The 288358-nt window shown below is 35.6% G+C and overlaps 2 protein-coding genes across 2 annotated transcripts; one reads left to right on the top strand and one right to left on the bottom strand.

Annotated features, from left to right (window-relative positions):
• The first annotated feature begins 6708 nt into the window (after positions 1–6708).
• Positions 6709–176142, top strand: LOC149067458 (neuroligin-4, X-linked-like). Its single transcript, XM_089252644.1, has 12 exons — positions 6709–7159; positions 21572–22672; positions 115259–115408; positions 118115–118300; positions 123073–123314; positions 125449–125637; positions 139288–139709; positions 145100–145218; positions 156507–156832; positions 164362–164553; positions 167584–167972; positions 170771–176142. Exons 2-12 carry the CDS (start codon positions 22183–22185, stop codon positions 170793–170795), a joined length of 2730 nt encoding a protein of 909 aa, XP_089108770.1. The 5' UTR covers positions 6709–7159; positions 21572–22182; the 3' UTR covers positions 170796–176142.
• Positions 176143–195333: 19191 nt separating this feature from the next.
• LOC149067459 (uncharacterized) lies at positions 195334–197370 on the bottom strand. The gene has a single exon (XM_089252612.1). It carries the CDS (start codon positions 197368–197370, stop codon positions 195334–195336), a length of 2037 nt encoding a protein of 678 aa, XP_089108738.1.
• Between the last annotated feature and the right edge of the window lie 90988 nt (positions 197371–288358).

Consider the following 288358-nt stretch of genomic DNA (forward strand, 5'->3'; position numbering starts at 1 on the left):
GGCAATATAAATGAGTATTATATATTTATGCACAAGTATAATATAACAATTGTAAACATATTAAATTCCGTGAATCGTTTATGCACGTAATAAATAAATAAGTAAATAAATAAATAAATAATTATTTATGGTTTATGATTGAAAAAAAAAGAACATACACTCATGGCTGTTTGTTTCGATTTGAGAAACAAACAACCATGAGTGTATGTTCTTTTTTTTCAATCATAAACTGTATCATGTGTGAATTTGGATATTATTTGAAAACTACCTTTCAGTTCAAAGTTTGACGAATTGACGCACAAATGAAATCACCTTCAAAAACCACCGTTCATCCAAAAAGCATTCCGAATTTCTTTGACCCAGTTCGTAAAAGTTAAAATTGATTGTTAAAATGTATCGCTGATTATACACGAACTACACATGCAGTTGACCAAAAGATGAGAAAATTATGTTTTTGTATACAAAGCTTTCAAAATACATAAGCAAGTGGCTAGATATTCAAACACATGTACACATTATGTGCTTGTTATTGCCTCGTCTTTCAGACACCTGTATTTTGACGGAAGAAACTTATCTATCTCAGCTTTATATATCTTCATAAACAGATATACATTAATATGACATCTAAAGAGTAGTGACTATAAGTAATGTTTCGGAACTCAAATGAATTCATACTTCGTGGTCTTTATCACACTTAAAACCCCATTTTAAGCTTGGATGAAAATATTTTATTTTATTAATTAATGTATATATATGCAATATAGATATTTATTTATTATCTTTTAAACCAGCTTTGTAACAGAGCGTAACCAAGCGAGTGATGTCTATCGGCATTTTTTTTATTTCACAGAACATATGGCAAAAGTTAGAAAGAAAGATAACGAAGAGAGAAAAAAACGCACTAAGAAAGAACTTGCTCACACACTCTGCGACCATCAAAGGACTTGACTCATCCTATGCAAAAATTTAGAATACCAAACCGTATTTTAAATAATATAATTATGTTACATGATAACTTGTGTGTGTATATTTCTGTACTTATTTTTTTCATTTTAAATCCAAAATTTTATACAAAAATCAAGAATACATTTTAATTGCACTTTTCAAGAATATATCATCCAAAAATATTTACCTTTAACGACACGGTTGTATCACCTTTGTTTGAAGATGGAAAACGCAGATTGGGTCAAGAATTCGGCAGTGTCGATCAAACATCATCGATACTTCGAAGGTTTCGTGATATCTGATGATTGTACCTGATGCTGCTCTTATCAGAACATTGCGGAATCGAGCTAAAAAAGAAACGCTGATTAATTGCAAACCAGAAGCTATCATCTCTACAATAGTGAGGATGGGATTGGATTGGCAGAGGTCCAATCCAGACCTGTGCCGGAGACATCAATTCAATTTCTTGATGCATAAAATCCATGGTCAAGAACAAAGATGGCCACAGTACAATGAATTTGTGCGATATCAGCCCGCATTCTCTCATAATAACCAAGCGAATGCACATCCAAGAGTCAGATGATTGAAAAAACTTTCGGGATATTCTAATTTTTTTGCAGCAAAGAGAAAAGTAATTTGACATTTTAGAAATATTTTATAATGTATTTCCGCCGATATTCTCAAGAAGAAACTCTTAGAAGAGGAAATTGCACAAATTACTACCATACTATTAATTTGAGCACTTTCCAACCTGAGCATATCATGAACTGCAATTAAAATTTCTGGGGTCATCTAATTTTTAGAGACATACGTATAACCGATAATGTTTTTCAGAATTTCACTACATACCGTGATCTTAATTTACAGCATCAACATATGTACCATATTACTTTGACCTAGAAATTCATTACTATCATAAAACATAGATTTTTTTGTAATAAACATTTAAAAAAATAAAATAATGGTAGAATAGATTTTTTCCTTCTCTTTTTCGAGATACATTTCTTAGGAAAGAATTTCTTTATACTCGAGAGAGAAAGAGAACACCTATTGAATTATCGACGACGAACTCCCAATTAAACTTTCAGCCTGGGTAATTTTTTTTTCTTACTTTAGATCCTAACGATCGCCACGAATTTGATCATGAAAAAGCAGGAGCAAGAGGAGAGATGGAGTTGCAAAAAGTAGGACGCGCTATCGAGAAGAAATCGCCCTCTTTGTTTCATATGACGACCAAAGAATTGTACCTGTATAACAGAGCAAGTGGTAGCTACTACTTTACCGCACGCCAACTCCGGACACGTATCGCCATACGACAATTTCCAACCAGTGGAGTTAGGTGTGAAATAAAGGCTCCATCCATCGGCGGTTGCCCCAGGCTCGGTAGGTAAAGAACTTGCTTCTGACATTCTATGTCCGCATTTGAACCCATGGATCTTGATGGTAAACTTCATAGTGGAAGATGAGCATCTTCTCACTGCGCCACTCGGGCATGTGGTAAATATCAGGGAAATTCAATTTACTAATTTATACCTTACGTGTAATATAATTTTGTATAACACAGGGGTTGGACAAAATAATATGCACACCTGTGAAATAAGACAAAATCTTTATTAATAGGCTGTTGTGGCCCTCCTTTTGCATTAATTACATCGTGTATTCGTCGTGGGATGGACAAATACAAGTCATGCACCACAGTCACGGTGATACGTAGCCACTCCTCCTGCAAAAAAGGTCACTTATTTAGAACGTGTCTTTGGTGGTGGAATCCTACTGTGCAGTTTGACCTCCAAAATACCCCACAAAGGTTCAATTATATTAAGATCAGGGAACTGAACGGGGCACACAAGGTGTTGCAGTTTATCATCGTGTTCATCAAGCCAGTCTCCGACAGTTCCAGCAGTGTGAACGGGCGAATTATCATCTTGGAACACATGTCGAGAATCAGCTAATATTGCACCATGGGATGAAGATGGTCGGACAGAATACTGACATGAACCGATGCTTTAAACCGCCCATCCAGGATAACAAGAGGGCCGATACCACGGTGAGACATGACCGCCACGGCATCACTAGTCCCTCTCCATGCTTAACAGTAGGGAGGAAACGATCAACGTCATAGGCTTGTGCTGGCGTTCTCCAAACGTAAACACGTCCGTTAATCTGGGATGATGTGAACCAGATGACAATCTACGATTGTTGTTGTGTCCAATTCTTATGTTCGTGACAACATGTTTGTCGTTTCAAGGCATTGCATGGTGTCACCAATGATTTTGGAATAGTCGCTCTACCTTGTATAGTTTTTGTCGATACACCTTCCTGTAGATGTGTGTTCATCTCAGATGTCATCTGAGATGCTGTTATCTTATGCTTTCTGGCCACATTCCGCTTCAAAACCCTTCTGGGTATATCAGCCATCTTCAACTTTCGGCCACTGTTATGCTTGGTAGATGATGCCTTTCCCTGTTTGCTATAGGGTGTCATTACCATCGAACAGTACTTCTCTCGACACTAACAAGGGTGGCCGTTTTCATTACTGTGGCCCCGGCAAGACGGGCTCTAGCAATCATGCCTCTTTCGAAACGTCTGAGGTCAGCTATAACGAAGTTTTAACGCCGCAATATACATCGCATCCGAACGCTATCATTGCTATGACTACAGTGATGTATGCACATTCTCGCTTGCTAAGTGGAACCCTTCCACACTAGAGGGCGGGAGTATACGACAGGTTTCCTCGAGTGGCGTTTTTTGACAGGTGTTCATATTATTTTGTCCAACCCCTGTATTTAAAAGTAGTGAAAACAAAATAATTCAATTAAAAACAGACGTGTTGCAGCGGAGAAAATATGAGTGTAAATTTATGAATCTGCTCTGGATAGACGTTGGGTCTTTAGGTCGATCGCTATTCCTGACATCCACACAACACGTCACGCTTGTGTGTTGTTTTATATTGTTTGTTTATAGCGATTCTTGATTCTTGTATTGTGGAGTTTTCTAATGTATAAGTTTTCGTTTTCTGTTGCAACTCATACCCAACTTCAGTGGCTTATATATTTTTATTTCAAATCTAATGTTCCAATAATAAACAATCAATGATATTTTTTTTTTAATTTTGTACTTGACAGGAATATTTCATCCACTAAACATTAACCTTTAATTAATTTTATTAATTGCCGAAACTTAAAAATCTGAACAAATTCCTTTACCTCAACATATCATCTCTGATACTCTTTAGCTTTAATGTAAGAACAAAATATTCATATCGTAAACGATTATATTTGTCTAATAAAAATTACAAAAAGTGTTTTTTTTTAAATTTCGAGATACATTTTTGACAGAAAATAAATTCGATAAAGATTTTATACATGAAAGAGGGAAGATGAGGAATACTCTATCCTTTTCTATCATTTATACTTATGCATATACATACACAATCAAGGGAAAAGAAAAAACACCGTCTTTAACCATTTCCAGTTGCAAAAATTTGAACAAAAGCCCACTCCACCCACTGACAATTGATTTGGAAGCTTGGGAGGGATGGAAAACATGTTTTACGAAGGAGAGCTATTCACAAGGCTCTTAGGTCTAGTCATTGCCGAAATAAGAGCTATTTAAGGGGACACGGGATGTCTCAGATTTCCCCAAATAAAGGACATCAAGTTAGGATAGATAATCCCGTGGGTCCGCTATAAGGTTTAACGTATAGCATCAACGTCCCTGATACCCTATCCCTTTAATCTGAATAAAATTATTCATATCGTGAATCATTCTAATAAAAATATAACAAAAAATGAATTTTAAATTTTTTTTTTTTTTTTTTTCGAGATACAAACTTAAAAAAAGGAAAATATAAACACGTAAATAGATTACATATATGAGAGAGAAGAGAGCCCTTCGACGATCGCTACGGAACCGATTATGAAAAAAAAAGAGATGGAACTGCAAACAATGAAAATGTGCAATCAAGAAATTATCACACTTGTACTGTTTCATTGTTCTCGGGGTAAAAGAGCAAAGTAAAAACTCATGTAAAAATTCACTATACTAAATTCATATTTTGCACATAAAATAATAACTTTACATAATAAAAAGCGTATTTTTGTACTTCTCTTTTTTATTTTAAATTCATCATCTTATCAAACAAAAATCAATAACGCATTATAATTATATACTTCGCAAGATTGTTTCATCCAAAAATAGTAACCTTCGAAACTTGACCAAATCATATTGTCTTAACATATAGCAACGTTTCTCATACGATATCATAACATAGAAATTGATATAGTGAAACTTAATTTTTCTTATAAAAATTACGAAAAAACTAATGGTGTAAGGGATTTTATTTTTATTATTTCCAAACACGGACTTTCATATACGAGAAAGAAAGCCATTTATTGAATTTATAATAATTCATATAATATAATACCTTTTCACACAACAGCAAGAGCATATATGTCTGTACTTTTAATTTTTTTTATATATTTTAAATTTGGAAATTTAAGTACAAATCTTACGCATCAATTATATAGTATTTTGAATGAGTATTTCATTTGGCAAATATAAACACATAGTTAATTTTATTACTAATAACCGAAACTACAAAATCTGACCAAACTCATTATCTTAAAATAGAGCATCAGCATCATCTCTCATGAAATTAAAATTTATTATATCGTGAAACGTCCGATTTTTTTCTCATAAACACCACGATAAAAGTGATATTTGTTTTTTCATTTCGAGATAAATTTCTTTAAGATAACAACTGCAAAACAGCTTTCACACATGAGAAAGAGAGAGAGACACCTATCGACGAACTCACAACTAAACTTTCAGCCTTTAAAAACAGGGATCTACTCATCGGTGGAATTCAATATAGTGATTAATATTTCATGTAGTATAATAATTTTATACAATACAAACTTTGTTTAAAAGTGGTGAGACCAGAATAATCTGTATGAAAATAGACGTGTTGCAATGGGAAAAATTATTGAGGAAATTCTACTTGAATCTGACCAGAAGAGACGTGGGGTCTCCTGGAATATAACAATACAACTTATGGCCTACTTCAGTAAACGCTATTTTCTATTTAAAATCTAAAATTCCAAGCAGTATCGATGACACTTTCCAATTTTATACTTGAGACGAATATATCATAAACTAAACAATAACCGGTAATTAATTTTATTAATAATCAAAATTTAAAAATCTTACCAAATCCCGTTATCTTAACAGAACGTCTCTGATACCCTATAATTTTAATCTGAAAAAGTGATTTATATCGCGAGGGATTATACATTTTTCTGATAAAAATTGCAAAAAAAATTGATTCTTTTTGTTTCGGAAGAAATTTCTTGAAAGGAAAAAGAAACCGTAAAAAAAAGATTTCATAAACGAGAGAGAAAGAGAGCCACCTATTGAATTATCTACGAACTCACAATTAAACTTTCAGCCCGGAAAAATGGGAGAAAAAATTATTATTATTATTTTTTTGAAGCTTTGGACGATCGCCACGAAACCGATCAGGAAAAAAAAAAACAGGAGCAAGAGGAGAGATGGAGTTGCAAACGGTAAAACTGTGCTATCGGGAAAGAATCTCTCTCTCTCTCTCTGTTTCATTGCATCCGGGGTAAAAATGGAAAAAAAAGGGGTTTTTCGAACCATCCCCTCTATCAAGTGGAAAATTCTCCGTTTCCTTGTGGCGCGCATGTGCCACACAACGAACGAGCGAACGAACGAACGACCAACAGCAGCAGCAGCAGCAAACCTTTCACATCATCTCAGTGGGGACCCAGACTGTGTGCTACCGCATCCGGTAGATCGGTGATGCGGTTCACTTTCACAACAGCCTAGCTAAAAGACGTCTCGGATGCGAAACACAGGATAAGGAACACCAGGAGCAAATACCTCCCCGTGTGTTTCTCTGTCTTCTCCTCTCTTCGTATATATCTCAATCTTTTATTTCTCTTTGTTTCTCTCTTCGGACAATCTTCAAAAAAAAAATTCAAGCTGAATATAATTTTTGCAATTAAAAAAAAATTGAATATATAGGTTCTGGAAAATAAGCGGAAAATACTCCCACGGATAATTAGTCGGTTGTACTGTGAAACATACCGGAAAGGAAATTATTTCTGTTTGATTCCGTATGCGTAAGAGTGTTTGTGAGTGTATCATGAATACATGAAGATTTGGGAATTATGATGGATTATATTTAAAGGTGAGTTTTTTTATTCTTTTTATAAATGCGGAAATGTCCGTCCATAATGCAGAATATAAGCCACGATCTTTTTGAAAAATTTGATATGTGCACATCAAAAGTTTCATTTAAAAATTAAATTATTAGATTTCTGTTTAGTATTTTTTAATAATTATATCAACTTGTCAATAAGCACGTTTTTTTTTTTTTTGCTCTCGTGAAATAAAATGTTTTCATGAGTATAAGTGACCTTTTCGTTGGAAATGCATTCCATTTATTTCGTGAACACTGTTAAGCGTATAATAAATGTATGATAAGCGTATGATAAACTCGGCAATGAATTCCGTGGCATTTATTTTCCAGATTTTGGATGTAAGAAAGCATTTACCTATCAATGACCAATGTTCCCATTGGGACCATCGGTTTTAGAAAAAAATATTATGAAAGAACTTTGACTATTTCTCTGAAGGTGTGAAATTCAAAACTCTATTTACGAAACAAAAAATTCATTCAATTAAGCACTTATGTTACAAATTAATTGTTTAAGTTATATAATTTCAAGGAAGAATAAAGTTTAGTGAGATAGATAGCTTTTTCCCGGTGGAGACACGATTACTTTTCTTTCCGAGTTCACCTCAGCGTAATATCCAAAAGATAAATGTTTCCTTAATAAAGTTTAGTGTTTTTTGTTTTTATATTTAATATCTTTTCTATTGGCATGAGCAGGTCCAGAAACCATATATGAAAGATTTTTCATGAATTTTTTGGTTGATGTCTCTAAACTGATCTAAGGAGGGAAAATTAAAGGAAAAAATATTCAAATCGATTTGAATCTGAATTCGACCTGTAAAAGGTTAAAGTGTAAATTTATTAGCTGAAAATTACTCGTTTCGTCCAATATGTACAATTACGAATGCTTCAAAATTATTGTTTTCTTGATTTGTTCTGTATATTACTCGCCTTAAATTTAATTATTTTCTCATTTAATAGTTTTGAACCCATACAGATTTAACATTAATATGAATAATTAATAATAATGTTGATCTATTTAAAATTGAAGCGCAATTAAATCAGTGAGATTTTTTCATGTTAAAGTACAAAATTACTCGCGTATCCCAGTATAAATACCTCATTTATAAAATAAGCGAAGCAAATGAAAAGTTGGTTACCCAACTTTCAATTTTAAAATATTATTTTTTACTAAAAAGGTAATTTTTCTATTTAAAAAAAATGCTGTAAGGATAAAATTAATGATTAATTAAATTATCAATAATTACGGATGTAGTAATCTATGCGAATGCCCATTTATCATACCTATGAAAAATTCCATATAAAAAAATCGAATTTTTACAAAACGTATATTGTTATTATATAATTTCCTTTTCTGAATAACTCAACATCCCGTGGCTTGTAAAACTGGGGGGGGGGGGGAGAAACAGAATTGATTAAATTTATTTTCTGATGAAAATTTCATGCATGGGAAATTTGTGAAATTGAATTTCTCGGGCGATGTTTTTTGATAAAAGAGAGGAAGAATATATTACATAAATTAGAAAGAAGAAAGCTTTGGCGAAGATAACTATTCCATACGCTATTCATGTAGTAGGTAGAGCGTAAGATTATCAATCAAAGATCGCTTGTTCGAAATAACTATATTGAAAATTATTCAACTCTGCTGAATGGGTAATTATGTACATAGTTATTAGTAGGTAGAACATGGGATTATACAGCTTTATAGATCCATTGTTAACATAACTATATTGAAAATTATTCAACTCTGCGTGGATTATTATCAATAATATTTCCAATTGGATGTACATTTTCAAAACGCATGCAATAAAACCATGGGCATTATATTATTAATATATATTTAAAACAAATTCTATCCTTCCTGTTATTTTAACCTTCGTTTAAAAGCATGTCCACATATATTGTCCACTCTTTTCAACTAACTCTAATTGATTTGCGCTCCGCTCTTCATATACACTGTTTTCATAAATATATATTTCACTTCACATACATATAATCAATAACAATAATGATAACAAACGGATAAATCCCATTCAATATTTTACATGGAAAGGGAAATAGATCCGAGATAAAAACAGAAAATTTTTCATTCGCGGGCGAGAAATTCCGGCGGGAAATGGGAATAAATCTACTCCGCCATCATTATATGCCGCGAATCAGGTGTTGGATTTTTAATGCAATTAGTTTATAAAACGGACCTTTTAAATGTTAAAGAATAAATATATAAATGTGTTTTTTTCTTTTTTTTATTCTAGGGGATACATTAATTTTTTTTTTCGGGGGGGGGGGGGACCTCATTATTTGTGAATCCTATCAACGCATTATTGCTGGTACGAAAAAGAGCTATTCGTTTTTATTGGTTGTTGATGATCGATCATGATCGATCTAGTATTTTGTTGCGATATTTAAAAATCAAATATATTCAAAAACTCCCATTTATGTTTTAAATACATTTTATACAACAAATTTGCTTTTTTAAGAAATAAGGGAGAAATGAGTGAGTGCACGAAAGAATAAGAAATCCGAACAATGAATTTATATACAGTGACCATGGGTTACAAATATGTATTTTAACGTGTAAAAGAAACCCCGTGATTTTTTTTTTTGTGCGAAATATTTTAACAAAATTTATTTATAAAAGATATTTTTCATTTTCAATTCAGTCCTTGGTAATTTTTTTTTCATATTTTTTGTATTGCTGTATGATAACAATAAATTTGGTTTGATTTGGGAAAAAAAGATATAAGTAAAAAAGATAATTTTTATTCTTATCATAGAAACCATCACTCTCATCTGATACACTACAATCAACTACATCAACTGGTCTAGTTCATTGTCATCACCAGAGTCACTCTCATCGTAAAGTGCAAGGAATTGTGTAATTTGCTGATATCTATAATACTATCTATGGATAAGAAGACAATCCCCGCTCCCCATGTTTTGAGGCCCAATTTTCGGCGTAAAGATGTTTCTTCTACACGTTAATATATGGTACATATTGCAACATATCAGCCATATGATTTGTTAATAGAAAAACTTAAAATTTCTACTTTCTCAGACGCATCCTGAGTATTAAGGCAGTTTAAAACTCGCAATCTTAGTCCATATAACATATTGTAGAAATTCACAGATTTAAATTAATCCAAAATATTGTCCACAACCTTGTTTAAATTTACTAATTTCATATGTGAAGAGTTCACAGGTTGAATTAATGCGGTTTGATTTGCTGTCCATCGAATTACTCGAATCATTTTATTGATGAAATTTAATCAAGGATAGCTAATTATGATTACATTGATATTAGTTACTAATCACTTGTTTAAAGAAGTGACGATTGAGTTTTTATTCAGAAACTAACAAGATAAAAGAACATTTTATATCATAAAAGCGTAATTTCTTTTGGCCAAACTCCAGAAAACCTAAATCTTTTGATACATGTTTTCATAATTAGTAGATTTCTAATGATAAGATATCAAGGTATGCCATATTTTTAGTCTCGCGTTACCTTGATCGAAAGCATTATCTACAAGAAGCATGTATCAAACTAACCAGAAGCAATGTAGTATTCTATATTTTGGATGAAAGTAGCATACGTTAGATTCGATTTTTGTGAATAAAAATGCGTAGAAAGAGTTCGTATTAATTGGAGAACGTGAAGTTAATTTCAGCATTCATTTCTGTCTCTGCAGAAATACGCTTTATATAATAGAAAAATAACGAATTCGTGTGAATGGGAAAAAGGAATCGACAATTGTTAGAATTGATTTTTTTTTTTTACCATAATAAACTCTCCGATTATCTGAAGAAGAAAATTATTTTCTACACGTTTTTATTTAAAATACGTATATAAAAAGCAATGTTTCCAATTATTTTTAAACTAATTTGGTAGTTAGAATTATATAGGGTGTCGTGTAAGCCCAAATGCGGCCTCTATGTCATCAACAGTTCGTAATAGAGGTATGGTTCTAAGATTACAAAAATAATTCTCGAAATGTGTTCAGGAATCCCTCTGTACTATCTTCGAGAGTGAAACTACAATGTGTCATAAAATAGAAACTTTAAACTTTATACGGCCCCTCCTCTAAGAGAATCTAAGAAAAAAAACAAATTTATACAATGTTCAACCCTTTATTAGCTCTTTAGAGCTACTTATTTTAGAAGTTATTAGAGCCCTTTATGAAAGCTTTTGCAGCGTAGAGCTACAGAGGTATTTATTCATATCCAAAATATGTTAACCCCCGCTTTATCTCTAGTCGCAAAGAATATTTCACAAACTTTTTCTCCGATATCCTGTACTAGTATAAATGCATAGTCATATTTCATGAGAAATAATGATTTCGTTTATTTCATTGTTCCGAGTAATTTGTAGGCATTCGAAACAATAGCAGTTATTTCGAGAACCGAAAGGTTTTTTAAACGTGCTTTAGGTCCATTAAATATGTAAAATGTTAGCTGAACGTAATTATATCAAGTTCTGAGACAATAATTTCTACCAAGTAACAAACAGGATTAATCAATATACTCATAAAAATTCAAATCATTTTCTTTTTTTCCTTAGAATAACTTGAAATGTTTTAACAATTAAAAATTAATAAAATCGAGGACTAAAACGTCGAGCAAAATGATGCCTTTTGAACAAAAGGACAAAAAAACCAGAATTATAGTTCTTTAATAACAAGGAACGTAGAACTCTTCGGGTAAGAATTCGAATGAAACAAATGCATTTCATGGCTGCAACAGCAGCTTGCGACATCCGAAAACAAGAAAAATTGAATAGAATAAGTGGAACAGATGAAATTTTGTAACTCGCGAGATGGTTTTTAATTAAATAAGAGCGGTAATTTAAATTCTGGTCGTTTTCTTTTCCCTTGAGAGTATTTCAAAAGAAACTATAGCGACACGAAAATCCATTCTTATTCTTTTACATTTGATATTTTCCATTTTTCTTTATTCATGTCTGTAAGATTGTAAGAATGAATCTTGCAAATTTTTGACGTACTTTTTTTTGAGTGAAACATTATACTGCCTGTATGATATTTTGGTACACTCGGGCAATATGGAATGCCACTTTTATTTGCTCGATTATTCCAGTTTGAAACATGGTAGAAATCTGAAACGTGTATTTCTGTAGAATTTGGTTCATTGTCTTTGCATTGGCAAGTGTATAATATTTATAAATAAATATTGTAACTGAGAAAAATACATTAAAAAAACATTTTCGTTTGCATTGTGAAATAGCGATCTGAAAATAAGTAAAACTAATTCAAATTGATCAAAAACAAGATTTAATGAGTCTATGACATGAGTGAATAAACGCAAGAACTTTGCTCCTTGACTTATCCCATTGTCGAGATCTCCTCCAACCCAGCTCCGCGGCAGAGTCCGGAACACTTTATTTTGAGTCAAAAAAGAACAAAAAAAAATATACAGCAACATATAAAATTTTTACAACATATTTTCCCGAGACGATTGGGTACTGAATGAATGAATGAATGAATGCCAGAACTTTGCCACTGGACTTACAGCCCAGCTTCGTAGCAGAGCCCGGAACACTTTATTTTATGTCAAAAAAAAGAACGAATACAAATTTTTACAACATATCTTCCCCGGACAATTGGTTACCGTCACGAATAACAAATTTTGTGGTGAGTTGGACAAAAGCTTCGGAGTTCCGTTAAGACGGATGAATGTACACATATTAGAATGGAGGTATATTTCAAAAGTAATTGGAGGGGGGGCCCCCCATGCCATCTCATCTGTTATCTTACACTTGTCATATTATATACACAGGATACAAAAAAACTAAATGATAATTTTGTTGTGAAATATAAAATATGCATCGGAACGAGTTATCTCTCTTAACATCTTATTGGTGAGGAAATGGGTTTGATAACTTGCGGACTAGAAGCCAGCATCAGTTGTACAATTGAGTAATGTCAAATTTTGTGGTGATTACAGACGAGATGGGGGAAGTTCTGGGACTTCGTTAGGAGAAATGAATGTGCATATATTAGAATAAAGGTACATTTTAGAAGCAATTGCAGAGGGTCATGCCATTTCATTTGTTATGTTACATTTGTCATATTATATAAGTAGGATTGTTGTTATCAGCGGTAATCCAGACGAACTAAAAGAAATAATACAAGAACTTGCAATAAACAAATACTTGCGAAGGCAAGTATTCAGGTGGGATTGAAAATGAATCTGTAAAATACTAAAGTTATGTTCAATCCCTTTGCGTTGAAGAGGGCTATCTTGCTCAAAAACATAGAAAAAGAAGAAGTAGAAAGTTATGTATACCTGGGACAAGAAACTGTCATGGACAACGGAATCATTAATGAAATAAACAGAAGGATCAGGTTTGAATGGGCACTTTTGGCAAAAACTGTGTACTTCTGAAGAATCACATGCCATTGTACCTGAAAAGGAAAGTGTTTAACCAGTGTGTGCTCCCAGCACTGACTTATGGAGTAGAAACTCACAAGCAAGACGATACAAAGGCTACAGACAACACAAAGAAGCATGAAAAAATGTATGCCAGGCATCACAAGAAGAGATACAAAACGAATCACTTTTAAAAGGAACCGCACAAAGGTATATGATATCATGGAAAGAATTAAACATCTAAAATAGAAATGGGCTGGAAATTTTGCATAAGACAGGGCAACAGATGGACCACATGTATTCTAGATTGGTACCCCCGTGATGTTAAATGTCCGAGAAGGCGTCCCTACGCAAGATGGATCGATGAGATCAGGAAAGTGGCTGGAGTCAACTGGATGGCTAAAGCATCAGACAGAGCAGAATGGAAAAATTTAGAGGAGACCTTCATCCAGCAGTGGATTGAAAATGGTTGATGAAGATGATGATTATGCATAGGATACAACAAAGAAACAACACGAAAATCTGAATTATAGTATAAAATAAAATATGCATCGGAGCTAGACATCTCGCTTAACACCTTGTTGGTGAACAAATGGGATTGATAACTTGTGGACTAGAAGCCAGCATCAGTTTTATTGGGTTGAGTTCACTCGCTCCGGTGGATCTGATGGAAATATACAAAATAGATATATTGTGTGAGGGAATATATACAATCAGGGATCACCCGTGCCATCTCAATTAGCAACTTATTCGGTGAGCAACACGAATACGACAATATGAGTACGCACGTGTGTTGTGGGCATGAAATGCATGAATAACTTGAATGGAGGAAAGATGAATACACATATACGTATATATAACTACAAGGCCGAGTCGTCTCGCTGTAAGCCTGTTTCGGTGAGCAATGTGGGTGAATTTAATTAAATGGGGGGGTTGTCTGGGAGAGCCTTAGCTAAGGATTAGCTTCGGTCTTGTTGTTTTGGTTGACTCGCTCCGGCTGGTTACAGTTATTTAACAAAATGAATCTATATGAAATAAAAACTACATGGTTATTATGAAAACATTCATGTCATCCCGCCTAATAGCCCCACTCGAAGAGCTCAATGGGAGATACTTATGGTTATCACATTTGCATAGTTATGAGTCTATAAAAATGAAAAATGTGAATAGTTCATCGTTTGTTTTTGTAGTTGAAAATTATTAGACATCATGCGTGGGGGAGGGGGGTTATGTCTAATAATTTATTTGCAAGAGTCGCAAATACAGTCTTCCTTCCCTCCTCTAGAGTAGTGTCAAGATCGACTAACAGAGAACAGGTTACACATTAGTTCAAGACCTTACCTCTCCTATCTTACTAAACTTTCGATCTTGAGGAGATGTTTCTCTCCCAACCCAGATAACACATATGCTATCGCATATTACCCAACACACCATCTGTAGAAAAATAGCGTCAAGTCCAACCGGAGAGAGTCAGTAGTTAAAAATGAACACGTCACAATAAAATACAACACTTTTGAGGTACATTGTGTTCAGTTTCAATCTATAGGACACATTTCTAATTACCAATAAACACCTTTGAGAGAAAACTTGTCTGAGTTAATTTGCGGAAGTGGAGCGAAACTGTCTCTTTTACATTATGGGGATATTTTGACGTTATATTATGACATTTTAACGTTATATTATGACATTTTAATGTTATATTATGACATTTTGATGTTATTTATGACGTTATATTATTATGATGCATTATTATTCTCACTGTTCAACTGAGGGACTCATACCGGAACGCAGAAAACACCCCATTATTTAATATTTTTACAGGGTGTTCATAAAATAACTTGTCGAATTACGAGCCACTAGTGGCCGCGAAAATCAACTACTTTTGATGAAATTCGACGTATAATTGTTTCAGAATATTCGCTGGAAAATGAAATGAGAAGCAAAACCTACCTCTCGCGGTTACGGTTGCACCAACAAAATTTAAATAACTTCAAATTGCAATACCCACTTTTATGCATTACAAAATAATCAGGCGCGGTAGCCAAGGTCGACACTCGCCTGAAGTACCAAAGGATGTTTAGAGGTGTCACGAGTTCCATACCCGGTTCGCCTTTGTCAGAAACTTTCATGACACAGGGGTACAACAGAAACGGTGACATGACCGAGATAGAAAAAGATTGCTACCTCAGGGAGTCCCCTCCCCCATCAAGAGGTTAGTGAACCTCGATGAGTATAAAAGAAAACCCTGCCGTTCGGATTCGGCAATAAATTGTAGGTCCGGTCTAATAGCTCTCGTGTGCAGAAAATGACCACGGTGCGACAAAAATGATCAAATACAAAATGATCGATGAATGGTTTTAGAACACGACTTGTAACACAATAAACGTCGATGCAGAACGCAGACAAAGAAAGATCTCAATATAGGGTCAAAGCGATAACAGGTCGGTCGGTCTACTTCCTGCAGATCAGACAGAGCGGTTATCGCACCAACCCCTTGGTAAGATTTTTTTTCTTTTTCTGCGTCCTGCGCCGGTGATTATTGTGCGTGTGGACAGAGTGGGAGCCATGTTCTGGTTTGGTGGTGGTGATTATTGTGCTACAGGTACCGTTTTAACGCCATTCACCGTTTTCCACTTCGTACCAACACTTTGCAATGCATAAAAGTGAGTGTTGCCATTTGAAATTTTCGAAACCTTGTTGCTGTAACAGTAACCGCGAGAGCTAGGTTTCTGTCTGTCTTCTCGTTCTCGCGAGCGTATATACTCTGAAAAACATATATCTCGAATTTTTGATTTTTTTCGGCCGCTAGAAGCTCATATATGGGCAAAGTCTTTTAGATGACCACCCGGTATATAGTGTTTAAAATATATTAATAGATATTCAAATTGAACCACAAAATGCAAGTTTTTGTATTATATGTGTGGAATAGGCTATATGTATGAAACCAGCGTTTCTCCACGTTTCTCAGAAAAACAAAAGGACCAGTAAAAATGTTTGAAGGAATTTGATAAACCACTTATGTCCCGTATTACGGGACATTCCTCTAATTTTCGTTTTTCCGATTTTTCTTATACATTTGTCCCGTTTCTTCAACGATAATGATTTGAATTCGAAATATTTATTAAGTCGTGGATACACTTTACGTATATGATTTCATAATATAAATTATGAGAAATTATAGCTTATGGCAAAAAATATAAATATTAATCGCTCAAATTTGGCAGGATCAACATTTTGTCCTCATTTTTTTATATTTTGAATATAATTGGTGATTTTGTCCACTTCAATGCTTTTGACGGCAATTCGCTATGTCCAGTATTTTAGGAATTATTTTTGGAGATACCTGTTTTTAGCGTAATTTTCTCAATCAAGTATGGAAATACAAATACAACAACACAACAGGCAAAATGCCCAACGAGGTGGCGATGCCACATACTTCAAAATTACAGCAACCCTAATTAAAAGGCAATTACAAAAACTAGAAACAGTATATATACATGATAAAATATTACACAATACCCATTAAGAATACTTAGGTTGTCTTATTCTAAGTATGAATAGAGCTTCTCGATTTACCCCAACATGTTTATCATATTTCTTTTTAAACGTGTCGATTGTGTTAGAATTTACTACCTCCGGGGGTAAGCTATTCCATTTATTATCAACCCTATTAGAGAAAAAACTCCCAGTGGCATCTTAACGTGGAATTTTCCTTCACCAATCGATAGTGACGCCCTCTTGTAAAAGCATTCCATTGACGGAGTAACAATAAATCATGGTCCATCCTATCCATCCCGTTAAAAATTGTCTTCATAACTCAAGCTCCGTGTGCCTATAAGAACACGCGTAGCTCTTCTCTGCACTCCTTCAACCAAGTCTATGTCCCTCTGTAGGTATGGTCTCCAAAACCTTACAGCATACTCCAGTCCAGAACGAACTAAGCCTCGAAAAAATAGAAGAATGACTTTAGGAGAACGCGAAGAGACCTTGTCAAAATAAAACCGAACATTATGTACGCTTTTTTAACCACTGATCAACAATGTTCAGAAAATCTGTGCTGCTCTTCAGAACATTTTTATTTCGTAAAATACATTTTTATTTACTGCGATTTGTGACAACCCATTATTTTCACACCCTTGAGCAATTTTAGCAGTAACTACTAAATTGAAATTCAAATAATATATTACTATTTTTGGCAAAATTTGTTAATATCCCGTTTTGGAATTGCAATTTCCTGCACGCTCCTCGATGTTGTATATAGTGAACCTAGGTATGAAGGTATAATTTTATACCTTGAATAATTTTTAATTATTTTAATTAAAAACTAAATAAATTTTCGTTTTTTTAATTTTTTTAACGACTATAATGCAAAATTTTCTACTTGAAATACATGAAATTCCACAGATATCCTTTTTTTCCAGTCAAAATGATGCAAACGTGTGGTCAATGTATTTTAATCAACTCTTTTACGTGAGTAATACTTAATAACCAGGTGCTGTCATGCGCTTTCATATATTACAACTGGGGGTTCTTGAATCTTTCGCTTGCTTGGCTTTTTTGATAACTTCAAAGCAGTGATTTATTTCGACCGGGTTCGAATTGAATATTTCTGAAATTTTCGTTTAAAAACGAAAGAAAAAGGCGTTTGCTAAAAATTACTACTGATAATGTGAATGTCTCAGAAGGAATAATTATGTTGCCTTGAACATTTGTGCTTTTTTTTTTTTTTTTTTTTTTTGATGAACGAGTGCGAATTAGCCTCACCGAAACGATGGTTTTTGTATGGAAGATAAGTTCGTATAAATATTGCTCGAAATAGAATTTTTGCGCTAGGGCTTCTGCTGCCCTCTTTCAGATAAAAGCAAAACTATCGGATACAATTCTTAAAATAAAATGTTTGATGATTTTAAACTATGTGCACATGAAAATGAACAACATATTTGTATAAAACTATAAATATACATTTTTGTGCTGCGTATCGGTGTAAATTTTATACACCAAATTACCGGTTTCTATAATTTTATGTTTGCCGCAAAATCACTTTTGGTGAACAACAAAAAATATTGTAACCGGTATTTTGGCGTATGAAACATGCATCGATATGCAGTATAAAATTAAAAATTAAATTCATAATTTCATACAAGTTATAATTCTACAAGTTGTTAATACGGTTTAAAATCAACAAAAGTTTTATTTTAAGAATTATAACAGATAATTTTTCTTTTATTCAATAGGTAGCAGCAGGAATCTTAACAAAACGATGTTTCTCGCATTTATAATAGCAAAGTGCAAATAAGAAATATTAATAATCTTTTATTAACAAATTAAAAAAATATATATTTATACAAACGCTTAGGAAGTTTTCGTTCCCAATAATTTGTTTGTCGCTTTGCAAATTCTTTCTCCCATTTGTGTGGGTTCCCGAAAAAGGTTTACATAATTTCAGTGGTATGCACACAATTCGAAACAAATTTGAGAACACGAAACAATATAAGGGCAACGGTTAATTTTAATGTTAGTTTTATGCATTATCTTCAATTCAACGATATATAATGTCTTCAAAAATTTTTTTCTAGATTTCCGGGTGTTTGTCAGTGAATTTACGTTATGTCCCCCTTTTTTTTCAAGATTTGTTCCGGTTTCTTAGTCGCATGATCTTGTCACCCTATCCCAGGCTCGCTCCTACTAAAGTCCGGTCTCGCACCGTATATCGACTATGATTTTATAAGCAAGTAACTTGGCAAACTGTAAATTGGTGACATTGTGACAAATGTTAATTAGTGGTTTGACAAATTTTTAATTGGTGAACACAATAGTTTTGAATTTCCGCATTTCTTTTAAAATTTGGATTTGAAAAAAAATTGGCGTCCTTTTTGATATTTTTAATTAAGTACATCAATTTGTTTATTTGATTTTTATTAACTAAGTAAATCCAATAATAATATTTTTCGGACATGTAAATAGGATATGGATATTTGGTCATCCAAATTTACATTCCGGGCCAGGCATATAATTTTTTTTTACATTTAACATACCCTATAGATATTTTTGAGATAGTTCTGAATACGGTAAACGCTTTTTTATTCTTTTAATTAAATGTCTTACGTCTTATGAATAAAAATAAGCATTCCTTTTGCGATTTTCGTTTTTATCATCTTCCCGCCAATATTTTCCTTATCACATTTTGTCATAAAATATTAAGCATTTATAAATCATGAAAAATATAATTTATCATGAAAATCACAAATAAAAATCACCTTTTGGCGACTTTTCGCGGATGGCATCTAAATTATATCCATACGAAATAGCTTAACCCACTCAGGTTTTACCTGTAAAGAGCCCTTACCATCTAGAGAAATGTCTAGAAAATACGCTTGTTTCTTAGTGACTGTCATATACAGTGTGGTTACTAAGATATATTTGGGAAAGTGAGTAGACAATCCTCGCATCCGCCAGCTGTTAAAAGCCTACGGATGGATAGCGGAGAGCGACATCATCCTCGGATAAATCGCGATCTGGCGGCAGTGTCAGCAATTTTGAACTTCTTCCTGAGTTAGGTCCGAACCAGCTGTTAAAAACTTTCGTATGGATAACGGATAGTGATAGTGATAGGAACCAAGAGACACCCAGGCTCATGTAAATAAATCACAATTGTAAATCACCGGTTATAAATAACAAAATCATCGTAATAATCGTCATAATTAACGGAGAGTGACGTCATCCTCGGATATAAAAAGCATTGCACAGAAACGAACTTCACGTTAAGTTCACAACAAGAACAAGCACATTCCAACATGAACCAGTTCATTAGAGATTCTGTAGGGTAATATGAACAAAGTGCATGTGTGGTTTAATCGCATGGATGGGATTTTGCAGGGGCATATTGAGAAGGCGTTATCTATCGGTTGTCACCTCAAGCCTGGTAATAAATTGTATAACTGTGTGGAATTTGAAACCTGTACCTTTCCATAACACGCAATGCACTTTTGTTACATGCTGAGATAGTAGTTAAACCAGTTTGTCGCACCGAAAGTGTTTTCTATCATGTTTCGATGTCCTTGGATAACCCATTCGTGAGCACTTTTCTATAAAATGGCACTGGGGTGAACATTAATAGCATTTTTTGATAGAAAGTGCCTCGAAATGGTGAAAACAGTAACAACTTTTGGTCTACCTATGTCATCAAATTTTAGGGAAAATTTATGTGATATTCGAAACACCATTGCAAAAACAGATTTTAATGGAATGTTTTGTGGTTCTCACAGTATATTTAGCTAGTGATGTTGCAGGTTATGAACCAAAATTTAAAGGGCTGCATTTAAGGGAATACTCATAAGTTACACCCAAATATGTAAAGTATGTAAATGTCTGGATTTTTTTAAATTTCATCCCACATTTCGTCTATAAAACACTTCGATTCAAAAATGTATATGTGAGATACCATAGATTTTGATTGGTAAGCTCAGAAGTATAATATATAGCAAAATATCAGATCAAAATTTCGTAATGGTATAATTAATAGATTTTTAGAAATCATGCCACTAACTCAAGTAAAATGTCAAAGATATCATTCTTCGTAAAACACGTTTAAAGTTTTTCTTCACGGATTAAGTTTAATGTATATATCAACGTAACACTAAAGTGGACGTACCTTCGGTTCTGAGCGTCATGTAAACAAAACAATGCCTCTGTTTTGGAATCACAAAAAATAGGACTTTCATAAAAATTGAAAAAATAAAAATCGACATTTTCTTCCAAAATGATGTTTTCAGTGTAGCCGAATAAACTTACATCAATGTCTTACTCTACTTCAAATTGATCAAAGATAAACTGTAAATTTCATCCAGTTAATTTCAAAATTTTTCTCTGAGAATTACTATGGTATTACCAGTAACGTTGATGTACATTTTATGTACATTACCAGTAACATTTCAACGTTCATACAAAGCAATATGTTCTATTGATATTATTTTTATCTGCTTCATTACATTTGTGGCATTATTATTACTTTTTTCACAGAAAGAAGATTATCGTCACCAAAAAGTTGCAGAATGGCGACGCCACGGTGTTCCATAGTGTCCGTCACAAGAGAAAGAGCACCAGGATTAAAATGGATTATATGTTTCCGCTAGATATATTTTCGTTACAAAAGTTTCAGAAAGGATTCCGAGATAATCCAAAGTCATCATTCCGTAATAGGTTCGTCCAACATTCCCAGGGATCGTTCCCTAAATCCTTTTCCAGAAGAAATACCGGAACATTATTTCGTAACCGTAATTATTTCCTGAACTAAAAATAATAACAGGATCTCTCGGTGACAGTAATAACAATTTTTTCTCCATCTTCTCTCATAATATATCTCTCATATACGCCGGTGATGCTGAAGAAGAGGCTTATGGAAGAAATAAGAAGGAAAAAGTTATTTACTTCATTCCGGAACTTCTTATATCAGGAAAAATCTCTCCTTTCTTATTGTTACTAATACTTCGGACATATATTTTTACAAGGAGCCACCGCGGTGTTTTATCGGCGTATGATAGGTAACATTATCATGTGATGCGTTTCGAAAAGTGAGAAATTACTCATAAAGGACCAATCTCGTCGAATCAGTGTTTGAAGTGATATACGATATGTTTGCGATTCTATCGGATCATCGTGCGTACTACGGCTGTCCAAAAATGTCCCGATCAGTGATAGTGTTCCTACTCGCGGTTTGTGTTATAACGACGACGGTCGACTCGAGGAACCTCGAACCCGATGCCCGTCACCTGAGTTCCAGAGTGGTCAACACGAGATACGGATCTCTGCGAGGTTTCATCAGCACACTGTCAAACCGTCAGCTCCAACCCGTCGAAGTGTTCCTGGGCGTGCCCTACGCGGGTGCTCCGAAGGGTGCCCTGAGGTTTATGCCACCGGTGACATCCCCTCACTGGCGTTCCGTAAGGCTCAGTGATCATTTCTCGCCCGTGTGCCCGCAGAAACTGCCGGATATCCGCAATGAGACGGAAGCACTTCTCAGGATGCCTGTCGGAAGGTATCAATATCTAAAGAGATTATTGCCGCATTTGACTAATCAGAGCGAGGATTGCTTATATCTCAACATCTACGCTCCTGCAGCCGGTAAGTAATTGGAAATCCTGTTTCACTTGAAACTATTCATCTCGTTTATTTAGAATTGCATCCCCTTGCGGGATTGCGGGGACGTCAATATAATTAGGTGTTTCATTTCTTCGAGTGCATTCAGCATGAAATCATAACGGGGAAATAAACACTTCATCGTATTTTAGAATACAGCAATTTCAAATATGAATAAATCTTATTCTACGCATTATTTATAAAACTTTTCAGAAACTCTAAATATTTATTACAGGTTTATCGTCATCTCTATAGATTATATATGATATAATGTTGATTTAGGCTAATATACTACCGATGAAGCATATTTTATTGCAATTTTTAAATTTTTGATATTTTTATGATAAACCACACTCGGAAACTTTTCAGAGCAGTATAGGGGAAAAAAATTACCTTGGAGAAAGTGATCTTATGAATACACGGTCAAACCTCCGTTGAAGAAACTCACAAAATAAGGAACACCGCTATTTTAGGGACATCGGTGTCCTTCGTTAGCCCTTACGGTGGCATTCCCGAGATAGCTCGTCTAACAGGATACACTTTATTTTAGCAATTCCGAAATATCTCGAGTTTTTAAAACCGTCTGATTTCGCACTGGCGAGACCAGATATAGTTGTAAACTTTTCTTCTCCTGGTAACATGTCTTCCTCCCCCCCCCCCCACCCTTTCCTGTCAATCAACTTACAGCGGGTAGAGTCAGCAGTTGTTCAGTCTCATAACAGAAGGGATGGGGGAGAGAGAAACAATGTTTTTGCTTTCCCTTCGTGGTAGTATGCGATTTAGCGTACAGCATTAATAACATAAAGCTCTTCCTTGTTTATTATTATTATTTCAAGTTGGGGAAGCATTTATCACCTCACGAAATCGGTAAAAAAAAATTATAGATTATTCTTGAAAACAAATAGCAATTTTTAGATTTTCACTGGTGCAGGTATAATGGGAATCAGTAATGCTTTACATACCGCTCAAATAGCTAAAAGTTCCAGGGCATTTGTTACATCATGCAGTACTAGTTACACTATTAACTACTCATCCTAAACTAAAGATTTTTTCCCAGATTAGCATAGATGACACTTCATGGGAGTGAATGTCTGGTTATGAACATTAACTTCAGCATGTGTACAGCCATTTACTTTCTAAATTAAAAAGGAATTTGCGCTGCAATGAATGCATGCGTATGTTTTCGAAATTATTCTTGAACTGATCAGTTACAGTGAAAATTGTCTACGGAATGTTAACTCGAATTCTGGAAACAATAAAAACTTTTTCTTCTTTTGTTTCCCTGTATCAGGGGTGCACAAACTGCAGCCCGTCAACGTGTGCTATCCGGTTCGTGGAAAATTTTCTGGAAGATAAGTATCAGTGCACACAATATGATATGCTGACCGTACGATATGCTAACCTTTGCTAACCGTATTCCCTCGAAAAGATCACAAAGACAAAACCACATGAGAAAGTACGAAAAGTCACTAATTATCTCCAAATGAAATAAACTTCATGAATAAAATCATTGAAAAATCGACAATGGCTGAAAATGAAGTGCTATTGCCAATTACAGGGGATTAACATGTGGTGCTGGGGATTAACATGAAATTAGTATTTATATGATTCTATAATCTGTTACAATTTGAGACGACTTGTCATAATATCAAATATATGAAAATATCATAATTGGGACGATTAAAATTACGGGAAAATAATGTTCAAGATACGGGTCATAGGTTACCACATATATTTGTTACTGCCGAGCTCAAAATTGGCCAGTTTGCGAAGCTCTCTGTCCGCAATCCGATTACGAAAGACATAATTAGAGATCATCGTTAAGTTGGCAAATGTTTTCGTGATAATTATGTCCACATTAGTTATGGCAACACATCAAACCCCAGTCATGATGTGGTAATCGCCCCTCCCCTAAAAAAAGTATGGTAGAAAAAACTATTGTGTCTATGTATAATTAGTTTTATAGTTTTTTCCTCTCCAATTTCACTTTTGTTTCTCTTTCGCCAAAGGCGAATTATAACGTTTTGAAATTTTGAGACGTGCCAGTTAGCTAACGGTCGCTTACGCACCAATCACGCAATCAAAAATGTTTCCCCCGTGCAGCGTGTTTCAGTTAATTAATGAAAATTAACTGAATTATTTAGTCCTATTAGAAACCAAGTTCAGTTATTTTCACAATTACCGCTTTTTCCTCGTCATGTAGAGTGATGGTAACTTTGTTATTACGTGTTATCTTCGCCCCCTATTATATTGACAAATTTATCACGAGATATTTAAAGTGTTAGCCAAATGATATCTGTTTAAAAAATTCTTAATCCCAATTGGATTCCCAAAATCCACACTTTTTTGGTAAAACGTGGAAATTATTATTTTTTTCCTTCACTGTCAAGGGAAATTTTGTGAGAGGAAAGGGCAGGAAAAAAAACTGTTTTTCACAACTTTATCCTTTTTATTACGTTCATTGTTATAGCATTGCTATCAGCTCAAAAGCGCAAAGTTATAGGTTTGATGCCCGTCCGGTGAATTTGGCTGGATTCGAAAGTGACGTCATCAATATTTCATGACTTATAACTGCAAAGCCATTGGATAAGTCATAAAACTAAAAATACTTTTCCGCATTAGTTTTTCACAAGGAATCACGTGTGTAACTATTGGGCGGTCGAATGTATCCACCTTGTATGTACTCTATGTATGTAAGTAGGTTCTCTCTCTATTCTCTCCCCGTGTTATTTAACAATCATAAGCTTCTTCAAACACCGTAATTTCTTGCGTATTTTACGCGGCTGTATTATTGTTTATGAATTTCTTGGTGATTGTCACATACAATTACGTGCTATCATACATATTTTCGAAAATATGTACTGAAATTATATGTTTTTAAAGATGGTGCATAAATACGATTTCTATACAGTCCTTTCTATTCTTTATAACTTCATTAATGATCATAAATGTAGCAATCAAAAATTTTCAAAATGCTAATTAAATGATGATTTTCTTTTAAACCAAACAGAGAAAAAATCATCAGCCGGAGTGAATTATAAACAAGAAATCACCGCAATCATGAAATTACATAAATACTTACTGGGTTACACCTCTGAACAGTAAATAATAATACTTACAAATGGAATAAATTTTTCGCGTTTCGGAAACAACGTTTATAAATAAGCTTATAAAGTTCTTAGATTGATATCTTCCTCGATTTCAAACTTTTTCATTCAAGAACGTAAATAATGCATACTGCCATGTAATTAATAGGACGTGAAAATCAAGGAAGAGGTCAACAAAATTTCAAGGCAAAATACGAACTCGACTAAGCTAATTTAAAAAAAAAATACAGTATAATATTATTTTTTGTTGTTTCTTTGAAATGTTTTTCTTTTATTTTCTCCGTTGGAGAATGCAATAGAAGCAAAAAGACTTTTCTGCAAACATTTGTCTTTTTCAAAATAACTTCCACAAAAGGAGAGGGGTGGGGGGATGCATCGCGCAACTGTCAGGAAACAGAGAAAATGGGTAAATGGGGAAAAACTGGGCGCTAAAAGAAAATCCTCAACACAACACAGAGAACTAAAATGGATCAAGGGAAAATAAGGCCCGAGAACTTCCACAGAAGCAAAGACTAAAAGCTCATACATCAAGGCGAAAATTGGAGGAAAGTTCTTTCTTTTTCTCCTGGAAAAAGATAAAGAAAAATAAAAGTTTTGTTCTCATTTAGTTTTGAAAATAAAAAATAGATTTTATTTTCTTTCTTTCTGCTCCAAATGAATATGAATCCTTTGTAAAGAGTTTCTTTGTGGCTCTAAAATATGAAACTCTAAACGTTCATCAGTATCAAATGAATCTTTACTCGGAGAACAGAGTTTCGAGAAAGCAGTGACCTTTTGTAGTGAATTACGTTGGGAGACAATAAAATTCTGTTTGGTGTCAGATGTTTCGACATCTTAGGTTTCTTGTTTATTTTTGGTAGGGCTAAAATTACTTTAATGTTTCTAAAAGATTTACGAAAAACCTCTCTAAAATTTAAGATCATGATTGGGTAATCGATCTGAATGAGGTTTCCGGTCAGAGTACTGCTAGCCATATTTATCCTCCGAAGATAACACATTGTTTCAGTCAAAACGCGTTAGTTAATTCCGTGATCTTCGTTTCACTTCATTTTTTTCCTTTGAGAAAAACTGAATAAATCAATACAAATACAAATATAAATACAACGCCACAACAGACAAAATGCCCAACGAGGTAGCTGAGAGAAGATGCCCGTAACAAATATGGGTGTCATATATCTCAATACCTGAAACTGCTTCAATTATTTATAAATGTGTATATAGTATTATAAATGCTATATAAAATCGTAACTATCCATCAACGATAATAATCCAAGTGAATAGTTTTCACAATTTCAAAACATCCTGAAATGTTTCAACATGGAAAATCTTGTTCGGCATGCAAGAAGGCCTGGGTTCAAATCCCGGCAGAAATAAGATGATTTTTCTTTCAAAGTTCACCTCAGCGTTATATCCACAAAAAAACTGTTTCCTTGATTTCTTTGGCTGAGAAAAAAGCTGTCAATCTCGATCGAAAATGCGTTCATGCAATTCCGTGTGTACAACTATATTTCACTGAAACTTCTTTAAAGATTATTTTTCAATACTTAATCTTTACAAATTCCTGGAAAATCCGTGAGTAGGAAATCGAAGTATATGCGATATCATAAGATAAATAAAGGAAAAGAGACATAAACGAAGTTTTTTTTTATTGTTACTTGGATTTCCTTGGAACAAACGATAGGGAAAAGATAACAGAGATCGACAAGATCTAGTAATTTTTTTATCCGGCTGCTTTTGATCTCCCACGCATCTTAAAAAAGCTATAATGCGATACACTTTTACTTTTCGTCTTATCTATTTTTGGTTTTTCTCACGTTGGATTTAAAACGAAAAAAAGGTCTCTCTAAGAAGAGAGTGAGTAAGTGAGAGCTATAGGTATATACCACCGGAAAGAGAGATCATGCCATTTCTTGATTCATCTGAGAAATCACGCATTACGGAGTGACACATCCAATACACACAAAGGACGAGCACAATCGATGTTCCGTATTCATAATTATCGATGCTGGGTGGCAACTATTCTTTTGGGTTATAACCGAAAAGAATAGTTGCCACCCCAGTTTGTCGTCATTGCTTGGATTTTCACCATAGTTTATCATCGTACTTTGAATTTTATACAGTCCAAAAGAATTGCTGCCACCAATGTTGCAAATACGCCTGAATATAAAATTCCTCAACATAAAATTACATTCATTAAATTATACACGTCAATAAAACTACTCGTGGTAATTCAGTACTATTTTTTTAAATAACAAGCTTTACTTTTTTTCCAAATTCTTCGGAAATACGTGAGTTCTTGGAAGAAAATCGAAAGTATACGCTAAAGCATAAGATAAACAAAAAAGAAGCCGAGACACAAACAAAGTTCTTTTTACTATTATTTGGTTTTGCTTGAAGCAAACAATGAAGAAAAAATAAGAGAGATCGTCAAGATCTAGTATTTTTTATCTGATTGCTTTTGATCTCCCATTCAATTTAAAAGAGCTATAATACGATACAAGTTTTTTGTCTTATCACCTTTCTGTTTTTCTGACTTAGTGATCACGAGATATCGTGATTCAAAACAGAAAAGGGCTCTCTAAGGAGGGAGACAGAGAGAGCAAGAGGGAGTGAATGTAAGAGCTATAGGAATCACGAGAAAGAGAGGTCATGTCATTTCTTGATTCAAACCGATCCATTCTATCTAATCAAACATTACGGAGTGAAACATCCAACACTCGCACACACAGGACGAAAAAATTGATGCGCTTCATTAATAATTTAAAAGAATAGTTATCACCATAGTTCGTCGTCGTGGTTTGAACGAATAACAACACAAAAAAATAGTTGTCACAATTTTAAATCTTACAAAAGTTGTCGCAATTTTCGAATGCTTCAGCGTAAAAATTACATTCATTAAACTCCGCAACTCTGCTTCAATAAAACCACTCCGAGTAATTGAATACAATTTTTTTCAATAAGTGGCTTTAATTTTTCCGAATTCCTCGGAAATACGTGAGTTCTTGGAAGAAAATCGCAAGCATATGCTGAATCATAAGATAAACAAAAGAGAAGCCGAGACGCAAACGAAGTTCTTTTTATTATTATTATTTCGTTTTACTTAGAACAAACAATATAGAAAAAAATAAGAGAGATCGTCAAGATGTAGTATTTTTTTATCCGGTTGCTTTTGATCTCCCACTCACCTTAAAAGAGCTATAATGCGATACACTTTTTTTTGTCTTATCTCCTTTCGGTTTTCCTGACGTAGGATTTGAAAGGAAAAAAAAGAGCTCTCTAAGAAGAGAGAGAGAGTGAGTGAGAGCTATAGGCACCACCAGAAAGAGAGATCATGCCATTTCTTGATTCAGCTGGCGAGTCACGCATTACGGAGCGAAACATCCAACACACACACACACACACACAGGATGAGCAAAATCGATGCTTCGCATTGATCCGCCAAGTTTTCCACTGAGTTAAAGGATATCGATATATATATGGATGGCAGAGGCAGCCCTACACCCATCTCTGCAAATGCTTCTTCGACGAGTATGGTAGCGAGCGTGTGAAAAAGTTCAACTGTAAAAGGCAAGGGAGGTGTTTTTCTGTTTCATAAAAACTAGATTAGACTTTCTGTATCTGCAATACGTGCTGTTTCTCCAAAAGGTCTCTTTCCTATGTTCAAGTGGCCGTCGTAGATGCGCCCACGTATTCGTTTCTCCACATATTGTACAACACAAATAGATAAATAAATAAACGTGCGTGAGAAACGGCATATTCAGGTGTTTTTTTTCCATACATCTTGTAATTCGATTTCCGTATCTGAATAAAACCTTTTCGATAAGGAATGCGATACGTTATAATAATTTTTTTTCTTGCTGGTAAATATCTAGAATTACATTTCTTTGCAGATTTACGTATTTATGTGTTACTTTTTTTCATTTGTGACCACTAAGTAAAGATAACTGTGATATTGAGTTTTTTTGTAGCCGTATTTACTTTAGGAAATGAAAATATGAGTCGTTTGTTTGTTTTATTTCGGACAGAAAAATTTCGTATCAATAACCATATGCGATACAGAATAAGCCAAATATGCTAAGAGAACCGGATTTTCAATCATCTTTGCAATATAAGTTCGAACAAATATCATATCTAATCTTATATCAGGTGACTATATCAAAATACGTACACAAACGTGACAAATGTTTTTCAGAAAACTTTTAAAATTCATGAATATTTATTGTTTTATGCTATTTTTCAGAGAGGAATAAATTTTAAATAAATAAATACACCTTCTTGAATGCTGCAGGCCAGGGATTTACGATCTCCGGCTCGTCAAGAGGGTCCCATTCACCGCGCGAAATGTATTCCTGTAGAAACGTATCAATGCACGCAGTACGATATATATCTGCGCTGACGATATTTCTCTCTTCTATCAAATTTTAGGAAATAGGGATCCCAAATGGAAAATATGAGGCATCGCTTGTTATTGCCAAAAATATATCAAAGGTTGTCATTTATCTCGGAAAAATCCCCGTTTGTGGGAAATGAAGCGCTGATGGGAATAGTAATTACTTAAAAATGTAATTCCCGAACAAAAAGAAACGCGAAGTGTGACAAATACGAGAAATAAATAACTTTGATTATAATAGCCGTATTTTTATTTTTCGAAACAAGTGATACGTGATGAAAATAATCATCATCCTTAAAGTTAATTAACAATAAAAACTAAAGTAGTCGATGAAAATACATGAAAGAATATGACATTTTTATAAAAAAAAAAGTCGAAACGACAAGAAATATGCGCTTGATTGAAAAAATACGGGCCATATGGTCGCTGTGCTTGTGGCCGGTGTATAGGAAATACTGTGCACCCTTATTATAGAATAGTGTCTTAGTAACAAGTCAATAGTAACAAGTATTTTGAGGTATTTCTAGCATAACGGTCATAATTAATAAGTGCCCGTAACTGCAATCATCGGCTCGTGCAATAGGATTTTTTCAGTTTTGTCAGAAAATTTATTCAATTTTTCAGATAATGAGATTATTAATTTTCACTTATCAATAAGTGATACATCGTGCAATTGACCATTTGCGATTTTTACGTGTAACCATCTCAACTTGTTTTTTGCGATTACCGAGGTGCTTAGTGAAGCCCACTTAGACCACTTGATGCTTGCGCTCGGATTTGTATTTGCGATCAACTCTATATTTAAATATCACATCGGACCTTCATTCATGGATCAGCACTGTGCTCAATTAAGTTGACATCAATCGGAGTTGCGTGATACCTTTCTTAATATGCTAACCACTTCGGACAGTTCAAGGGCCACTAGACTGTGCCGTGAATTCAAAACGTTATAATGATAGAATTACAGTTAGTTACCGTATAATTTTCGATCCTGCATATATCTATTTTTGAGATAATTGCTGTTATTTTGGGTCACTGTATCTTAATATTTTTGGCCTCTACATTTTTCATGAGCACCTTTTTTCATTTGTCTCGATGGGTTATTCTCCCTGCTTCGGTCTTTGTATTTGTATATGTATTATACGCTTTTAAAACATCGGGATTTTCTAGTACGGATTTTTTGGCGCTGCGTCTTATCTGAGGATGTTTTTATTCTGTGGGGAAACATAAATAAATGTTTAAGGAAATAAATTTTAATAAAGTATTTTTTTTTAAACATCCCCTTCCATTTTATTACTTCATAATAAGTGAATCAAATTTCCACAAACGGTTTATATGCCATCGGCCCTGTTTCTCGCATGAGCAACGAGACACGTGCCCAGGGCCAACAGAATTTTAGAGGAACAAAATTGTCTGCGTTTTGCTTTTTAGGCAAAGCCCACATGACCTCCTTCCTCTGCGTATGCTTCTCTACCTCAAAGAAGACCCCCCATACAAGGTGTCCCCCAAATATCCATACCTGTCCAGGGCTCCAAATCATGAGGAACATGCCTTGTATGATACCGCGGATTATAGGTAGGAATTAAGGTATATTGCAACAATTACATTTCGCTTCATAATAAATTCGAAAACCTGTAGTTAAAACAGTTTATCTCTTTCAGACCCGAACATTCATTTTTTGAAATTTTAAAAATATTTTTGCATTCTTGATACTCAAAAAATGCATTAAAAACATGAATGTCAAGATATCTTTTTTTTTGCAATTTTTCAAAAAAATTTGGTGAAGAAATAATATTCTTCGTTCAAATTTTTGTAAGATGATGCAGGGCATATTCATCTTAACATGCGACTTTTCCAAAATTTTATTGCTAAATTAGATGCAATAAATCACACTTTTCTCAGACGCACTTCCTCCTAGAAGCCATCTGAAAAAAAGAAAAAAAACCCGTAAGTTTAACTTTAAGTGCTGCCCTCTAGTTAAGGCCCTCAAATTTATGTTAATTATAATTGTATCCCAAAACTTAAACAACACTTTATTTCATGGCATAGCTACCTGAGGTCAAAACAAAACAAAATTCTACAGTGAGAAAAAGTGACCCACACACATTTGTGGCACCAGTGTCTGAAGGGGTCACAGAATACATATTCAAATATTTTCAGCAACAATTCGGCTGGGTGACATTTCTAAACCCATTGATAAAAATGTTTGATTATATTTTCCCAATACTTTTTACAATAAAAATTTTAATTATATGCTCAAAATCTTATTGTATGTGTTACGAAGAAAAAAGATAAGTCAGTTATTACGCATCGTCTTGGTAATTCTATCACTTTTACCGGAGATCATGCATAATACATAAGCGTCGTTGTCAAATTTGATAAATACCTGAAATTTATCGACCCATCTGTGATTATGCATAATACCTAGTGTAATTGGTGAATTTGATAAATATGAAAAAAGAATTCCAAATAAGTCTGAGAGATGTGAATTTACTCAGGTCCCGATATAATGATACATTTTACGATCGTACCCCGGCATTATGATACAATACGTGTATAGTATAGACTGTATAGTATTGTACGATTTAGCATCTTTACCAACGGCACTTGGGTACTATGCCTAATAGTACCCGCCGGTAAAAATGATAAATTTAGGAAAATTTATCCAACTTACCGAAATGATTTGCGCATTTATCTCATTGACCGTAACATAAACACGATTTTACGTTGCAATCGACTTCGATTTTGGCAGGAAGGCAAGGAGCCCATGGTGGTAGTAACATGGGAAAGAGTATCAAGTATACCTATCGAAAACAATCATCACAAAAGAAAAATCGAATGAAAATGAAAGCTCAGGGTTATATATATTTATACCTTCAATGCAAAAACCTTTCTGTTAATAAATTCTGCGATTCACGATGAGACGTAACGAGTCGGAAGGGAACAAAAAAATTGAATCATATGCTTTTTTTCCGCTCCGTTCTTGGGATATTCTCCAGGGGAATCATTACCTTCAACTACTCCTGCATATGTATATATATGTGTGTGTGCACCAGACATATATATAATTTTTCCTTTACCTTACACGTCCAATTCCTACTCGTAGAAACAAAAATAACCAAAAATAGCCGAATCTGAAATGAAAGAAAAGGAGAGAAATAGAGCAAGAGAAAGTAGTGATAGAGAAATGGAGTGAGGTGTACATGAGGCCAGCTGCGCCAGAGGCCGTATGCCAACTAGCAATCGACTACGATTCCTCTTGGGTTTCTCCCCCGACCGCCCAAAAAGAAAGCATTTTCTTCAGCCCCTTTCGCGATTCAATTAGCATGCCTCCTTGTATAGGATCTTTTCTGTTTTATTTCTTATCTTTTTTGATGCATTTCTCTTTGCTCGTGTTCATCTTTTACCCTGTTTGGCTGCCGCCTCTTTGCTAAGGATATGTGTGTTCCTTTTTCTCACGCCTCATGAATTCCTAATACCGACTACGCCTGAACTGATGCTTCTTGCTACTCTACGTATACCGTTTGCGCCTTTATTTATCTACCTTTTTTTCCTATATCTCCTCTACATTTCCTTTTCCACGTAACTACTTTTTTTTTCCTTTGATTTTCTTCTGCAACGATGTATGACATTCTCTACGTGGAATCTTTTATAGTTTTTTTATCTCATATTCTGTAGATTCTTTGTGCGTAATATGAATTCTTGGAGAAATATTTAATCATTGAACAGGTTGTTTTATTTATTTGTTATTATTTTAATTTCTGACGATAATGAAAGATGAAACGTGGATGTTTAGTTTATTATGTTCGCAATATGTATTCCTCGTTTTCTCTAAGAACTGTAATTATTAAAAGATGCGTTCATTTATTAATCAGTCTTTTATCCATACTGCATGAGATGGGAACTAATGACGAAATAAAAAATTCAAATTCAAAAAACAAGTTTTTTTAACGGATGCAGATGATAAGCTAATATTTAGAAGGTATTGTTTAATATTCAACGGTGAATGACAACAGTTTTAGTTATCATACACCATGTTATACTGCATAAATATTGCAATTTTTTCCCGTATGTTTATGATCGGTTCTCGTCATCTTTATGATATTTTCATTCTAAACTAATTTAGTCTGGATTACTTTTTTTATATTAACAACTGTTTCTACCCTCCGTCATCCGTCCAATTAACGATTTTCAAACGATGATATCGAAAATAACTATATGACAAGTACCAGATGCAAGGTTTGAAACTTCCCATCTGGATAAAGTGAATTGAACTATACGTAAATATGCTTGTTGTTTCTTCAAAAAGGTCACAAATGAAACTAAAAATAAAAATTTTCAACGAATATGCAAAAAAAATTCGTGAAAAAGAAACTAATCAGATTGCTTTACAAAAGCTACGGTATTATAAATTATTAATTTACGTAATTTTAGAGAAAACATAAGTGTCGCATATTGTAAATACAGAAGTGAAAATTTTTGGTAAAATTTATACTCTCTTGGTTTTTTGTGCATAATATTAATTTTTGGGTAAACTTTTTGAATCATTGAACAGGATATTTTTTGCTGACGAAGATGAAGTAATGATCTTTCATTTATTATATTCATAACATACATTCCTCAAAGTTTTCTCAAGGAACTTTAACCATTAAAGATTCGTTCATTAATTAATGAGTTTGTTATCCATAATGCATGTCATGACACTAATGATGCAATAAAAATTCAAAATCACGCATTTACAAGTTATTTAATAGATGCAGATATACAAGATTTAGAGGGACATGTTTAATATTCAGTGATTAATGACTGGAGTTTTTAATATCAACAGTTTCTGGTTTTCAAGAACCACTATGCTTCATTTCTTTCATTAAATGTTGTACAATTTGTTTTTGTATGTGTGTATGCTCAGTTTCCGATAGTCTTCATATTGTAAGGTTATTCTAAAACAATTTATTAAATACCGATAATTCTTAGATACTTATTTTCCTGCTCAAATGTTTCAACTTTATCAATTAAGTCGTCTGCATCAATTTTCGGTAATTTCCCAGTTCGCATACTGAAGCTGAGAAAAAAAATTCATACACTGTTAATAGGTTTGAGCTACCGTTACATATGTTGTTGGTTGTTTGCGTTTTGAAATAGAAAGGCTGTAGGCTATATAACTGCATACTATTATCAGGTGACAGCACAAGTATGCGACAACTAGTTTTTAAATATGATGTTTACTAAAATTCAAGATATACAGAAGACTGGATGTTGTGAAGATATTTATTATTTGAGATGTTAATTTTTTAAGGAAGGAAAAAACTCTCTGCCTCTAAAGCAGAGAGTTTTTTTCCTTAATTTTAGAACGGAGAATTTTAACAGAGAATTTTAGTAAGGGATCTGCCCTTTAGTAAGGGATCTGCCACTTGGGATCTGTCTCTAAAGCAGAGAGTTTTTTTCCTTCCTTAAAAAATTAACATCTCAAATAATAAATATCTTCACAACATCCAGTCTTCTGTATATCTTGTATTAACAAGTGGAGAGCGACATCATGTCATACTAAAATTCAGTTAGATTTCCGCTCCTGTAAAAGTGTTTGCACACAAAAACATAATCAGTAAACACGTAAAACACTTCTTCTACGTAACATTTCCTAATAAATACATCAAATGAATCATATTTTATTTGTGGTAAAATAAATAAATATTCACTATTTTGTTTTTTCTCAATATGTCGAATTAGTATTTTATTTGGTGACGAAACTTTCAAGTACCAGATTAGTAATTATCAAACGTTCGAATACCAATGAATTCAATCAGTTCATTGTGTATTAAATAATATTTTACATGTTTTTGGGCTTTGATTAGAACTAATATGATCAATGAGAATTTAAATTTTACAATTATTTTATTTCTTCATAATGTGGTTATGAAAGGATTAAGAAATACTTGAACAAATATTATATTTTCTCGTATTTTTTGGTACTGCTGAGTAATGAACCTCGAATTGAAAATCATCGTTTGAATATGTTTCAAAAATTCGAAAAAAATAAGTATTGAAACATCAAACATTGAAACTATTGAAACAAATACAGTTTTTTTTAATATATCTAGAGTTTTTCTCCGAAAACAAAACCCATCAAAATTCGCATCAGTCCTTCTTTATTTATTTAGTTCAGATATGTCAAACACATTCATGTCAACGTATGCATGTTTTTACTTCGTGGAAAAAAAAATTGCTAATTGTACTCGTTATCCGACATTTAAAAAAAAATTGATTTTCAATCCCGCCTGCATGTCTATAATATGAAATATTTTATTCATTCGTAGTGAAATCTAGAAATAACGATACTCTGCGGACCAAGAAAAAATATCGTTGTAGTGGAGGATTCTCTCTCTCTCACTCGCACGCACACACACACAAGTTATAACTAGAGTTAACATTATCTCATCAGGTGCCTCCAAGTTTGTGTTGTTGTTAGCATCTCGTCTGGATTGGCGCTATTAGTATCAGCATAAAATGTATTAATAAGTTTGTTAAAAAAAAATAATATTGATCAGATGACGAATAAAATTCAGTTAGCTGTTTTTAAATAGTTTTTCACGCAAAACTATTTTTTGTGTAATATACATAGAAAATAGACAGTGCGAAATATTGATGTCATTATCAAACATCCTGAAAAGAACAAACACAAGGTGAGGAATTCGAATTATATTTAAGGTGATTTTGAGTGAAATATAAAGACTAATGTTATAGAGAAGAGGTTACAAAATATCTCCCAAAAGTCATTGCTATATAGGGGGTTATCGTAGTAAAGAATATCGTTGTTTGGAGAGAAGTGTAACATCAGATTATAGGCAGCTTCAAACAAGATTGGAAAAAAATATCGTTGTAGAGAGATTTACAGTTATATCGAGTATCATTGTGGCAAGGTATCACTGTATCTGCATCGTTCGAAACTATTTCTAGAAAATTTCGGCAAACTCGGACGAAAAACGGTATAACCTGACTTCTACTGTCAGAATTATTATTTCCTCCGGTATTTGCGGATTATTTATGTTGTCATTTCATTGATGCAGCAACATCCGTAATAGGTGCTGTTATTTCTGTAGATGCGCGACTAAATAACAAGACAAATTTCCACTTGGGATCTTACTTTTCGTTATGCTGCTTTTCCCTCCTTCGGCTCTCATCGAAGGAAAACCCATCCTTTGAAGGATTCGGATCAATAAATAAAACCCATTTTCCTTCTCCCTTTACGGAAAGATATAATAAGAAGACAAGTAAAAAGAAAATAGAATAAACGTTATATGAAAGGTCTTTTTCTTCTCTTTTCCAAAAAAAGAGGGTTTCACAAAGAAAAGTGGTAAAATACGAGAAGCAAATTGATCCAGAAACTTCCATCTCCTAATTCTCCCTCCATCAACTCTTTTCCCTGTATGCGTACATTAAATGGATCGCCCATTTAAGAAAAAGAAATCCTTTATTGGTGCAGCATAACAAAGTATTTTATTTCAATTTATTTTTTTTTTTTACTTTTAACATAATATCTAAGATATATTCTATGAGTTAAAATTTTAAAAATATTTCTTCCGAGTTACCTACTATTTTCTATTACAGCGTTTTCTCATTCCTCACGAAGAAAAGATACATGCAGTTAAAGTCGAGAATAAAATAGTGGTCACTATTCGAGTCATTTACTGCACGCTATTCTTCCAGACTTTCTATGTGAATTTCTCTGGATGAATCTGTAGATTAGTTTTTCAAGTACCATCAGATATTTTTCAGCGTCTTAGATCCCGTTCAAAGATTTCATATGTAGATTTTTTTCAACATTTCGATACCAATGTGTTGACCTATTGTAGGATGAGTAAAATATGTTAATACATTTTAAACCTAAATTCTTTGAAATATTTTTTCCACAAATACAATTATCTCTGCGAGTAACTATTCCAAGGAAAATTATTATATAATATATAAACGAGTACGATGTATTCAATTTGTTTTTGGTAATTAATATTTTAGGGAAACATTTTTTTTAAATCATTTGATGATTATAAAGATTGAGTTACAATAAATGTTTGCGTTCATTAACTACTTTTTCACTATAGTTAGCTATTTTATGCGAATCCTTCATTGACACAGCATATTTAAGTATTTTATATATTTTTATTATTTATTTCTTTTACTTTTAATAACTAAGATATATTCTATGAGTTAAAATTCCACGAGTTTCTGTTTGTATTATAAATATTTTTTTTTTTTCTGTGAGTTACTGACCTTTTTCTAGTACAGTGTTTCCTCAGGCTGCTTCTCCAAGAGAGAAAAAACGCATGTAGTTAAAATCGATAATCAAAAAATTGTTCTTATTTTGAGTCCTTAACTGCTTCAGATTCTTATCAAGACCATGTCGGTGAACATTTCTGTATGAATCTGTAGATTTATTTCTCAAGTTCCTTCCGTATTTTTCAGTACATATGAGTCTTATTTATTTTGATTTTTTTATCAATTCGAGGTTTCCACGTGCATAAAAACTTTTTCCGATTTTTCCAACATTTCAAAACCAATGTGTTCACCTTTTTTAGTATGGGTAAAATATTTTTATGAATTTTAAACCTCAATACTTTTAAAGTATTTTATCTACAAAATCAATTATCTCTGCAAGTCACTCTTAAAAGGTAGTTTGCACTGAATAACAAATTCTGACAAAATTTCTGCGTCCAAACAAAAAAGTAATGTCTTAAGTAATTCGGTTGTTTTGACCACCGATTTGATCATAGAAAAAGTGTATAGGCCACGGTTTCCTCTGAAATAGCACATTTAATGCACATATACTAACACAATACGAAACATTGAAACGAACATGAGTATATAGAAAACAAATGAATGTAGTTCATTTATCGATGCCTGACACGTACCTCGTTTTGCACTGCGCTTGTACAGGACACACAAGGAGTATCTTTCACAATTTATTTTCCAACATTAGTCAACCGGCATCGAGCTGGTCATATTTTCTGGTGACATTTTTCTATGGTTCTTATCACTTTTTCATCATACAATAACGATCGTAAAACACTTCTTAACTGTAATCAGGGTAATATCTGAAAAATAATAGCCAATAAAACTTTTTCATAGTAATATTCACGTTGGAAACAAAATATCTCATCCAATTACAGATATCCCATGATAAGCAAACATTTATGATGTTCATGCACAAATATTCACATTACATTATAATATTTGAAATTTTTTTCTCCATATATACCAAAAATGCTCTTGAAGAGGTCCACTCTGTTTTTTCTTTTATAAAAGGTAGGTCCTTCGGAGGAATAGCCCCTTATTAGAAGTGAGCGGAAACAGTATATAGAGTTCTAAGATATACTCCGACTCTTCAGCAGAATAATGTATTTCATTAGAAAGTCCCATGACATTAAAAAAATATATAACAAGTATGAAAAAAAAATGCATTCTATAAAATCAATAACGTGCTCTAAAACAAACAAATGTTCAGTCATATTGCATTGTTCAAGATAAGAAGATTTATTTGCCATTATTCAGAAATATTCGAGGAATTCTAACGTAATATTTATTATTTGTGCTTGAATTTATATTTTATTTTATTTATATATCCAAACATACAGTGACAAGATGATTGAAGAGATATGCGTGTCCTGAAATTTTAGTGAGCAAATTGAGTGTCCTCAAATTCCGCTCAAGTGCTTTTTTCCTGCAAACACTGGAAACGAAAGTACAAGCGTAGAAACGAAATTTCATTACTAAATTTTTATTACAGGGGCTTTAAAAGAAGATTTATTACGCTACAAGAATATTTCCGAGCTGAAAGGGGGAGAGAGAGAGAGTTGTGAAAAATCATGGGAAATTACTATTACCATTCCGGTGGTGAGGAGACTACAAATGAGAGCATTAGCTCACCTGCAGCTCTCTTCTTTTATATTCGTTGTTTGGATGAATGAATGAAAAACTTACCTGTCAAAACAAATTAAGACCAAAATATGTTTTCCAATTACAGTGAGGAATGAGTAAAAATTTACGAAGCCCATGGTCAAGTATTTGCATTACATTGATTTTTCTGTAAACTTTCTCCGCAAATTACGAGAAAACCTTTTGAAAACGGTACCTCATCTTTTTGCATAACAAATGTTCCTTCGGGAAAGTAATCCCTTATATTAGAAGTGAACAGACACACAATATATGGAAAACTAAGGTATGCGCTCCAGTTCCTCAGCAAAGTCTCATTATAAAAATGGAATGAAATTTTTTTTACAAATTTGACGAAAAAGAATTTTTTTTTTAAATGAAAATATATGTTATAAAATCAATAACGTGCTCTAAAACAAACAATTGCTTAATCATATTGCATTTTTTTCAAGATGAGAATATTTATTTCTCGTTATTCTGAAATATTCGAGAAATTTTAAGTTAATATTTATTATTCATAGCTGAATTTATATTTTCTTTTATTTATGCATCCAAACACACAAAGACAAGATGATTGAAGAGTTATGCGTGTCTTGAAATTTTAATGATCAAATGAGTGTCCTCAAATTCGACTCAAGTTTTTTTTCCCTACAAACACGGTAACTAGAAACTTAAGCACATGCGTGGGAACAAAATTTCGGTAATAAATTTTTATTACAGGGGCTTTAAAAGAAGATTTATTACGCTACAAAAATATTTCCTAGCTGAAAAGTGGGATAGAGAGAGAGAGACGTCGTTGTTGGAGAAACATGGAAAATAACTATTATAAGCATTCTGGCGGTGAGGGGACCACAAGTGAGAGCATTAGCTCACCTGCGACTCTCATCTTTTATCTTTTATATTCGTTGGTTGGATGAGTAAATGTAGGGCGAAGGAGAGTATTTTGTGCTCGTGATAACCGATATGATCCCGCAGAGAAGGAGATGTGGAAGATTACGGCAATAATCTCGGCATAAAACCGTAATAACTAGTTAGTGCAAACGCTGGCCTTCTGCCGAATAAGTTGGATGGAATCCACAAAGGCCCTTATGATGAGAAAATTCGCTCTCTCTGCCTATCCATCGAAAGCCATAAATGTATTTCAGTCACGAACGTATTCTTCACGCCAAACTCTTCCCTCCTTGAACCCTTTTTTTTCTAATATTTTTCTTTCATACTTATACATACAAAAACATTTTTTCTTCCTTTTTCATATTTATCGCAATATTTTTTTCTCGAAAGTAAATGATTAAAAGAAGCCTTTTAACGCTGTTTTTCTTGCCTTTATCCTCCCATCTTCGTGGATTAACTGATGTTAAACACACGACAAGAAAAGATTGGAAGGGTGAGAGAGAAGGTTCTTTTTTTCTGCTTGTATGTGTAAACTAATATTTTAATCTAATGGGGGATTTTGAAACTGTTTTTTTTTTCAGAGAATCATGTTCAACAAATTTCCCTTTGAGGAACTAATGTGTCAGGTATTTAATCTCTTATGATACTTTTAATGATCGGACATAGACAAAAAATAAAGCTTAGAATTATTTTTTTGCATTATTACTTACATGTTATATTTTTACTGCTCGTTCATTTGTTAATCGCGTCATTATGCTGATCTGAAAATCAACTGGAGAAACCGCGAGAAAATCTGAAAATCAACTATATCAAATAATATTCGTGATCATATCCTAATGTAGATTCAAACTTGAGAATATTTGAATTATTTTAACACGTTTAATAAGTTTAACCCTTAAATGGTTTTTTTTTGTTTCGAGCTGACATTTTTCCCGTCGTTAATGACACATATTGAAAGCCGGAAAAATAATTTTAAAAAAATCTATCTCAAATTGTACTGCTTATACAAGACCCAAAGAGGACACACGGAACATAAAAAATTGCACGTAAAATAAATGTATGGAAGTGATATAACTTTCGAAATATATAACTACCGTCTTTGTGTTTTAAACTATAGTAAGAAAAAAATTCGGGTTACAAATTTCAAAGTAAAAAAAAAGAAATGGTAAAACAAAACATTTTAACAAATTAGCGAAATCACAGCCACACACGCTATGCAACACACACACTTTTAAACGACAGTGGAGTGAATAATTTAAACGACAGGCAACGAATAGTTAGATTCTTTAAATGAAGTAGACGTGTTCTGTATGTCGCGGTAAATGTGATAAATATTATTTTTACCAAGTTCTATGCATAATCATCAATCGTTTCGGTGATTTTGATAAATTCCATCGCATTTATCGTTTTGAAAGGCGATTACCCATAACTCTCAAATGATGTTGGTAAGTTTGATAAATATAGAATACATGTGTTAACATGCATGTAACGTAGTATATTACCACGTATGTATTCCATACATGCGTTCCTCGAATTAAAAGTTTCATTATTACAGCTAGTTTGAATATAAAAATTAAAAATTCCACATAAGGTTAGTTTCTGTTCATTTATAGTTTGAATTTGCTGGAAGACGTCTTAATTGTGCGGTCGAATCTCAATAAGTCAAATATGCAGCAGCCGACAAAAGTTTCGCCGCAGAGAGCAACGGACCTATACAACGGTAAAATCTTCAAACATTACACTTCACTCATAGTTGGAAAAATTGATGGCAGATGGTAGTACTATAACAAGCATTACACAGAAACAAGCTTCACGTAAGGTTCACAAGACGGAGACGCATATCCTAACATGTACCAATTCATTAGAAGTTCCACAGAGGAATATGGACGAAGTACATGTGTGGTTTGTTAGTTAGTAGTAGTAGCCGACAAAAACTTCTAGTTGCCGTTGGCTCGACTTATCGAAAATTCGGATTTCAGAGTGGGGATAAAGGAACCATCTAAAATAACAGCGCTATTTGCGAATATTGTTTTAGTTAAACATGCCAAACTACGGGAAATGAAGAATTTCGAAAGATTCGACACTTCCCGTGCTTATACACATTTCAGAACATTCATAGAATTGATTGCGTAGTTTGAATAAAATATACTCCAATATACAATGCATGTACTATACTAGTTTCAATCAATTTTCATTTTTAAATGTTAAGATTGTAAATGCACCAAAAGTACGGGTGAGTGAGTTTATTGACGACAGGTTTATACACGAATATCGCATTAAACTTTTACCACCACTAAGAATAACGATAATTGTTTGGACCGAATGATTTCACCCTCTTTGAATCACATCCATAAAAACGTTTTGAAACATTTTTTTATTTACAAAAACGGATCTAAATTATTGCTGATAGCATATTTTTGATTGGAACAATAGATAACACACAGAAGTTTAATGAATTAGAGGGAATTTATTTTAATTAGAAAGAATAGAGGCTAAAGTATACATTTCATCTTGGATTTAATGTTATCTGTAAACAGATAAAATCTTGCTGAGAAATGTTTGATAGTTTTTACCTTGAAGGTTTTGTCTAAATCTCATCAATTTTGTACACTTTTATAAATCTATTAACAATTAAAATTTCAGCAACTCAAAAAAATGACGCCGACAAATAATCAACTGTTTCTAGACGAAAAATATGCACAATAAAAGTCCGTTATAATGCAAGTTCACAATCAGATATTTTATGTATTTTTAGCGTTAGATCTTGGGCAATCACTTGCGAATTACTCGTTATAGCTAGAGTCTAGTTATAGATCGTACTCAGTATAACGGGTTTTTATTATATTATTCTTATAATACTCTAAAATAACCAAGAAAAAAATAAGAAAATAAATTAGTGAAAAAAATGTTTTGACCGTTTATTTGCCATGTATATTCAAGCATACAATGGAACATAGAGCATGATTTTCCAGTTCTTGTTCTGCTTTTTTGACGCTCCACATGACCAAGCACCACGGAACCCGGGGATCTTTCAAAAATGAACTCTTTCTTTTTCTAATAATTCTTTATTTCGAATTTTAATGAGATAGTACCTTAAAAAAAGAAAGAAATCAGACCCCTCTTTGATGACTCAACATTTAGGAAACAGCAACGTTACATTCTTTTTTACTTCCAATTTTTGGAACCAGAAGCTTCAGAAGTTTGTGAATGTTATTTCCCGTTTCATCATAAAATTATAAGTTGCGAAAACAATGCTTTTTGGGAAATTTCATATGCACTAGTGATATTCTTCGACGTGAAGAGGATTCGTGAATAACATAATTTATATACGTGCACTTTATGAGAGACACGGGGCCATCTTTACGCATGAGTCCCACCCGGGCATGAGGGCTTCCATGACAAAAATGATTTACGACAATATATATGTAAATAAGGATGTGGTGCCAGAGCCCCCTTCCATTTTGCCCTTGGTCTATGAGACGACAGTAGGGACTCTTTAATTTTTTTTATAAATATTAAAGATTTATTTGAGTTCCGTGAAACAACCTCATCATCATCGAGTGTTCCGAAGGTAGTTTTGCATTAGAAATCCCTCACATAGAGAGTGTTCACGCCTGTGAGTGACCAACACATGATGTGAACATGTGAATGACCAAAACAGCGTGCAAGCATGTGAGTGACCAAAACAGTGTGCAAGCATGTGAGTGCCAAAACAGCGGTGTAAGAATGTGAGTGCCAAAACAGCGGTGTAAGCATGTGAATGACAAAAGAATGACTGGTGGGCGAGGGACGGTAAGAGTGACCTATTGAATGTGAAAGCATGTCAACGACCACAAGAGTGACTTCGACATAGAGCCTTACTTAAGGTGTGGAATCGGACCAAACGAGTCCAAAGCGACTACTTTAGAGGAATAAGAGGTAAAAAAAACCAGACTAGAATGGGTGAAGGGTGACAAATTTTGTAACGCCCACAGGCAACAAAACCACGAACTCACCTCCAGAGGGGCCCTCGGGCAAAGTCTTCTTAGGAGGGGCCCTAAAATTATTTGGTCTTAAGCAGTTGCTCGAATTCCAAGTGGGGGAAAACAAGGCATTTGATCAAGCGGCATCTGCTATAAATCGCAGGCCCTGATCCCATTAACGTGGAATGCACCTATGCACCTGAGAAGGTTCACGCCCCCACCCCCACAGACAAGTCTGGTGGCCTATGCGTTGAGACGGTCCTATGGTAATTCTTTAAAGCATCAGGAAATTTCTTCTTTCTTCAATTCAAAAGTAAACAAAATGGATGATACAACATTCATTGTCTGATAATTAATAATTATTCTCTGTTAGAAAGCACCATTTTAAAAATGCATTCATATTAAGAGTGGCTGTGTTTTGGACGAAAAACTGTTGCCGTTCATTGTGGATGTAGTGATGTGCAGACAATATAGCCAAAGATGAATGAGCACGCGTCCTCATTCCAAGTTTTTGAATATACCTCGTGACCCTACTTTCATTTGTATATTGTGTACGTAAATAATAAATATTATCTTTACATTATGAAAATCAGCCTGCTTAAATGCCCGGCTTAGCTGAATAAAAATATATATATTTCGATGGTATAAACACACATACACACACACAGTATATATACATTACAGTATATATATGAGGGACGAAGGGGTTCTTTTTTTTCTACATAGGGGGCATATTCTATTTTACTTCACCTGCTGTTTCTCTGCTCACAGAGTTTCGATACCTGTGTGTAATGACAATATAACATGCTACCTTATAAAATATAGAAAATTTTTCGCTGCTCAGCAAAAAAAAAAAAAAATAACTCAGAGTAAGAGTATATGGAAGCGATCTCCGCCATTCCCACACTCTGGACGCCCATATATTGTAAACTTATTCACCATGAAAAACTGCCCCCCCCCCCTCTTCGTTACTGTTGTCCCAAACCAATCAACGGGTAATAGTTAAATTTTATTAGTAAAAATGGGCGTTCTAGAAAATGTTGAAAATAAGTATACGGTACAATACTGTATTACGTGTAAGAAACATCAATGAACTGGAACGTCTTCTGCCACCTATGAAATAAAAACTTTTATAACTGTTGGAATGAAATTGGTTATTGGTTCTGAGTTATATACTGCATGGAAAAAAATAATGCGGTATATTATTAAAAATATTTTATAAACAATAATATTAATTAAATTTTGGCGTTTGATTCAAAATTTCAACTGTTGCTATTTGTATACAGTAAAATTACGTTGAGGTAATATGTGCAAAAAGAAAAAAAGAATCTCACTTGTACTTAATGTAATAATCCATAGAGTATAGCCTGAATCGGATACTCTTTTCAATTCTATTATTTTTATTCACCATACGCGAACAAAAGTTAAAATTTTAAAGCGGACTTGATAATGCAGTTAATATTATTTTAATAAAGTATGTCTTAATATCATGTCACATTGATTTTTGCAATGCATGACATAATCCAGAAACAAGTCAACAAAATTTCAGTGAAATAATACAAGTTTATTTGCCCCATGGCCAATTCAATAGTAACAAAGAAATGTGCCATTTTTACCATGGTGAATAAATTTGCAAAGCATCTAAGGATGACTGAGCATGCTCCGTGTATAGAGATTTTTTTTTTTCTGCGCAGAAAAAAAAAGTTCCTATATTGTTTAAGACAGCATGTTATTTTGTCATTGCGTACAGATTCAGTGTGCAGAGAAACAACAGGTGAAATAAGAGAACATGTGCCCACTATCTGGATAAAAATTGTTAGAGATCACATTCCATAGGAACGCAATTTTTCCTTTTCCTGCGAACTCTGGTGCTATCAGTTTTCAAGAAAGAAAAAAATATATATAATATTAAAACTGACTTTTTTGTTTATAGAAACATTGCGTATCCTGGGCTAAATATAAATATCATGGAATCCAATTAGTGATAAGACGATATTACAATTAAATAATGGTGTATAGACATAGTTTAATTAAATAAATAAATAATATGTATATATGTTTATTCAACTGATAATATTTAAATAAAAGTTTAACAACATTTATGTTTCTGTCGCTATTATAATATAACAGGAGGCAAGAATTTCATAAGAACGATGTTTAATTAAAAACAAACGGTAAATGGAATAAATTGCGTTTTATTCGTCGGATACATGACTTTCTTGACAATTACCAAATCAGAAAAGTGTGTGGATAAAGGGAACGGAAACGAAAAACGCCATTAGATTTATTTCATAAACTCCATTTACGCACTTTTCTTACGAGAAAACTCCCATTTGTTTCAGATTCGATTATTGTTATTATTTTTTCTTCATTTTTATCTTTGTAAACGCCGATGTATAATTACAATCGTTTAAAAATGCGATGCCGATGTAAGCGAAGCATGGAGGTGTATCGAATAAAGAAAATTGCTTTTAATGGATGGAAAACGAGAGAGGGAGCCTCTCATTGTTCATTAAAAGATCCGGAATCACAAATTCCAATGACCCATTAAAATTTCTGTCTGTGAAAATTTAAAAGGAAAAAAAAACGGGAAAATAATAATAAACATTTTCCCGGAATCTGAAACTCGATCTCATCGCTCATGATTGTCTCCGGAGGAAAGATTCTGATTTTTCTCGAATTCCTATTCCAGAGTGTTTTAATATTCGAAGGAGAAAAATAATACTAAAGAGTGATTTTCTTCCCAATTATGCAACTAGCTAATAATCTGAAAACAGGATGTTTTGAGCAATTCGGGACATTTGATAGTGGGATGCAAAATTAAAAATTGTTTGAAAGTTTCAAAGAAAGTTCTATAATTAGAGATTGTAATCTTATAGAATATAATAACCTTTTCCGAAAACACTTGCAGCGATAACATTTTTCGAGAAAGTACAAAGGAAAAATAAATTGCATGGTGAATGCTTCCTGATTAGCATACAGTACGGAATTATGTGTCTTATCATCAGTTTTTTACAAAAAATGGTTTAGATGAAACTAAAAGATCATAAATAGATAACATTATTTTATGGTTGGAATCTTCCACAGAGCTTGGATTTTTGTATTATTCATCTCATTCAGAAAACACGCTATTTTTCTTAATATACCAGAATTTCTATTTGAAGGAAATTAAATTTTTTTTTTCAAATATACAGTATTTTTTTTAATTTGAGTTTTTTTTAATAATATTTGATGTTTAAGAGTTTAAGAACATAATTGTGGAGAATTGTGGCACTGATGTGATCTACGTAATCTTACGCTGGTCTTTAATCAAACAAAATTTCCAAAATGTTCAGACAACCATAGACAGTCGTTTTTTTTGTAGATAGTTCTTTATGGCAGTATATTTTATCATAGTTATTAGTTTTAAGAGATAATTGTTATCATTTTTCGTTTCTGTAATTTGAAGTAATTGGCATCCATACTTTTATGGGTATCTTCTTTTCATCCACCTCGTTGGATATTTTGACTCGTAGCATTTTATCTAAAATGGATGAATGATTAGCTGAATTGCACTTGAAATAGAGATTTCTTTTTAAATGTATAAAAAGTTTTATTAAACACGATGTTTGAAGTTCACATGTACTTGTTGATAGTTGCAACTCCCATTCAAAAAGCCAGAATATAATGAGAAATAGTTGCAACTATTTATGTTTCAACAATTGAAGTTTAAAATATATATGATATTTTGAAAAATAAGCAGAGTAAATTAATGAAAAGAAATGACCATGCTCTGAAAACTTTAAAATATCTTATATTAGAATACTTTAGAGAGGCAAAAAAAAAACTTCCAAAGTATTGGGGTATTTTTGAATATTTCTTATTGGTTGTCGCATAGGGAAAACTTGCCGTAAAATTTTCGATTGCTCTTGTGGTATTATAAATACCTGCTAGCAAGCAGTTAATTAGTTATACGTTGAAAATGAGCAAAAAGAAAAACGTTCCGATTTCTACCAAAGTTCTCATAGTCAGACTACGGGAAGAAGGCCTAACTCGACAGGAAATTGCCCGAAATACAAGATGTTCTCAAGCAAGTGAAATTTTAAACAAGGGTAATTTTCGGAATAATCGTGGTAGTAGCAGTCGTAAGCCAGCGACTACTAAACATCAAGATAGATTGTTGATGAAAATCTTGCAAAAAAAACCCTCTTCAGATGTTTGCGATTTATTCACAGGAACTGGAAAGAAACAGTAGTGACTGAATCGTAATCCACCGCTTCGAGATAAACACGTACGTTTTGGATTTCAATCACGTGTGCCTAAGAAATAACTACTTCTTGCTTCCAAGTAAAAACTGTTAGATTTTAATGGTGAAAAACATAGGCTTACATTGGAGTTAACTAGAATACTACTACTCTTTAATCGTACATGCAACTCGTACATATGCTTCTGTGGGCAACTGGACTGGGATAACGCACTTCATAGTGACGAGCCGATGTTTTGTGTGCCCCTCGGTCAACAAGACAACCGCGTTTCACGCACAAAACCAGGAATATTCACTAAAGAATGTTAGAAACGGTCAGTAAAATTTGCTACCTCTGTTATGGTGTGGGACCGCATGAGTGCTGGGGGTCCATACACACACAGGAAAGCTTTGAATTTTGAATGTAACGGGAAATTCTTGTGTATACCAAGAAGACTGAGAACATTACATGATACCATCATCCGAAGACTTAAAGGTAATTAATTAAAATGATTCCTGCAAATTTACCCGATTTGAACCCAATAGAAAATCTGTGGGCTATCTTGAAGAGACGTCTGCCACAATTTGCCACGAGGAACAAAAATTAACAATTGTCAACGTTGAAATACGTCAATAATATGCCAAATCGTTTTCGAGATTTTATTAAGGCAGAGAAGGATGCCATCAAGTATTGAAAGTTTCCGCATTGTTTGTATTTTAAACATATACTCTTTCTTTCCAGTTTATTATAATTTTTTGAATTAAGTTCAAAGGTGTTATAATTTTATGATCTTTTGAAAAATACATTCCGTTTTTATTTTTTAACGTATAATTTTTCTTCTGCGATACATTTATCTACAAACTACGTAGAATCAGTTGCACTTGTTTGAAAGTTGTAAAACGATGTTTTCATTGAAATATAATAAAAATTTGAAATCAAATTCTGCATGTAGTAGGGGAATGTCAAATATCTTCAATTTTTTGTCAGTTTTCTGACTTATTTATGAATTCACTTATGAATTATTGTTATATATTTTCTACTGGAGAAAAAAATGCATCAGAATTTGAAAAAAAAAAGAGAGTTGTTTTTTTACTGGAAAAAAAAACTAATAGGTTTCACCCTTTCTTCCATTACCACAGCTTAACTGAAAAAGCTACGATAAAAAAAGGGCCACTTTTTCACCTGGATGTCAAAAATTGAAATACTTTTTATTGAATCTTTCTCTTTTTCCATTGTCCATATATCCTATATACCAAGTTTCATCAAAATACCTCCATCAGAATAGGCGCTATATGCGTCTGAGTATTGTCAGTTTATTTATAACCCCCCATATAACTGTATCAAAATATCTCGAAAGATTAACAATGAACCCACGTGTTGTGGCTTCAATGTAGTTCTTTGTTAAATGCAAATAATCAAAGATATATGTGTATATATATATGTGTGTGTGTGTGTGCATATATATATATATATATAGCTTGCGTATGAAAGTATATATAAATAGTTACGAATGCAAAGACAGTGAAAGTAGATGAAATGTAAATTAAAATTCTGAGGTTATTTTCAGCTTTCGTATTTCACAGTGACATATTTCTGGATATACTCGTACTGTAATTTGAATTACATTCGTGCACATAATCTATCCTGAAAGCCTCTGAAGTAAAACATAATGTAATATAAGCCCATATTTAACAGAAATTTTCCATGTTCGTTGTCAGATTTGGCAAATCTTGCAACGGTTGATTGCATCTTGCGTTTCAGGCGTAAAGGCTGATCATTCATTTCGTATAATGTACACGAAGATGAGATTCTTCGCTGCAGATCAATTTCGGTGCAAACAGACGTATCTCAATCATGCGAATCAATTTGAGGAGCGTAGCTGCTATTTGCCCATGTGAGTTGCAGAACTCTAGTACAGAGCAAATATCTTTAGAATATCTATCAATACATCACGCAATCAAGAGAAGCTGCATTTCGAAATACAAATAATAACATGGATGTTAATACTTGATAACGTAAATGTTATCTTTATTTCAAATTTGAGAAGATTCGTTTCAACCAAAAATTTTAGGTTTTCGAAAAACTAAATTTAACAAAAGAAAAATATTGTAATTTTTTATTTCTAATATAAAAACAATTATTTTGAATTATATGATTTAATAGAAATTTCAAAATCATAATAATTTGATAACGAGTTTTCATAATACATTATATATGAACTCTATCACCGACAAAATAGTGATTGAAGACAGGCGGGAACTCTACTACTACTGAAAACAACATACACTACAGCATACACAACACCATTTATAGAAGAAACCTCCGCGCGAAGCTCATGAGGTCACTGAAGAAGTATATTTCGCCTAGCCATTGGATATACTGCAAAAAATGTAAAGATATCGCATGCGTCCGCCCGCTATATCCAACGGCTACAGGTGAAATGGACTTCTTCGTTGACGTCAAAGCTGTGCGAAAAGGCCTTCTGCTATAGATGGTGTTTGCGTACATGACAAACAAACCTGTCAGAGAATAGAGAAAAAAAAACTAAAATAGATATCCCTGCGCTCTCTATACATCGTTCACAAAATTTCACCTTTAAAAAAGCATTTGAAAAGCAAGATGATCACATCAATGTTACGCGCATCATCTGTAGATGAGATTTTTTTCGTGTGTGTTATAGCACACGGTGGATGTCAGCACGGGTTCAAGTTCGATTCATTGAGTATGAAGGTATCATCCTCTCCGAGACCTTCCATCTCTTTGGGAAGAAGCACAAACCATCTCAAGATTCTCCGTCTGGATGGTCAGCGGTCATCTGTCTGATCGATGGGAGTCTCCTCAGGGTTAAACAAACATAATCTCACATAAAATATATGGTCAAATACAAAGAGCTGACGAACGTTCAGACACTAATAAAAGATATTAATGGTACATCAATAACAATGATTTCAGTAACCATGTCCTCGAAAATTTGAAAGAAAATCGTGTACAAAAAAAAAGAAGTAGGGATAAAGGGGGAAAAGGAGTCATGCAATGGCCCATCGTGCCCATTCCATTGGAGCAGAAAATCAGTGTTTAAATAATTCCACAGCGAAAATGCGTCTGGTTCACCACTCCAAAACCACATACGCGCCCTCGAATGGTTGATGGCACATGTTATCGGACTATCTGCAGAGAATAATACAGCAAAAACCCTTTTAAGGGACGCCCGTCAGATGAGGTCGCACCACTTTTATGGCCAAATAATAATTTCTCCCTCTTTAATGCAAGTACGAATCTCAAACCCCTGATTAACGGTCACCCCTCTTTTATGGGCGAATTTTTTTCTCCGTTGGGTGACCGCAAAAGTGGGGTTTTACTGTACCGGGCTCCCTTCTTTCGATGTGGTATCATACACTCTCTACAAGCACACTCCTTTGCTGTTACGATTTCGCCACATATTATGAGGAAAAAGCGTTTGTTCAAGAAGGCTTCATGCATTGGGATACTTGTCTACGCTGGAAGCAACTACAAACGAACAACTCGAGTGGTTACAGATAACATTGTGTTTACGCCGTGCTGAGAGTGGGACATCTTACCATTGTCCCATTCGCAGCACACACATTGCTACATTGACGTTGATAGACCGGTAACACCGGTAAGTCCAGCAAACCTTTATCAAATTCTGAAGAGGTACAAAAGAAAAAGAGCGAGAGATAAGAGAGCTGTATTGAGTCTACACAATCTTCGTGGTGATGCTTGTTTATCACCGCGTAGGCTTTCAAATCCGCAGATTCCGAGGATTGGCAAGGGAACGTTCTTTCCCTATCGGACCCAAAGCAACCACCGAACGTTGCAGTACCCTTTTCCTCGCTGAAAGTTTCTTCGGTGCTGAAAAACTGAGACGGAAATATAACATGTCTTTCTCTAGATAGTAAGGTTTCTGACGTAACTCGATTGGTAGTAAATTTTCGTGTTGTGATATGGAAGGAGTTGGTGTGTGGAGGAAAGAAAAGTTCGGTTGAAAAGTCCATGACAAATTCGATTTTTATTCGGTTTTTTTTTCTAATTTAATCTCTTTATCTCATCATTTTATTTACTTCTTTATATTTCTTTAAGTTTCTTAATATTTTAGAATTTTTTTAAATATTTTTTCCCGGTCACATTGTTGAGCAAAATGCATGGTGTGGCTTCAGATTTTGTATTTGTATTTGGATAACCACAACCCCTACTCCTCTGCGTTATTTCTAACGAAACTGTACAACACAACGGAATATGTTTCGTGAGTATATGTGTATATTCATGGCCTTAACGTATTTATACTGCCAAAGTTGGGCTTGGTTTTATTTTCTTGCTTGTTCTGCCATTTGCATTCCGTATTTTGAAGTAAAAATGGTCTGTGCCTGAATTTTTATTTTTATGACCTTTAAGTATAATATTGATGGTCTGATCGCTTTTTGCGGTTTGCCTTTTTGAAATGGAAGACCAGCTAGTATGGGCACCTCAATTGGGAAACCATTTTTTGGATGACTAGGAGAGAATGGGGTCGTCTGTCGACACGCTACTTAGTTCTTAACTGTACTTCACACCGGGCGAAAATATTAGTGTTACTATCTTCTACATGATTGGAGACATATTTTATGCATATTTTTTATGAACATGAATAGAAAGTTTGTATCATAAGATTAATACTAGTGGTAGATAGTTTCCAATATGGGCAATAAATGGCAGTACTTCTTGAACAATATAAACTACTGACTATTACATCATAAATAAGTTAGGACCACACATTATTTAGAAAAAATGATTTATAAAGTTTTATATTAAACGAGTAGACGTTCCCCAAGATCTCACTATTCTCAATTATTGTTTAATGTCCCGTGCGTCCCGTTGGCTATATTGAGACAGTTCCTCTCATTTCCATACTTTATTCCCACTCCAGCTCAAATTCCCCATTATAAGTCTGCGCAATTCTATATTCCTATTGTCTCGACACAGCAGACTTATTCCAAAATTATTTTCTTGTTAGTTCGATCTGCATTAAAATACGCAGTAGGAAATATTGATTATTATATAAAAGTCTCTGTTATCGGCTTATTTTGAGTCTGAATTTTCTCAACATTAACATGATTTCAAACACACAAGACTTTTCTGCATTCACGAATTCACTAGAAAATCCCTAGGAGAATTTGAAACTACCAGAATGTAAGTATAATTACGAATTTCGAATAGTTAATATTTCGGTAAAATATTAAATTCCATTCACATTTTTCTCTGAAGATCGCTATTATGATAGCGCATGCTTTTCATACCACCATCCATGTCTCCGAAAAAGTATTTTCTCACGTACGGCAACTGTAAAATATTTCATTTTATATATTCACGTTATATATATTCACGTTTATATATTCAAGTTATTAGGCTGAAGAAAATAACAAAAAACTAAATAAAACACACGAACACGATTGGTGTGCGTATGCGAAACGCTAACTGAAACACGACACTGCTGTCTGCTTAGAAAAAACTAGAATGAAATACCCCGTTCCTTAAAAGCAGTCGTTTCTAATCACCGAAATGTTGGTCACTGACGGTCATTAGCAGTGAATGGGGTTGATCTCTGAATTGGGTTCAAACTTCCGAATATGGATGACTATGCGCGACCTTTGAGTCAGTTGTAGTCACTTTTAGTGGACAATCAACCTTTAAGTTTGTATTAACAGTTTCGAATACACCTGTGTATAATTTTTGAAATGCTTATAAAAGCAGATTGACGTGCTTTGTAAAAACAAATCACAAATATCGTATAGTTCTGCGGATTATACGCAAAACATATTTCTTTAATGCGGATTATATACCACCGCGTGTATAACCTGTAACTTTTTTCTTACAGGAATGTAAAATATTTTTGCACATATTATATTTTAAATATATTATTAATATTTTTATTAACTAATTTTTGAGTTTTTTTTAAATGAATATGTAAAACAATGCTTATGTTAATTTGTGAAGAATTATCATTTTCAATTAATTAATAAATTTATATTATTCTTATTTTTTAGAATATGTTAAAATTTAAAAAATATATATATGTTTTTAAAACAAATTAGTATTTTTTTTTAAAAATGTTTATTTGAATTCAAAAATAATATTTTTCAAAAATATTTCTTTTTAATATTTTTAAATACTTCATTTAATTGATTTTTTAAATATATTTCAAATTAATTTTCAAAAATGAATATTTTTTAACATTTTTAGATGGCTGCGTGTAGGCGAGTAGAGAAATCAACATTTTTTTTTTGCGAAAACCAGTCAACAACCCTTTCAATCCTTAAAATTTTACTATTCATGAATGGGATTTTCATATGCTGATTTTATTATATTTTTAGCTAATAATATGCGAATTATACGCAAGAACGTACGTCAATTCGAAGCCATTAATATCCACCAAAACCTACCCCACATGCTATTCATCATAATTTAATTACAGAGCCATCGCTCACATCGCATAACGTCCTCGACAATATTACTTACTAATCTTCAAAAAAAAATCCAACTAAAACAAATTTTTCCCCCACAATAAGCTACAATCAAATAACGAGCTGGATTTATCCCATATCGAGAACGAAACAAAATAAAAATACTTCCACTACTTTTCTACTTTATTTTGCATAACACATAAAAGTTTCATTTTGGCTAATCTCCTGAAATCTCTTTTATAATCCGCATTTCATATGTACAGATTATACATCAGGAGATTTTTATTTACGACCGTTTTCAAGAGAGGAAATAAATTCTCTCGGAAGACATATAACAAAAATAAATAGATAAATACAGAACCAGCCGTTACTTTTCGATTTTGTTTGTCTATTTTTGTGAATATTACAAAAAAAAGAGGCATTAAAAATGCATGAAACTTCAAAATAAACACGAGAGCAAATGGAATGTTGTATTTCATAAATGATATGTTTACTTTAGTGAATTTTTTTCATCTTTGATTCTCTACTTTGGAATGTTCAAACAAATCCGAACAATAGGATTAAGGAGGGAATGCAAATAACAAATTTAAAGATTCACGAAATAAAGTTGAAATTTATTTATTTTCGTATTCCCTTCTTTATCAAACAAAAAATATATATATTTTCAGTAGCGATTTTTATTCTTTATTTGCATTCATATCGTTTTTTAATAAAGGTTCTTCGACCGAACGAATGTTTATTTTAATCAAAATCTAGTATATCCTCCCGAGTTCTGTTTCAGTAATAGCACAGATTTATTTTTCCTCACTTATTACGTTTTATTACCAGAGGATAGAGTGCATTATAAAATAATATAGTCTAGAGTTGTAGTTTTATATTCGATATCTATTTAGTAATACCGAGTGTATCGCGTCGACATTTATCTATTTGTCTGGTATAAATTTGAAAGCGGGTTTATTTTTCAAATGAAATTATCCACGAGCAATACTGAATGAAACTATTCCGCTTTTATATACAGGGTGAATCAAAAAGTCCGTGGCACACAATTTCAGAAATTAATATGAAATCAACCTATCGGTTTAAGACGATGTATCATTTTTAGAAATGATTGCAATGGTAAAAAATCGTTTCTTTTTCTTCTTTTTTGGCATAGAAAAAATTGGTGATTCAGACCTCATCGTTTGAATTTAGTGTGGAGGAGGGTAGGAAATAGTATAAGACTAGGATTTGACTTAAGAAGGTGTTGATGCAAACTTATGAATGACGTTGTAGAGGGCACTGAGTGTACAACTTCAGTTCACTTCCAATGTTACCCAACCACTACTGCGACAGGTGGCTATTCTACAAAGTGACGTCATAGTATCAACGTGAATCCATATATACCTGTTGAAACTTACGTGGACCTTGCACAACGGACATCAGTTGTGGCTGACATCGGCTGACTTGAACACTTGGACCAGGATTCCATGTGGCGCAAACATGACGTCGATTCGTCGTTGTACGGCCTACACGACTATAACTTGTGACGTCCAACGAACTCGGACGGACCGCCACCAACGGAACTTTGATTATCGAGTCCAGACGTGCCAAGGACGCTATAATATCAATTTAGATTTCGATTCTTAGATCATGATTTATCATAATTATTCCGTTGATTTATACTCCTGTAACTGGACTTGTTATTCTGTTATACAAATGTATATACAGTTGTAGATATATATACACATATACGTATTTAATAAAATTCCGGATGCACCCATCATTCGGGAACGCTTCGATATCTCCTTGAGATGGGAAGCGGGGTGTGTCCGGTCCTTCAATGTTCAATGTTTAATGTGGCTGGAAAGGATTCTTAGACCACGATTCATCATAATTGTTTCTTGGATTTATGCGCTTGTAGACGTGATTCTTGCTACGCTGTTATGCAAATTTATATAGATATGTACATATACATACTCGTGTAATAAAATTCCGCTATAAAAAAGTTTTGAAGCGGGAGCTGTCCGGTCCATCAATGTTCAATGACACTGGCAACGCCCGTGAAACGCTGAAAATTTTCGAGAATGTCCACAGTCAATGCAGCGGAAATTCATAATAATTTCACATCTTCACTATAATTTCAATAACACGAAAATTCAAATATTTACTATCTTTACTTCAAAATATGGAAAGAAAATGACAGTACCATCAAGAATAAGAAACAAACACAACCTCCGCCACATAAGTAGGATAAGAGCAACACATGAACTCAGAACAGCATATTCCGGCATGTACCGATTCGTTAGAAATGCCACGAGGTGCATGTACGCAAGTAGAAGTATAGTAGTAGTGGATGTGTGCAGTGGCGCTGTCAGTCCAGTTGTTTGCACTATATCATTTCTTTCGCCTTCTGGACACATCCTGCCCCTCTGAATGGCATTTGCAACCATGCATTCCTATGTTATTCCCTACCTCTCTGTGAAATTTGAACCCTGAGTTCAAATGACGTTGTATATTATTATCCCTATTTTGAAAATGTGTGTCTGTAGATGTACAAAAATTTTCGAATTATAACTGCAATTGTCATTGAACTTGTTCCAGTTAAAAAAATTTAAATGAGTGCTGGGCTGTTTCTGGGAGTTAAAAAGAGAGAATTATTAGTAGAGGGGCGGGGGGGGGGAATTGGAAAAAAGCGTAAGAGCAATTTAAAATTATACGCAAGAATTTTATTTTACTTAAAGAGACACTTTTTTCCCTTATAATCGTCACCTTTGGAGATGTTATTGATGAGTCTTTAACCCTTATAGTGGCAATCCCGAAATATATCGTGTACCAAAAGCACTTGTAAGTTTATTTCTCCTGATAACAGATTTCCTTCACCTCCAGTCCTGTCAGCTCTCTCTCTCTCTCTCTCTCTAATAACAGAAGGTGGAGGGGGGGGGGTGCAAAAAAATTTCGCAACTTTTACATAAAAACGTTATTGTATGACCAGCAGTTCCATATACCTCTTATTTCAAAATTCATTTAACAATAATAAAATTTCAACAAATTCAAGTGGTTGCTGGTGAAAATTTTGCAATAAAAATATCAATATTTCTGCTCGCATCTATTCGTCGTCTATAGAATCACAAAACTATATTTTTTACGAAAATTTTTCTTTTTCAAATATATATTTTCATTTTGAAGTCTCACAAAAACAATCTGCAGATAATATGCAACAGTAAATAAGCCGCATTAAAAAGTTTTATTATTTTAACTAATTTCTGAATCGATGGAAATCAAAGTGATTTTCGGAAAGACTGACATTTTGTGAGTTATTATTTTAATAAAATTGATTGCGATTGATCTTAATTAGATTGAGTAAATTTTGCAGCTCAAAGCTGTGGATTATACGCAGAGAGAATGCATTAAGTCAGATAAAAACGGTACAATACTATCAATGCGAGAAAAAATGAACAATTATTTTGCTTTAGTAGAAATTCATGATTGTAATAAACATGTTGCTGAAGACTACAGTCTCAGATACTTAGTAGCTGATTTTATTAGAATGAAATGTGGCATAGACTTTTGCTCCAACATGTATTTTTCTCTAATGTGATTATCTCGTGTGTCTCAATTTTTCCTTGAAAATACTCAAATCCAGTTTGACAATGTAACTTCGACAAAAACATGAAACACGTGTCACTTAAATTTGTAAATATTGCCAATCTCGGAGAGTCATCAATCATGAACGTAACAGAAAAAGAATTAGCTGTATTTTTATAACATAAATGCATAGTGGGATTCTTGTTACAAAACATGAGGAAAAATTCCATGTTAAGTTTTATACTGCGAACAAAAAATACGGTTTTATAGGGCTTTGTTGGTTTTTTTTCATCACTTGCGTGATATGTATATTTTTGTTGTTTATTTTCACCACGAGAGATGCTCTTAAAAAAGACGGGAAAAGATATAAAATCAGTTATTCATCCAAAGTTCTTTCGCGTTAATACCCAAGTCTTATAACGTGACGGGTGGTAGTTTACCTCGAAAATATCCTTTCGAAAGACGCTTTTGTGACGTCATCGGCCGTGGGAGAAACAACACATGTCACACACGTTTTTCACCGTTCGTCCTACAGTTAGAGCGTAGAAAGGAGGATACAGTTCGGGAGAAGGATAAAAAAGGGATGGACAACTTTGTACATTTTTTCTTAATATTATTTTGAGAATAACTTGGGGATGAAAACCGTGAAAGCACTTTACCATGAAATAAGTTTTGTTTACATGCTTTAAAAACACTACGAGGAGAGGGAAAAATGATTATATGTACACCTTTTTTGAATAAATGAACACTTCTTGTGTAAGAAAGGAAAAATGTATAATATTATTTTACTGTATTGTCTACGTGAGAAAAAAAAATTAAAATATATGATCACATATGTAAATAATACATTTCCCTTGATACAAAAAACACCGCTTCCGACAAAAATTCAAGCACATGACTCTGGATTCTACATAATTGAAAAATCTCTGCTCGGATTCACCGTCTAACTTCACAGAAATATTTTACATCGAGTCAGCTCATTTTTATAAGAAACTAACTGTAATACCCAGCGCCGAACGGGTTTTTCCTATGTAATGGCAGCTTAAAGAAGTGACAAATCATTGTGAATACATATCTGAAACGCATTGTTATGGGAAAACGGTGTAACCAAAGTAAAAATTCCCAAAGTCTGTTGTTGACCATTGCTGCCCTACAGTTTTTTTTTGTACATTTTGGGCATTTGCCCAGCTCCGACTAATTTTTAAATAAGTCTATCGTTTTCAAGTCGCGTCCCATTTTTTGTATATCCAAAAAAAAAAAATTGGTTTTTTATTTGACAATAACACTACAAGTACAATCTGATAAAAAAGGTAAAAACAGAAAATACCAGTACTGAAAGACAAAAGCAGAAAGAAAAAATACATATAAACACATAGATTAGGCACATTCACTCTGTAACCCCAAGGGACTGAAGTGCCCTTCCAGTAGGTCTATAAAAATAATCTATTGTCTGTTGGCAAATGGGACAACCGTCATTCATTTTTCAAAAGTTTTAAATTTATGTTATTTTTTTAAAAAAATAATCTTTTATCTTTTTTATTTTATTTTAATGTAAAGTAGCATAAAGAATTATCTAATATCAAGTTATGTGTACCTTGATTTTCCATCCCATTTGTGTAATCAGCATTGCATGGAGATGGATCTGGCATTGTATAGAAAGAATGTGCACACACAGAAAACCAATCATATATATATATATATAGATTTTTAGTTATACACATCAACTCCAGACGTATCTCTGTACGCAATTTACTGCCTATATGTGCGAGTTGGATTAGAAATCCGAAGTTGTTATCTATCGTTGGTCGTCTCAAGCTCGTCAGGGAAAATATCTATATTGTCCCCCTTCCCGGTTTGAACCCCCGATCTGCAGGCAAACTTCATCAGTGATAGACGAGCATCTTTCCATCAAGCCACTCAGATGCATACAGACTTTAACTGGTGATCCACTCGGAAAAATAAGGCACTCAAAAGACAGGTGTGCAGGGTTGTGAAGGAGATACAAGCACCCTATTTTCCCACGCTGACCAAAACCAATTTTTTCAACACTTCCGTAAAATAATTTTGGAATATTGAAAGAAAACGCATATTTATATGCTACATGAATCAGTTTGTGTTGATTTAAATGGTTTTTTTTTTGAAAGTTGATAACAAGAAAGTTTTCCCAAAGTTCTATCCTGCGTACACCTCTGCTCAAAGAGGAATAGACTTGACTGTTTTTGTAAAAATGTTAATAGGGAGTGAATGTATAAAATTTCATAAATTAAACTTTATTTTTTCAGCTATTGATCACTTAAATTTAAATTATCATTATGCGATAAATTTAATCAACCTTGTGGCTTCGTTTGTTCTTGTGAAAATGGGAAATTTCAGGTTAATTTCCGTAAGTCACGGCCAATGCCGCCGATTTTGTCAAAATTATATATTTATGAAAATTGTTCGGATTCGAAGACCGTCGTCCATTTGAGTTAGTTCTCAACGTTTCCCCAACACTATTGGTTGGCATCATCAGGAGAATTGATAAAACTGGATCAAAATTTTTATCAATTTTCCTAATAACTTTCAGCTGGGGGCAGAGTCGATTGCCCTCAATATGTATGACTTTCAGTTTTCAACGTGTTCCCGAAATAGTTAAATTGCACTGTCCGATTTTCACCATTGTGGGTGGAGAGGGGTGTTGGAAATCTCTCAAACATATTATTTAATTAATCAATAATCACATATAAAAATTACGTGCAATTGGACAAAGCATTGAAAGTACGATTAAAATGTGCCAGAACATTTTAGTACTACGCCATCTCCTGTTGAGTTTTTAGAACAGTAATTTCTGAATTGATGTATAACCAAAAAATTTGATTTCCTCTTCTTTTGCAAAGAGAGAGAGAGAGAGAGAGAGATTGAGATTATTACTTATTACTTTGTAAAATTCATCATAATTAAGCTTAAACAGAGTTAAATTTTATGCACTCAAATATAGGTTAAAACAATTTGTATTTATTTTGTTCTCGATGACCAGAATCAAAAAAATCACTGCATTAATAAACAATTTGATAAGTGCCAAAATTCGGGATCAGCTGGAGAACATCAGCTAGGTTGTGATAATAACAGCAGTTTTCATCTTATACCCAATGAAGTGGAGGCTACCCCTCCCGTAGGAAAAAGTGATAGTGATCAAAGTAAGAGTAACTGTAACGACACATCTCCAACTGACTCATCTTCTGATCCTGGCACACGTTTTTCACAAACATCATCAACTTCTCAAGTCGAAGGAAACGAATCTTCACATATAAATGCGACACAACAAGTCTGTTTAAAGTTTCGGTTTCGGTAGTTACGCGTTTCAATCAAAATTAGTTCCGGTTTCACTGGAGTCACCTATTGTCAAGTATAGATCATATTTTGTTATGTATGTGAATGATTTTTTTCTAGAAAACAATTTGTTTTTGTTTCGTCAAATACATATTGTAAATTAGAATTTCAACAAGGTTCAAGAAAGTTGAGCCTGATTACAACAAAATCGAATTTATTGAAAAATTGCTTAGTACTATTCTCAATTTGAACTTTATTAACTTCAAGCCATGAAATATTTTGTCAACATAAATTGGTTTTCTTTCAGCGTCATCTGTATATCTGCCATTTTAAATTACACCTTATCCATATATTTAGATGATATCTTTTTACTTTCTATCGTTTCTTTTAACAGAAAAATTACTTTCGCAAAAATTTTCAGAATACTTGATTATTTTGATAAGTGATGCCCACTTATAAAATAGTCGAATGCAGTGAAATATCTGTTAATCCGATGTCTCTTCTGCCTTCAGGAGCTTGAACCATTGAAATAATTTCCAAAAACTTGGTTCGTCTTGCAATGTACTGCTTAATTAGGGTCATGATCATTGCAAGTAATATCCATTTCAGCAGGGTCTTAGCTCAAAGCGATTTATCGTATTTATAATAGCAAAGTACAAATATGAAATACAATAAAACATCGATAAGTCGTCACTCGAGTTATCGACAATTGATGACGGCTTGAGCGGAGTGACGACTTAAGCGAAGTGCCGTCAGTTTCAATGTTCTATACTGTGGGTATGTCATGTAAATTTAACCCTTAACTGACGTTGTGAAGATTCTGGGCGTAACTGGCGTCGTGGGGTCATTTTGACCCCAACAAGTATTAATGGATTTTCAACAAAAGAAATTTTCATAAAAGCAATGGGTTTTTTACATGGCTTCATTCATCCGTCAATTATAGTTCACTAAATAATTTTCACATCTCTTTAATTATTTTCCCAAAACATTTCTTTCATTAAGACACACATTCGAAAAAAATGGAGGGATGCATGATTTTTAAAAAAAATTTTAATCATATATTAAATTTTTCGAACGCAATTCTCATGATTAAAAACTGAACAGATATGAAAAATACACTCAGAAAATAAAATTTTCAAATTCAAATAATGCTTGCTATATTTTCTTAAACACCAAAATTAGCCTTATTCTAAGTCGGAAGTACGGTACTTACACACTCACACACAAACAACATCATGAAATATTGATCACACAGATCTTACGTACAATTCACTAACAACACTATCCTCATGTTCACCTCAGATATACGATGTTTCACAATTAATTTAAAACCGTTATCGAGAAAAATAGCGCTCCTCCAAGACGACATTTCGATCTCAACACGGCCGTCAGACAAAAAATGTCTTACCCAAATGGTGAGGTGGGGTCATTATGACCCCACGGAAATTTTGAGAAATGAAATAACGGAAAGCAAAAATAGAACAACCCTATAAATTTGTCAAGAACGTATAAACAAGTAGCTTGAAAGGTACTGATAACAGGGTCCACTGGATCCATTTCTTCCTCAAGGCATGTTGAGTAATGGTTGGGGTAAAAATTACCCCACCATTCCAGTTGAGGGTTAAAATAATAAACCATTTATCAAAATATGAGTTGAAGCTACAAGGTTATGTAGTTTTAATTCATGTAGTAATAAGTTCAGACAATAAAAGAGCGGGAAAAACAATTCTTTGAACTTTTTAGGCATTTTGTATCAATTTTTGTAGTATGGTTTATTTTGTATTATAAATACACAATTAACGCTAATCAGATGAAATGTCAGAATAGTTAGCATTGACCTGAAGCACAATTAATGGGTATTAATTTTTAATTTAATTTTAGTGATTTGAATTTTTTTTAAGTACTTCGCATGAAAACAATTCAATGTTCAAGTAATGTTAGAGGTAATAATTAGAGAATGCCTGATGTGGTCTATAAGCTCCAAATTTCCGTTCGCAGACCCGAGCTGGGCTCAATAATTAGAAGCCAACAACTACAATCGCGGGAGGTTTGATGTTTTTGTATTTCCAGCTTCTTTGCAATGCGTATGATATTGCAGCGAATCAATTTTGTAAGATTCACAGGAGCAAAAAATTACGAGCTTAATTCTTTTTTGTTCAAGTAACTCGGGGGCTTTTAAACTGTGGCACTCCCGAGCTTACAAAAATTTCCCTCACTCTTCTCACACAGGGAACACGTCTCATACTTTTGAAATTTAGTTCTAAGTGGTTCTGGGTAGTTTTTGTTTGTAGTAATGCTATTATGTGCAGCAAATAAACTAATTTGTAAAAAATAAAAAAGAAATTTCCCGTTCATGATGTTGATATTATTTTCGTTCATTTATCACGTTTTTTAATATATGTTTTTGACTTCATTATTGGAAATGTTAACAAGTTAGCTGTAAATGCACCTCTTATTTGTTCTTCTGAGGAACTTCTAACAAATTGTGGCATATCGGAATGTATAACATGTGGTATGTACCTAAGAAGTTTGTTTATAAGGAATTCTTGTTATGTGTTTCTTAGAAGTGCTGTCATTTGTCTTAGAATTCTGAAGTGATAGTGATAGGAACCAAGCGATTCCTAGGCTCTGTCACACCAGGTGATGTACGCACATTGTCTCAGGAGCACTCGGGTGCCTCCGAGAAACCTAACTATATATTGCAGATAAAGGAGTTTGGTGCGCAATCTTGGCTTCCCATATTTTTAATTTCCATAAGGAATTCAAAATTTTCTATTCACTTAAGGCACTCGATTTTTTCTCAAATGCTTTGAATAATTTTATACAATTTGACAAGAGCATTGAGTTCATGATAATCGATACAATTTGTGATTAGCTTCTTTTCAGTGATTTCCATTGAGTACTTTTGTGATGAATCTGGTTTCTTTTGGGACTAGCTATTGATATAACTGAATCAACATGTGGCAGGGTTGTTCCAATCGCTGTATATCATTGACTCCACGAAGTCACTCGTTGGTCTCGGCTCTTGCTACCCGGTAGCAGAACTTCTCGGTAAATCCGCGTGGATCCATGTGCATCTCCTACCACTTGGACCGAATTCAGAAGTAAACAACTCAACAGATTGTTTGTGTTTGTTTCATGGTTCTAGAATGTTTTAAATGTTGTAGGTCAGAGTTCTTCAACCTTCCAGACAGGCGGGCTTGAATAAAATTTTCTATGAAGCCTACGGTTGTAGTGTCGCAAGGAGTTTTTCTCAAATAGAGTTGTTAATGAATGAATGTGACGGGAAATTGACGGCGGTCGTGAATTCTAACACAATTGATACGTTTAAAAAGAAAAACGATAAACATAGTACAAATCAAGAAGTTATCCATACTTTGATAAGACAGCCACAATTTGTGTGCGTGTGTTGTTTTTTTTTTGGTATTATATATTATTAATTATTAGTTCTTTCTTTCGGATATATGCTTTTATATTAGGCTGCTGTTTATATTTAATATCCTAATTTTTTATGGGTATCTTTTACATCCACCTCGTTAGGCAATTTGCCTGTTGTGGCCTTTGTGTTTGTATTTCTGTGAATTTTTTGAATATGTTGTAGGCACTATTAAATTCTACAATCGGCTATCCACATCAGCCTGTTAAGTAAGCCCATCTTTAATGGTCGTATTTCTACCGCAGCACAGTGGTCCATATGGCGAATTTAGGATGAAAATAACATTTTCTGGAAAAATAATGCATATTTTTAGAAAATTATTTTTGCTTCACATGAAAAATTGACATTCCCACAGCCCAAGAAGATTAATTAAATGATAATAGCTTTCTATAATTTTAGAATCATTTTAACGTGATTACCATGTTTTCTATTTTTTTATTTTTTTGCTATTCTTTGCATTTAATGTCATAATAACTTATTTCTTAATAATATCTTAAGCATTTATTGTTGTTTTCAACTTCTCCGACTGGCTGTACTCAAACTATCAATGCATAACTGATATTTAGAACAAATAAAATTTACAAAATAACGATTATATACAAAAGCTCATTTCAAACAAACTATCATCGTGAAAACTTATTTCTTAAAAATTGAAACACTTAATTGTATTTTTCCATGGAGAAATGAAATATTTCACTCGAAAAAACAGAAATAAATTCTTTAATTATATCTCAACGGTTTAAAAATAAACGATGAAAATAGCGAAAGTTTGGTATTTGTACATTTGAATTAGAATGAAACTTTGTATAAAAAAAGCAATTCCGCTGATCATTACAAAGTCACAAATTTATACTCACAGTACTACGAACACGTAAAAAATATGTGTTTATTGGAATCATTCATGCTTATGTACAGTAATTTTATCCAAATTTAAAATTTACAAAAAAACGCACCTACTAATACGTAGTGTCAGTCACTGTAAGATACTGAGGATGATGTAAGATTGGCTTGTGCTGCATAGCTGAATTCGCTGGGGGTTCTTTGCTCTTCCAAAAGATTTTCTACTTTTGTCTTCTCGGTCCTCAGGAAAATATCTTGGCAATTTTTTTTTAATTCTGCCTCTATCTCTCTGGACTGTTTTTGATTTTATTGTTATTTTCCCTTGTAAGCATGCTGCATTTCTTTGGGGGAAATCTGTCACAGTATACTCACAAGATTCTCACTTCTTTATAAAAACACTGAAGAAACAATTTGGTTTTCTGACGAAATTTACCACTCTTAACTTCGAGGGTATGTTCAAGTTTTGACTTTTCATTAACGCATAACAGGACAGGTCTGCCGAATTTTTAAAAGGCAAGCTGAATCCACCATTAGCGCTAAAAACGTCAATCGATTCTGGGAGAGTCAGACGTAAGGCAGTTTCAAAATTTATTTACGTAAAAATGGAGACTATGGGAGAAGCTGCGCATCATGAAAAACGTTCACCCACAATGTGTGGAACATCCGAAATAACATTTCACGGATCACGGATGAACAAAGATAAAATTTGCTTTATAACTCACTAAGGAAGTATAAGCTTTTCATCGCATTTCAGCAAGAACCCCATGTGAGGGAGTCATTATCCTCTTTTCGCCCCTCGTGATTCCCGCCCAATGTAAAGAAATATCCCAAAATAATGTCCTTCCAAGATGCACCAGACCTTTTTCTACACCCATACGATTTTTTTCTCCGAAGCGAAAACATCTGTTATTTTTTTTTTACAGCTAATTTCTCGATTTGGACCCACTGGGCGCAGAGAGCAAGAAGATGTACAACACGATAGTTACAGAACATGAAAGTTTGAGAATTTACCTTCTTCACTTCAAAACATTGGAGACACGTGGCAGCAGCACCAAGAAAAACATGAGTCAAGCATAACTCTTACTACATATATGTTAGGGGACACGCATTAGTCCTGGACACACGCGCCGGCTTGTATCTATTCGTTAAAAATTCCTCAAAGTAATATGAACGAATGAATGTACGGTTGAATAGTGATCGTATTTAAACCATTCGTCAGTCAATTTCACTAGGAGAAAGGAACTCAACCTCAGAAACTTGCCGATCTTCTTGGTTTTTACACATTCTCCGGATAATAACTGCCATCGTATTGAACAGCACACATACACGTAACCGACTGCGCTCTCTGCTGGTGCCACTCACGGAATTAATTCCGTAGCTGACGTCAAGTCTCAGTTAATCTGTTTTATCTATTTCCATCGTATCCACTGCCCATCGTTGCATAACTTCCCATCTTTTCTCACCACCGACCGAACAGGAAAGACACGGGCGAAATAACTGGGTGCAGTCCGCGTTAATTACTCGGACGCTTTTCACACGCGAAGCAATGCAAATACCCGGCGAATTAGGAATCGGCCCTCAAGTTCTGATAGTTCAGTTCTGAAAACACTCGATAAAAGGCTTTACACCATTTCAGTTTGTGTATTCAACGAAAGCGGGATGGAGAGAGAGAGGGAAGATCAGCCAAAATATGCGAGAGAATCATTCAGCTATATACGGTACTATTTCCAGTGTTAAGGCGGAGGAGTATTTACCGAACTCTAATTTTCTACGCTGATTAGCGACAATTTGTGCTGAGCGAACTATTCGTTAGAGTTCGCTTGGTAAAAGCTCCATCTCTCTTCGGCAACATCCAGTAATGGAATTTAACCAAAAGCTCGCTAATTCGAATTCCATAAATATGTATAAACACTCTCGAATTCCTTATATAGCTTTCGAGAAGAACAGAGCCCAGTATTCCGAGCAACATCCAACTCGCATCCGGTGAGTTTTGATCTTGTGTATGATATAAATTCGAAGATTAGATTAAACTCTCCGATTTAATTCAATAAGTATTTCTCAGACAAGCGATGAAATCGTAAATGCAATAATCCGTGTGAAATTAGCATTACATGACCGTGTTGCTGATTCATGGAGCACTCATTATTGCACAGTGTATTCTTGCCAAATAAAATCAATTCCATTGAGAAATTAACAAAACTTTATTAAGATTTCACGAATTGGAGATACGATTTCGTCGTATCGACAGGTTTTATCGAGACTTTTCAATCATTAAGGATTTGAAAGAATTTCAATTGTATCGACCTCCGTAATGTAAGATGTTGGTCCGTTCCCGAAGGTGAATTAATTGTATCGAAGAAATTCGATATCCGTCGGTATGCAAGATTGCGGCAAATGTGGGTTTTATCAATACATCAATATGTTGATCGTACTTGCACTCAATCGAATCCTGCTGAATATATCTATCTCACTATGTTCTGCTTATCATTGAATTGGTCAGGCCGAACCAATAAGTGGTGAAGCAAAGAAATTGAGTGTCTGATAGCGTCTTGACTCGATACGTCAAATCAGGTAGGTCAGAAACTAGAAGACTATTCAAGCTATCTCACGACTAGGAAAACATCACTAAATCTTTAAATGTTCTTCTCCTTTCTTTGGTGACATTTAGACGTATCAGGACATTAATTATATAATTTGAATTATCGTATTTTTTTCCATTTTAATCGGACTGATTATACATTGTAAAAAACATCAGCATCGTTTTGAATAGCAATAATTATTTAAAATATAATTTTAAGGTCCCAGGGTGTGTCCGTTATTCAGAGGATTTACAGTACCTAAAATGCTTTATGATATAAAGCTGGAAGGATGGAATATCCATGTTCATGTGCTTCTTGATGAGCATTATTTGCAACATTTTGAATGCAAATTATTATTTAAAAAAATAATTTATGAAAAATAATTTTCAAGGATTTATAAATTGCGTATAGATGTGAGTAAAAAAGAATAATTTAGGTTTCCCTACGGAAACATGGCAAATGCTCTTCCTCCAACCTAGTTCCTCAAAATTACATTCTTGATGAAAGAAATTTTTGAAAACGTATTATACGCCACTGCGGGATATGCAACTTCAATGGGAGAAATAATTGCATAATTATTGAAAGAAATGATTTAAAATATATTGAGGAGGAAAATAATTTCAGAATTATTTGAATAAATAAATAATCATTTAAAGGGATTTCAGATTACAATTAATCCAACAATTAAATAATTTAATGATCAATTAATCAAAAACTTCAGAATTAGTGAAAATAATTAGTTTCGAAACTTATCAAATTGGTAATTAATAATAGATATTATTTCAGAACAAATAAAAGTCTTCATTTTCGCTCCCGTTTAACTCGGGGGCTTTATTGAGCCTCTTCTATTAAGATGTATCTAAATTACTTGACTTGGTGGCCCATGCCCCCCCCCCCTCGTGGGAAGTTTCAATTTGGCCAGCGTATCTGAAAACCTTTGCTCCAGTAGAAATATCACTAAAAATATTATATATATATATATATATATATATATATATATATATATATATATATATACATATATACATATATACATATATATATATATACATATATATACATATATATATATACATATATATATATACATATATATATATATATATATATACACCCATCAATTCATTTTAAACTTGATATACATGTTCTTGATTGTATATGAAATCATATGCTAATGTTTCACAAATCTTCAATACAATAATTTTTGTACTCGTATAAATAATAGCAAAGTATAAATAAGAAATATAATAGCTAGTCAGAATGGAGCTAGGAAAAATCTTCCTCATAATATCCCCCCCCCCCTCAACTCGCAAATTATTTTTCCCATCCATGATGATTCACGGAAATGTTCACTTAATTTCAGTGGTTTGTACTGAAAGAAAGTTAGTCCTTCTTTCCAAGAAAAGTCCTTCCTTCTGGAGATAAACTTAGACTCAAATATGTACCATTATGAGAAATTCCGGAGCACAGACAATAAAAGTACAACTTAGGAAACAACCAATAATTTTAAGAACTTTTTGATTCTGAAGTAGAGAAATCATATTTATTTCAAACAAAACAATTGTTGTTGGGTTTGAAACAGCAGTTACTTCATACCATCTTTAAACCTAAATTTATTATTGGTATGTTTTTTTCAAATGTCCCCCCCCAAAAAAAAATCGAATATTTTTATTATTTATTTGTTTGTATATTTTTTTTGCAAATAAAAACAAAATTTCCAATTTAAGTATTTTTCTGGGAAATTTTTATTGTTTACTTGCGACATTTACGTATCCCTACTCGTGCCGAATATCTCACCTTAGTAGTTTTTAAAATTCTTCACAGTTCTCTTGCCTTGTCACTGTTGTCCTCGGCTTTCCAGAAAAGTTTACAAAAGAACCACTTCATGGCATTGAATATGGACAGATCACCACGACGGCCCTGACAAATATTTGTGACAGCCCACAGGCGCCGCAGTGCACAATTTGAGAAACGCTGTTTTATTCCATTCACTCACCAATCAAGGACTCCATTTCATTCAACAATCGGTCAATAACGTGACGTAGTTGCTGTTTAATTTGTCTTCTCTTCTATATAATGATAGACATACATAATGATCGCGATATAAAAAAAAGTTCTATGTTCCCTCCAGTCTAAATCTTGATTTATGAGCTAGAAAAATAAATCATATCTTCTAACTTCAATTCTGTCCTCTTGTTACTTGGCCAGCTCATGCGATTTAGATGTAAACGAAAACCATAACCATGTATATTTTCATTGCTGACGATTCGATAATTGTACGACGATAACTACACGCAGACTTCTGACTTGGAAAAACATTCAGTTTTGGTCAAAGCAGTGCGTTCACCCTCGCTCAGATGTATATGCATATGTATATACGTATGGGGTCCTTATTATCTCGTGAATTTTCTGTAGTCATTCGCGTAAGTTTGCGTTTAGGATGAAAAACGTAAAGGAGGCAGCAGCAGGCACAAGGGACGAAAACTAAATGACCTCTTGCGACTTTGGATACTTTCCAAAACGTTTTCTTTGTACTTTGCAAACGCTTTCCTTCTTCCCTCCCTTCACATCGAAGAGGAATTTCCTTTTGTTGAGGCAAAATGTCCGCATTCTTTTCAACTCATTGTTGATTGCTAGCAAGATGAAGATTTATAGCCAACTTTCTGAGTCCTACGTTTGGGATCAAGGACAATGCGAGAAAACGGACGGACGACGGCTGCTTCTTCTTGTGAAGCCAGTGGCGTATATAATAAAGATTCCTGTGCCTCCTTCCTCTTGGGTAATTTAACACGGGAGAATGAAGACAGAGAGCCTCGGTCCACAGAGATCGGAACAAAAAAATCTGTATTTTTGTATTTTTTTCTCGGGGTGAATAACATCAAGATTTGTCCCTCGGAAATACTATTCCTTACGCAATTCTCAAACGAATGCTTCGGGAAATATTGTATTAATAAGAATGAATGGTCACTATAGTACGGAAATCGATAAAATGTCTGATTATAATTCATTTTCTCAAATGTTTTGCACAGCACCAATCTGCGATTGGCAATGCGTCGTAATTTATTCGGGAGGACTACCCTATGCAGCCTTTAGATTCCTAGTATTTACTAGAGGAACAAACATAAAAAATAAGTATAATTTAAAATTCCTTCTGATAAACGTTCCTTATTCCTCATTCGAAATACCTGCAATAAATCAGGAACGCACTATAATTTCACAAGTATGTATCACTCATAATTTTTAGCATTGCTGAGGTATTAAAATGATTAGACTGTCTATGTAAAAAAAAAGTATTGGAAATTTCAAAAACAAGTACTGAATAAAATGCTTAAGTTCCATAGAATACAAAACACATTTGAAATCGTGTTTCGGTAATTATCGTATGGCTTTGAATGTAGATACAATGATGCATCCTCTAACCGACACTCCCCGTTAACGGACACTTCCCTGATCCACGGACAGACAGAATTTAATTTTTCTCGTCGCTGCCCAGCCCAAAGGGGCTGCCTTGCGACTTACAGACGGCTCGTGCTAGCTATGAAGGGGGTTATAGAAAAGTTTCTGCGTGTTTGTGTAGATGTGAAATGCTTGTAAGTTAATAGGAAAAAAAAACCCGTACAGTCCGATAAATGCTACCATCAGAATAGTAAAATACAGAAACATCAACCAAACTTCATAAAAATGTTACTCTATGCAATAGAGCAGTTGATCAGTAAAATCAATAGTAGTAAAAAAAAATATATATATACATGTATATATATATTATTATAATGGACACAAAAATGAAATCACTTATGTACAATTCACCAAAATGCTGCATAATGCACTAATGAGAAAATAATAATTAAAAATAAATCTAACATGCAAAAGAAGTAATAGAAAAACAAGTGTGTTAGACGAAGTTATACGAATTGGTGCAGTGTAAAATCAGTCATGTACATTTAACCACAATGTTACTCTATACAATTGAGTTGATCGATAATTTCGACAGCAAGATAAAAGTAAAAAAATATTATGATATACAGACAAAGATTATACGGCTCAGTAATTCAGACCCTAACGCACTGACCATGGCACGTACAGCACGTTTTGAGGCCTGAGAAAATTTTAGTCTTTGACGTGGGTTGTAATCATCCAGCTCTTTCAGATGCTCGTATTCTGAGTTCCTCATCTTTTCAAAGTGATGCTCTGAGATTTGTTGGATGTAGCTGAAGATAGTTGGAATCTTCAGGTCTTTTCTAATGTCAGCCCCTCTGATGCGCGCACAAGAGTTCTCAGTATTTTATTCTGTTGACTTTGCAGACGCTGCATGTTGGTTTTTGAAACATGAGCCCAGACTGGGGCGGCGTGGGTCATGATAGGTCTAATGATTGATTTAGACAATATGACTTTGTTTTTAAGAGTTAGTCTTGCACTTGGAAATGTAATGCGTGGCATAATTCCCATGGTTTGGGTAGCCTTAGTTCTTACGTGATTTATTTGAGGAACGAAGGATAATGATTGGTTTAGAATACATCCCAAATATTTCACTTCCTTCACAGGTCTTATGGCTTCTCTGCCCAGGTATATTGGTGCTCTAGTGAATTTGGTTCTTCTTGTTAGCCAGATGAACAGACACTTGGCATGATTAAGCTCGACAGCATTATCCTCACACCAGTCTTCAACCCTCTCCAGTCTCCTGAAGATTTTCTCTGCATTTATCAGATTTTCTGTTGTTGGTGATAATAATTGCATCATCCGCAAAAAGTCCCAATATGCTCATTTGGAGGGCACGGAAGTCATTGATGTAGATGGAAAAGAGATGGAATTACACAGGAAAAAATTACTTAAAAGACAGCCAATATATAGCGCTACTACGAGTGACTTCGATAAAAATATGCGAATGAGACGATTATAAGAACTTGCGCTCCTAATCCATAATCAGTTCACCGTTGTAAACCGTGTATGTGAACAAGGATGCTGAGTGCGCAGGACAAAGCTTTGTTGGTGGAGTTGTTTTACGTGAATCAGGAATCAGCGACCATTGGCTTGCGTAAATTCCGAGTTCAGAAGGATGTGACAACTGGAAAAGGGACTTTAACCGCGACAGGCCTCATAAAGGGAAAACTGGAATGCTAGAGGCACTAAAAATTACCAAAATAGACATTAAAGAGGGCATTTGTAATTAATGGAAAAACGGAAAAATAATTAAAAGCTACGATATTACGTGTCAGAAAACTGGTGAAAAAATTGGCCGCATTCACTGAATCTACTGTTTCAGTGATAGATTATAATAATTGACATGGAAATAGAAATCAGATATACAAAATACTTTGAAAATATACAGAAAAATAGTAAAAAATACAAATAGTCCATATATTTCTAATGGTTTTGGCTCATGAAGGCAGAAGAAACCGTATTAACCGATATTTCGCTGCATCTATTTCCTTTATAAGTGGACACAACTTAAAATAAATCAATTATTTCGTAAATTATTCAGAAATTGATTCTTGAGTAAAAGAAACGATAAAAATTAAAAAATTAAAATATGAAAAAAATATATGTGATTTATCAGAAAATTGTATTTAATGTCAAATATAGATGTCACTAAAATTCCAAACTAATTTATTGACACAAAATAGGAACTGCTTCGAGACGTAATAATATTTGTCCACCACAATTAAATAAGATAAAAACAAATTAACCGATATATTCCACTGCATCGAATTTCGCTATGATTAAATTGAACAACAATAAATTTTATAAAAAATAGTAACTAGAAACATATTTTTTAACAAAAAAGAGAAATGAATTTAGTTTTATAATATACATTAATAAGGTTGCTATTCCAGTTCAATCGCGTATTATGATTACTTAAATAACGTTTGAGAAGTTCCGCAATCATCCCCCTCATCACTTACAGTGATAAAAATCAGACGGGACTTGTCGACAGGAACACGAAAATCCAAACATTTCCATTTTTGATGGCAATCGACCGAGCACCCTTCATTAATTCGTAGTAAGGGTTGACGATTTTAAGCATAGAAATTATTTTGAAGTTCTCAATACTAAAAATATCTAATTTCTATAGAATAAGGCCTTTAAAATTCACGAATAAACATAAAACAATATCGAAATTGACATTTACGGCAAGAAAAGTTCGATGAAAAAAACATTTTTAGAAAAAAAGTTCGAAAATAGGCAAAAAGAAAAAGATAGATTTATGGCATTTTGCATGAACTTCCGGGCCTCTAGTGATTATGCATAACCATCGCTGTATCATTTTTTACAGTAACATGTCTATACATTTTAAGATTAAAATGTGTAAAATGTATTAATTGCAACTGAAGCCAAAATCGTATAAACGCGATACCACTTGTATACCGTACTTCTTCATGAGCGGACACTCTATACGGTTAGCGGTTCTATGATACAAGGCTGGAAAGAAAGAAAAACCATGTTCATGTGTTTCTGTGTCATAAAAATTCCACTGGTGAGAAAACTAAATGGGTTCACTTACCCTCATAAGCAAAATAACTTGCCATCGTTGAGCTCCTACTGCTGAAAATACGAATTCATTATTGAGCCGTTTATAACGCTCTTAACGCAGACGGGTGGTGTAATCATACAGCTCTCCTTTATTTGTAAGTTCTATTGAAAATCGCTTTTATCATAATACAGTTGAAAATACATTGGACTGCATTCCATGGAGAAGTTGATAATAATCCATGATAGATGCAATACATTCAGCTGCGAAACGCGCGATCGGAAACGATGTTTATGTACCGTGAGATGACCACTTCCCAAGAAGTAGCCTTGTCAACGACGATCCACGTCTCAGCTAAAATTGTTGATAGAGGTTTCAGGGGCTCATCCAAGTAAGAAATATTTCCGTAGCTCACTTAGACGTTGTGGAGTACCATGGAGAGAAGTTTAGCGGCTACTACTTAGTACTTAACTGTACATGCGCCTTGTAAATGTCACGATATGGAATTTGTAACGAATAGTTACATGCTCGAGTGCGAGTTCTGAGTATATTTCTCAGGAGGTGTGCTTGTCGGTGCTGCCATATATCATTAACCTTCATATTTTGAAGTGATAATGATAAGTGTGCTTCGATTTTCATCTTATGTAAGTATCGTGTCTACTCTTTGCTTTGCAACGGGAAAGAGCCTTTTCCAAACGGGAAAGTGCCTCGTATTCACACCTCGAAGTTAAATAACCATTTTCAGCCTGCCACCACTGTGACGTCAACGGAGTTTGAATCTGGATTCTCGTGACGACATTCTATTATGATTCTCTACATTCTCTACTGTTGAAAATATTTTGTGATGGTTGACCATTTATTTCATTTCTTACGATGTATTAACGCCCATGTGCCATAGCAGTCTGACTTCTCCATTGCATTTTTAATTTTTATTGAAGCTCACATGTATCATAGGATAAATTAGAACGCATTAGGGAAAGATCAGAATGCATCCCGGAGGAAACATTCGAATAAGTGGTCATGCCGATGCTGACCTGCAAAATGCGTGATGGTAGACTATGGTTAACTTATAGGTTGACCGCCTCTTCTAAAAGAGCAACTATGTCAGCTTAATGACTGCAGCAAAATTATTGACAGATGCTTGTGTGTGGCCTAAGGGTTCATTTAAGCAGAAAACCTTTTCGCAGCTCACTTATATTTTAAGAAAGACCATGGAAAGAAATGTAAAGAGCATGTCCCTACTCACTTTGTGAATCCGTCGGGTCACATTGATCACGAGATTTCTAACTTAGCCTAAAAATAATGGAATATTGAAGTATTTTTTCTATCATTCTCTCCGCACGGTCAAACAAACACGGGCACCAGTGTTCAATCACCCCACACCCCTCCCATCTATCCAACACCAGATCCCTCTTCAACCCGAAATGAGGTCAAGCTCACCCCGATCCCGGAAACATAACACCCGTTCATACAGATGGAGCAGAGTACTCTTTGTGTGCCCCAATATACACGCAGTATGTAGATGAAGTTGGACATTTTGGTGTTCATTAAATAGCGCACAATTGCTGTTTCGTATTACACACTACTTAACAATGTAAACAGTATGTTAGCTAGACGCGTTTACGGACATATACATGTATAACCAAGACACCGGGAACCAGTGATGAAACAAATAGTTCGAGGTTGATAATTTTCAGTAAGCCGAAAACAAGTATTAAAAATATAGTCACCGAGATGAGAACATTTCCGCTGAAACCGTTAAACCACTACTACTGTAGTTACACTTTCCGTGGATGTGTTTATATGATATTGATACAGATGCCCGACAAATTAAAATGCATGGTCTACCTAAAATGAGCGGATCTTTATTCTAAAATGCGACAGCATTTGGATCCTGGAGATTTTTGATGAACCTTGTCCATTGGTTTTTGTAGTTACGCATTTTCAGCAAATAATCATATTGCATATTTCATTTGTGAGAAATATTCTGGTTCATATTCCAATAATATTCGATGAAATTCGTAGTCACTGGATCCAAATTCATTTCTGTCCTGATTTCGCCGGACCACCGAGAGAATTTACATAAATTTCGGAATGAATACCGATATCAGAGCTCAAAAACTCTCTTCGTCCAACAAAAATTTGCATTTTCCTTTCTCAACTCGTAAATTATATTCTGATGAATCCACTCAAATCCTGATGTTATGCATACCACGTTCCAATGATGTTACTACTACTACATTGGTATGTTCCGCGTCAATAATCTCAGGTGACAAAAATTATTCACTTGAAATTATTAACAATTGCTTATCATTAAAAAAAAAAACTGCTGTTTATGAGAAATTAACGCATTACTATGGGTAGATGGAGCTCAAACATATTTTATTACCACAGGTGAATTCACTAAAATGGATTGCTTGTGGCATCTTAGACGAATCGTATTATTCGTAATACGCAGCGATGCGTATTATAAAGGCCCACTGCTAGGTCTCAACGAAGAGATATAATAAGAATGTGGTCGAAGAAGACCGGCCATGCTGGAAAATGTGCGTGCATGTGTTGTGAACCTAAGTGAAGAGTTTGTTTCTGTGTAATGCTTGCTATAGTGCCGCCATCTGTCATTAATTTTTCCAACTATGAGTGAAGTGTAATGATTGACTATTTGAACCGTTGTAGGCCTGTTCCTCTCTGTGGTGAGACTATTTAACGGGGGATCTGCTCGCATTCTTGCCTCGAATATATATATTTATTTACATACTAAAATAAATTCCGAAAATGCAATAGATTCAGATGGCGTTGCTAGGTCTGCAGAAAAACTAAAAGACTTCAAGTCTATGCGTGGGAAAAGATCTTGCGAGTGAACATGGCTATTTATTAACTCTAAACGAAATACGCAGCCTACGTCCTCTCATCCAGATGTTTATCAACTAGGACGTATGTCGTTGCTTTTATAAGATAACTGAGTGTTTATACCTGATACGCGTCGTCATATACAACTCAAATAACAGGGTCCTGCTAATGGATGCATGTGTGTTACATTTATGTGTAAGTGTGATATAAAACAAAATTAAACATATTAAAATGTCGAATGTCGTTTAAAATAAATTAGACACAACCCCCCCCCCCCCACATTTTTTGGTATATAGCCAAACACCTGCGAAATACTGGCTGAAAGTCAAGCCGCTGTGGTGGTCGAGTGGTCAAGAGCGTTCGTTGAATGGTCATAGTGGTCGAAGAGTCATATGACTCTGTGGTGAAACTTCGGTTCGAGTTTTCTTCGGCCCTTGTTTATTTTTTAATTTATCTTGGCTATGTTTTTGCAATTACCTCTCATTTACTGATGAGTATGAATAATTCCCAAATGAAGGTGGCACGTCTGATAAACATGGAAAAAATATTGTGCATAGACGCGGGAACCCGTGGGCTCAGGGTTCTTGCTCCCTCTCTAGTAAGAGGGCTTACCCCATGCTAAGAATTCATGGATATGCAATGCATGTCCTTTATCTGGACGATTCTGAATCTCGTACACATGACGTATCCTGCAAACATGTGCCAAGATGTAAAACTGAAAAGAAACGTATTGAATAGAAAGTCATCACAAAGTTATTATTTATGAGAGCCTACAATATACTAAATATAGGTCTGGAAACCTACAAGACAATCGCTTATAAGAAAAGGATAGTTTAAAATATGGAATGCAGTTCCTTTAATTTTTGAAAAGCGTTCACGTGCCACTCCTGATACCATGGCGTGCTATGGGTTGCCACCTTTACCCTACAGTCTTGACCCATATTGAATTTGGATGGGCTAATATTAGACTTTTCTATTTCAGTTGCAAGATTGGTACAGAATAAACTCTCTTACCTCCATCAACAGTTCCTAAGACAAATGGATTTTGTTTGACATACGTATGAATGCAGATTTTTTTTAAGTAAACCAAATGTGTACTGAGTCATGAAAGATACTTCTTAATGTATGAATACGTGCAAACATCTGTGCCCACTAATTTAACAAAGATGTCAGCGAAAGCAGAGCATGATTTGTGATGCTCCAGGACTCAAGAATTCTTGCCCCAAACAAAATCTGTTTTTATTGTCTTCGTATCCACTCAACTTGGTGACAATTTATCAAGAAAGTTTCAGGTCAAGTTTGCTGAATATGCAGGAAAGAATAGAGAGGTAGAAAGACATAGAGCTAGAGAAGAGAGAGAAAGAAAAAGAGGACATGTCCTCGGATACTACGAGAGAAAATAAAAGACGAAAATAGGTAGCGTTTCTCGTTTCCTTTCGTACTTTTGTCGTCGCTTGTTTCGAGGAGAGTTTTCTTCAACATCGGACATTCTTCCTGGCATTTGGCCGTTTTCCAGGGGTTTTTTTTTTCTCCCTGAAGAGAGAGAATACAGAGTTTTTTCAGAGTAGAACTACTATTTCTTCTGTTTTCTTTTCCCTCCTGTAAATCGTTGCTTTTATTCCTTTCGGAGTAAAGTACGCGCGCGTGTGTATGTAGGGGTATAAGGTATTCGAGGAAGTAAAGACCAAAGAACGTTGTTTTTTCTTTCCAGTGAAAAGACGTCAGCCTGGCGCCCTAAGTAGGTACAGAACGAGCCAAGAGATAAGAGACTTGCATTTTGATATATTCCAGTGAAAAAAACAAATGCGTCTTTTTTACATTTACCAGCACCGGAATTCATTTTGAACAGAATAAAATTTACCAAAATTTTATTGTGTTGTGATTTGATATTTTTTAACCCTCAGCTTGCTTTCATCATCCAAGGATGATCAGCATAGTAACGTGCTCAATCACACACATCCAGGGATGATAACGCTTTTTTCCTTCTAAGATGAAATTCTTTGAATGATGTAGAGATGGCGTCCGCCGTATAAATGAATAAATAGTAAAATAATTTATATATATATACATATATATTATTAAATAATTATTTTGCGTGCACTGTATTGGACGGGTAAACATTGCTGAGCAGTGTTAGAGTGCTTGCCTATTCCAATCATTATTTTGTCGGTGATTGTGGGTTCAAATCCAGATTCTCACTGTTTGAACCACAACTTTTTTCAATTAGATTCAAGTTGCGAGTCTGAATTTTATTGTCATCTTTCTTTCACAAAAGTCAATTGGAAAAAAAATAGAATTTTTTACTCAGCCGCACTGAGACCATCTTTCCTTCTCAGTGCGGCTGAGTTAAGGGCTCAGGGTTAAGTGTCATTAGATCTTTTGTGGCCCCTCTTTTGTGATAACAGAAGTAAGGTGCGGGTTGTGAGCGCTTCTATCTATCTATCCAACGCACATGATTTCAATTCCCTCCACTTAAATTGATCTTCTAGATTCTAGTAACGTGCACAATTCAGCGAAGCGAAATGAAACATACTTGAAAATCCAAAAAATACAAAACAAAAACTTAATTCTCAAGCTAATATCTGATCGAAAAAAAATATTGCATATAATATAATGGACAAATAACAAAATTTAATGTCAAGTAAACTGCTAGTGAAATATATGCTGCAATGCCGAATTATCGTAACTTGTATCTTGTCTATCAGCAAGAGCTCACTCAAAATCATCCATCTCCATAATACCTACAGAAATATTAGGCTTGAGCCCCCCTTCCCTCAATATTTTTAATAACTTTACGCCTTTGCATACTGTATTTTTTTTTTATACTTGATATTTTTTTTCTAATTTGATAACGCACTAGTCAGTGGCAAATTCTTTCTCTCTAGGAAATTATCGCGACATACAAGCTCTCATTCAAAGACGGGCAGGGAAAAACTAATTCTAGGGCAAAAACGTGTTTTTATCTACTTAAAAATTTTTTCTAAGATTACTTCTTCTCAAATCGGCACACACACTAGGCAAGCGAAAGAATGGTGTTTTGTATTTCTTCCATAAAATTTACGACGTAACAGTACGTCAGAAATATTGAACGGGTTGAGGAAGTAACTTTCGCATTTAATTGATAGAAAATATTTGTCTTAAATTAGTTTTTAAGGGGAGGTGAGGCAGTGGGAGGAATAGCTCATCTAATCTGGGTAAATGAATATGCTCAGCGTATTTCCCCCACATAAGCCGGCACGTCAAAAGACCCGCGAGGGATAAAATAATTTTCTGGGAATACTCGTATTAGCCGGCATGCCGGGTAACTTGAGTCAGAGATTCAATGAAAAAATCTTGAATATTTTTATACGAAAATATTCATTGAATAGGCTAAATGCATGTTGTGATCCATGTCAAATCTAGTTTTTCCCCGGCATGACAGTAACAGACCAGACTGAAACATTCAAAAATCCGGTGCTGCTCCAGTTTCACGAAATGCCGGCAAGTGCGAGGAGTACTGTAGCATCCGACAGTTGGAATATACCATGACTAGTGCAGTAGTAAAAGCAAGTATAAATCTGAACACTCAAGGAAGCATATATTCCTTCCGGCGGGACTCGAACCCAGGCCCTCTTGCAATAATATCCAGAAAATATATTTTTCCTTGATACGTTGGTCTGAAAGAGCTGTCATCTCACTCTCTGTACCTGAGCATGGTTCGTAAAACAGAAAGCGCCCCAAAATGCAGAGATCATTTAAATAATACACGCACAGACAACCTTTAAATAAGCCAATTCAGTCGATTCTTTGAGTCCAGATGTTTAAGAATTTCGCGGATATCGAGACACGAATTTCCATACATGCCGGAAAACACGGCATTTCTCGCTGGTCTTCCTCGATGTTTCCCGACATGCCGGCTAATTTTGGGAAATGTTGTATTTTTTGAATACAAACACAGAAAAGCACTGAAAATATAAATTTCTTATTTTTTGATGAATTGATAGAGTAGTGGATGGAGGCGCGGTAGTCCGGTCGATAAGATACTCGCGTAAAGTACCAGAGGATGTTTGAGGTATCGCGAGTTCGATACCCGGTTCGTCCTTGTCAGAAAACTTTCCTGACACAGGGGTACAACAAAAAACGGTGACTTGACCGCAGCAAAAAATTGCTACCGCAGGGAGTCCCCCATCGAGGGGTTAGCGCAACAACCTCTAGATGAGTGTAAAATAAAAAACAAGCCTGCCGTTCGGAATCGGCAATAAATTGTAGGTCCCGGTCTAATTAGCCCTCGTGTGCAGAAAATGACTGTAGTGCGACAAAAATGATCAATTGATCAGTAGTGGATATAATAGAAAATTATATATCCCAATGGTAGAGTTTAGCCATCAGTGATGTACTCACTACTTACAATGGCTATTTCATTCTGAAACTAACGACATCTGGACTTTGTGAGTGTCTTCAATAAAAACCGAACTTTTCGGCTTTGAGTATTGTGTAACACCCAAACAAAGTCCTTGCGCGAGAGAAGAAGTATTTTGTACCCGGAGGGAAAATATCGGTAATCGATTCAAATCAATATCTTGATTTGCAGAACAAGCAGCTTTTTCTCTTCTTTCTCGTACTTTCTTTTCAAGTTTTGCCTCTTATTTTCCTTTTTTATTTTTTCTTACAATACCGTTGAGACAAAGTTCGACCGAATACGATGTTTTTCGGTAAAAGTGTACAATGTGGCTATAAATTACTTGTACCTTACCCTTGTAGTAAATGGGCGCAAGATGATCGATTTTCTACAAATAGATATCAGAGAGAGGGAGAATACTGAAATTTCTTCTAATATATAATATTTTGATTGTTATCGACATGTTTATGAAATTTGGCGAATTTGACCATTTCAATCCATCAGGTTTTGGATTTTTAAGTGAAAATATCACTGATTTCTCACAGAGATTTTACATCCATGCGAATTTTGCATTCATGTGGAATGATAAATGCATTCATACAAGGGCTGGGCAAATCTATTTCCTGACATGCCCGGGGCATGTGTAAGTTTCGACCGGGAACATATTTTTTTAGTAAAAATAATAATTTAAAACTCGTTGTTTGTTTTTTTTCCTCATCGACAAAGATGCAAGCGGTTCTTACACACATGCGTGAAATTCCACAGAAATCCATTTTATAGCAGCTATGAAGCAAATATAGTCTTAACGTATTTTAATTTACTTTTACAATCCTAATATGTAGCAGCCCGATGGGAGCCTCTTTATATACTGTTACTGGGCTTAAAAAATAACCATACAATGCAACAGTACTGTTTTCGGGAAAACAGAAAACCTCACTTATCTTTGGGGTAGACTGGAGGTTTTGGTGGGCCTCAGGGAAAGAATTTTTTACGGGCTTTGCTCTCGGTTCATTCTAAGGCTTTATTGAATTTAACTATTCCGCTAAAAATATTGAAGGGATTTATCCTAGACTTTGACAGTCAGACCACCCTGGTTTCCAGTCCAGTATTTGACTAATAAACTTACTGTCCCAATAAAATGCTTTCGAATAGCTGTCCGTTCCAGTTTTTTCAAAGCAAGTCAAAAAATAAATGCGTGTAATCAGTACATTCCAGAGAGAAGTACACAGTATTTTACCCCCCAAAACTTCACGTAGAAATATAATAAATATTTAAACGGCAGTTATATATATATATATATATATATATATATATATATGTATGTATAAACGTAGCAAAGTTCAAACTATTCAAAAAAGCATAAATTGAAAGATCCAGTTAATGATCAATTTTCGTGCATCAACCGTTTTAAATTTCGAATGTTTTCTAAATATATGAGAGATAATAATTTCGTGAAGTGAATTTAAAACACTAAGTGTTAATGAATCATTTTTGTCATGGAAAATATATCAGAATGAAATAATTGAAATATCTTATTGAGAAGTTTCAAAAGGGGAATGGGAATGCTGCTTTTTGTTCTTTAGGCAATATACTAACGCATGATCACAATCTGTTTCGTGCAGGTATCACCCTTGTTGTATGTTTATCATGCACATAGGTAGGACGGTCACGCACAATTCAAAAGATGACCTGGACAGATTAAGAAGCTGCGTCAGCTCTACTCCTCTCTTTCGCTCGAAGCAGCTGCATCATTACCTACAGTGAGACAATCTCCTCCATTTCCGAAAACAACCGGAACCGAACGCAAACAGCCGTGTTGTGTTCGGGTCAGAGATTTACCTGAATTTGCCGCCGGAAGACCGCTGAGCTCAGTTTCCTTTTGTGTTCATCAGTGGGAGCATAACGAGTGATAACGAATACCACCGATTCCGTGCCGTCGCAGAAGCCCTCGTAATTTACCAGCTGTTGCCGACCGTAACGGCGTAGAGCTTACCAAAGTGAATGGGCCAAATCTCTGATCGATCCGTATAAGAACAACAGCGATCGATCAATCATGGCTGATAGATATACAGTATATACACCATGGGATAAAAAAGTATAGACTTCAGATTTACTTCGGATTATTATTATTTTTTTTATTTTCCTGATATCACAACCTATTGGGCTTTTTTTAATGCATATAAATATCGTACAGAGTCCGCTTATATATCGCATAGATTCGCGACCAGAACCTTAAGGTGTCAATGAACTCATTAATAAATTCGTAGGTAACTGAAAAAACACAGAAAATATCCAGAATAAATAAAATGTTAAAATATGGAAGAGATCTTCGTATTAACAGATATTAACAACAGCTAGCCAATGACCTACTACTACTTATACATACACGCATCTCGCACATATTCCTCTGCGGAATTTTTAACGAATCGATGCATGATGAAATGTGGGTTCTGATTGTATGTATAGCTGCTAACGGAGTTATACTGTCAGAGTTGAACTTGTTCCGTAATCTCGATGGTGCTGTCTTTTGTCTTCCATACTTCGAGGTTATAGGGGTAAATTATTCCATCTTTATGCTATGCAAGTGCGTGTTGAACGCCTGCCTCTTCTCTGTGGAGAAAATTTGTCAAACGGAAGAGTTGCTCGCATTCACACCTTAGGGTTTGAAAACCACAGCCGACCACCACTGTGCCGTCATCATGGTTTGAATCTGGATCTTCACGATGAGTCCAGTACGATGGCTACACGACTGCACAATGGCCAGATATAGCAAATTAAAGTCCGGATTCAATGTAGTATTTAGTTTCACTGCAAGATGAGTGCATTTCTCATCATAATTTTTCCCACACATCGTGAACCAGAGAATCTGATTAAGGATCAAGGGGCAAATTAGATGTCACTTGCTCAGCTTCAAGATATATTACCTATCTAACTTCAGCTAGTGTCTAAATACTACTAACGTCACTACAGGCTAATTGTCCAACGAGATGATTCTACTTAATTAGCTGGATCTTCACGTTCCTCATTCACAATTTCGCAGGGTTCCACAGTAAAGGTGTGGCTTCAATAAGAGAACTTAAAACTTAAAATGTGCTCAAGTTTCCAAAAAATCATTCCCGTGAGGCTACTACTACTCAAACATATATACACCTAGTATACATTCCTCGGCGGAATTTCTAACGATTCAATTTCAAGCTGAAACGTGTTGTGTATGTGTATATGTGTGGCCCTAACGTCTTTATCAGAGATTTTGTGTTCTACTGGTGTTGTCATCTCTCATCTACATTTTGAAATGAAGATGGTAAATGCCTGAAATTCCATATTATGGCAGTTGAATCTCTGCGACTTTAAAGTGACCTTGTGACTTTTTTATACCTTTAAGACTTTTTTAAATGAAAGACTGTCTCGCACTTGCACCTTGAAGATGGAAAACCGCAGTAAACTAACTTTAGCCAAACGCCGCTGTGCGTTATCATGAGACTCATAAACTTTGAGGTGCAACGACATATCGTAATTACAAAAAAAATACGTTATTATGAAACATGTCACTTCAGTTTTTCACTGGTAAATGTCATCGGTTGTAATGTAAGAAAATAGTTATTTAAAGACATCGCCCCCATTGTACCTCCGAGCTGTGATTCCCGGAAATTTTTTAGTAAAGATCGGTCAGGATTGCCTGGCGAAATCATATCGATCGTTGTGATAGAGCTATAACATGCTCAAAAAATGCATCTTCCAAAGGAAGTTTTAATGGGCTCATGATATATTGAGGCTATTGTTTTCAAAACTTGTGCTACTTTCGCGGAATCAGCTCTAATTTTTGAGATAATGCATACTTTCAACACTGTGATTGGTATGTGCTGCTCATGTATTACCATTCAAATTTATTTTTCACTCTATCTCAAAACCTAGAGCAAATCCGACAAAACTAATGCCAGATTTGGAATGAAGCCCCAAAATCATCCTAAAATTACTGAAATAGTGGGAATAGTGTAATCTGCGTCTCACAGATTTTAGTTTCTTTAGAATAAGTATGTCACAAAACTAAAATGCTTGGAAATAACTGGCTTAGAAGTATTTAGTACAAATTCAATGTGGTTGACAGAACCACGGTACATAAAATTCTTCATTTGTTTTAGGACTCTGGAAAAGCTTCCTACTTTTAGACTTATTTCAAAATTAATTTATTTATTTACATATTTATTCAATAATATTTGTCTGATGTCTATAAAAGGGAATGTGGTGTTCAATATTGTTACACGTGTTTACAGCTGGACAGAGTCAGATACAATTCTCATTTTAATTAGTTCAAACAAATTACGTTTAAATAGTGTTCACAATAAATTAAATAATAAAAAAATTCAGAGAAATGAAATCATATAGAAAATCATAGATGTCAATTAACAGATGAATATTTCAGTCATGCTAATTAATTATTTTCAATGAAATATAAAAAGAAGACGAGGAAAAAATAGAAAAAAAAATGTTTGTTGAAGTATTTACATTAATTAAACATGACTCATTGAAATTTTCTAATTAGTGAACACAAAAGAAATGAAAAACCATTGACTGTAGCGAGATTTCGAGGCTTTCGCAAACACGTTCAATCTTCGTGAAGTGTTTCGAAATTTATTTATAGAATAGGAATGCCGTATAGATGTATTCTGTTATTATCATTTTATTTTAAGAAAAGTAAAACTTGTACTTGAACCATTTCGACGTTATCGGCTTTAACGACCTTCTTCTCATCAGCTGAAAAGATGGTTTCCTCTCCCTTTTTCATGTCTTTTGTCCGTCTCTTTGCTTCTTTCTACTTTCAGTATTATTAATTTTTCACGCTACATTTGTAAGGGCTCCGCGAAAATTTTGTCGAAATAAAATGCATTAAAGAAATGAAACATATATCAGAGTGAAATAAAGAGAAGAGACTATTGAAATTTTGGCTCTTGACTCAAAAAAGAGCTAAAGGAAATTATGTTTAGAGATTCCGTATATACATTCATACATAAGGCAAACAAAACTGAATATGAATTTTTATATTTAATTTTTTAGTAAGAATATCCTCCGTTGTGTTTGTTAAAAGCAGAAGCCTTGCAATCGAATACATGTAATTTCCATTCATTTTTAGTCCAACCTCACTGATTCCTGTTTTGCTTTTTCGCTTCCTCCGATGTCCAGGAATAGAAAAACATCTTGATTTTGCAATGAAAACTGCGTGTTTATATTGTATATCACGAATTATAATATATTAGCACAATCACATTTTTTCCACCTTGGATTATTAAAAGGATTAAATTGCTCTTAGCAATACAGCTCTTCATGATTAATAGTTCGTGATCCTGTTCTTTGTTTGGTACTTCCTGTCCTATCACGAAGCAGATCAGATGAAATTTTACATAATTAAAATCGCTAAAGTCATGACTGTCAACTACTAGTTGGAAGGTCGGAAAAATCATCTTGTTTCAGGTTAGATGAAAAGAAATCTCTAATTAGAAGGAAACTGGTCTCAGAAATTTACAAAGATGTTGCAAATTAGAACCTCACTTTTAAAGGGTCCCATAATTCAATTTCCGATAGAACCTGTCCTTTTAAGGCGGAGAGAATGTTAATTCCCTTAAGATATCGGGAAAAATTCTACACCAGGAAAAACTTGTCACTTTTTTTAAACAGGGCTGTACAACAAGGGCAGTTCAATCTCTTCAATGTTGCACTTGCCGCCTTGGCGCAGTGGGCGTGGTCTCGAACCTGCCGTGTGACGTCACTGCCCTGCTACGAAACATACTGTATTTAAGAGGACTTTTATCGTTATAACGGACTTGCACCGTATATCTCTTTCAGACCTTGGTGCCACAAATGTTTGGATTATTCCGTTGGTTATTTTGTTGTTTTTGAGTGAATGAGCTTTCGTTTATGGTGTTGTTTTAGTGTCACTGGTATATGCGGCTGGGGTTTCTTGATATATATTTTTGTGATGTTCTTGTGAAAATCCGTGATACAATTGTAAGCATATTAGTTCTTGTACGATTGCAACGTGCAAGAACTCTCGGAAGACAAAGAAACTTGGTATTCAAGTCACTCATCATAATTTTCCCACATATCCGAAGACTTGAACAACATGGCTGTTCGAATGCATATGTATAAAAGACTCGGTCAAGTAAAGTGTAAGTATACATAAGCAAACATAATGCTTAGATTTGCTTGTCATGTTTTTATGAGACTTTATTACCGAGTGAGTTGTTCCGGGAGTGTCAGTGTGTGTACCTCACAGTTGAAGTGAGTGAAATGTAACGATTAAGTATTTGTACCGTTGTAGGCTCTCTTTGTCCAGACTTTTTAACGGGGAGATAAGCTCGCATTTGTTCGTCAAAGTTGGGAATCGCAGATAACCAACTTCAACCAACAATCAGTTTGACGCCGGTGGTATTATTCGAATACGACGCGAGTCCAGCATTATGGCAACTCGACGCCCACAGCGGCGGCGATACGTGCAGAACCCCGAATCGAGTACCGGCGTTTAGCAGTTCCAGAGAGGTGCCACTCTCTTAGTTTTTAAGAGGCAGTGACGAGACATCTCGCCTCCTTAAAAGACGCTTTTCATGGCAGAGGCAAATCCTGATATTTTACAGAGTTGATTTCTCAATGTAACACTTTTTCTATAGCCCCCTTAGTACTTTTTTTCTTTTTTGTATCTTGAAGGAAAAGCTACAGAGCTATAGCCTTCGACCGCAGGGCTTACCGCTACATAACGGCAGCACCAAGCTGAAGTTCTACGCGCAAGAGCAAAATTCCCAACAGTAGGGTAAAACTAATTGTCTCACGATAGTCAGATCTCTAGTTATATCAACATTTATCGTAAAAATTGTATTTCTTCTGCGAAATTTATATTTAACCAGTGTAATATCTTAAGCTAGAAATAACCAATCGGGTTTCAATTTTTTTTCAAAGAAAAATAGATTAAGCATGTAAAAAAGAATATTTTGACAGTTGATATTAGGAGAACATGTTGATACATTATAAAGGATAAACATTAATTAATTGATAGGCACTGTTTCCGTCCAAAAAGATATCAAGTAGCATGGCATGTTCACAGTGTTTTGGTTGATTGATGAGCTCCACCTCCATCTCTCAACCAATTTAGAACAACCTTCAGAAGCAGGGGGTGGGGGGGAGAGAAAATAAATGATGGTTGTAAAGTGAAACACTAAACGTGGTTTCCCATCGAATACATACACATTCCAAGCATTAGCGATTGATCCCTATTGATGCATTCATTCATTCACGTGCACACTCTTGCCGCTCTTTAAGTGCTGGTGAATGGTTACTTGGAAGAATGCCAGCAACCCATTCAGCGCTCTCTTACTTTGTTGTTTTTTCTTACTATTTTACAACATTCTCTCTCTCGCTGTCCACCATAACAAATTACAAATGATGTTAATGTGGTAGATATTTCTTGCGTTGTTTTTATTTTTGCGCACAAAGTAATATCGTTTCTCCACAAATGGAAACTCGAAACACTTGAGTTACTCTAGAATTTTATCGTGATAATATGTATCAAATATTACGATTCTTTCATTGCCATCACACCAAAATAACAATGTTTAACAGTTTGATATCCATGATTTTTATATTGTTCTCTAAATGAACATAATACTTAACTTATTGCGTTAGATCTATTTGCCGCTGTGATAAATTGCGTTATTATGAGCGTCTAGATTTGTGACTAATCTGAGATACAAGCAACAATATTGACTAAAAACGGTTGATCATGCGAGTAAGTTTTCGACTTATAAACTATAAAAGGTCGGAAAAAAAGCTCAGTCGGCGTACGAAAGTTCAAATTATGTGAGCAAGCCGATGCATATAGCAATTGTTGGGATTTTCTGCATTTTTTGTAACTGTCTAAAAGCAAAACTTCTCCCATTATACAGAGACTACATCATACGGTACCATTGTACAGGATTTACATCAGCGTATTCGTGTGTTTGGTTCAATGTTAAAATCATCACCAAATCAAAAAATTAAAAAAAATAATAAATAAATACATCACCGAAATTGGAATGGAAATCGGTACTTACGGGGAATTAGCACCAATAATGGATTGGCGATGCAATCTGGCTTTTGTTTTGTCATGGCACCTTGCTGTGTGGGGTTTCACTACCCCGTGCATCAGGCGCATTATAACCCCGCACCCCTTTCGGGTCATCGGAGGCAATCCTCTAATACTGTCAGGACGCTAATTATCGTTTTTGAGTACAAGTTAACCGATAAACTTGGCTACGTGTCAAGATTAAGTACACCAAATACAGTTTAAGTCGTATTTCTCTGTAAATTTCTCGCGATCTGTCCCAACCCGGAAACGGTCAACAGCGAAATATGTAGGCCTATAAGTATTTTTATTTCCCTTATAAAGATCGGGAGAAAAAACACAGTGGCATATATACACTGCTGGCCACCGTAAATGCAACACCCTGAAGGAAGCATGCAAATAATATGAAATTTACAACATGCATTAGCGGAGGTGAGATATGCAAATGATTAGAATTTCAGCGCAGACGCACATCACGCGCGCCTGTGGCGCCACTTCAAAGCGCTATTTAAGGCTTGGAGATTTCGACGATTTGAAGTACGGCAATTGTGTTTTTCTTGTGGTTTTTTCAAAAAAACGATCAATTATGCCTCGTAGAAAACAGCGATCATCTTTTGATCAAGTATCCGAGTTCGACAGAGGAAGGATAGTGGCCTACCGAGATTGTGGATTATCTTTCAGGGAAATCGGTAGTCGTGTTGGACGAAACCAAACAACTGTAATGCGGATATGTGATCGTTGGATGCAGGAGGGTACGACGGACCGACGTGTTCGATCGCATCCACCTCAGTGCACCACTTCACGTGATGACAGGCGTATTGTGCGTATGGCAGTGACGGATCGCTCAGCCACATCACGAACCATAGCACAGCACATTCAGTCTGTACCGCATCATCCAGTGTCTGCGCGTACCATTCGACGCCGTTTACAGCAGAGTGGTCTGTCCAAAGACGTCCATTGCTTCGTCTACCCTTGACGCAGAACCACAGACGTCTCCGCCGCCAATGGTGCGATGAAAGAAGGATGTGGACGGCACAATGGAATGAAATTGTCTTTACTGACGAGTCACGCTTCTGTCTGCAACACCACGATGGTCGGATTCGAGTCTGGAGACACCGGGGAGAGAGGATGCTGAACAGCTGCGTTATGTACCGCCGCACTGGTCCTGCACCGGGTATTATGGTATGGGGCGGTATTGGATATCACTCTCGCACTCCTCTAGTACGCATTGCCGGTACTTTAAAAAGCCAGCGCTACATCTCCGAGGTGTTGGAGCCAGTTGTCCTTCCTTACCTTCAGGGCTTGCCCACAGCTATATTTCAACAGGATAATGCGCGACCACACGTGGCACGCATTGTCCAAAGGTTCTTCGTCAATCGCCAAATTGAATTGCTTCCCTGGCCAGCTCGCTCTCCGGATCTTTCGCCGATAGAAAACATGTGGTCCATGGTTGCTCAACGATTGACCCAGATTACATCCCCAGCTGCCACACCAGATCAACTTTGGCAACGCGTGGAAGCTGCTTGGTCTGCTGTACCCCAAGAACACATCCAAAGTCTCTTTGAATCAATGCCGAGGCGTGTGGCAGCGGTAATCTCCAACAATGGCGGCTACTCCGGCTACTGATTTTGGCAGGAACCACACTTCACAGAAGTCTATAAATTTAATCATTTGATGCTTGGTCAACATGTTATCTACAAAATAAATATTGTTGCGATATCTCTTGTCTTTCTTGGTGTTGCAATTTGGGTGGCCAGCAGTGTATATATACAATTCACACTGAAATAAAACGATGGTTTTAATGCTTTAAGTGGTTTTAAAAATTTCCTGATCAGCATTATAATTGCCACAATGGCTATCGCCAAACCTTCTAGCAATAGCCGCCTATATTCATGAAGGATATTTTTTTTCCGATCGCTTGATCTGATGAATGCTTTCCCCCAACGCACAGAATAATAATATACGAAATAAGACAGAGAAAATAACTATCGTTTTCTGGTATTTATTGATATACGCTTATCTCGAAGGGAGAAGAAAAACATCCTTTCTCCCTTCTTGTGGTACCAGATTTTGAACAATATCCGCTCATGGTTCTGATTGTGACAGGACGGAGAGAAGGTAAAAATGTTATCACGGCGAAGAAAACTTAACAAGGATATCTGGGCTCGTCAATGCCGAACAAGAGGGTTTCGAGAACCCGAGATAGTTCGGGATTGCCAAAATAAATCGGACCATGTTAGACGAGATATCTCGGGATTTCCAATGAAAGGATAAATTCATAACCCACTGTTAAACACGGTCAATATTGAATTTTTTAGAGTGCTGGCGATGTTTTTGCGGAAATGTTTTGACAACCATGTTTTGTCGGTTGTCATTATTTGACGTGATACCCCTTATTTATAGTGCAGAAGGATCTAAAGAGATCCCTATTACGTTAACTACTCTATGTTTACTTCGAGATGACACTACTTTACAGACACGAATCAAACTCGTCCCTCGAATACATGTAAAAATCTATTGAAAATAATGTTTTCTAAGATCTGTACAAAAAATTATTGATATCAAGGGGTTTAGTATAATTTATTTCTATTCATTTTCTTGCGAATATCAATAGATAATAAGTTGTATTCTTCTCTATAGTTCAGAGGGACGCGAATTCATTTTGACTTACATTCGAGACTAAAAAAGATCCAGTAGAGAAATTGAGAAGATCAGGAATTCTATTTTTACTTACTTTTTCTTCGATTTCCTTTTTTTTTTTTTACATTTGTGCTTCTACAAAGTGCAATAAGCCTAATTGAACATATTCTCTCTCGAGAAATTTTCTTTTGCTCCCTTTGGAAACTAATGACTTCCTCTCGTGGACGAACTTTCTTTGATTGCTTCACTGCAGGAGGCATTTGAGATTCCTCTTCTTCGGGTCACTCCTTTAATGTTACATCAAAAGGCAAAATAATAATAATTATTTTTTGCCTATTTATGTCTTTCTGTTGCTCTGCAATTCCGGCCTGATTCGGTTTAACTTCCCCGTCATGTACAACTAATTAAAATGATCTACAGACACATTGACATTTCTTGGATCTGCAAATTTAGCCTCGACATTGCTCCTGACCTGAGTGGCCGAGCGACTGACCATATGAGTGACCATATAAGTGGGTGAGTAACAGTACGAGTAAGTGCTTTTATGAGTGATCAAGTGAGTGTAATTAATTGTATAGTTGAGTAATTGCTTGTATGAGTGAGTCAGTGAACGTGCGGATGACCAGGTTAGTGACCGTATGAGTGACCATGTGAATGATCGTGTGAGTGACCGTATGAGTAATTGTGAGTGACTATGGTTAAGTGAATGGTCGTATGAATGATCAGGTGAGTGGCTGTATGGGTGATCGTATAAGTCATCAAGTTAGTGACCACACTCACTTTGTCGCTAATATGGTCACCCACCCATTCACTCACTTGTTCACTCATACAATCACACACCCCTTTTCATTGGTCCCTCATACGCTCATCCACCCTTTTAATTTGTCACTCATACAATCACTCACTTGGATCACTCATACAATCACTCACTTGGATCACTCATACAATCACTCACTTGGATCACTCATACAATCACTCACTTGGATCACTCATACAGTCGCTTTCTGTGTCACTCATACAGTCGCTTTCTGTGTCACTCCTACAGTCATTTATTCGGTCACTCACCCATTCACTTCATCACTCACACGGTCAGGGCAGGTGAAATGTCAGGAGAGAAATGACCATGTCCAAATGTACCGGGGATGAAACGTGCCAGGGTAGAAATTTCAAGGACGAAACGTCAGTGGTGAAATGTCGGAGGCAAAATTTCCGTACAAATCGATAATTTTATATCTCGATATGTACAATTTTACCGTAACTACAAAATTTACATTAAATTAGATAATTTGTTAAATAATCAACATAATTGAAAAAAAAAACCGTTTTCTATGATCGACTATTGTTTTTGGATATTATGCGGAGGAGAACTGGGAATAATATCCAAGAGTCTTCCGGTCTCACCCGAGAATCGAATCTATCCCTCTTGCGAACTGGGCAAGCGTGCTATCCGTATACACCACAAGAGATACGACGTTTCCTTTTTTATCTAAGCACTGGCGAACGCTGAAATACTCAGTAGCCTCTTTCAACTTCAGAAAATGGGCCCCAGGTGGCGGCAATAGCGAGAGTTAGATGATTATACGAGTTATAGATGATAATATACAGTAAATTACATGTTACGGGGTAAAAGTAATATATACTTTTCTCATATATAATGACCGGTTATTATGCATAATCACAGAGTATTTCGGTAACTTTGATAAATCTCATTTTTCGAACGATAATATATCATTTATTGCATTTACCGGTGATTATGTATAATCCCCATTCCATATTGCTCCACATGATAAATCGTCAATGAATCACTCAAGCCCAGTGAAAACTATGCATAAACTATCTAGGAAGATGGATTTAATCGGTGATGTTGGTTATGATTGCACAAGTTCATAGATGTGAGGAAAGTTAACATTGCAGGGCTGATGATGATTTTTGTTTTTATAGTGTTTCAGCTATAGTTAGTTTTTTTTCCAGACGAAAATTACGCTTTGGGCACGTTTCGCACCAAAATGAGCGATAAGTGCATGGTCTCTCATTTTGGTTCGAACAACCCACGGTTCTCTTAGGAGTTGAATGGTGTCACTATCCCGGATGCAACTAGGGTCACCGATTTGGGAATTCTCATTGACGAGCGGCTTAGGTTTTCTGAACATTGTTCAGCGGTGGTCAAAAAATCGAATAAAATGCTCGGTTTCATTTTCAAAAAGGTCTCTTCACGTTCTCCTAAATCCATTCTTCCGCTTTTTCGAGGCTTAGTTCGTCCTGGACTGGAGTATGCTGTAAGGTTTTGGAGACCATACCTACAGAGGGACATAGACTTGGTTGAAGGGGTGCAGAGAAGAGCTACGCGTGTCCTCATTGGCACACAGGGCTTGAGTTATGAAGAGAGACTTCATTTTTTGAATATGTTTACATTGGATGAACGCAGGTGTCGAGGAGATATGATCGAAGTGTTCAAAATTTTCAATGGGATGGATAGGATGGACCATGAACTTTTAGTACACCGCCAATCGACTGCTTTTACAAGGGGACACCAGTATCGATTGGTGAGGGACAATGCAAGGTTATGGTGTCGCAGGGAAGTTATCTCTAATAGGGTTGTTAATAAATGGAATAGCTTACCTCCGGAAATAGTAAATTGTAACACAATTGACACGTTTAAAAAGAAATACGATAAACATGTTGGAGTAAATCGAGAAGCTATTCATTCTTAGAATAAGACAACCATAAGTATTCTTTATGGGCATTGTATAATATTTTATCATGTGCATACATTGTTTGTAATTTGTGTTAATTGCATTTTTAATTGGGTTGCTGTATTTTTGAAATATGTGACATCCATATTTTTATGGACATCTTTTTCTCAGCCACTTCGTTGGGCATTTTGCCTGTTGTGGCGTTGTATTTGTATCTATCTCACAAGTGATTAAATAAAGGTGATCATTTTTTCTATATTTATTGAACTTATCAATTTCCTCAATGAATTATTGAAAAATCACCGATAAAAGTGATAAATGTAGTGGAATTATAAAACTTTCCAAGACGATTTTTGACTATGAATAATAGCATATACTTATGAACAACCATCGTCTTAGGAAATAAATGAAGTGACGTATAATCATTACCGAACAGTACAAAAATAAACAAGCGTAATAATTAATCTAATTAGATTTAGCAGATATGCCAAGTAGAAGATAAGATATCTTCTCATGTTACGCAAATATATAAAAATAATATTTATATTAATAATCTCGTAATAATAAATAATTAACTAACCAAAAATAGATAAAGTTGTTGCAAAAATGAGCCTCACTTTTAATGAAGACGTTATTTCTTAAACTGTCTTAATACGAGTAAAAAATATATTTTGAGGTAACGTTAACTATATAAGAGTGGTTTCCTTTTTTCCCTTATATTACACGCATTACATCTCGGAGCATTTTTATGGACCTGCTTCGGGAATTAAATTGGGCAACGCACGAGGATATAGACCATGATAGCACCTCGTATCATATTTCTCTCCAGAGATGGAAGCCGAGTAAAAATTGCGTTAAAAATGAATTTAATGGACGATGCGGAAATACGGGCAGGCAATAACCCTGTGAACATTGAGTGTTTTCCCCCCTCCGCATATGAGAAAAATCAAAATATTTAGAAGATGATGCCTCAAGAAAACAAAAGCAAAGACTAGGAAGTTCTCAAGTCTATTCCACCGGGGGCAGCAAACGACGGGGGCGATGTGAGATTTCCTTCAAGGAAATAGGAAAAAAAAAAGATAGGAAATGTGTACGCTAAAGAAATTTCGTCTCATATCTTATTTTTACCGTTCCCGTAGAAGACGGTTCTGTTTAACCGGCTTAAGATGAGGGACCAGACTTCAAAGAATAACAAGAAATAGAAGAAGTATTAGAAAGAAAAAAAAATAATAAAGGTAACATAAGAAGAAGTAGAGAGAGAACATTAATATAGCCGTCTTTCATCTGAAATCTGCTCAAAGTGTTTTTATTTTCCTCTCCGTTACACTTTCTTGATGGCAAGGAACATGTTTCACTGACGTCCTCTTTACCTTCTTCGAAACTTGATAGAAATAAGAAAGGAAGAAGCAAGAAAAAAGAAACACACGTTACGAGGGAGGCGAGAGATTACGGCCGAAGACAATGGCGCTGTAAAAGAAGTACCAACTTGATCCCTTCTTTTCGTATATCTACTACGTATACACTTACTTTTACGTAAAAGCATCTGTGCTATACATTGTTTATGTTTCTTTTATGAATTTGTCAGTGAAGGTAACTTGTTACAAGAATAGAGGAAAAATACCGGGCAAATTTATATGGCAGTACTACACATAAATGTTACTGCCAAAGCCCGAAATCAGTCAGTACTTCGTTGAATACTGACCCGTCCGTTGCCCGAATTTCGGGCTTTGAACAGCCATTTCGCGAAGTGGTCGGAGCTCCCTGGTCAAAGTCTGATAACGAAAGACAATTCAATCAAGTTTGCATTCTTTTTTTCGTGCTAATTATGCCCACGTTAGCTATTGCAACCCGTCAAACCGCAGTTCCGAGGTGGTAATCATTTTTTTTCCTTTCAAATTTGACAGAAAAACTATATATATATATATATATATATATATATAGTAATTTATTCTTATATATAAATATTTTCCCCTCAGATTTCTCTTTTTCTTTCCTTTCGTTACATAATAGAACTAATCCAATATAACTACTCTTTATATAGTCAACGTGGCGATGGAAAGTACGCTTTCTGGTACCTTCCGGACCGTTTTACATCACCACGTTGGACTTTGGCCAAAAATCTCCGGCCACTTCGCACATTGACCGAACAATGGATTTTGGTAGCAACATATATATATATATATATATTAAAATCAAAATGCCGTATTTACTCGCGTATAGGTGAGGTATGATTTTAGTGATCAAAATAAGAAAAACGAGATTTATTTATTCAACTCCTTATTTTGTTAATTCAAATACAAGAGAATAAGACTTCAACTCAAAAAACTTTTCTTCAGTTGTCTTTTGAGGAAAATAGATGGCAATCAATCTCGTACATTGCAAGTACAGTGAAACCTGAGACAGACACATTATGAGACGGAATCAATAAATAATCCCTGCATTGATTAACGTTTTTATGTGTACTTTTATAAAACGGAAATCTGTCTAAGATAGGTATAAATGCGGAAGTCGAAGTATTGAATTTTATTGTATAGCGGATTCCTGAATAAATTCTGGAAGGCGCTGGAAGCACGTTATAAAATACTGTGCATCACTGCTCTCTCTGCTCTGACGCCACTGTTGGGATCCCGGTGTCTATCCCAACCACCTGAATGAAGTTGAGGGCCCCCAAGAGTATTGAGAACTTTCGCTAATTGTGAATAAAAAAATGTCATGAATGTCATGAAATGTCATTCTCCTCTTGACCGCAGTAGGGATCCGACGTGCTTTAATCGTGCTCCGCTCGCCGAGCAATTACAGTAGCTTTATCAGGAACCGTTGCAGAGGGGGATTATCGAAGGATTATATTATATACAGATAGTTATTAGGACATAATAACATCATTGTACGATTATTTCGTCAGATGATGCATGAATCATGCTTTTCTTTTGATTTAGAATCTTTTTTTTTTTTTGAAGAATATATTTCTGAGAAAGTTTCATGGTTCTTGCTGAAAATATGATAGATGTTAATATATACATATTTTGAGATGCAAAAACTTCAAATACATCTTTCTAGATATCAATGCTAAAATGAAATTTGGAAAGAAAAGTTTAATGCCTCCACCGGGAAGCAAAACCTGGACCTCTTTCTTTCCGGCAAAGCGAACCAACCAATACATCACAGAAACACAGATACTGTGTATTTCTTTCCTTATTATAATAATTCGGTGTATTTTATACATAAGAGTAAGACTCTTTTTAAAGCGTGCTTTAAAAAGAGTCTTACTCTTGGTATGTTTTATTCAAGTTTTCTCATTTTTCAATTTTCAACACACTTTGTGTATACCTATTTTTGTGTTATTTCATATTTTGATTCTTATTGTAATTTGTCATTTTTGCTGTTTGACTTCCAAAGCTTGTTTTTCGCGAAAATGTCGGGGGAACTGATGGTAATTTTATGTCTATTAGGCTTACTATCATTAGAAACATTTTTGCAGTTTGGAGCAATGTGGGGGGGGGGGGGTTCCCCCTTTAGAACGACCTCCTCATTGATCCATATTTTTCCTCTCTACAATTTTTCAATAACTTCTCATCTTTCGCCTTTTCATAATATATATAGATGGTGATATATATATCATATATACATATATATATATATATATATATATTTCACCATCTAACGTCATTTTAAGAACTTCATGTTGAAAAGAAACAAGCATTCAGATCTCAGAGAGATGAGGGAGCATAATACTACCATGATCATTCTCTCATGAATGACTGCAGCGCGCTGAGGGTTAAATATAATAACTAAATTTTTAATAACTAATATTTTTTACACACCGTTACGTATACGTCAATGCTGCACTTATACTAACAAATGCGATAATTTATTACAATTCCAGCTTTGACTTCTGACTCACTGCAGATTTTTCTTTTGTTAATCAATAATAGCTGATTCACCGTTGCACATCGCATGACCAACACAAGAAAAAAAAAAATAAAGGAGTGTTTAAAAATCTCCATTCTTTCTACTTCGCCAGATATTTAGAACAAATAAAAGGTAAAAGTACCGCGATATATCGCGGTGATTGATATAAACTAAATGTTACAGGTACGTGAAAGTAAGTCGCGGCAATTGCGTTCAAAACAGACACACTTCAAAACATTGTATATCATCGCAATAGGCGCGAGGAACGTTATCTTAAGCCAATCACTTTTTTTTTTTTGTGCTTGTTCGGAACAAAAATTGCGTGAAAATTTTATGGAATCTACGATTGCGTCCCAATATATATAAATCCAGTATAAGTGGATGAAAAATGTCCTGAACGATACATCGCAACATTGTGTGTTTATTTCAAACGGTGTGTTAAACAATATATATATTTATTTTAAAACAAAAAATAAATAAATAAAAGGGAAGCGATACGTGATTTCTTTATGTTGGGACGTACTCAATAACATCCTCAATTGTGTACTATTCCAGATTACGGGATGCGTGTTTCTTTCCTTTTTTTCGTGTGTTTTTATATGTGTTTGTTCTTCATCTTGCACAGTAGAGCGGAAAACAGGTTGTCCATTATGGAACAGAAACAGAAGCCATGGAATGGAACAGGAGAAAAAAAAATCCATTTTAGTTCGCCTTGGAAGTATATATAGATTCGGTTATCTCTCTCTTTACAAAACATAAAACAGATGTTTCTTGGAGACAAAAAAATGGAATAAAGTCCCTTCTAGTTTTTTACCCAAACTCACATCTTGCTAAGGGACAACATGTTATTTTTTTATGTGGCGTCTTCTTTTTTTTCCCTCGTATTTTCAAACATTTTTAAGCTCGGATATTCCTACGAAAAATTCAATTTAGTGGAATTACCTCTTTACATCGTAGAGTTTGTTTGTGATAAAGAAAATCTCTTTGGACGATTCCTTCTGTGCAGTTTCGTTTCTTTCTTTTATAACGTTCACTTTATTTTATGGATTTATGTTTGTTTTTTCATGAGGAAAACATTTTTTTTTTCCTTTTACAAAGAAGTTAATATTTCTCCAATATCGTGTGTATTTCTACACTGAAAAATAAATTTTTTAATCGAATAAGTATGAGAGTAATTTCTATCGTTTCGATATGGAATATGTTTTTTTTCCTTCTATCTATGAGAAACGTATTTCTTATATTGTTTGTAAATGAATAGAAGCTCATTCATGCCTTTATTTTTTAGCATAATTGGAGAATACAATAAAATTCGACAGAAATTCCTGATATCATCAAAAAAAAAACAACTTAGATTTGATCTTTCTCTAACAGATCTACTCTCACGCAGGGAAAAAATTCTTTTTTTAAGGTTTTTATAGCACATAGTGTCCCATAAAATTCGTAAATAGTTTAAAAATTCATGAAATATTTCGAGAAATTGCTGTTATTTTAATGCGGTTTGCGGAAAATTTTCGAAAGGAAATTTTTTTTTTTGCTACAGAAAAACTAGTTAGAATTCCTGTCGATAGAGCATCACGCAAGCAGATTACAAAATATGCAAATCCGACTCTAGTATATAAAATTCAAGGAGTTCGATTAACAGCTCATTTATAAGTTTCCCTGTTACTGGCGTTCACATAAAGTTTCCATTGTGATACTGACATCGTTTGATATAAAGCAATATTTGTTTTTCCTTAGCCATGGATCAGCAGAAGAAGGTTTTTGAACGTTTCGGAGAGAAAGGGGATTGAATAAGGGATCAGGTAAAAACATCCTGCTGAATTAATTTACAGCGCCCTGTGTCAACGAGAACTTAAATTTTTTTTCTGTGATGGAAAAAATCTCCCTCTGCGGGAATAATTTTTTTCTTAAACCGCATTCAAACATGTCCATTCCTTCATATTTTAATAAATTTTCTAACTATTTATGAATTTATATGAGATACCTCAGGTAATTTTCTTCAAATCATAGTTTTTTAAATGGGAAAATTTTATAATTAATTCAAACTAGATCGATATTTATGAAAATATAAAAGTGGATCTATTATCTTCGAAATTATGTTATTGGATTTAATCTCGTCTTCTTTCCGAATTGCGTTTCCAAATAGCGTCACTTCTGTACTTACGAATTATCAAAGTAACAAAGAAAAATATTTTGCGATTTCTGTGAATCTTTGGTAGTCTGGAATATTTTGAGTACAAGAATGATGAAATTTGTTTGATAGGACGTGATAAAATTTCTGTGTTACGTTGAAGTTTATTACAATAAAAACATTTATCAGAGTTATTACGACACATTTTCAATATGGGTAAATAAGACACGACTTATGTCATCTTGAGTCGTACCTTACTGGTTTATGTAGAGCCGTTCGTCAAACTTAATAACGGTTTTTGATGCCACACCAACAACGATTGGAGGAGCTATTGAATGCAATACAGTGTTTATTGATTGAGATTTAATCATCTATCACGTACTCAATGTTTTTATTTTATTCAAGTTTTTTTTTCAATCTTTTCATATATTTAGACGAGTTAGACTATTTTTAAATTCACCAAAGCACTTCAATACGCTAAACTTTTGGTTATCTCCTGTTTCAATAAGTGATTTTATTTTTGCTCGACCAGGTAATCCAAATCTTGAATTTCACTGCAGCCCTTAAAATGGGGCCATAGTTTCAATCGTATTGCGCAAACCCCGCCCAATTTCGAGGCATTCAGAAGCACCATAAAGAAAACACACTCTATAGGAAATCAATACCTTTATTGCTATATAATTCTGTCCCCTCAATGTCACCGGCCAAACCTTGCGTATCCCCAAGTGCTACATCATATAATTTGAGTGTTCATGTGTTAAATGCTTATTGGTAATAATTAACTGAAGTTTCAAGTTTTTGCATAAATAAAATGAATAGTTATATTAAAATCTCTAACTACATATTTACGAAATCTCAACTTACGATAAGATTATATCTTTAGCCAAATTTTACCGTGACGTAACGTCGATCACAACTAATGATTATCATCCGCAGTTTATTTTCCTAACTTTGGAATTGCGAAAACAAAAAATAAATATACAATCAGGAAAGAAGAGAAATGTTGGATTTCACTGGTATATTTTGACTATCCCATTACCGCAACAGAATGGTAAAAATTTGAAAATACATTTCAAGTTCATGCTCTTACAGGTATACGTCAGAGTTTACCATTCATTACATACCACCAAGGGGTGCGGTAGCCCTGTCGATAAGGTGCTCGCCTAAAGTACCAGAGGATGTTTAGAGGTGCCGCGAGTTCGATACCCGGTTCATCCTTGTCAGAAAACTTTCCTGGCACAGGGGTACAACAAAAAACGGCGACTTGACCGCAGCAAAAAATTGCTACCGCAGGGAGTCCCCCATCGAGGGGTTAGCGCGCCAACCTCTGGATGCGTATAAAAAACAAGCATGCCGTTCGGAATCGGCAATAAATTGTAGGTCCCGGTTTAATTAGCCCTCGTGTGCAGAAAATGACCGTGGAGCGACAAAAATGATCAAAATGATCAAAACATACCACCAACAAATAATAATAATTATTCATTAACATCATGCATTATTTATTAATTTGTAATCATGGTTCACTCAAAATAAATAATTATAAATTTAGCTATAATTTATTAAGTTTATCATGTTGGCTTAATTGATTTTTTTAATGCGTTTCACTGTCTCGATATTTTCAAACTTACATTTACAGGTCTCTAGTCTATCGCAGTAACACATGTTTCAAATAAGCATATACCTATAAAAATTTTATTCAAATTGTTATTTATTTTCTACGTAAAACGACATCATTTTTATGATTCAAATTTCGTGTTTCCTGAAAAAAAAAAATATCGAAACTTCTTTTAAAAACGTCGTCTTACATTTCAGAGCGTAACTCTGTGACAGGGTAACTCGCCACATTTCAGAAATATTATGGGAAGGAAACAGTTTTCTTCCACTTTCCTGGAAAATATGTGTCAGCAGTGTCATATTCTTCCTCAGAAACGTTGTAAATGCAGACACGAATGACATTCTCGTAATAAAAACTGATCCTTTTCACCTTCCAATGCACAATAAAAAAATATAAAAAAACTGTTTGAATACATACGGTGGGGAAAAAGAAAATGCTTTGTATAAAGCGTCACAAATTTTATTACTATACGTTGAATTAAAAAGAATAAATCAGAGTGTATATAAAAATTTCTCTTTTTGCAACACAGAAGCTTTTATTGGTATCAACGTTAGCTTTTCCCCTTCAATTCTTGTATTCGGAAGGTGTCTGAAGAAAGAAAAATACCTAAAAATTTCGTTGAAATATATATTGCCTGCAAAAAAAAAAAGAACAAAAAGAAGTGAATGTGAAATTTCTAGAGTATTTTTTGCTTCTGTTTACCGAAAAGAAACTATTACGAACAATAAAAATTCTCATAAAATCCTTCTCGTACTAGACTAGGCATGTGGGGAACAAAGTAAAATTTATTTGGTCAACCGTCAGTCCTGAGCACTTTCCAACGAATAGTCTATGAAAAATGACCCTAAAATATAGGATCCAAAAGTTACTTTCACCTTTTTTGAAGAGTTTCTTTTTTTTCCATTTCACTTTTGATTCCCATTCTTCTCTTTATTGAAAAAGAAAAGAAATGTCCTTCACTTGGATTCATTGTTTCTTTCCTCACGTTCAAAAATGAAGAAAGTTTCAAAGTTATTTTCTATTTTTTCAACAATGTATTATATATTTCTATGGAATGAATTTATCGAAGTTTAATTTATTTCATGATGTTTTTTTTCTTTTACCGTGTATTAAAGGAGTCTCCTACCTTTTAGCATGGTGACCTTTGTACCTTTTAACGTAGTGAATTTTACTTATATAGAAATATTATAAAAAATATTATTTATCCATTGATTTATTTCAAATTTTTGCCAAATAAGATTGATTGTCTACCCAATCTCCTGTGCCAAAACAAAATTCTACACATCTCCAATACTTAAGTTTTCGCAAATTTGCAAAAAATTCATTAAAAACAACTTGCACGTATGATTAAATAATATGACATGAATAAAATTGAATAACAATTATTAATTCAAAATCAAGGAAACTCTCCAGTTCATAAAATGATGAAAAAGGCAGATTTTTTTTCTACTCAATCTTATTCAAAATTAAATTTTAAAAATTTTAAAAACTCAAAAATTTCGAATTATATTTTAAAAATTTTAAAAACTCAAAAATTTCGAATTATATTTTTACAACCCAAGTATTTTCGTCATTTTATGAACTGAACAGTTTGTTTAAGTTAGAATTAATTTTAATTCAACTATATTAATTTCATGCAGTTCTGTCATGCGCACAAGCTGTTTTGAATGAGTTTTTTTCGAAAATTTGTAAAAAACTAAGTATTCAAGATATCTGAAATTTTAAACTGCCATAAGATACAAATACAAATACTGCGCCACAACAGACAAAATGCCCAACGAGGTGGCTGATAAAAAGATGCCCATAAAAATATGGATGTCGTATATTTCAAAAATACAGCAACCCCATTAAAAATGCAATTAACACAAATTATAATCAATACATACACATGACAAAATATTATACAACGCCCATAAAGAATACTTATGGTTGTCTTATTCTAAGAATGAATAGCTTCTCGATTTACCCCAACATGTTTATCGTATTTCTTTTAGCATGTAAGATAGCATGTAAATATATATATGTGGTAAAAATTTGAAATAAATCATTAGTAAATGATATTTAATTTCTGCTATCATTTATTTAAAAAAATAATAATAAAAAGCTCCGTTAATTTTTTCGTCTTATTGCTGCTTCTATCATTCGGAAAAAAATAGAATTTTGAAATATAATGTGTTACAATAATTATGAAAGTATAAATTATGTAATTCATTTCCATCTGAGACACAGCTAGCACACTTAACGCCACTTAATGCCATCACATTGGGGTTCTTAATAAGAATAATCGGATGATAACAATATCTTGAAAAAAGGTCCCGTTTGTAGGTAGGGTGACCATGCATTCCGTTTGGTCGAGCGGGACGTGTGATAAACGACATTGGTAAAAACGAGACAACATCTTTCTCACGAAATTGGTTGCAAAATAAAATGAATAAAAAAAATTACTATTTTTTTTATTCTATCCTAAACGGGACTTTCCTCTCTTTTGCGCTAAAATCTTACATTTTCGTTATTCAGCCATGTGGTGAACAAAGGAAAACTTATTTGGGCAAACGTCATTCCTAAGCAGTTTGCAGCATCTATGAAAAATGACCCAAAAATATATGATCCGAAAGTTACGTTCATTCTCTTTGAAGACTTTTCTGTCTGTATTTTTTTTTAATATTTCACTTTTGATTCCTATTCTTATCTTTATTGAAAAGAATAAGAAATGCATATTGTATCCTTCACTTGGATTCATTGTTTCTTCCCTCATGGGCAAAGATAGAGGAAAGAGTTTTAAAGTTCTTTTCAATTTTTTCAATATGATACCTTATAGTGTATATATCTTTAAGAAATGCATTTACTGAAGGTTATTTTATTTTACTATTTTTTTCTCTTGCTGTGCATTCAAATTCATTGTCTTTTTGTTGTTTATATCATTTGGAAAAAAATGGAATTTGGGTGTAAAGTGTTTTATTGATTATATATTATGTTGCGAGTTACGGTGAATGTGATAAATGTAGTTATTATGCATATTAAGCTGTAATTATGCATAATAGCACAGCACTATGGTGAATACGTTCATAAATTTCCCTAAATTTATCACTCTTACTGACGATTACGCATAGTACACAAAGGTCGTTAGTAAATTTGATAAATTTCCCTAAATTAATCACTTTTACTGGTTTTTATATATATTACCCAAGTATCGCTGGTAAATTTATTAAGTACTACAAAAATTATCACTTTCATCGTTGCTTACGCATAATATCCAAGCGTCGCATCGTTGGTAAACAAGATAAATTGTGCTATATCATATGGTATGGTTTCTGTACATTATAATTCACGTATGTATTCTATCGATTATATCGGGGTGCGATCGTAAAATTTGTTGTCGTTATATCGCAGTCCGGCTATATTCATTCCAAATACACATTTCGAATTTTTTTTTTTTTTCATATTTATCAAATTCAGCAAGACCCTTGATTATTACGCATAACCTCCGACAAAAGTGATACACTTATCAAACTTACCAAGATTTTTTTCTGTAAGTATGCATCATAAACAGCTATTATGTATAATGACCGATTTATCACATTCACCGTGAGAAGACGTAAAATAAAAGATAAATTAGAAGAAATTGAAAAAAAAGAAAATTATATGGATCATTGAGGAGGTCGTTCTAAAAGGGGAACAACCCCCCCCCCCCCATTGCCCCAAACTGCAAAAATCTTTCTAATGATGGTAGGCCTAATAGGCATAAATTTACCATCAGTTCCCCGATATTTTTGCGATAAACAAGCTTTTGAAGTCAAAAAGCAAATATGAGAAAATACGAAATTTTAACCAAAAAACATGAAAAATCAGATGAGTAGCAAAATATTAAATAGATATTTACACAAAAGTGTGTTTAAAAGTTGAAAATATAAAAATTGGAAGTATAAAAGAAATAAATATATAATATATAATTTTTTAGAAGCTTTTTCTGAATTTTCAAATATCTTGAGTGACAACGGTTATCCGTCTTCTTCTATGGGTTTCAGACTTCACTCACGTTTTTCAACTTGTTAGCTCATACCACGTGGTTTAAAGTCGGTGTTTGAAATGTCGAATTTTTGGTAGGTTTCATTTTTACTTATTTTATTCAACTTTTATACTTTCAATTTTTATATTTTCATCTTTTAAAGACACGTTTGTGTAATATTTAATATTTTGCTACTCATGTGATTTTTCATGTTTTTTGGTTAAAATTTTGTATTTTGTCTTATTTGCTTTTTGACTTCCAAAGCTTGTTTATCGCAAAAATATCGGGGGAACTGATGGTAAATTTACGCCTATTAGGCCATCATTAGAAACATTTTTGCAGTTTGGAGCAATGTGGGGGTCCCCCTTGAAAACGACCTCCTCATTGATCCATATTATTTTCCTTTTTTTCAATTTCTTCTAATTTATCTTTTATTTTACGTCTTCTCATTTGATCTCTAATTTTATAATTTCGAAATATGTGTATGAAGCTGCCTTTTTGGTGCTATACTCTGACTTTTGAAGAGTTTCTAATAAATCTGGTTTCTGTCAGTTGCTCTTTTATAATGCATGTTTTATTCTACATATATATATATATAGAATAAAACATGCATTACATATACACTCCGATGATATATATATATATATATATATATCGTCATCATCATCATCAACAACCATTTTCAATCCACTGCTGGATGAAGGTCTCCTTTAAATTTTTCCATTCTGTTCTGTCTGATGCTTTAGCCATCCAGTTGACTCCTGCCACTTTCCTGATCTCGTCAATCCATCTTGCGTGGGGCGCCTTCTCGAACGTTTAACATCATGGGGGTACCAATGTAGAATACTTTGTGGTCCATCTGTTGTCCTGTCTTCTTGGAATATGTCCAACCCATTTCCGTTTCAAACGTTTGATTCTTTCCATGATGTCATATACCTTTGTGTGGTTACTTATCCAAGTGATTCGTTTTCTGCCTCTTCTTGTGATGCCTAACATACATCTTCCCATGCTCCTTTGCGTTGTCTGTAGACTTTGCATCGTCTTGCTTGTGAGTGTCCATATTTCAGCACCATAAGTCAGTGCTGGTAGCACACACTGGTTAAAAACCTTTCTTTTCAGACATAATGGCATGTGACTCTTCAGAAATACGCAGTTTTTGCCAAAAGTGCTCCATCCAATCCTGATCCTTCTGTTTATTTCATTAATGATTCCGTTGTCCATGGTGATTTCTTGTTCCAGGTATACATAGCTTTCTACTTCTTCTATCTCTGTTACTTTAGCAAGATAGTCCTCTTCAAAGTAAACGGGTTGAACATAACTTTAGTCTTTTGCAGATTCATTTTCAAACCAAACTGAATACTTGGCTTCGCAAATTCTTGTATCATTTCTTCTAGTTCGTCTGGATTACTGCTGATAACAACAATATATATATATAAAATTGAAAAAGGAAAAATATGGATCAATGAGAAGGTCGTTCTCAATGGGGAACCCCCCCCCCCATTGCTCCAAACTGCAAAAATGTTTCTAATGATGGTAAGCTTAATAGTCATAAAATTACCATCAGTTCCCCCAAAATTTTTGCGAGAAACAAGCTTTGGAAGTCAAACAGCAAAAATGACAATACACAATTAGAATCAAAATATGAAATAACAAATGAGTTAAGGACACAAAAATATATATACACAAAGTTTGCAAAAATTTAAAAATGGGAAAACTTGAAGAAAAACATACCAAGCGTAAGACTCTTTTTAAAGCGTGCCCCCTGAATTGACTACTAGAATATTGTGGGTGAAGATTTGAAACCCAGAGAAGAAGATGGAAATCCGTTGCCACTCAAGATATTTAAAAATTCAGAATATGCTTCTTAAAAAATCCTTGGCATTATTGCAAGTTTTTTTTAATTCTTGAAAGTTGTCCAAAAAATATTTTTTTTCAAAATTCTAATACTAATATTAAAATTGAAATTAGTTAGAAAATTGACTTTAAATTGCAATTCTTTCCTTTTGTCGAAAATACCGATAAAAGCTATGTTATTAGATAAGCAGATTTTGAGATCCAGGAATCCGTAGACAGGAGGTTGTGATTGGTTTTCTTGAGTGTCAAATCTGTAGGGTAAATTTCACCGCTTAGATCAAGAAAATTCTCAAAATTAAAAATAATGAGATCATGGATATATCAATTCAGGCGGCACGCTTTAAAAAGAGTCTTACGCTTGGTATGTTTTTCTTCAAGTTTTCTCATTTTTCAATTTTTACACACTTAATAATATAATCTAGACAAATAATATAAATCTGTAAAATATTATTTTTCTTCTATTGCTACTTAATACTACTCTTCTGCTCGTTTTACTACTACTACGTAAATGTACCTCGAACACATTCCTTCGCGGAATGTCTAACCGTATCGGCGAATGCCGCAATGCCTGTTCTGAGTATGGTCCTAACGCGTTTCTGTGTCAGAGTTAGGCTTATTTCGTGTTATACTGGTGATGCAATCTGTCTTCCATATAGTGAAAATGACAGATGTCTGAATTCCTTGCGAGACATTACGTGATCGTACATGCTTCTCATAAACATTATTGGGAATTTCTAAAAACATTGATTACACTCATTTGAGTGTTGAGAGAGACAGATAGAGATAGTGTGCACGTTCGTGTAACATATTTTTACTGCCAGAATTATGCTTGTTTTGTATCATACTGTTGCTGCCATCTCCCTTTCATATTTTGAAGTGAAAATGATAAAACCTGCATTTTTATGTTATGCAATTATCGTGTTCAGGGTCTGTCTGTTCTCTGCGAGATACTATTTATAATGGGAGACTGGTTCTCGTTCACTCCTTGAAGATTGAAAACCGCATACATCAGAGGACCCCCACTGTGTCGCCAACGGGGTTCGAACCTGGATTCTCACGATGATAGTCTGACACGACGCACACACGACCGCACAAGGACAAAACACACTTCGGAGACACTGAAGAAGTCTGCTCAATGAAAAATCCACACACACACATTTAAATTAAACTCATGAAATATTCATTCATCGATGGTTTCTTATTTCCCATTTGTAAGATCGATGGCAGCACTTGAACACTTGGGAAGTTCGGTGGTCCGCGTATAGAATTTGAGACCATTTGAAATCGAATAACTCGTGGTCATAGTAACATACTTTGAATTAGAACATTCAAATATTATATATATATTAGGTAGTCGCGTGGAATCACGTGATATGTGCTGGCGGTCGGCCGACAGTATCATCCAACGGGCAATAGGCTGTTTTCTCATCTGCATCTGCGGAATATTTGCGAGTGAAGAAGAGCAACGAGGTGTTATTAGTTTTTTAGTGGCAGAAAGGGTTTAAAGTTTTTTCCCCGAAGTGCATTGGTGAACAAAGGCAGTTTATAGTGAACATTTACTGTCATCGTTTCCTGTGCAGGACCGGCATAAGTGTTCGAACCTGTGCACTCACTTAACTGTGGTGGAATTTCTCTGCAACGATGGCATGAACGGAACCGACACGCTCCCCCATCTTCTTGCTGCGGTCTCTTATTAGACGTCGTCTGTTTGGGCTGGTTATCTGGTTGATTTATTTCACCAAAGCGCAAGTGATGACGAAGTGACTTCGATCAGGTCGCGTATTATCATTCACAGATACCCGTCCCTCGCGGAAACGTTTCTGATAGTTCTGCACAAGAGTCAATGACATTGTATGTTTACTATACTCTGCCTTCGTTCGCCGACGCGCTCTTCGTGAACTTTTTCTGCCACTAAAAAACCCTATAAGACAACGTTGCTCTTAGAAGAGTTGATCCACTTTGCCCAGGAATATTGAGAAGACACCAACGAACGCCTTATTCGTTGGTGTCTACTCAATAACGTTGCTCTTCTTTAGTCGAAACATTCCGGAAACGCAGATGAAAAAAAAAAACGACCGATTGCCTGCTGGACGGTACTGTCGGCCGACCGCCAGCACATATCACGCGATTCCACGCGACTACCTAGGGCGATTTCGTTTTAGTGGTTGCCTTCCTTACCCTACGCACTATCTCTATACAAAGTTTCGTCACACTCATACAGAAACAAACAAAATTATATCAACTATTCCGTTTTCATTTGATCCACCCTTTACATAACGAATTTTTTCAGTTAGCTAAAATATTTTGACTACATTTACAATTATTTATAATGTATAGTGATCTCTCAGTTGTGCACCCTCTCACCTATATGTGTCTCTGAGTTATATGCCGAGTTTCTGTACTGCCGCTAAAAGATGGAGGTAAATAATGCTATTCAGTTATTCGCCTTTTTCACTTAAACGTCTTTTTCTTTGTTCCCTTGCGCCAGTCTTCCTTCCAACCAACCTTTCGGGTTCGCTTTGTTCCCTTGTATAAGTGAGAGATGATGGTTTTCAAATATTTTCACGCTTTTTTTACATGTTTTCTTTTCAGTATTTTTTATTTTTACAGTGTTTTTACTTTTTGAAATGTGCTTTGAAATTTTTCTTGTATATTCATTTCGAAAATTTACCCAATTTTCAATACCGTATACCGAATTTGTTTCTATCTAGCTGCATTTCTTTACATGAATTTTTACATGCTTTGTGTATGTTTTTCCATATCCAATATTTTTATAGGCTTTTTTTCAGCTACCTCATTGGGCATTTTCCCTATTGGGGTCTGTGAATTTGTAAGTTCATTCGCGCCTTCTGAAGATTGTATGCAAATTTATCAATAAATTCAACGTCACCTTAAAAATGCGTTCACTTGATATATTCTGAATTGTTCGTAAACATTATATGCTGTGAATGGCATAGTGCTCTCTCGGAGGTTTTGAATGCCGTAAACTCTCACTGCAATATAGCAATTCGTTGTGCTTTCTGTTAGAAGGCTCAAATTATATTCGTCGATAAATCGCGAACACGGCGGTGCCATTTCATAACACGCTCTACTCGTCGCATAGTTCGAACCTCAACCGTGACTTAATATGAATAGAGTAAATGTCTCTAACATACGAACGTGGATACTACAATGATAAAATTCCAACGCATTCAGCATGCTTTATCGTGTATGATAAAGCACAATGAAACCACGTTAGGAATAAAAGCGATTTCGACGAATTCGTCCCCTCGATAGTTGAATCCGTAAATAAACCTATCCGAAAATTACCTCAATAATGATATATATTCCCACTATAACACACTTTAATGCAGATTGGATTTCGATTTCCAGTGTACAATAGCCATTAGTTTGAAGTAACGTTAAGTAACTTTGAACCAGTACAATGAAAATAATCTCCAACTAATTATACAATCCAAGCTTCAGTATTGAATAATCAACACCTGGGTATTTGAATAAATGACTAACTTCAGGGAAAAATTAATTTGTTTGTTCTCAGGAATTAATTTCCAGTACTTTGTCCTCGCTTAGTTTTCCATGTTCCATGCACAGCTACAACACAGTGTAAACATATTAATAATATAACGAATTACTTCCTCAGTGAATATTTCACATTCCATGAGAAAAGCTGAATAAACAACGTTCTGATACATGCTCCATTCATGTTCAATATTTTCTGACTTCGTGAATTTTAACGAAGTATAATTCATTCGTAAACTTATGCAAATCCCACTCATTTCTTATTAATTAACTGATTTATTATTTATAAATTTCACTGAATAAATTTTCACTCAGAATAAAAATAACTTTACATTCTCTTTAATACACGAAATAATTTTTTATACGTAGAGATGATGTGAAAAATAACCATTTTTCTTTCCGGAATATTTCACTAATATTTTGTTAGCAAAAAAAAATACATAACGTTGTGTGTTGGAGTGGGTTTCAGGCAGGAAAATATTTTCATGCGTTGCATAATTTACTTATTAAGAAATTCCTAAAACCCTAGATGTTTTAAGTCGTAGATATGAGAAAAATTTACTTTCTTAAGGTATTTTATATATCTTTCTCCCTTTGATCTGAAATGCTGACACTAATCTTCCTCACCTGATATCTTATCCTGTTTTTATCTTATATTTTCCTTATCTTTTTTCTTTTCGTGTCCCATTGATGTCGAGGTTTTTCCTCGTCGATTTTAACGCGATTAGCCGCCGAAACACTTTGCTTATCAACTCAAGCAACAAAGCGTTAGTTTTTCTGTCTGAAAAGAGATATAGTATCTCTATCTCTTTTCTCTCTCTTTTCATCCACTTACAACTCTTTATCTTCCGGATTATTTCCTTTATTTCTCTTCTATCTCTTTAGAACCACCAAATAAATGTTTTATTGCAATTTATCTTCTCCAAAATCAATGTGTGTTATTTTCCTTTCATGATATACGCAGCCATCTGCAAAGTACGACGGCGTTATTTACCATTTAACGCATTTAACCATTCTAATTCCTTAATATTGGATTTAATAGTAGCGCGAATCTTTTCTTTAATATTTTATTTTCGCTGATCCTGGGATGAGCCCCAGGTGCTCAAGATTTTTCACAATATTCCATTATGGCCAGACTGGCGTCAGGTGATCCAGAGGTGTATGCAACCTAATGCACTTGTTTAGTCATGGCATCTTGCACAAATGCTCGTGGAATCGGCAGGGTAATGATCGACGGGTGAGCTATCACTACTCGTTGGAACACCAGTATCCCTAATCAAGGTGTTTTCGGGTTTCCTTAGAATATTAACTTTTTTGCAAACAACATTCACATAAAACCATTCATTCAATTTTTAGGAATTTTTAAACTCATTGTAAATTTATGGGACACCCTGTATATAAGAGGCTCAGATTTTATTAATTGGATTTTTTTCTGATAATGCAAATAAATGATAATTTGTTAACAAAAAAAAAAATTTGAAATTAATGTCGTTCCATAACTGTTTATACTGTGTATATTCCTGATTGATACTTTATCAAAATAAAACAGTTACATCTCAATTTTTTTAAATTTTACTTCAGTTTTGCTTCATACGTCTGATACGATCTGTTAAACATCCTGTATGTGCAAGTATAGATTAGTTCATAATTTTTCTGTGTCATATTAATTTTTATTATCTGCATTCTCTGTAATGAGAATGTACATACATGTATACTCAAAATGTAAATGATTGTTTCGTTGCAGTAAGTCGAGAGTCAGCCAAACTACCGGTCATGGTGTTTATTCACGGCGAGTCTTACGAATGGAATGCCGGAAATCCTTACGATGGACGTGTCCTTGCAAGCTACGGGAATGTCGTTGTGGTGACCATCAACTACAGACTCGGAGCGCTAGGTAATTATTCTCTTCGGACATTAAAATTAGTGTGTGCTCTGTGCTGTGGCATATTCATTCATCAAGAGAATCGGGTACGATTGCTGGCCAATCTGTGCCGTGAACTGAATCTCATTGCCCTTGAACTCTTATTTATTGTTTCGCACACGAGACGACGAAAGCCACTAACGATCGATCAAAGAGACGACAGAAGATAATTATGAGTTGTTTACTTCTCGAAAGTGCAAACTCAGCTCTTTTAGCGCGTATTTTACACGGATTCTCTTTGAATATGCGCTATTTAAATAACGCAGCTACTACTACTACTTAAACGTACATGAACCTCGTGCACACAACTCTGTGGAATTTTCAGCGAATCGGCACATTTCAAAATGTGTATTCTGAGTGTAACGTATTTATGTTGTCAGATCAGTGATTGTTTCATGTTTTATTTTGCTGGTGCTGCAAAATAAAACATGTGTCTTCTACATGTGAAGTGAAGGTGTTATGTTGTAGATACGCCTGCTCTTTGCGGAGAGACTTTTCGAATGGGAAACTGGCTCGCATTTCCCAATCTACCTGACCAGAAGCACCGCAAGGATTTGGAGATTGCCTGATTTGATCAAAGGGGTTGTAAAACTGAGTAGCAATAAATGGCGAAACACTGGAACACCCTGCTGCCATCCATGATATAAGAACACAATTATACGTATATGTAAAGCTGCTCTAAGACGGATTAATGATGGCTTTTTTGTTATAATGCTCGGAAGTCGTAAAAGCATATCGCAAAAAATAATGCAATGTATAAAAGGACAATAATATTAGTTATACGTACGTATTAACAAATGCGTGGCACCTTAACGACTGTACAGATGGCACCGATGATTCGTAGCCGGATACAGAGAAAGGAGCGATAGCACAGCGATTAAAAAATATTATAGGCATAAGCGGGAAGGCGGAGATGGATATTCGCCCCCACCCCCGTTCACAATACAGATAATGGGTGATTCGTCTCCTCACACTTCTTCAATGAGCCTGAATACACATTGTGTTACACCCCAAGTAAGGGTATGGTCGTCAAAATATTGCTGTACATCCAAAGGCGAATGATCCTATGTACTCATTCCCGGCAAATCATGAAAATATACTTTTATCACACATCTCCTGAGGAAAAATAAAGGAACTTACAACATAAAGGGAGGAAGAGGGTGTCTGTCTTTAAATGTAAAGATTGGTGGAGTGCCATTTTTGTCGAAGCAGCATACAAAGGCTGCCATTTCCCCTTGCCGCAAAGGAAGTGTAATGGAAAACTATTCGGTCATGTGATCGCTTTGTAGGCAAATTGTCAAGAGAGTAGACATTCCATTACACTTCCCCCGAGAGACATAAAGGCAGTCATAAGAGGGATCAGTTGGTGGATATGGCAAGCCACACAACTGTTATGGGTCTTTAAAAGTGCAGATTGGTGGAGTGCAAAACAAGTGCGGAGTGCCATAGGCAATTATAAGAGCTAAAAATCACGAAGAAACGTCTTCGTTTATTGACGTTTGTTTACCGAGTTATCACTATATTTTCATGGCGGGTGCAAATATATAAGTTTTCCGTGTCATATTACTGATTTGGCATATATACCCCAGAGTGTATCCACTACGCTGAAACATTGGCTTTTGGGCAGATTAAGTTGGCCATTCCTGATGTTATGCTATGAAAAAAAATATTTCTGGGAGACGTTCTAATATATATATAGGAACACCATCGTACCATTTATTGGTACATTGCTCTTGGTCGAGATACCAGAACTTCATTTACACGCACACGTTCTTTCGTTATTCGGAATTGATTTGAATAGCTGGTAAATTACAGATTTGTCAATTTCAATGAATTGATAATCATATTACTTCAGACATCTACAATTAGGTGTTGTTTCGGGAACATATTTCAAACATTATATCCTTCATCTATAACGCGAAACTCTACGAAACAGTGTGAAATCGTAGCTTCTACAATTTCAGTAACTATTTATCACGTGATAAATTATCTAATGGATTCAAAGAGATTAACGAATTCTCTTACGAACATAAATATAAATAGTGATTGTCACTGTGACTCTCTGAATTTTTAGAATAATTTTCTTTGATTTTCACGTCTCATTTTTCGTATTGAATATTTTTTAGAGACTTTAGCTTATCGTGAAAAAAAAATTGGGGAAGATATGAATTTTTATGAGAGAAATAAACCCGATATTATGTATTCAGAAACGATATCGTGAAAAAGATCATTTTCGGGAGAGAAATTTTATTTTACGAGTAGTATTTGCATACTATTCGCATTAAAACAATCGCAGCCGGGTCATAAATAAAGCAGTTATTATGTCACTCGAACTCGCATATATGTGTTATCCAATAAATCGTTTCAAATTTACCAATTTATATTGCCACATTATATATAAATATATATATATATATATATTAGTTCGATAATTTAATCGATTCAGAATTCTCAAAATTGTTTTTCCTTGTGCAGATGCTTTTTTATAATTATGCCAAATTACTGTTATTTTCATTGAAAATAATACTATCAATAATGTTTAGCATATCATGTTCCACATACATAATATTTTATATTCTGAGTACCTTCTGTGTGTGAGGGAACGAAAATCGCTCCCTCTTGTATAAAATTGAAACACCTATCCGAATTTATAATTATTTCAAAATATTTGAAATTCAGGTTTCCTGCCGGCCGTGGATAAGTCTGCTCGTGGGAACTACGGCTTGATGGATCAAGTAGCTGCCTTGCACTGGATCCAGGACAACATAGCTGAATTTGGAGGCGATATACAGAACGTCACCATCTTTGGACAAGGACATGGAGCTTCATGCGTCAACCTTCTGATGCTGTCACCGATGGCGAAAGGTATTAGTTACATTATCTCCAACTTTGTGTTATTAAGTATATGGGAGTTGTGTTTCATGAATATTTTCCGATGAGGATGAAATAGTATATATGGTTGAATTTAGAAATTAACCCTTCAAACGGTTTTCAAAATTTCACCGGAACGCATTAGAGCAGATGATACACGAACTTCGTGTCCCGTTTGGGGTAATGAAAACTGGAATAGTCAGGCAATCACGTCACTCTTCTCGCACGGGAAGGGTTTTTTTTTTTTGGCTGACAACTAGTTGTCAATTGGTTGCGAGAATTTTCAAGTACGGGAATAATCGCGTTCGTTTGGTATCGGCCTATATAGTCAAGTCTCATTAATGAATTCATCCTCTCAGAAATAAAATAATACCACGTAAGCGGAGTGACCGGATAAAAGAAGTAATCCATGGCATCGCTACTTCCTGTCTCCCATACATGTGTTTATGTATATAGAATCAACTTTTCATTATTTAAATGACTTCAGTCTTGGAAATTTATAAATTTATTTACGAGTTGTATTTATAAAATTTATCTCAATCTTCTTCTCCACCCCAAGAGCCTGGAACTTCGCAAATATGTAAGAAAGGGTCACTTTGGTTGCAGTAGACTTTGCAGTCTTAGTCGATTGTAGATTTTTAGGTTTTTATATTAAAAATTGTGGTCCAGTAATAATGAGGAAAAAAATAAATAAAGATCGTCAAAATGTATGTGTGTCTGTGTTTGGAAATGAATAAAAACAATGGTTGTTTTTTTTTTCGATCAGTAATTATCAAACAAATTTACAACTGAAACATTTATAAAAATTATTCATTTTCTCTAAAAAATGTAAAATACTTAAAGACAATTGACATTTAATTCTTCAAATATTGCGAATCAATGCACTTTTGCCATCATTACTTTATTACTAAAGAATTATTATTGGGTGCAATATCCAACGGAACATTATTGATGGAGTAATAATATTAAAAATATCATTTTCCTGACTTTCACGCTTCATCATTTTCGAATAAAAATGTGGTAAAATCTTCAAAATTATGAAGAACGACAAAATTGAAAGGTTTCCTGGATCAGGGATACAACAGAAACGGCGACATGACCACAAAAAAGCCTCTCGGTGAGTATGAAAAAGGCTGCCGTACAGAATCGGCAATAAATTGTAGGTCCCAGTCTAATTAGCCGTCGTGTGCAGAAAATGACCGTGGTGCGACAAAAAGGATCAAAATTGAAAGGGACGAGTACCAAGCAATTACTTTTTATATAAAAAAATAATAATAAAATACTAAAATAGTGGAGGGGAATTTCACTTTGGGGTGTTTCACTTATTAGGCCGTCTTAACGTATGCGCCCACCCGGGAACAGCCTCGAGACCACAGGTACATACAGCAGCCTATTACCGAGGCCAAAATTTGGAGAACAAAATATTAGCGTACAATTTTATAACAACGTAAAAGATTCTAAATTAATGGCGACCGGCAATTACAATCTAGCGGAGGAAAGATTAATTAACTTAAAAATAGGTAGTTCTCTATCACAGGGCTTCTTTTCATCGTACAGCAAGGCCCACGGGCCACTGCCACCGTGATTCTGTCAAGGTGTCTGTAGTCAAGATGTCAGTGCTAGAGCTGAAGGTCTTCCAGTTTTCATTATGTGGGTCCTCTTCATAAGAAACATGCCCTGTCGAACGGCACAAAAACCACCGATAATTGAGGACTGGGCTTATCACGTGTATTGTTCGAAAAACTTTCGATTTCTACAAAAATTTGTGAAGGCGTACTTTCAGGAAAAGTGTTATGCTGATTTGTTATAAAATTTTCCCAATTCTCCATGGCAAAAGGGACCTCTTAAGGAGACGCATTATCAGGAGTTCAGTATCATGGGAATGTCATAGAGGATAATCAATATTTCAAAAAGTGACCTGGTAAGCAGAGTGATGCTTTATCCGGGTGACTCGGCGACGAGGTTGTATAGTCTTCATTAAGGCAGAGCCACACACAGGGGGGAAAAAGTATGTGATTAGTGTCTAGAATACAAAGGCAATTAATTTTTGTACTATAAAAATTTGTTGGCTCTCTGCACTTGACGCGTTTGCCCCCATGCGAGAAACGGGTACTACTCTGAAGGAGAACATACTGTATGTAAGTGATATTTGGCTATCGTAGGTAGCAATCATCATTTCACTTTATCCCGAATCTACATCTACATATAATAAGGGTCTATGAAGGATTTCTCAGCTTTGTATTACTAGCTATGTATCTACCATGATATTAAATTTATGTAATTTACCTTAGATTTTAGAAAAATTCTAAATTTCAGTTGATCATGCTCCCTTTGGTCTTAGCGGTGTTTACCAAATTTTTTTTTTCCACCCTCGATAAAAGAACACAGCTCTGCTATGTAAATGAGGTAACGGAATAACGTCAAGTGTACACGGCCTCCGGCAAGGATTTCTTCTCCGCTACTGCCATGATTATTGAAACATTTGGTTCCATTGCACACGAAGGGGGGGCTAAATATTTGCTCATCGAATGCTGTTTCAGCAGCGTTTAGCCTCTCAATAGGGAAAAAGAAACAACAAACACAAACGCTTTTATCAAACAAAATTCGAAAGCTCTCCAAATATTTGCTGCACTTTTGCAGAAAAATATACAGATGGAAAAGCAAAAAGGGGAAAATTTCGAAAACACTAGTTCAAACACAGATTAAACCTGGCAAAAGAATTCTCCCTAATGTTTTCTTAATGGGCGTTTGTGGAATTCCGCTGCTGAAAACCACACGCTTTCCCACACACACTTGCTCAATTTAAATGGATAGACTTCTGTCAGATCGAAAGTAATTTCTCAAGAATTATAAATCGTTTCCCCTCGTCAGGATATAGAAAGGAGTTCAAGAATAGCTCAAAAAATTTCGTAATGATTGCAAAACACTGTATCATTTCTTCCGGTGAAAAGCAGAGATTTATGACTTTTTTTCCCCAAATGGATGGTATCGAGAGAGAGAGAGAACAGAGTCGAGTTCCTCTCTTGTGGATTTTTATACGCCTAATTTATCACTCAATTTGTCGGTATGTGGTTTCGATCCTTGAAACATTCATGAATAACTACGAGAAAGTGTTTCGAATAATTTAACACATGGGTCTTCAACGTATGGCCCGTGGGCCACATTTCGTCTTCAGAGCTTTCTGTTGGGGCCCATCGATCACTTTTTGAAAATGAATGAGAACTTTGAAAAACGATTCATTCTAGAATTATTTGCTAGAATAAATTAAAATAATAAAATTGATGAAAAATTGAGAATTGATTAAAGTAATAATTAGAGCACAAATTAATGAGAATTCACAATTAATGAAAGAAATAACGCCAGAATAAATGGAAAAATAATTCTAGCACAAATGAAAGGAATGACTGGAATAAATGAAAGAAATAATTCCAGTGCAAATTGATGAAAATTCAAAATTAATGAAAGTAATAATTTCAAAATTAATTGATGGAAATTCAGAATTAATGAACCAAATAATTTTAGAACAAGTGAATAAAAATAACCGATAAATCAATGAAAGGAATAATTTCGTAAATTATGATAGAAATTATTTCAGTTAATAAAAGAATAATTAAACAATTATTGAAAGAAATGGTTTCACGATATATTTTATGGGAAATAATTTTAGAATCACCGAAATTCATAATTACAGTGTAGTTTAAAATGATTTAAGATTGAAATCTCAGAACTAATTGATTTAATCAGTAATTCATCGAAAACTGTTTTCAGAATAAGTGAAAGAAAAATTATTTCCGAAATAATCAAAATTGATAAATAATTAAAAACAACTAATTTCAGAATAAATAAAAATGCTTCAATTATTTTTGTCTCTGTTTAACTCGGGAGCCCCACCAGCCCCTTCTATTAATTAAGATGACACTAAATTACCTGAGTTGGTGGACCGCAGGCTTCGCGAGCAGTTTCCATTTGGCCCATCTATCTGAAGAGTTGAAGAGAACTTAGACCTTTAGACAGTCTGTCATGCATGGATCCAATCAAGAGTAACTTACTCAATATTGGTATGGGGAGGTGATTACCACGACAATATCAAAAATTTGAATAACACTTGCAATCGCATAAAACGCAATGTTTTAACATTTAATAATTCAAACATATTTAATTCAGATGTTTTAACACTCGAACTGTGAGGCAAGTCTAAGTGTATAAATTAATCATTTCCATGGTAAAGAATAATAAATTTTTTCTTACCTCATACAAAAAGACATGAATTACTTGAGACCAGCCGTTTGTAACAAATTCGGAAAATATTGTTCAAGGTAATACTTAACAAACACCTCAAGGAAGAAATTTTTACACCTGTAAATTCTATCTCAAATTTCGGAACATTCATTGAAAGTATAAAATAAGTGATCAAGAGACAAGCTTTGAATGAAACTTAAAAATAATAATAAATAAAAAAAATTATATCTGAAATGTATTTAGTGTTATACATAATATAATTACCGTTGCTTTCTGATTATAGAAAAGAAATTTATTATGCTCTGGGACGGACCGATTGGGTCCCTAAGAGCTGCAGAGTGTATGTTGTGTTCTATTGTCTTATTTTGTATATTATTTGTATTATGTGTGTGTTATTTTGCATGAAAAAAAAAAAACTGCTCTAACACTACACCTATTCAGATTCTTCTAAAATTGTATATTATTTCTAAATAAGTATAAAGGCTCATAAATTAAATATATGTATGCCCTATCATTACTCTTTCTAGGTCTCTTCCACCGTGCAATCATGCAGAGTGGTTCGGCCCTCAGTCCTTGGGCCATAGCTCGAGATTCCGTGACTTACACGAAGCGAATGGCCGAAGAGCTGAACTGCCCGCATCACGACAATACAGCGTTGGTCGAATGCCTGCGGAAAGTTCCACTGGAAGACATCATGGCCGTTGATTTAGCGGTACCTGATCATTTGACGGGGTTCGGTCCGACGGTGGATGGAATTGTACTACCTCAAGTAAATAAAATGCGGTGTTGAATCCAGTTGCCGAAATCTCTTCCAGATTTTATACGTATTTTGCCTCATCAGTAAAATATTTTATTATTTCAAACTGATAATTACTCAACTTTATAAATAATAACTCCATGTATCAGGAGATTTCAAACTTTTCCCACCCGCATCGCTCCTTACCGTAATCAACCTTCCCCCAGAGCAGTTTAACAAAGGATCTCTTCGAAATTTCACTGTCGGGCAGCCGGTCCTCGGCGCAGAGTATGAGAACCCCTCCGTACATAGTGGATGCACCACATTTATTTAATGTTAGTTTATTACAACAAAAGCTGCAAATTATTTTAATATACACGCACATTTCTCTCACTCTTATGCGTTTTTTATACGGGAAGACTTGCACTTTGGCACGCGCGCGCACACACACATTATTTTTCAAATTTACTTTCTAAGTCAATTTTTCCCGTACAATTTCACTACATCCATTCTTAGTATCATCATATAATTAATCATCATATACATCATATAATTTGCAAATTTACTTTTTTTTTTCTTACTGCAAACATGAAATATAGATTTTATAAAAGGGGCAAAAATGTTTCAAGGTGGATTCGCATCTGTAGACAATCACCGAATCGTGTCAGACACGGCAAACTTTCTGTGACATGAAACCAAGGAGCATATTCATATCTATCGTATCGTGGCTGACAAACGTTTCATGCTAAAGAATGTTTACATTGTCTGACACGACACGGTGATTGTCTGTAGATATGGATCTATCTTGCGTAGAAGTTAGTTTCCTCTGAAATATACTGCTGCATCAGGCAAAATGTTCGAGGACGATCATTATCCCTCTGCAGCCTCTGCAGAATGTGTATTTCCACCAAAGAGAGCAGGCACACCCATATAGCGAAAACAATAAAATCTCCAAACATCATGCATCTGTCACTATCATTTTCAACTTGGTAGAAATCAGAACACCTAACAGGCAGACATCCACATGTACGATGAAGCTGGCTCACTATCCGCCAAATCGTTAAAAATTCCTAATGGCACGTTCGTATCGATTGTACAGCGTTACGCTGTATCAAACAGCTCAAGAAGAATGCCGTTGCACAGCGCTTTAAATGAGCCGTTTCCTTTGATGTACCGACATTCTGTGGATATTGCCGATATTACCATGATGCGCAATATTGCTAAGCTTGCCATCAAATTATCCTCTAAATGGTTTTCACAGACCTGGATTTAAACGCATTTATACGAGGTTTATGTGCGTCTTAGTAGCAGCAACACAAACATATCTTCATTGTTGGCTTCATGCAGACGAACAGTATGGCGAAGGACATGGTCTCTAACTCTGAGCAGCAACTATTTAACTATTTAATGTGTGTGTCACAGCCTTCGGTACGATTCCTTCACCCAAAATATACTCAAAATTGGTAATTGGGGGAACTTCTCAATTCCTCTTGACCCATTTTACGGGTGAACCGTTGATCCTAAAAAAAAAATTTCCAGTTAGAAAAATTTTGCAAATAGCATTTAAAACTCAGGTATGCCATTTATATTGCAGAGGGTTGTTTAAAAACTGACTTTTTATAAGAACACCCTGTCCTTGAAAACCCAGCTATGAAGTTGTTACCCTGGAAGTTAATATCCTGCAGCCAATAATAAAACTTCCACTTTTTTAAGCGCAACATTCCCTGAGATATTTGATTTCACGAATCGAATAAAACATTGACGAAAGTACAGCATAAATATGGGGAAAGAAGTGTTGTCTGTTACTTTTTCCTGTTCTTTCCCAACTTTAATCCAATTTTTTTAATTCAAATATCTCAGCGAATGTTTCATTTAGAAATGTGGGAAGTTTCTATTGGACTCAATATAGATGGAGCAACAACTTTCTGAATAGGTATCTGAGCACAGATCTATAAAAATTTAGTTTTCTATTTATTTTATTAGTTTTACAATTCCTTGCAATATGAATGCCGCATCTGAATTGCACACGTTATTTGGGCAATTCTTTCAATTGGATCTCCAATTTAAAATCAAATAAGTGAGTGGAAGTTCAAAACACGGGAAATTTACGAAATATATGTTTTTTTTGTGTGTGTATATATATATATATTGTTTATATTTTCGATAGGATCCGTCGAATTTGATGGAAGAGCAACCGGAGATTTTCTCTCAGTACGATCTTCTGTTCGGCACGACGCGCGTCGAGTCGTATTTCCAATTTTCGGCGGCGGAAGAGAAGTTCGGTATCGAGAGTTCGAGAAGAGATCGGCTAATAAGGACGCTTGTTAGAAATCTTTTCACCTACCACTTACAAGAAGTGAGTCGTGATCCAATTTCTATGTTCGTAGTAGCACTTTATCGCAGATAATTAAAGCCGTTTCCATTCCGGCTCTTGTTTTGAGTATTGAAGCCCCCCTCTTTTCAAATTAGTTCGACGGTTTGTTTCGACTCATTAACCCATTACTCTTATTTTTATCATCGTTACGCCTATTGTCGAGTGCTAACATCTTCTCCAGATTTCGGATGATCTCAATGAGATCATCCGAATGTGTTGATCGAGATACTCGATCACTGCAATAAACCTTCTCTAAATGATTTACGCATGAAGTTGAAACTATCTTCATTTACATGCATTTCGCTGATTTATTTTTTCATTTTATTTTGAAGAAATGAAATTGGTTTTAAAATGTGGGTTTATTACAGAGTATTGAAACGATTAAGTACATGATTTGTACTTTTTTTACCTTTTCAAACCCGATCATTCATGATCAAAGAATATGGTCTAAAGTGGACCATGTGGCCAAAAGGTTTAGAACCGCTGTAGTAGTATTGTATTACATATGATCTTCGAACTTAAACTTCTTCTGCTCCCTATGAAACAAAACTGTCACAATTCTTCGAGTTCTTGTGATTGTAATATGAAACATTATAAAAGCTGCTAAACGCTGGTAACAATCTCCCACGCACAAATAACGATTGTTAAAATTTCCAGGCGAACTTGATAATTTTATATTATTATGAGTAAAATATTAACTAATATCATATATCAAATATAAACAACTAATATCATATATTTTTTTTATACGGCACATTAATACAAATCCAGTTGCTAATCTGAAATGAAGAAATGTAACAGTTTCACTCGATAGGTGGCGGAAGTGGATCTAGTTTATTGATGTCTTTCTTACATGTTGGATATAACACTGACATAGATGTTTTCAATATTTTCTCAAAAAGGCATATTTTTGTTGATGAAATTTTACTGTTAATGTTTATTGGTTATGGACAAAAGTGCCTAAGAAAGGCACAATTTTTCCATGGGGGAAAAGTTTACAAAATATGGACGGAATTCCCTTACAATGAATTTATAGTGTAAAAAAAAACAATGAGGTTCCTCGCAAGCCCTGCGCCAGCCACGCCCTTGTTGGGGTTCATAGTACTCACTGAAATCATTGTCAATAGATGCTTTATTTCATATGTGAGATATCCACCGACAACTCAGATGAACTTCTTATGATCCAATAATTAGCATCATGATTATTTTATAATCAAAGCTCTTGAATCGTAAATATTCCTCCCAATAGGCTTACGGGGCTCCAACCTCATGAGTTCCAACCCTGAATTCAACTGGGCACGGTAGGGAGACTCTTCATCCTGCAGTAAGGCCCCTAAACTGATATCATTGCTGGGCTCCCAGGTAAGATTCTTAACGGTCCGTCTCTATTATGAACTTATATTGCGAAAATTTTTTTTATGAGGATACTCTTGGGCCCCAAAGTGGAGCTATGATAGCCCCCCCCCCCCTGCAGGGGCCATGCGGGGAACCTCAGTTGGATAAGGGGTGCCACGGTAAGATCTGGTGCAATGGTTTATGTCAATAAATTTGTCTATTAAGAGCAGAGACTCCCTAAGCATGGAGGGGAATAGGGGGACCGTGCCCCTCGTAAGCCGACCAAACACTAAAAAAGTGCAATATTTCAGTTAAACAAAATAAAATATCGAAAAAAAATGCTTTTCTATGCAATTTTAACGAATTTCTGCTAATTTAAATGCTCTTTTAAGGGTAATAACTCAAAATTTCTCGCATGTAGGAACCTCAGTTGGATACGGGTTCCTCGATAAGATCTGGCACAATGATTTATGACAGTAAATATGCAAATTAAGAGATGCTGGTTAATCCCTCTTTCATTTTGACCTGAGGCTATGATGTTGTTGAGACGGCAGTATAGAGACACCACTTTATATACATACATACATGCATACATATATACATACATACCTATATATATATATATATATATATATATATATATTAAATATTCCGCAAGAAACTTTGTTGTAAAATCCTGACATAGGGAACAGATATAGGTATACCGAAAGGGGCAATCACAGCATTCAGGAGATGAGTCATCGCTACACTAGAGAGACTTCTAGTATGGTGTTGGCTGAAAGAGACATTTGTGGAAAGGTGAACAAGGAAATCAAACTTGTGCTGAGGGATTCGAATAAAGAAAAGAAAGTCAATTGGAAAAATGTTGATGAAGTGAGTGAAAAGATTAACAAATAAGAGAGGAAACCTAATTTTTTTCAGGAACCAGCTTCTCTAGAGATAAGTGGCACTTTTTGGAAGTGCAAGAAAGGAGGTGTGTTGAGAAGAATTAAGAATAGCAAAGATTTGAATGGCATTTCAACAGCGAAAAAGTATTGCATTTACCTGTACTTATTTATCCATCCACTCAAGATTTTTCTTCGAAATTATTTCAATGTGTAAAAATTCGTCAGAGTGAAAAAATTGTCATAATAAATATGTCGTTTAAAATATGTCAACCCTGTGATCATGCCGCCCTAGACGGCTGCCTCGTCACTGGCACCGGCCCTGACAGTAAGTCACCAAAGATTATGTTTGACCCGTTTCAGTGAAGATTTAAATTGATCATAGGAAGGATTGGAAAGGAGTCTAGAGAGCGGAACTTAAGAAACTTTGTAGTGTTTTGCATGCAGTACATGAAATGCACATTCTCGCATGATTCATGCGTTAGGCAAACAAGAGACACTCTGCTTTGTAACCTTAAACAGGAAATTTCGTTTTGTTAATAAGTGTTTTCAACCGAAATGATCCATATCAGGTCTTGCGTCGTGTGCATGGAGAGCATTGTTGGTCCAGAACAAGTAGTCAACACATAATAAAAACCGTATCATTTTATGTTACTACTTCACCAAACACCATATCTCTATAGCCCCGTTCACATGGGAAATAGAAAAAGCGTGTATAAAACCCGCTTCAAGAATATTTTCACCAATGTCTGCTCTACATTTCTTTCCTTACGAAGGATAACCGTCGTCAAGCGGGTGCTAGAACTCCCAATATTTGCAGATGTGAAAGATGCTGCTTATATTGCAATTTACTGCCATTAGTGAGATGGGTTGGAAATGAAGTCGCTATGTCGGTGGTCGCGTCAAGTCCGTTAGGAAGAATAGCTTAACTACATCCTCCTTCGGTTTTGAACCTGGAACGCGACAGCAACCTTCACTGTAGTGAACGAGCATCTTACCACCACGCCACTCGGACACATTTCATGGTACTGGGACATCGTTGACATGATGTTTAGTTTACATACAACTCGAGATTTGTTTGGATGTTTCCCAGTGATCATGCAAATATATGTCGAATGAAAGCAAATGGTAAACCTTTTCAACATTCTGAAATTAAAGCCATAATTAAATATTATATTCAATTACATCCGAATTTGAAATATGCATAAATGGCAGCACCAGCTGACACGCCTATCACATAATCTCTAGTTAAAGGTGTGCATTATCCAATGTACACACCTAAAATGCATATCTTATCACCTAAATATTATAGCCGAAATAAGAGATATTTGTCAATCAATTTCTCAAAACAGTTTTAGTTTAGGATCCACAAATAGCCCTGTTTAGATGCGTAACTGGGTGCATTCGATACGCAAAATCCGTGATATCAGCCGTCACCACTCTGTTAATACACTTCTCGAAATATTCGCGACTGTTTAATCTTATTTCAAATATATCGTCCAGTCCCACCATGTGTCTAGATAAATAATTACACATTGATAGTTATTATCCAAATTCAACCGCAGCGCCAACATCTATAGTTCTCTTGAAACTGTTCAATGAATCGAGATTGCGCTGAATTAAACAATTTGTTTGTGAAGCTCGAATTAGAACTCACAAACCGATTTAGAATGATGGAAAGAAATCAAGTGAGAAACCTAAGAAACTTTGTAGTGTTTTGCATGCAGTATGTGGAATACACATTCTCGCGGAATTCATGTGTTTGTCTAATAAGAAACAGTCTGCTTTCTAACCTTGCACATCTCTTGTCTAAACCACAGAGATAATTTAATACAATTTTACCGACCACATGTCCGACGCGGGCATAGATGCATATATAAACATTTATTATTATTGTATTTTAAATTTCTTCATGATGCAAGTGTTCCTATACACATGCATGAAATTCTCACTCCCTCTATCTGCAGAGATAGTTTCTTTGACAGCCATGATACGAATGTGTAGTTAACATACTTCGATATGATTTCAAGGTCCAAATACAGTAATCGGTATCCCAGTGCGGTTATGGGCCTCTCACGTACTGCAATTGGGCTTGTTCTATAAAACAGAAAACCTCAATTCCCCAATGAAATAATGTATCCTGATGTTATTCATAGAAGAAGAGAAATACTTCACGGTTTGCACACAATGGCGTAAAAATATATTATTTTCCCAACAAAATTATATATTGTATAATTAAAAAGAGTCCGGAGAAAGGATAAATTCTCCGATTCGTTCAAAAATTATTATCCGAAAAATTATTAATCACAAAAATATGAAAACCTTCCGCTACCTATCGAATAAAAACTAAAAACTTGCAGTTAAAATTTCTTAAGTAGAGGTAGATGATGGTTTAAATTAGGTATTCAGTATGAAAGCGAACAAAACATGTTATGATGCTGTATATAAATAGTTTTTGTGCAAATATCATGCGTCAAAAAAAAAAAAAAAAACCACAGGTTAATACAGTAAAACCACTCTTTCGCGGACACCGATGGCACAAAAAATTCGTCCATAAAAGAAGAGTGACCTGACCGTTAATCAGGGAATTCAGATGCATACTTTCATTATGCATATTATTTGGCCGTAAAATAGGGGTCGCTTCATCTGAGGGGGTGTCCATTAAGAGAGGTTTTGCAGTATATTTTTTTTGTCTGTTTATAACATATAATATAATACACTAGCTATAATACCCGGCGCTGCCCGGGTTTCTTCAATGAGGCTTTTTGGATCATGCGATATCTCCCTCTTTCTTTGAGGGACATGCGAACCGTGTCTAAGTTCACCAATATGGCGACTTCCTGCGCGACTCATGAAAGATTGGATTGGATTGGATTTTGGGTTTATTGGCGCAAGGACCAATTTGGTCAAACTGCGCCAAAACAAATATAAAAATTAAAAAAATGTCCTTTTGTCATGTCAAAAACAAAAACTGTGCATGATAAAAAAGCAACGTGAAACATAAAACAATGACATGAATTGTAAAAACTATAATTTGTCATAAAAACCAATGGCTTTGATGAATTTAAAAATGCGAGATGCATCGCAATGGTCAGATAAAATGTCACGAAGTGAAAGATGATTCTGACCAAAAGCGGTCGTAAAATGATGACGATGATGTGAACAAGTAAAAGCATGAGCAATGGTAAATGGACTTTGACAATGAGGGCACTGCGGTTGACTCTCTCGTAGTAAAAGATACGATTGTGTGATACGACTGTGTCCTATGCGCAACCGGGCAAGCAGAACTTCCTCCTTTCGGTTAGTTCTGCAGCTCGAACGCCAATGGCCAAGTGTGGGCTTGATGGCATGCAATTTATTATTTATCTGATTGTTCCAATGATCCTGCCAGTGGCGATGCATCACTTCCCGGAGGATTGAGAAGTGGTCACTGGCAGGTACCAAAAGGCTATTGTCAATGTTAGTTGTTGTTCGAGCTGCGGTGTCTGCTTTTTCGTTGCCCGGTATTCCAACATGACCTGGTACCCAGTAAAATTTTACTGTGATACCATGATGAATGAGGTAACGCAGTTCATGAAAAATGGCATGAATGAATGGATGAGTGTGAAACGTACAGGAACACAGTGCTTGCAATGCGCTGAGAGAGTCGCTATAGATGATGCATCGTCGGTGGCGTTTGCGTCGTATATGACGTAGAGCCTGAAGGATTGCGTACAGTTCTGCCGAATATATAGTCAATGTGTCTGGAAGTTTGAAAGATGTCTCCTCACAGCAGATGTAGGCACAACCGACATGGCCAGGGCTCTTGGAGCCGTCGGTATATATGGGGAAGTACTTGTTGTACCTACCCCTGTGCCTAAAGAATATCTGTCGATATATGACATCTGCTGTGGTGGCTCTGGCGTATAACGATAATGAAAGAGAGACATCTGGCAGAGACTGCTCCCATGGTGCCAGTTGCCAAGCAACTGGGGCCACACGACTGATGTCTATTTGTATTTCTTCTACAAGTGCCCTCATACGAAGACCGTAAGATGGAACACATGAAGGGCGAGCAGCAAATAGTCTATGAAATGAGGGGTTAAAAATGACACGATGAAGTGGATGATCTGGAAAAGACTTCATCTTGATAAAATATTTCAAGGAAAGTTGCTGGCGTCTTGATGTCAGTGATGGCTCGTTGCATTCGACATACAGGCTCTCCATTGGAGACGTCCGGAAAGCTCCAGAACAAATCCGTAGGGCGAGATGGTGGACTGGGTCGAGCACACTCAGATAGCTCCAAGGTGCCGACCCGTATACAATGGAGCCGTAGTCGAGCTTCGATCTTATTAAAGCTTTATATAAGTGGAGGAGCGACTTACGGTCAGCTCCCCACGATGTAGAAGAGATGACCTTCAAGAGGTTCATCGTCTTCATGCAACGAGCTCTTAATTGCGCAATTTGAGGTTTGAAAGTGAGTTTCTTGTCAAATGTGATGCCGAGGAATTTAGTATTTTCTACAATAGGTATTAGATTGTTATTGAGAAACAATTGTGGGTCATCATGTAGGTCTCGACGCCGACAAAAGTGCATAGCAACAGTCTTGTCAGCGGAGAATGAAAAGCCGTTATTATGAGCCCACTTGCTGATCTTGTTGAGAGCGGTTTGTAATTGTCTCTCGGCTGACCTCATATTCACTGATTGGTAAGATATCAACAGATCATCCACGTAGAGTGCGCCAGTGACAGACAACGGGAGTTGGTTCAACACCCCGTTGAGTCTTAAAATGAAAAGTGTTACACTTAAAATGCTACCTTGAGGTACACCTTGTTCTTGAATTTGGGGAGCTGATAACGTGCTTCCGATCCGTACCTGAAAGATGCGGCGAGCAAGAAAGTTCTTAATGAAAATGGGCAAGTTGCCCCGCAAGCCGCTATTATAGAGGTCGGAAAGAATTCCGTGCCTCCAAGTACGGTCGTAAGCCTTTTCTATGTCGAAAAATATGGCTAGCATATGCTCCCTCTTCACAAATGCTTGTCTTATTGATGTCTCAAGGCGTAACAAATTGCATGTTGTGGACCTGAACCGTCTAAAGCCGCTTTGATGTTTCGATAAAATATTGTTAACCTCAAGGTAGTGCGTAAGGCGATAGTTGACCATGCGTTCCATGAGCTTACATAGACAACTGGTCAAAGCAATAGGTCGGTAACTATTAGGTTGCTGAGGATTTTTGCCAGGCTTCGGGAATGCAAGAACAATGGCTGCTCGCCAGGTGTCAGGAAATGAATGACTGACCCAGATCCGATTAAATAATATGAGTAAATGTGAGAGTGATTCTGGTGAGAGATGCCGAATCATGGAATAATGAATGGCATCGGGCCCTACAGCTGAGTCAGGACTTCGCTGCAAGGCCGTCGTCAGTTCATGAAGGGTGAACAATGAGTTGTATCCCTCCGGTGTAAAAGGCCGGAAGGTGTACGATGTACGTTCGGCCGATGATTTAATGGGATGAAACGATGGGGGATAGTTCGCATCGCTGGAAACAGCGGCGAAATGGGCGGCGATGGTATCCGCAATACCCCTCACATCGCTGATGATAGTGCCATTGGTGTCTAAAATATTGATGGGATGAGACTGATAATGACCATTGATTTTTCGGATCCGGTCCCAAATGATTTTGGATGAAGTAGATGAATTGATTCCCGTGGTAAACGTTTGCCAAGACTCGCGTTGAGCCTGGCGCCTGGTTCTTCTCGCTATCGCCTTTGCTTTTAAAAATGCCAACTTGTTGTCATGGGTAGGATACCGCCGGAACCTACTCCATGCTTTCTTTTGTGATTTAATCGTGAGATTACATTCGTGGTTCCACCAAGGTTTAGGAAATTTAGGAAGTTTCGAGGAGACTTTGGGTATTGTTTCATTTGCTGCAGAGATGATACAACTGGTCACAAGGTCGACACAGTGGTCGACGTCGGGTTGCGAAACCATATCCTCCGTGATTTCTGCCTTGACCGTGAAGTCTGCCCATCGGGCGGCCACAAGCTTCCACCGAGGAGGACCCTCAGGTATGCTATGGCTTCGATCAAGGCACTTAACCACTAGAGGAAAATGATTGCTCCCGTGGAGGTCCGGATCAACCGACCAGGACCAGTTGGGCAAGAGTGAAGGTGAGCATAACGATAAATCTATTGCAGTGAAACTATTGTTTGGGGCATGAAAATGAGTGAAACTGCCATCATTCATGATGGCGAGGTCCATGTCTTCTAACAGCCGTTCAACCATCTCGCCACGTGGGGTGTTGCTGTTAGAACCCCATATCATGTTATGTGCATTGAAGTCTCCAAGAAGAAAAAATGGTGGAGGTAATTGATCAATCAGATCTTCTAGATCTCTCTGTAAGATGGTGTCATTTGGTGGCAAATAAATGGAACAGATGGTAATTCTTAGGCCTGTAGAGATTTCCACCGCGATGGCTTGCAGGTTCGTGCGCAGCGTTAGAACGCGCGACGACACGTAATGTGGAACCAGCAAAGCAACACCGCGGCAGGCTCTACTCCCGTCATCGTAATCAATACGGAACAGGGAATGTTGCCTGATGTTCCATGTCTCCGAGGGCTTCGTAAAAGTTTCCTGGAGGGCCACGCAAACAGGATGATAGTGATTGATCAAATCCTTGAGATCTTCATAGTTGGATCTAAGACCACGAATGTTCCATTGGATTATGTTGGCCATAAATTAGGTAGAAGTAGACGGTTCGAGGTCTTTAAATTTATTCCGGTCTAGTTTCCGGCGAGTACCACCAGATTCTGATACATTATCAAGATCCATGTCACCAATTGACTTGTCATCAATTAGTGACACATTCTTGAGGGTGGGACATTTTATTGCTCTCTGTATCGCTTTTCTTGAATATCCGGTCTTTTTGGATTTATTTCCAGAATTAATCTTGGGTTTAGTAACAGTAGGTTTTTTGAATGTGTGCACTGTTGCTTTTCCTGCCTCTTCTTCGGAGGTAGTGGACTCCCTCCGTAATCCAGCAGAGCAACAGCAGCCACAACTATTACACGGTTGGTTAGATGATGATGTTTGAGTTGATGTATCAGCTATTGGTTCAGTCTGAGTTGTTACGGATGCTTTGGTGACATTGTTAGTCATATTAGCTGATGATGGATTTGTTACCATATTAGAATATGATCTATTACCTATTGGAGTTTGGTTAGAGGTTATACGACGGCGTGCTTCGATATATGAGATGTTATTGAGGACCTTGATCTTCTGGATCTCTTTTTCTTCATTCCATTTCGGACACTTTCTGTCAAATGCGGGGTGGTCGCCACCGCAATTGACGCACTTGAATGGTGAATTAGTGCAGTTGTCCGAAATGTGGTCCTTCTCACCGCATTTTGCGCAGGTGGGTTGACTGCGGCACGCCGTTCGTGAGTGGCCGTATTTTTGGCAGTTAAAGCATCGAACAGGGTTAGGAATGTATGGCCGGATTTTGAGGTTATAATAACCTATTTTGATATCTTTCGGCAATGTTGGTGATGAGAATGTGAGAATTATGTTTCGTGTGGGAGCTGGATTGCCATCTTTGCGGCTCATAATATGTTTGGCAGATGTTACGCCTTGAGACGCCAGCTCTTGTGTTAGTTCTTCTTCATCCATGTTAATTAAGTTAGTATCTGAAATGACACCACGTGAATAATTCAACGTGGGATGGATTTTGACTGTTATTGGAATGTCTCCGAGAGATGTGAGCTTTTGAATGAGTTCGGCTTGTTTGGATGTGTTAGTCTCGATGAGAAGGTCTCCTGAACGAAGGGCCTTCACCGATTTTAAGGTACCAACTGTGCCATAGAGAGCTTTATCTATTACAAATGGTGATACTTTGGCCAGCGGTTTTTCAGCATCTGAAGAGTGCAGAAAGAAAAATGAGACAGTTGATGAATTTGAAGCAGTTACATTGACATGTGTTTGGTTTGAAGCAGTTCTTTGACGTTTTGGTGCATTTTGATTTTTTCCCATATTTGAATGGGTATGGTTCCACTCCCACCCACCATGCCCACCATGGAGCCCTACAAGGGGACGCGCACACGTAACCGGTGAAGGTTAGTAGCAACGTCAGGTTAGGTGGGAGCTATACACCACCAAAGCAGGCGAGCAGACGCGTTCAAGATCCAAGATCGTCGTGAAGCAGCACCAACAAACCTCAACGACGTCCGGCAGGCCCGGCCCCTCTACCTGCCCAGTAGTGTAACCCCTTCAGCCACCGAGGCGACCACAGCCGATTGACCTGGACGGGGCTAATCCAAGCCTCCCGTTTCGGCTGAATCCGAGGCCAAAGCTAGCGCATCAGGCTAACCAGGATCCCCATCTCCAGCCTTACGGGTCTCCACGCACGGCAAACACGCAGGTAGACAGCGTCCCAGACAGAGCATACGCTAGAAGCAACGCCCCGTCTGGGAGGACCCCTCCCCGCCTAAGCGGGGTCCACAATGAGGGGTTGGACACAAGACATAAACATGTACAGGACAAAACAAGACGCAAGACAAGTACTGTAAGATGTGTAGAAAAAACATGTAATCTTGGCTATTGAAAGTGAAGGATATGAGCACAAAAAGCGATGACAATGACGTGTGATAGATTTGGCGTTACCCAGGGTGCACCACGAGGAGGCCTATCACATTACACCCCCTCATGAAAGAAACAAATCTATAGATTTAAAGAAACGTAAAAATAAATATATATTTTTTCTTTATTTAAAAGGGTGCTAGGTATTTCGACCCCCCCCCCCCCACGAGCTTCAAGTTATCAATCTCTGCCTGTTTCTGCTTCAAAAAATGCTTAATTAAAGCTGTGGAATTTTTTCGATGTAACTTTTTACGGGCCCATAATTAATTTTAAAACATCCTAAACTATATGAATTTATGCAGTTGAATATCAAAAGACAATACGGAGACAACAATTTTCATGCTTGAGAAGATATAAATAAAAAGTTGAAATCAATGTTATTGCATGAATGTCCAACTCAAAAGTAGGTCCTGCTAATTACTTCATATTTAATCTCCTGGGCTTCGTTATATCTCTCTAAGCGAACTTAATGTTTCAAAAATCTAGAATTCAATAAAATTTTTAAAATTATTGATGTGTGACGAAAAAACCCCCACCAAATTTCCACATTTCTACAGTAAAATCGGCAAATTTTAACAGTGATTTCTATGGGGATCATCCTTTGTTTGACCCACAAAGTGATGCTGATAATGATTATATCATCTATTCAAAAAGTCTCCTTACTAGGAGTATTGAAAATGTGGCTAACCATTATAAAACCATAAATATTATACATATACTGACAGCGTTGAAGAAATGACAAACCATTGTAAAGGCATATACACGTCTTAAACGCATTGCTAGGGAACCACGGTAACCAAAGTAAACGTTCGGAAAGTGATTGTTGAGGCCCAAAAACCATTGTTGCCCGATAGTTTTTTTGCCTATTTGGGGCATTTTCCCCGCTCTGACGACATTTTAAAGTAGCCTATCGTTCAAGTCGGGTCCCATTCGGTCTATGTGCAAAATTTGACGACGATCGATCTAAAATTGTAGATTTGTATAGAGAACATACACACACACACACACACAGAAAATCAATTTTATATATATAGATTATATAATAATATAAAACATTTTTTGTAAACACAAAAATTATGTTAACAGGTATTTTGACGCGTAAACTTTGCACCGGTGTGCATCATAAAATAAAAATGTTATTGTTTCATAGCACATTTTGTTTTCCACATCAATTTGAAACAGACAACCATTTCATTTTAAGAATTATATTAGGTAGTTTTGCTTTTACCCAATAGGGGGCAGCACAAAAGTCCCAAATTAAAGTGTTTTCGCGTATTTATATCAGCCATATATAAATATGAAATTTAAAAAGTCAGAAGGTTAAGAAATTATTTAACTCTTTTTAGTTTCATTTGGTGTGACAATATTTCCTTTGAATTTTTGTATTTCTTTCATAACTTTGCTTGAAAAAAAAATTGTATGATTTTCGGTATTTTTCATGAGAATGAATTGTTTTTAAATGTTTTTTTTTCAAGTAAATCCACTAATTATATTTTTTGGGATGCGAAATTTTTATACGGTCCGCTATTATTCGAAGCTAGATGTCCGTCCGAATATGTAATTTTTTTTCAGATTTCTCCAGTTCTGCTCGTAAGAGATTGGTGCCGTGTGAGAATTAATTGTCGACATTCCAACCATAATTTTTTGTAGTTTCGTGTCAATACGTGTTGAGTTGCTATCATCCATCTTCGGACGAAACTGGCAATGAATGAATATTTTAATGTTTGCACTTTCAATGTAGTGAAATCTTACTCGATATGTAAGATTTTCTCGAAAGATTGACCGTCTCGCATTTGCGCCCCGAGGTTGAAAAATCATCTTTTTGCAACTGTGAATCCAGACCCAGTGGAGGTTCGAACCTGGATCATCGTGATGGGAATGGATCGCAATGCCCACATGAACGACAGAGCCACGTGAACCCTTTCCTAGACGATCTACTAGTAATCTACTGAAGTGCAGTTTACTGTATACTGAAAGGTACACGTACTTACCTGGTGAACATTCCTCTGACGAATTTTTACGAATCGGCGTATGCCAGAAGGTATTGTCTGTATATATACGTGTGGCCCTGACGTGCTTTAATGTCGCAGTTTTTCATGCTTCTCGATCGAAGAGTAGGCCTTCTGTCATTAATGTTAGAGGTGAATTTGGAAAATGTCCAAATATGAGTCTTCATTCAAAAACATGTACCATGTTGAATTTCAGTCTACTCTCTGTATAAAGAAAACTTTTGAAGGGAGATCAGCGCTCACATTAATTTCTCATATTTTAATAAATCCTTTAAGGAAATCCTTTTCTGGCGACCACTAGAGTGCGCGATTTCAGTTTTTCCGTATATTTTTCACATTTAATGTTTTGTTTATTTAACATTTCACGTCATGCATTAAGAACTATGCCTTTTTTGTGTTGTGAATGTTTTTTCGTTGTTGATTTTTTTTTATCTTTACGTTTTTTGTTTTTTTTATTTGACATTGATAATTTTGTCTCGTTTATGCTGTATATGACCTTTTTTAATGTTTCTGTTCATGTCGTATGTTTCATATATTTTATTTATTAATTATCAGGAAAATTCCCAATCATCCGTACAAGTATCACAGCCTCTGAATGATAAATATGTCTCACAAAACTAATTTAACGTTAAAAAAAAATTGTAATTTTTTTAAAAATTTTTAAAGACCTGGGACCCTAGCCTTGTCGGTTATATCATAGCAAAATATATATGTGACTTATTTGATTGTGTACGTCGCATAGCTCTTTACAACTATGATAATATTCTAAAACTTCTTATATTTTATTGCAGATCTTTTTAACAGTTGTCAATGAATATATGGACTGGTCTCGGCCGTTACTTCACCCGACTGATATCCTAGACGGGACAGTGGACGCGATGGGAGACGCGGTGGTGGTAGCTCCCCTGATAAGGACAGGTTATTACCACAGCGGAGGCGTCACGAAGGAGTTCGTGAATCCCTCGTACAGCAGCAGTTCTTTCCACCAAGGAAGTTCGACGCCCAAGAAAAGTTTCTTCTATGTCTTCGGGCACCAGACTGAAGGTGGCGATTACTCGTCCAGGTTGGGGTGCATCACCGGCGAAGATCTTCCATACGTGTTCGGTGCTCCTCTAGTCACTTCGTTGTCTCATTTCTCCGCCAACTACACGAGGTCTGAGATCGTTTTATCTGAAGTCACCATGACGCATTGGACGAACTTCGCTAAAATCGGGTAAAGAACAGTGTTTAATAAAAATATTTAGGAAGCTACCAAAAAAAGTAGAACAAAAAGTATTTTAGCGCTAGTAAATCTGCCCTAAATTTGAAGTGAATGTATAGTATAGTTTTTTCACATACTGCTTGGCCAAAAAAACACCTACTCCGCAATCTGTTAGGCAAGCCTCACGAAGAAATGGTAAGATCTGGATTTGTCTCCACAGTGCTGAATAAGTCCTTTCTCTCTTAAAGATGCCTCGGCTGAAGTCCCGAACTAAACATTATGGTCCTTATACTTTAATTTGACCTATGCTTACTAAAACCTTATATTTACAGGCTATGACATTTTTTAGAGAGAAATCTGATAAAAAATATTAATTTATTTCTTTAACAACCGAAGGTATTCAGAACACATCTATGAGAAAAACTGGCGTTGGCATAGTTTGATCAATCTTTCTTTCAAGTCGAGTACAAATCCGGTCTATCACCATAGGAAATTTACTACCGGTGAATTGCGGTATAGTGATTTGTGTTGGAAATGTGAGTGTGTGGTCCCAATAGTCTCTGAGTTCGTATCTAATACAGTGTCTGATTTTTTACTGCCGCCATCTATCTTTCTAATTGCAAGTGAAGCATCATGATTCAATATTTGTACCGATGTGGGCCTGTTCCTCTCTGTGGCGAGACTTTAACGGGGATATCCGCTCCCATTCACACTTGACTTCAAAAATTCAATGTCATCATTGGTGCGTTAATTCATGCCGAAAGAGGTGCAATTTGGTATCAAGTAGCTTTGAGCGTGTGATGTCAATATTTTTCCTATAGCCAAAAAAATCACAGTTCCCTCTCCTACACTTTTCAGTGATTAGACGTTTCAATGATGAGATTAATGCCACTAACCAGTTTTGTTGAACATGGGTGGGCAATGACTCCGCTTTGTTTTAGTTTCCTTAACATGACAAAAATATTTTAACATTTCACAACAGTGGACGAAAACATCTCATTCAATAAATTTACTTTAGTAAATGATGACGTCTGAAGAAACTTCCAGAGACAACAGAAATAAAAAAAAAACCTTTCGTGAACAGACTTTTCCGAGTACAATACGAAGATAATTCACTTTATTTATTTAAAATAAATGAATATCTTTAAAAAAAAAAGAACATATTTTGCTGGGATAAAAATGTTTTCATATATTTATACTGAATAATATCAACAAATTTCTGTGAACATTCGTAAAAAAAATAAAAAAACCGTATTACATATACGAAACACTCGAGGAAACCAAAAGTATATATATGCACGTCTTATTATGAAATCGCAATTTTCTTCAAAGAAGTGAGGAATTCACGCGAAAATTTCCAATTCTATGGAAAGAAGAAGAATTTTTCATTCTCTGGTGAAGAATTTTTTTTTATTTGATTTCCTATTTATCAACGGTCTATTTCCTCAACGTATAATACGCAAGCATTTGTTATGCTACGAAAAAAAACCCTTTGATTGGGTGGCGCATTTCTGTTTTTATTATTATCAGACTAGATTCTGAGAATAACATAAATACAAATGCATCCGTGAAGTAAATCGTCTGTAAAATATAAGAAACGTTTCTTTTTTTCTCTCCTATCGAAATTGCGTCTTTTGATTCGAAGAAACTGCGCGATCGAGTTTCTCTGAAAGTTCATTTCTATAGTTTTGTTCGAGTAAAATGACTTTGGCGGAAGCATGTACGTATAAAAACGGGAATTTATTCATTGAGATTTACATCTTCCTTTGAATTGAGTGTTGCGACTTCTGCAATCTTCGGGATCCTCATTCAACTCGAACTCGCTCAAATTAATGTAGCCATGTTTTCTAGTTAATGGAACTCATTCTTACGACTTTTTCCTACATTCGATCTTTTTTTGTGGAAAAGAGGGAAAGGTATCCAACTGAATCGCAATCAAAAAATATGTCAGACTGCGGATTTTTTTTTTGTTTCATTCCTTTCCTATTTCATTATTGTTATCGAAAAAATTAATGCTCGCAAGTTTAACGTAATTGGAATTTCTTGTACCAGGGATAAAATACACATATTATTTTACTTTCTCGTATTAAAAGTGATAAAATTTATCTTGAAAACACGTAAGTATCTATCGGGTAGATGTAGGAAATAGAAAAATTTGGTTTCTTCTCTTATTCAGTTATTTCAAACTCATGTTTCTTAATGTTCATCTTTGCATTTTCTAGAGTTGTTCGGGATAGCACGGAAACAGTTAATTAGATTAGAATAACTTGAAAATATTTTGGTTAGGAAGCCGGTCCGAGATTTTAAAAAGAATCAAACGCTACGTTTCAGCTCTTGTAGATTCAGCTAGACAATTTTAAGCAGTAATTGCATTTCTCCATGTGGGAATACCAACTACGTATGCATAATTAATTTAGCGATAACTTTTATTTTCCGTATTCTTTGGGTTCATATTTATTTTCTGGTTTGATATTAAATTGCTCCTAGCATACCCAAGATTTATTCTAAAAAAACAGGTGATTTCAATGTTTCTCTACCCAACACAATGTGCAGCATATTTAGTAGACACCACGCTGTCATCCGAAGTCCCGGGTTGGATCGCTGCACATGGAACAGTGATGTTTGACTGATGTTGATTTTATATTATATACTAACTTGGAGTAGTAAATGCGAGCTAGCTTCTACTTTCAAAAAATTTGGGCCGGGTAACAAACTTCACACCATTTAAACTGAAATCCTAATAATATTCATATATTCTCAATTTCGTCTCTAGCAGACATATAGTAGTACCTGAACATGAAAAAAACGTGAATCCACACCTTTAGGGTCCACAGTTAGAAGCGTAAGCAGGACTTGGAGGATCATGCTGGCTTCCAATTCAAGACGACAAAATATTAGGGCTTGTCCCATTAATCGATAAATCGGGTCGGCGTTAGTCATAAATTATATTTTTAGATGTATCATTTTATATGAGTGACCGTATTTAAAATATCTGAGTCAATATTTTGATAAAAGTTTCTGACATGGGGGACATACAATTCGATTCAACGAAAATTAGTGATGATTTCAGTTTTAAAGAGGTTTTTTTTTCAGTTTTAGAGGACAAGACCAAAATTTATTGTCTCCATTGTGAACAGCATATTTCGTATTCGGGAAACATCAGTCCACCCCCCTCCAATACCATTTGACACCAGTGTCTAAGGAAAGAGTAATAATGCGAAGATCGAAAGTAGTTTCGAAATCAATGACTAACCTACAAGGATTGATTGAACAAAAATGATATTCTAATAAAGATCCTAGTGAAGAAATCCCCCCCTCCATGTTCTGCAATAATTTTTAAACATCACTTGCTTCACAAGCGTGGGACCTCAATTTCTTAATCCATTCGAATATTTCTTTACACCTGGCGAATAGGTGAGTGAGAGAGAATCTGCATATCACGGTTTATCGACGGCACCCGAAGAAGACTCCATTACCACTCTTAGGAAGTGCCAGTAAACGGCTGCGAAGGGAAAAAGATAGAATATATTATAAAGTCCGGGAAAAGAGAATTACATTTTCAGTAAGCTCTTTGCACAGAGTCAACACGGCCATTACAACATAAGCAATCTCCAAACACATGAGCCCAATAACAATCACTCAGTTTGGTGGGGGAAATAAAAACCTCTGGAATAGATGATCTCTGAAGAAAACAAACCCTAAAAATTGTGAGTTATAGTTACTTATCAACACTCTTCGACTGTACAGAGTCTTTATGTTGGTATTTCTACCCGAAAAAATTAAATTTATCTTATAAACAAATAAATCTCTTCATACACGTGCATGTTATGTCAAATAATGATAATAATAATCTATTATGAATTTATACTATGATACTGTACTTCTTTACATGATTTGCAATTTTTCGAATAAAATCCTAATGCTCTAGTATCGTAATCCTAAGCCGACATTGCAGCTTTTACAGCCCATCGCTATGCATGCAATTTATGTATACAATATTTGCAGAAATCAATGTTTCTCTAGACACAATTCAGAGTAATATGAAAACAAATATCATCAATTTAAAGTCAAATGGCATTTACAGATTCCAATTCGTGCAGTGTTTTATGTTTATGCTCCTATCGGCTGTTTTTGAGTTTTTTCCAGTCTAATCACTTTCCGTGACCACCTAGCGATGCTAACACTGTAAACCGTTTTTTATTTTGGTTATTTTTCCGGTTTTTATGAATTTTTAAAGTTTTTACGGACTTTCTGTTCATCTTGTACTGTACGTCACACATAGGAAATATTTGAAAGTATTTGCTTAAAATTAAGTTAACCGATTACATTTTTTTCATTAAGCGCTAAGAAATTTTAATCGATTTCCAGGCTGAGAAAAAATTAATAGTATTTTCGAATATTTTTAAAGCTTAAATATTATTTTTATAGTAAAAACTTAATTATGCTTAAGCTTATTTTTATTTCTTAATAGTTCTTACAACGTTAGCCTGCAGATAGCGACATATAGACAGAAATGCGAGCGCGGGCGTGCGATGTGACACTTTGTTGTTCATACGAAGTAAGAAAGCCTGGATAATCAAGCGGAGATGAAAAGTTCGGAAAGAAAATTCACAATTTTCTGACGGAAATCGAGCCACCAACCTCTCACTGTACATCGCTGTATAGTGAGAGGTTGGAAGTTAGAACTTCATCTTCATCTCCTCTTGGTTATCCAGACTTTCGCACTCCCTACGAACAGCGAGAATGGCACATATCTTTTCCCTCTACAGTGAAAAATATTTGAATTTTCGAAATTGCTATAGCCTTAAGTGTGAAGGTGTCTTTATTATAACAGATTAATTGAATTGTAAATATTTTGATACAAAAATATTAACCACATTTCGAATGATCGTGACCAAATATGATTTCTCACTAATAATATAGGAATTTGCATCAGGCACTGATATCTTCACACTTGAGCCAAAATTGACTATTAAAAGAAGTTAATTTATTTGTGTTTATTGTACATCAAAATTCCCTTTAAAAGAAAACAAATTTATTAATTTCTGTCGATATCTTTATTAAGATCATTTAAGTTAGGTGCCCATATGCGTATCGCAGGTCGATTTGGGGGAAAAAAAACATTATAAACAGTTAAAAATGAAGCGATGAGGTTGTATGAAAATATAAGTCTGGGAATTATTGCGCTACAACTATTCACATTTCGAATGAATAAGTTTTGAAATTTGTCACAAATGGGAGTACTTTGATTCATTTTACTGAATGAGGATTTATAAAGTAAAACAATCCGAGAAGAAAAAAGTATTTTTTTGTCTATTTCCATAGGTTTATTTGAGTTTATTTCATATGCGTATGAAATTAGAAAATGAATGTATGATTTTTACGCTTATATTATATTTCAGAGATCCCAATATAGTCTCGACTCAAGAAGGAGATTCTCAGAGCGATAACGTGCGTGGTAGGTACGAAAGGATATTGTGGCCAGTATACGAACCTGTCCATCAGAAATACTTGAGCATATGTAAGTTTATTTTCGCAAACATCATTGGTGTTGTACTGTTTTAAGTGTGGTTTGCTTTTGAACCTAACATATTTTACCCCGTATAACCCGTATATAAACATTTCTGCGATGATGAAATCTTGAGAAATGGAAAAGATGTTTACACTTTTTTTTTGTAGGAAAATGCCGATTTTCCTGTTCAAATTAATATGGAAACTACACATCTTTAAATAATATGTTTTGCAGATTGTGTGATTTCTAAAATATTTCTTTTATTTCAACCTGTAAAAAACACACCTTCAGATTACACCCTTTTTTGTCACACGCCAGGGACTTTTTTCCAACTCTCAATCCCATCTCGTCTGTAATCACTACAAAATTAGTTAATCGCGACAGTACACGATTGTCTGGGGGAAAATATGTTGTAAAAAGTTTTTCTTTTTTTATCACACACTAAATAATGTGTTCTGGATTCTGCCACGAAGCTGGGCTGGAAGAGATCTCAGCAACTGGATAATTCTGTGGCAAAGTTTTGGCGTTCATTCATTCAGGGCCCTCGATTTACTTTTACTTAGATTTCTTTATGGAATGTACATTTCTGTATGCCGGAAGGGTAAATCGCATTATGTCCACTTTTTCAATACAGAGACAACGCTAAAAATTTCCAGTACTTTCGTCTCAATACTTTTAGGTATACGATGCCAAGTCCTATTTTAATAAATAGCAAAGATATTCACTTTATAAAACAACGAGTTCCGAAGATACAGATACTAAAATAATTTTAAACGGTTCTCCTGTAAAATTTCCTTTTTGTGACATGCTGCTCTTTACCTCCGACATACAGATTTATACTTGTACTTCTTACTTTTAATCTCGTATTTGAACGCATATTGGCATACGATTCTTCAGGTACTATGAAATAGGAGACCCCGAACTCATTGTAAAGTCTGATTATCTTCGAAAATGTCTGACCTCGCACATGTTTTTTTGCGATTGTACAAGGTATATGAATGCATAAAGATGCCCATAAAAATATTTGGACGTCAAATATAACCAAAATACGATAACCCAATATAAAAGCATATATCACAAAAAAATTAATAATTAACACTATATAATACACTACAAATAAAAATTTTATTTTTCTCTCTTAAACTAAGTTTCTACAGCTTTTAGATTTATCCCGAATTGTTTATCGTACTTCTTTCCCAACGTGTCAATTGTGTTATAATTCACGACTCTCGGAGGTAAGCTATTCCATTTATTAACAATGATATGAAATAAAAATCTTCCTGCGTCACCAAAACCTCGAGTTGCCCCTTACTAAACGATGCTGGTGTCCGCTTGTCAAAGCAGTCAATTGAGGGTGCATAAATAATTCATGGTCTATCCTATCTATCCGGTTGAAAATTCCAAACACTTTGATCATATCCCCCGACGCCGGCGTTCGTGCAATGTAAACATATTCAAAAACATCTGTCTTCAAGTCTGTCTTCATAGCTCAAGATCTGTGTGCCAACAAGAGCAAGCGTAGCTTTCCTCTACACTCCCTCAACCAAGTCTATGTCCCTCTGCAGGTATGAACTCCAAAACCTGACGGCATACTCCAGTCCAGGACGAACTAAGTCTCGGAAAAGCGGAAGAATAACTTTAAGAGAACGCGAAGAGATCATTTTCAGAATGAAACCAAGCATTCGATTGTATTTTCAATCACCGCTGAATGTACAATGTTCGGAGAACCTAAGCTGGCTCGTCAATGAGTATTCTGAAATCGTTGACACTGTCGCGTAAGCGACAGACCCTGGTTATGTTGTTCTGTTCTGCAGATAAGCCACAGCAGTATGTTGTTACGAAATTATGTAAATAGTGATTATTTATCATTTATTATCTTTCACCTGTAAATAATCGATGGCGCATTTTATCTCTATAAATCTTCCCAAATTCAAAACAAACTTGGCACGTTTGGGGACAGTTGCGATTCGGCAATGTCATGATGGCGAAGGAGAAATGTAAAGATGTTCCGAGAAGATGGTATAAAATAATTTCGAAACTCCTCCCGTGCTTAAAAAATGGCACCGCTTTCGTGGAATTAAGGCAGTTGTAAAATTTCAGTCGGAAGACAAGGTGATATTTGTCGATCGCTCGGTATTTTTTGGTCCCGTTCTGTCGAATTGCTGTTCTGTGAAATAAATGTGACGTTCTGTATTATGTTTCATCTCTCCTCTGCTCCTTCCAAGGACCTGTTAGAGAAATTATCCGGAACAATATATAATTCGCACTAAGAGATTTGGATGGTTTTTTTTTTACTGGAAATTTTTATCCACTCGTAAAACACAGGAAACCACTGTGAGTCATTTTAACTGAATTGAAAACTATGGTGGAACTATATTTGCAGAATACTTACATATGTTATAATGTTTTGAAATTTCCTATTTTCATGATCATGTTCATAAATTATTCATACTCCGATGAGTTTGGAAAACGTGTTCTTATATCGAAAAAATAGACTGGTTTTGTCATTATGTCCAGTGGTTCAGAGGGTGGCTATATATAGTTATGTGACCTTTCCACCAAATAAGTCATCATATTGTGCGTGCCATATGAGACACGAGTATATCCTCTTGACGTGTTTGTGTCTGATTTCACCCTCCCAGAAAGAGGCTTCACCGTGTATATTCGAATGTATGTTATGTTACGTATGTATGACGATCCGAGATGGAGGAGGTTGAATCGGATGTGCTCAACTCTTCCATTAAGCATTCATCAGAAGCCCCCGCGGAAGAGCGGAATATTAGATTTCGGCTGTACGGCGATATGCGAAGTGGCTTGTTGTCGGTCGGTGGCGGTGTCGAGCAATGTGCCGCTTCTGCCGCTATTCTCGTAACAGTAATGGCCCCCCTGGTCGATAAAGCGATGGATGCGAGTGAGCCTCGACGCTACAGAATCACTAATGAATTAAGGACGGGGGAAAAGCCACTCCGTTACAAACTTACGCCACGGTGCTGTTGCTGCTGGCCACTTTGGGCATAGGCAATAACGGGCTAAGTGATTTTTGGCATAAACAAATTCTTACGAATACCTACTGCGCGCCGATGCTCGAGTTATTACATAACTGCACCACTTACGTACAGAGTCAATCAGCCTAGAAATCCATTATTGAGATCAGAAACGACAAACACAATTATATGATATTGCTTTCGTATTTTTTCATGAACAAATCTCAATAAAAAGCCAATAAGCATTTATTTTAATCATCATAGATTTATCTCTTCTCGACCTTCTCCCAATATATTTCATCTAACCGTCCCTCACTGGAAGTGAAGTTAAAACAATCAATGGGAGAGAAACTTATTGTCAATTCCTTTTTACAGAATATTTTTTTTTTCGATTAGCAATGCATAAGAGGTTGAAAAATATTCAATTGAGGAATAACCTCTATACAATATACAGTGTGTCTTATCCGTCCCAATTCATCTTTAATATCATCAACCATTAATTGTATGGCTGTATATGATTCTCGGTTAAAAAAGGATCAAAACGAGTTCAGAAATTACCTTGTACCAGATTTGTCATTGAATATACAGCGTTTCAAAAACAAAAGAAAAAATCTATAATTTCAATACGGTCCCCTCACCCGGCCTCGAACTTCCAATTCAAAAGTTGTTACCCTGTCTCTTCTGAGCGCAACCAAAAAAAAAATCCAAGTTTCCAATTGCAATATTCACTGAGATATTTTAATTCAAAAATCAGAGAAACGTTTGGAAAGATCGGCATGAATTATCGGACAACGCTTCTTACCCTCATTTATGTGCTATTCTTTCCCAGTTTCTCTCCAATTTTTGAATTCAACTATATCTGCGAATATTGCACTTACAAAGGTGGAATTATTTTTCATTGGGCTCAGAAAAGATAGGGCAACAAGTTCCTATTTGTGTGGAAATTAAAGAATGGGGGAACGTATAAAAATTATTATTTTTTATTTTGTGACAAACTGTATTTCTACACTCAAAAAAGGTACAGGTAGATTTCTGAACACATATTGATCATTTTTTAAATTGGAACCATATTTCTAGGACGCATGGTTTGTTATGTCTATTGTTAACTCCCTCACGATCTCCGATTTCTTGTCTAATGTTTCAAAGCATATGTGTAATCTACCGCGTCCTCTTGTATAGGCCTTGGGCCAACAATATTGTATAAATAAATAAATGGTTGGTGAGATAAAATAGGAATTATTACTTACACGACACCCTGTGTATAGGAACAGAAATATATCATCCATACTGAAATACAGCGCATCAGGTTTCTCGAGGTAATTCATCAGTAAGAATTATGAATACCTCACCAATCTCGAACCATCCTTTGTGTGCTAGAGTTCCATGCTGCCACAATAGAAAATCATAAACCTCTGTCATGTAGTGTCGCTATCTACCGGTGAATGTTGCATATACCTTAGCATTTTGCGGTAACAGCCCTTGAGTCTCGGACTTTTTTTTCTGAATGTTTCTTGCATCCTCTCGTTATATTTTCTGTTTTAATGACGGTTTTCACTAACAGCTATCATTTTCGGTGTGATATCATACTAACGAAGAAAAAGCATGTGACGGTGGATTGTGTGGATATAGTTTACATATCTGACGGTGCTGTTGTAGTGTGCTTTCTTTATGTTCAGAGTCAATCAGTTTAGAAATCCGTAATTAGGGTCAGAAACGGCAGACAATTATTAGGCGGGGAACAAAGCTCTTACCAGAAATGATAGGCAGTGTCAGACGAGCTGCAGTAGTAGTGTTTACAGTCTAACTTGCACAATCACGATCGTTTTGGAAACGCAAATTTGAGTTGTAGTAGTACGTGAAATTTTGTTCGTTGTTTGCAACTGTTAGGTGTTAATACGAAACACGTAAAACTCTGTTAAAAAATTCAAAATTCGTGACATCATTTTGTTCCACTAAAAATCTGAACTTGGTGCTTTCAAGGCTGCAATCGCGATAAATTCCGTCTTAGAAGAGTCCACTGTAAGTGCCAGAACAGTATAAGATAATGTTTCTACTATGGACATTTCCTTCGACAATCCAGCTGGAAATTGCCCGGTGCGAAGGCGAAAAAGCCGACACTGACACACAAGAATCTCATATTGTCTGTCTGGTGGGAATCACCGTTGAGTAATTTTCTATGACTTTCTTCCGAAGAGATACCTCTTGCATTGTTTTCTCTGTCCTTCATATAAACAAATTTCTGGCAAGAACTTCGTTCTCCCTCTAATGCATCGATATTGGTACCGCATTTTTGTTACGAGCGAATGTACTTGAAAGAAAACAAGCAGGGCCAATTCTTCATAATTTCGGGTCCTGGGAGAACACAAATCTATCGGGCACTTTATATACAGGATTCATAGAAAAATGTCTTCATCCTGGAATGAGTCGCGAACTGTTGATCCCAGAAGCTTACTTCAAATAGAAAAAGTATCCAAATAACGTGTAGACCTCGGATACGTCATTCATATTGCAAGGAGTTGTGTAGTTATCAAAAATAAATCTTTTCTATTTGAACACACTGCTCTAAAAACTCAATTAGTAAGTTATTGCCGCGTCACCTCAGCCCCCAAAAATCATATTTGCTGAGATATTTTACTTCAGAAATCACAGGAAATGTGCAGAAGAACCAGATAAATAAGGGAAATAAGCGCTGCCTGTTAGTTTGTGCGGTCTTTTCCTTAATTTTCAGTGATTTTCAAATCGAAATACTTAAGATAAGCGAATATTTTAGCGAATGCATTTACAAGCGAAGAATCCCAAGGTAACGACGTCCTCAAAAATTTTTGAATCAAATTACCACTGATTTTCTAATTATTTGCATGTGCACAAAAATCTAGAAAAATCCAGCGGGATTTTTACTTGGTTCACTGAAAAAAATAAAAATAAAATAAACATCATTATTTTGAACGCCAATAGAAACCCGCAACCCCCTACAGTGTTAGAGTTACGTCACTCAACCAACAGATGATCACGTCACTGAACTATACGAGAAAAAATATAGAGATATAACTAGTATTTTTTTCTATAGAACGAGAAGTTGCGGAGGAAAGAAATGAAAAGAAATTTAAAAGACGCTTTTTATAAATATCACAAACAAGTGCGAGAGGCGATGAGTAGCCGATTGTTATCACATTTTGATTGTTTTTTGCGGCTTTAATAAAAACATTCTCTACCGCTAATTTTCTATTTTATTTTAAGTGTTGCTGGACAACATTAATATACCTAATTTTTTCCATAATTTTTTGAGAACGACACCTCGGGATTCTTTCCTTGATAGAAATTTTTTGTTGGGCTCTGGGCAACATCTTCCTAACTGGGCTTTTCAGAATAGGGTGAATTAAAAGTTATTTTTTTAAACTCAATCAGGATTACGTATCTGAAATGTGCTTCTAGGATGAACGGTTCGCGAGTTATTTCAGGTTAAATGGACTTGCACCAACAGATTTTTTTTTCATTTCGAGAGTGGATTTCAATATGCATGCCATGCCATACATGTAAAAATTATCGCATAAGGGTGTGCCGATTGTTTCTATAATAATCTTTTAATATATATATATTTTATCTTTTTTTATTTGATGTTTATTTTAAAAAATAAAGAAAAAACTCGCTGTGTATTCGTGATGCGCAGTATGTATTAGATTAGTAGAACTATTCATTCGAGGGATAGAGACTCTCTCACTTTAACATTCGCTGAAAAGTGACTCTACTTTGCAGTAGAAATTTCCAAGAAACGGAGCGAACTATCCTCGAGAGTTTTAATCAGGAGACTATCACCAATAGAGAGATAGGGAAGTGAGAGAAATAGCGTTAATACTTCTCCGTAAATTGTAACTTTCTAATGTTTTAATCCGAGACAATGATCACGAATGAGATGCATCGCCCGGATAAGACCGACTGCTGCGCTTAGAACCAGCAGCAGCGGTATCGTTCGTTCCATGTAGCCAAGGAGGGAGATGTCTCAATTGTTAATTTAACACGGGAACTTATTCCACGGAATCTAATTGAGACTCCGTGTTCCCGAAACAACTGTAAATGTCGTTAAAATTTAAATCTGACATCGAAATAGAGAGCCTTAAAAGTCATTTCCGCGTGCATCGCTCTCTCTCTCTCCCTCTTTCCTATTCTTGAAACAAGCCTCTATCCTCCAACCTCTGAATCGAAGCAACCGAGATAGGATATCTAAAAGTGCCGATATAATATCTACGCGAACTCTCTTCCCCATTCCTGTAACATCAAAGTGTTAGATCAGCAGTGTGATCCGAGTATTCGAGGCACAAGGACAGCAGACATATTACAGAGAGTCGGCGTAAGGGTACGTCCATAGTGAACCGCTTCTGGCTACTCGCTTCATCGCGGCTGAAAAAAGATCGTGAACACTCATTGGGGCGGCCATAGTGCGCCCGCCTACCTGCTTTTACCGGCTGAAACTGCTTTTACCCGCTTTAACCGGAATGAATTGTTATTTCTTTTTCTCGCTTGACCGGCTCACCGCTTGCACTTTAAAACGGATACTTTCCTGTAAGTGTTCGTTTTATAGTGGAATAGTAAATCGACGGAGTTGATTGACTAATCGTTGATTAATTATGACATAATAAAAGCAAAATCGTTAATCATCAAGTAATTAAGGAAAATTAACAATTATAGTGAATCCTATTGTGAGAATTAATTATTGTCAATACTAATCGTTAACTAGTTATGGCATAATATAAGCGAAATCGGTTATTAATTAAGGATCATCAATGGTAATACTGAATCTAACGGAGTTTTTATGACGAATAATTATTGTTAATACTAATCGTTAACTAGATATGACACTAAAAGTGATATCGGTGATTAATCATTAATTAAGGTTAATTAACGATTATACTGAATCCAACGGAGTTTTTGTGACGGATAATTGTTGCTAATACTAATCATTAATTAGTTATGACATAATAAGCGAAATCGTTAATTAATTAAGAATCATTAATGATCATACTAAATCCAACGGAGTTTTTATGACGCCTAATTATTGTTAATACTAATCGTTAATTAGTTGACGTAATAAAAACGATATCGTTAATTAATCAAAATACCGTTGGATTTCATTTTAGCGTTAATTCGTTAATTAACTAATTAAGTTGATTAACTAATTAACGATAAAACGAAATCCAACGGATTTTGCCGTTAATTAACTAGTTATCGGCCAGTTTAGTTTCATCGTTATTAGTTGATTAGTTAATTATCGATCATGATTTAGTTTTATCATTAATATAAACTAATTAACGATAAAACTAAATCAAACGAAATTTTGTAACGATTAATTCTCGTTTTTCTAATCGAAAATTTGTTGTGGCACTAAAAGCGAAATCGCTGATTTATCATCAATTAATTAATTAACTATAATTAGCGATTACACTAAACCTATTGCAACTTCAAGGTGAGTCCTATTCATTTCATGTACATATTTTTTGTTGTCAACAAAAACACCATATATCCCCACGTGATAGCTCCATGATGCCAACTGCTCATGCAAGCAGACGCTCCCGCGAGCGGTGCACTATAACCACCACCGGCTAGAATCGCGCGAGATCATCTCGCCTTCTACAACTGCCGCGGTTTAAGCAATAAAGCGAGAAGCGGGAAGCGGTGCACTATGGACGTACCCTAACGGAATATGCGAAGAGTTATTGAAGCTGCAACCATATCATTAAATAGAGATTTATTGGCCTCACGACTCGGAAACTAGTGCCTTCGAGCTTGTTAAAGAGTCTTTCTTTCCCCCGAACCCCTCCATATACATCTGAATACTCGAAATTAACTCTTCTAGCCGTTGCTCTGGTCCGGAGACAGAGAGTATGTGATGGCAGATGGAGCGGGGGGGGGGGGATTAGAAATCGCACGCAAATTTCCACGAAAATTTCACGCTCTTCAGAGGATGAAATCACTGGGTACGAAGGCGAAACGGGGTTTAAAAATGAAATAAAACCTTTGCCGTTAATTAATAATGCTTGTTATGTGTGCGTATCTTTACGTGGGCACTAATGGCAACACGATTGAATTTGGTGCCCGGAAGATTCCGCTAGAAGCTATATTTATTTGCCGTTATTTCCAGTTTCCACAACACGAGCGATATTTTGAGGTGGAATGTTAAATCCGTGATTATAGTTGTAAATTTGTAGTGAGTTATTTAAAAACTTCCGATGAACATTTTCAGAATGTCATGAGTGCCATACGCTGCATTTCGCACGAGATCATTCGTTTTCGGAAGTTCATAAATTATCTTATAATGAGTTATTAATACACCGTCAATCTACTGCTTTGGCGAAGGTAACACCAATATTATTTGGTAAGGGGCGACTCCCGGTTTTGGCACCCCATAGAATTTTTCTCAAATAGGGTTGCGAATAAACAGAACTGCTTACCTCCGGGGGTCGTGAATTCTACCACAATTGACACGTTTAAATTAAAATACGATGTTCATAATGGGTTGAATCGAGAAGCCATTCATACAGAGATGAAGACAACCATAGTAATCATTGGTGTTGTATTAAATTTTTCTCATAGATTCTAATTTTTCTTGCTTGAAATCGCTTATATTTTGGATTTCTCTATTTCTTATAGATATTTTTACAGGATATTTCTTTTTTTTTTGTAACAACCACCTTGTTTAGCAATTTGCCAGCTGTGACCCCCCCCCCCCCCGCATTGTTTTTTACTTTGTTTTGAAGTGGTGAAGAGTTAAGAATTTCACTGCTTCTTTGGTACAGGAATGTTCTAGCTAAAATGGTTTCCGAATTTTCTTCCATATTTATGGTAGAAGTCTTTAAAAATAAGATAGTGATTCTGTTCTGACCAGACACACATTGAGTAATGAACGACCGGCCACACCCTGCTTCACATCTCAGAGAGATATCGAAGTGTTGTAAAGGATGGGTGTATCCGGTAATATTGACTAAATCAGGAAATTCGTTTGTATTTCTAGAGGTTGCGAGCTTGTGTCTACCTGACACGTAATCCATAGAAATGCATAAAAGTAAAGCTGTGACCACTTTGCGCATGCAGGTAGGATCACTTTTTTGACATTCAAGATGCTTATCGTAGACGTTAATGAAAGAACATGAGACTAGTTTAGATCAGTATTTCTTAACTTATTTTTGCCAATGGCCCATCTCGGACCATATTTTTCCTCCGGAGTTCCCATTCCATTGCCAGATCTTCTCATCCGATGACCCAACACTTATGCACGAGGCTCCCAGCACATGTCCATATTGTCCCATACATTAAGGTGGCTTTAATTTTGTAGGCATTTGCTATTTATGCTGGATTCTGGAAGAAATTGGAGTTTTTCCAAGATATTCCCCTTAAAATGTTTATTTCTTCAAATCTGAATTTAAACAAAAATACAATATAAACAAAAATGCACCATGATCTGTCTAATTTTTATAAAAGCTGTTGTCTGCGTGTGAACTATATGCAATTATAATCCACTTTAGACCTGCTGGAAGGACTTACTTAAGTCCCTTGGAATAAAAAAGTGTCTGTAGTTATGTGTTTTTATGTTTGTATCTATGTGTATATGCTTGTATTTGTATATGTTACTACCATATCTCAAAGTTGACTACTTTGTGGAATGACCGGCCCAGACCTGGACAATGTCCGAAATTAAAGCTTTCGTCAGGCTTTAGCCGGCCTTTATATAGCATTCCCTATGATTCGAGGTCACCGCTGCATTGGCGTATTTTTTTGTGATATTTATGGGGATGAAAGGAATCTGAATATCGATATCTCAGTGATACATTCGCAAAATCCCGAATTTCGGACATTGTCCGAGTCAACTGGGTCTGACCACTTCGCGAAGCGGCCGAGAACGGGCGTTGGTATATGAATGCTTTTTGCGATTTGTTTATATAATTAAAAAAATACCTTTCTGTGCCCTTCTTTGCACCTGTTTTAAATCCCCATTCAACATGATTCGCACCTGTGCCCCCCCCCTCCTCCCACTAGAATATCTCTGGACCGCAAAGAAGGGCCATATGACCACAGGTTGAGAACCACTGATCTTGACCACAGGTTGAGAACCACTGATCTTGACCACAGGTTGAGAACCACTGATCTTGACCACAGGTTGAGAACCACTGATCTTGACCACTGTTTTAAATTCTTTAAGTTTATACAGACAAAACGAACTATTATACATTTCACCCTAAACTTCCACTACGGACCATTTTATACTACCCCGAGGACACTACCACAAACATGAATAATACGTATCAAATTTTCCTTTTCTCATAGCAATGAAACCACGTATCCGGGATCATTACCACGCGCACCGTCTCTCCTACTGGTTGAATCTGATACCGAGGCTGCACCGCTCAGGCGACGTAAATGTGACGGCGCAACATCATCGGCTTCCGGACCACGACAACCCTTTGACATACGACGGCGTCATACGGAAGTACAAGTACAGCAACAATAACGCCTTAGCTCCGCAACTTCCGGAAATGAATCTCGCCCCGACACCGCCGTCGGAAAGCAGCAAATCGGCGACTCTGCTGATCGAGTTCAAGAACGTCTCCAACACTCAGCACGAACCGTCAAAGACCGAAGAAACTTTCGAGGCAAGTTTCCAGAGTCGTTATTCATATGCGACATTCATCTCATAACGTATCATCCTCAGAAGCCCTTAGATTTATTAATAGTCTTAGTGCGTATGCGCAAGTTTTCGCTACATTTAATTCGCTTCAAACTGGGGCGTGACCTTGAAATAATACATTCTAACAAATAAAAACAAGTATTCCATTAAGCAAAAGCTGTTTTACACGTAACTCTGTATTGTGAATTTCAGTCCATTTTGTGCAGTAAGATATTTCATGCCGGATCTTTTCACTTAAGCATGATGAAAATAGTGACTTCCATACGTAATGGGCGATTAACGCATCAAATTATTAATTGCATCCCAAGCGTATTTCATTAAGCCAGGGGTCTCCAACCTTTCAGACACGGTGGTCCACATTGGAATTTCCCCCGCAGCCCGCGGGTCACTAACTCTTGCAATTTAGTAACATCTTAATAGAAGGTTCAATGGGGCACCAAGGTACGAAAATAATATGAAACTTTTATTTATTCTGGAATTGTAATTTTTATTAATCAATTTTGATTGGTTCTAAATTTTTTCCACCAATTCTGAATAAAGTTTCGATTGATTAGTGATTAAACTGATCTATTCTGGGATTGATTTTAATCTGAAATAACTTAAGTTATTCTTTAATTATTTATTTCTGTAATTTTAAATTTTAATTTTCTTCTCAATGTACCTCGAACTAATTTCTTTCAATAACTATGTAATTATAACTATTCTTTTATTCACTGTGAAATAATTTATGTTTATTTATATATAAATGAAAGAAATAACTCTAAAATTGAAGAAGATTCAGAATTACTGAAATAAATATTTTTTGAAATTTTGAAACGAATTATTTCAGAATGAGTGAAAAAAATAAATTTTACATGAATGGGAGAAATAATTTCATGATTTCTGATAGAAATATATATATATATAATTTATTTTTTTCACTCATTCTGAAATAATTTGTTTCAAAAATTCAAAAAATATTTCTTTCAATAATTCTGAATCTTCTTCAGTTCTGAAAATGATCGGTGAGCCACGACAATAACATTTTCTAGGGCCAAATGTTGCCCTCTGACCATGCGTTCAAGACCCCTAATTTAGGTTCTGGTAAGGGGAGAATTAAGTGGATCTTATCAATTTATTAGTTGTCAGAATCGATCGATCGAAATTTTAACAGAAGCACATGTTTGAAAGGAAATTATCCCGTAAATTTATTTAGCAAAATACTCAAAAAAGTGGGAGAGAGAAATTAAGTACAAGTAAAAATTAATTGTTTCTTATCTAATTTCTCTGCCAATTACACACTCCCCACATGGTCTTTATTTTCGGCGGAAAGAAGAGAGCGTGGGAACTCACATTACAATAGGTTTTTAAACTTCCCCTATTCCTATGCCCCGAACTCTGCTTTTCTTAAGCGTTCATCTACCATCTCTTTGCAGTTTGGGACACCCATCCTCATTTTAGGGGAAAAATAGGTGATATATAAAGTCATCGAACGCGATCATGTGCAAAAATTAATATATTGAAAATAGAAACTATTAAATGTGACGTTCTTCAGCCACAAATAATTTAATAATAATATTAGAAGCTCAGGATCGTGCAGAAAGAAAATAGCAGAATATTGGGAAAATAAAAACTCTTTTCGAAGAATGATACACACACAAATATATGCGAAGTGTCCTGTAAGTGCTAATGCAGCCTCTATCTCATCAACCGTCCGTCGTAGATGTATGATTCCAATTTAAGAAATGTTCAAAAGACCTTAAAATATTACCCTATACCAGTTTTGAGAGTGAAAATGCGGTGCGTCACAAAATGAAAAATTTAAATTTGTATAAAAGGGCCATTCAAGTATTACGTAAGCCCATTTTCAGCCATTTTTGACCCCCCCCCTCCCCCCTTGTCAGCAAAAGTCAGCAAAACACTGATTCCCCCTACCCCCTGTCAGCAAAATATCGTCAGCAGCTTAGAATATTTCATACCTTTAAAAAGGGGTGGCTGATGACGTAAGCAACCTTTAAACCCTCGTCCCCCCCTTGTCATCAAACCCGAACCCCCCCCTCTCGATGCTGACGTAATACTTGAATGGCCCCATATAGTTCTCTTGTCCTCCAACTTCCAATTAGAACGTTTAACTTGTCGCCTTGCATTTCCTGAGACCACAAGAAAAAATTCCATGTTTCTAAATGCGAGATTCACAAAGATATTTGTATTTAAAAATCAGAGAGAAAGTTATGAAAGAACAGCAAAAAAAAACTAACGAACAGATACAACACTCCTTTCCCTCATTTATTCTATCCTTTCCCAACTTCTCTCCGATTTTTGAAATGCATTGTTTCAGTGTTTCCAAGTTTCCACTTGGAAACTTTGGATTTTTTGGCCTCAATACAAGACAGAATAAGTTCAACTTTCTAATTAGAACCTATAAAAATTTTCATGTCATTTTTATGTCAATTTTCTTTCAAGCCGAGCATAACTTAGGTCTATCACCATCTATGGGCGATTTACTGCCTAGTGAGTTGTACCGGAAGTGTAACTGTGCGTGTACCTAGCACTCTGAGTGCGTATGTGGTGTTGTGTTTGATTTTTCAGCGCCGCCATCTCTATTCCAGAAGTGAAGTGAATGATGTGTTATAACTGAATTACATTTGTACTGTTTGTAGGTCTGTTGCTCTCTATGGCGAGACTTTTTAAAGGGGAGATCGGCTCGCATTCGCTCCTTCAAGTTGGGAACCACAGAAAGACAACTTCAGCCGACCACAACTGTGGCGACGGTGCAGTCACACACTGTATTTTCACTCTCAAAACTAGTGCAAGGGTAATTTTTGAACACAATCGAGCATTTTTTAAATTGAAACTATACATCTACGACGGACGATTCATGAGATAAATTTCGCGTTAGCACTTACATGACGCGCTGTATGTGGTTCTATTCAGGTGAGGGGAATGTGATACATAGATACGTGGACTTTTGTGTTAACGTCGAAAATTAGCATTTCCTTATTTACGTTCATTCAACATGGGATCTTAAAATCACGAAACATGACACTCTTAGACTTTAAACTGCATGTACGAAATTTGTGCACCCCTGATTTGCTATCGTGTAGCGCTCTCTAACGAAAAAAAATTCAAATATTTTTTCTGTACAAAAAAAAAAATCCCCTTTCGTGAGAATTACTTTTTTACAAACAACATTCAAATATATACGAATTCCTTATTTAATTTTTAAACTATTTAGGAATTTATGAGACACCTCGGGGCAATATTCATCAGTTTTTAAAAACACAATAAAGTACTATAACTTTATTGTGTTCTTTCACTTTTTTGTGCTCGGTTTGAAAGAAAGAAAAGTTAACTGTACGTTCTTAAATTGTGAAATTAAGTAATATTGTGAAAACTCAACAACGTGAGAAGAGGGACTAAGCCATCATGTGAGAAAATAACACAGCATCAACATCGGCCAGTCAACACACTCCTTACCTTGACTTCCCCTGTCTCCCGTGAGGGCGCTACTTAACTACAGGGTTATCCGCAGAACTGACAACGCTTTTTCCTCTTTCCTTGTCAAATGTCAAGGAAACACTCAGCGATGGATTTTTTCCATGTTTTTGCAACAAAACGGGGAACCGTGCTGAACTCGTTCCTTGTAAGAATGAATGAATTTTACTGGTCGTTATATTGGATAATATGACATAAATAATATTCGTTATAACAAGCGTTGACTGTATGTTTCTATAGGTAAAATTGGAGACAGAAAAAATCCTGAATAATTACTGAAAAATTCCTTAATAAATGTGATAATTTCCGAAATTTAGAAAGGACAAAATTCAGAATTTGTGAACAATTATCTATGAAAGAATAATTCCAGCATTACTCGAAGATAATTTCATAATTGTTAAAATGAACGATCCCATAAATGAAATTCAGAATAAATGAAAAAATAACGAATAAACGTAACGAAATAACGTAATCAAAATTGATGAAAAGATAATTTCAGAATAAATGAAAGTCTACGTTAATTTCTTCCTGTTTGAACCGTGTGAAGTCAGCAAATCCGTTAAGACCATGCTGAACATCAAGTCCTTGTGTGAATCGGTATACGATCTTACAAAAGTCAATACCGATTTGGTGGCTCGTTAGGATCCCTCAAGACTCATACTCTAGCCTGCAATGTTGAAGAGTCCCAATTGTTGAAGTCTCCTGGTTTGCATTATAACAAATTGAATAGTGTATTTTCTCTCTTTATTCTGCCCAAATACAGAATTTTCTTTAAAAAAAACTTTTTCTATTAAAAAAAAGAAAATTTTCGATGGAACGTTCGTTTTCCGGTGAACGACGAGATTGTTGGTTATAGCGCAAGCGAAGTATTTAACTATTAAAAAACTACAACTACCATTTTGACCACGTTTGAAAATTTCGTTGCTTGAATAGATTTTAAATACACTATGAATGCATTTTTTGAAAAAATAAAATTATTCATTTTCTCTTCTGAATGTAGAGTATTTAGAATCGTTCAAGCGTAAGTAAATATAGAAGTTGTTTCAAAGAAAAACAAAAGATGAGATAATTTCTTAAAGGCGGTAAAATGCAATGAAATAATATATTTTTCGTCGTAAGGAAAATAGAATTCAAAATAGAATTCATTGATGTTCACACATAAACATAGTCGTAAACAGCGTTTTCTCTGAGTTACTCACGTGCGTGACAGCACACAACCAAGAATGCTGAATACAAAATTTACATAAAACACTGTTCGTATTCAGGATTCTGTACATTATAAAACCCCGTTATAAAAATCAGCGTAAGAGAGAGCATAGCTGAAGAGATACTTCCTTGCGCGTATGAACATGATTTTACATGTATACAATTCACAACTATCTTGTCATCATTTTACAGTTATATGAGAATTGATAAAATGGTTTGCTTGTTGCAACTTGAAAACACATACGACAACACCTCACGTTTTTTCTGCTAATAAATTAAATATAACCTTCAGACGTGAAATATATCGATTACTCCAGCTGGAATATGGGTCGGAACCTTAAGGTAACTTCAGTTTTTTTGTTAATCGTGCCCTACATAAAATGAACGTACCCTTCCCACTGTTTTATCGAATTCTGTATTGTATGAAAAATCAGGCATTCCTATTAATCCTTGATTGTTTTGCCTTATCGGAACCCCTAAGTTGGAGGGGTGGGGGAGGTTACTTGCGTCATGGAGCAACTTATGTTGCGAAATCAATGAATAATATGCAATATAAATTCGAAAAATATAAACCTAATATTTCTTTCACGGCGTTGAGGCCCTAAGTACACTCCCCCCGTCGGCGAAACACCCCCACACGACAATATTTCAAGACGGGCAACCCTAGTTCTTATGACACTTGTTTAATCAGAAAAATCAATCAACATTACATCTGCATCGTGCAGCAACGGTTCACGCAACACCGGTCAAAAAAACCGCTCCGTAGTTCATGGGCAGCCATCTTCAACCTGTTGCTCGTGAGCACCACGGGATTCTCCCTAAAGCACCACCAGTGCTTAGTACTCATACCAGATTTCGTGCTCGTGAGCACTTGATAAATTATTCAATTAAATACACCGTAAAAATTGCATTCGAAAATTAAGATTATGCAGATTTCAATCATACGCATGTAAACGTTGCTGAAAGGCATACGTGCTCATCCCTTGGTAAGTGGTCCTAATGTGGCTCTCGGAGGAATATGATGTGACCCGCGACCTCAAACCCTAATTTTTTGAAAAAACTGGAAGAAGTGTCCCCTAATAGTACCAAAAGTTTCATACAATGCAAAAAATTGGAGCAGAGAACTTGTATTTTTTACAACCAATCACGGACCTTTTCCAAATTACCTTCACCGCTTCAAAAAACGAGGAACAGATCATTGCCTTTGTGGTGAAATCGGCACTCCCATCCATTACTTGACAACGTGTACATTAACTGCACATCTAAAGCACATGGCTGTGCCCGCTGCTGAAAATGCCACACTCTGGATCAGAGAGATTTTTAAAAACAAAAGTAGAATAAATAAAGTCAAGAAAATAATTAGATGGATAGAAGACAATGAAGACAAAGTGATCCCACGGACGCCTTATCAGCCTATAGCACAAGTACAAACTGCGCCATCTCGCCGCTCACAAAGAAAAAAGAAACTGATCAACTACAAAGAAGACTGACTGATAGCACAAGACCAGTATAATGTCATGGAAATCGAACGATTTAAATTGAGGATGAAATCGATTATGAATTTTATCTGATTTATTATCGATTTCAATATGTGATTTAGGACTTTATATTCGAATTAAGATTTAATATGGAATATATAGGATTATATGCTTGATTTCTCCGATTGTATACGTAGATTTGTGATCTCGCAATTGATTTTACACTTAGATTATGATTTTATAGTTGTTATGATTGTAATGTATATTTTGTAATGTATGCTTTTTATGAATAAATTGCCAGAGGTATCCAGTCCGTGTGGACAATGAGCCGATATTGCCATATGGCGATGTGGCCTGGGTATCTTTCGGTTTGACGGTCCATGGCACAGTTCCAGGTCACACAAGTGACCCATGACACAGTTCCAAGTTACGCAAGTGGCTCATGGCATATTTACGGATCACTCAACTGACCCGGGGCATATATCTCAAAAGACACTTAAGAGTTCAGCAGCATATCTCCAGATCATTTAAGCAAGGGATCCGCGAAATATATACAGATCACTTTTAAGTGGTCCGCGGCAAATTTCGGATTAACTATGCGACCAGTAGCACATTCATAGTTAACTCAAGTGACCCACAGCACCTTTGCAGATCACTCAAGCAGCCCGCGACACAATTCCAATCTACTTTAGCTGCCCGCGGCAAATTTACAGATCACTTATTTGGCCGGCAAAACACGTTTTTAAACCAATGAAGTGGCCCGCACTATTCTAAAGTTTGAGCGCCCTTTCAGGTAATAAGCGTTTCTTTCTGTTTGATGATAAGCATAGGCAGTGTTAGCGACTCGAGGAAGGTTAAAGACCCCGGTTTTGGGGGAGAAGGCTACGAAATTCCGGTAGCTCCGGTGTTGAAAATCACAGATTTTACTGAAAGAATTTTCCTGGAAGTTTCCTCAAACGCTTTTGATTTATATTTTACAAATACGTATTGAAATTCCAAGGGAGAAAGTATTTCTTAGCTAAAGAAAATTGAAGTCTTTGCGTGCTCCATATATGAATGCTTTCCATAAGAAAACAAAAATCCTGGAGTAAGCATTCGAGCTCATTTTGTGGCCAATGGAGTGAAAATAGAAACCCAGTGCCTTTATAGTGCTTCTCCGGGGGCGCATTCATAGTTATATCTGTCTCCAAGTTTCCTCTAAATAAGTTATATATATATACATATTTCTGTGTGAGAGAACAGAGAAGTCTTTTGTGCCTTATAGAAGGAAGAAAATGAAATTCGGTTTTTTTTTTCCCGATTCTTATCCCTGTATGTATATGTGTTCTCGCTCCAGGCCAGTCAAGGAAATAATCTCACAGACTCTCATCTGGTATCAACGAGGAGTGGCGTATACTCGACAGCTCTCAGCGTGACAATCGCTGTAGGCTGCTCTTTGCTCATATTAAACGTCCTCATCTTCGCTGGAATCTATTACCAGAAGGACAAAGACAATCTCGAGAAAAAGCTCCAAAAAGCTTTCTACCAGGTGAACGCATTTCTATCTCGATGTTGTGTGTGTGTGTGTGTGTGTGTGTGTGTGTGTGTGTGTGTGTGTGTGTGTGTTATGTCACTTTCTTGTTATTCCATCTTGCGCATGCTCTTTTGAGCCTGTTTTCTAATTCTACACATGGAGTTCTAGGCAATCGATGTGTATCTCAGTTCCCTTTTTTTGTCCAGATTCTTATTCAAAGACCAAGGGCATTGCACTGATACAGAAATAAATAAATGCACAGTTAAGTCATTCTCTGAGTGACGTCAAGTAAACACGGATGTAATGAAACGAACTGGTGTTTCTTTTTTTAAATATCAAGGAAACGCTTATTGTTAAAACTATATTCTAATATATTCTGGTAGAGCAGATTTGTGTGACAAGCCGCAAAATTAATTTGAGAATCTGACTTTCTCGTTCCTGATTACAAAATCTTATTCAAAGATTTCACTGGTCGCAATTCGAGCCGTTTTTTACAAGTTTTTGTCGCCATCTCTGATGCTTAGGGCAAATCGTCCGTTGCATCCTTGTTTATGCAAAACCTCATTATTAATTGTGTGTTAGAAAATTACTACAATCGCGTCATTGTTTTAAACTACTGGGAAAGTAGGGAGATACAATGGCACTGCCTGGTCATACGAAGTATGAAATCCTGAATAACCAAGCGGAGATTAAGTCGAATGCCGGAAAGAAAATTCACATTCCTGTGGGGAATCGAGTTACCAACCTCTCAGTGTCCAAGCGAGCGCTTTACCATTCACCTACTGAGGACTGCGAGATATTCCTGTTCCTTAGAACATATGTATGAACGCCGAACGAGACTGAGCATGAACAGCTTCCTAAATGAGCCAATAGCTCTCGCGACGTTATCCCCGATGGCGACATATAGAGGGAAACGATGTTGTTCTAATGATGTTCTATGGAAAGAGAATATCTTACCTCTGCAACTTAAATGGTAGAGCACTCGCCCGGACAGTGAGAGGTTGGTAGTTCGATTCGCCGCAGAGAAATGTGAATTTTCTTTCTGACGTCATCTTCATACCCGCTTGGTTATCCGGGCTTTTGTGTTACCGAGAATGTATTAGAAAGCATGTTTGCCGGATCCGTGCGATTTCGTTCTTTTGGGTCGTTAGAAGAGTGTCAAGCTCCAATGTAATACTTTCACGAAACTTTAAAAGAAGTATCATTTCTCAATGGGTAATCATTCTTGTAGCCCACTTCACGAAAAATTCCGGCTGATTTCTATTTAGGAATGTGAAATATGATTGCATGTGATGGTGGAAATTGAGATACCTTATTTTCATTTTTTTTCCTCTGGCGTGGTAGTGACATTCATCTGAAGGACCTTCGTACGTACATTTTGTGGCTTGCACCACAAATCTGCCTCATTCACTTTTTTCAAGTCTAAGCCATGGCTGGACAGATCCCAGGCACCAGGTGTTATCATGACGACTGAAAAATTTGTATTGATGCCTAAAATTTTCTTTGTGTAGTCACGAAATTGCAGGCTGAGAGCAGCACGAAATATTTGGAATTTGCAGTAGCTTATTTGTCAACATGAAAAAGGTCCTGAAGAAGTCTAAATAATCATTACTTTGGACCTTTTTCTTCTGGTTGAAAAAAGTTTTAAGGCTTAAAAGTTTCTTCTGGCACCTAGATGTTTTTGGTCTAAGCATTATCTTAATTGCTTTGTTTTCAGAATCGACTGCCATTTCAGGACACCCTGTGAATTTCTGGTGAGACTATTGAATCGACGTCGCAGTAGAGGCACGTAAAATGGATTCAGTTGCTTTGTCATGCTTTCGGGGCATGATCATATAGTCGAAAAAGTATAGTTGAATTAAATAATTAAAATACACTACGCAATGAACGATAGATAATTTTATTAAGAAACAAATGAACTTCAACTATTAAACTTATGATAAAACGGAACAACGTCATTTCTGTTTGAATCACTTTCACTCATCCCGTTAAAGAAATTAAAATAATACCACTTAACAAATAAACATCTTGGGTCACTCACCACCTTCTCGGTGTTTAATCCGAAGAGTCCTATATTTCACATCTTGATTATGGACTCACTCACTCAACCCTAATAGCCTTTAGCGCTTTGAAAAATTAGACGCTCATTGACAAGGTAAGAACTCTCAAAGTGTCTTACACTGTTATAGCGACTTATTCACCACTTCGTATTCCCGGAGTGAATGTTTGAGAGATTCCGTCTCTCTTCCAAATGTGTGTAACAAAAAATCTTTGCTTTTGTTTTCTTTGTTGTGAGTCCTACTCCTCCAATTGGTTGAGGTAGGCAAATGATAGAAATCTGATTTTACGATTTGTCCAGAAATTAAAAAAAAAAACTGAAAGTTATAATGATGTTTTGTGTCAGAGCGTGTGAGAACGTCTTTATTTCGGTGGCGATTCAAATAATCAGTAAAAATCTTCGGTCATTTTGATGCCAGAGATATCTTGAAAAACAAGACGCATAGTGTGCGATGATATGACAATCGCCTTGCAAGGACACAAATAAAAAAAAGAAATTCTACCTCAGGTTAAAATAGTATAGCGGGTTGCAAATAAATAGACACTACATAGGTTAGTTACATTGATACCCTGACACCATTCAGACCTATGTAGCGCCCGTTGTGGTGGACGTATTTCATTGAATTGGTACAGTATATTCGTTATTTGGACAATGGGAACAAATAACTACGATAAAAGAAAGCGTCACTTTTTCACCTGGTGGTAAAAATTGAACTATTTCTCTCTCTCTCTCTCCCTCTCTCTATTTATTGAATCTTTATTTTCCCAAAATATATACTATATACCAACTTTCATCAAAATCCTCTATCAGAATGGACACATATATTCATTACCACCCCGTATTAGAACTAAAAGTGTAATACGCAGATATGGGTAGTCAAATGATGATGTTTAACAAAAACGAAAGCTTTTCATTTCCTCCTATGATAAATTTCAGAAGTGAGCACTTACAAATTACCTTTCTCTCCTCCATTTATCTAAAAACAGGACCGCAGAAGTGAAGACGAAGAGGGTCACCCTTCGGGAGAAAAACCTTTTCTGGTGAAGGATCTGTCTTCGTCCATGATGCTCACACAATTCGGTTGCCCGCAGGAGTTCGACGGCGGACAGACTTTAGATTTGGTACAACCCAGCAAATCTCTACACCAACAGCAGAACCAGATGCAACAGCCGTCTGGCAGCAACAGTCTTAATTCTTCCACAAATCATCTCCTCATGGCCACGAGAACACCTCAGGGCGAAAGGGGCCACGAGATCCAACCGCTTCTAGCGACAGCTCAGCAGACGCCGCCAGGTGGTGCTTCTATAACGAATAGCCATACCGTTACGGCAACTGTCGACTGCATACCACCATGGCCGCATCAGGAAGTCACGGTGTAAGTTTCTACATTAAAAAAAATATATATATTTCTTATTTTTTTATGTAACTTTAACCAATATTCTTCAACCACTGATCTACGGGCATTGCCGATTTCTTGCAATTTCCTGCTTGTCCACAAAACTCTCGCCAAATTCTTAATGACACTATACATGATTGAGGAGCTGCATTGTTGCAAATGTGAGAAAAAAAATTTCAACCGCATCATATTAATAAAATCAAATAGAAAAATCTAATGGAAATTAATGCAGTGCATTATATCCAACGCTAGAGCCACGTGTATAATTTTTCTTATCAAAGAAGTAGCCAACAATGTCATCAGATTTTAAAACCCTGATTGGTGATACGGAGGTTCCAACGAGCAGTAATAACTTGTTAAGACCCTCTCCATCATCGCTCTGCGAATTCTGACGACCAGTAGTGCAAAATGTCATGGCTCTCGATCATTTGACCATTTTTGACGCACCACGGTCATTTTCTGCACACGAGGGCTAATTAGACCGGGACCTACAATTTATTACCGATTCCGAACGGCAGGCTTGTTTTTTATACTCGTCGAGGGGTTGGAGCGCTGACCCCTCGATGGGGGAGGGACTCCTTGCGGTAGCAATTTTTTCTGCGGTCTTGTCGCCGTTTTTGTTCATGGCTCTCGAACCGTCCGTGATTAGTTGAGGTACCACAATGTAGCGATCACATCACATACCCTCCCTATCCAACCTACACCATCTACTGATGCAAATGTGTTGTTAGAGCCATGACTTTTATGTAGATTATTAAATTTGCTTTCATTTTTCAAAGCTCACGGGGCCCATTGGGCTAACAAAAATTTGCTGCACTATTATAGCCATGATGATGTGGGACTGTGCCTTTCCAGCATTTCCTATAAAATAAACATTGTATAGCCTCAAGTTCTTTCATCTATTTTGTTCTTTTATTAAATGCTATATCTGCAGCATTTAAAGCAAATCACACTTCTATTATACTCAGAATCATTTACATTTATTCTATTTTTCCCAAGAAAACCGAAAAGGAGCAAAGTGTAATTTCAGGGCCAATTCACACTTCAGTCTCACTGAAACCTCAATGTGATGAGGAAGTGAGCAGATTCTCAATCACATTACTATTATCGAGAAAATTTAAAAACGAAAAGAGGATAACTAATTTCAAAAATTTATTTCTTTTCTGGTAAATTTACTTATAAAATTTACACTGGTATGCAACATAATAAAGAATAATATATAATATTATAAGATGTGTTTCCGGATTCGATATGCTAAATACCCGTTTTTAATTAAGAACGAGTTTTATTCCAAGAATCATGAAACATGGTTTTGTTTCATTTTCATAGATGGCAGCAAAATCCATAGCCCTTTTTCTCTAGTGTTTAATAATAGAAGATTTATGTACACACCAACTCCTGCCCTATCATTTTCTGCAATTTACTGCCGTTAGCAAGTTGGGTTGGAAATAAGGGCGCAATCTATCGGTGATCGCCTCAAGCTCATTAAGGAAAAAATTCTCTTTATTCTTCCTCGGAACCTGTGACCTAGCCGCATTATTCACGGTCGTAGGTGAATCACCACGCCACTCGGGCACTATATGCTTATATTGAAATACTGAGAAACTGCTGTCATGTTTAAAACAATCAAAAAAAAAAATAAATGTACAAATGATCCTATTGCCCGTGAATTTCACCTATGTACATTCGTATTCGACAAACGAACAATAATTTCTGAAATTCTCCTGCAAACATTGGTAAACGTAACCGGTATTAAGGCGCATATGCAGACATCATGCTGAAAATGGTTCATTATCATTTTCATCCGAAAACCGATTGAAACCAACACCCAGTTTTACTTGAAAGAACTACAAAAATTATTTGTTTTTTATTTGATAGGTGGCAGCACATGCCGATGTTGTGCACATATAATTATGAAGAGCATTATTATTTCACAGGAACCCTGCTACCATTCAATAAAAATAAAAAGTGCAAAACTCAAGTTCATCAAGACAAAAAAAATTGATTGCTGAAGTTCTGCTGCACAACATAAAAATACAGTAACTTGTATTATGGCGTATACAATTTCACAGCGTTGTACAGCATGGAAAAGAAAAAAAATATATATATATGACATCGCACCATTTATTGTTCATTTCGGTGCTGCACACCTGAGCAACCAATTTTATTGCAGAAAAGAAATAGGTTTGTTTTTATTAGATAGATTGCAGCGGGGGGGGGGGGGGGGGGTTGGGCGAGCTCAAAGCTTAGTTCCTCATGTACTCATAAACCAGACACATGCAACTCGTTCACATTCCTCTGCGGAACTTCTAACGAATTGGTGCATGTTCATGTAGTGAACCCAACGTAAAGTTTGTTTCTGTGTAACGCTTTTTTTTATTTGTAGTGCTGCCATCTGCCATCAACTTTTCTAATGACGAGTGAAGTGTAATAATTGAAGATTTTATCGTTGTAGACCCGTTGCTCTCTGTGGCGAGACATGAGCGTCTCGAAGTTGTGAACTACAGAAAACAAACTTCAGCTGACCACCACTGTGACGACGGTGGGGTTTGAACCCGGGTTTGGAAATTTCCCTCCTATTGTCTGTTTTTTTTTAGGTTCGCAAAATATTTTTCTCATTTTTGCTGGTGAGCGAAATGTTTTACTCAACCTCACCAGTCCGCAAGTAGAAAGAGGTTGAAGAACATTATGTCAAATCGCAATTAAATTTCATTCGACGCGAGTTCAGGCAACATGATTTCATATAAACGAACATATTTTTTTCTTCTTCTTTTCAGGTTCGGTATCGATAGCAAAAGCTAGGCAAGGGTCCAGTAGTGAGTGAAAAATATGTTCGTATTTTTCGAAAGCAGATGGGATCCTATGGATCGTGCAAAGCCTTTCATACGCCAATAATGGGACGACAATGACGATGACCACGATGACGACGCCGTGGGAAACGACACAAGATGTAACACGACACGAAAGTGGCATACATTATACATACAAAGACACATATATACTGGAACGGCGTAAATTATGGAAGTAACAAAAAGAATGCATCCCGCCTGAGCGTGCTCAAATGAATTTTTCATGAGACTCACTCCGATCATTTTGTGTCTCTCATTTTTCATAATCAATTTGCAGTTTTTATTTATTCGTGAATATGTTCCAAACCATCAAAACATAATTTGTGATGCACGGAGAAACGCATTAACGAAAATCCTGATGAAATTTTAAAATATTTAATTTGCATAAAAGTCTTCCGAGGTATAATATATCCGGCATCAAAAATATTATTCCTTTTACATTTGTTTATACAAGAACGAAATATGCTTCGCGAGTATGAATGTAGAGTAAAACGAAACACTAACACTGAATTAAATTAGAACAACACTAAATATTTATCACTCCGTCATAGAAATGGGTAAATTTTCAATATGCATAACGTTAATGTCTCGAAAGTACAAAGAGGGAGAAACGTCTTCAGATGAGAAGTATCCACGTTTCTATTCCCCGTAGGATTTAATGGATTTTAAAATAATCAACATGCCATTTTACAAAAATGATCAACATATGTATATTGAAAATGCATTCCTAAGAGACATTCCTAAGTGGCTACATTGTTATTAACGTGGTTGATGTTGTTTGATACATTTTTGCAAGACGTGATTCTTAAGTATCCTATGAAGGGATTTTGAATTCGTTGAGAAATTACGAAACAGTATACTACTGCATCAGGTTTCCTGATTATCTGATACTGACCAGAGATAGTTTTTCCCCGATAAATTGTTTAAATATTTCCCATAAACAAGAATATATTTCATCAACAGTATATATGTAATTGCTTATTTGAATTAAATTTGATACATTTCTAAAAGCAATATTTCATTAAAGAAATTATGGATTTATGTTTTTAATAGGAGGATCGCTTGATGAGTAAGGTAAATAACGATGTGTGCTTGCGAGAGTTCTCACCCTCTTTTTTTAGAAAAAAGTATTTTTTGTTTCATTTTTGAACACTGTTCTTTCAACACAGACTCCACGTACTTTCTCCAATTATGTTCAAACTTCATTATTCCGTCAGAAAATTACGTTTTCACTGACGGGCGGCTGTAGCCTACCTGCCGCCCTCATGCAAAGTGCCGCTCTTAAAGACAACCCTGGTGGAAGCCCCATAGGGCTTGACGCACAGCTCAGGTGACATTGATACAAAAATCTGATTTCTTTAGTATGAAGCCGCATATTTTACGGTGGTGACATTAAAATGGCATTGACCACTCATCCCACACTTTTAAAAAAGCTCTACCGTATTTTGGTCCGGGATCTTTTTAAAATTGAAAATTACGCCATGCAATTTAACCTCCATTACAGCTCTCACACTTATGCTTTAAAGAGAAAGTATTAAGAGGTGAATTTCTTTAAGAAATTTATTTAAAATTCGTTTCCGCGGTGCTCCGGAGCCAGACAGGAAAGAAACTTAATTATTTTTTCCTTTGTCTTTATTTGACCGTTCCAGAAAAATGGTTTGGTGCCCCAAAAATGCACACTTGCTCCTTGTGAAAAAGTGTATTCTTGTTTCTGGTATTAAGATCGCAGTACCTGTCCGACCCCTCAAGTTTCGTCAGCATTCGTCAAAGTATTGCTCAAAAGCGTTATGCCATTTAGGAAGGCGTTATGCCATTTCCATATGGAATTTTATTTCATTCGTGGAAGAGACAGTGATGCAAAACCTAATTCATGCAATTCAGCTATTGCAAATGGTGTATCTGTGAGGTGGCGCTCTGGCGTGGTGACATAGGGCTGTATCTATGTGGCAATCTTGGCCGTTTCATCCACAACAGTTCTTTCTAATTTCCCTGAATTATAACATAATACAAATCTAATTACTGTCTCATCCTTCTGGAAGTAGGTTACATAAACAATGTCTTGGGAAGTCACTTTTGAAGCATACAAAACGGCCTTTGCCTTGTTTGGTGCCGTTTCACCCCGCTCCATCCAATGCTTTGAATGTTATTTTGACTATGGTGTACAATACCAAATCAATGTTTTATTCACGGTCAAAAACCAACGTTGAAAGTCTTAAGTAAACCAATATCGGCGAATTTTCATTTATAATGTCTTTGTAATCGCTGTTGGTTGATCGTCAGCAATTCCCCTGCACTCACATCTGACATAAAGTTTTTCTATTACCAATTTCTCACACATAATATTGTGATCCCCTTTCTGTTAAGATGTCCATAATATCATAATGATTTCTAAGGTAGTGGCCTAATCCGGGAACTCGAGAAGTTCTTCATCTTCGGTGAACTTGCGGCCCATTTAAATTCGTTGATGCATTAATAAGTATAATGGAAATTATTCACAATTATTTCCGCATTTCTACAGAAATATATAAGTAGTATTTAATGATGTTGCAGAGTACCTATATGAACTTATTTCAGTTTAGCTTTGATCGCAGCAGCTTGAAACAGTTTTAGGTGAAAATGTTTTTTTTTTTTTTTTTCACTACTTAACACTTATTAATATACATTTTTAGAGTAACTATCAATACCCGAACATTGAACGGCGCCAAAAATAAATCATAATGCTCTTTGTGCTCTAACTCCATATGGCAGATTTTGAATTTTGAAGAGTCATACTCACAGTTGAAATAATTTGAATGTGATCGTACTGCTATCTCGTGAAGCAGTTTCTCAAAGTGTGTGTCGCAGCTCCTAGGGGGTGTCACCAACCTTTTTCAGAGCATTACGACGAGCTGGAAATATTGTTTGGTGTGTGCCTAATTATAATTTGAAGTGACTCTTTTATGAATGCACAATATCTGCCAAACTATTCTGGGGAGCCGCAAGTGAAGCATGAAAATGACAGGGAGTTGCGAGTAGCGAAAATTTGAGAACCGGTGTCGTAGAGATTTACCTCACTTATCAAACGGCAATCGTATAGTCCCAAAATACTTGAAAGAAGGCTCATTTCTATCACATTCTACCAGTTAAACAGAGATTTCAAAATACTGGAATCGTTCGTAGTTATTACAGATGAATAATAGTATCTAAATAACATCCCATGTGCATAGTACATCCGTACTAGTTCGAAAAAAGAATCCCTCTTACAAATTTTGCTGAAACTTCAATTATTAAATAATCAGAAAGTTCACATTTTGAACTTTCATTTTCGTTTAAATCTTCTCAGACTTCATTCGCTAATTATACGCAACATCACTAATTTAGATATATTAAAACGTTCATTAGAGAGCAGCACTTTAATAGCTAGATTAAACAGAATTTATGCGAGATCATTTCAAGTTCTTTTCGTTACGTAAACTGGTTATGAGTTAAATTTATTTCTAATCAGCTCATTTTTTAGGGAAAAAAACTCAAATTAATGTGAGGAAGAAATTGTGAAGCACCTTAAGCCAAAATTATTTAGGAGGATGATTCATTTTGTGAAGTTCGTCATTCACATGAAAATGACAAAAAAAATAATAATAAATTGCAAATATTTTTCCTTCACTTGATAATTACAGAATATTACGGAATATTACAGAATTACTTGATTACAGAAATTCCATTAAAAAGAGTGACAAAAAATAATTATGAATAAACTAAGAATTTTATGCATTAAAATATATAAGTTGGTGAATATTATAATTTTGAAATTTGGAAGTTAATAGAAAAACAGAAGAAATGAAGTACAATATATATGAAATAAATCTTAAAAAAATGAAATCACTTGTGTTGATTGAAAATTATCCATAAAAAAGCCCATGATTTTATTTATTTATTATAAATGTCATTTCACTGATTTCATATGCGCAGAAGTTTATATTCATTTTTCTAACTTCATTTTTATTTCATTCTACTTGAGTGAAAGGATCATTTGATGAATTTCATATATATTTATATGTATAATGTTCATTTTCTGGAGGTTTTTCCAGTAATTATCAATGCCTCATTCTCTCGAATATAGCAATTTAAGACATCATCACAACAAAATACCTTTCAATAAAAAATAAAAGGCGTAATTATGCGTGGGAAATTATAAATAATTAAATGAGTGTTATGGAGTAATAAATAAATAAATATATTTGATTCTAAGAAAGAATATTGCTATTAGGCGTTATATAGTTATGTTACGGTAAATGTGATAAATAAGTTATACATACGTCTCGGTAAGTTTGATAAATTTATCACTTATTACCAGCGATTATTCATAATAACCAAGCGTCGTTGGTAAATTTGATAAATGCTTTAAATTAATCTCCTTTATCTGTGAGTATGCCCAATACCCAAGTGCAATTGGGTATTATGAATACTCACAGATTTTGAATTTGGTAAACATTAAAAAATTCTAAATGCGTCTGGTATGTGTGATGAATATAGTCTGACTCTGATATAATGATAACAAAATTTACGTTCGTACCCCGACATAATGAAACAATGTATGTATGAATTATCATATCATATAGTACGATTTACATGTTTAGCAGCGATGCAATACTTAGATATTACGCATATTCTTTGGTAAAAGTGATTAATGTACGATAATATGCCAAATATATGAACGACATTTGGGTACTAAGCATAATCATTGACAAAAGTGTGAGAAATTTTAGGAAATTTATCAAACTTACCAACAACGCTCGGGTGCTATGCATGACGACGGTAAAAGTGATAAATTCAGGAAAATTTATCAATCTTACCAAAATGCTAGGTAATTATGCATAATAACTGGTTATTGTTTATCACATTTATCGTAACTTTTTCATTTAAAATCATTCACGAGTTTCATCGAGAATTTTACCCATGTAAGCACGTATATTTTATTAGCAATAATTTATTTTAATTTTATTTATTTAATTTTTTTATCAATAATTTATTGATAAATCTATTCAAAGCTTATGAATGAAACATTTATTTAATAAACGAGAAATGTTGAAAATATTATCGAAATGAGCTCTACGTGGATAATATCAGGAAAAAAAAAGAAATGTTTTTTTTTTCTCTATGTAACAATGAAAGAAAAGATTTTGTCATTATCTACTTATTTTTATCATTTTTTTCGTCGTATGAAGAATGTGTGATACCATGGAGATGTATATGATGGAAGAAAAGATGGGAGAAAAAACATATTTGTAAATATGTTGTAAAATAAATGTTTCTGACATTTTTCTTTTCATTCTCTTGTGAATGATAACGCTCTTTCGTCTTTATTTTATATTTTTAATGGACATTACAATGCGTTGCTGTTGTTATAGTCACGGTTTTCTTCTTTGGCTGATTTACGTTAGATACACGAAAAATAATGAAAGAATAGAAGCTATAGAAAATAGTATCTAAAAAAATACTTGAGTTTATTATAGAGATTTCACCATGTATTTCTTCATTTTGTCAAGTAGATACTTGGCAAAAATAAGATTTATTCTTTCTATACTTTTCAATATTAGCATCTAAATAGTCATCTACGCTTATATTTTATCAACAAAAATGAATTTTTATAATGGAGAAACAAAATTATTTTATTAAAGTTAATTCTAGATATAATTCTCTACCTTTTATAAATATTGAATAAAAATAAGAAAATTTCTCAAAAACTATATTTTTTCTATTATCTCGAAACATCCTTTGTTTGTTGAGGTACCACAATGCGGTGTTTGGATTAAATACCCTCCCTATACAGCTTTCACCATCTGCAGGTGCAAATGTGCTATTTATGCCGTGACTTATGTAGATTTATAAAATAAATTCTATATATCTTGATTAAACATTTTTCTGCATGCCACAGTCTGGTATCAAAACCTCATTCATAATTGGATATTTAATACATTTTCAGATTTTATATATGATATAAAATCTTCAAAAGTCCAATCTGTTGTATGATATTTAAGTGAAATTCAATCGGGAGATTAATATTCAATTCAATTTAATTTTCATCCTATCAAAGTTCTCGACAGAACATAGAGTGAGTTTAAAGGTTTAGAAATTAATGATATTGATTTTTTTTAAATTAAAATTTTGGTTCATCTATCGCGCAAAAATTATATGAGATTTGTGATTTCTTCCAAGGGAAATACTTATTTACGAACTCAGTTATGTAACTTTATTAATGTCCATTTGCATCACGTGGTCGAGAATGCTGTTGGAATTTTATAGAAAAAGGAGAAGCAAATTTATTTTTAAAAAATTCCATTCCATGTTTTTACTTTGACATTCAGCTGATATCACTTCTTTTCTCAAAAACTTACGAAGATTAAAAGATGAATTTCTAAAATTGACATAGCATATGCTTAATTAAACAAATCCGATAACATTCAACCTGCGTTTACACGAAGTATTTCTTAAAATTTCTTTATCTTATAAACTTACAAAAATTCCATTTCATTGCACACTTTCACATCATTACTTCAAACACAGTTCTCGTGACACACTTTCACTTATTTTCTTAATTATTTCTTTCATTAATTCACATTTTTTTTAAAATAAATTCTGAATTTTTGTGATTAATTACTGATCAAATTAACAAATTTTGACATTAACTTTAATCTGAAGACACTAAACGATTCTTTAAATATTTGTTTCGGTAATTATGAAATTAGTTTTCCTCTCCATACATCTTGAAATCATTTTTTTCAATGATTATGAAATTATTCTTTTATTGATTGTGAAATAATTTCTATCAGAAATTTCAAAATTATTTGTTTCATCGATTTATATGTTATTTTTTTCAATAATTCTTTAATTATTTGTTTCGAAAGTTCTAAAAAAATTTCTTTCAGTAGTTTTGAGTTTCCATCAATTTGTCTCTTTATTATTTCTCTCATTTATTCTAGCGAATATTCTTTCATTTAAATATTATTTCTTTCATTTAATTCAAGAATCAATCGTTTTCAATGTTTTCAATCATTTTCTGAAATGATTGGCTAGACACAACAAAAAGCTCCGAGGGTCAAATATGGTGCGCGGGCCATGCGTTGAAGTCCCCTGTGATAGATGGATCGATTTATATATATTTGGAATTAGCAAAATTACAATTTTTGTCGTTTGCTTCGTTTTCTACTATTGCGATGGTAGAAAATTTAGAAAATATCTTTGTTGCAAAAAGCGATGTAATTAATAATGTATTGATTAATATTAAATTATTAAATTATATTTGGACTGAGTGTATTGAACTGCCCGAGCGCAATGGGGGTGCTCTGCCTTTCTTCATACAATCCTTGATCAATCAAATTTATTTATTTATTTTTATTTAATTTCAATTTATGTATTTATTTTATTTAATCAAATTTCTGATTGCGCCTTTTGCGATATGATTTTATACAACTTTCTATGATTATTTATTATACGTGCCCGTTGCACTTTGACTTTAACTTGATCAATTTGATTCTTCGTTTTACATAATGTTTAATTTCCTTGCACTATATGTAATCTTTGACGTATCAATAAATATTGGTTTTGCCGGAAATGCCCTGGACCTCCCTCCTTCCGGGGGGGGGGGCGAAGAGCTTACGTTGCTTCTTGCGACAGAGCCTGGGTGTCTCGCGGTTTCTCCAGTTTCCAATATTAAATTATATTGAGCATTATTGGAGCAAAATGAGCGAAATTGCATAAGCTCTTTCCGTAGGGGCACCAACGAATGATGATTTGTCACATGCACAATTGACGCAATTCATATTTAAATCAAACAAATGAGATCACCGAATGATACACGCGTGTGCAAAACTAAGAGAATTACAACATTACGTCGAATTTCTGAAAAAGGAATGGACATATTTTAAAGAAATTCGGTAAGAATACATAGTTATAACAGAATGATAGATGTCCTATGCAAAAGTTATATTACGCACGCATGATTGTCAGTAAAGCCCATCATTGCAGAAATGTGCAAAATCCACGTTGCGAGATCGAACCGAAAATGAGCCTACTATGTGGTATGGTTCCCTCTCACAGTTAGGCAGGTCGCCCAGCGTTACGACATACTGGACACGAGGCAGTTTAGGAGTCAATCTGAGGCAATCGTTTCCACTCCTGCAGCAACACAGTTTTCAGTTCAGGCATGGTTCTTAGAGGGGATGGTGAGATGCAATTGACCTCCTAAGACCGTCCCAGACATGTTCTATAGGGTTTGAGTCAGGAGATCTGGCTGGCTAATCCATACGCCGAATATTCTAACTTTCCGGATAATTGTTGACCAGGTGAGTCCGATGTGGATGAGTGTTGTAGTCCATGAATAGAACCGAGGGCCACCTACACCCCTGAACAGTCGAATATAGGACTCTAAGATCTCCTCTCTGTACCTCCTAGCAATCAAGAACCCTCTGTCAAACACATGGAAGGATATGCATCCGTCCAACATGATGCCTCAAATATACATAATATGCAAATTCCATTAATTTTGCACACGATTCTATATTATGGTTCATAAGTGAAACTATTGAAATCAAATCTCTTATATGCTCAAAGCAAATACGTTACCATCAAAAAATATAATATATTAAAATAAAAAACTATAAAAAATACCCTTTTTTTAAATTCGATCAATTTTTGCTTTTTGTTTCAGATATATTGATACGAAGCTGATGAAAAATGTTAAAATGTCTATGAGATGACTCTCTTTCTCGAATTAAATAAAAATATTTGACATAAAGAAAATAGGTGACATTTAAAATACTATAGTATACGAAATATTAAATCATCATCAAAAATAAATAGAGAAATAAAATTAAAATAACATCCCCATGAAAGAAATAATATTTGAAGCTGTTCTGAAGAATATCTAAATACAACGATGAACGAATATACAAGATATATATTTTACAGTACGACAAAAATAACTTTTATGCATATTGTACCTAGAAATGTTTCTCATCTGTTTTTTCTACGCTGTTATTTATCGCTCTGATAACCCTACAACAATCAAGTATTATCTTTCCTGATGCCATTAGAAAAAGCACTTATGCACTTCGCTTATTATTCTTTGTAATCAAATATCCTTCTGTAAAAACAATAGATAATTAAACTCTGTAAAAATAAACACAAATTCATAAAATTCTCGGAAAAAAATTCTATATCCTATTGTTCTCCAGAAACTAATTAATTTTTCAATCCAACGGGCGCGGCTCGAGATTATCAAAGAGAAAAACATCGTGATTTATAATATGCATTAAAATAAATGACATTTTACGAGTATATTTTTATATGAAATACAGTTCCCAGAAGTAGTTTGCAAATAAAAATTGAAATAATAATTATTTTTCCTCTCCTCACATGACGTTTAATCCCCATCTCGCGTGTCATTGCAATTAAAGAACTTAATTAGGATTTAAGATTGGAAAAAAATAGTATTTATGCAGATAACTCTATAAAAAATGATTTTATCAAGGATATCCTGTGAAGCTAAGCGCAGGCTCAGATTACTCGATTCGATTCTGAAGAATTCCAAAAAAAAAATTGATTGAAGCAAAGCTAAATATCTTATTCGACGAAAAAATGTACAGGATATATTTATACAGTGACAAAAATAGCTCTTTTATGGGTATTATACTTAACAATTTTTCTTCTGTCTTCAACAGTTACTTCTCACTCTGATAACCTTACAATAATCAAATATTATTGTTTTTCCTGATGCCATAACAAAATAAAATCACTTAACCACTTCAATTATCATTATTTTTGATTAACAATCGTTTTGTAAAAAGGAACAAATCATCACACTCTGTAAAAAAACACAAATTCATAAAATTCTCCATAAAAACTTTATTTCCTATTGTTCTCAAGACATACAGGAAACTAATTAATTTTTCAATCCAACAGGCACTGATCGAGATTTAAACTGTTAAAGAAAAAAAAACAGCGTGAATTATAATATCCATGGAAATAAATATGAAATATAAATTATGATATTTCGGGAATATATTTTCACACACACACACACGTACAGAACACAATACATGTTGCAAGAAGTACATTTCAAATAAAAATTGAAATTAATTATTTTCCTCTCTTCACATGATGCTTAATCCCCATCTCGCGTGTCATTGCAATTAAAAGAACTTAATTAGGATCTGAGTTTGAAAAAAAAGAAAAGTATTTTCATTGAGAATTCTATGAAGAACTAAAAAAAACTTTTCTTTTCGTAATTATTATTCTTATCCAGGATATTCTGGTAAGCTTAACAGGCCCAGGTGCCTCGATTCTCAAGGATCCCTAAAAAAATAAACTAAAAGAATAAAAACATTTAACGATATTCCTCTGATTCCTCTTCTTTTCCGCTCCTTTAATCTATTTTATTTTATTCTACAGGATCACATATTTTGAGATGATCCTCTTATTTTTGTATATTTCCTTTTTCTTGCCTCTTTTTCCTATTCCTTTACCTCGAACTCCAAGATTGCAATTTAAAAGTGAAAAATAAGTTGCGCCGAAGAAATTATTCTTTATGTCGGACGTAGGATGAATTTTTCTATTTCTTTTCTCGTTGAATTCTAAATTCCAATTTCGTGAAGAGTATAAGCTCTTTCTTTTATATATATATTTTAATTTCTTTTGAATTTATTTCCTTACATTTTCTTAATACTTTCCCTTTCCAATACGATTCCTTTTCTTTTTCAAGTGTCTAATGGGAGAGGAGGTTTGATTTTCATTTGCTATCTTCTATAAGTTTAAAATGATAGAATAAAATGTGCGAGAGATTAAAAAAAATACACATAATTATAGTTGGAAATTAAAAAAAGAGATTTTCCCTAATGTGTTAATTTGTAACGATGAAGTTCTCAAAACTATTATAAGAACATTTGAGCTTGAGGAAATCAAATACGAATTTTTTCTTGTTCTCTTTATTAACAAAAAAAGTAAAAAGATAGTGAAAATTCTATTCAATAACTATCTTTATTTGTTTTTTTTAAATTGATATCAACTATTATCACCGTGGAATTATAGAGACGGAAATATTAAAAAGGCTCGAATTATTTGTTAATAATAAAATATCAAACAATATTTTACTATTAGAATGATTTTGCTCATAAGAATGGAAAAGCTTTTATAAATATGCGCTTACGATGGAAATGAAAAACAAAATATTCTATTAATGGACCTCATTTGAATGGAATCTGCTGATGATTATTTCACTCTTTGTTTTTAGTTGAGTTTTTTTTTTTTCTTGTAAATTAGGAATTAATATTTCGCTGGGTTTTTTTTTATCAGAGCTATTCATTGCTTCGAAGAGATAGGTTGTTGCTAGACGATGATTTTTATAGTTCTAATTGTTATTTCTATAGCTTTTTTAATTGTTCATTAATTAACCTTTTTTTTTATTCTGGCCCCTCCTTTGAATGAAATGCATTTTTCCTCCACTCCCCTCATACCAAGTTTCACCAAAAGTGGAAACAGTAGTGCAAACAAAACCAGAGAAAGTAGATTATTCTGAATAGATCTTTTTTTAAATAAATGCCTGCAAGTACATAATTATTTGCACAAACAGGTTTCAGTCATTCAATAAGAATAGGCGATGTGATTTTTTTTGGAGATTGAGGGACGTCTGTGAATGAATTTTCATCATTTAGCGTAGACAGAACGTACTTTTCGGCCACGAATAAAGTATTTTTTTATCATTTGTGTCAAGTTGAATTTTTACTAGATTTTGAAGGTTTTGATTTCAGAACTTCCTACTTCAGGGAATATTTATACAGGACAGGTACTATCAGCCTCCCAATAAGGGACAAATATTTGAATAGTTATAACGTTTTGAATTTTTATGATGCCATTTTTGCAACGGTCTGTTACGCACCAAACAACCAAAGGGGCCGTTAAAATATTACGTAAGCATTTTTTTTTACATTTTTGACCCCCTCCCCCTTGTCAGCAAAAGTCAACAAAACTCTGACACCCTCCCGCTCCCCCCCCCCTGTTAGCAAAATTTCGCCATCAGCTCAGCCCCTCTGAATCGTAACGCATACCGGGGTAAGAGATGTACACGGGGGGGAGCGGATATAGGGGCACAAGCCCCATACCCCAGCGATTAAAATTTTATCTTTTAATGCAAAAAAAGTTTTTTAAATTGAAAATGCCTTTATATGCTATTGTAATCAATTTCTGTTAATTCCAATGTTATTTGAAGGCTATGAACTCAAAATTTGTCTTTAATAAATTCATTGTGACCCACCTTTTAAGCCATATATGGTGAATCGCATAAAGACCTTTGGCCCGCGGACAAAATATGGCCCTGGGGGTTATCTGATGAGGTCCTTGCCCTTCTCAAAACCTAATTTTGTAAAAATGAACTGAGCGGCACATTTACAGATCGCTTAAGTGTTTCATGGTACAATTCCAGAGCATATAAGTGGCCCGTGGCACATTTTCAGATGATTTAAGCGAACCCTTGAAAAATGTGACGTAGTTTTAGAGCACTTAAGTGGCCCCCAGTGCGGTTCTACATCACTCAAGTTACCCGCGGCACATTCTCAGATTATTTAAGTGATCCGCGACATATAATTACGGATCACTTGAGTGATGCGTGGCACATTTCCAGATCACTTGGGAAAACTGAATATTTTATTAACTTATCCATATTACCTATTATACTTTTGCCAGTATGGAAAACAAATTACACTAATGCTAGGCTCATACTGCGTAGAAAAATGCTTAAAGTAATACCACAAATACAATGCTCAAATATACAGGGTTGTAACAAGCTACTCGCTAGAATAATCTTTTAATCCGACCTGAGGACGCAATGATTGATTCATACATTGGCAGAAATTAGAACTAACTGGCATTGCACATGTACGATCATGAACCAGCGAAATATTTAGAGATCATTAATGCGGATCTGTAGGGCACTTATCAATAGTAGAGAATGTTACTTCAAGTGCCCACAAACTATCGAAAAACTATAAAGATGGCAGTAAAAAAATTTCATATTTTCATAAAGGGTGGTTGATGACGTAAGCATTATCCAAACCCACCCTCCCCCTTTGTCATCAAAAGTCAGCAAATCGGAAATCCCCCATCGATGCTGACATAATACTTGAATGACCGCGAAGAAAGTAAAATTCTTCTCCTGCAGGAGGTTGCGGGAGAAAAAACTTTTCAAAATGAACAGAAATATTCAATCCCGTTAGATCGTCTTCATTCACGATTGGAACTTTTTTCTTCCTGAAGAGTAATATAATGCTCTTATATTACTCTTCACGTTATTACGTACCATTTGGCCCACTATATTAAGGTATTTATCACTAGATTTGTGTTAAGTGTTAGACAAATGAGATCTATTTGAAAAATTGTTTTCCCAAAATCCGATAGTGGTCGATAGTATCCACTCTGTACAACTTTGTAAGTAAAACTGTTGCGTCGGAGCCATGGGTACTCAGGCGCACCGCCAGTATTTCTTAGTATTATTTGGCAAGTACACCAGAATTTATACAAAAACCAGTTCTCGAGAGAAGAAAAAACAGTTCGCGCTGAGCACGAGCAACCACGAGTCTGAAACATTTCCCAACGCCACTGAATATAATTCCTTTCCTTGAACTGAGCTTTGAGATTTTAGAGCCATGCTTAAGTCAGCGACGCGGAATGAAACAGATATCAAATGGAAAATACAAGATGAGAAATTAATTCTGAAGCGTATTATGTAATAGAGAAAAACTATTGTATATAATATAATGGACAAACAACTATATAATGTCTAATAACAAGTTTGCGAATTATCGTAGGCATAAACTTGTATCTGAGCCATGAGCCCATTCAATATTTGGCACTATCTCGATGGTTTTTTTTATAAATATTGGGTTTTGTCCGTCCCCCCCCCTATTTTTGATCCTCCCAATATTTTCAATATATTTACAAATACAAATACAACGCCACGACAGGCAAAATGCCCAACGAGGTGGCTGAGAAAAGCCACCTCGTTTTGCATGTTGTGTCTTTGCATGTTGTATTTCAAATTCTTTCTAATTTGATAACGCACTAGTGCGTTCTAAATTCTCTCTCTATATGAAATTATTCTAATATACAACCCTTCAAGCAGACATGAGAAAAAAAAATTCGAGTGACAAACGTGTTTTTTTTTTTTTTTTCACTCGCACAAAAGATTCGTAAAGATTACTTTCTTATCACAAACCGGCACACACACGCTTATTATAACAATGACAGAGGAGGAATGACGTTGTGTATTTCTTCCGTAAACCTTAAGGCGTAATATTACGTCAATGGCATTGCCAGGGTTGAAACATGTTCCAAATTAGTTTTCTTTTCTTCGATTTGATCTGTACCATGCAGATACAGTCGTGTATCCATTCAACGAACTTGTATTTAAAAATTTTGCTATTGAACGAAATTTTCTACAGAACCTCGACATTAATTGACATTCACATATTAATTAATCCCCATGTTACGGAAGATAATTTCTACATATAGGCTAATGAAGTTTTTCCGGCTAAATCAGTGATTCCTAACTTAGGCGTTAACACCCCCATAGGATTCTATAGGTTAGATTGCGTTGGGGGGTGGGCGATGGGAGAAAAACATTCTGAAAAGGGGCCATGGAAAAAAAAAGATTGGGAAACTATGGGCTAAATTTTTTATTTCTTCACATTTTCGTGTTTTTTCTCAATGTTTCACGGCTTGTAGAAGTTCCAACAGAATTCAATAGAATCGTAGAGCAAGGGTGAATAGCCAGCTGTAATAGGAAGCTGAAATATACACAAACTCTTTAAGTTGTATTTTTCGTACAGAGTTTGTGGTATGCTGAGAAAACAATTTTAAAATTCTGCAAAGTTTGCTCTCTAGTAATAAGCGATAAACAAAGCACGATCACAGACTTTTTTACAGTTTATAACGTGTGTCAAAGTTGATAAAGTGCATAGGTAAGTTTCAGTTTTGTTTTTATAGTATAATAAACAAATTTCTATTTAACAAATTTTATTTATAACGAAGTTTCTAAGCGGAACGACGACACTTTGTAAAATAGAGACCCGATTGTATAATAGCGGCTTGAAAGTTTGGTGAAATTGAAAGATGGCAAAAAATAAAGCAGGGTTTATTTATTTATTTTTTTTTTTTTAATAAGAAAAAATATTTATTATGAAATGAAGAAGGGAGTTGCAAAAAACTGTCTACTCTTACGGTACATATTTGTTTAGCAAAATACTGTCTGTAGAGTGAAGAATTAAAATGGGGGAATTTAAATGAGGGGGGATTTAAAAATAATAATATTATTATTTTTTAAATTTTTGAAATTTAAACTCAATCTTTTTAATAATTTCATGAACTGAAAAGTTTTTATTTTTATTTTTAATCATATTTTATTCCATTACATTGATTTCATACAAATAAAAAATGTGCGCAATCTGTTTTATTGCTTTTTTTTTAATTTAGAAAAAATTGTAAGCACTACATATATGTTAAATTTTGTACCAGCATATAGGATAGCATACACAATCAAATATATGCGGTAAACATTTGAAATAGACCAATACATAAATTCTGTTTTTAATAATATTTCTACATAAGAAAATTTTATACCATGTTAAAAGGTAGAGGACATCTTAAGCTGAAACGCACTTTTTATCTCCTATGATGGGCACATTAACTGTATGAATGCCAAAGAATTACTACAGCAATATACTTTACTGTTATACAGTAAAAGGACAATATTTCAAAAGATTCAAAATGTGGAATGGTTGGGGAAAAAGGGTATCACAAAGTGATTATTCGGCACCAAAAATATCGCAATAATTGCGGGAAAGTTAGGATGTGCTCAATAAAGTTAAGCAAACGAGGTCCTGTTCCATCACAAAATAAATTGGATGGAATATGAACTGCTACCAAAAGTACCGTTGCATACATAGGCATACACATCCCCCATATGCATATATTAAGTACGTGATAATAATTAGCTTTCCACGTAATTTTAACGGGAGCTCTCTCTCTCTCTCCTCTTAATGGAGCTCTTTTCTCCATATTAATGTGTGAGGCAGTTTCCTAACGTGGTATTTCTCTCGAGTATGCGTGTGTGCAGAGAAATTTCGAAGAAATCTCCAAAACTACAAAAGCCGTAAGTGCAGAAAATAAGAGAAAAAAAAAATATATATATATATCACAGAAAACCATAGTAATCCTCGAAACCAGACAAAGAAAATGTTATTCCGTTGTTATAAGAGCACTAAAAGCCTTGAAAATATAATTAAGCGACACAGGGGTTTTAGAGGCTTTGTATTGTACCGAGATATCCACAGAAAGAACCACGGATATTATTAAAGCTTTAGTGAGTGTCATTATGAAATTCCAGTGCTTTTATAAAACGTGCCTAATTTTTTGTCGTACTATTATTTAAACTTAAAACATCAAATAAGACCTTTTTTCTACTTACCGGCTCGTCAAGATGAGAACTCACGGCGAAAATTCATAATTAGTTTGCGCTGTATGCATTTTTAAGGAATATATTTCGTACTTGAGAATTTTTTATCCCATTTTAATTCTAAATCCAAAAAAAAAAGTGAAAAACAATATTTAGTCTGCGTTCACCAGAGTTTTATTTTCAAGTGCATTTGAACGAAAGGGACCAAATTTCAATTTAACGTTTGGATTATCAATTCACTTCAAGGTCCAAGACGAAGTATAGTACATTCGGGTAGTATCGAATGCCAGGTCTTCAAGTATAACCTCCAAGTGAAACAGTGATGAACAACTTCGAAATCCCCCAGTGATGCTTATTATATACTAGACGGGTAATCGTGAGTAAGCTGTATAAGTAAATACCGATTGAGAAAAGCCTTAAATATTTTCTGGCAACTATTCATTCAAAAAAGCAATTTGAAATAGAATTTTTCTTTCGAAAAGATGTAATTTTAGTGAATAATTGGATTGAAATTAAAACTACTTTTATTTATTTTTTACTTATATTTGATGCGCGAGTATCAGCTATCTCTGAAAGAAATTCCGGTATTTTCTGGAAAACATGATATACTAAATAAATTTATCGTATATTAATATATCATGAAAGCAGCGGGTAATGACTTAAGGATAATAACATTTGAGAAATTCGCTGTTTATATAATAAGTTTCACACCCTTATTTATCCAAAGCTTTTACGCTATCATCGTCATTCTGAGCGTAATCGAGTTTCAGAAATCACGCCAAAGTTGTTAATTTGTTCCCAGTTTCGGGAAGTTAAAATGACCGAAACATTAAATGAAAAAGACTCTTACATATTATTTTATTATTCTTTACTCTCTCGTCATCACTCTTTTCACCATGTGAACAAAATTCATCTCCTTCGCTCTCTGAAGTTTTTTTCCTTTTACCCCGTGTTCGTTGAGCTTCATCCTCTGCATCTAAAATGAGTGCATTGATATTCAGAGAACAAAGTTCAATTTTCTCAGCTAGTGTTAGTGACGCTATCTGGGTAAATAACTCAGCGCAACACGTGTGCTTTTTCTTTCTTTCTTTTGAAAGGTTGCCTGTTAGGAATGTATAAGGGGGAAAAAAAGTGGGGTTTTATCCTAACGTAACGGGGAAGATAAATTAAAAACCTGGCTTCACGGATGAAAATCCATTATAAATTTACTACGGCTATTTTATCCTGAAGCATGACCTAGTTTTCGAAACAAAACATAGCACTAAAAGTGTATTTTCTGCGGCTATAAATGTCAATACTCGGGTATCGTAAATTAAATATTTTCTGAGAGTCGGGTCTTGATAAACTTGAGAAAATCCTTCTGCCACCTAAATTGGTTTTTTTATAGAGACCTTGGGTGCTACTGGGTGTGATATTTTCGCGTTTCACCTAAATCTTATCTTAAATGGTAGCATGCTTGCCCGGAATACAAGAGGATCTGGGTTCGAGTCCTGGCGGAGACCAGTTGACTTTTCTTTCCGAGTTCACCACGGTATCTAGCATAAAAGCCATCTATCTCTATCGCTACCGTCCCCTCTGGGAGCCATTTGCAGAAATTAAAAGAGGCCACTGCTTCATCGCCTCACACCACAGTGCGTGAAATAATTAAAGCAAGGTCGTGTCTCCAGTGGTGCAAATGGTGGTATGCTTGTCTGGAATGAAAGAGGGTCTGGGTTCTAGTCCCACTGGAGACAGGTGATTTCTCTTTCCGAGTTCACCTCGGCATGAAGTCCAGAAAAAATATCTGTTTTCCTTGATAAATCTTATCACGTTATAAAGGGAAGTAAAGACTTTGATATGAGTGAGTTTAATGGGAAGGATATGAATAGTTCTATTCTAGAAACACTGTGAAAACTGGACGTTTTCTTCACCGTAATTATTACTGGTATTATTATGAGTGCTCGGATTATATGCGCTAAAAGGTGGTTAAAAAATTAAAAATATCTAAACACGCACTCAAAATCAACAAATATGCACTAAAAAAGGACCGAAAAATCTGTAATAATCCCAGAATATGTATTAAAATTGAGAAAAAATGCATTATGAATCAAATGCCCCGCAAAAAAGTAAACGTGCTTTATAAGTAGTTATTTTCTATTTTTCTGGTGAAAATTTTGTTCACAAAAAAAAAATCCTCACAACAATTACTTTTACGTGTTTCTTATTCGGAAATTCCAAGTTCGAAGCAATTGCTCACAAATAGGAAAGAAAATAATCTTAACAGGAATGAACTTTACGTGCACATCAATTCACTACAACTCATTATTTCCTTATTTCGGTTTATTTGATTGTTCGCGTTAAATTAAGTTAAGAAAAAGACCTTGATATATCCAGCATAGATTAAGTACAACTTCTGGATTGCCAGCTCTGATACCAGCAGCGATTGTGTGCAAATATTTGCAGTAATTTACTAAATTCGCCAATATTTCTGTAGATTTCGTTCATTCCTCAAGTACGCAGTATAAAAATATTTTATTACCAGTCATTGTTCATGTGTGAGGGGGAAAAACGATGTCATGCGTATATTACGAGCGATATTCATTTGAAAAATTACAAAAACATGGTTGAACTTCCGTAAAACTTCCACTTTCTATGGAAATTCTTCAGTTTCTTGCATCCATAAGCATTAATACTGGAAAGGCCAAAATATGATCCGGGCTCTAATTATTATTATTGGTTTAGATCGGTGATTCCCAACGTGGGAGTCAATGCCCCCTTGGGGGCGATGTAATGTTCCAGGGGGTGGTAGAAGCTACGGGTATAACATACTGTAGGATCCTGTGGGTTAGATTGCATTCGGGGGCGATGAGAGAAAAACATTTCTGAAGAAGGGGGTGATGGGACGGAAAAAGTTGGGAAACTATGGTTTAGATTAAACGAAACGTTGAGGGTGGGGTATCAATCAAAATAGAAGTCAGCATTATGTTTCGTTATATCTGTAAAGTTATACATTATAACGTTGTTATGCATGCTTACCTACCGTCTTGGTAAGTTTGATGAATTTATCACTTTTACTGGCAAACATGCATAATACCCAATCGTCGTTGCTAAATTTGATAAATATCGAAAACATTATCACTTTTATCACCGATTATTCCAATACGCAAGTGTCGTTGGTAAATTTGATATATACTTGAAATTAGTCGTCATCATCGGTGATTATGCATAATATACCTTAGTGTATGTTATTGGTGAATTTGATAAATATGGAAAAGAATCCAAATAATTCTACTAGAAGGTGCGAGGAATATAGTAGGGCCTCGATATAGTGATAAAATATTTTACGATCGTTCCCAATATACAATACATACATAGGCGTGCGCAGAATTTTCTCGATGGAGAGTTTCGATTATTTTTCCTTCTGAGAAGGGCGTTTTAAGTTTCTTTCTGCAAAATAACACTATAATCTTGGCTCACGGGAAAGAGGTTTAGAACCCCCAAATCCCCTTTAGCGTACGCCAATTAATACATGTATAAATGATCATGTATATTATACGATATAGTACGATTTACTATGTATACCAACGATGCGACGCTTGGGTATTATGTATAATCAGCAGTAAAAGTGATAGTTTTTGTAGTGATAGTACTTGTTAATGCCACTTGTGCCGCTGTGGTGGTCGAGTGGTTATAGTGACGGACTCGCGATGCGAGGATCCGGGTTCGAACCCCACAGTGGTGGTCGGCTGAAGTTGGTTTTCTGTGGTTCCCAACTTCAAGGCGCAAATGCGAGCCGATCTCCCCGTTAAAAAGTCTCGCCACAGAGAGCAACAGTCCTACAACGATAAATCATTCAATCATAACACTTCACTCATAGTTAGAAAAACTGGTGGCAGATGGCAGCACTACACATAACAAGCATTACAGAGAAACAAAAACTTCACGTCAGGTTTCACTACACGTACACGCACATACCCGCATGTACCGATTCGTTGGGGGTTCCGGGGGTGGGCGGGGTGCATGTGTGGTGTAGCAGTAGTAGGTAGGGCCTCCAAAAAATGGCTCGGGGATCCATGATGTTCTTAAGTCAGCCACCTCGTTGGACAATTTGCCTGTTGTGACGTTGTATTTGTATTTGTTAAATTTACCAATGACGCTTGGGTACTATGCATAATCGATGGTGAGAATGATTAAGTAATTGTCTTGTTAAATGTACTGAAGACAATCAAGAATAATATATATTATTTTAGTTCTCTATGAAGCCCCATAGGCAACGTTAATTCTCCCAATAAAAGTGAAAATTCAGCTCGAAGGTGATTGCTCCATGAAATGTCTAGAAATTAGAAAAATGAATGATTTTAATTTGTGCAACGAACTCTCAGCCGCTGGAATACATATTTTAAAACTAGTAAAACACTAAGATTATGATCAAAACCTTTGCCGATGAAGTTGAGGAGTATTGAGTTAATGAAAAAATTCAAAATTGGGATACGAAATTGTCGTCCTTACGTATAACAACCTTGTCTACGTATCCCCCTCCCCGAGATTTAGTTGTAGAAAAATTATAAGTGCGGTTTTTATACCATAATGTGCTGTACTATTTTGTACGCTTATGAACTGCTTTTTCCCTGCTTTCTTCTTCCATTTGCTCGTCCATTTGTTAAAAATAATAACCTGAGGTTCCCGATAATAAAATTACTTCATCGTAGTCGTCGGAAGATCTAGAACCACCTTTTTATTTTAGCTACGCTCTTGTTTTTGAGTGACTCTTTTTAGCTATTTCATCCAAAACGGCTTGTCCAATGGCTAGTTTTTTGTTGTCAGAAAGTACATCACCTTAGAATGTCGGAAGGTACAACGTAAGTCATTTTGTTTTCTAAAGGGTGATACCAACAGGTAGGTTAAGATTTCGATGTCTTTGAAATCAAAAATAAATCATTAAAACCTCGATAATAAACTAAGACTAAGACAAATAATCATGAAAAAATTAGAGGGAGCAAAATGGTGACATGCGTTTGTTTTCATTTTGACCTGCAAAAAATAGTAAAAATATCATAATTTACTTACCTCGAGTCTTCCATGAATCGGTTTCGCGTGACACGTGCCTATCACCTATTTACATTCTCTAAGAACCGTTACCCTACGTTCCCATTCCCAATTTTAAAAGGTAGATTCCGAAGGTACAGCTGTCCTAAAGTAACGCAGTCTCTCGTACTTTATAATATTGTGACTGCCAGTATGAGGCAAGTCGGATTCTTGACCATTTTTTCCCCTTGTTCTTTGTACATGTTACTGCCAAAGCCCGATATTGTCCTATTCACGACGGGGCCCGGCAAGTTCGTGAAGTGGCCGATGATCTCTGTCCAAAGTCCGATATTAAAAGACACGATTCGCTATCATAGTCAAGTTGACGTATTTTATCGTCATAATTTTGTGCACTTCGTGCTTTAGCAGTAACACATATAAATAAAAAGCCACAATATACAAAATGCTCAACGAGGTGGTAGGAAAAAAATGCCCATAACAAATATTCATGTCATATATTTAAAAAATACAGCAACCCAATTACAAGTATAATATTGTGTTTTCTTAAAAATTAAAAATATATTGTTTGAAAAAGGAGGAAAAAACATGAAAAGATCAATTATAAATTGAACTCTCTCTAATTTGAGAGAAATATTTCAATTCAGTCCATTCTTTTACTAGATTGGACGACATGAGATTAAAATTTGTTCATTAGAGAGATACGATTTTTATTCAAAAATCTTCCAAGAAACGTGTTTATGCGTGAAATGGAAATCCTTGAAACATTTTTTTAGACAATAATGCGATACAACGACTAACTCGTTATAGCACCAAAAATCCTCATACCGGTCGTTGGCGTTGAATCGAGGTCCGATTGTACATATATAAAAATGCCTGTCGTAAGAGAGAAAGAGAACGAGAGATAGAGTGTGCATGTGCATGTGCGTGTTAGGTGATGATTAATTTCGATTTGGTATTCGCAACGGCCGGAGCTTCGGCAAATATTTCCCACTATAATACGCATCAACTGTTTTAACAGCAGAAGCAGTTTCCATCGATTTGTTGACTGGATCGTTACGTAAACAGAAAGGACGCAAAGGCGTAGATGGAGCAAGAGACGGAGAGAATCGATTGTCTGGGGGCTTCATTTCGATTTGAATTCTTTATGTGTCACGGGATGAACTGGAACACAATATCCCGGCAACTCGACAGCCGTATACAACATGCATTTATTTATTTATAGATATGCATATAAAATATTAGAGGGAGAGGCTGCTTTGGAAATCTCTGCATATCAATGAGAGAAATATGGCTTCATCATCAAAATGTATGTTGTGTGACCACTACTATATAAATATACGTATATAAATGCATACATGAGAGACTCATGAATTAGAGGTTTCCGGTTGCATATGCGTATAATGTATATTTGTACACACATGGACACACGCATTTCGCATATTTTAATTATTACGTTTCGTCGCAGTTTGAATACGCAAAGAACAGGTAAACATAAATGTTCCAGAGAGAACAAGAGCTTACTGATATCGTTTATTATGAGGATCATGTTTGAAATGGTTAGAAAGAGCTCACAAAGCCGTCATTCAAATGATGTTTCGGCTGCATTAATGTAAATATCAATTATCTAATGATTATTTTTGAGGATTTTAAAATGTATGCTGGAACAATAATTTACGGTGAAATTTGCTTCATATGCGAATACATAATACGTGTGCTCGGTCTTCCCAATAAGCATCTAGATGCATGATTTACTTAAAGGAGGGGTGTCCGGATCCTTGAAGTCGATTTTTCTAAAATGACTTGAAAAAAAAATATTTCATTCAATTGCGAGTCAAATGCAAAGAAAAATCATGTCAAAATCGCTTTGCTTATTCTTCTAAAACAAAGGGAAAAAGTAATGAATTATAGCGTAAATGCATATATAAGAAAAATCATTTTAAATACAACATTCTCAGCTTGAAGTTTTTGAGCTCATCCGTAAGTTTGAGGTATTCGACTAAGTTGAAAACGTCATTTTGTAAGAAAATTTCGATTTTTGTTTGTTACGAATGTCCGGTTTGTAGTGATACCAAGAAAGGCCTCTATTTCGTTTTATGACGCTTAGAATCTAAGTTAAGTCCACTTTAGTGTTGCGTTTTTACATGCAGGTAATCCTTGAATAAAATCTCAAATGTGTTTTACGAAGAGAATGTTTTTTTTTGTTTTTTTTTGACATTTTACTTGAGTTTGAAACATGATTTCTAATAATCAGTTGATTGTATCAGTAACGATCCTCCCTCTTCGTGGTCGAGTAACTGAACACGTACTCATTGATGAGTCGTCTTTCAAAACAATAATCATATTTATTTTGATTAAGGAGGATAGAGAAAAGTGCTACACAACGAGCACATCACACCTTACAACAGCACACTCATCATAATAATATAATAATAAAAAAACCCCAGGTGGGGAGCGTTTCTCTTTTCTTCTCTCTGTGGCTCCCGCGCTATATTTTTCAGGGTAGTTTTTCCCTCTTTTGCTTCTTCGTTTAGCAGCTTCCCTGACGATTCGTCCCGGAACCTTACTCGTCCCCCCTTGGGAGCTCATTGTCTATCTTTTTTTTCAAGACAACTGAGCTTACCACATTTAGGAAAAGAAATGAACAAAGAAAAACATGTTCAAGCACACATACAAAAAAAAAATCACAAAATCAACAATTACCATCGTGGGATCAATGAAAATACCATACTGAATACACATTAGTAATACATATGCACTGAAATGCATTCACATTTACAAACATTTTCCGTGTATTTTCCTAATATATACATTCCCCGACTGCTGAACACGTCTAAAAATTCTTTCGGTTTCGAATAATTGCCGTTGCTGTGAACTTCCAGCTTATTAGATAACCCCATTACGTGGTTCTGAATGTCCTGGACTGATTTCATTTTTATGTGAACAGGAGCGTAGTCCACATCTCCAAATTCTACGTCCTGATCAAATATCAGTCCCACGTGTTGTACTCTGGCAATGTATGGCCTCTGCTTGACTTGGGTTCTAAGGGTCCAATGTAGTCAACGCTGCAGACCTCGAATGGGTTTTCGGGTCTCACGATTGGTTGGATGGGTAGGCGATCTCTATACGTGACGGTGCGTCTGACTTGGCATTCTCGACGACTCCTACGAAACTTCTGAACATCCTTTTTGATGGTAGGCCAGTACGACGAATACTTCATGCGTTGTTTCGTTTTGCGCTCCCCTAGATGTGATGCCAAAGGTATTTCATGGGCCATCCGAAGCGTTTCCATTCGTTTGCAGGTGGGAACGACAACCTGTACGATATTTTCGCCGTTTACGTTCTCGGAGTGAGTGAGAACACCATTCCTTACGCCATAAGGTCTTTGGCCCAGACGTACGAAGTCCCAGCCCTTCTCGAGATCGCCATCTCCAATTAGCAAACCGATAAAGTCTTTGTCTCCTTTATCGGGGACTTGTGATGCATCAGGGATGCAGTTCCCTCCTTCCACGTTCGAATCCAGGAGTTGTACGACCGACATCGTTGAGTCTCCGGTATGCCGAATGGACCCAGTGAGCTGCACACTTTCCGACAGCGCCTCGTACGCAGTTGAGCATATTAACATGTCGTTAACAAGTTTCTTCGACACGGCACAAGTTACAGGAATGTCGCTGTGCATACCATCATCGATTCTCATCGGGATAACTTTCAGTGCCGCTACCTCAGTTTCCCCGAACGCAGATATTATTCGTATAGTGCCTTCTCCGTCGCAGTTCGAAGGCACCAAATCCTCTCTCAGAACTGATATCTGAGCTCCATTATCAATAATCGCTTTAAATTTTTTCGTTCCGCATTTGATGGGTGCAATTTTAAGTTCATCGATTTTCCCCGTGACCTTCGCAGAAGACACAGGAACCGAAACCTTCACCGTCAAAATATTCGAGGCTTCACTTGGTTCCACCGTCATTAATTGACTCTGTGCATTCACAATGGCATGCCCTTTCGCATTATTGTTGCAAACCCTCGATATGTGCCCAACCGAGCCACAAGAATAGCAAGTTGGCTTCACAAAGGTTTTACGCGTTTCGGTTTTGAGTCCTGGCCTGGAATTCGGTGCTTTAGGAGGAAAACTTCTACTGTTACCATATTTGCCAGCTTCATCTTTCACGTTATCATTGCCCGAGCCCACCTTCCTGAAGTTTGACCGCACACTTTCGTATTCATCTAGCTTGTCAGCTAGGATAGACGGAGATATGAAAGAGGCCCATTCGTCCACGAAATGGCCACGTATATCGCCGGGAACGCGTCGTTTTAGTTGGTCAGTAATGACAAGGCTCTTCAGTGTCTCGAAGTCACCAACGTCCAGACCCCGGATCCACTCTTCGAAGAAATTCGATATTTCGAAGACAAATTCTCGCCATGATTTCGCCGGGTTGCGTTGATGTTTGGTGAATTTTTGCCGGAAATGTTCCGCACTTAATTTGAATTTCCTAAGGAGGATCTCCTTAATGTACTCATAATCATCAAACTTCTCTTCCGATTCTCGGGCGATTAATTGGGTTATATCTGACGGCAATAAGGTCAGCAAAGCTGACACCCAGTTTCTTTTGTCCACCCCGATTCTATTCGCCTGGCGTTCAAATATTATGAGAAATAAGGCGATGTCATCCTCCTTGGCGTCAAATTTTGGAACAAGCCTCGTCAGTTCCGTACTGAATGAGGTTAAATTCTGTCGTCCATTTGTGGACGCGTTCGTCCTTTCCATCTCCAAGCGGAGTTTTTCCATTCGAAAGAGGTGTTCTCGTTCTTCACGCATCCTCCCTTCAGCTAGGTCACGCTCTTCTCGTGCTTCCCTGTCTCCCTTGATGACAGCTAACTGCTCTCGGATGAACTCCTCGTCATAGCCGTCACATTTGAGGATGCTATTCCTCAAGTCCAATATGTTCGATCCGTCCTTGACCACCAGACCCAACTCCTCTGCCAAAACCACCAAATCACCCCTCCTTGCACGCCCGAGATATGCCATGTTGCTTGGTATATCGTTTTTTTTTCGCTTATAAATGTTCACACTTAATCTACGTGTATACGTCCACCGTCATATGTTAATGACTAATCATTCGTAAAAAAAAATATATACATATATAGATAGATATATGCTCAATAATACTGACGTATTTCAAACAAACCCAAAAAAAAAAAATAAATAAAATCGTACATTCAAAGATAATTGAAAAAAAAATTAGTATGTGCGATAATACTGCTGTTCAAAAAAAAAAAATCACATTCTCAATAATAAACTGACGTTTCAAAAAAAAATATAATTTTCTGAGCGAATAATACTGACGTATCTTTTCAAAAAAAAAAATCAGTACTCGCATAATTACCGCCGTTTCAACACACAACAGAGCAATGATGCTCTCACTTGATAAACAACAGAGCAATGATGCTCTCACTTGATAAACAAAAGGGCAATGATGCTCTCACTTGATAAACAAAAGGGCAATGATGCTATCACACTTGATAAACAACAGAGCAATGATGCTCTCACTTGATAAACAACAGAGCAATGATGCTCTCACTTGATAAACAAAAGGGCAATGATGCTATCACACTTGATAAACAACAGAGCAATGATGCTCTCACTTGATAAACAACAGAGCAATGATGCTCTCACTTGATAAACAAAAGGGCAATGATGCTATCACACTTGATAAACAACAGAGCAATGATGCTCTCACTTGATAAACAACAGAGCAATGATGCTCTCACTTGATAAACAACAGAGCAATGATGCTCTCACTTGATAAACAACAGAGCAATGATGCTCTCACTTGACACACAACAGGGCAATAATGCTCTCACGTATATCACTAGAACTGATGCTCGCCACACGAACCGCCGGAGCAATGATGCTCGTCAACTATGCCGCTGGAGCTGATGCTCGCTGAATACGCCACTGGAGCTGATGCTCGCTGAATACGCCACTGGAGCTGATGCTCGCTGAATACGCCACTGGAGCTGATGCTCGCTGAATACGCCACTGGAGCTGATGCTCGTCAACTATGCCGCTGGAGCTGATGCTCGCTGAATACACCACTGGAGCTGATGCTCGCTCAATGCGCCACTGGAGCTGATGCTCGCTCAATACGCCACTGGAGCTGATGCTCGCCACCTACGCTGCTGGAGCTGATGATCGCCACCTACGTCTCTGGAACAATAATGCTCGTCAACTATGCCGCTGGAGCTTATGCTCACTGAATACGCCACTGGAGCTGATGCTCGCTGAATACGTCGCTGGAGCTGATGCTCGCCACCTTACGCCTCTGGAGCAATGATGCTCGTCAACTATGCCACTGGAGCTGATGCTCGCTCAATACGCCACTGGAGCTGACGCTCGCCACCTACGCCTCTGGAGCAATGATGCTCGCTGAATACGCCACTGGAGCTGATGCTCGCCACCTACGCCTCTGGAGCAATGATGCTTGCCACCTACGCCTCTGGAGCAATGATGCTTGCCACCTACGCCTCTGGAGCAATGATGCTCGCTGAATACGCCACTGGAGCTGATGCTCGCCACCTACGCCTCTGGAGCAATGATGCTCGCTGAATACGCCACTGGAGCTGATGCTCGCCACCTACGCCTCTGGAGCTGCTGGTCGTTGAATACACCACTTGAACTGATGCTCGCTGAATATGCCATTGGAGCTGATGCTCGCTACATACGCCTCTGGAGCAAATGATGCTCTTCACCTTTCAACTGCAGAGCAATGGTGCCCTCAGGAACCACCCGTCATCAGCAGTCCATGCTTTCTCTTTCTCATAGCTTGACAATGGAGGAACGCTGTGGCCATTTTGCCCTTCTTCATAAGTGTTATTCTTCAAAATGTTCCCCCGATTTTTTTTTTCAGTTCTAAATCCTACCGACTGCGCCAGTAACGATCCTCCCTCTTCGTGGTCGAGTAACTGAACACGTACTCATTGATGAGTCGTCTTTCAAAACAATAATCATATTTATTTTGATTAAGGAGGATAGAGAAAAGTGCTACACAACGAGCACATCACACCTTACAACAGCACACTCATCATAATAATATAATAATAAAAAAACCCCAGGTGGGGAGCGTTTCTCTTTTCTTCTCTCTGTGGCTCCCGCGCTATATTTTTCAGGGTAGTTTTTCCCTCTTTTGCTTCTTCGTTTAGCAGCTTCCCTGACGATTCGTCCCGGAACCTTACTGTATCATTACGAAATTTTCACATAAAGTTCTGCTATTTATTGTTGAGGTTATGAGATAAATAAAATGTAAGGTCTATCACAATTATATTTGTCTAATTATAGTGTTTTATAGAAATTCCAGAAAAAAAAACCCCCGCGTATATATTAAACAGATTTGAGTGTAACTTATAAGCATATCTTACAATCCTTAAAATTTGATTGATAACCTGCATCGCTAAATGTACTGTGTGAAAATAATAAAACTTTTCATTCATAGAAATTTCTGCAATCGAGTTTCGAATATTAAACGAAATTTGTTTAAAATTTGGCATAAAAATGTATTTTCCATAAAAAACATTACATAGGTAGTCCAAAATGCATTATCATTTTCAGACACTTTCCATCAAAAAAATGTTTTCAAAGTTTGCCGCCTGGCAGTCCAATGGTTAAAGAGCTATCCTCTGAATGTATAGGCCTGGATTCGAACAACACATTCTATAGCAGAAAGCCTCCGCGTGAAGTTCGTGACGTCACTGACGTCGTAAATTTCATCTCTAGTCATTGAATATACTGCACAAAAAGCTAAAGATTTCGCATACGCCGGTCTACCTTCTCCAATGGCTACAAGTGAATTGGACGACTCCAATGAAATCAAAGCTCCGTGCGGAGGCTTTGTGCTATATAACGTGTTGGTTTGAATCCCAGTTCGGGCATGCATGTCTACTAACATTAATAAAATTTCATGGACAACTTACGGATCTTTTGGGAATACGTGAGGATCATGTTATTAAAAAAGTTTGCTCCAGAATCACTTCATAGAAAAGTTTTCTCGAACGTAGTCGGATAACAAAATACAAAAAAAAAGAAACGATTACACAAAAAGCCCTGAAAAAGTTTGCAGAGATGTTTAGTCAACACGTGTTAGTAAAATGAATCTCGACCATGGATATCCGACTATTCGTTAGAGTTTTATAAATATTTGAAATTTAAAAAAAAAATCGAAACCCAACATTTCTGTTCCGAACTTGTCATTGGTCAATTGCAAAATCGAAGGTTCATTTCACTAGCCAACACATGTCAAATAAAATATTTCAGCAAAATTTCAGATTATTTGGTGCAGTAGTTTTTCTTTTAATCATACGCATGATCCAAAACTGCAAGCAGAGGAAATCGCGTTCAAAGCGTTCATCCTTGTATGCAATATACACTAAAATTCATTAGTTCTTTCTTTTGTTTTGGAAGAACAAACCAACCGATTTACTCGAAATATTTTGCATTTGATTTGCAATTAAATAAAATGTTTTCAAAAGTCATTTTTGAAAAATAGATTACAATAGTCGTGACACCCCTGAAAATTGAAGTTTAATCATCAAAATTTTGTTGAGAACTGAAAATATTTCCAATTTTAGGTAATTTTTCAATACAGTTATTTCTGGTTTTTTTAAATACACCTCTATTTATAAAACTACCCCTTAAAAGTTTGAAGAGGAGTGCAAAATTATTCTTCAAAATTATTTTTTTTCGAATAACACTGCATGTGCCATATCTGCATGTCATCGTCGTAATCTAATGCAGAAGTTAACTTTTATTAAAAGGTTCTTATACCTATAAATATGTAATTTTTATGTTTGGATCCATTCTCGAGTCAGTTATTGAATTCAGAAAGGAAGATTATTCAATGTGCAAAATGCTGGATTCCTACCAAAGTGTATTGATCACTTTTATTTCCAAAGTACTGTATTTTTGATAGCTTTCACTTTTTTGAGACTGGACCGGGTATAAAAAGAGAAAACCTCCATCATTGTGTGGCATTTCATTCTCAATTGGCAAGGAATTTACTTATAGGCAGAGTTCAATATCTAAAACAGTTATTCACGAGAGGTGGTCCGAGACATCTGGATAATCCACGAGAAGTTGGGAACAGCTCCCCTGGAATAGCTTACGAACGAGGAAATGAAAATCAAAAAATAATTAGATGAGTGTTATGACGTAGAACAGTGTTTTTCAACCTTTGGTCCGCGGACCCCTGTGAGTCTGTGAATAACATATAATGGGTCCACGGGATCATTTTCATTCACTACCATTGCATGAATGGCACATTTATTTCCACAAAAGTAATTTATTTGACCGATATTTTGCGATATGCAAATTATAAAAAAACAGTACATTCTGGATTTTATTAGGGCTGAGGCGATCATCTCCATCACCCTACCCTGTGTCCACCTATATCCATTATCCCATTAACAATTTCAGACCCTGAACGAACATTTTCAATGTCATTTTATTAATTTCCTGTATTGCATAAATATAAGATGAGAAAAAAAATCAGCAAAGGAAGAGGGAGGGTGTTTCTGGAGACCCATACTCGTTGGTACATTTCAAGTTTACAATGAATGACAACTAAAATGAGTACAGTAGAACCTTTCTTTTGCGGTCACCGGCAGAATATCCATCAAAAAATTTCGTCTGCGTAAGAGGGTTGACCTCATCTGAGGGGTTTCCCTGAAGAGGGGTTTTACTGTAAATACTAGTGAATAGGTAAACGGGAAAAAAACGCAAATGCAACAACATTGTATTCTATTGTTAACATCGGGCAATTCTGCTCTCATTCCAAGTGTGTGTGTCAGTTCTGAAGTCCCTGAGGAACAACAAAGAAACAAAGAAAAGAATATCTACAGCGAGAAAAAATCGATTAAAGATGGGTCTCAAAGGGTTAAGGTGTAGACGTGTGACTTAAGCTTCAATCAACCATCATACATTCCATTTACAAAAAATCAGAGGAAAAAATATTTTATTTTAACTCAAGAAATATCAGTAAAAATCAATGTTGTGGTTGCGAAGGATTCCAGGAAATCGATGTATTTGAAATCAAAACGTAGTATTTGTTTTTGTTTTTTACTTTTTTTTTGGTGAAATTCGAATTTCAAACAATAATCCATACATTGTATTATTTAAACTTGCGTATTTCGTGGAGATTGTTTATAAATCTCTAAGAGAATGGTCTTATTTACTCGTAAAAGTGTTTAGAACTTGTAAGTTTGCATTCTTTGAAAATAATTATAGTTGTGATCATTGTATCAAATAGCACGTCATGTCACCATCAGCTGCGTTTGTATCACTGCGTGCACGTAGTTACGTCAGCCGTGTATTCGAATGATTCACTTTGTAGAGCGGACGTTTAAGGCAAATGATTACACAAAAGTGAGGGCTGGAGTTAGATTGATGGCGAAGGGACAGAGTGAAGAGCATCAGACTCACAGAAACAGCGAAAGCGACAGTTACAAGTAATGCTTTCTTCACGGAGTATTGCACGCGCTATGATCTACTCTTTAAGCAAGACCTCTTTCGGGTCATCCAATTTATTTCAGAGGCACAATATTTTGGGTCTCTTCCTCCGCGTTCTCGTGATAATAAATCATTTCGAGTGTCTAAACTTCGGTAAAGTCCTGTGCGAGTTCCTGACAAATGGGATTGTGTCATGAACAGCGCAGTTTCTTTGGATCGTAAAACGATATCTCATACTTAAGCGTTTTCTCTTTTTAATACTCCTTTTTTTCTGTTACTCTGAATACAATTTCATTTTTTTTACTCTCATTATATTTTCCTCTATATTCATGTGACAGAATGTGACACTTTGATTTTTTTTCTATCTTCTTTCTTGACCTACAGAACTAAGAATCGTTTTTGCAAAAAAGTTCCTGTTCATAAAAGGAAACAAAAATTTCCGTTCAAGAATTCCCTACCACGTACGTGTATACAAAGAGTTGTGCGAGCATCGTGATTCAGGAGTGACTTTGTGTCTGCACCGATCTAAGACTACTCGTTGTTGCTCGTACTATGCCCGAAGATGTCTACAATTGACATTTTACACAATCGAGTGACTCCTACCCTGTATAAGTACCACACTGTTGCTCAAAAGTTGAGCGACAAACTGATAATTCTCCATTGTAACGGTATGGTGACCGGGACAGAAATGGTTATTGGCACCTCTATCAACCTTCACGTTTCCACTAGAGATTCAGAGATGGTAGTACACTATCGAGAGGACATCCTTGCACACCATATGCTCGAACCATTTTTTTCTGTCACGGGACCCGATTCCATGTTTATGGACGGGCCAGGGGTGGTCCAGGCAAACTTGACGAAATTGTTCACCCGTTGTAATTAATATTTATTGCATCCATACGGGTTGAAATAAAATTATACTTTCATATACCTAGGTTCACTATACATCGTAGAAGAGAATGCAGGAAATTGAGGTCCTAAATACGGGATAACATTAAATTTCGACAAGTTTCGAAATTTATTGTTTTAAATGCAATTTGTTAATTAATACTAGAATTGTTGAAGGGTGCGCAAATAAAGGCTTTCTACAAATCAGAGTAAAAGAAATGACTTTCACGAAAAAATATTCAAATGATCTAATTACTACATCTCATAGAAAAAAATATATGTTAAACAGGGATCTTAAATGATAGTCATTAAGATACGGACATCACCAATGATCATCAAAAATTTCCTGAAGTAGGCACGATCGCCAATCGTAATTATATGACATCCATATTTTTATGGACATCTTTTTCTCAGCCACCGCGTTGAGCATTTTGCCTGTTGTAGCGTTGTATATGTATTTGTATTTAAATGTGGACTAAACGTTAAACCTGAAAACATGAGATAAATATTTATAACGTATGCTGTAGTTATCATAATATAATTTATATTGTGAAAATGCAGTGTATTCACGGCTTAGTAAATACTTATCACAAATTCAACTAAGTGCCGTGTTGAAAAAGCAGGACACACGCATGAAAAAGAATCGGAACAACGAAAATTATAGGAATGTCCCGCAATACGGGATACAAGTGGTCCGTCAAATTGTTCCGGACAATTTAATGGTCCTTAAAAAGGTTAAGGAACACTGCTATAGAGAAATAGCACCACGGAAATCTTCATGGAAAAGGATGTAAATATTTTTCTCCTCTTTCTTCACTCTTCTTTCTGTACGGGGAAAAAAATCGTCTAGCGGGTGCAAGAACTCCCAATGCTACTGCAATATTGGGCATGTAAACGAGGCTAATTTATCAATACAAAAGATCTACGTGACTATGAAGGTTGAGAACCCCCTGCTATATAATGAGGACGAGAAAATGCCAAAATCGATTTCTAAATAAATCTGCAGTAAAATGAAAGTCAAAATAATACTAAATAGTTATAATACTGAATGTTCTCTGTCCCTTAACCGTAATCCTGTACAATCAGGTCATATATCAGCAATTTTGACAATGATTTCACGCGAAAGTTCAAAAACTTCATAGAAACTTGACACACAAAACCGACTTTTGTTCAGAGAACAAACTCCCACGTGAAACGAAACAGAAGGATAAAGAATATTCATTCCATAAAAGTTATTCATTGCGTTCACTTGACCTGTCCCGTCTGAAACGTGGTTCGTGGAACCATAAGTAATGCCCTCACATGTTTCGAGACTTAATCTTCGAAATGAGACCGAGTTGTTCAGATTTAATAGAAGATGAGGAGGAGACAGCTTTTCGAATTTCGAAAGATTTCCTTTTGGTTACTTCCACTTTTATATGAAAATTCCTGTCTTACATAAATATATTCGACAGCGGCAGTACAAGTGAAAGGTTCTGGCAAACGAAAGGCAATTCTCACGCGGGGGACCTGCATGCACACAAATTTATGGACTTATAATGGCTGTGGGAGTTGGAAGAAAGTTCTCTTTCTGTGTATGTGTGTGTGTGGAGCGAAAAGCATGAGGATGGCAAAAGGCACATCAAATTCATTCGTGAATTTATGTCTTTTAAAGAGAGCCAGCGGAAGAGATAAACGCAGAAATGGGGAAGTCATTATTCAAAGATTTCCCATTAACAATTCTGGGGCAAAATCTTGGCGTACGGATATTTCTAAGACTAAAGGAATGCTCCGGGTTTTATCTGTCGGTTTCAATCCCCCTTCATTCACCTACCCAGACGCAGAATCTTTTCCCGTCGGTGAAAATTTCGGCTGTCGAATCACTGAGCCGTTTTGCACTGTCGATTCGGCTGTTTCGCGGAATTTCGCGGAGGCTTATCGGCAGTGGGCAGAATAAATTCCGAGAGCACAATCCATTTACCGAGAGCAACTCTCAAACCCAAACCTCCGTAGAAAATTAACTTAATCAAACGCTAGATGCTTTTCCCACGTTCAAGTTTTATTCGCTTATGAACTCCTGTCAGGAGAGATTACCGATCATTGAACTGGATTGGTTCCAAAATCAAGTGCAATTAACAGTTGAAGGTGTTGAGAGAGAGAAAACAATAGGGTAATTGGCATAATTTAGAAGTAAAATAAACATTTTTTTTTACAAAAAATTATGTTTTCCAACGTCGTCTAGATGACAAATATTTTGAAAATTCTGAAGAAAAAATTGTTTCTTGGGGATAAGCTCAACAATGCTTGTATCATCCAAAACTTGACCGTAGAGCACCATCTACTGCACTTACGTAAATATACGGAGTATCAGATCACTAGTGAAATAGAAGTATTTCATAGTTCTGTGGACAGAACAGTTCAAATGCCAAATTTTGCAATTTTTTTTTCTAATGAAGTTGTAAATGCGTGAAATAGCTTACCTTCTGTTATTGTGGATTCTCCAACGAATAACACCTTGAGAGGAAACATGATAAACTTGGTCGGGGGTATATATGTTACTGCCTAAGCCTGAAGTGCGGCCAATTCGTGAAGATCCCGGAGATTCCAGGTCAAAGTTCGGTGTGCTGATATAAAACTGTCTTGTGACACCAAATCCATTTTTTTTTATCGCCAACGTCTGATACATGTCTATGTATAGCAGCTCCATGCGACGAGAGAGAAAAAAAAGAAATTTCAGAGAGAATAAATATTATATAACAATATAGGCAAAGAGTGTTTTCTATCAAATTTTGTAGAAAAAAAAAAATTACTATGAAAATGACAGCTGATATGGGCACGAAATTATCACGAAGAAATATGCCGGGTCAGTATTGAACGAAATTGGCCAATTCGTGAAATGACTAATTTTGGGATTTGGCAGTAACATATATAATCTAGAAGCTACATACTATATATATATCTTACTTTAGTGACTGACAACCATATTCCTAAGAGCAGTGAATTTTACTGTTCGGCTTTTAACCATATTTACTGCCATTGGGCTGCTATATTTATATAGGGACAATATTTTTTTATACTCTTTTACTATAATATTAATTTTTCTATATCGATTTTCTTTTTTGCTTTTCTTCAATACATATTTTTCCCCAGTCACCTTGTTATGGCTTCTGATTTTCAATTTGCATTTAGAAGAAAAACATAATAAAAATTAACACAATTATCAGATTATTTTGTGATTTCCTTTCAAATATTCATTATATCACAGATAATTTTATCATGTATAGAATCATTTCTACCAAAAATGTATTTGTTAGACAAAAGATAAAAAAATATTATTTATAAAAATAAAATTACTGATCCCTAAGAGCCATTAGTCTTAAATAACGTGATCAGCACGTTTTCTTAAGAGATCGTTGCGATCAATCCAGCAATTTGTTATTGTTAGTAGACATCCATGCCCGACCCGGGATTAGAACCCAGACCTGCACAATGAGAAGCTAGCAACCTAACAACTGGACTGCCAGGCGGCAAGAACATTTTTTAAATAGAATTTCTTCACTTGGCATGATCCCTAGAAAAAATATACTAGTGGAACAAATATACATCTACCTGAAAAGGAACAGAATTTTGACATAACTACTGGAGCTGGCAATTGAACGTTGAATTTGTTAGTTTTTGGCAAATATCGTATCATCAAAAGTATTATTCATACTTATTTCTTTCCATCTAGCTACTTTTTTTTTCTTGAGACATCTTGTCACGTAATTTGTCTGCTGTGACATTTGAAATAGAATTTGTATTACAGCAGATCTCTTGGAAGTCGTACAGAAATACATATCTCTGGAACCATTATAATTTTATTGATATTTCATTCGAAATAGCCAAGTGCTTTTAGGGTGTTCCTTGCGATCAAATTAGGGAAAATTGTTTTCTCTTTGAAATAATGTTGTGTATGGCCCCATTTTTACACTAAGAAAAATGCATTGACTTCAACTTTCTGAAATCCATACAAATCCAGCCAATTACAGTAGACGCTGCTTATTAGAATCACAGATAATGCTGTCATTTGGATGTTTTTATCACTTTTGCAAACCACCTAATGGACCAATATCATAAAAAGGTAAAAATAATAATAAGAAGAAATAATAAAATAAGTTGTCAGAATATAATAAGTTGAATATAATAAGTTGAATATAATAAGTTGAATATAATAAGTTGAATATAATAAGAATATAATAAATATTAATATAATAAGTTGTCAGAACTTCGGTTTATACATTATAAATTTTATTTGTCGAATTTTTTTTTTTTCTTCATATTTGGAAGATAAGGTTGAACAAGACTCATTTCTTCCTCGTAAGTTGCCGTTGTCAAACTGCAAAACTATGTGGCGAGGTTAGGAGGCTTCCTTATTGATCAAAATTTCCGTACTCACTTCATAATATCCTAATTTGGCCGTAACAGCCGTTATGATACATGCACGTGTGGCGCTGCTTTTTCAACTTCTTTATAAGGAAGAAATGTGAAAGTAAAAAAGAACAAAAAAACTAAGCCGAAAAATCCCGTTACGGGAAAACTGAAAAAAAAAAATCATGAATTAACATTTTGAAGCCTTTTAATGTGTAAAATAAAATGAAGTTGTTCCGTTGAGTTAAACGAAACATATAGTCATCTCACTGGGGAGTCATCAAACATATAGTCATCAATCGGGATTTTTTTTAAAATTTAGTTATGAATTGGTAATTGTTATCAGAAACCTTGATTCCCGTTGTGATCGTATTAATTGGCGTGCACTGTATCTAGAAAACCTCCACAAACTTCGAATTCATCCAAAGAAAGTTTTTGATAAAATTTGGTGTGTTAAAGTCTAAGTACCATAAAATCTATCTACCTTTTTTAAATAAATTTGCTCCTTCTGAAAGTTTAATTTTTATATTATTCAATTTTTATAACGGTGAAAAGTATAGTTGGTTTAAAATAACAGAATAATTACTTTTTTTCTACGTATTCACAGTATAAAAGAGTGAAATACCAAATCTTACGGGAAAGTAAACTACGAAGTTAAAACTACTACAATGTTTTCACAATCTTTCTAGACACTTCAACAACTATACTCGGGAATATATACACTACATATTTTTTATCATTGTGTGAATATAGTGGATGAAGAAGAGAAAACATCGCACAAAAAAAACTCCATTTCAAGAGACTGATAAAAATGTTGGTTTCTTATATAAGAGATTTTTTTTTACGCATTTATATTTTGTTACAATTTTCTCCCAAGAAATAAGAAGACATTGCATAACAACACAAAAGAGGATGAAGCCTCTCAAGAACAAGAAGGAAAAACTCTTTCTCTCTCAACGACGTTACAAAACACAATTCAAGTTCTTCTTTCTTGTCCAAACTAACAACCTTTCTTACTTGCTTCCCTACTTCTTACCATAGTGTAAAGGATAACACGCCGTGCTTCTGAATATCACTATCATTTCCACTCTTATCCTTACATATAGGAGAAAACAAGTAAGGATCCAGGCATCTTTGTTGAAGGAGAATGGGAAAAAAAGAAACCCTAGAGGAGAGAGATGGATAAGTGAGAAATTGCAATCTGTGATTCAGTCTCTGGCAATCGAATAGATAACGATTATTTTGAAAAATATGGACAAAAATGTCGTAGGGGCGATCGAAGAGTACGATGTATGCAACCTTCATTTTCCCCAATAAGTGCAATACCATTCATGGTCGAATACTTTTTTTAACATAAATAAATGTATCTAGCATATGGGTTTCAAACTGGGGTTCCGTGACAGCTTTTAAGGGGTTCCGCATAACCAAACGCCACGGAACACTTTCAAATCCTGGATCCCGAAGATCTTTCAAAGAAGAAAACTTTCTTGTTGCGCTGATATTCGCAAAGATTTCTTCCACAAAAATATTTGCTTTGAATTTTAACGAGATAGTGTATCGTTTACAGAACGAAGTCCAAATCAATTAGATAACTAACCTAGAGAATGTGAATAACCTTGGAAGCATGTGAATGACCAAAAGAATGACCTGATGAGCGAGGAACGAAAACAGTGACCTAGAGGGTATAAAAGCATGTGAACGACCGACAGATAGTGCCACATAGACATATTTACGGTAAGGCGGGGAGGGGGGGGGGGTAAGCAGGCTATAGTCCGGGATGGGTAATTTATGGGAATGAAAAGTCGTCAACAAAACTAGAATGAGTTGCGGCAAAATTTGTAAAGCCCATAGCCCACAAAACGATAAATCCGTATCCGGAGGGGGGGGGGGGAATAGTGCAAAGTCTTCATCGGAGAGCCTAAAATTATGTGGTCCTTGTCAATTGCTCGAATTTCGTGGAAATGACAATGCTTCCGCGTATTGATAAAGAAATGTCCCTGTTATTACTACGGTAGTATGTGTTATTTTGAGATTCTGCACAGATATCCAAATTCTATGCAATGAGAAACAGGAAAAGTAAAAGACATTATGCCCCCATCTGAAAGGAAGCAAAGTGAGAGGGCATATATTCCATGTAGGAATAAAAAATTTCCTTTCCCCGCGAGCATCTCTGTGGTCACCATGACCTTTCTCCCCCCATCCTAGAGCCAAGCCTCCCAAGACTGAGATCTTTAGTGAAGCCTCCTCAATATTGAATTTATAGTGTAAAAAACCGACAACTCAGATAAACACCATATAATTCAATGATTAGCTTCATCTGTCATTTTCATTATTATTTAAAGCATATGCCAGAGTTCTTACACGGGAGCTCCGGCGATAGTTATAATAAAAGCTCTTGGTTCGTGAATATCCCTCGAATAGGATGACTGGGCTCCAACCTCTTGAGTCCCAATGAGTTCAATTGGGCACGGAGAGTCATTCACCCTCCCCCATCTTGCAGTATGGCTCCTAAGCTGAGATCTTTGGTGGGATTCCAGGTAAGACTCTTCTAGGGGCTCCATCTGTGATGAAGTTACACGGGCTGTCCAAAATTGTTTGCACAACGTATATCCTTGCAACCGGATACATTAGAAATATACTTTCAGTAACAAAATGTTTTCAAAAATTACGTGTAGTTACTTGAAATCTCGAAATTTGTTTGAGGGCTAATACACATAAAAACTATAAGGAAATTAACTTTTTACACAGTCCCCGTGTGCTCAAATTAGAAAGTTATTGCCTAGTCTCTTCTGAGGCCAACAAAAACAATTCCAAATTTCTAATTGCAATAGTCACTGAGATATTCAAATTCACAAAACGGAAGAAATTCGAGAAAAAACAGTTCTAAAATGAAAATTATTTTTTCAGAAATACGACCCCTCAAACAAATTTTGAGATTTTAAGTAACTACACAAGTTTTAAAAGTTTGAAAATTTTTATTACTGAAGTATGTTTTCCAAAGTCAGCGGTTGCAAAGATACCCACTGTCCAAACAGCCTGTAGTGAGAAAAACAAAATTTATGAGAATAATCTCGGACCTTGCGCACCACCACCTTGTAGGGCAGAAGCCATGCGGGGACCTCAGTTGAATAGGGGTTTCACGACAAGATCTGACAATGATTTGTGACAATAAATTAAATATGTATATAAAGCGCAGAGAGCTCTACGCAAGGGGGATGGGGGACCGTGCCCTCTCCCAAGTCCACCAAAAACTGAAAAAAAAATTCAATATTTCGATTAAAAAAATTAAAATATCGCAAGAAAATACGTTTTTGTGTGAAGGGGGTGATAACTAAATTTCTCGGGAAGCAAATTTTTGTGACTTCTCCAAACCGAAAGCCGATCCTGGGAACACCCCTGATTAAGAGGTGATGCCTAAGCCCTCTTTCATTTCGCCCTGGGGCTATGATGCTGTTGAGACGACAGTATACAAATACAAATACAAATACAACGCCACAACAGGCAAAATGCCCAACGAGGTGGCTGATAAAAAGATGCCCATAAAAATATGGTTGTCATATGTTTCAAAAATACAGCAACCCAATTAAAAATGCAATTAACACAAATTACAAACAATATATACACATGATAAAATATTATACGATGCCCATAAAGATTACTTATGGTTGTCTTATTCTAAGAATGGATAGCTTCTCGATTTACCCCAACATGTTTATCGTATTTCTTTTTAAACGTGTCAATTGTGTTACAATTTACTACCTCCGGGGGTAAGCTATTCCATTTATTAACAACCCTATTGGAGAAAAATTCCCTGCGACACCGTAACCTTGCATTGTCCCTCACCAATCGATACTGGTGTCCCCTTGTAAAAGCAGTCGATTGGCGGTGTACTAAAAGTTCATGGTCCATCCTATCCATCCCATTGAAAATTTTGAACACTTCGATCATATCTCCTCGACACCTGCGTTCATCCAATGTAAACATATTCAAAAAATGAAGTCTTTCTTCATAACTCAAGTCCTGTGTGCCAATAAGGACACGCGTAGCTCTTCTCTGCACCCCTTCAACCAAGTCTATGTCCCTCTGTAGGTATGGTCTCCAAAACCTTACAGCATACTCCAGTCCAGGACGAACTAAGCCTCGAAAAAGAGGAAGAATGACTTTAGGAGAACGCGAAGAGACCTTTTTGAAAATGAGACCAAGCATTCTATTCGATTTTTTGACAACCGCTGAACAATGTTCAGAAAACTTAAGTCGCTCGTCAATGAGAATTCCCAAATCGGTGACTCTAGTTGCATCCGGGATAGTGACACCATTCAACTCGTAAGAGAACCGTTGGTTGTTCGAACCAAAATGAGCGACCATGCACTTATCTACGCTAAACGTCATGCTCCATTCATTTGCCCATGCTGCAATCTTGTTTAAGTTGGTCTGGAGCAACTCCCTATCGCTTTCATTCCCGATTACCCCCATTAGCTTCACATCATCTGCGAATTTGCTAGTAATTCCATCGATACCCTGATCGAGTTTATCGATAAAAAGTGAAAAAAGTATGGGGCCAAGGACACTTCCCTGAGGAACTCCACTTGTGACGTCTGTCCAACCAGAGAATTCCCCGTTCACCATAACTCGTTGCGACCTATCTCTTAACCACGATTCTATCCAATTCAGCAAGTTGCCCCCTATTCCAATCTCGTGTAAACGCTTCAAGAGTTTGCCATGTTGGACCCGATCGAATGCCTTCTGGAAATCAAGGTAAACAACGTCGACATTTTTGCTCTTACCCAAAGCCTTAGTCACGTAATCATAGAAGCAAAGGAGGTTAGTTACACATGACTTCCCCTTCCTGAACCCATGCTGATTATCCGACAATACATTATTCTCGTCTATCCACTTCACAAACTGCCTTTTGATGATAATTTCCAAAATTTTCGAGAGGGAGCTCGTCAAACTCACTGGACGATAATTAGACACCACTTCTCTACTACCCTTCTTAAATATCGGAACAACGTTAGCCAGTTTCCAATCTCTCGGGACGATACCCTCAGCAACACTACTCCTGTATATCTGTGCGACTGGCCCCAACAATTCATTAGCACCTTCCCTGAGAACCCTGGGATAGATATCATCTGGTCCTGGTGCTTTGCTTGCACATACATTTCTTAGAAGATTTAGGACCTCCACGTCTTCCACTTGAATATCGTTGAGCGTTTTATTACCCCATGCAACACCCGTATATCGAATATCATTATCTCCATTAAAAACCGACGCGAAAAAGTCATTGAAAGCACTACACATGCCTACATTGCTCTCTACTTTTGAGCCTCCTATCGAGAGGGGGCCAACTGTCCCCTTACATCCATTATTGACGTATCGAAAAAATGATTTTGGGTCAGAGCCAATGTTATCTGCCAACCTAGATTCAACTTGCTTTTTACTATCCCTTATCGCTTTCTTCAACAGTCTTCTTTTATCAGTAAACAATGATAGGTCACCTCGTCCACTTTTATACTCTCTGAATGCTCTTTTCTTTTCAAGATAAAGGTTCCGCACGCTATCCGTGAACCATAGAGGATGTGATGTACAAACACGCTTTTTTCGAACAAAGGGTATGACGTCGTGCAAAACAGAGGACAGCTTCGTACTAAATTCTTCCCATTGACTTACCACCCCTACTGATTCCAACCGGTCTTTGAAAACTTCCGCTAACCTTCTTCGCAAAACATCAAAGTTAGTTCTCCGAAAACAAGGAACCAATCTTTTGTTATCAACCTTACCCGAGGAAAAGTTACAGTGAAATCTGACGATACGATGATCACTGGAAGAAAACTCTTCCCCCACCGAAACATGTTCAACTAGATCCTCAGAACTAGTAAGAACTAAATCCAAAATAGCAGTACCCCTAGTGGCTTCTGATACATGCTGATACAAAAAATTTTCGAGCACCAACTTAAGAAAGTCTCTTTCATACTGATTTCCAGATGAAAGGTTCTCCCAATCAATACCCGGGTAATTGAAATCCCCTAGTATGAGAACCCTCTTTCGCTTACACATGTAGGAAATTTCATCGTGCATTTTGGCGATGTAGTTTTGTAGGGAAAAACTTATTTTTTGATTATTCAAAAATTCGTTCAAGCTGCGTGAAATAGCATCATTATCATCAAGGGTTCCGCGAGAAACTCTACGTTGGGAAAACCCTGATCTAGCATGCGGGAAATTATAGGAAATGAAATGTGCAAACAAGTTATAACATTCAAAAGATTGAGAATCATGTAGTTCATATCGAAGTGTCGTTAAAACATATTATACAGGTAGTTAGTAGAAAAATGGATATCGCTTACATTTCCATGTGAATATTGCAGTTTGCGAAATTTGAAGTATAAAATACCTCAATTTCCATTATTACTACAGTCATTACACCATTGAACCAAAATCAAGCGAAATCTCTAATTTCTATTTGTATTAGTCCTTTTTTTTGTAGAATCTTCTGTTCAAACTTTAAAATAATATACTACAGTAACAGCTTCATGTAATCCTACAGCTGGAAATCCGTGACTGAGAAATATCAGAATAGAGTTAATCACATGAACACAACAAATTATATATAGAGAGGTACTTATTTTTCACTTGAAAATGGCGGTTGGAAAAACTTTTTGCAGAGGTCAGGGTTACAATAGAAACCGGTCTCCCTTTTCATGAAAGTCTCGCCTTTACTCACGACAAACCCACAACATAGGAAAAATACATTCATTACACATTCACCCATTTCCAATTCGAATAATAGATGGCAGCACCATTAAACACATCATATAAAACAAAAATGTACGCAGTTCAATCTTTTGGTATGAAACGGAAACAAAATTACTTTTTGGTGATAAACGACAAACATTAGTTTTTCGCAATTATGTGTAGTTAGTTTATACCCATCCTCTGGGAACGCTCCGATATCCCCCCGACATGTGAATTGGAGTGTGTCTGTCCTTCAATGTTCAATTCGGGCAATTAGTAAAAAAATGGAAAGCTTCACCCGGGAGACCCTGTACGGATATGAAAATATTAGGAATAAGCAACCCGATATGTGAATGCTATGCGGTCAGACCCGGATCTAACGAATTTTTCAGTCACTGGGCGCATATTTGTGTTCATCTCAACCCCGATATAACGATTTTCTTCAATTTAACAGATTAACCCTTCGAAAACCAAATTATGAAAGGCACAACGAGAAGAAACTTACAATATATATACCAATAAAAACTATAAATACATAACGGTAATAATGAATACATGATATGCAATTTATTCAGTAGGTCAATTTAGTTTTAATTAAAGATAAAAAATAAAACAAATATTGGGTTTTTTTTTCATTCAATTCGTTAGTACATATTAAATTATCTAACTCAGTACTTAGGTTGTGAAATGTTGCTTTTATTTGATTCGTGTTTGATTCGACTTAATTAATGATTTGTTCTATCCTCTACTGAAACTAAACTCATTGGTTCTTTCTTTATGATGTGCTGAAAATATTTTTTTTAATGTTACACCGAATAATTTCACACATGAAAAATGGAATTCACTTTATAATTTTCCGATTAACTGAAGAAAAAAAAAATCAAATCATAAACTCTCAAATGATGATCAATTTCCATCATTGATACCATTTCTGACGAAAAAATAATATTCGTTCCGTTTTTCTGAACACAATGTGCAGTAAAACATGAATATCTACGTATCGACGGAAACAAAAAAAATTAGTCCTCATTTTATCATCTCTCATTCACAATTGAAATAATAAGCACAGGGACAAAAAAAAAATTGAAGAGTCGTTTCATGTATAAGTGATAGTTCAACTTCCATGTTGATGGCGATGGCGGTCAAAGGTTGTAGGATTTTATTGGCTGTTATTTGGTTTTTTGTTTTTTTTTCTGGGACGTCCACTCGAAGAAACCGTCGTCCGGAAATTATTTCGAATGACGTTCGTTTCAATGCATTTCACTTCATCCGCTCCACAGATTTCCGATTATTTCGCTGTTTCCCGTAAAAATTTCTGCCCGAGGCCTCCGTGGGTGTAAAGTTTGCAGTGGTAATGACCTCCGTTCGCGCCAGAGCATTTCGATTTTCTATTGATCACTCTTGTTTCTGCAGCAATGGACTCACAAATGAAATATATCGAAAAATGTTTCTGGAGCGCTTCGATGTGATTGCGGTGACGTCAACACAAAATCAAATAAATCCTTCTCTCCTCCCCCCCCCCCCCACAGTTATTTTTTTTTTTTTTTATATTTATTATTCTTCTAACTTTTCGTCTGAAATGTTTTATCCAGTATTGATTGATCGAAACCAAAATTATTTAGACGTTTTTCTAGAAAATACTTCGATGTCCGATGGGATTTTACGTGATTTTATGATTGCTTCGGAGCAACATTTGGGCGATGGAAAACTGCTACCGTAAACTCGGGTGACGCGGTGACTGTCAAGTCGCCAGAGACACCAGAGAGAGCCTGCATGATTAAAATTTGTGCCCAAATCTCATAAGTAAGACAAGGATTTTTATGATCTAAAAACTGCTGGAAAATGCTCCATAAAAAATGCATCTATGACCTAAAAAAACTAAAAATATGATCCATAAAACAACAAAATGACCTAAAATTTTCCTTTTTCATTTCTGGTAAAGTTAGTATCTGTGAAATGGTGTACCAATGACGCATAGGCATACGCAGAATTTTTTCGGGAGGGGGGGGGGGGTTCTTCTCAAGGGGGATTTCAGTTTTTTCCTGCAAAACAACACTATAATCTCAGTATTAAAGTGATCTTTGAATCAGCGACGGGCCTACTTCAGTGATATGAAAATGTGCCACGGGCCACTTAAATATGGCGATCATTTAGGCGATCTGTAAAAATGTGCCGCTTACTACATTTTCAAAGAATTGGGTTTAAGGGGGCAAGCCACATCAGATAAACTTCAGATTTGGTCCGCGGGTCAAGAGTTTTACCATACAGTTATAATATATGTTATACATATATACCATGTATGGTATGGCGGTTACCATATAAGGGTGGGTCGCAATGAATTTCTTAAAGAGAAATTTTGAGTTCTTACCCTTCAAATAGCATTGAAATTAACAGAAATCGATTATACGTAATAACAAACAAAGGTATTTTCTTTCGAAATTTTACTTTTTTTTAATTTTTTTTACATTAAATTTTTTGTCTGGGGGGGGGGGAGGCACACGAGCCCCCTATGCCTTCCCCTTCCGCGTACGTTTCTGATCCCACCAATATGCGTTAGGAGGTAGGGGGCAGTGCTGACGAAATTTTGGTGATAATGGGTCGAGGGGTCAGAGTTTTGCTGACTTTTGCGGACAAGGGCGGGTTCAAAAATGGCTGAAAATTCGCTGACGTAATACTTGAACGGCCAGAAACAAATAACTGAAAACTTCTTTCCCTCCTGTACTTAAGTCACCCGAGTACACGGTACGTTCTGGATGGATTCCTCGTGTGCTGCATCAGTATACCAGTGAATCGATACGTGTATATCGTGGCTTCCTGACAAATGGTCGGTGGAGTCGCATCCGACGGGCCGTATCTTCTATTCAAATCAAATAAGACATACTATACCACTTATTCTAATAATCCGAAGCCTTCATCTGTTTTGGTAGGAATCGAATGTGCCAGAGTCACTGCGAGTAGAATTCTGTGTCCCACCAAATAATGCGTTGGAGGGGATCAGTTATATAATATGTTTGTATGTTTGTATGTTACGTGAATAGGAATCCGAAGCTATTGTGATTATGTTAACGGACTACTTAGGCTTGCTAGGACGGCATTTATATGCAGTATATCTATCCATGTTAGATGAGCCGAAGATGTTGCAGTGCTGGTATGAATATTCGAACAGCCGTTTTGACGACTATCAAAATTCGGGTAAACGTATCGTAGGGATAACTGATAAAATTGTTTTAGTAATGCAATTTTACCTAATGGCAATATATATCTAATAATAAATACGTCATTGTATTGTTTGCGCCAACAAGCAGGAAGAAATGTTTGTGACCTGTTAAGGACAAATACAAATATAAGGCCACAACAGGCGAAATTCCCAACAAGGTCACTGAAAAAAAGATGCCCATAAAAAGTAAATGCCCATAACATGATTTATCGTCGCTACAAACAAGCGGCCAAATATTATGCCACTACTAAGTTACACTATGACCAGACGACTCGTCAGATACGACGACCACCGATAACCCAACTCGTTACCACGATCAAGTTTACAGATAAAAAATTAGAAAATTATCAGCCCAATGACACCACTCTTCACACCTGCCCAATCAGAAAACTCCATGTTCATTATAACTCGTTGTAATCTATCTCTCAACCACGATTCTATCCAATTCAGCGAGTTGCCCTCAATACCAATCTCGTGTAAACACTTCAAGAGTTTACCAAGTTGGATCCGATCAAATGCCTTTAGGAAATCAAGAAACACGACGTCGTCGTTTTTGCCTTTACCCAAAGCCATAGTTAGTCACATGATCCTAGAAGCAAAGAAAATTATGCAAAATAGAATTACTTGGACACCAAGTGAAGAAACTTTAATTTGGGAAATAAAGAAATATATAAAAATTGTATTAACTAATATAAAGTACAATTACTTGTTGTCTAGGCAATTATACTTCATATAATTGGCAGAGAAATTCCTCGTTTTTTCAGAAGAAGTTGGCTACACATAGGTTTCCTTGCCTGAACTCATGGTGATTTTCAGCTAGTATATTCAGTTAAACGTGCTGTCGGATGGGGGTCCTGATTGACGACATAGTGAAGTCGATCCCTCTCAGGGGGGTCAGTGGTTGTCGGTTTCAGTAGGTTTATTGTGTTTTCCCAGGTTTGGAGGCACAAATGCGTGAGCCGATCTCGTCTCTGAAATAATTTCGCCGTAATTGAGAACCAGACCTCGTTTGAATTAAGACATTTAAATTTCACTCATTAGAATAATCGTTCATTCCATTTTATTATTTGTGAGATTAATAACAGCACCTGAACAACATATGCATGCCCAAAACATACAGAAAATGCTCAGACATTCCACAACAACTAATATTCCGACACAGCTACCTTTTTGGAAGTAAAGTGGCAGGAGTTACAGCAACTTTTTCTCATCAGCTTTAGTGATAATACTGAATAAATGAATAAATGAATGCCAGAACTATGCCACTGGACTTATCCCGTTGCCGAGATCTCTTCCAGAGTTTGAACCACTTTATTTTGTGTCAAAAACAACTTTTACAACACACTTTCCCGCACAATTGGGTACTGTCGCGATTAACAAATTTTGTGGTGATTATCCTGTGTGTATATTAATTATGTTATTAATTATGTTATATATAATATATTATATATATATATATATATCCATCGGAGCGAGTCATCTCGCTTATTGGTCAGCATTTGTGATAATACCGAGGACCCACTTTCGCTCAGAGATTTCGGATGAGTCAGCCTATTATTTCAAGCGTATACCATGTCGAAAATAAATACATTTGATGCATTTTTTGCTGCTTTAAGTTTATTATTTTACAAATTAAAAAGACCCTTTTTAACTTGAATGGCCTCCCGTATGTAAGTCTAGTGAATAATTCACCCTGCCATACCAAGTGTCCGTGAGCGTTCTGATAATAGCCATTAGGAATAACACGACAATGAACTCTCTCATTTCAGTCCAAATAATGCACGAGTTGTGCATAAAACGTTCCGTTACGGATCATAAAGCTTCCAAAAATTATAATTTTTCATGTTTTGAAAATGTAGCCGTGGAACGTGACACGCGTGTATATGTGCATAAATATGACGCGCTTGTGTTATACGGAGCGTAATAATAGATTAATAATTGCGTATAATGACGGAGAAAACAGAAGATTGACCCTTGAACTGTACCATTAGTACAACTCGCGACCTTCCCTGAATAATCACCATCAATCATCGCGCGTTCTTGAACCGACACAACCACACCAGGAGCCGATAATAGCCTTGCACACACTTTTATCACTCCGTAAGTGATCTTGACTCCTTCTGGCTTTACGAGATACTTGCGTCGTCGATTGGAATCGTTTTATTCCATCGATATCGTCGCTAACATGCATTGGGGATTATTTCCTCATTGTGATGAGAGTGATAATTTACTCCAATCACAAATGTAAATCTTTAAAAATTTATTCAGAAACTTATCGAAATTTAAATCTACGGTACTCGCATTCCTAGTTCAAAGCGACATCCAAGATGTTGTATCTGGCAGTAATTTCCTGGACAGCTACATGTATATATAGGGTTGTCTACAAATAAGCAGGGCCGTCATTTCAACTTTTTCCAGCGGGGGGGGGAGGTGGGCAAAGCACATGTACCTAATGTATGTATATATATTTGTGTATATTTATATATACAAATACTACAATATATTGTGTACAATATTGTGTCTGCAATATTGTGTATATTTATAAATACAAATAATATACTTATATATACTATTTCTAGTGTATTTTCAAAAGCTGGGGGGGGGGGGGTAACGCCCCCCTCCCCTGCCCCCTCCCCAAAATGACGGGCCTGCAGATAAGTTGAATACACGATCTCCCAACGGCTGCAAAAATCAATGAATGCGAATAAAATTCGACGTATGGCTATTTCAGAGTATGCTCTCAATAATGAGAAGCCAAGCAAAAACATTGCTCTCACGGTTATGGTTACAGCAGCAAAATTTCGGGAAATTCAAATCGGAATTCTGCAACACAGACTTTTATGCATCGGAAAGTATAATCGACGTAGTTAAAATGAAAATCCATAAATGGCGTTAGAACGGCCTTAAGAAAAGCAATATTTTTTCATTACTAATAATTTTACAAAATATGGGCGTTTATAGTCTGAGAATGATTTTCCGTGCCCACAGGGTTTTTTATTGGGCAGAAAGAAATGTCCCTCTATTGTATAAGGTGGCATGTTATTTTGAGACTCTACGCTCAGAGGAAACAGGTCAGTGCAGGTGAAATAAAAGGCAACATACCCTCATATGGAAGAAAACAAAGTTCAAGAGCACATTTAATAGATAGGAATAAAATTTTTCCTTAACTCGCGAGCATTTCTATGCTCCTCATGACCCCCCCCCCCCCAATCCTGGAGCCAGGCACCCCTAGATTGCTGATCAGTAGTTGGGCCTCCTCCATAGTGAATTTATAGCGTAAAAAAACCGACAACTCATGTAAACACCATATGACTCAATGATTATCATCATGATTATTTCAAGCAGGGGGGTCATTCAAGTATTACGTTAGCATCGATGTGAGGGAGGGGGGGGGTTTCCGATTTGCTGATTTTTGATGACGAGAAGGGATGGAGGGGAGGGGGTTGGATGATGATTACGTCATCAACCAACCTTTATAAAAATATGAAATATTCTTAATAGCATCTTACTCTCGGTGCACCAAAAACGACAAAAAACCTTCCGCTAGTTTGTGGCACCTGAACTGATATTATCCGTAATAATAAGCCCCCCTACAGATCTACTTTAGTGATCTCTAAATGTTTGGCGGATCCTTCAAGTGCTCTGGAAATGTGTACGAGCCACTTAAATGCACTGGAACTATGTCACGCATCATTCAAATGATCAGTAATTATGCCGCGGATCACATAAGTAATTAGGGAATGTGCCGTGTGGGGTAACTTCAGTGATGTAGAACTACACTGGGGGCCGCTTAAGTGCTCTGAAACAGTGCCACTTTTCATTCAAGGGATCTCTAAATGTGCCACGGATCGCTTAAGTGTTCTGGAACTGTATCGCGGGTTACTTAAGTGATCTGTGAATGTGTCACGGACTTACCTTCAGTAAATCTGACCACGGGTCATTTAAGCGATCTGTAAATGTGACGCTTAGTTCATTTTCATAAAATTCGGTAGCAGGCCACATCAGAACCTCCAGGGCCACATTTGGCCCGCAGGGCAAGGGTTTATCATATATGCCTATTAGAGGGTTGGGACACAATGAATTTCATAAAAAGAAATTTTGAGTTTTCAGATACCATTGAAATTAACAGAAATTGATTATAAGATTATGATTATACATATGAAGGTATTTTCTTTCGAAATTTTAATTTAAAATAATATTTTTTACGTTACAAAATATGAATTTTCGTTGGGGGGAGGCACCGGCCCCCTATGCCCCCTCCCGCGAACGTCTCTGGTCCCACCAATATGCGTTAGGAGGTAGGGGGCAGTGATGACGAAATTTTGCGACGGGGCAGGGGGGGTCAGAGTTTTGCTGACATAGAGGGGGGGGGGGGTCAAAAATGGCTAAACATTTGCTGACGTAATACTTGAACGGCTCCATGGTTATTTCAAGCATTCTCATGATTATTTAAAGCACATGCCAGAGTTCATGAGTTCATGGACGGGAACTCTGATGATGGTTATAATCAAAGTTCTTGATTCGTGAATATGCCTTCCAATAGGATGACAAGACTCCAACCTCCAAAGTCCCAACTATGTGTTCAATCTGACAAGGCACGAAGACCCATGCCCCCCTCCCCATCCTGCCTAAGCTGCGATCTTTGGTGGAGTCCCAGGTGAGAGTCCAGGCGGTGTCTTCACGGGCCTTCTCATTTGTGAACTTATAATGCGAAAAACAAAAATGATAAGAATGATCTCGGGCCCCGGGGTTTAAAGCTCTTCCAGCCCCACTGCTTTGTGAAAGACCTGCTGGGTCCTCAGTTGAACAGGGGGGTTCCACGGTACGATCTGGCACAATGATACATGACAATCAATATTCGGATTCGTTTATTAAGAGCAGGGCTCAACGTATGTTAGGGGGTATGGAGACCTTTTCTCCCCCTCCTAAGCCGTCCAAAAATTTAAAAAGTTCAATATTTCAGATAAAAAATTGCAATATCCAAAATTATATGTGCTGCGCGTATATTAATTAAAGATTCGTGTGAGGTTTGCGTACCGTCTGAAATGTGGAAGAAGCTTGGTTATCACAAGAAATGCTTGAAATCTCCCTTAGACATAGGAACGAGGTTTCGTATTCGCTAGAAACACGTAATAAGGATGCTCACCTTTAGAAATGCGCAAGGGACGTATTCTGCGTACCCTAGAGAAGAACCATACTTTGCGAATCTTTAAAGCAGCCAAGAGTCTGAGAGATATCTATCACAATTATTGAGTTCCACAACTGAATCTCCCCCCCCCCCATTTTATTACGGCCGAATTCCCGTGGATATTCATATTGCTAAAGACAATCATCAGTTCCATAGCACATTGTATGAATACAGTGTTTCAGTACCTCAGTGTATAAATGACAATGAGTACAATGACTAAATATTTCTGAATAACTCTGATAGAAGTTCAGAGAGTTCTAGAAGTTAAGTTCTGAATATAAGTAAGTAAGGGGGACTGAATAGAAATAAATTTTGTACTTTTGATATTTACAAGCCTAAACAGCTTCACGAAAAAATGAATGATATATTTAAGATTACGACGTTATTTGAAAACACTTTGTTTTATTGGGAGTATTTTTCTACATCCAAAACAAGTGAAAGTCAGAAAGCAGGTGGAGACTTATCAGGGTTTCCCATGCTTCCCTATGAGAAAAAAAAACCCATCTGTGTCTTCAAGGAGAATTTTTAAATATCTTCCATCTAATTTAGGCACTTAATTTTTTCTTAAATTCTCGGTGAATACTTTTATACAATTTAACGAGCGCTTTAGGGATTTTAGTTGTTGGTTATTTTATTTTTTTTTATTTTGATTATTTGCTTTCAGGGGTGTTATGGTCTCTTAACAAATGAGCTTAAAAAAATTATAATTTTTCAAAAATTACTTTAAAATATTACTTCATTTAATTGCAAATCAAATGCGAAAATTTTGTGTTACTCGGTTTGCTGGTTCTTTGAAATGAAAGAAAGAAGTTGCATGGATGTGAATGACAGTGTAAAAGTTTTCAAGAACTAAACCTGCTTTTCTCAGATAATATTTCTGAATATTTTGCAGCGTATCCGCTAAATAAAGAAAACCCCACTATACCAAGAATCCTGAGATTTTGCAGGAATGTTAATGAAATGTTCCACTGATTTAACGATAGACCAATAGGGAATGAGATTTTGAAAATTCTTGAATTATAGTTCCTGAAATTAAATCTTTTTTTTTTTAAACTTTTAAAGTTCATAAAGTTCTAACGAATGGTCAGATACGCATATGTGAGGTCCATTTTAATAACACGTACCGGTTTCTTTTTCAGTCTTACGGACAAACTCAAACGCTCCAATCTGAGAAAATCACGTTCAAAGTGTTTTTCCTCGAATACATTTGCACTATAATTCATTTATTTTATTTTCGATTTTAGAAGAAAAATTTACGGATTGATACGATTTTTTTTGCATTTGTGGTGCGTCAATAATGGAGTATTTTTTAAATTCAATTCTGAAAAATCTACTTTAGGGATCATGACACACCCTAACAACGTCCAGCTTTGTAACAACACAGAAACTTAGTCATATTTCATACCATTTCAATGAGAAATCCTCTCGTGAAAGTATATAACACCCCAAGTGACATACAAAGCTTCAAGGCATTACAATATATAATATGTGAGTGAGAGAAAACACCTTTTAAAAAGGTATTATATGTAACTTACTTCTTTGTTGAGGGGAGAAAAAAAATTCGCGGACGGAGTTATATCAGCACCTCCTAGAAATAGAAGGCCTCCGCACGCTGCTCGTGACATCAGCAAGTAGTCATTTTCCCTCAGAATATTCAGGGGAAAAAATTCCGCTGCTCGTGCAAGTATCATCGCTGTGCAGAAAAGAAATGATCGGGCGGTATTTGTGAGTAACCTCCGAAGATTATACGCCAAAATAAGAAGAAACGAAATAGGATGTTGTGGTTCAAAATATGGAAAACTTGCTAGGTAGTCTTTAATGGCGTTACAGATGAACTTGGCGACCCATGCGGAAGCCTATCTCTAGGAGGTGCTAGTTAGATGCGCAAGTTCATAATGTCCGGAAAAAATTTAATAATACTTGTTTGGTGAATTTTAGTGCATTTACCCTGCACTGAAAGTGAAAAAAAGGGGTTTTTTGGTGAGTTTTCAATATACTGAAATCGTACTAACCCTGTATAGTAAGTACCTCGAAGCATAAGCCTCATCTCCCGGCATTCACTTCTACCCCGCGAGTACTATAAATTTTACGATTCGATTTAAACGCCAAACACTATAACCCGATAAGTTTCAGCCGCTCTATTTTTGAATGGAGAACAAGACTGCATTCTCTTCGGGGAAAATTCTGTCTAAGATAAACGCCAAATAAATCGAAAGGAAATAAAATGAACGCACACTTGATTCCGGTACAATATTCCATGAAAAAAAAATTGCTTGGAATATTTGTTGTTTTTTGACAGCTCGAAAACTATCCTATCAAAAATGTTCCGTTATAACCGCTCCATTGGGCACAATATTGACAAGTATTTTTTGCTACACTTTTCTACGTATAAAATATCGTTCTTTTTTCTCACGCCTTACTCTTCTTCTTGGAAACTCGCCTTCGATTCATTTATTTGCCTAAAACATATGATATTCGGCGATCATAAATCAATAGCCAAAGTGCTGATCCCTTTCGGAAATTTATGTGTGCATTTGCTGGGTATCGGTGCGTGTATAGAACCAATTTCGTTTTACTACTGTTTTTTTTTTATTATTATTGTTTCTATTTTCTAGGAAAATGACTACATGACTACTACAACGAACGTTGTTTCTTATTTTTAAACGCCTGACTACGTTTAAAGGCTTCTTCCTGATCTAGTTTCCTCTCTATTTTATTGAAAATAAAAATCGACGTGGAAAAAAATGAGTGGGAAGACAACATATTCGCAATCGCATCTCAGTGATCTTATGGATAGAAAATCTGGGTTTTTTTCCCTTATTTGTTTCTTCGGGGAATTTTTTCCAAGAAAAATAAGGAAAAAAAAGTGAAAATCACCTATCGCCTCATTGACGAGCGAGTAAGCGAGAATGGAATACAATGTTCGGATTCATTCGTTCGGGAGAGAGAAAAGAAATCCATTTGTTCTTCACGTTTTTATTCTTAGTTGGAAAATTGGAGAACTTGGGAGAGAGATGGGGCGATGCCGGCAGCACATATCACAGTACGTGAAAATGAAATTTCAAAAGAAAAATAGGAAAGAGAAGAGTGTTGTGTAGCGTGAAAAGTCAATCGGAAATCGATGCCGAGCGAAGAATTTGACAGCCTGACTTAAACTGCCGAATAACGCTACAAATTCGATTGTCTGCGCTGTCTGATTGGCGTTTCTTCTTTTCTAGGTCATTTCGAAATGTTCTGTATGTAAAAGTACTGTGATCTAAAATTAGAGAATGGATTAATGTTTGTATTAAACTTTATGGCGGTGCGTGCGTGCGTATGTGCGTGCGTGTGTGTGTGTGATTTTTAAAAGTAATTTGATGAAAGCAATTTGAGAATGAGTTATTCACAGACAATGTTTTATGATGTTTCTTTTTATTAAATAAATTTTTAAATATGTTTATATGTTTGTCCGTTTGAGTTTTCTATTATGTGTTTTGAAACTTCATTTGCTGGTTTTTGTTTTCAGTTCCAATAATTAATTTTTTTGATGATTTCCCTTCTCCTTCTTTCATTTGCGCCCTTTTGTTTTTTATTTTTCTCTTTCATGGATGTCATGTTCATCGAAGCTTTAGATTAGAGGGGGGGAGGGGGCGTTAACGAATGAGTTGCCTTCCACATGTGGCTCTCGGAGCTTTTCGTGGTGGTCCGCTCACGGGGAAAAGCTTACATGTAACAGATTTTATAGAATTGATTGGAAGGAAACCTCAATCAGAGAGAAGAAATAATTTTCATCATTTTTGAAAGAAATCCTTTCTCGCATTAGTTTTAAAATTCTTTCATAATTATTCAAAGAATGGCTCCATAATTATTGAAAGAAATAATTTCAGAACAGGAAAAGTAGAAGTATTTCAATAACCATGATAAAGCATAATTGATGAAAAATTCCTGAATTACTAAAGCTTAATATGAAATGAGAAAAACAATTTCAGAATTATATATATTTATAATGAAAATTCTCATGTTTAATGAAAAAAATAATTTTTTCAAAATTGTAGAGAAAGAAATATTTGACGCAAAAATAATCAAAATCCATATTTGATGAAACCATAATTAAAGAATTAATGAAAATTAATATTTGAAGAAAAATATTTAATCTCTTCTGTGTCTAAAACGTTCGAAAAATTTCCTCCCATCATTAATGGCTGAGGTAAAACTTCACAAATATCACTTTATCCACCAATATCAACATCAAGATGGAAACCGTACGTAAGAAAACAACCGTACGTAACAACGAAATTGAGAAATGAGCTGTTAATAATTGTGAACCCTGCATTTCACTGAACTTCGATTCGCATATTTCAAATGATTTGCTTTCTGTTAGAGCCTCGTTTTGACAAAGATTTGATATATTTTACTTCCCTTTACCATAAAAAAAAATATTTGCATACCACATTCAAATATACAAATTGTTTCAATTTTTTTAAGTTTTATATAATTCAAAAATTAATAAGATTGATGATATTTGTGATCATAATATTAATTTATATACTATTTTCAAATTATTTTTTTCAGAATATATATTTTTATTTGAACCAAATGTAGTGGCGTGTTACGCTGGTAATCCTCCAGTAATCTTTTTATCTGATCCTAACGTAAGAGTATAAAAGCATGAGATATTCTTGATTATATATATATAATCTTCTCTGGATTTCGAATCGATTGTATTCCAGGAAAATGACCGATTCAATATTTTTGCGGTTGAAGTTTTTTGAATCTTTCGAGGCGTTAAATGAAAACCGATACAGAATTTCTGTGCGTGGGATATATTCATCCACGTTATCAGTTCAGTCCGAAAGAAAAAAAAAGTTTATCGCGTGGAAAGAGATTTATCGCAAAATAATTCATTTTGAGGAACGATCGGATTAAGGAAACAATATGCGTCGATAAAAAAAAAATTAAGTGTTATTTGGTTCAAAAGAAATATTTCGTATTCGCTGTGGTGTTATAGTGATGATTTTGCGAGCTAAAGAATCATGGTACAATGAATGCACTCTACGTTCACTTTTAAATCATACGTGGTCCAGGCTTTGTTGCCAATTGACAATTTTTACAATAGCGGGAAAGGGGGACACATACATAAAACCAGATATAAATAAATGGATTGATAGAATAGGAAAAAATATAATCTCTTGCTGCCGATCTTCATTGCCGAATTTTTTTGACTAAATGCTTACTGTTTTCTTAAGGCGACTGCCTGCCTGCAAATGACCCAATTTCATAAAAAAATGGAATTGATTTTATGTGTTCACACACACACACACGCACACACACACACACTTGAATTTGAAAGTGCATTTAATCTAGAATTCTAAACTCTTCCATTTTTAACTCTACAATAACTAGAAGCAAAGTTATTGCTGATTAATTAAAATTAATTTAATTATCTAAATTCGGTAATGAAACATTTGAATGCGTCTTCTGAAGAGTTGTGTTCTATTTGCTTTTTTCACTTCACGAAACACTTCATAGTACAAGCATTTTCCAAAATATTTCTATGAAAATTTCCCACTGTATTTTAAACAGCTCTGGCTGTGCAATGAACTCAAAGCGAAGCAATATGTTTGAAACTTTTAGACTTAAATGATTTTGAATCGGGAGTATGTAAAATTTTTAACGAAAAATGTGTAATTTTTCACAAGACAACCATATCTCAGAAAGTTGTTGTAACGGTATTTTCAAACTTTCATTTCACTGCACAGAAAAATGTCGCATCAATAATGTGTGAGTTGAAAATGTTCATACAACCAGTAGTTTTTGTTTGTACTACAATGCGTAGCAGAAGAATTAAAACTATGGTAATTTTACGTATAAAATTAGCAGTAAATTTTTTTGATAAAAATATTCCTTAATTTTACGCCATATCCAAAACCATATTATTTTTATCCAAAATGACTTTTTTCTTTTGAAAAAAAAAATACCCTGAAGGCAGGCACAGTCAACTCATCCTTTTAACTTGCAATGTTGCTCCCAAGCACAAAATGGTTTTCTTATATTTTCAAATAACGATGTTGTGTATTTTGAATTTGTTTCAGCATTGATGCTCCTAAGCAACTCCTGAATATTAGATTTTTATTTGTTACCTGTTAACAAATACAAATACAACGCCACAACAGGCAAATTGCCCAACGAGGTGGCTGACTTAAGAACATCATGGATCCCCGAGCCCCTATCTACTACTGCTACACCACACATGCACCCCCCCCCCCCGCGGAACCCCCCAACGAATAGGTACATGCGGGAATGTGCGTGTACGTGTAGTGCAACCTGACATAAAGTTTGTTTCTGTGTAATGCTTGTTATGTGTAGTTCTGTCATCTGCCCCCAGTTTTTACTAACTATGAGTGAAGTGTTATGGTTGAATGATTTACCGTTGTAGGACTGTTGCTCTCTGTGGCGAGACTTTTTAACGGGGAGATCGGCTCGCATTTGCGCCTTGAAGTTGGGAACCACAGAAAACCAACTTCAGCCGACCACCACTGTGGGGTTCGAACCCGGATCCTCGCATCACGAGTCCGGCACTATAACCACTCGACCACCACAGCGGCGAAACTTTTCCAATGCCCTATCGGGATTCGAACCCATGACAACCGATAAACTATTTCGTTCTCCAGGATAGTGTGCTAACCACTGAACCAAGTAGACTTAATTCTATAATTACCAAAGAATGGCTCAATGTTACACGTGTTTCTATTTCCTGGCAAGCAATGGCATTTTTGACCCTGGCATTTTGGAGGGAAACTACCATGTGTGAATGGGACATATCGCCGTGCATTCTTCAACAATTATAGAAAAATAAGTTGGCAAACAATAAATGACTTCTTTTTATAATATTCAACAAAAGAAAAATCAGCATAAATCATATAATTACAGTGTTCCATGAAGTGCAACATCCCATATTTTTTTTAAATATTCACAATATTTTTTTTTGTCATGCAATAGCATTCAGGGTATCTCATTTGCCTATATAATATAGCCCTTCAAAATTTCTTCTCCTCTGAGGTCTAGATAATTCAATGCTTGCCAATCAAAGATTTAAGATACTGGATCCAACGAGACGATTCGATCTTACTTCATTTGGTTTTTTCTTGCGCGCAAACTTTACAATGCACTTACAGTTTCTGTATGCAATTCGTCTTTCTGAGAACATTTTATTTTCCAATATCTTTGCTGTTTTGGCTGGTAAACGATCGAAGATGAACATTTTTAGACATTGGATAGCGTAATCCGATGTAAATTATTCAAAGCACTGTCCAGTTTGAGACGAGAGATTTCATATTGTTAGGAATATTATGTAACTATTCGTTATTGAACATGTATTACGTCAGTTTTTGCCTGTAAATAATAATTTACTCATTTCTCTGTAAATCTCGCCAAATTAACAACGAACTTTTCGCGTTTGGCGACGGCTTTAAGTTAGCGATGCCATGATGCCAAAAAAAAAAGTATCAAGATGTGACGCGAATCATCGAGATTACTCTAGAAGGTTTCTTTTGCCTATATAAGTTGCTCCGCTTTTGGGCTTTCGGAGTTTTGTATAATTTTATAGTTGGAGGATATATATATATTATTTGTAGGTCACTCTCTCTTATTTGTCGGCCACATTCCGTCGAGATCGCTGCGTGTGAATAGGTATACATAGCTGTTTCTGTAAAATAAAATTGTTGTCCGTGAAATTGCTTCGTGGTTTGCCATATCCAGTGCTTGTGTGAGAGAGAAACATTATCCAGAACAGTATTTACCATATGTGAACAATGGTTTATCTCGACAAACAGAGGGACCTTTTACTTTCAATGAAGTTGTAGCGTCCGAAGTATGTTTTTGTAGAATGCACATGTGCGTGTGTACGTGCATTCTACAAAAAACATGATTTCCATACGCGCTATATCTTTTCAGGAGTTACCATCCATCTCTCGAATCAAAAGTGGAATACAGACGATGAATGATTATTCTTTATCAGTGTGATCTGAATGTTGTAGGTCTGCTCGTTCCCCGATGCAATATCCATTGTACACCGCACACATTCGGACTGTATCCTGTCCTTATGTTCATAATGTAAGTCTTGCAAATCGTGAAATTAAAGAAATTCAATGGCTAAACACACAAAATTGCTCTAAAATATAAGAGAGTCGCTATCATCCTCTTATCTCCCTTCTCTCGTATTTTTTACTACTAAGGATATGTCCGCCAACACCATTACGGTGCACGACGAAAAGCACCGAAGGAGGAAAGAAGAATACATAGTATTACTCTACATGGAAAGTGCCACCGACTTTGACCGTATGGCCTGTACTTAACAGGACACTTTTTTTAATCGGTGATTCCGAAAGAATTTCTTTTCTAATTTATAAATTTCATTCGAAAAAAAAAGAAAGAAATTTAATGGTATTATAAGTCGGTATCAAATTCATTCGAAGAATTATTAAATTAATGACGAAATTTTCAAGGGGGTGCCCCTTCGTGCGTCTTTCAAGACCGGCCCCTGGGATAGGATATACATGAAACCATGTCCGGAAAATTTACCGACAACAATTCACCGCCGTGGAATTCACCGACCAGCAATTCATCGACGGCATATTCAGCGCTCGGAAAATTCAGTGACCAACAATTCACCGACAACAGTTCGACACGAAGCTACTGAGTCCATGATGGAGTGAGTGAGCGAGCTTCTGAGTCCGTAAGCGAGTGACTGATTGGGCGAGGGAGTGAGGCAGCGAGGGAGTGGGAGAGCGGGTAATCTAGCGAACGAGTGACTGTCTGGGCGAGTGAGTGAATAAGCGACAAAGTGAGTGAACGGCGAAAGAGCTACTGAGTCTGACACCGGCTGAGTGTGGGAGCAAATGAGTGGTCGAGTGGGTGAGAGTGGTGAGGGAGCGAGCGAGTGAACGGGTGAGTGGGTGGGATACTGAGTTCCTTGAGCAGCTGAGTGGACGAGCGAGCTACTGAGTCCGTGAGCGGGTGAGTGAGAGAGCGAGTGGGTGAGTGACAGATTGATCGAGTGAGATAATGAGTTCGTGAGCGATTGGCTGAGCGAGTGATATAAAGAAAGTGGGAGCGAGTGAGTGGACGAGTGAGCTATCGAGTCCGTGAACGGGTGAGTGAGGGAGCGAGGGACGCTCTAATTATAAACAATGAAAATTATTAATTAAATATTTTTGCTTTGAATGAAAATCACCAAACATTTAATGAAAAGTTTGTCGAAAATTATATCTTCTCTAACATTGCCCAAGAAGGAGTGCTATTTTGGTCAATGTTAGGGAGGACACGATTAGTTAGGGATAATTGGATAATTCCATTCCATTTTCTAATAGAGTTGGCGTTAATTTCCCCTCAGGATAGACACTTTCACTGGAAATATGCTAATCTGAGTGTGACTCATATATTGAGAAACTATCCGAAATTAATAACCGCCTTGGTTTTATAGGCACATACAGTTCATTTTATTTATTTTCTCTGATTTCTTGCTATTGAGTAGCTGTATTTGAGCTCTGACAACCATATTTTATGGCCTTTTTTACCAATAGTATATATATTGCATTTTCATCTTTTCGTTTCTTTAGTTTCTTCAGTATTTATTTTTCAGTCACCTTGTTGGCCAATTTGCCTGTTGTAGCCTCTGATTTTGTATTTGTATAAAAATCATTTTTCCGTGAAGCCACAGAATTCCTTTAATCAAGTGAATTCAGAGCCACCAAAACCTTCTAGAGAGATTATCCCCCACCCCTTCCTAACTACGAAATTCGAACTTTTAAACAGAAAATTGCAACCTTGTGACATAAATCACAGACTCATCTTTTATACATAAATTATAGCCAACTGCTCAGAGAATCAGGTAAATAATTCAGAATTTCATAGTTCAGTCAGATCATCATCTGCATCAAGAAACAGCAGTTGTAACTGGAAAATTATTGACGACTGAACATCCAATGCATAAGGATTTTACCTTTACAAACTATTACAGAATATAACATTATCACGTAGCCTTTTATCTCAAGAAAGAAAAAAAATCCTTGTAAATATTTAATTACCCAAGCCACGACGAAGTTCGTGACCGACAATTTTTTGATGGGATTCACCGGCATTTTCTCGACGCCGTCGTTCCCGCCCACAATTTTTCGACTCACGCCCGTCTTTGAAGCTCGAGCAAAAGCGCAATGAGCTCGGGGTAATACGTATATGCATCTCTAATGGATGAAATGAAATTTCGAACATCTGACGAGGAAAGGGTGTTCGAACATCCTCTACTTTTCCCGCCCCTTTACGCAGATGTTGCACCGGCAAAAGCCTCCTATAAATTAGCTGGCTACCAGAGTGAAATCCACTTATGAGTTAACTCATTGACGAGGATCTAATATTCAGTTTCCAACGGGGCTATGCACGTATGTACGTCTGTGGCATTCAACGTTCCCTCCCCCCCACTCTCTCTCTCTCGGGTATCAAGGGCGAGCACCGACTCTGGTGAAGGTCTCTGTTGCAATCACCGCTTAAGTGAAATGTTTCCTGGTCGAAGACACGGAATAATGGATACGAATTCATTGGCGTCTTTCGTAGCGTATTAATTAAGATTCCTTCCCCCCCACTGCTGCTCTCACTCCTTCCCCCCCCCCCCCCATCATCCCGATCTGAATGGGAAGCAAACTTCAAAGGATCCCGCTTATTCTGTGTGACTGAAGCCTCCTGTTATCGAGAAACTCAAAATTAGTCCTCGCTAGTCCATTCAGGTCATGTGTGTGCCTCCATCATCCATTAGACTTCATCGTAATACTGTGAATTCCGACACTAGGACACATAGAGATATACTTACTAAGCATATTCTGATCTTTAAGCGGTTTCAGGTTGGAACCTTCAATAGAATGAGGTACAATTCAAATATATTCCATTGACTTATTAGTCAGGCGAGTAATGAGCAATATAATATATGTTTCTACACCTGAATATACCCCTGATTTTCGATGTATTCCTGGATATTCTACGCAGGTTGTAACTAAACTGATGGTAAGAACTGTAAGGGATGAAAGAACTCCCAGCTGAAAACAAACATTTTACACTATACAATGTGGGGTCGGAAATCAAGTCGCGAGCTGCGAGGAGGGCACTGCCTCTTGAGTGGATGAAACGTCACCTTTCGCAGGACCTGTGATTCCTATACTATTTGTTGTCAGAGACATTTTCTGTTCTGTCTGGATTTTATTTCCCTGGGGACAGCTGAAAAGCGCCGTTTACGAGACGCCCATTGATTCACCAGAAGGCCTTGTCGCCAGAATTAGCGTCGCAGTTTCAGACGTTCGCGAAATGCCAGGAATCTTCTAACGTGCACGCGATTCATTCCGTCGCAGATATGATGCCTGTATTGCTACTGGTGGTTGCTCATTTAAGACTTTGCTGTAATGTATTCGATAATAAAGATTCCTTATCCTTTATTCATCGTCTTCATTGTGTTTTTCATTTTCACCATGCAGGTGCCCTTTCCTTGCTCGCCGATTGCATTCCGACCCCACATTGTATGGTGAAAGTTTTTACTATTTAATTACTGAGTTGTTACCAAGTGCGTGACCGACAAATTTTTGATCTTATTCACCGACATTTTCTCGACACCGCCGTTCCCGCCCACAATTTTTGCGACCGCCTTTGAAGCTCGAGGAAAAGCGTAAAGAGTTGTAGGCAATACGTATAAGCACGGGCATCATTTTTATTTTGCGACACGCTATATTTTCGCTGTCAACCTGGTGCAGAGTGATTTTTGAACACATTTGAGCATTTTTAAAACAGAAACTACGACGAACGATTGATGAGATAAAGGCTGCATTAGCACCTACAGGACACCCTGTATGGTGTGCACTAATACTACAAACACTTTGTGGAGTCAAGGGATGAAAAGTCCTTCCAAAATTGTAATTTCATTACAATTAGATTTAAAAATATATTTATTTTCCAACTGCAGCGAAATAGCTTATAACAGCGTACTATTTCATGAATCGTAGGACACCCAAGAGGACCCGAGCATGTTCCTACGATGCCAATCAATTATTTTCAACTAAGATGAATATTTTTCTAATATCACTGCAATTGTATTGATATTTAAAACAAAAAAAACCAAGTAATTCGATACATAATTAATTATTATTATGCGGTGGGCTTTCTGTAATTATCAAATATGTGTCACGCCTCGGTTGGAGTATTTGCGGAGTAATCCGCTGGGAACGAGCTGGATAAATATTGGTTTTGGAATGATTGGGTTATGATTGAGAGCAATTCGCGAGAGAGAGATAGAGATAACGCAAATATAGAAACTTCATTCCAGCCATCTTCCAAGTAAATTAGTTTACATTATGAAAATATTAAATTTCAATTATGAGTGATTTCTGTTACTTCGTCAATATATATTCAACGATTTGTTAATGCATTCAGCGTAGTAATAAATAAAATTGTTTGGATGGTCCTTATACGGGGTGATTCCGACATATTCTGTCAAACGAAAGAGCGTGATAGATGAGCCCAAGCGGATCATGAAAAAAACTTACCAATCCTGTCCTATCTCAAACCGTTTTCGAGTTGGATAATCGATTATGGTTAAAGAAATGCGTCAAGTCTGAAAAATTAGAATTTGAGAAGTTCCTGAAAAAGACCTATCCTCAAACTAAGCTTGCATTTGAAAAAAGCAGAAAAAATGCTGTAAGATGACATCAATTTTATCGAAATACCTGGGATTAACAGCGAGCTATAACCGCTGATAGATTGGCAAAGTTCAAAGTCGAATTGTCACCAAAATTTTTAATCGCCAAATCTACAAACAACCTTCTATCTACAATCGGCCAAGTTTGCCGAAAACTTTCCATTGTACTAGCTTTATCGAAAGAATTTACAATTTACTATATCGCCCCTGTGGTGGTCGAGTGGTTATAGTGACGGACTCGCATCGCGGAGACCCGGGTTCGAGCCTCACCACAGTGGTGGTCGGCTGAAGTTGGTTTTCAGTGGTTCCCAACTTCAATGCGAGCCGATCTCCCCGTTAAAACGTCTCGCCACAAAGAGCAACAGTCCTACAAACAGTACAAATATTCAGCCATTACACTTCACTCACTTCACTTCTGAGATATAGATGGCAGCACTAAAAGAATCATACACAACACACAAATCATACAACGCACTCAGACTGTTAGATACACATACTTACACTTCCGGCACAACTCACTAGGTAATAAATTGCCCATGGCGATAGACCTGAGTTGTGCTCGGCTTGAAAAAAAAATGGAAAAAATTACTTTATCGATTTTTTGGTTCACGATAAATTTAGTCTTTTGTTTGCAAAGCATCTTTGAAATCAGAGTTTTTCGAAGTAGATATTCGACGAAAATTCTGAATTGGCGGTTACAGATTTTGTTGACAATTTAGATTTTGCTCAAAAAATCCTATAAGGTGACTGAGAGATCGTTGAAGTAAAAAAAAAAATCACCAAAACCTACTAAAATTACTTCGGCGAACACAAATTCCAGTGATGTAACGCAAACAAATGACTCAATTTCTCCTGAACAAAATGGCCCCAATTTTTTTTTTATTGTAGACTCTTTCGAAAGCTGGTGAAATGGACAAGTTTTCAGCAAATTTAACCGATTGTAGCTAGAAGGGTGTTTGCGGATATGACAATTAAAAATTTTGGTGACAGTTCGATTTTCAACTTCGCCAATCTTTCAGCGCCAGTAGCTCGCCATTAAATCCAGATATTTCAATGAAATTGGTATCACCTTATAGGACGTTTTCCTGCGCTTTTCCAACTTGTGCTTAAATTGCTCTTGTAGGTCTCTCAGAAACTTCACAAATCCGTTTTTTTATAATTTTCACACTTTTTTTTTTCCATAATTGTTTATCTTTCATAACTCGAAGACGGTTCGTGATAGGACAGGGCTGGTAGGTTGTTTCATGATCCACTTGGGCTCTTCTATCACTCCCTTAGGGTGAATAGGTCTGATTCACCCTGTATAAGAAATTAAATACTGCGGGGCATGGCCACTTCCAACTTGGTTCAATCGAGCCAATCACTGTGGTGGTCGAGTGGTTATAGAGACGGACTGCCCTCGTGAGTACCCCGGTTCGAACCCCACAGGCACCAAAATGGCTGTCGGCTGAAGTTGGTTTTCTGTGATTTCCAACTTCAAGGCGCGAATGCAAATAGATCCCTCGGTTAAGAACTCTTTCCACAGAGAGCAACAGGCCTGCAGTAGTACAATTCAATCACTTAAATTCACTCACAGTTTCACATTTAGATGGTAGCACTAAAAATTCACACATAACACTCAGATTGTTAGGTACACGACGCACTTAGTTCCGGGACTCCGCCATGAAGCTGGGTTCAGAGATGTCTCGGCAATGAGATAAACCCGGTGGCTGAGTTCTGTCGTTCATTTATTCAGTGATTGATCGGCTGAAATTCGTTTTCCCAATTTTTTGAACTACTTCTACTACTTAACCAATCATGGACCTCGTAAATATTGCTCCAGAACATTTCTAACTAATTGTCACTACAGGAAAAGTGTGTTCTTAGAGTGTGTGTGGTCCAAACGTACAGTATTTATGTATGTTCAGAAATTTATTTATTTATTTATTTACACACCTCAACAAGCTGAGCCCAATTACAGACATGGGAAAAGTAATGAAAATCAATAGAAAAGCAAATAATAATAATATTTTACACGTTAAAGAAAAAATCATCAACAAATGTATACTGCAAAAATATATATGCGCAACGGAAGCAAACATTGAGAATTCAATATGAGGAGGACAAAACGAGCAAAATAGATGAGAAAACATAAAATATATACAAATTCATATATTACCTAGTAGAACATGGAATCCCTGTGAAATATATCAGGGAATTCACCCGTATTATAATGCTTGTATGCTCGCAAAATTGGTGAAGCATTTAAAATGTTCGTGCGTGCACGAGGAAAATAAAAAACATTTCGGGAACTATGAACCCGTCGCTCGCGAGATGGCACGGAGATATTAATTAGGCTCGTCAAATAATAGTCGTCGATTCTGCCGTGAAGAACTTTATGAAGGAATGATAGATCTCGCTTTGTACGCCTGCTATCGAGAGATGCCATCTTGAAAAAGAGAGAAGATCCGAAGTAGGCGCATCTGGGACGTACACACCAAAAGTCTTTCGGAATAATGACCTCAAAAACTTTTTCTGTACACGTTCAATACGTACGTTCATCACTGCAGACATATGGCCCCATATCACTGAGCCATACTCAAGTGAGGGCAAGACATACGCGAAATACAGCCGTACCATCGCTGGAACTGAGGTGAATGGCCCAGACGACCTTTCGAGAAAGCCAAGTGACTTGTTGGACTTGGACAAGTCACTTTCCGCGTGAGCGCTAAAGTTCAAATCACTCTTGAAAATTACACCTAAATCCATTACCATGCTCTTTCTTTCTATAGCTGCTGTATCTACGGTGTAATCGTAAAGCAATGGATGTCTTTTCGCGTGGATGAAACAACACTGCACTTTGAAACATTCAGACTAAGGTTGTTGTCACGACACCAATCATTCAGTCATTCAGATGCAATATATCATTTTGAAGAGCCAAGCAGTCTTCATACGTTATTCGCGTTGCTGGTGATACTGATATCTGTCTTCCACATTTTTAAGTGTAAACCACAAATTCCTGAAATTTTGTTTTACGTAAGTATCATTACGGTTTTTTTTTTTAAATCGAACTGTGAAATATACCATACAGAATTAAACACAACCACCAACCTTAAATTTTCGAATATTTCAGTGAAGTAGCGACAAAATTATGATCACCTTCCCCCACCCAGAAAAATTATAATTACAGCCCATACTCGTAGGTTCTACAAAAACAACACAATTCTCGCATAATTTTATCTCTTCGATGGTTGAAATTGTAGTAAACTGTCTCTGTGCCAATAGACAAAGTTTGAAGTCGTAAATCACGTTAATATGACGAATTTGAGCAATAACATATTTATTTAAACATAGATCTTTCTATACAAGATATACAGAAAACTGGATGTTGTGAAGATATTTATTGTTTTGAGATGTTAATTTTTTTTAAGGAAGGAAAAACTCATCTCTGCCTCTAACCGGGAGTCGAACCCGGGTCCCTCGATTGTTGGGCGAGTGATATATAAATATCTTCACAACATCCATCTTTCTGTATATCTTGTATTAACAAGTGGAGAGCGACATTCATGTCATGTCATATAGATCTTTCTAGTAGTGATTGACGGTTAATCCTTGGAAGAAATAGTTCTTTTGAAGTTGGTAACACATGTTCACTAAATTCTATAAAAGTATCATTTATTGCTTATTTTCGAAGTACATGTTGGGAAGTACACATTGATACTTATATATATAACTCAACGTATGTTGTGTATCTGACGAACGACTCAAGTCATATATATCACGCTTTCAATAAATTCTGGATCAGAATCATCCCGATGTCAAATAATCCGTTATCACCGTACCCTTGACAAACTTTCTAGTTTTTTGTCAATCCCAGTAGAAACTGTTCCTGTTTCTTGGTCAAAAACCTCGAAAATACCGTAGAATAAAATATAATAAGTTATTGAAAAATACCGTCGGAAAAGTTTTCTATCATCCCGGCCTTCAAAGAAAAAACAGCGGGAGAGATGTGGACCACACACACACACACACACACAAAAGATCTGTTCTCGATGTAATATTGTACGAAATGGCGCTGATAATATTGGAACTTATCGATATTACTGTAACGTTCATATTACGTTATTTGTGAATAGTATCGCAATATCTTGACCGCATATCAATACACGAATATCTACATCCATTAAATGTATTTATTACATTTTTTTTGAATGCATTTTCTTTTAGGTTTATCCGCGGGGGTTACGTTCCGGGGATGACCGCAAATTCGGGAAATTCGCGAATAACCGAAATAATATGATTTTTTTCAATTATATCTCGTTTATTCAATTGGGTGATATTTTCTGAAAAAAAAATCATCAAGATTATAATCAAATATTATCAAGTATGCTGGAGTATACTGACAAGGCTTCCTCTACCAATTTTTCTACATGTGTAGAACGTACCATAGAGGGATCTATGCCATGAGAAAGATCTTTATTGCTGATTTGAACTTGCGAAGGCCTTCCACTGTGTTACTCATGATGAACTTGTCTTTCACTTTTTTTTTATCTTGACCTTCATCTGGTATCGCTTCAGTTTCAGGAGGAGTCACCAGCATCAATGCCTCCTCGATCAATACCTCTGAATTTCTATTAATTAGCTGTTCGACTTCTATATCCATATCATGAAACCCTTCTCCCCCCACCTGTTTCGGTAACGTGACAATGTCTTTTATAATCGCTTCTGTTGGCTCTGTGGAAATGGTGGTGTCCTGAAGCACACATTGTGACCAAAGGTTAATCCAACCCGAGGTGACTATTTTTCTTTTAAAAGTTGACACGGCTCTAGTGATGACAGTAATGACATTAGCCAGCCATCCTAAACATGCACAATTCATTTGATCATTTTTATCGCAACCACGGTCATTTTCTGCACACCAGGGTTAATTAGACCGGAAACTACAATTTATTCCCGATTCCGAACGGCAGGCTTGCTTTTTATACTCATCAAGAGGTTAGTGCGCTAACCCCTCGATGGGGGACTCCCTGCGGTAGCAATTTTTTCTGCGGTCATATCGCCATTTTTGCTGTACCCCTGTGTCAGGAAAGTTTTCTGACAAGGACGAACCGTGTATCGAACTCGTGACACCGCTCTGGTACTTTAGGCGAGTATCTTATCGACCTGGGCTACCGCGCCCTTGCACAATTCAAATTTTGTAAACAAAACACGTGAATGACGATTTCTGTGTTGCAAAATCATTTTCCCAATAAAAGGAAAAAACAGCGAATACGGGGACGACGACGACGACGAATGTATGTTGTATTAAAAAGGAAGAGGGCAACTTTCTCTTCCTGCAGTAGCAATATCATTATGATTGGACAAAAACTTTACTTTGGCGATAATCTCTCGATAGGAGTATGGAACATTGTTTTACTTCTTTTGTAGTCCAGTAGGTGGCATTTCTATCGCATCATAATAACTAGTAATAGATAGAATGTCTATTTTATTCGCTGAATGTCATTACTTTAATGCCAGCTCTAACCGCTATAAGTTATATCCTGCTGCTATAAATTGGGGTCCCAGGCAGACACTAAGATATCGGGGATGGGGTGGGGGTACTCACGACCAAAAGTATTTGAGAGTAAGCACTAAAGAATTTAATCTCTGCTGCAGGACAGAAGGGTTGAAGTAGTTGATCGCTTTTCCACTTAGCGTTCATACCGGACGACGGATTATACCCGGCATTTCATATATATTCCGATTATTCCATAATCCCTGCACTTTCCATTCTTGTTCATTGGTTTTAATCATCAACGTGCTTCGGATGATGATAGAGGTGATTTTGAAAAAAAAATCGATTTCATCAGGTCTCCCACAAATCCTTTATTCTAAACACATTGAGCTCCTGAATGAATAGTAATTGAAGTTGCATAGATATTTGGGGATGTATCTTACGGTTTTTTATCCCCGTTTTAGTAAATTTACAGCTCACACAAGCTATACTCATTCAGATAAAACGCCCCGATCGTGAAATTATCATAATTTTCTGAAATTTCGTGAATAGCACACTCAGTTCACTGTTTCCCAGAGACATTCTGACTAATCAGACAGCATACGAATGATAATGATGGTGACAACTCCGGCAGAGAATCAAATATCTCCCTACCTCTCGTCTAATTAACGAAAGAGCGTTTCGGGGGATGTTTAATAACTCATTAGCACTCGTTTATTAACGGACTACAAACATTCATCGCAATTAATTAGCCGACTGTAAGGTTCCGTGACAGCTGCGCACGTTGAATGGGGAGGTTTATTGGAGTTCGGCGTCTTATAACTTTGAACTTGATATTGAATTCGCAAACGAAGGTCCTCCATAATTTCCTTACAAGCGATTAAACTCGGAATAACTCGCACGAATGCTTCGTCCGCCCGCGCCCTCAATACCACCAAATATGAACCAAAGAGTTCTCCTCAGTCCCAGACTAGACCACTAACTCCCTCTTTTCTCCCCCAAGCTCATTGTATTCAGCCTAGCGTATACGTATGCATGCATATTTCCAGAAAGTACCGTCGTCGTCTTCATTGTGTCTGTCCAACAAGAACACGAGAAATAATGAGGCACGGCTTCCGAGTGCACTCGTCTTAGATTTTGACATCTACTCAACTCTCTCTCTCTCTCTCTCTCTCGTGCTGATGGAATTATAAGCGGAAGAAGAGAGAGTGAAAGAGTTGGAAAAATTCTGCTCCAGTACACCAAAGCCAGCCACCGACCTCTAATAGCACAAGGGAATAATAATAATTCGGAGGAAGGGACGCAGAGATACGGGAACTCCTCAGAAATGTGCTGCTGCTTGGACGTATGAGCGAGCCAGAGTAATTACGACATGTCTTGCATAAATTATACCGTGTAATTCAGCCAAGATTTCGGTAATTAGATTTAATGAAGGCAATTGAGCCGCTTTTCTTAAAGCCGTTGATTACGAGAGGCATTAATTTAGGAGAGAGCTTTCGTTAGCGATATTATATATATATATATACATATAAATACGCACAAGGCTCTGCGCGGCCAAGAGTTTTCGTATAGCTTCTCCTCCTCTTTTCAAAAAGCTTTCCCTTCAAAAACGCCATTTATAATTAAGAAAATTTAATATGAAGGATTTTTACTTGATATTCTTCTGACATGAGTTCCGTCATTAGCTTTTTTTTTTTTCATTCTCTCCCAATGGCTTTTATTCTGAAGAAACTCGCGAAATCCGTCTTTTCCCTTCTCTTGCCATGTGGAAAGATTTTCTCTTCTTAATTTTACTTCATCAGCTTGTCTAAATACGCGTTAACGATCAGAAAATTTCAAATTTGTTCAGTTCAAAAAAAGAATAACGTTATATATAATGTTAAGATGCATATTTGTTAATACGTGTAGTAATGATAACATTTTTTTTTAACTCTTCTTCCAGCGAAATCTCACTTATTATACTTCTTTGTAGTATTTAAATTACGTATACTGTAATTGATATGCAAACGGTTTGTGATTAACACTGTGAGGGGAGGTTTTTTTTCCTGCAATATTTAATGAAATGCGATGTCTGGGCATTATGAATGTGAAATATCTTATTAAATGTGGAATTATTTTTGCATCCCTGAGAGGGGAGGTGACTGGTATTTAGTGGCATCACCGCTGCTGCTGTATAACATTATATTGATCAATTTTCAAGATGTCATTCATCAAATTTTAAATATAGTGATAATTATTTATCATTCCGTTGGTAAATATTGATAAATGATGAAAATTTTCAAAATCTTTCAGGTTATCGACAGGGCGGATACTATCGACCACCCAATAATTATACACGTGATATCTTGTGAAAAACTATTACGGCAAGGTGTTTCAGTTTTTTTGAATTTGACCAATAATGATGGTCAAATCAAAAGATATAAAAATTACCAATAATTGTTCTTGATTTTATGATTTTACCAAATAGTAGAGTACTTAGCTAAAAAAATGTATAAGTTTTGTTCAGGTAATTGATCACATTTTGAGGAGATTAAATGAGAAAAATCAAAATTTTTCATCTTCCTGCTACTAAAGTTTGTTCACATATAAGTCAATACAAAAAAGAGTAAATAATATTGTGCTGAATAGTTTTATTTAATTTTTTAAAACACATTTTTCCAAATCAACCACCCCCGAAACACCACACGACTAAGAAAAAAAATTTAAACAGGTGGGTTTCACCGCTTCTCAAGGGGGTTGGGGATTAAAGGTTTCTCAACAAAGACACCTTTATTGTTGCGGTGCTTCATAGAGGAAATGGATGAAATTCCAAAAAAATTCACAGGTGTACATTAACACATTTCAGTGTAACTTATGTGAGCATACCATACAATCCTTTAAATTTCGGTTCATGAACTTCATTATTACTAGCGGGATATACTGTGAAAATAGCAAACATTCCATGCACAGAACTTTTTGCAATCGTGTTTTGAATATTTCATGAAGTTTGCTAGAAATCTGGCATAAAATTACTTTTTCTTAGAAAGTGAGTACAAAATGTATTATTGTTTTCACCATTCTGAGTTACTTTCTATCAACGCGAATATTATTAAAGTTCACTCCAGTACCACTTTATAGAAAAGTGCTAAGGAAGGTAGTCGGATGCCTTAAAATAGCATATGAAAGGTATATTCTTTCGACAGCTTAATTTTTCTTTCGTACAAAAAATATTAAAATTTTAGTCGCGTTGGAGAAAAGGGGAAAATGAGCTTCTAATGCCCCTCCCGTACATCTTTGCCTCTGTGTATGTCATAACTATAATATACGGCACTTTTGACATCAACAGTGCGACGATAAACATTTGACAAAGTTTTCACGGTGGTTGTCTTCAACTCCTAACAGAGCAACAGGCCTACCAGAGAGCAACAGGCCTACAAGGATATAATTATTTAGCTACTGCTCTTCACTTATAGCTAGAGAAATTGAAGCCATATGGTAGCACTATACATAGAAAACGTTACACGTTATCAAATTTCATGTTAGGTTCACAATACGCACATGTACTAATTTCATAAGAAATTCCGCAGAGGAATCTGGACGGGGTGAATTTTTGGTTAAGTTTTCTCAGCCACCTCGTTGGGCATTTTGCCTGTTGTGACGTTGTATTTGTATTACTAGTAGTGTTTTCCGTACCATTACTTTCCACGTTATCAAGTTTTAGAGTACGATTTGAAACGTATATTCACATCAGACCGAGAAAAAATACTTATAAAATGAATAATATTAGAGAGAAACTATTCACTCATAATTGTTCGTATTTTTTAATATCATGTATGAATTCTGAGGCTTCATCTTGGTGAATTTTGATACTGAAAAAATACCCACGTGAACATTCCTCCATTTAATTCACAACTAGTTTGTGAATCGAATTCAAAGCAAGGAAAACTGAATTCGATCTTGCTTATCAGTCTTCAGAAATTGGCATATGTTTAGGGAGATGGAGACATCGTGTCACAGACACATTAACCTCTTAAGAAACTAGACGCACAGGAGACAGTCCATATAGTAAGATCGAAGTCTCCCCTAGTGTTATTTACTTCAATCATCTCTTCGGTAAGATGAAGATGCGTTGAAAAGTAAACGCTTGTAAAGTGGAAATATTGCCGTCTAGTACGTCAGATATAGCCAATTATCAATTTCGTCAGAATATTTACCCTATGAAGACTCCCCAATGTGATACTCGTGTATTCATATCATCACGCTATCATTACGGATATCATGGGCAAATCACTTAAATCATGACAAGACTGTAGACTCGAGGTCTTACATTGTTGGTAATATAAATAACGATACCTAGTTGTGGCTTTGAGTATGGCATCCCAACTCAACAGCGTGGGATGCATAACATTTCGTAGATCAGCATTACTCAACCTATGGTCCGCAGACGATGGCATAGGTGGTCGGAGGCAGACTTGATAATTCAATTCTAACAGAATGAAAAATTATTCAATTGTTGTAATTGATATTATTAATATCCATATACGAGTTGAAATAAAAGTGTACCTAGATACTGTACTTAGGTTCATCATACCTAATTAAGGAAATTTTACGAAAATCCTATATACGAGATACCACTTATTTTAACCAAAAAAATTAAATTTACGACCAATTTGTTAATTAATGCTAAAATGGGTGAAGGATGGGGGAAAATAAAGGGCTGCTACAAATCACAATAAACAAATATGTATTTGACGAGAAAAAAAACACATTCAAATGACTGGATGACCATATTTCAATCATAAAAATGAGGGAACCGGGATCTTAAATATGGTAAAATACGAGATGTTACTAATTTTTATTTACAAAAAAACCATTTTTATAAGTCGGCAAATTCCCCCATTGTATATAAAATATCTGAAAAATTTATGGGGAAACATTGAACCTAACAAATATGCAAGATTCATATTTTCTCAGCCACCTCGTTGGGCATTTTGCCTGTTGTGACGTTGCATTTGTATTTGTATTTTTAGTCATAACAAGCCTAAACGCGGCAAACGTTGTAAGTGCTAAAATCGAAAATGTAAAATTGCAAAAAAAACTGTTTTTGTGGTCCGTAGGAACGTTTGCAAGTTCTTTGCAAGTTCTTTTGAACTACTTCGAGGACTGACTACCAGAATAGAGCATTGCTCATTTGACACTTTAACGCGAAAAACGGTGTTTGAATTTTTTGGCAGTTTCTAAAACGTTTACCACTTTCACCCTCCAGTCACCGTAATAAGTCACTGTTTATTCACGATTTTAGTACACAGTACACATTGAAATAAGCATAGTTAAAAAAAAAGACAAATGTAAAAATAAATCCGCGAGTTACTACTCTGCCAAATTACGAATTTACATGCGTTGAAAAATCATAGCACCATATCAGGGCTGGGCAAATCTATTGCCCGACTAGCCCGGGGCATGTAGAAATTTTGAACGGGTATGTATTTCTTTTCCACCATAATCCCGACGCGGGCAAATGAAAAAAAAATTAAAAATAAACACTTTAATTTTTTTTTTAAATTTTCCGTCGACTATGACGTGAAATTCCACACAAATGCTTTCTTTAGCAGCCCTGATGCAAATGCCAACGTATTTTGATCTACATAATTTCCACGGTCCTGCAGCTCTCAGCGGTCATCAGCTCTCATATACTGGAACTGGACAGTTCTGCAAAACGTAAAACCTCACTTCCAGTGATTGACTATATACCCTGATGGTACTCATGGATGACCTCTCAGCGTGCATGAAAACGTAAACATATATTTTTAAAAATATATATTTATACAATCCTACCTGATTGCGTCGTTATGGAAGTCGATTGGAAGTCTTTATGACTTCCAAGAGACCTGAGAAATCATTTCGTTATAAAGAAATTTTGTTAACAAAGAACTCCAGGTTTTTGCATTGTCTCTATGAAAACATATCTAGGGGGATTAGAAAAGTGTTCGTTAAAACGAGATTTTCGCTATAACGGTATTCGTTAAAACGCGATTCGACTGTATATACATTAATTACATGGCTCAATTATACAGTTTATAAAGTGTTCGAAAAGGATAAAATGTCTACGACTGATTCTAAATTTTTTTTAAATACAAATGCACGTTTCTCTTGAATACAGAAATCTGCAAAAAACCATAAAAAAATATAATTACCGGTATTTTGGCGCATAAAATTTACACTGGTATGCAGCATGAAATAAAATAACGATACTTTCATACCACAATTCGTTAATTTTCATTCTGCACATCAGTTCCGAAGCAAAAACCATTTTATTTCAAGAATTATAACAGATATTCTTGTTTTTTTTATTCAATAGACAGAAGAGGTCTTAGCTTGCGGCGGTTTTAATTTTATTTATAATAGCAAAGTATAAATATGAAATGTAGTAAGTCAGAAGTTTAGGAAATTTTACTACAAATATTTTTTTTTTTTCGCCAGTTCGGAAATTATTTCTTCCGTTTATGCCGTTCAATGAAAACTTTCACTTCGTTTCAGTGGTCTGCAGTGAGAAAAATTTAGAAGAACACTGAACTAAACCGTACGAGAAACATGCTTTTAGTGCCATTACGCATATTTACCAATTTCTTTACACAATTCGACATAAAAATTGCCCTTTGAAAAAAAATATTATCGACCTTCTGTTTCATCCGTTAATTTGCGTAATTTCCCGGTTTTTCTCCGGATTTGTCCCGATTTCTCAATTGCATGATCTAGCCAGCCTATCCTAGCCCCACGCTCGTTGCCCAGTCCCGTAACGTGAATCAACAATGATTCTATAAGCCTGCTGTATTGTAAGTTTGTGAATATATCTATATATATTCACAAATTATATGATATTCACACTGATATATATAACACAGGGTGATTCAAAACTCAACGTGCAAAATTTTAGCGGAATGGGTAGAAAACACAAAAACAAAACAGAATCGCATAGGAATTTATCACACTTTTTTTTTGTATAATTGTGGATGGTAAGAACTTTGAGTACTTGTTGTGAAACTTAACGTGTGCAAGTACTGAATTAGTGTAAAATACCGCTAAATAAAGATTTTTTACATCCATTATTGGCTTGTTATTTCTGCATCATCCTTTATCCTCCAGCTGATCAGGTTGGAATTTCCGGTCAGACATTCCTGAGTGATTCTGTTGTGTTTCCGTGTTTTCTACCTCCCTTAAAAATTTGTACGTTGAGTTTTGAGTCACTCTGTGTGTTACGATAAATGTGATAAATCTGGTTATTATTGCATAATAATGATCGTTTTGGTAAGTGTGATCAATTTTCCTAAATTTATCAGTTTTACCGGTGATTATGTATAGTAGTCAAGCTGCGTTGGTAAATATAATAACCACTGAAAAAGTTATCATTTTTACCGGCGATTATGCATAAAAGAGTCGCGTTATTGGTAAACATGATAAATCGTACTATATGGTATATCGTACATGATAATTCATACATGTATTGTATCATTGTTTCGAGGTACGGCCGTAAAATTTGTAATCATTATATCGGGGATACGATCGTTATTAAGAATAATCACCGGTAAAAACTGAAATGTTTTAATATTTATCAAATTTACCAACGTCGCTTGGATATGATGCATATTCGCCAGTAAAAGCATAAATTTATCGAACTTACCAACAAGGTTACCGTCCGAAGGTGGCATCTTCAAAAGTTTTAAAAACAATTACCACTGATTCTATCCATTTATATATGCGACACGAGAATATAAAAAAAAACAACTTCGGAATGAGTTACTAAAAAGAAATGTGTGTAAGGCTGGTATTACACTATAAACGTTTGATAAAAATTCTTTTATAAAGCTTGAAAAATCTAACCAATAAGCACATCTGTTACATTTGAATGAACTTATCTGATCCGCCTATTGGTTGCGTTTTTCAAGTTCTATGAACGAAATTTTATCAAACTTTTATACGTAATACCGGCCTAAATATCAATATTTTGAACGCCAGTAGAGGGCAGGAGGAAAAATCTCGCGACGCCCCATAGTGTTAGATTGGCGTCATTCAAACAACACATGATCAAGTACCGAAAGAAAGAGAGAGAAAAACACGCGTGAGCGGTGATGAGTAGCCAACTCTTATCATTTTTAGTATTTTTCGTCTTTAATAATTGCATTCTGCTAATTGTTCTGTTTCCATGTGTTTCTGGGTGAGTGAATTGCACTTTAATTTTTTCGTAATTTTTTGAGGGCACCACCTTGAGATGCTTTCCTTGCAAGGCAATATTATTTTTAAGCATAGTATGCATAATAACCTGTTATCAAGTATATAATAACCGATTTATCAAATTTACCGTAACATATATACATCATTTTCGACATTTTTTTACGCAAATAAAAATCATTGTTATTCAGTTTTGTTTTTTTTTTTTTGAAATTTTCGTAAGTAAATTCAGTGATAATATTTTTGGGCATGTCGAATATTGATTCGAGCAAGTATTGTTGTACGTTACATGGCCAACTTGGCATGTAAATTCTTTGAGATTTGTCTAGTCCTGAATCAGATTTATTTTCAGAATTAATTATAATTCGAGTGATTACAGATAGCATTTTACGTATGTACAGTATGAAAACATAATGAAGCAAATGATTCCCCTAGAATTTGACTAGGTGGGCCTGTGTTGAGACAGCCCTACTTCTTTCATTCATATTTTTGGAACGAAGCTGTCGTTAAAATATATGTGTTTCAGACATTCAGTTCCATACACAGTGTCGATTTTAAATTTGGAAATTTAAATCTATCGATCACACGCTTCGTGAAGTCATAATTCTCCTTTTTCGTGTTCTCTTTAATGATGTGCATCATTTATTAGAAATCCTTCAATTTATCTCGACTATGCCTCGTTCGACGTTAGGAACACGTATGACTCGCTCATCAAATTAGCCTCTGGCAACACTGACAGAATGATACAAGACGGTAAAACGAGCGTAAATAACAACAGTTGCGAGGTATAACTAGATCAAAACACATTACTTAATAGGAATTCAATACGTTTTGACGTGATTTTATTTGATAAATGGCAAAAACTGAAGATTCTCATGCGTGATGGACGATGCGAATGTCTCACAAAAAATAAGAGAAGCCTTAAAATTGAATCGAAAAAGAAAGAGAAGGGTGTTGATCGAGTGTAAATATTCAATAGAACGACGTAAGATTGGTTTTGGAGTAATTCAATTTGCTGATGTTCCGTCAGCGAATCAGAGGTGCTGCTTCAACTTAAGGGACGTTTGAAGGTGGGAAAGTGGACGTTTTCGAGGAGGTTGAGGTTGTTATATAATAGAAGAAGAGGTTGGAATAGAAGGAGGAGAAACTTTATCGAATAAAAACGCCTCAAGCTGTCAGTTCGATAGGCGGAAAGGGGTATCATTAAAATATCTGCAACGACGGCAAATGGTTTGTAACAAGAAGAGAAGAATCTCTCAAAAAGTAAGAATAGAATAGATTTCTCTGGGTACTCGAGAAGCTATTAAATGCACATCAAATACCAAAAGAATTTCTGACCAAAAAAAGAAAGATTTTTTCCCATATTCGTATAAACTAATGAGAAGACTTTCATTAATTAATACGCGATGCCAGGCAACGAGCAGTGCTTTAACCCTCCGAGGGAGGATTGGAATAATTCTATCTATTGCTGCAATCGTCCACGGTATTCAGAAAAACATTCCTTTTCATAAACGGCAGATGACGCTGCAGGCAGTTTAAAATACATCCTTTAGTAAATAGGAAAAATATTTCTCCCGAAATGTTATTCGGCTCTCACGTAACAGGAGTTGTTGAAATGGGTCACAAACGTTCCTTCCCTTATTTTACTCATTTCCTAAATAATATTTTTATAGAATTTATCAATGAGGTAAAATAAACACAACTTGACATGAAAATGTCAAAATCCCTTGATAATTTCTGAGCACTATTGGCCCGAATTTGCCACTGCAGTCATGTTAAAAAAAGTCTCGGAATATACAATTTGAGCTTTCTTAAACTTGGAGTACTTTTGAATTTCCTGCAACCTGAGTGAATTTTTCTAATCATCTTTCCCTAAAAATAAATATTCCAGGGTTGAGCATTTGCCGATCATGGAGAAACATTTTTTTGGCTCGTAATTGACCGTTAGAAAACTGGTGCGTTACAAAATTTTAAAACATTATGTAACTCTCTCAAAATGTGTCTGATCCAAATATGGAAAACACTTTTCTATATTAATTGAAATAATTTTTTTTTATTCTGTGAAAATTAATATAACAGTTTCTCACAAGAAATCACGTGTGTAATTATTGGAGGGTCTATGGGGCCCACCCTGTATAAACAAAATTATAAACATACCGTATTTATTTACTATATGCCGTACTATGTTTATATATGCACATTATTTATTTTTAATACTTGTTATAAGCAATTCTGAACACTAAAGTTTTTTTCTGAAACTTAACTTCAGTGCATCAATCGACATTCGAAAAAGTACCAAACAAATACAAATACAACGCCACAATAGGCAAAAATGCCCAACGAAGTGGCTGAGAACATAAACATATTTTTCGGCCCCGATAAAGTAATATGAATTGCACCAAAACACCTTTTTTTTCCTCTTTTTTGAAAAAACACCTTTTTTTTCCTCTTTTATTGAAAAAAAAAACCTCATACACCACTCAAGGTAAAATTGTAATGCAAATCGAACAAATAATCATCCTTAAATTCACTCAAAATATAAGACAGTCACCCGACTAGCTTCAGGCCTTGAGGGCACCCCATGTCAGAAAAACCCGTTCTAAACTGCAGTCAAACCTCTTTTTTGCGGACACCAACTGGACAAAAATATTCGTCCGTAAAAGAGGGATGACCGTTAATCAGAGGTTTGAAATACATACCTTTATTGCACAAATGAAAACTATTATTTGACCGTAAAAGAGGCATGAGCGCATCTGAGGGGGGGGGGGTGTCCGTTAAAAGGAGTTTACTGTATTTTAATAGTAATCTTTATGTCAAAATGATTCCGACTGGTACGGTGGGAGAGAGCTTCAAATCATACATGTTTCAGCCACAAAATACAAATACAAATACAACGCCACAACAGGCAAAATGTCCAACGAGGTGGCTGATAAAAATATGCCCATAAAAATATGGATGTCATATATTTCTTAAATACAGCAACCCAATTAAAAATGCAATTAACACAAATTATAAATAAATAATAAATAAAAATAAATATGAGACACACCCAAATTATTCACTTCTATAAACCCTTTAAGCGGCATTAACGAGATCTATCGTCTCGTTAATAGTCCCCAATTTTAGTTGCCGGGCCCAGATTTTGTAAAGTTGATTTCCCTGACTGGAAATTTTTTTGCCACATCCTTAGTTTGCAGGTGCTGAAAATCGGAAGAGAGCCTACATCAAAAAAACTAAAAGGTATGGGAAATTCTGAAGGAGATAACATGAATTCTGCTGTGACGCTTAGAGGGTTAATTTTTGTCTCAATAAAAAAAAAAATACCATATTCCCTCACATTAACCCGCGTGCAATGAAATCGAGGGACTTAAGCTCTTTGATTGTAATGATCTGGTCCGTTCTCAGTATGCCGAGAAAATCGAGGACGAATGAGAATGACATTATGCATTCAGCTTGTTTGATGGAATTTCAGAACAAAGATATTTTGAAATTTTACAGAATCTGTGACCCGAATTTTCCGGCATGAAAAATTCGGGTATTTCCGGTATGCCGGCCTCCCTTACTGTTTCCCGGCATGCCGGCTAATGCGGTAATTCAGGTCGGTCCGTCCGGATCCATCCGACCCAACCAGATTTAGCCAAGACGTGTGGGTGAAACACACCTAGATTGCTAACATTTTAATTGACGTCCCTCTTTCTAACTGGTGAAAAGTGATAATGTGATTTCTCCAGCATTTTTAAAGAATCGTGGAACCAGACAATATTCATTATTTGACGGATCTCACCGAGTGACAATATAGCAGCTCACGCGGTACATGGGGCTTCAAAAGGTTTTCGCCGAAGTTCAGAAACAAAACAAGCCGTGAATTGGCAAAAGAGAAAGAAAAAAGCAAAATAATGTACAGTAAAAGCCCGTTGAAACATGTATGTCTTATAACGAAAATCTCGCTATTACGAGTAATTTGCAAGTCATTGTCAAAAACAGCTGATGTTAAAGATACAAAAAATATTCGCTTATAGCGAGTTATTTATAAGTGAAAATCAGAATAAATTCTATATAATGACATCAGAAATTCTCCGAAAGCATTTTTTCTTCTCCCTTTCTATAAGAATTGTACATAAAATGGATTGGAAAAAGTGTTCATTCTCTATTATTTATATCTCATATTTAATCTCTTCACCCTATTCATAGGTGTTTAAAAACGGGGCATGTCAGTACATCCCACATAGGTAAGAAGATCATATGCTGCATCTTGCCATCTTTATAGAAGGTGGAAACACAAATTGTTTTATCTGTATGTGTGTTTGTTTCTCAGGTGGTGCATAACCCCCAATTTTGACATCGTTGCGTTATTGCCCTTGAAAAATCCCCCCTTCTCTTCCCTTTCTTGTAATCTTCTAAAACTGAACACAGGGCAAACAGGTCTTAATCATTTTCTCTCCCATAAATGTTATTGCAAATTTTTTATAGTGCAACGAATACTTTAGTTGCGGAAACTGCTGCATTCCTTAAAGTGCGAAATTTTGTAATACAATAAACATTTTATATATGCAGTTCAAAATCAAGGAAAAAAGAAAGGTAAATTTATCTACTCTTGTATTCCCCGCCCCCATTTATATGTTTCTACAGTGCAAAAAAACTAAAATTAGTTTATAACGACAATTTCTCATAGGATCGTGAACTGTACTTATAATGGACTTTTATACTGTACTTGATTATATAGATTCATTAAAAATTATAATAATAAAGATACTTCGAGAGAAAAAGCTTTCGTGGTACATCCATTTTTTTTAACTCGTCACCTCCAGGAGGTTGACTAAAAAAAATCAATTAAAAAGTTTCAGTTTTAGAAGAATCATTTAATGACGATTTTCTAAATGAAATAAGGACCAAATTCTAATTCCGAAATTTTTCGTGCCAAGATCCACGCACATAATGCTATATAAATATGATTCAAATGTTATTTTTCTATTCCTTCGAGACTCAATTAAAATCGAATTGTCTCTTCCCAGAGTAATAATTGTGATTCGATGGGACTCGCCTATTACTCGGGATAAAGGAAAATAAACTGCTCCGAAAATTTGATTTATATCCATTTTCTTTTTCTTTCCGCGCTGGAAAAGAGTGGAGCGAAATTATCCTAATGGCAGCTGGTGTTTGCCAATGGTTCACTTTCACACTTAACGATTCGTTTCTTAAAAGGGGGGAAGAAAACGGTTTTTCAAGAAAGAAACGTCTTTATTTCTAAAACCCCAAATACGTAGGTTTGAACTTGGGCTCTGCCATCTTGTGTGTTCTTCTTCTACTACATCTTTATCTTCTGAAGGTAGCTGTGTCGGGGGGAATGGTGGAAAGTTCTTAACAAGTCTGTTGAAGGCGAAATGGTTGTCCTCCGCCTTATCATTAGCTCGAGCTCACCATTAGTCTCGAGTCTGGCACATTAGCACTAATGGTTTGTCTGCTGTGCGCGGGGAAGCTTTTAATTTACTTCACCGAACTATATATGAACTTCCCACCTTAATTGCGAAAGATGTTAGCAAGCGGACTGATACCTCTCACTTTCTCTCTCTCTCTCTCTCTCTAGCGCGTCATCTTTATCTCACTCCTCATCTCTATGATACATAGTGAGAAAAAAAATATTGAAGAAATAAACAACTATGTAATCTCTTAAAGCTGAGTCCGTGGAGTGATTACAGCTAGCGGTGATCTAGTGACGGATTTTCCTACTTCGAAAAAAAATTTGCTTCTCCGACTCTCATTCTTTAAACGCTAATGTACAGATTTCTTTCATATGGTTATTCCGAGGGAAAGAGGATTACATAAGATTTTGTTGATTAATATGTGACTCCGAACGCTCTTAAAATGAGTTTGGTGTCTAAACAGTATCAAATGATACAGTCATACTTCTGTAGTTGATTTCAAATAGCATCCATGTTATTGCAACCGATTCCAAATAATGAGGTACAGCTCTAAGACAGAATATACCGCGATTAAGCGAATATTTATTTCCAATCATTCTATGATTCCAAACGTTTGTGGAATAAAAAATCGAGTAAGTGGATATCATTTAACCCTTTATTTATCAAACTCAATCGCAGCATGGTTTTCTCATATTTTTCGAATAAACGCATTGTATATTCTGAGCTCGTTTCTTCCCCTGGAGAGGGTATACAGAGCCCCGAGGGCACCGCAGAGCACTGGTTGAGAACCGCGGACTTACGGTATTTACATATTATATGTACAAATATTTACAAGATGGCTATAACTAAAGAGGAAGTAGAAAAAAGTTTTGGCTTAATTTTTGTCGACTTTGGTGTACGCACCATTAGATTTTTAAGAAAAAAAAGTTATAAAATTCACCACCGATGGGGGATTAGAATGACACCAAATGTTGAGTTCTTATTCGTGTATTCGGTGGTGCACAATATATGGCCTGGACTTACGAAAAAAAAATTTCTGAGGTTTGTTTTTATTTTTCAAGATAAAAATGATTGAAACATGGCCGTGCATCTCTGGAGGCTATGAATATTATGGATACGTCTACAAGTAAGAAATTTTCGCTTCCAGTTTTTAACATAATTTTCAAATATTTCTGTAGCTCATTTCAAGAAGTATTTAGAAAAATCGTTCGTTTTGATTGATATTGTTCAAAACCACACTATAGTGATAATGTATAGCTGAATTCTCAATCCTTTGGCTAGGTATCATCCTGTATTGTCATCATCATTTTTTCCCCGTCAGATGTCTTCACAAAGAATCAGTTTTCCCCATCACATCGGAAAACTAAAATGAAAGACGTATTTCTGAAGACTTCTATATAAAAATTGTGGCAAAACCTCTATATGTAACCCATTATCACTCATAAATATAGCTATTTCCTTCTGATCCTCTCAAAATACATATTGCCATAAATAAATCTTGCATAGAAGAAAATGAATTTAAACTCGTTTAGTGCAAGTACAGAAAAACTTTTTCGTTGCTAAATTCGCGTGCTTTAACCAGAATCAGTGTAATAGATGCCCTATTAAGTAGTCATTTATTTTTTGCCAGGCAAATAATACATGTTATTACATAGTATATTCTTGATAATACTCTCTGGAAAGATTTCAGTAACTGAAAAATATTCCTATCGAAGATTTCTGGCAGGACTATTATTAATAACTTCAGAATAATTCTTATTATTTTCTATAAGAATATTCCCCAGTAATTTACGAAAGTAGTCCTTCCAGAGAATTTCCTCAAGGATATTATATACAAATACAACGCCACAACAGGCATAATGCCCAACGAGGTGGCTGAGAAAAAGATGCCCATAACAAATATGGATGTCAACACGTAACTATATTATAAATAACAGGAGAATATTCTCCTTATATAATAATATTCTCTAAAAGATTATTCTCGAGAATTTTACATCTCTAGTCCCCCTTTGTCATTTAAAATTGCATTGCTTCAGGAATATTCATGTAAATTTTGAAGTCATTCTGATGATATTTCTTTTTTTAAAGTGTTATGAAATCATAACTTTAGTTATAATCACCCCGTATATCGTAAATCATCGGTAATTAATCTGTATTATGCTTCATTAAATACATTATATTCATCTAATTTTTATAGCAGTTTTTGCAAAATAGCTTCCTAATTAAGCGTACTGAAAGTAATTGGAGAAAAAACCTTTATACATATTATATGGTCAATAATAACGTTAAGAATTTTCAAACACAAAGTAATTCATAGAGTTAAGCAAAAAATTCACTAAATTGCAAAAGCTGATATTTATTAAAATGTGGGAAATATTTGTATATTAATTAATATGGGAATAATGTCAATTACATTAATAAACATTCTATTTTAATTATTAGAAATTTGAATGATTTTTCAGAAATTTAATTGTTTTAAATGTTAATGCAATTAAATGTATATTTAAAATGAAAAGCCGGTTTAAACCAAAAAACCGGATTTCGTTACCAACCCTGTGCCGGCGGGACAAAAATATTCGTCCGTAAAAGATGGGTGACCTTTAATGAGGCGTTTGAAATAATGTACGTTAACTGACATTGACAGCAACTTTATCCCTTTAACTCATTCATTTATTGACTGTATTTTCAGCCCCGTTTCATTTAAACACTCATATAACTGGAATAGAGCAAAATCAACTGACAATTATAAATTGAAATTAACTTACTTTAAATTAACGTACGTGAATCGCCGGGATATTACAACTGATGCATATCAGTAATTTTTCCCTGTGGTGCAGCGTTTAATTTCGCGTAGCTACTTCCAAAAGATATTTCGTGAGAGAAGAAAAATAAAATGTGAAATTTTTATAATTTGACTCATTCAAAGTTTTTGTGGGCACAATAGCCACCCTATATATTATATAACCAACCCGCGAAAGATAGAGATACACAGTAGAGCAAAAAAATATATATTTCTGAGTCATAAAGGTCCGATAGTTTACGCGATCGCATTACCGTTTTTTCAGCTGATCAATGGCTAAGTATGAGTCAAGAATATGGGAGGGCACAACTTTTCAGTCTTCTGGACACTGATAATGCGATATGACTACCGTTACGGGTGGGTGACGTACTGTGTGCGAGACACCAAACCCTTTTCCTTCATCTTGATCGCACAAAGCACGTGTCACAGCGAGCACGCGACACCTTCAAGAGCCACAAACTGGTGTACCGGATTGTGGAGACTGATACATTTTTAGTAGCATCTTTCGCATAGTGCTGTCAAATCCTGTTATTGTACTGAACGTTGGAAAGTGTTTGAATAGAAATGGGGATATTTCTCCGGCTAATGGCATCATGCACCGTCCTTCATAGATTCGATCAGTGACGTGGAACTGAAGAATTCATAGAAACATGCCTCCTTAAACAGTGAATATTATGCTACTCAGTCCCAGTCTGGTGACATTAGTGTCGAGCTGAAATTTATGCACAACAGATATTGCCGGAATATCATTTGTGATTCTTTTACTGACAATTCTTGGTGATGAACTGATGATTTATCCACCTACTGTTTTTACCGATTTATTTAGATTCATGTATTGACAATTCTTAATGGTTTATTATGACTTATGCATGCGCGATTCTTCTTTTTTTATTCTTGTGTTAATGTGAGCAAATTTGTCTGCTCTCGCTCTTTTTCTTTTGTACCTCTTTAGAATTTGATAAAGGTTTGTTGGACTTCCGGGTGCACCCATCCTCCGGTAAACGCTTCAAAATCTCCTCTTGGACATGTGAAGTGGGATGTCACCAAGCCGCATATTTCGCATGTGCATCACTATTCCGTGATTGTACGATTATTTTTTTTCGGAGAAAGCTCTATTCAGTCAATCACGTCGCTTCTTGGTCTACTATAAATTTCCACTACCGTAATACAGTATGATCTGTTGTGCATTCGGTGACAAGGGTTCGCTATGTAATTATTGCAATGTATTCTGACTAATTAACACGCTGTATGTCATACAAACACTGTTTTATTTAATTCGCGTAAGGGAAAATGGTTAATGGTAGCGAATGATGAAGGTATTAATACATTTCGAAAAAAAAAAAAATACGCTTGTGGGCTTCACTAATGTTAAAATTTGGTTAAAATCCCGAATTTAACCAACCCGTTTCGATCACCAATCCTTTCACCTGTGATTGTAGTTTAAACTCTGTCGCGGTAACTATTGCTGTTCGGCTCCGGACCGTCAATTAAGTTGCTGTAGGTGGCAGTATATCAGACTGTCAAACTGAAGACCACCGTTCGGAGGATTTTGGAGATTTTTTGAGTTTATTAATATTGTTGCTTTGCTGCAATGCTGTCGTATCTATGTACACATAATCTTAGGGATTTTTTTTTGTGGATACTGTGGCATAAATATCATCTTATAGGGAGACTTTGCCCTTCCGGGGGGGGGGGATGAGATCATATATATCATTTAACACCGTGAGAAGAAGAAACTGCATGTCCACATTACAATCGATTTATCAATAGCAATGTAATTGGGGAAGCGAGGGCATTCTGATATATGCTAGAACGCATTCATTCGACCGTTTATCTGTTGTTAGTTTATCTTTAGAAATTCTCTAGAAACGAGGAGGAGGAGTAACTCTTCCTCTGGAGCGATTCGAATTAGCGAGTTTTGAATCATTGAATAGTTACTTTATATACTGACGAGGGTAGAAAATAGCATTTCGAATAACTGAAGAAGATTACGTCCATTTGGGAGTGTTTAATATCATGGCTGGCTTTTCAGTTAATTCCGATGGAAAGTGTAATGGCGCATTCAGAGATTTCCCACTAACTGCTGTAAAATGAAAGAGTAAATCTCTCTCTTTCGGTCATCGCTCTCCGTCTGAGTCAATGAATAGCCGTATAATCTCTTCCAGGCAACTCTGAACGATGAATGACGATTTTAAATATTCAAATCCTTATTGTCATTCGTGTGGATTCTACAATGTCGTGATTGTCTAACACCATTCCATGCAACTACTAGTTCTCCACAAAATTATGTAATGCTGTTTATCAGTACTATTAAACCCTAAAATGTATGAATTTATCTCCTCTATTTTTCTAAGATGATTTCTGTACCTTTCGGGTGGCTGAAGGATAATTATTTGAAAGTTGTCTCTCCTAAAATCATTATCACATTATATATTTCATCAAATTGTGAATAATTTCTCCCCTGCATCCTCAAACGTTTAATGCTGGAATGGTACAATTTGAATCCGTCTAATGGAATAAAGAGGTGAATAAAAAAGTCAAAAGACAACAATTTAGAAGTTAGATATGTTTTATTGCTGGCAGAAGTTTAATTTGCACGTCATTTACGAATTAGAGCTCTCATGTCCACGTTAGAGTATGTGAGAATCCTTTCTTTTACACGTTGATAGAAATCGAAGCTAAGTTAATAGCTATTGACCATAATATAAGCGACATATTTGCCTTTCCCCTCCACAAAGGGATGAAAATTGTATCTGGCTAAAAGAACTCTCAGGGAAAGCAGGTACAATTAACTCGAACGCGTCCTCTGTGGTGTCATCTGACTCAGGCTCTAGTAGATCAAATATGCTATGCCTACAACTGTAAATGGAAGGGGTTCTTGAGGTTTCTGGAGGAAAAGTGATTTTAAACAGCTAAATTTAGAATAATATAACTATTATGAAAAATATATTTTTGAAATTTGTCACTCGATGTGTGTGTGTGTGTTGTGCGTGCGTGCGTGAGAGAGAGAGAGAGATTGTCATATGATATATTTTAATATGAGAGAGACTTGAGAATCAAAGTTGTTGAAAATTATGTGAAAATTCTAGGGGGAGCAAAATCAAAATTCCAGAAACACGCAAAAACAAAACAAAAATTAGCGACGAAATGCAATTATTAAAGCCGCGAAAAAAAAATTATTGAAAATGATAACATTTGGATACTCATCCTCTCTTGCGCTTCTCTTGGCAGTATCTATAAAAATTTATATTTTCAATTTTTTTCCTCCTTTCTTTCCTCCAACTTCTCTGATCTAGAAACTAGTTATTTCTCTTTGTCTGTGCTGTACCAACACATCTACAGCAGAAGGCCTCCTCACGAAGCTCGTGACGTCACTGAAAAAGGTCATTTCACCTATATCCATTGGATATACAACAAAAAAGGGTAAAGATGGCGCATGCGTCGGCTGGCTATATACAATGGCTACGGGTGAGATGATCTTCTTCAGTGACGTCACGAGTTTCGAGCGGAAGTCTTCTGCTATAGATGTTGTTGGCTGTACTTTATCGTAAAATGTTTGAATGACGTTACTCTAACACTCTAGAGGTTGCGGGAATTTTGACATTTTTTGCCTCTATCGGCGTTCAAAATATTAATATTTACATTTTTTTTTGAGCGATCTATAAGAATTCCCCGGATATTTTTAGGTTTTTGTGCAGCTTTCGATGAGTAAAATCTGAGGTAATTGTTTTAAAACTTTTTCAAGACGTCACCTTAGGACCGTTTCCTTGCGAGATGTACGCAAATATCGTCATATTAGCAAAATAATATACAATATACGTATATGAGATGTGATGTCATTTGGTGTCATTCTAATCTTTCCCTCCCCCGGGTGGTGAATTTTATAACTTTTTTTTTCTTAAAAACCTAATGGTACGTACACCAAAGTCAGCAAAATTTAGCCAAAACTTTTTTCTACTTCCTCTTTAGTTATAGCGATCTTGTAAATATTTGTACATATAATATGTAGAAGGAAGCAAACTAAGGAAAAAAAACTGCAAGATTCCCGAATCAGCTATTTCAAATCCAAAATTCCCGATCCCATTATTATAGCATTCAACTGGACCATATGCGCATTGGCAAGGGCATCTTATTTTTGCTACAAAATCCGACGTCACTATCAATACGTGTACAGCCTCTTTCCTCTCTTCCAATACATATATATTTTAAATAAATAATCTTGGCACGACGCATGTGCTTTACATTTTCTCACTGTTCCATGTATCGGGAAAATCGGAAATATGAAATGATAAAAAATAAATAAATATATATAGATGGAAACCAATTTTAAGCTCCGGTCCTTCTGTAATATATATATATATACACACATCTTTCAGCGTATGAAATATGAAATTTTTTGAGGTCTAGGAGGGCGAAAGAAGAGATGGGAAAAAAGAGGAAACACGAAACCAATAAATTCAAGAAATATCGACCAACGGCTACCATTGGACAGTGATGGATGAAAATTCAAACGCCTTGAATAGTATGCGGTATTTCCTATATCTTTTTTTCTCCACCACTATTTCTTTGAAGCTTTGGCACATATAAAAAATGTATACAATGATATATCTTAGTAGCATACGGTCACCGGATGGTAGTCCAAGCCTCGCATATGAATTCTCCAAATGTATTTCTTGGTATGCGTAACTTAAACCATGTGTGCGATGAACTTAAGTATTGACGCGAGTAGTCTGTATAATAATTATTATAAAAAAGTATTTTTTGTGACAAAATATAGGCTGTAGAAGTCGTCCACCACCTTGAAGGTTGTCGTGTCAGTTATGACCCGGGAAAGAATGCAGATAACAAGATATTTTTCCCTAACGAACTTGAGGAGACCACCAATAGATGGTGCCTTCATTTTCCAACGACAGTATATTGCATATAGCGATATGGCCGGAGGTGATGTGTGGCGAAGTAGTTAATAACTAATAGCACCTCGTAAATATTCCTCTATGGAATTTCCAACAAATTGGTACATACCGGACTGTGTGTTCTGAGTGTATGTGTGGTGTATGTGCATATATATTTTATTCACTAATTAAAAATACAGTAAGTATGCTGGTACTGCTTCTTTGTTTGTCTTTTTTCTTTAAATAAAACCACCACTTAAAGCATTTTTTATTGTTTTTTTCGAATATTCGGTCCTTATATTGATAGAACAAGATTTATTTCGTGTTATAATGGTGCTGCCAACCGGCTTCCATATTTGGAAGTAAAAATGATAGATGACTGAATTTTCATGATATGTATGTATTGAGGAAAGGGATTAACTTTTGGGTGGAAGAATAAAGATATATAAACAACGTAGATACATCCACAACATATATTATGGTACAATATTTATATCACAACCATAAATATACTATGAACATATACATTTTGGGTATCTACGTCATTCGTTTCATTGAAGACAATCATGACTCCGTAATTCCCACACATCTGAGGGATCAACTGTGGAGTTTTTGTCCCACATTTACGTTTTTTCGATCTTTCAAACGTTCTACGAAATGATTCTTGTTCTGAACATCTTTCGATACATTAATTTGCAAACATTCTGTTGCGTCAGTTTTCTGTTGTTGTATCACGAATAACCTTTGTCAAAGTTTTATTGAAAAGTGATTTGAATGTGATCATGTAGCAAGTTTAATTCTCAAATTTTAGACAGAGTTTTGTATACTGAGTTTTTTGATGTCCGGTCAATCCATCATTATATTTGTTGTTGTTTTTTTTGCACAAATGAAATGAACCTCTTTACTTCTTTTTTTTTTTTTTAATTTTTGATTTTGCACATCGTATTTGCTGCATCTTTGATCACCATGTATCATTCGCAATTCTTTTGTATCTTTTCATAATTGCATTATTGTCTATATATGCCCATATATGTATAAATATATAACTTGTATATCTAGTTTTAGTGGGCTCCACTCGTGGCCTGCAGGCGATGTGCGTCTCTGCACCTCTGCCCATGTTCCCCCATATCTTTCTATTGATATATCATTTCATGTACAACAAGTGGGGAAGTGTGTGTGTGGGGGGGGGCGGTGAAGTTGTATGAGGGATCCTGCTGCTGGTTGGCTTGTGGCTTGGTGTGGGTAGTTTGCTGGTTTTGGATGTCATTGGATTTTTCCACCGTGGCCCACGTCTCCTGAGACGGACCAGCTTATGGCAGTAAAGGCTTATATCCCCTACGGCAACCCCACTAATGGCAGTAAATTGCACTATAGCGATATGGCCAGAGTTGGTGTTTGGTGAAGTAGCTTATATCCCCTAGTGGGACAGAGTGGGGGTCACGGTTGGTCTGGTGGTATCTACGTCATGAACGCTTCGATATCTCTCTGAGATGGGAAGCGGGGTGTGCCCGGTCTTCAAAGGTCAAAGGTATCTACGTCATGTGCATGTCTTTGTTGTATGTGTCACGTTGAAGGTCTGCTAGATTTCTGTGGGGAGACTACTTTTTAAAATGGGAGACCGACTCACACACACACAACATAAGAGCTGCAAAATATTCTTGGGGTTGAAAAAACGAAAAAAAAAAAACTGAAATTGAAAATGTGAAATTTCGAAAACCTGGTAAAGAAATGGCCTACAATGAAAATGTCCCTTAGACCAGCGACTCTCAATTTCTTTTCACCCGCGACGCCCCTTTCTCTAATCGACGCTTATCCACGGCTTCCCAAATCAATTCAATAAAGGATCGCTTCAAAATAATTTGTGTCGGAGCTTCCCCCTTTGCACGGTGCATAGTTTGAGAACCCTGTCTTAGAGCAACGAGAATCCTTAGTTACGCGGCACGTTGTTGTAATCTTTCAGGCAACCCTTATAGCTACTGTTAACTATGCTATAACACGTATCAACACGTGATTTTGAAAATGTCTGAAACAATCTCGAGGGTTTAGACAGCTGAATTTTATGCTAAGATGAATATTCAGGGAACAAAATTCAATTGCCTCACATCAGCAGGGAATCAAAACACTTCGCATAATATAGTTGCCAAAACTCTAAGCACACGTATCAAAGTGGACAGTATCATCATCTCTTGTCACACAAACTGGCCGTTTCAAATGGAAAAACATCATTCTCTTTTGGATTCCTTCCAAGAGACCACCCTCGATATGGCTCCAGGGTAGATCCATCAAAAGACAAATACTACCTTAGCTTCAAAATCGACGAAAAACACAAATGGGAGGATCATGCAAATGCTCAAGGAACCAAAGCCAGCTCTAGAAAATATGGGAAGATTGGCTGGGCCATAATGAGATACCGCACAGAAGATGAGCAGAGAGAGCTGTACTTAACTTTGGTGGAACGAATAGTGGCGTTTGGTGCAGGAATATGATTTAACAATCCTGTAGTTGCCCTCAAAGACAAATAGGGCAATGGTGCACACAGTATTTTCTGTCGTGCACTAGTACGTTAGAATTTATTCAGCGGGGAGTTTGCGAGTATCCTGTTCATTAGGATATTTATTTGAGCGGAATTCTTTTTCATACGGACTAACGTACTTGTTGTGCATACGAAACATATATTGTATATACCTTCTTAGGGACATGATAAAATTGTTTTCGTAAACTTAATTTTCTGGGTATTCGGGCATCAACCAAAAAAAAGAAGAAAAAAGTTGGTAAAAGAAATAAGTCAGTTGTGCAAATCCCACCTTTGATCAATACTGAGTTGAGCCAGAAGATGCCCAGAGAAGATGCATTAGGAATTGCAACGTTAATCGCTTCATTCACGTTTGCCGCTTCCTCTTTTTTCTACTTTTTCTTTTCGCTGCCGTAACGAGTGATTTCCGACATCATTACATCCTGAGGAAATGCGGAACGTGCGACTGGCCAGCTTCCGATTCCCTTAATGGAAAAGAAAAGAGCAAAGGAATAAAACTTTATCCCCCTGCGAGAAAAGAACAGTCTTTTGTAGCAGAGAGTCAGTCACTTTCCAGAAACGCCTTCTAATGAAGAAGGAAGTCTCAAGAACCAGGCTCTGCTTCTCAACGAATAACATTATGTAAGGATATGAATCCAAGTGAGAAAGGCCATGAATCTGCTACATTTTTAGAATGGTAAGCGAGGACTTGGTCCTTTTTTTAACGCATGGGCCTTATCCGGAAGCATTGCATGCGTAAGAGGGTCTCTCCATTATTTCACATCCGGGAAAATTCCGGAGTGGTCATTGGTCTCAGAATCGAAAAGCTAGTCAGGTGTTCATTGACGTTGATGATAATTCGTTTCGATGAAAATTTGATAATAATGAAAAAAACAAATATGTTTTATGATAATTTAATGATCGTTAATTACACGGCTACCTTCTTTGTTCGCACGAAGTGAGTCAATATTGGATACGGTAAAACCCGTCTTAGCGGTTACTCCTATTTTACGGCCAAATAATATATAATTTCCCTTTATAAAATAAAAGTATGAATTTCAAACCCCTTATTAACCTCTTGTGGTCCCATGTCCAGGTAGACTCGACGTAGGTCTGCATCAGGAAACAACAGTATTTCATTATTGCAACGGTCCCTTACGATAATAATAGCAATAAACGCTACTTGTATAGCATAGGGTCCTATGGGTTCGCTGTAATGAGGAGGGAGGGGGCGATGGAACAAAAAATTTGGGAAACTATACCAACGAAATTTCGAAAAAACTTCTGGACCGCGAATGGTTACTCGCATTTTACTGATGAATATTTTTGTCCCGCCGGTGTCCGCAAAAAAAGGGTTTTACTGCAATCGTCATATTTATAGAACGTGATGTCTAAAATGTTATGAGTGAGAGGAAAATTCGTGATTTGGTGCAAGAAAAGAATGGGTGTACCACATAATATCTGATGTTTTATTGCATAAAATCATTAGCGAAAACAGCCCGTCTTTCAGCCCGAGCAAGAGCGGTTATGTAATTTTTCGCGCCTTTCTCTTAACCACCTCACCCATTCACGAACCTTCAACGTGACATCCTGATAATATATTGTTTAATTGCAAACAAAAAATTACGTACACGTTACACAAATACTGGACAATAAAAAACGAAAAGGAATACAAAAAAAGAAAAAAATACATACACATATAACGAATATAGACTATGTGGCCCCAAGGGACACTAAGTCCTTCAGGAAAGATGAAAATAATTTGTATTACATTGTTTCGGACTTAATTCCAAATCTTGTTACATTTCTCGGCAATAATAGCACTTATCTCACGGATGGCTGGCAGCTCAGTTTTCTTAAACGTTTCCAGCCCCCGAACGAGACACACACTCTCTGCCAACATGATTCAAAACAGAGCCTGTTTATTCACCAACGAAATCAGAAAAAACTGAGTATCCGAAAATTTACGGACGAGTGTTTAGCGTCTCACAGCTTTCCCAATCATAAATTTCTTTTGTTTTTTGGAAATTATTAACAAGCTTTTTAGAACACAATTTATACAGTTAAATCAAGAAATTTAATGAAAATTCAATTTGAAGACGCTACGTACCCAAAGTTTTAATGAAATGAATTTCTGAACATAGCATGTAAGACGATAGCAGAGAGAAATGTGACCTATAAGCTTCTCCGGCCCAGAAACGTACATTTCACTACTACATTTGTAATATTTTTGTGAGCGAAAAATACAATCAATTTCGTTTATGGAATCGTCCGGACTGATTCTCACAGAAAATGAGGTCAACGGACCTTGCGTATAACGTCGACAAAAACACCACCAACCCGTATATAACGACACATTTTCCGACACTTTTGCTTCCAATTGTATAGGAAATTTCCAGAATTAAAGCTCATCACGTTAAGGGATTTTCGTTTATTGTTTAATCGATGCCTACTGCTGAAAAAATATATATATTTATTAAATGCGCGGTGGCACTCCCACTTGGTATATGACCCGTAAAATGGAACTTAACGAATTTTGTCATTTTCGAATTTTTCTTTCATAAAAATGTACCGTTTTACCAGTTTTTTTTAACGAAGCTTACTTTTAATTATAATCTCGCATATTTGCCGTGTAAACCCTTCTTTAGTGAAACGCGTTTCAAATTACTGCAATCTTCCTGTAGCAGGGTATTAATTGGCAATTAAGTTGATAATTGACGATATTTTTAGCTATAATTAGTGATTTCCCGTATTTATACTTTCAGCACTTTCAGTGACTTTCAGCATTTTTCTCGGTCAAACAAGCTCATCCTAACAATAATGAAATCATAACTCCATGTACATTTGATTGCATCTTATGACATTTTTCGTCCAGAATATTGAAAACTTCATCGTCCGTTGTAACGAAAACACGGTTACAACGACAAAAAAACCAGGAATCTTCGATTTCGTTATAACCGAGTTTGACTGTATATTTATTTCAGTGATTCTTTCAAAAAAAATTGTGGAATTGTACGGCATATTTTTCAGTTGAAAGATAAATAATCTTGGGAAGTAGAGAAGTCAGTGAACGGAATATATATTACCTCAGCAGCTGAATACAAACAAAAATAAAGCCTTCATTTTTTTTTCTCCCCGTATTCTGTGAATGGAAAAACGGGAAGAAAATAGTAATAAAAAAAAAATATTTGTACACGAGTAAATGAAACGAACATCGCGGAATTCAAATTCAAAATCCCTCGCGGAACGTGTTTGTCATTTCATAAAAGTGTCCGCATCCTGTCACGCATTTTGTCGTCGGATCCGGATTGAAAGTTCGACGGTAAACAAGGGCCGGAAAAGAGTTTACCGACGATGTGACAGATATATTAAAAATTTTCTTCTGTGGCGTTATGGCAACGTGTATGACATGGTAGCGAGCTTGTCACCAAGCATTGTGTCGAGTGGAGACTTAGTCACAACATGCACCGCGGCCCCTGCGTATTTTCTCCCATTCGGAATAAGAAGACAGGCATTTCGCTTCGTGCATTCAGTACTTTTTATCTTTGTTTTGAATGCCTAAAAAAATTTATATAAGTATAGGCTTCTCTTCTTCTTTTTTTTCGGATTCATTCAAAGATCCGGCATACATGATTCTATCACAGGATATTGAATTTTTTCCTTCACCTCACATTCTATTCCCGATATTTACCGAGGCTTGCGGGTGTTCCTTCCTTTGGATATCGATGCTATTTTTCATATAGTTTCCGGTTGAGTATGGAAGAACATGATATGCCTGGGATTTTTCTCGATTTAAGAGTTGAACTAAAGAAAAGAGCTGAAAGAAAACCTCGATATTTACGTTTATACATTAGACTCTCGATTATCCGGCCTCTGTACTATACGGCCTAGTTATGCAACAATAATATTAATTCTCTGTTTTTCAATGAGCAGTGAAACAAGGTTAAAATAATTTTGGTGAGAATTAAGTCTACATTATACAGTGAAACCTCGATGTAACGATATTCTGCGGACCTCGAAAAAATTTCGTTGAAGATGTTGGAGGAGTTATTGTTATACAGAGAGGTAACACTATCATCATGTGCCATTAAATTTATGCTTCTGTTGGCATCTTTTCTAAATCGACATAATTAGTACCACCAAAACCAAAAATGCACTTTTGAGTACTGTATTTAGTCGCCAGAAAAATTTCAAATTTGGTTGACAAACAAAATTCGGTTGGATGTATTTCCCGTGTAAAGAGGTTCATTGCAAATACACTTTGGTGTATCACACAAAAAGTAGCGATACCAAAACCCTCAACAACACTTTCGGTGATCAGGTGGTGCCAAATACCGATATTGTTAGCTTAGGTGTCCTTGGAAGGAATTAAATATGTGACGAGTTTAAAAATATATTGAGCGAAATATTAAAAAATGTCGTTGTGGTTTGAATTAAAAAGTTGTTGTCCTGTCTGTCTTGAGTCCAACGAAACAATTCTACATTTATAATTGCAATATTCACTAAGATATTTTTGAATAAAAAATCGAAGAAAAGTTGTAAAATAACTGCATAAACGAAAGAAAAAAATCATTGTCTGTTAGTTTATCTTGTTGTTTCCCAATTTTTCTCAGATTTTTGAATCCAATATCTCATAAAATATTGCATTTGGAAACTTGTATTTTTTGCCTTGCAAGAAACACGGCAACAACTTTCTGAATGGAAGTTAAAGGACAGGGGGACAGTATAAAAATTAAGACGTTTATATTTTATGACACTTTATTTTCACTGTCCAATCAGGTACAGAGTGATTTCTTAACTCATTTTCAGCATTTGTATAAATTGGAAACATACCTCTACAAGCAACGGTTGATGAGATAGAGGCCGAATTAGATCTTACAGGACACCCTGTATATTGATGGAATTTGTAGTTCTTCGAGAGAAAAACAACAAACATGGCTTTACATAGGAGCCCCTTTTTTTTTCTCTAAGATATTTTCTAAGGAATTAAGTGAACAAAGATTTTAACCAAGTATTTATACTAAAATCAATCTTTCCTGTTCCCTCGCCCCCTGCAAAAAAGCATGTAAAGTGAATCGCTGATAAATGAGGATCTTTGAGGACATTCTACGCAACTATTAGACGTGCGTCTTAAATGACTAATGAACTCTGCTATTCCATGCTTGCTAGCGGTAATTAGCTTCACCCGAAAAGTTTGTCGGACGCGAAATTCAATTAGTTTTTGGGGAGGTTGGTGGGGGGGGGGGGGGGTTTGGTTCGCGCTATCTTTAGAAAGTCAAGTTTAGTCCATTTAACTATATCGTTTTATTTTCTCATTCATTCCCTTGAATTAAAAAAAAAGATAGATACACACATATTCCACTAATTATCTTCTTTAATTAAGTATTAAATAATTTCTCTCGATCTAACCAGGGACTCAGTGAAGCTATGTTTTGAAGGGATTCAATTTATATTCAGCACTTATTCTAGATACACAGATTCTAATATTTTGAGCCATTTTTAACTTGGATTAATTTTGATTTATTCCATGGAGATGGGAGAAAAAAGGAGATATTTGTTTTTTTCCCGGTTTTCTGAAAAAGAATTAATTAAGAAAAATAACAACGACAACGATGAGCAACCATCCAAAAGAAATTAAAAACCATTCGTAGCCAATAGGAAAAGCAATTACGTACGAAAATCAAATAACTCGAACGACGCTGAAACAATAACGTGTCTCTTCTTCTATTGATTTATTTTTAAATATGAATTTTGTCTGCAATTTACTCAGAAAAATTCAACAAGTAGAGAAAAATAAATTGATCATTAACATTTATATCCATATTAATTTTGCTTCGATGCTAAAGGAAAAGACAAATTCAATTTCATTAGATTATAATCAGATCTATTGTATTTATTTTATTTAGTTTGGATACATTAATTGCTGGGAAATCTCATTTTCTGTCAATTTGAAGGCAAAATTCAATATTTTTCCGGCACCTGATTAACAAAGCCTTGATCGATGAAAGTAAAAACATCAAATTTAGCTCTCTATTTTTTAATAATATATAGCTTTTATAATGAATTTGATTATGACATTATTGCGGTGTTTACTGAATCGTGAATGTTACTTGGGTTTTATTAAGAGATATATTTTCTCATTTCTTAAATAAAATTCGTTTAGGATACAGCAAATGAGCGGAAATTAAAACTACTTCAAGTATAATCTGTAATTTTGATTGAAGTGGTCACTAATTGTATGTTTGGAATATTTTTAAAATTAATATTTGGGTAGATGTTCAATAACTTCAACGAAATTTGTTATTTACATACTTTCGTTATTATATTTTCTTCTCGTAATGTCGATAATTGTATGAAACTATTTTATCTAATGTGTATTTACTTATTTTACTAATGTGTATGCGTATACAAATATATGTATGTATATGCGTATACAAATATATGTATGTATATGCATATATATGTATATGAATTGACATCATCATGCCCCCCCCCAGAAATCATCATCGAATCCCCCCCCCCCGAGACTTCCCCGTAATACCATCCATATTACCCTATCGAAGTTATTTTCCTAAAATGTTTTGTAACGTTTGTTTCAATAGGTATATACATTCACGTTTCAGGGACAACTTAGCAAAAACAAGAGATCCAAACAGCTGATAAAGAAAAGGAAAAATTTGTACATTCATGTTTCTGGCGCACGCAACTACTTATACAGGGTGGCTTGGAGAGAATAACCCGATTTCAAAGTTGTATATTTCTTAAAAGTGAAATACACAGATTAGAATGATACGTATTATGTGAATATATGGAGTAAAATGTGTCTACGTTTTACGAACAATTTTTGTTAATGTTTGATTTCAAATGTAGCATCATTTTAAAATCGCATGATTCCTTCTTAATCACCCTGTGTACGAAAATCAAGGACCATACACCTCTCTACATTTCCATATTGCATAAGGATGCCCCTCAAAGCAGAGATAATATCTAGGCTATGTTATATTTAAAAAAATTCAATAGCTTTGGAAGTCAATATCGCCTGAATAAAATCTAAACAAGCGTCCCGAATGCGCTTTCGAGACAGCGCATTTATTGGCAAAAGAACGGATTGTCCCAGGAAACCGGGGCATATGGTCAGCCTATATGGGGGTCACTGATTAAATATTTTGTCCAAAAGGGTTTCATGCTTTAAAAAGTTTCTGCACCACTGGTACAGAGTAGTGCAGAGAGAGATACTCTGTATTAACGCTTGGTGAAATGTAAATTTGTTCCGAGAAGTCATTTACAAAGACGAGTATATATATATATATTTTTAGGCGCGGTAGTCCAGGTCGATAAGATATTCGTCTAAAGTACCAAAGGCTGTTTACAGGTTTCGTGAGTTCGAAACTCGGTTAACCCTCGTCAAAAGCTTTCCTCACGCAGAGGTACAACAGAAACTGTGGCATGACCACACTAAAGATTAGTTCCGCAGAGTGTCTCACACTGAGGGGTTAGCACACCAACCTCTGAATAAATATACACAGAGACTGCCGTTCGGAATCGGCAATAAATTGTAGATCCCGGTCTAATTGACCCTCGTTTAGAGAAAATGACCATGGTGTGAAAAAAATGATCAAATGAGTTTATAGTTTTAGTGTTGTAATGTTATGTTTTACTTTAAGGGTTCGATGATTAATCACTAGTAACTAAGGATTGTAACATTAATAGAGAAATACAAATTGAATAAACAACGTTAGAAAAAATAGAGTATGACAAAAAAGAAAGTGTGATGTATTTAAATAGTTACCGTTTGCTAAATACAATTAAAATTATTCGAATAGGATACTAATTACCAAACACAGGCAGCGATGGAACTTAATAGTAGACTCAGTTAAAGTTATGTTTTTTTGTTTAATTTCAAAATAAATTTTCAAATATCTCGTAATTGTTTCGTAGTTTTCATAAAACGAAACAGATATCGGGTAGATATAGATGAAAAATTTCAACAAACTAACAAATATATGAATTAAAAAACAAAATAAAAATAATAAAAAAAATTGAACCCTGGATAATAAATAAATGCCTAAATATTAGCAATAGTAAATAATAATAGTATGAAATAATTTAAACAGAATAGAAAGATTTAAGAAAATTTCATTCCATTTAAGTACAGTCCCATAAGCATGGAAAATTTAGACAATAAAAAGCTTGCGCAATCACCAAATGTTCGACAATAGGGCATCAAAATAGCTCGGAGAAAGAATTAAAAAAATAATATTCGTATATGATTTCCATACTGGTCCTATGTCTAACTTCACCAATCACTTCAATCATCTTTTAAAATAGTAAAAATATAACTTTTTGTTTTTTGGTAATAACATCCTTTATAACGTTTTCAACGAATTTCTGTAAGAAGAAACTGAAATAAACAAAAAAATGCAATATGCCTTCTTTAAAATTTTTGAACACTTGAAATGAAAATAAATTGAATTTCTACACTCATATATTGTTATTTCACATATCAAATAACAAATATTTTCATCCTTTTATCATCAACACAATCATTTATCTCTTCAAGATCGGGTAACATTAGAAATGCGTTTCTTTTTCTTCTCGAAGATCTTTTCAAGTTCCATCAACAAACTTTTCAACTCAAAACGAGATCGGTGCAATTTAATGTAGAAATTGGGATTGGAATTGAAGACGGAATTTTATAAAGACCTCGTTATTTGGAGAAAAAAAAAAATTTTTAATTTTTCTCGGGACTGAATGACGAACGGTAAGAAAAAGAAGACAAAAATATAATTCTCAGTAAAAAGAGATGAAAATGGAAATTTCAATATGTTGGAATCCCGGTAAGTACACTCGAAAAGGAAAAGAAGGGGCAGTCTCTTATGAATTGCTCTCCCACATTTCGTCTTTTAAATGAGCTAAAAAAAGAGCAAACTGAATTCGATAGAAAAAAAATGTATTCTCAAATAATTTGATCAGAATTATTTTAAACGGGATGTGGTACTCTTCTCTCTCTCCGTGCATTTTTTTTTTCTTCTAAATTTCTCTTCGCATCAGTGAAATCGGCTAATGCATCGGGAATTTCGAGCATAAATGTTTGAAATACGATGGACGCTGTAATCGCGCAGCAAGTGGTTGAGCTCGAACGAAATTCTCGAATTATATTCGATTAAAAATATTCTTCGGAGGGAAGTTGGAGTAATAGAAGAAACTATTTCTGATGGAAATAATCATTTTTTTTCCGGTTTATTTCATATAATTACTTCTTGGATTTTCATAGAAATGCTTTCTTTTCAGTTTTATTTCACGTTTTTAACGATAAAGCTTCATATCAATACATATGTAAATATTGTCTTCATATGAATGCTCTTTTTATTAAATTATGTCTTTTTTTTTACAGGGTGAACTTCTACACAAATACCTCTGTTAAGGTGGAACTCCATAAAAATACGCAGTTTATTCAAGATTATATCGCCATAAATGTACTTTGTTTCATTATTCCGAAGTAAAAGCACAGTTTTTATTATATCGCCATGAAAATAGTTTGTATTCAAATTTCAGTTACGTTTTTACTTCAATTTCCATTTCCAAGGAAATGTTTTAAGGGTATATTATATTAGAAATATCATTTAAAAGCAGTGTGTCCATATCTACTACTACTTAACTTCATAAGCTCCTCTGGAAATTTGGAACACATAGAATCACATGTGTGTGTAAGCGTGAATGTTGTTAGTTACGTTTGCTTCGTGTTATAATGGTGCAGCCATCTTCCTTCAGTATTTGCAAGTAAAATTACAAATACTTCAATTTTTATGTTCAACAAGTATCGTGTTCAAGACCTCAAGTGCCTTTTGACCTTTGAGAGTTTTTCAAATTGGGGAACAACTCACATTCGTCCTAGATGTATGTCCGTATACTGCCGATGCTTTCTCAACATGATACAGGCATGTTAGGATCAGCAGCAGCCTGAAACCGACGTGAATGGTCCAAGTCATCAAAATTTCATGTCTCTAATTTGTTTGTGGAACAAATGAATGGTGAAAAAAATGGAAGATCACATATCGTCCCTCGCATGCGAGAAGCACGAATGCGAAAATGTTCCTTTTTTATCAGCTGATTGTTTTGTCTGAAAAGCGCATGTGTATCGCTATTGAAACACATGTTAAAAACATTTTAGGAAAATAACTTCCTAAGAAAGAGTAAAAATAACTTCCTATTAGAGTAACATGAGTAGGTTGAACATTTAAAGTTCATTTCCCACGTTCTTTTTGAAGTAAAACTTATAGTACAGCGACATAGCAGTGAAAACAACATAAGAGTGAATTTCTGTGAGGGAGAGAAAATTCATCACGAAAAGTGAAACGCATTCTTTTTCCTCAAATCCCGTTCCGTAGAATAACTGATTGTGTGACAAAGCATTGAATATTCTTAAGAGCATGCGCAGAGCAACCTACTCTCTCGAGACCTATACAATCACGCTATTAATATATTAGTATGTTTCTCACGCGAATGCAAGTTCTGTGACTTCACAAAACTACTTAGCGCCTAATTGACTGTGCTGTCATAACGCTGTACATCCAGAGCGCTTCCCTTTTTTTTCTTTTCTTACTCTTCGTTCCTCTACTAGACCTTCAGTCCGAATAAAATGTCCCTCTCCCAGCCCCCTTTTCTGATTAAATTCAATCACGCTTATCACCAGAAATTTTTAGTGAACAAATCTGCCACAAGTGGGATTTACAGCAGTTCAATTATGAGCCCATATGAAGCCAAACTCGTTAGAATTCTACAGGTGGAGATGATATTTCGGGGTTTAAGGGGACAATTAAATTCAAATTTAATTTAATTGAGGTGGATCTAGTCATGCCAAACCTAGAAGTTCCACTTCTATCGCGCGAGATTCTCGTGCAGATTTGTTTTTCCCAAATACTTCGCACATTCATGCTTCGGGCGTGAGAGACGGTATATGAACCTCGCTATTTTCATTTTTTTTATAAAATAAAAAAGTACGGTACGATACACTTCCTATACACTAAAACGACCAAAAAAGCATAAATCGACTGTAGAAAGATGAAAACCAGCGATTATAACTTAAAGTATGAAAATGAAGTCACCAAACAGCTTTTCGAGGATAATATAGCCCCTTCTTCAGTGTTAAAAGTCTGTAAATAAACTACGTGAGGCCAACGCGCGAGGTTGATTCTTATGACAGTGGAAGAGATTTGACTCGCCTTGAGAGAGATGAAATGGTGATACGAGATTACGATTGTTATAAGGAGCGTGTTGATGATGGAATGAAAGGAAGGGACAAGTTTAAGAATGCATAAGGAACATTTTAAAAATTCGCAAAAAAGTGATTCCTTTCTTAGGAAATGAGTAAAAAATATTTCAGCAGAGAATTAGAATTATTCAAATATTCAATTACTTCAGATACTTTAAATGTTAATTTTGTGTTAATGAAATATAATTCTCATTCTTTTTCTACAATGAACGGAAAGAGAAGTCCTTTAATCATCATATTATCGGTTTTTTATTAATATGTTCCTTATGAATTTATGAATCGGTGATGAGCCCAAGTGTTGAGAATATTTATGATTAAATTTTAGATCAATTCTCATTATCATACATGGGAAAAAGAAGGCTAGCTTTATATCATATTTCTTAATGTACATATATTCTTTTTTGTTTAAGTAGAAAAGGGAATAATAATCGTTCTCTTCCGTAATGGAAACTACGAGTAAAAAACATTTATTTTATTTTATTTTGTACACGAGTAAAGAGAGGGAGGCCTGAGTGAAATTTATCAAGCTTACAGTTGTGTTAATATTGTTCAGTGCCGTTGGGATTACACAGACACACACACGCACGATGCTGAGTTAGGCTTAACGGAGACAAGCATTCGAGTGCTACCCCTAGCGTTACCTGATAAATAAGTTTTTCCTTTCTGTGTGTGTGTGTACGTGCCTTTACTTTTTTTTACAGCTTTCACTGGAAATAAATGAGAATGGAGACACATTCTCTTACGATATCTTCTATTTTTTCTATCTATTTCGAAAGGTTTCGTTGTAACGGGAAAAGCTTTTTCCTTTCTGATTGCCAAAAGAAAAATGTATGTTAGGAGTTTTAAGTGCTTGAATTAATCATTCTATTCTGAAGTGCAGCAAAGGATGTAATAGAATTGGTGCTCGAGTGGCGTCTTCAAGTTTGAGAGCGTGACGAATAAATTAAGGAGTACGATATCGTTCTTTACTTTTTATTTTCCTTTTTTTTTCTGGCACTCTTTCTTTCGTACATTACGATGGCATTAGGAGTACTCATGATGTACCGCTACAGTTTTATCTTTGAAGACGATTTCGATCTCTAGAGACTATTTTATTTCCAGATCCATATCTATTTACATGAGATAGTTCCAATTTGTTGTTTAATAGAAATCAATTGGAATACTTTGGAGAGTTTGGAGTATTGATGAATATCGACAAAATCCTTAACTGAATTGAAAAAAATTAAAATGGTATTGAATTGAGAAAAATTGTATTTAGATGAATTTCGCATGCCGTCGCTCTCCTTAATTTATACCGTATTTTCACGTGTATAAGGAATGCTCGTGTATATGAAACTCCCTGAATTTTTGGGCTTAAAATTTGAAAAAAACGTTTTCATCAAATATATTTTATATTTCAAGATATAAAAAAATATTTTTTTTTTTGTTCATCATAGAAATAATTACATTCCTCATCACTCATACGATATATCACAATCAGCTACATCAACTAGTTAAAATCATCATCATTGATTATCATAATTAGAATCACTCTCTCATCATTTTTTTTTTTTTTTTTTTGGGTTCATTCTTCCCCCCCCCTACTTTTTTCTTTTTTCAATTTGATCAAATCCTTACCAAGCGTATGTTATATGATATTGTGTCTATATCAGCTTACCGTTCACGTCGGTAGTTTTATACGTGTGCCCTTACTTGGCACACGCGTCCTTGTGGTGTTGCACGTTATAAACATTTCAATTCCGAGGAAATTGCGTGATTTTTTTTTAAATCTACAATACTATCAAATAGAATAACCAATCATTCCATTTGTTCACAACCCGTACAAATGGAAATTTTTAAGCCAATGAAAGCTTGTTAGTGCACACATTTACGTCTCCAAAACAGTAATTTTTCCTCTATCATATCTCTGTAAAAAATGTTAAAATATGAAGATTTCTTTTACACAAATAACAAAATATTCCACACAAAAACAGACATATGTAATTAAAACATGTATTACACAAATACAAACATACAATACACAAATGCAAGCATATAATACACAAATGCAAGCATGTAATACACAAATGCCAATATGTGATGCACAAATACATACTCACATAACACACACTTTGTAGAATCGAGAATGAAAAGTCCTTCCTTTGACCTTTGAAGACCGGACACACCCAGCTTCCCATCTCAGACAGATATCGAAGCGTTCCCGAAGGATGGGTGTATCCGAAAAGTCCTTCTAGCAGGCCTAAAGGAATCATTTCATTGAATATTTTTTTAGCAACAGTTTTAATACACTTATTGGATATGTGTTGCAAATGTATTTTTGTTAGTATACATTTGAATAAAAGTTAGAATTAAGTTACTTATTGTGAAGCTCAATGTAACTTAATTACCATGCATCATTTCTCTTTTCTTTATTATATTTTTTACTTGTATAATTTGTCCAATATTCTTACAATACATTCACCAAATTGTTTCATAATCAGTTCATCTAACAAAGAAAAAATTATATTTATTATTAATAAACTGATTTCCAAGGGTGAGAAATGTTTAATATCGTAGGGACAATATAGGAAAAACTCTTTTTACGTAATGTGTTATTAGGTTTTGGCACTTGATAAACTCGGTTGCATCTATTTGAAGTGCTATTTGGATTTCTCGTTAAAAATTTTTTATTAAATTTTGAAAATTTCATAAGTCTGAACAAAAAAGTTTTGCTTTAAGTATAAAATATGGTGTTGTATTTTGGAACTATCTATTGCTATTTAAGACCTTATTGTGTTATATTTATTATTTATAAGTTCCGAATATTCTTGTAATATGTTCCTCAGCAGGCACTGATTACATAATTAATACTTGAATATATTCATGCGTAAAATAAATCTTTTAAAAAATATATCAAAGTTTTTCATTTTGTAAATAATCATTGCATATTTTCTTTCTTCTTTTTATTAAAATATCACAGTGTTCTTCTGTATTGTGGTACAGAAATGATTGTACTCCCGAACGATATCCATTTCGTATTTTCTTGTCAATGGCAATGACGGTTTTTTGACACTGACATAATTATGTATTCCTAGATGTGTGTGTGTGTGTGTGTGTGTGTGTGTGTGTGTGTGTGTGTGTGTGTGTGTGTGTGTGTGTGTGTGTGTGTGTGTGTGTGTGTGTGTGTGTGTGTGCGCGTGCGTGCGTGCGTGCGTGCGTGTTATAGGCCTAATCTATGTCTATTTTAATTATTAATATAATATAATAATCTTATATATAAATGTGAAAGTATGTATGTATGTATGTATGTATGCTCTTTATACAAATCTACAGTTTTAGGCCGATCGTCGCCAGATTTTGCATATATATACCAAACAGGACCGGGATTGAACCGTAGGCTACTTTAAAAGTTCATCAGAGCTGGGCAAATGCCCGAAATGGGCGAAAAACTGCCGGGCAACAATGGTTTTGGGGCCTCAACATTTACTTTCGGAACGTTTACTTTGGTTACCGTGGTTCCCAACAATGCATTTCAGACATGTATATGCCTTTACAATAGTTTGTCACATCTTTAACGCTGCCATCATAACAGTTTATTCCTTTATAATGGTTTGTCACTTTTCCAATCCTCCCAGTAATTAAAAAAAACCCGGGAAGCGCCAGATATTTTTGCTTGCATATATACAGGGTGTCCTGTAAGTGCTAATGTGGCCTTTATCTCATCAACCACCCATCGTTGAGGTATAGTTTCAATTTAAAAAGTGCTTAAAAGGAGTTTGAATAATATTCGCTGCAGAAGCTGGACATATGACGTCACTAACAACAGAGAACAGCAACTATGACGATAAAACAGGGAATAAAAATGTTCAACGCCAGCTGATGAACTCAATGCTTGCCTCAAATCATCAGCACTCTACTTCACCAAACACCAACTCTGGCCATATCGCTACATTGCAATTTACTGCCATTAGTGAGATGGGTTTGAAGTGAAGGTGCTGTCTATCGGTGGTCGCCTCGAGTTCGTTAGGACATCAACACTCTGGCACGAAGCTAAAAAATTATCATTATTTGCTAAAAAATTATCATGCGAGTTCAACTGCAAAATGACTCGGCACTGCTATCATTTTCACATCAGTTGATCAAACTTGGCAATGGAAGAATTCCCCTTAGACCCAAGAAGGACTGATTACGTTCCCAAATGGATTTTACCAGTTTTTAAACTCAGTTTAAGAGCTTGCGGAAAAAGTCTTCCCAAACATTCAACAAAATCACCAAACCATGAGTGACTGTGAGAGAGTAATTCTGGCACCGGAAAATGACAGTGTGAACAAGATCAACGAAAAAATTCTAAAAATTATTCCAGGAGACTCCACATCTTACAAATCGGTTGACACTGTCACAGACTCAGCGCAGTTAGTTCTATATCTTGCAGAATTTCCGAACTCTTTGGATATTCCGGGTGTGCCACCTCACAACTTGACCCTCAAAGTCAGAGTACCTATAATGCTTTCAAGAAATTTGGAAACACCGAGACTCTGCGTGAAAAAATTTCACAATTACATCCTTGAAGCAACGATTCTAACTGTATGTGCCAAAGGAGAAGACGTCTTCATTCCACGCATCCCAATTATCACTGAAGAAATGCCATTCACTTTCAAGCTATTAGTTCCCGATTCTTTTAGCTTTTGCTATGGCAATCAACAAAGCGCGAGGCCAGTCGTTAACAGTGGCAGGTATCAACCTACTTGAGCCCTGTATTTCTCACGGACAGCTTTTCGTCGCCTGTTCGCGTGTTGGAAATCCCAAAAATTTGTACATCTACACACCAGGTGGAAATACAAAAAATATTGTGTATCCACAAGCGATTGCCTGAAGTTTTTAATTAATATATTTAAAAATGAAAGTAATTTTTTTTACTTAATGCAGAAATATTTTGATTAAGAAATAATTAGTTAGCTATATATATGTAAATTTTTTACAGGGCGGGCAACGTCGCCGGGTATCAGCTAGTAATTAATAAATATAACATTTTTCCATTTAATCGCATGTTACATAAAACTTTAATGTATATAAAAAAATAGAACCAAGAACAGATACTTTAGGTACATCTTTCTTATATAAACTTTACCTGTCACCTTGATATCGCAACAGGATTTAATAGGGCTTTTTCGTTAGTTTTTTTCCACTGACCCCAATCCTTCTCAGTACTCCTTTTCCGATTCATTATTGAACACTAGTCCTGACTTTTTCTCCAAAGCAGACCTTCTGAACGTTTTAAAAAATCTGAAATCCCACTCCACTGGCTCCGACGGGATCCCAAATCATATTCTCAAATTTTACGCTGATGAAATCTATATAATTATCTTTTGATTATCTTCAACGTATCATTAAATACATCAACCTTGCCATCTGACTGGAAAATTAATAGGATTATCCCGATTCGTAAATCAGGTTCTCTTTCAAATCCTCTTAATTTCAGACCCGTCGCTATCACCTCTACCTGCTGCAAGCTTTTTGAGCACATAGTTGCCAAGGAAATCCGCTCACACCTCGATTCAATAAACTTCTTTTTCTCAAATCAGCACGTCTTTCGACCATCTTTATCAGTAACTACCCAATTAGCTCTTTTCATACACGATTTATCAAGCATTATCGACAAAAACGTCCAAACGGATGTAATTTTCTTGGATTTCTCTAAAGATTTTGACAGGGTGTCCCACAATAAACTTCTACTTAAACTCCACAACCTTGGCTTATGTGTGCCTGCTTAAATGGGTGGAAGCCTTCCTCACCAACCTCAGTCAGTTTGTCTCCTTCAACGGCCCGAACTCCCCATTTCTCTAAGTTGAGTCTGGCACACCCTAGGGCTCGGTCGTCTCGCCATTATTGTTCTTGATTTACATTAACGATCTCCCAAACTCCATCAATTGTCATATTAGGCTCTTTGCAAATGATTGCGACACCTACCACACGATGGACAACGAATCTGACCAAGCACTGCTCCAAAATAACCTCAACATTGTCTCTCAATGGTGCTCGTCCTGGCAATTACCCCTTAATTCTTTAAAAACAGTTTTTATGAGAATTACTCGCAAAAGACTTCTCCTCGTTTCTTCTTACACTATCGATAACTCCTTGATCAACGAAATTTCTAATTATAAATATCTCGGTGTAATTATTTCTGCCGATCTCCGTTGGAATCTCCATGTTGATTACCTCTTTCATAAGTGTCTCCAAAAATTCTTTTTTTCTTCGTCGGAACCTCAAAAACTCCACCAGTCACCTCAGATATTTCTGCTTCCAAACCTACATTTTTCCTCTACTCCCATATGCCTGTCAAATCTGGGACCCCCCTATACTCTCTCCAATATTGACAAATTAGAATCTATTCAAAATGAATCCGCCCGCTTCATTCTTAACTGTTGGTCAACCTCTGTCTCCGTCACTGAGCTCAAGCGCCAACTCAATATGCAAACGCATTTTACCCATAGATATATCTTTCGGTTATCCTTCCTTTTTAAAATTCTCCACGGTCATTTTCCTATCGACACCTCAAACCTTCTAACTCCGGCTTCATACTTTTCAAAAAGAATTAACCATTCACAAAAATTGAAACCCATCTTTGCATCCACAGATTGTTTCAGATTTAGATTCTTTCCTTGAACAATAACCGACTGGAACAACCTCTCCCCAAACATTATTAATTGTGAAACAATTTCCGATTTTCTTTGTGACATCAATCATCTCTGTCTAACTTCATCACCACATTCCCTTGTATAGGCCTCGGTCAACCAATATTGAATAAATAAATAAATAATAAATAAATTCATTTCTTGAAAAGTACCAACTCCTTTTTGCTTGTTTTCTAACGTAGTAGTATGATTTAAACCAGTCGATCCCATCGTGTGGGTCCAATAAACAAGAAAACGAAGTATTCATTCCAATGGACACGGAAGGTTGCGAGAAATTCTCCAAAATGAAAACGTCCAAATAAGAAATTCATTGTTATTTTTAAAATGCATCAGAACTTATAAAAAAGTGTCTTTACTCAGCTCAGCTAATTATCATGTATCATACAATGTAAGTTTGTCAAATTCTACTAGTATAATAATCAATATGTCAAATTAATATAGTTTTTACACAGTCACTGATTTAAAATTGTATATTTCTTAAACATTATAAGCAATATATATACATGAATATAAGGGGGGAAATGGGTCTACGTTTTATGAACAATGTTATTAGTGATCGGTTTCAAGTGGAGAATCATTTCAAATCGGATGATTTTTTTAATCGCCCTATATATGAAAATGAAGGACCATATACCTCGCTAAACTTCCATCTTACGTAAAGAACATTAAGTATATTAAAAAGCAAAGTAGAGAGATATTCCTATAATATTTAAAAAAAATGGTTATCGTTAAAAGTCAATATCACGTAATTAAAACCGAAATAAGAGTTCCGGAAAGTGCTTTCGGGGAAGCACATTTATTAGCAAAAAATTGGAATGTCCTGTAAAGCAAGGTCACGTGGTCAGCTCGTGTAGGTGGTCACTGATAAAAAGGTTGGTCAAAACGGGGTCGCACTTCAAAAAGTTTGGTAACCACTGATTTAAGCCATTCAGGTATGTTTCCTCTGACTCTTATTGCAAATAGTTTATTTGTAAAAATGTCCAAATCCACAAAATCAATTGATCTTTTCGTAAATGATTTCTCACAACAGGGTTCCTATTTCGTTAATTTGAAGTTTGAATATCAATTTCAAGATAACTGTGATACCGAATCGACTTCATAGAAAGTTTGATGACAAATACGTCAATGCTGTTAAATGATCCGTGGTATTCATTAGTCAAAATTCCTTTATAGTGTATTTGAATGGAGCGAGATGGAACGAGCTTGGTATTAGCCACACGTTCCATCGAGTTCGAGGCTTTTCATCTCTCCCAAACACCATGAATGTACAAAACTTTCAGCAAACATATACTATAGATAACGAGCATATGTGTGTGTGAAAAGAAGCTAAATGAGGAAAATGGAAACATTTTCACTGTATATATGAGTGTTTACGTGTATATATATATAGAAGTATAGAGATGATTTACACATGGAAGATGTTTTCATTTCATTTTCGGGTCCGTTATGGTGCGAGATCAACGAGTGGCCTACTTTCCGATGCACTGAACATAAAAACATGATCATTTCTCGTGGATGGGCCTATATCTACCCACAATTCGTCGCCCACCGCCAGTTTCCTCGGAAAATGTTTCCGAATGCCACCACGTGCCGTGCCTAAGAGGAGCCCCTTTTTTTGCCCGGTAATAGCATCAGAGTTTTCACAGTTATGTTTCCTTCTCTTCCTTCTACACATTGGAAATTTCTGGAACTTGCGAAAAGTCAACCCAGCCATGAATATGATCATAAAAACTGATCTGATGACTTGGACCTTCATTTTTTTTTTTCGGTGATGGCTTTCCATTATGGCTACTCATTCTCGAAGCGATGATGCATCTTGCTTTTCGCCTCGAATTTTTTTTTTTTTGCTAAAGAAAAAAAGCATTTCAAACTCATCTCGAAACACCGCTTTCATTTATTCGTTTTTATGCTCAGTAGAATTCATGAAAAATATGGCATCATTTACTGAAAAGAGAGAATTTTGCAATTTCAAAAAAAAAGTTTATGTGTTACTTGATAAATGTGATAAATCCGGTTATTGTGCACAATAACAGGTTATTATGCATAATTGCTGACCATTCTGGTGAGTTTGATAAAATTCCCTAAATTTATCACTCCTATCTACAATACCCAAAAGTCGTTGCTAAATTTTCCAGTAAAATTATTACTTTTACACAAAGACCACAACAGACAAAATGTCCAACGGGGTGGTTGAAAAAAATATGCCCAAAATATTGCACATAAAAGATAGCCTTCATAATAGATGCACATAAACTGGGAATTATGCATAATACCCAAGCGTCGTTGATAAACATAATAAATCGTAATAAAATCCATTACGTTCACCAGTTATTATGCATAATTATGATTTTGTATTAGTAAAGTGATAATTGCAGTGATAATATTGATTACAATGAAACCTCGATAATAATCGATTTACCACATTGCTTAATTCCCCTCGTCGCAGTTTAATGACGAACCGTATATCCAAGCGCATACTTCCAGTTAGAAAATATATCCAAATAACGTGTAGAACTTAGATAAGCCATTCATATTGCAACGGGCTGCATAGTAATTCAAAAAAAAAACCTTTTATTCGGGCACCCTGTCCTCAAAAACACAATTAGAAAGTTGTCATCTTGTCTCTCCCCAGGATAACAAAGAAAATTCCACGTTCCTAATGCAATATTTACTGAGATATTGGAATTCAAAAATCGGAGTAAAGTAACGGCATAAATAAGGGACAGAAGCGTTGTCCGTTAGTATTTGCCGTTCTTTCTCAAATTTCTAAAATTTTTTAGTTCGAATATCTCAGACAATATTGCACTTTGAAACGTGGAATTTCCTTTATTGGACTCAGGAATGACAGGACAATAACATTCCAATTGCGGTTTTGAAAACAGCCAGAAAGTAAAAAAAAATTAACTTTATTTTCATTTCAATAATTACTTACATTATAGATGCCGTATCTGAGGTTTACGCGTTGATAGAATACTCACTCTAATTGAAAGCATTTGTGTGTTCCTAGGCGATTTACTATTAACTGGTAAAACGCGGCCATGAGAATTATGGAACTACCCTTTAAAAACGTATATGTTACGGTAAATGTGATAAATCCAACACACACAAACACACACACACAGGTTATTTATTATACATAATCGTTGAGGGTTTGGGTACGTTTGATAAATTCCCTTAAATTTATTAATTTTCCCCGCGATGATGCAAAGTTTTCGAGACACGTTGGTAAATTTGATTAATGTCTCTAAATCAATCAATTTTGTAGGGAATTACTAAACAAATTGTCACTTTTATCAGTGATTATGCATAATATGCAAGCATCGCACCGTTGGTAATCATAATAAATTGCACTATATGATATACTATATATGATAAGTCTTACATCTACTGTATCGTTATATCAGGGTATGATAGCAAAAATTCTTAACATTGTATCGGATCCGACTACATTCATTACGCGTACTAGACTCATTTCCATTTTTTTTCCATATTTATGAGATTCACGAACTGGGGTATTATGCATAATCACAGATAAACGCGATCAATCTCAAGTTATTATCAAATTTACCAAAGATACTTGAGTAATATTCATAATCACCGGATACAGTGATTTTTTTTTTTAATCAAATACATAAAAGACGCTTGTATATTATACATTTTCACCGTAAAAATGATAGATTCATCAAACTTTTCATGTCGATTGGTAAGTATGCATAATAACAGATTCGTCACATTTAACCTAACATATATAACGTATTTTTTTCCAACCATAATTCTCCACATTTTCTTCAATAAACAAGTATGCAATCATCGGGAAAAATAATGAAGATCATACAGAAGCTGAAGATCTATAGTATGACCATATGGAAGGAGTTCATGATGCTTGCGTGATCTTCAGGAATAAAGAGTATCATACAGCCACTTTATTTACACGATATATTGTGGGAAATATAGACTTTCTCGAAAAACACTAAAATGTGCACACACACTGTCTACCATGAATCAGAGGGTAATGACATTTTATTTGCGGTACACGTTGTGCCCTCGACCGTCATGTTACATATAATAAAAGAATATTTTCGCGCATTTTTTTAAGCTTCGGATAAGTGAACGGGGAAAATATGCATAAAAAATCCAAACAAATCGAATTTCTTTCGTGGAGTGAAATGAGCAGTGACATGTTCTTTCATGCACCAAAGGAACGGCTGGAATTTATTCCGTAATTCTGCTTGACATGTCAGCTATAGCTACTTTGGGACAGTTCCCATGATGCATGCGGTCTTGCGTGTGTAGAGACTTTATCTCACAAGCAGCGTTTCGGGTATAGCAAAAATAAATAACAATTTAAAGTTATATAAAGTGAATTTTTGTTTCGCATCAAAAGTGTCAGTTTTGGTGAAATTCAAAATATTGCTTTTGCTTCCATAAACGAGAGCTTTACTTTCTTGAATTCGTGAGGAATCGTTTGATTTTCACTTGAGCCGTCTAATATCAAAACCAGATAGATCACTTTTGACAAATCTTTCATGAGAAAAAAAAACTAATTATATATAATTGCATTACTTATGGAAGAATTTTATTTATTTTAACAAATTGATATTAGATAGACACAAGTCTTGACCGAATTTTATCCCTCTATAAATGTTACTTTAAGAGAAAATTTATATTTTCTTTTGGAGATCTCTATCTGGTTGTAAAATCAAGCTATGGGATCTATCCATAGCTACACGCATTTTGATCTACCTGCTTTTGAAACTGATTTCTTTACTTATCTAAATTTGTAACTAACCGCTACTTTCACACCTCGAAATTAATGGCATATAGTGACTTATTCACTCTTATGCCTTCGCCTACTGATAGATCTGTACGAAAAAACTATAAATGTCATAATCGAAAATCGGAAAAATGGAGGTATGTGGTTTTGCAACAAAGCTATGGGATCTATCTGTGCATACGCGCATCTTGATCTTGAGATTGATTTCTTTATATATTACTCTACTTTCACACTGAAAAATGATGAAGAGAGTATAGCGAATTTTTTAATGTTTATGGACTTCACCTTCTGATAGGTAGGAAAACTAAAAATAGATGTCATAAACGAAAATAGAAAAAAAAGGATCTATCTGGTTTTGAAATTACACGGCTCAGTTACTA

Source organism: Pholcus phalangioides, unplaced genomic scaffold (genome assembly GCF_987345545.1).
Source record: "Pholcus phalangioides strain wild (caught in Gottingen) unplaced genomic scaffold, Ppha-v1.0 ptg000030l_1, whole genome shotgun sequence".
NCBI lineage: Eukaryota > Metazoa > Arthropoda > Arachnida > Araneae > Pholcidae > Pholcus > Pholcus phalangioides.

Bases quoted from the DNA above. Each gene is read 5' to 3' on its own strand.
- LOC149067458 (XM_089252644.1), top strand. From the start codon at position 22,183: ATGTTTGCGATTCTATCGGATCATCGTGCGTACTACGGCTGTCCAAAA. The intron at 118,301-123,072 runs GTATTAGTTACA...TACTCTTTCTAG, and splicing joins GCTGTCACCGATGGCGAAAG to GTCTCTTCCACCGTGCAATC. The intron at 167,973-170,770 runs GTAAGTTTCTAC...TCTTCTTTTCAG, and splicing joins CCGCATCAGGAAGTCACGGT to GTTCGGTATCGATAGCAAAA.
- LOC149067459 (XM_089252612.1), bottom strand. From the start codon at position 197,370: ATGGCATATCTCGGGCGTGCAAGGAGGGGTGATTTGGTGGTTTTGGCA.